The sequence below is a fragment of the Gopherus flavomarginatus genome, chromosome 2, assembly GCF_025201925.1.
Source record: "Gopherus flavomarginatus isolate rGopFla2 chromosome 2, rGopFla2.mat.asm, whole genome shotgun sequence".
Lineage (NCBI taxonomy): Eukaryota > Metazoa > Chordata > Testudines > Testudinidae > Gopherus > Gopherus flavomarginatus.
Window position 1 is genome coordinate 94,650,739 of NC_066618.1, and position 263,669 is coordinate 94,914,407.

Below are 263,669 nucleotides of genomic sequence, written 5' to 3' on the forward strand. Positions count from 1 at the left end.
TATGCTCAACACTAGGTAGGGATTGATGGCTGGGGAGGGCACCGGGTGCAGCCTGCAATGGGGAGAACGTGGCTTCTAGCACAAATAGCAGAGATCAGATAGGGGAAGAGGACAGGTCAGTTCCCTGGAGAGGGGTCCTCTGACTGCCCCCCCTCCATCACTGCAAAACAGCATACCCATACCCCACTGCCAGCTAGCAAGATGTAGGGCACGGTTCAGTGCACTGGGGGAGGTCCTAAATACTCCCCACTGCAAAATAGCAACTTGCCACTCTCACTACCATTGTCTGTCTGCAAGCCAGATGCTGAGGAAAGGAGGAGGAAACTTTGTGCCTCTGCTGCTCCTCTGACCCCAGCACCCTCCTCCCCCAAAAATCCCTCTCTTCCAGACCCTGCCCCCGACACACACTCTCCACACAGATTCTAGCAAGCAAGATAAATGGGCGGGGCTGTGAGACCTGGAGCTGCATTGAAGGGCCAGGGTTGAAAGGGGAGTGGAAAGATGCTGTTTTAGGGGGTGGGGGGAAACACTCTTACATGTCCCCCAATCTCCACTCCTGCCAGTGGACCACCTTGGACTGTATTGTGGCCCAATTTCATCTCTCAATATTATCCTAATCAGCTCAAACCTACCCTCAAATCCTTACACGCTCTTATAAAACCCCAAAGGCACAATAGCTTTCCTCCAAGAAAATCTTTTATGTACTAATAGTGCTCACCACCCCCCTGAGTATGGCTCCCTCCCTTCTTGCATGACAGGCTTTTTGAGCTGGGACAGTCTGAGTTCTAGACTGGTGCAGAAGGGATGATGGTAGCACCACAGGTTCTCTGGTGGCAGAGGGAGTAGAGGAGCAGGAACAGAGCTGGGACCTGGAGTAGATCCTAGAACAGACTCTGTGGCCAGCTGGACTGGGGAATGTCCTAGGTCCACATTGTGAGGATTTGGTTGGGGCCAGAGAATGTGCTAGAGAGGAAGCACCAGCGGAGCTAGAGCTGCAGCTGAGAAGTGGCAACTGCTGCCACCTTTGTTGTTACTATGGGGGAAAATTGCAGCATAAGTGGGAGAGATTTCTGGGTTACAACCAATAAAACTATTGTTATGGAGGATATTTATGTGCTACAGGGTGGTGGAAACCATGCCAGTTCCCTGGTCCCCCTTCCTCTAACCTCCCCACTATGTGTGATCCAAGGGATCCAAGCGGGGAGGGGAGGATTTAAATGTGTAACTATTGATTTATTCTAGCAACTGTTGCATTGATGGTAAGGAATCAAATCTCGGACTACAGGTTTAGGAAGCTTAAGTACATGTTCTTCTCTTCCTATAGCTGTCACGCTGTAGTACAGTTATTCCAATCCTAGTATTACAGTGCTGTTTCAGGAAGACTGCATTATAAATCCCAGGGGCTGTACCATGTGAAAGTCCCTTAGTGACAATGGCATACTTGTTGTCCATGTGTGGCACAATGTCGGGGAGATGGGAACATGGAGCAGTTTCGTCATCATCATCACATTTCTGCACCCTAGTTAAGAATCCTGATAATGTTTGTTACATTTTTTTCCCACTTCTGGCTAGTGATGCTTAAGAATTTTTCATAGGGGAGAAGATGAAGACAGTGAGTGACATTTCTGGCAGGGAAATCTTCCAGCTCTGTATCTTAGCTCTCTCCATTCATTTGATGTGCTGTTCAGGCAGCCACAGACAAAATATCTTCTCGCTGATAAACTGATCTTCTGCCAGAGGCCTGGAAAATTTTGCTTTCTCTTCTATTCAGGTGTCTCCAGCAAACTGACATCCTCCAACGGTTGTACCTGCCAGTAATAATGCTGAAACCAATATTGGTAAGAGGCCCAACAAATGGTAGCAAGCATATAAAACTACATTCAAGGATAGATTTAATAGGAATGACTTTCCAAAGATTATTAACCAGAAATGAAGGAGGAACTTCTTGTACTATAAATTTCTGCAGGACACAGTCAGACACATGCTGCATTGTACCTATAAAAGTTTGCTTTTACTACACACTTTTAAATCTATACCTGCCGTACTTAAAAAGCTCTGTTGTATGTGGTGGTCTTATGTCTAGCTGAGCGAAAACAAACAAAGTAGTATCTACTCCTTAATCTCAGTGCTGAAGCCAGGAGGAAGCTGTAATTTTTTTACTCTTTTGAGAGTGCGTGGCTCAGAGTACAGAGTGAGGTTTTTGTACAGGCTGTCTATGGCTTTCTAACACTGTGTCATCCCAATAAGCGCAATAATAGATAGCTCTGTCATCAGCAGTTATTCCATTTACTACTAGGGTAGAGATGGGCTGGTCAGGGTTATTTTCACAATCAAACTTGTTCTTATCAGAGCCTTTGTCAAATTCAACTTTTTCAGATGAGATGTGCAGAATCCGCTCTGGAGCTTCTCCAGGTCTGTGTCGATACCAGTGTATAGCAGCACTCCTGAAGTTCAGAATGCCAGAAGCCTCACAGTCTATATGTGCAGTTTTAGTTTCTACCCTGGTAATGGACAACTGAGCTTGTCTCAGATGTATTTTGCACATTCATCTAGGAAGAGAGCAAGAAAAGAAAACATGAAATTAACATGAATCTGGAGCATGGTGATTTGTTACTCAGTAATGTACAACTGTATAGAAAAGGGTTAAAAAGAAACTTACAAGACAAAACCAAAGCCAGAATAATGTTGTGGAGCAGCAACATTTTATAGGTTTTGCTTGGTCCTGCATCTATGAGAAATGTGACTGCTGTGCTGGGGTGGAAGGAGAGTTGCATTTGGGGACCGGAAGTGACACATTTAGTTAACATGTGATGAGGTTTTGTTGGCTGCATATGTTAATTTTAAGTCAGGTAGAGTTATGACTGAAACTCACCAGTCTTTACTTTCATCAGAGAGCATTATCTGGCAAGAAGAAAATTCTTCAGCTGTCTTTAGACCAGCATAGATTGTATCATAAAAGTTTTTTTTTTTCTTTCTTGTTTATAGCACAGTGTTTCCCAGAGGCCTCTGTGTGGATAGTGTCCCCATTGTGTGAAGTGCTATACATAGCAATATATGGAGTGACTGTCCCAAAGATCTTCCCTCTAAAAGGGTATGTTTACACTGTAGCTGGCGTGGTAGCGGGGCTCGAGTTTGCACACTAAAAATAGCAGTGTTTGGTCTGAGTCTCCACTGGAGTCATAACATCCATGATGCTATTTTAGCACGCTGACGCAAGTCCCAGTAGCACAAGTCCATCTACTCAGAGCTGGGAGTCTCTGCCAGCTACAGTGTGGACACTCTCTCACTGGGTTGGGAGAAAAGGAACAGTAACATATATACTAGACATACAATGTTTAAAGCCAGTTTCTCTGCTGGTATCAACTGGCACAACTCCATTGATTTTAATGGGATTTTAACCAAATGCACCAGCAGACAATTTGGTACTTAATGTTCAAATATCATTTCCCTCTTCCCTCCTCAAACAGAGTCTTTATTTGCAAGCAGATTTCTTGTAGGAGTTTCACCCGGAGTCGGTCTTGAGAGGGATTTGAAGGAGAAGAGGCTAGTGGTTTGGGGAGGGGGGTGAACGCACGCATGTGAGGCGGCCATTCCACAAGTAAGTTGATTGGAAAAAAGTACCAAGATGTTTGTGGTCAGGGGTGCAGTCTTTTTGCTTGTTTGTACAGTGCCCTGTGGACCAGATCTGGGACTGGGGTTCCTAGCTATGACTGTAACTAATACAAAGACAGGGCTGGCTCTAGCCATTTCGCTGCCCCAAGCACAGCGGCACTCTGCTGCTCACCGGTCCCGCGGCTCCTATGGACCTCCCACAAGCGTGCCTGCAGATGCTCCACCAGAGGCGTGGGACTAGCGGACCCTCCATCAGGACGCCTGCGGGAGGTCCACCAAAGCCGCCTGCCGCCCTCCAGGCAACCAGCAGAGAGCCCCTCGCGGCATGCCACCCCCAGCATGCGCTTGGCGCGCTGGGGCCTGGAGCCGGCCCTGTACAAAGATGAAGGAACTGGCAGAGTCATGTTGATGGCACAGTGAAGACTAATTTTCTTGGGGGTTATTTTCTTTACCTGTTAAATGTAGGAGGTGCTATCCTGAGTGTGCTGTTGCCGGTTAGGGTGACCAGATAGCAAGTGTGAAAAGTCAGGAGAGGTCGAGGGTAATAATCACCAATATAAGAGAAAGATCTGAATATCAGGACTGTCCCGATTTTATAGGGACATCTGGCCAATACAGCATTCAAACTCCTTTGAAGATATTAAGCACTTCCCAGGATCCTGCTCTTGCTGAATTTCCTAGATGTGAAGTAGTGGAATATCTCTTCCTCCTTCAGTGTGATACTTTCTCTCTGTTACATGAATTGAGTCTTGTAAAGTGGCTAATATATCTGTGTGCTGATGCCCTCCACCGAGATAGGATAGACCTGCTCTTGTATATTTGCAGTCAGTTTTGTCCTAGTTCTGAAAAAGGGCCATTTTTACATTAAGATGATGATGTCGAATTAATTTACGAGTAACCTTATTTGTTCTTAAACACTTCTTTGTTTCTTTGATCAGAGCTAATCCAATCCGTGATGTCTTTTGTATATTGTAGCTCCATTCATTTTCTTGTCTTTCTAGCTTTATTCAATAAGCTATGCTTCCACCTCCGCCCTTCTTTCAAGTATCTGCAATCACATGCTTTTCCCATGGGTACTAAGAATCTGACTCCATTTATCCTCATTGCTCTAGTAAACCACTTTAGACTATAAAATCATTGGGGCAGGGACTCTTATTCTGTGAAGTTCCCTGAACATTCATGCTAAGATTGAAATTATGCAACATAATATCAGTTCAAGCAGAGTGTCAGTTCAAGCAGAGTGTAACCTGCTGTCCCACCATGTGTTTTCTGCTGAACTGGCTTCAGAGATTAAATTAAAGGCTGCTCCTTCAGAACAGAACTCTGTGGTTTTTATCAGGTGAATAATAAGCTCTTTGTGCCTCAGGGGCTAATTAAACAGGAGAAAAGCAGCCTGAATAAACTTATTCCTGTTTCCGTCAAAGTAATATTCAAATAAGGTGTTAAGCAGCCAGGCTGGTTTGCAGTGCTGTTCGGTGACTTGTGGTCTGATTCAAAGCTCTTTGAAGTCAATGGAAAGGCACTTGTGGATCTCAGTGGACATTGGGTCAAGCCCTAACTGAAATCTCTAGACGCTAACATGAGGCTCTGTAGTTGAGGAGGATATTAAGAAGGATGAGCCCAAGTTACTGGGGAAATATTCTGTTGCACCTGTGCACTGGGTCCAATGCTTTCACTTGCTTCCTGTTTCAGTAGATGAATGATGTCTGCACTGGGAGATTGCAGTTTCAATCAGTTATGGGGGTGAGATCCTGGCCCCATTTCCTTCTCTAGAGCCAGGATTTTCACTCCAGGTGTTATGCACCTCTAGACTGATGACAAACCTCCACCAAGTCAGCCCAGTTTTTAAACTAAGGGCTACGGGAAAACTCACAGATGTGGAGGAGCATGTGGTTCAGAGACAGACATCGCTTAGGGGAGGATCTGTTAATCTGAGATTCTCTGTATCTTAGTAAGGAGGAGAGGATAGAAGATGATAAAGACAGGGAGGATCTGATGAGAAACAGCCAAATGAAAGAGTCCAATACAATTACATCACATAACGGAAGACAGCTAAGAAGTGACAATTTTTAGGACACAGTAATACCAGGGTACAAAATATATCAGAAGGACAGAATAGGTCATGCTGGTGGGGGAGTGGCAGGATATGTGAAAAAGTGTAGAGTCAAATGAAGTGAAGATAAAATAAAAATCTTAAATGAACCATAGACTCTGTACCGTAGAACCTCTATGGATAGTAATTCCATGCTTAAATAATAAGGATATGGCAGTAGGAATATTCTACTGACGTAGGGTGAGCAGATGTCCCTATTTTATAGGGACGGTCCCAATATTTGGGGCTTTTTCTTATATAGGCGCCTATTATCCCTCACTCACATCCTGATTTTTCACACTTGCTGTCTGGTCACCCTGTACTGACCACCTGACCAGGATGATGATAGTGATTGTGGAATGATCAGGGAGATTAGAGAGGCTATAAAAATAAAAAACTCTAATAATAATAATAATAATAATAATAATAATGGGGGATTTCAGCTATCCCCCTGTTGACTGAGTACATGTCACCTCAGAATGGAATGCAGAGATAAAGTTTCTTGACACCTTAAATGACTGCTTCTTGGAGCAGCTAGTCCTGGAACCCACAAGAGGAGAGGCAATTCTTGATTTAGTCCTAAGTGGAGCAGAGGCTGTTGTCCAAAAGGTGAATATACCTGGACTGCTTGGTAATAGAGATCATAACAAAATGAAATTTAACATCCCGGTGCAGGGGGAAACACCAAAGCAGTCCACCAAGGTACCATTTAATTTCAGAAAGGAGAACTACACAAAAACGAGGAAGTTTAGTTAAACAGAAATTAAAAGGTATAGTGCCAAAAGTGAAATCCCTGCAAGCTGCATGGAAAGTTTTTAAAAACACCATAATAGAAGCTCAATTTAAATGTATACCTCAAATTAAAAAAACCTAGTAAGAGGACCAAAAAAGTGCTACTCTGTGGCTAAACAACAAAGTAAAGGAAGCAGTTAAAGCAAAAAGTCATCCTTTTAAAAAATGGAATTTAAATCCTGTTGAGAGAAAAACAGAAAGGAGCATAAACCCTGGCAAGTGAAGTTTAAAAATATAATTAGGAAGGCCAAAAAAGAATTTGAAGACCAGCTAGCCAAAGACTCAAAGTAAAAGCAAAAATCTCTAAGTACATCAGAAAAAGGAAGTTTGCTAAACCACCAGTAGGGCCAGTGGATCATCAAGGTGCTGAAGTAGCACTCAAGGTAGATAAGGCCATTGCGGAGAAACTAAATGAATTCATTGTGTCAGTCTTCTTGGATGAGTATGTGAGAGAGATTCTCCAGCTTGAGCTATTCTTTTTAGATGACAAATCTGAGGAACTGTCCCAGATTGAGGAGTCATTAGAGGAGGTTTTGGAACAAATTGATAAACTAGACAAGTAATAGGTCACCAGGAACTGATGGTATTCACTGAAGGGTTCTGAAGGAACTCAGTAGTTCTGCAATTTTATATTTAACTGTGTGGTATGTAACCTATCATTTACATCTGCTTCTGTACCAGATAACTGGAGGATAGCTAACGTGATGCCAATTTTTTTTTTAAAAAGGCTTTAGAGGCAATCCTGGCAATTACAAGACAGTAAGTCTAACTTCAGTACCAGGAAAACTTGTTGAACCTATAGTAAAGAACAGAATTATCAGACAACTAGATTAACATGATTTGTTGCGGGAAGAGTTAATGCAGTTTTTGTAAAGGGAAATCATGCCTCACCAATCTTGTAAAGGGAAATCATGCCTCACTAGAATTCTTTGAAGAGGGGGGAGGGGAAACAAGCATGTGGACAAGAGTGATCCAGTGGATATCATGCATGTAGATTTTCAGAAAGACAAAAGCTCTTAAGCAAAGTAGACTGTCATGGGATAAGAAGGAAGGTTCTCTCCTGGATCGGTAATTGGTTAAAAGATAGAAAATAAAGGGTCAGAATAATTGGCCTGTTTTCAGAATGGTAAATAGTGGGGGGTCTCAGGTTCTGTACTGGAACCAGTACTGCATAACATATTCATAAATCTAGAAAGATAAAAAAGTGAGGTGGCAAAATTTACAGGCCTTGCAAAAGTATTCAAGATAGAGATTGAATTCAGTGTTGATAAATACAAGGTAATGCACACTGGAAAACACAATCCCAACTATACATGTAAAATTATGGCGCTAAATTATCTGTTACCACTAAAGAAAGAGATCTTGGAGTCATTGTGCATAGTTCTCTGAAAATGTCCATTCAATGTGCAGCGGCAATCAAAAAGGCTAGCAATTTTAGGAATTATTAGGAAAGGGATAGGTAATAAGACAGAAAATATCATCTTATCTCCATAGAAATCCATTGTATGCCCACATCTTGAATACTGTTTTCAGATACGATCACCACATCTCAAAAAAAAAATATTGGAATTGGAAAAGGTACATATGAGTCTATGAGAAAAAGGCAACAAAAATGATTAGGGGTATGGAATAGCTTCCATATGAGGAGCAATTAATAAGGCTGGGACTCTTCAGCTTGGAAAAGAGACAACTGAGGTGGAATATGATAGCGGTCTCTAGATCATGACTGGTGTGGAGAAAGTAAATAAGGAAATGTTATTTACGCCTTCTCATAAGATAAGAATTAGGGGTCACCAAATGAAATTAATATGCAGCAGGTTTAAAATAAAAGGAAGTATTTCTTCACACAACTCACCATCAACCTGTAGGAACTCAGCCAATTGTGGGTTCCACTGGCTGCCCTTCCTTTACCCCCTTTGGCCTGGAGCGGTGAACCATGGCCACTGGGAGCCATGATCTGCCAAATCTGTGGACACGGCAGGTAAACAAACCAGCCTGGCCTGCCAGGGGCTTTCCCTGAGCAAGCAGCAGCTCTAGTTTGAGAACCACTGTTATAACCCACACAGACCAAGTACTGACTGTTGGCTTCACTTAATATTCTGGGTGATATTTGTTTTCAAAGGCCAAGGGACAGTTATTATTAATGGTTTGGTTGCCTAGTTCCCCTTTGTGCCCTAGGTGACCACCTTTTCTGCTGGAATTGACCTGGTCTCTGTGATTTATTTGGAAAATACGCAGTAAATCAGCAGTATCATATCTAGCTGCAGAAGCCAATAAAGAGTTTCTGCAGCTGACTCTAGGCTGAGAGGAATTTAGAGAGGTGACAGAGGCCTCATACACTCAAGAGGCTGTGGTTCAGAATTCAGAGTGGGCTTTTTGTACTGTGTACAATTTTCTAACGCTGTGCAACCTACCTAATAGGCACAACGGTAAGTAGCAATGTCACTGGAGGTTATTTTGTTTATGGTCAGGGTACTGGTAGACTGGACAATCTTTTCAGTATTAAACTTTCCTTTATCTGAGTTTCTGACAAAGACAGATTGTGTTGAGATGAACAGAATCTGCTCTGAAGCTGTACTGTGTCTCTGTATATACCGGTGTATATAAGCCTTGTCAAAATCCCCGGATGCAGAAACACGGCAGTCAATTTGCATGGCGTTACTTTCTTCCCTGATGATGGACGGTTGAGGTTGGGTCAGACGCCCTAGTGAGGCTACATCTGTAGAGAAACAATGAAAAAATATTAACATAAAACTGACATAATGTGAAGGCTCTCCAGCTGCTGCTGTCAAGGGCCTACATGTGTGGGGAGCAGTGTGAGCAACACACAGGAGCAGACCGTAGCCAGAACAAAAGTCTTCAGCAGCAAAATTCTTGCTGCTCTTCTCAGACTCCAGCCAAGGAATATAATTGTTGATCTTGAATGGAGAGAGACATGTAGGTGGAGAGAGGAAATGACCCATTTAGGTAACCTCCAGCTAAGTGGTACTGGCCGTAGAAAAAGACTTATTGCATGGTAAGGTAGAGTTACTGCTGCTCAGTATGATAACTTTGACCTTGGGTGAGTTTCAACCCTAGCACTGGCATGAAACAGATTCCTTGGGTCCTTTAACGAACAATGAAGGATCAGTGTTGATGATTATTACTGTTGTATTACACCCTGATGTGCTACACAGGATCTGGGCCCCAGGATGAAAACGAAGAGACAATTTTATGCATCAGACTGATAACAATCTAAAAAAAGGATCAGGAGTTGCCGTGTTAGTCTGTATCCACAAAAACAACATGGAGTCCAGTGGCACTTTACAGACTAACAGATTTATTTGGGTTTAAGCTTTCGTGGGTAAAAAACCCCACTTCTTCTGATGCATGGAGTGAAAATTACAGATGCAGGCATAAATATACTGATACAGTGGATGTGGTCCATTCCCAATAATTGATGAGGAGGTGTCAATACCAAGAGAGGGAAAATTGTGCTGGTAGTGACCCAGCCACTATTCAAGCCCAAATTAATGGTGTTAAATTTGCAAAGGAAACTGCAGAGCTACAATTCACTTGCAAATTTAACACTACCCATAACAGAGCTAACACATCTGGATGCTAATGTCCTCTACTGAAATAGGATGCCTGTTCATGTGTGCTTAGCCCTGGTCTACACTACAAACTTATGTCAGTATTACTACATCACTCAGGTATAGAAAATCCACAACCCTGAGGGACAGTTATACAGACCTAACTCCCAATATAGACAACACTATGTTGATGTGTGGGTGTCATAAACAGATAGCTAAGGATTAATGTTCTTTTACCTGTAAAGGGGTAACAGTAACCTGAAACACCTGACCAGAGGACCAATCAGGAAACAAGACTTTTTCAAATCTGGGTGGAGGGAAGTTTTGGGGGTGAGTTCTTTGTCTTTTGTCTTGGGTCTGACCCTCTCGCCTCTGAGAGTGATTTTTCTATCTCCTGCCTTTCTAATCTTCTGTTTCCAAGTTGTAAGTACAAGGATAGTAAGACAATAGATTTATATTGTTTTCTTTTGTATTTACATGTGTGTAGTTGCTGGAATGTTTTAAATTGTATTCTTTTTGGATAAGGCTGTTTATTCATTTTTTTTTCCTTTAAGCAATTGACCCTGTATATTGTCACCTTAATACAGAGACTATTTTAATGTCTTTTTTCTTTTTTATATAAAGCTTTCTTTTTAAGACCTGTTGAAGTTTTTCTTTAGTGGGGACTCCAGGGAATTGAGTCTGCAGCTCACCAGGGAATTGGTGGGAGGAAGAAGTCAGGGGGAAAATCTCTTTGTGTTAGATTTACTAAGCCTGACTTTGCATATCCTCTGGGTGAGGGGGAAGAGAGATTAGATCTCTCGGTACTTGTGTTTCCAAGACTGGAAGCAGGGAATCTCCTAGGGTCGTCCAGGGAGGGGAGCCTGGGAGGAAGTAACAAGGAAACAAGGGGGGGTTATTTCCCTTTGTTGTAAGACTCAAGGCATGTGAGTCTGGGGGTCCCCCAGGGAAGGTTTTGGGGAGACCACAGTGAGCTAGGCACTGTATAATTCCTAGCTGGTGGCAGCGATACTAGGTCCAAGCTGGTAACTAAGCTTAAAGGTTTTCATGCTAACACCCATATTTTGACCGCTAAGGTTCAAATCTGGGAAAAAATGTTGTGACAGTGGGGGGCTTCTCCCATTGACATCGCTACCATCTCTCGGGCAGAAGCAGCTTTCTTGTCATCGTAGATAGTGTCTTCACCAAGCGCTACAGAGGTGCAGCTACATTGGTGTGGCTGTGCTATGGCAGCGCTGTAACTGTAGACAAGACCTTAGTTTCACCCCAACTCTTAATTTACAAGCAACTTCATTAATTTTTCATTATTAGTTTTTGTTGACTTGCACTGAGGACTAATCCAATGCAGAGAACTCCATCTACTTTCACTAAAGAAGAACTCTGTTTAGCTCTCCTTTACTGATCAAAAAGCCACCAAGAAGGTGGTGATCTAAATATTTCAAGAGCCCTTTTTTATAAACAGACAATTGATTTCTTTGTTAAACACAGAATAAAGCAGCATAATCCCACGCAAAGGAATTCATTTATCTGTATAAGGCCTATGCCACATAACTGAGCAAATCTGGAACCATCCGCTAGAGGGTCATGTGCATTAACACGCGTACAACCCTACATAGCCTCCAGTTCATTAAAGCATGTGACAATTGCTTTTAACGTTCTACATTATAGCACTATTAGTTTACATTTATACCGTTACACCTGATCCAGTCTATCATGCTTTTGCCATCTCCCCTCCTTCAAATTTCTGTCAAAATGCATTCGTCCCATGGGCCTTCAAAACCTAATTCCTCTTGGTGCTGTGTGTGTGTGTGTGTGTGTCTGTGTGTGTGTGTGTGAGGGGGAGGGAGAGGGGGGGAGGGGAGGGGGAGGGAAAGGGGGAGAGAGAGAGACTGACCGTATGGCAGAGAATAGAAAAGAAGAAACTAAATTTAAAAAAAAAAGCGTGAGTCTCAAGATGCGTCCAGATGCATGTCACCTCACTGCAGTCCTTGTTTTCCTTCCTTCGTTATCCATCCAAGCATTAATCCACTTTTCTCTAGTTCTTTAGAACTGAACATTGTGGCTTTATGAGCAGGCATCTCCTAGACTAACAAGCTCTTTGCAGGTCAAATACTAATTAAATTGTTCAAATCTTTTTGCCCTCTTTCTGCTCTGCTAATGTCAAAATGTGTTGTAACTTTGCTAGTCTAGTTGTATGTTCTCTGGAATATATAGCTGTCCTGGGCAACTGCATGGTCTTATTGTTTGGCAGACACAGCTGGAATCTTATTGGTTGCAAAACTTGTGTGAGCAACAGTCCTGTTGCTTTTATCTCTTGTTGCAGAACTAGCAAGGCGTTTCTGCATCTGGTTCCATCATGAGAAGCAGGATTAGGATGTAGCTGTGGTTTCATACATTTGAAAGACTGTAGTTGAGAATACAAACTAAGTTTTTGTACAGAATGTGAATGGTTTTCTGATCCCAAGTGGCACAGTAATAGGTAGCTGAATCACTCTTGGTTGTTTTCTTTACTGTCAGGGTACAGGTCGACTCAGAGAGCTGCTCAGAGAGCTCCCCAATTTCTAGGGAGAATTTACTCAGGAATTTTTCATCCTCTCTTAACTCGAAGTCCCATCAAGTTTCTAGATCTGATAGAATTGTTGTCAAGGAAAACAAATCAGTAATCTCTTAAATAAACACATTGTCCTTGCACTTAATTTGACTCTTCTGTCATCCAAATTCAGAGTTGCCTCTAGGATGATATTTGTTTTCATCTAAACCAATAAATTCCTATTCTTTCATAAGGGGTTTCGTATGCTGTTTGTGAATTCTGTTGCTATCTCCACCCCGCCTGTGAGTTTCTCTTTGGGTATCTGTTGGTGTCTATTGCCCCCACTCCACAAGAGTATGTAACTTTTAGTGGGTGACCTTCATCTCTGTGCAGAGAACCAGAATAAGGTCCTTACTCTGTTTTAATCCTATTTAAGCCCTATTTTGAGGGTTTAAGTGAGAAAGGCATGCTACCTAAGCCTCATTCTTGCGTCTTTGGAAAGGGCTATTCTATCTGAGAACTCCTTAAAATCTGTAACATTTTGATTGTACTTTACAGACTATCTACAGAAACATAGCAACAAATGTGGTGCAAATATACCACATTTCCAAAGCATAAAAGCAGAGTGATTAAGTGTATAGATGCAGGGATGGCTCCAGGCACCAGCACACCAAGCACGTGCTTGGGGTGGCAAGCCACTGGGGGTGCTCTGCTGGTCGCCGCCAGGGCGGCAGGCAGGTTGCCTTCGGCGGCTTGCCTGCGGAGGGTCCGCTGGTCCTGCAGCTTCAGCAGACCTCCCGCAGCCTGCCTGCCATGCTTGGGATGGCAAAATGCCTAGAGCCACCCCTATACAGATGGAGTGCTACCTGCATTGACCCTGTTTATTTGGGGCCGGAGGTTCATGGGGATGGGAGTATACCCCCCCCCCACTGCCCCATCAACACAAACTTCTTATAACTTGTCTTTGAACAGACCTAGCCGGGGGAAAGAAGTTCGGGCCAGATCCCTAAAGGAGTTTAGGAGCCTGTACTTGGTCACCTGGAGAAACTTGGTCTGAGTTCCAAGGATTTAGAAATCATAGTTTGTACACAGGCAGACATTTTCTAATCATGAGATGAGGAATGATCTCACAAAGAGGGCTGTACTGGACGTGGATGCATGTGGAGGTTTAAATGAGACTGAAAGCCTCCCTGTGGAATTCTTGATGGTGATGAAAATTGTCCGAGTCTTGCCTTGTTAATCGAAGGCGAAATTATCTCTGACCCTTATGGGTATATACAAGGGAGAGGAAGGTTTTAATTTGAGTAAGTTGATTCCTATTAATAGTCTCATTGACTAACTGAAATGTGTGTATTCAGGTGAGTAAAAATATCTAAGTACATAATTGTTTTCAAAATTGACCTCTCCATTAGTCTGAGAATCTCCATCTTCCTCTAGCTCAGTTACTAGAATTGAATTTTTTCTTATTTCAATGTAATGCATTTGCTGTGCACTTATTTTCATACATGTTTATATCCTGTTCAGTGGCCATTATAGAATTTTATCACGAGATTCTCTGATTTTATTTTTACCTTTTAGTTTATATAGAAACATGCAGTTGTAGGATGGAAACACCATAATGAATGCTGTAAATATACAATATGCCCGATCAAACAAAGCTGTTACCAACTTTCATAGGTGCATGTTGAGGCTGTAAGGGTCAAATCCAGCCCTCTCTTTGGCATCTGAAGAGAGCCCCTTTACAAAGTAGTAGCTCAGTTCCACTGCAAAAGGGTAAGTGACAATCTAGGGGTGTGTGCTTGCCTGATTAAAAACCTATTGAAGAGGCTGGGAGTTCTTCCACTGACTTCACTGGTCTCTGGACGAAACCTGACGAGGCCTATCTTACAAGGTGCTGAGCACCCTTCATCTCCCATTACAGGCAACAGGAACTCACAAGGCCAGGGCTTCAATGATTTAAATCCCACCAACAGTAAAAAGAAAATTCCATTCCTAATACTACAGTGGGGAAAGATGCTTCTGAGTAGGTCTTGGGGACTGTTTGTTTTTACACAAAAAAACTCATGACAGTAATGGTGAGGTATTTGGAATCCAAACCTGCTAGATGTTTAAAGAGCAATTTGTTGGTTTTCTGTCTTGATGGTGAAGCAGCTGAAAAGCGACACATCCTGTTTTGTTACAAAGGATGTTTGTGGTTGTGTGAGTGGAAAAAATGTGCTGCATGAACTTATTTGTGAAAATACAAGATGTCTTAAGAATAACAAAGGATTAATGGTTCAGTATTTCATTCAGTGATTAAATGTCATTGTCCCTGGCTTTGTACATATCAAATGGGTTTGTCTCCCTTCACCATTTGTTTCGTGCTACAGAAGGGAGCACAGTCTGAAAAAAAGATAAATAGACTTGAGATATCTAAGCAGATAATGTCCAGGTCCATGCTCCAAATCTTGCTACAACCTTTTGAAAATTCTGTTTTTCTAAGAAATGTATTGGGAGAACTTTGCATTGAGTATTGGGTCATTTATTTTTTAAATATATATTATTGTAATGATCAAGAGAGTAGAAAGCAAAGCCACCCAACTGAAGTATGAAATCTTAAGTCTTAGTTACTGTATTGTGTACATAAATCTACTAAAAATAAAAAACTGAACACTTTGCTCTTATGGAGCTTATCCTGTAAAGCACGAGGTAACCGTGGAAGTGCTAAGGTCTCCCAACTCTCATTAATTTCTGTAGATGATGAATTCACCCACTACCTTTAGAAATTGCTTAGGATCTTGCAGCATATATCACCTTTCATTTTGAAGATCTCGAAGTGCTTTAATCAGTCTTCCTTACTGACATGGAGGATGGAGTGAGCAATACATTTAAAATATTTGCATATGATCCAAAACTGGGTTGAATTGCCATGATCCATAAGGACAGTGAAAATATGCAAAACTTAGAAAAATCAAGGAAACTTCCTGACATCTCAGTCAGGCTTTGGAAACATCTCCCAAAGAACATGATGGAAGCCCCACTATTTTCTAGTATTGTTTGTCTAGTCTATTTTTAATGAACAATCCTGCACTGGCAAGAAGATGGACTGGATGCTAGACTCCAGTTCTAATCTTTATGATTTTTGAACCTTAACTGCATGTTAATGGATTGTTTGTTTGGAAATATATATGTAAGTACCACACTTCTGTAAATGTCCCAGGTTTGTGATCTGTTGTGGACCAAATGGTTTCCTTAACATACATGCCAAGAACTTGAATGGATATTAATCTATATTGGACATTCTGAACAGTGTCTGTAAGCGACATGCACATGAATGGCTCTCTAAACTATATGTGATGATTGAGTATCATTTACAATCCATTGATATTAACAGGAGCCCCATACATCGATCAATAGAATATCCAGTTTAATTTGCTTATTAAAAATTCTCCATCAAAGCTGTTTGATAGTAAAATGAGGTACCAGTGGACATAAATTTGAGCCAAAACCTGTCCAGTCTCAAGACAGGCTGGAATTCCTGGAACCTAGGATAAGGTATTCCATTTCCACTCTGCTGTAATGGACATGGCTAGAGGGAGGTACTGCATTACTGTGATCCCGAACTCCCACAAGGGCTCCTAAAGGCCATTCCTAGCAGGACACAACTAAATGTGCTAAGGTGTAATGGGAGCAAAACAAGCCACTAGCTGACTCCCAGCATTATGGAGGCACAGAGATGGCATCCAGCCACCTTTGTCACCAAGCTCAGTAACGCACCGAGTGCAGTGCAGATGAATATGAGGATTAGGCCCTTTTCCATGGGAAGGAAGCCCCCAAAAATTTCCTGTGCCCTTCTCACATTTAGAATGAAGAGCTTGTAAGCTATAAAATTTGCTGTCTTGACTCCTTGAGCATGGCACACGTGTGCACTCAGAGAAGCTGTGTTAGTTATTTTATGTATGGTCACTGAAACTGTATAGAAAACTCCTGTATTCTGTGTACACTACAGCTCCAGCCATGGATATGTGCTGAAAATTCCCAGTGGAGATGCAAACTGCTGTTTGTTCCTACCTAGAGACTGTCTTCCCCTCACCTTCCCTATTCACTTTACCCTCCCTCCCCTGGCCTGTCCCCAGTTACTTATTGTCCCCATTCTCCCTCGTTCTGTCAATCCCCAGTGTCTCTGGTCACTCACTGCTTTGTGAAGTCAAATGGGCAGTGACTGTTCAATCACTTGTTCTGCCTTTAGAGATGGAGCCAGCACTGATAGGCAGTCACTGGATGTCACCTTTGCGCCACCCAATAGGTAAACTCCCACTTCCCTGGCTGAGGCAAATCCCTGCACGACTTGGGCTGGCTGAACAGGAGTTCACACTGGCCGTGGTTTGTGGAATTGAGGCTATGCCTGTTCTGTAGGCTGGCGTGCCTGGGTGGGACGCAGGGCTCAGCCTGCTCTGCTGCAGCAGTAATATGAGAGTTGAGCCCCACACACAGACCTGTGGTGGTTTTTGTGCAGGGTTGCAGGAAACTTGTGGCACTGTAAAATCCCATGTGGCACAGTAATAGTGGCCGCTATCTGTCTTTTCCAGTTTGTTCACCAACAAGATGCAGGTGCTTTGTCTCACACAGGCTAAGAATTTGCCACTGGAGAAGCCTGCCTCTCGCTTTAACTCTGACCTAGAAAGAGTGAGGTACAGCAGCCTCTGTGGGGCCTCTCCAGTTTGGGCTCGGTACCAGTGGATGTAGGTAGAGTCCGATCCACCAAACACCTTGCAAGTGAATTTTGCAGGGCTGCTTTGTGACTGAGATCTGCTCCTGCTCCAGGTGAATGGCCCACAGAACACCTGCAAGGCAAAAAGAGAGAAAGCAGCCCTGAGGAGACAGCACCTAGACACATTTCCCTCTTCAGAGAGCAGTAACTTGTACATGGCCTTGCAACCTGTAAGTTCTTGAGGAAGGTACATGTGTTCAGTTATCCACTGCCTTGCAGCTTGTGTAGCCATTTTTGTCTCTGTAAATGTGAGAGGGAAAATGGATAATGCATCTATCTGCAGTGTGAGTGAACAATTAATTTCTGTTTACACCTGGGCAAAGATGGTGTGAAAAATTACACAAGGTACAGGGCAGTGAAGAATCTTTATCTGTGTGAAACCATCCAGGATTACGGATCCTGATTTCACCATTTCCATGCACCAGTTTTATTTCAGTACAGTCCTACTGGTTTCATTGGGATTGCCCCAGCATCAAGTTGTGTTACTGCACTGGAGATTCAGGCACATGTTGGGGTGTGTGTGTGTATTTGTTAACAATAAATAACACAGAATAAAACAATTAACTATAGCTAATGTGTCCAGTAAACTTACCAGGGAAGAAGCAAGCAAAGAGGGCTTCTAGACACCCCACCATGTCTCCTTTGCTTACTGCACCTTTTCAGGAAGGAAAGTTATTGAAGTTAATGGTGCTCAATTTTATTAAAAGAAAAATACTGTTACCCCATCCTGACTGAAGAAAGCAAGAAATAAGGATAGTGCTGCTGTTCTTACTGTACTAGCTGGTTTCCTGTTGGGTTGGGGATGGGGGAAGAGGGAGGGAGAGAGAGAGAGAGTGCATGTGCCTGTGCGAGAGAGAGAGAGAGAGAGCGCGCCCACTAACCATTTTAGGTTCTTAGGTCCAGATCCTAATTCAGTGATTAGGATGATTTCAATGGAAGTTAGGAGACAAAATACCTCTGAGAATTTTGGCCTTAGTGGATTCTCCTTCCATCGAAGGAGACATCCATGCAGTGAATTCTAGTGCACTCTTCCACCATTAATGCCCTGGGGTTAAAGCACTAAACTAGGACTCAGGAGGTTTGAACTCAATTCAGAGCAACGAAGAAAACTCAATGCATGACCATAGGCAAGTTACTAAGAGCCTGATCTTCAGAGGCGCACACTACCCACTGCTTCAGTTGACTTCCACTGGAGGGAAAATGTGCTCAGCTCTTCTTGGAAATCTATCCCATAGCTCTCATTTTACAGAGGGAGGACAAGAGATTATCATTTCTTTTTACGTCTTGTCTATTTAGACTGTAACCTCTCTGAGGCTCTCGCTGTGGTCTAGACTGAGCAGCTAGCGCAGTGGGACCCCTCTCTTTCAGTTGGGACCTGTAGGCCCTAAATCATGCAAGTGATAATTTTACTATTATAGTGGAAACCAAAGGCCCTCATTAGGGTCTCGCTGTCCTGAGCATTGTTCAGATGTGCAAAAAGGCCTGGCTCCTGCCCCAGACAATTTACCATCTAATAAGAGAGTTATATCCCTCTTCCTCCATCCTTCATATGGAATCAAATAAACATGATTACATCGTTTGTAAAACTCTTAGAGCAGGGAGTATTTTCATGTCATGATTGTACAGTTCCTAGCACAAAGAGGTCTCAATCAGTTTGGGTGCTCCCTCAATAGAAATAATATTCCTATATTTGCATTTTAAAAATGTAACTAGATAAAAAAATTCCCGTTGCAATTAAAAGAAACAACTGCAAGCACTTGGGTGTTCAACAGATACATATGCAAAGAAAGAAGCAAAGAAAGCTTCACAGAAACTGGGAGAGACAAAAAGCAGAACCCATTTTGATGTCCTCTTAATGCTGTCAGAGTCCACATTACTGTGTTCAGTGCTCAGATACCCTGGTGATGGACATTTTAGGAATGCCTTACTCAGACAGTTTCCTACTTACATATATATCGCTCAAACATGGCTACAATATAGAGAATAGAGTAAGATCAGTGAATTACCAATGTAACATAAAACGGATGTGCAGCCAACTTGCTCATTAGGGATTTGATAAGTAAGTGGCAAGGAAGCTTCCTGTGACTTCCTGTAAATGCCAATGTCCTTCTCTTGTTTGGTTTGAAGAGTTTGAAAGTTTTCAGGAATTGTACTGTTTCTCTTGCATTAATCCGTTGAGGGCTTCTCTGGGTGTGTATAATGTGCAGTAAAGTTAGTTATCTTATGTTTTGTTATCTACCCTCGGCCGCTGCTGCCATGGCCACAGAATTCCTGCATCTTGTGTATACTAGTGCAGAGGTTCTCAACCTTTTTTTCTTTTTTTCCTTAGCATCCCAAGGCCCCGAACATGCCATTTAAAAACTGCACACGGCCCTCTTGTGCCACAACAACTAGGTTTCTGCATATAAAAGCCAGAACCAGCATTAGGAGGTAACAAGCAGTGCAATTGCCTGGGGCTCCATGCCATAGGGCTCCCCAGGAAGCTAAGTTTCTCAGGCTTTGGCTTCAGTCCCAGGTGGAAGGGGTCAGCGCCCCGGGTCTCAGCCCCATGTGGTGGGACTTCAGCTTTGTGCCCTGGGTCCCAGTGAGTCTAACACTGGCTCTGTTTGACAGACCCTTTGAAACCTGCTCACGGTCCCCGCAGGGGTCCCCAGACCACTGGTTGAGAACAGCTGTACTAGTGGACTCACTGTTGCCAAGTGTGAAACTGGGGCAAAACTGGTTCTAAGGCCTTGTCTGTGTTAGTGTAATGCCATGTCCCTGGGTGGGTTGTTGGAAGCAGGGATTGAAAACATGAGCGCAAAGAGCCAGCAGTGTTAGCCAAGGTTGTAGCAGGCTATTCAGTCTCTTTCTGTTGCCCAACCATTGCTAGAGAGAGATAAGAGCATCACGCTGAGAGGGTTCAATCAGCACCTTTCTGTACCTTTCTCTACCATTGTTCACTTGGCTAACACCGGTTGCAGATTCAGGGATGGTGACAGCGGTAGGAGAGAGAACACAGTGGATGCAGGTGTTTTTACACTGCATGATTTAGACCTGGTTTGAGTAGGGTTAAACAGTGTGGTAGCACCCTTGTACACTCGTGCTCCAGTCAATGCCAAAAACTCTCAGTGGAGATGAACTAAGTGACTTGCTGATATGAGCAAACTAGAAATTCTCTTCCCCATTCACCTACCCCAAATCCTCTGCCGTCTTTTATCCTCTCCCCCCCCCTCGTTGTCCCTTATTCTCTCCTCCCCCACCATCATTCTCAATCACCTGTCTTGTGATGTGATTATTTAACAATTGCTTGTTCTGCTTTTAGAGATGGAGCCGGTATTCCGCCCTATAGAGTGGGCTGAGGGTGGGGCTCTGCTGCAATTGTAATGTGAGAGCTGAGCCCAGCCCCCCAGGGTGTGTGTGTGTGGGGGGGGGGGTTGTTGTTTGGTACAGGGCTGCAGGAGGTTCGTGGTACCGTGTATAATCCCATGTGGCACAGTAATAGTGGCCGCTGTCTGCCTTCTCCAGCTTATACACCATCAGTCTGCAGATGCTGTCCCTTTGAAAATAGGCAGTGAGTTTCTCATTGGAGAATCCAGCCTCCCAGCTTGGGTTAGAGTCTGGGGAAGAAAGATAGAGCAGCCTCTGGGGTGCCCCTCCAGCCGGGGCTCGGTACCAGTGGATATAAGTAGAGTTCGACCCACCAGACACTTTGCAAGTGAATTCAGCAGTGGTGCCCACATGTGGCTCCTTTGTGATGGAGATTGGCACCTGCTCCAGGTAAATGGCTCACAGCACAGCTGGAAGGCAAAAGGTGGATAAAGAGCAAGGCGAAACAGCGGCTAGAAATAATCCACCTAGATGGAGCAGTAATGTCTATCCCCGTGGGCTGAAGGGACACTTGGGTTGCTTCTCCGCTGCTTTTTACCATGTATGTTTATTTAGAAGTGTGCATAGTGAGGGTAAAGTGTGTAAATTTCAGCCATGGGTGTGAGTGAGAGGACAATTCTGATCTCAGGGTTTGTTCTCTCCCAGGCACAGATGTCAATGACTGCACAAGGGGCAGGGCAGTGGAGAATTGGGCCCATTGTTTGTGGATTATCTGCAAAGCTCCATATACACTCAGGGATGCTGAGACTCCAGTCTTACTCCATTGCATTCCTAGAGTTGCCCTGGAATAAAACTGTTGTAACTCTGGGGATCCAAGCCCACAGTGCTGCATAAATAACAAACAGAACTGAGTTCAACAAACTTACATGGCAAGAGGCAAGTGAAGAGAATTTCCAGAAACCCCAGTATTATTGCCTTCCAAAATGACCAGCTTTGTAGAATTTGCATTCATTGGAACTGCATCCCCTTTAATCACAGAAAACCTGTGTGTGTGTGTGTGTGTGTGTGTGTGTGCGTGTGTTTTTCTCACTCATTCTTCCCTTTCAGTGAGTTAAAAATGTTAGTTCTTGACAAACTAAGGAGAGTCTGGCTTATGTTAACTGTTACTGACTAACTGGTGCACACAACAAGCAAGTGTTTGCATGGGGTCTGGATATGGGTAATAATTCAAGCTCTGTACATTTAGGAAGACAGAGTCCAAATATCCAGAAGACCTTTACTGTGTGCACCGGAACCTGGATTGGATTGTTACATCCTACAATTCCTGCCCCTACTGCTTCATTTCAAAAGAAGTTTGATTTTTAAAATTCAGTGTTCCATGTAACTAAAGCAAAATTTTATATTTTGCAAGAACACAGACTAAGGGGTGTTCGTTTTGTATAATACACTGTCATCCAGTCACTTTAACTGTAATAAGCCACTAAACTGGTTGCCCATGTGACCAGCAGAGTGCATAGCGGAGATTGCACAATGAATTGTGCTGGTTATAATGTTGTTAGTGCCTGACAAACATAGTTGTACTTGTATTTAGTTTCTATAATCACATGGGTCTGTTGTTGTGGTGTCTTTTTATTCCATGCAACAATTTGGCTTTTCTTATTAAGTAACAACGTCTTGTCATCAGTGATTGATTGGATTATGCAGCAATACTTGCTTAGAGCAATCAAAGTTGATGCTGGTGTTTTTTTTAATACAAATAATTTTGTTCTTGAGCTTTTCATAGAATATCAGGGTTGGAAGGGACCTCAGGAGGTCATCTAGTCCAACCCCTGCTCAAAGCAGGACTAATCCCCAGACAGATTTTTGCCCCAAATCCCTAAGTAGCCCCTTGAGGCCTGAACTCACAGCTCTGGGTTTAGCTAGTCAATGCTCAAACCACTGGGCCATCCTTGATGAACTTAACCAGTAAAAAGCCAAACCCTTCTCGAAGTGCACGGTGTAAATAGTTGGGTTGTGTGCTATGGCAGTGTGAGGGCCAAGGAATCTGGTTTAAACACTGGGGAAGCAGGTGAACCAGGGAGGGGGAGTAGTGTTGCTTCTGTGACTCCCCTATCTCTGCTGGGAGGAGCAGCGTTGAGGACTGGGAAGCTAGCAGAACTAGAGCCAAGGCCTACTCCCTCACCAGCCACATTTGATTAAATAAAAGACACTGTAATTACACTGTCCTATACGTATTTGGGCCCTGACCCAGCAAGGTACTTAAGCACATGCCCATCTTTAAGCATGTGAACAGTCCCTTTTGACTTCAGTACTTGGAGATTAGCACTTCAGTCAAGCAACCAGTGTCTCTGAACTGGATACTGTGCAATCCTATTAGCACAGGCCTGTGTCCTAAACAGTTTACCCTCCCCTGCCTCAAAGCTGATCTCTGTGATGGGTGCACACTTTTACTGGATTCTTTGGGGGGAGGAGGGAAAGCAGATGGACATCTAATTTATTTCAAAAATTAATGTAAAGGTAAGGGCTGCAGACTAGACACAGCTACCTAGTACAGTGTATATTTGTGTTTTAGACTAGATGTTACTCCCCTGCCAGTTATACTTTCAAGGCCACACGGTGCCTAACCAATGCACAGTAGTGGGAGTTGCCCCATTAGATCTTTCAAGGGTTCATTTTATTCAGACTTAGAAATTACAGCTGTTGTGGAAGGTTACTAGCTTCAGCATGTGCTATTGCTCCAGCATAAACAAGGGTTTGTGCTCCAGTGCCGCACCGCCTGAAATGCAGTAACTCACCATACCCAGTCCTGTACATTAATCAGAAATACAAAGCAGGATGTAATTCTTAACCAACATAAATCCTGAAAAAAGTCATGGCAGTATGTACAGCTCCATAAGGAAGAATTTCCTGTTGTACTCTAGAGCAAGCTTGTATGTACACTGGACAAAATAATTTTAAATTTCATTCATCTGTTCATTTAGGGAGCTGCAGACATAAGAGTACCACAGAGAAAAATGACAGCATAATCAAGCTTGAGCATGAAGAAATTGAAGATGGCAAACATGGATTTTCAATAAGCAGAGACACACAAGATTCGTATTCACAACCAGAACTTCCTAAAGGGAAAAGCTAAAATCATTATTTATCTGTCAATCTATTTATCTGTTGTTGTACCCATCATTGCAGTATTTAAGCATCTCCAAAGTATTTTAAAGATGTAACACTAACTTCTACCCGCTCAAAGGGAAATGTTTGATTAGAATTGTTGTTTTTGTGGTGTAGTGAGTGGAAGTGAGAGAGGGTGTGGGTGCTTAATGTGGGAAAGGGAAGTCAAAAGTTTTGTATTCAGTTCTAAACACAGTAAGACCCCTGGTCATCCTTCACTCTTGCAGTAGTGAGCCCCATAATTTAGGTCCAGCCCCTGTGAAATGTCTCTTGTGCAAGCCGCCTCTTCTTGTTGGCAGATTAATGCTAGCTTTCTGGTGGAATGTGGCTTTCATTATACATCTTAGTTTCAGAAAGAGGCAATGTCTTAAGTAGGCAGAGCAAATCATATGGAGGGCTTTGAATGTCAGGCCAGAGAATTTAAACAACTCTTGGTGACACCCTGCTGTAACACCACCACCTCTACATAATAGTGCACCAAAGGGTGACATGAGGGGGCTCTACTAGCAGCCAGTAATACACTGGTCAGCTTAGTCACTGTGATATGCATGTACGGGTAATGATTAAGAAGTCACGTATCTATACTGGAAATTAAACCCTTGAAGTTAAAGGCTTCAGGAGGTGACAGGCCTTAGACAATCTGTTCCGGTAGGGGATGCTCCTCTCTTTGTCTGGTCAAGTGTGTATTGTGCATTATGTCTCCCACAATGCAAACCTATCTGCATGCAAAGGCAGATGCTAATTTAAAAGATTGCAAGGTCAACAAGAGAGAGAAGAACAAGTAGCAGGGGATTTCCTGATTATGAATAAAGATCAACGGATTGCTTGGGGGGGCACCCACATCCTGTCTACGTGTAAAGTCTGTACGGGCTTTAAAGGCAGGTCGAGGAAAGACCGAGCCTAGCCCAGTGGTTCCCAACCTGCAGCCCATGTAACATCCTCAGGGCCATACAGGTAGTATTGGATGTGGCCCACAACAGTAAATTGCTAGCCCCAGTGGAGTCTGCTTCCCACAGCCCCATATATCATCCGCAACATCCCAAGCTTCAGAGGCTTGGATTTCTAAAACGAAGAAGCCTCTTTCTCTTTCCAGAGCACCTAAGATGAGGCATTGATTACCCCATAAATCCTACTCTAAGGAGAACTCATGTCCATCAAGGGATTCAGCTGAGTCTCTATCTGAGCCTGGTACTGAGCCTCCAGTACCACACAAGAAGCAGTGTGCAGATAGGTCTTTGAACAGACATCCCAGAGAGTTGACAGGCTGCCTACATATGCCCTGGTACCATCACCTTCCTTACAGCAGGGCTCTGAGGCTAAAGAAGCTCCTCTACAAGTCTTGCTGGTACCATACTCACCATCTCGCAGTGCCAGGCCCTGGTACTGATTCTGTCTTCTGGATACCATTATTAGAGGAGATTTTGTCAACCCAGCAATATGCCTAGGCCACTGCCGCTAACTGGAATATTGGTCACGCTTATTGTCAAAAGCAGCAATAAGGGCCTTTGTAGCAACCTTAACATAACTAGGCAAGCCAAGAGGGGTGGGGGTTGAATACAAGAAATGAGCATGACTCTGCTGCTATCCTGTTGAACATTCTTTTAAAATTGCTGAAGCAAGCAGTTTTCAAAAACAGGAAGTCTAAATGTATTTATTTGTTGCTATGTAGAAATACAGCTGCACAACTAATGGCTTGAAATTGCCTACTTAATAGTTTTTTTATCTATATGTTGTTGTAATGCTTAGAAGCATGAAAAGCGGGGAAAGGTCTGGGTTGAGTGGACTCATCTTAAGATCCCAGGTAGCAGACAGAAAGCTGACCACTGGAAACCTACCATTGATCACTCAAAAACTATTCCAGACTTTGATTAATTATAGATTTGAGGTGCTCTAAACTGTTGTTCATCTGTATGTGTGCTTGAGACTGACTAAAGGAAAAGCTTTAAGTGAAAGTACTCATGTTTGATTTATTAGATAGACGTGCTGTGTCTGCATTGATTTATTTCCTGACACTGTCTTACAACAAGTAAGGTTACCAAGAGATTTGAGTTCAGAAAAACTCCAGGTAACATAACCCTCCAGATTTCTTTTCCCAGAAGACCTCTTTATACCAGAGGTACTGGAGTCTCCTGGGCTATGATCTTCTAGCAGGGCCCTTCACTGGCACTGCTCATCTATGTCTGAGGTTGCCCCATTCAGCCCAGTGGATGATTCTTAGTCAGACTCTCAGGTCTCAGCACAGGGCCCGCTTTTGGTGCCTTACCACCACATTCTGCAGAGCCGGTATTCTGAAGAAACTCTTTCGAAATATCACTCCACAGGCTCAGGGAATGGAGAATTCTTTTCCCATTCCACTCCCAATTCCCTGGTAGTGGATGTAAATAATGAAATTAATAGACAAGCCCATTCCAGACCTTCTCCTTTCGATAAGGAGTCCCACTGTTTAGACCTCCTGAGTAGGAAAAGCTACTCCTTCGTAGCTCTCCTTTTTTGCGTGACACATTTTGCCAACAAGACTTGACTTCAAAACACGTTCCAAGTTCACGCATTTTAGTGAACATCTGCTACACAGCCAGAGGGAACAATTTCAAAGGATCAAGTGATATCCAGAACCTCCCTCTGAGCTGTCGTACAGGCTGCAGAAACAGCCATGATTGTGTGGAAAGCATCTAGGCTACAGTCTTCCACTCTCCTCAGAGAGATGCAGGGTTCTGTTGAAGGTTTTCCCTTTGAAGGCCCCTAGCTCTGACACAAACTGCCCCCTCCACACATTGAAGGACTCAAGAGCTACCTTATGGTTGCTGGGAATTTACATTCTTGAAACAAAGAGACAGCTTAAGTCTCAAACATCACCATAATCTAGGCCGTTCCAGTACAACCACCAACAGCCTCTTCCCAGACCTTTGGAATTTCAGAGTAGGATATCTAGATGTCAGAAAAGGGGACTATCCCCTTCTATAGCACATCAGTTGCACCTCCCTTTTAAAGAAACAGGTTTCTTGAGGTCCTCAACTGAGAAGTCAAAACTATCTCTTGGGATCATGTGCTGAAGAATTCCATCCAACTCTCTTTTGGAAATGGGCTATCCCACTTCCTCCCTCAACACCAATTATATTTGTGGGATGGGTGGATAGCTAGATGAAATTGGTTCATTGCCCTTGATACCTAATCTCCCAGCTCTAGGGATGAAACTAGAGTGGCTGGAGGTGATTGATATGGAATACTCCATCCCCTTCCACATGATCTCCCCTCCCTCCCGCACCCCTGCCCTGTCCCTCTTCCAATCTCTCAATCACCCCCAAGAGTAGCAGACAGTTTCTCCCAGAGTTTGTTGGAAGAAGGTTCTACTCCAACTATTCCCTAGTTCTGATGAGGGGCAGAGGATGGAGACCAGGTTTCTTAGAGGTGTTCAATCATCAATCTATCCTTTCCCAGCACTTCACAATCATTGGTCTCCAGGATGCCTACTTTCAGATAGTTATCTACCAATCCCACAAACATTTCTTACACTTCAAATTAGACTCAGAACACCCAGTACTGAGTCTTTCCTTTCCAGTTTACAGCCGTTTTTAGGGTCTTCTCAGCATTGGTTGCCCTTTTTCATCAGCAGGGCACAGCATTATTCCCTGCCTGAACAATTGGCTTCCCAAGGGTCAATCACCTCTAGAAGTCCAGTCGGCAACCTCCAGGGCTGTAGGCCTGTTTCAGTCTCTGGACATTTATATCAGTTGAAAGAAATCTACATTGACCCCAGTAGAAAGAATAGACTTCATCAGAGTCACTTTAGACTCCCTAACTGCCAGTCTCTCCAAAGAGATGATATTCTCCACTCTGTTCAATCTAATCTCAACAATGCAACATGGCCTGCAAACAACTGCAAGAACCTGTCTAAAACTCGTCCACATGTCAACCTCCACATTCGTCATGCCTCACATGAGACTGCACCTCAGATGTGTACACCCCAAACAGACAGTATCTCCACCAGCATCACAGCACCTCAAAGTTCTGGACTCTCTCCAGTGGTGAAGGAGCCACTGAAGGTCTGTGTGAGAACGCATTGTCAGATCCCCCATCTTCAAAGATTCTCACAACAGATGCTCCTCTTCTGGGATTGGGGGTGGGGTAGGGGGGACTCACCTTTAAGGGAAAGTGGTCTGCACAAGAGGTCATGCTCCATATCAACATTCTGGAGTTGAGCAGTTTTTTATGCATGCCAACATTTCCTTCACATAAGAGGAGCACTCCATCTCTGTGTGTGTGTGTGTGTGTGTGTGTGTGTATTTATGTATGCATGTATGTATGTATTAACCAACAAGGTAGAGCAAGATCCCAGTCTTTATGTGCAGAGTTGCTAGGGCTATGGAACTGGCACATTTCCCATTAGATAGAAATCTCAGCTGTCTGTCTTCCAGGTCTCCAGAATACAATTGCAGACACTTCCTTCAGGGTCACAAATAAAAACTCAGTGGTTCTATCTTCCACAGAATTTGCCAGACTTGGAGCTCAGCAGACACAGACTTCTTTGCCACTCCGAATAACGTGAAATGCTGTCTTTTCTGCTCCAAGTGAGGATATGGCCACAACTTACTGGGAGATGTCCTCATAACACTGTGGGACCCATATCCTATTGTAGACTTACCTGCTTCTACCTTTACTCCTCAAGACCTTACTCAGTGTCCAGAAAGACTGCCATTCTCCTAGCACCATCTTGGTCAAGACAAGTGTGGTATTCGAACCTCCATCATCTCTCTATGGCAATTCCTCTCAGGAAGGAGCTCATGTTGCAAAACCCAGGGACCCTGATCTATCACAATTACTCCTTCTTGAACCTGTGGAGCATGGTTCCTAGATCGCTCTTGAACATGGAACTAACCTGTGCAGATATGGTCCAGTCAGTTCTCCTATTTAACAGGAAAAGAAGTACTTGCAAAACTTACCTTCATAAGTGGAAATGTTGCTTCCACTCCTGGTGTTCCCTTCACTCTTCCCAAGCCTTAGCTGTTCTGCTCTCCAAAATCCTGGACTACCCGTTGGATTTAAAGATGCAAGTTCTATCATTTGAGCTCAGAGTACATTTTGGCCATTATAACAGCCTTCCTCTCACCCATCAAAGGTTTCTCAGTCTTTGCTCACCCTACTACAGCTAGATTCCTCAAGGGTTTACAAAACTTGTTCCCCTCCTCCTCCCCACCATACAGAATCTGGCGCCTCAGTGGGACCTCAGTTTGGTCCTCTAGGCCCTGAGGAAACCTCCCTTTGAACTGATGGCTACCTGATCTCTCCTCCACCTCTCCCTCAAGCCTTCATTATTCATAGCCATCACTTGGCTATGGGACAAATGGGAGAACACAGTGCTCTTATGGCTGACCCACTCTATGCCTCCATTTATAAAAGACAAGGTAAGTGCACCCCAATCTCTCTTCCTTCTGAAGTTCTCTTTAGAATACCACATTAATGAAAAGTTTTGCCTGCCAGAGGTCTACCCAAAACCTCATGCCTCTCAGAGACCAGTCTACATACGCTAGATGTCAGAAGGGCCCTCACCTTATACCTTGACAAGTCTAAGACCTTCTAGGCCTCTTCTAGGTTATTTGCATCATTTGAAAAGAAAATGAAGGATCAACCCATTTCCACTCAGACTTCACAGGCGGGTTTTGAGTTGCCATTTTAACCTGCTATGAATCTAGTGGAATGCAGCCCCCTCAGAGAGAGAGAACACATTTTCCTTCGAGCTCAGTACACATCTACAGCTCTGCTGAAGGATGACCCCCATAACAGAAATTTGTAGGGCTGCAAGTTGGCCTTCCCTTCATACTTTTGCCAAGCATTATGCCATCTTACCTGCTTCCAGGGATGATACTGCTTTTGGTGTCCTCAGCACTCTTCTCCTCCTCCTCACTGAATGACTGCTTGGGAGTTTCCTATGATGGAGCACCCATAGGAATATATACTGAAGGAGGAGTAGAGTTTATTTATCTTACAGTAACTTGACTTCATTAAAGATGTTTTGTTGATATGGGTGCTCCTCCTGCTCTCCTTCCTCTCAGCTGTGGAGGGTCTGCTTTGCAGTTGAGAAGGAAGCAAGTGGTGATGGATTTGCACCTCCCTTGTCCTTACTTGGAGGCAAGAAGTGCTGCTCTGTGCAGGCACTGGCTTGCAGACACTGCTTTGCATTCTCCACTTAAGACCCTACAGGCACATTCCATCCCACAGCAGTGCATGCACAGGGACAAAACATCTAGAGGAACTCAAGTTACTCTAAGGTAAGTAACTTTTCTCCTTCAAACCTTTGGAAGACCCCCCTTCCCCCCACCAATAAAAAAAATATATTTCCCCCTCATTCTAATTTCTCCCTTCCCTCTACTGCAATCCGTCTCCATCTAAAGGACCTTTTAAATACTGCAGCTCACCTGTTACCACCTTCCACCTCTGCCTCTCCCTACCTTTTTCCCCGATAGGGAGAGGAAATGGTGATGGACTCCTGCTATTGGACAGATTCTACTCCTGGCCTTCTGAGTCCTTCCTGTGTGACTACAAGCAGTAATAATGCACAGATGGTTGGATGTCCCTTCATCTGCCTCTGGCAGGGCTAACCTGAAATTAGACTTGCCAGAGGCTGGCACGCTTCAGGCAGGCACCCAAAACCTTCCTCTGCATCTGTAACTCGGGCTGCCTGCAGCCCATGTACTTCAGTGATTTAGAAGAACTGGAAAAGGCTCTGCTCCAGCAGGAACAGTTCCCCCATGACATATCAGCCACACTTGGCAGTAACCTGCAAAACATAATCCATATCTAGTTACTAGAGTGTTGTCATTAGTGGGTCTTACTATTTCTGGTATCCTGTGGACTTATGAACTGCCATTTTTCTTTTAAAAAGGGAGGCGAAATTGCAAGATGAAGAAAATAGTCACATAGTATTTATGTGGGGCAAAAGTATCCATGATGGCTGTTCACCCTGGATCAGACCTTTCCCGTTTTAATATCTATGTGCTTTGTGTAAATTCTTGTGTAGGCTGCATACCGAATACCAATGGCATTGAAATAGCCATGGCATGGAACATAGTGTCACATGCACTTAGCACCCCCAAGGCATCAAGTGCACAAAGTGCAGTCAGCATTGGTAAAATTAAGATGATCAACTGATCACTATGTCCTCCTGCCTCTATCATCTCCTCTACTGTTCTGAAGCAATGGGGCCTGGAATCCTCAGTCTCCTTGCTGTCAGGAGATGAGGACAACCGTGGTTCCAGGAAAGAGGTGAGGATGCTCCCTTTAATGCAGAGGGTTTTTTGTTTTTACTGTTTTACAGAAAATTAATGATGTGTAGATATCAAACACCATTTAAAGCAACGTGGGGCATGAGGACATCAAATCTGTGACATAGACCAGCAACACTGGGTCTCATTTACTACCTCAAACTTGTGGAAGCAGAATTTGGGGTCTACTGCACCAGACCAAAACTGGTTCCCAAATGAGATCCTTTACTCTGGATCACTCAAAGCCAAGGACTTCTAGACCTGTGGGAGCTACAAGTTCTAGCAAGTCCATGAATGGATATGGAACCAGATGTCAAGAAAAGGACCTCGAGGAACATCCTATATGTTCTTAAAAATACACAGCCCCACAAACAATGCAGTTCATGAAAGATTTTTCTTTTCAAGATTTGGATTCAAAGTAAAGTAAATGGACAAAGGGTGCAGAATAGAAAATGTGAACTGCAGTTGCGCATTAACCAAATCCCAGGTAAGCGCCTTCATTCGTGGTCAGAAACTAATTGGAGGTTAGAGCTCTAAGACAAATTAATTCTGTTTGAAGAGCAGGTATGAGATGGTTTGTGCTAGAACTCACACATATGGGTATCTGTTGTGCTGAATATCTTTGGTGGGGAGGAGGAACTGTGTTAGGATTATATTAATCCAATTTAACCAAACTTCAAAAACATTCTCAAAACCAGCTTCTTTTGGATCAAAGGTTTATTGTGAATGACAGAACACTGAAAAACATAATAGTTTACAGATGATTTCTTGATACATGATACATTATATACCTTATTTTAAAAGGATCTGTGATGGTGTGCTGCATAAATACATATAGTGAAAATATATTGTTTCTGTCCTTCTTAGATATTTTTTGTTTTCATAATTCAGCCAATTTATACTTTAATTAGCATTATAACCACTCTATCCACACAATCTCAAACTATTGCAGCTAGAAATAGAGGAGACTGAGCCATGCCTTCCAATGTTTTAGCAGCAATTATATGATGGTTATAACTGTTCATCTCAGAATGAAAATTTCACATTACAAACACAGATACTGTATAACGTTTTTGGCAATGGAGCAGCTAGCTTTGTTTTGGAACAAAGCTATTTACTGTAATGCCAGACCTTGTAAGAGCAATGCATCTATTAATGATACTACAGAGTCAAAGAACTACAATGGAAGGTAACATGTTAATGCATATGTATCTGTATGCACTTATATACACACAAGCATATATGTGTATATATGTTCAAAAATAACATTGAAAAACTTTGCAGCAGTTCATTTTTTTAAACACAACTTAATTTGACCTCATTACTAAAGGATTACTAGTAAAATCTTCTGTAGTGCAGCAAGTCAATACAATACACTTAGTGCAGAGAAGTTAAGGTTCTTGTAGTGAGGAGGCTAATTTTAGATTTCATGGGAAAGGATCAAATACAGGATCACCATAGCTCTGACAAAGCACAAACAAACCCGTTGCCACATACGTGTGAACGAATAAGGACATTTCTCTTAATACATTTTTTCATATACTGCTTCAGACAGTGCTAACTTAACTGTTTGCATTCATGCTCACTTGATGTGTTTCACCAAGCTTTGTCTGGCACCAGTCTGTAAACCATTAGCAGTTTAACTACAAAAGTGGGTTCCTGTGTTTCAAAGAGATTTAAAAACCTACCAACTGAGCTTCTTATAACACTGTTATGCCTGAGCTGAGAACTACTCCAAGGGCTTTGTGAAGTTCTCTGGGAAAAGTCCCTTATAGGTTACTGCATCTCTGTACTGCAGCCAATCAGATTCTTTAATGCCTGTCAGCCAGCCAGCCTCCTGCAAGGTAAAAGGGAGAGTTTATAGGCAGACAGCATTTTATAGGTGCAAAATTGGAGGATGTGTTGAGGTCCTTTTAAAATTCATAGTGTTTAATATTAGTGTTGGGGGGAACCTTCTAACCCCAACAAGTTAGAGAAAATATGTGTTTTTCCTTTCCAAACACCCTAAATTCTCCTCTTTTTATGCAGGATAGTTCACTGTGGTTCCTATAGTGGAAGTTGGTGATGGCAACAGTTCCTGGGTCTGCCACTATTAAAGTACCTCTAAGATCCCAAAACCATGTAGCCATTACTTGAAACTTTTCCAAAGATTCAGGCTGAGGCAGACACCTGGCACTGAAAACTTCACACCAAATTATTACAGTTTGGCAATTAACTAACTGAAAGCAGGGTCTTTCAGGGACCAGTGTTGGGGAAACTTAACTTTCTGTAGTGCTAACCCACTCTCCTTATAATATTAATTCAGCATCTTTCAAAATATATCCTCTGCTCTCAGCTCCAGACCTTTTTGGTTAGGTCAATGCTGCAGCTGGGAGTGAGCCTCCCAGCCTGGGTAGACATCATACTTTAGGTGTGCTCCAGCTAGCATGTTAAATAGCACTGTGGATGTTGCAGCTCCAGTGGAGACTTGGCCTAGCCCTCTGAGCTGCAGCGTTCACACTGTGAGCTAACATGAAGCAGTTCAATTGACCACAAAGAGGTCCATGAAATACAATATATTGAACTGCTCCTATAACTTAGGGCAGCAGAGATTGCTAAGCAAATAGAGAGGAGATGTTGAGCATCCATGAATGAGACAAAAATAGATGGAGTTGGGTGGGGGGAAGGAGAGAGTGGGCCAAATTTTCAGTGTCCTCAACTACCCTATAACTTTGCAACTACACTGTTGTTGTTTCACGTTAGGCACTGCAATTCGATGTCTTCTGTGCAGGTCTCGTCGTTATAGTCTAACTTTAGGCATCCTTCTGCCAAGTGGAATCCACAGCCCCTAGTCAGGCACCCAGGCTTCCTATACAATGAAGGAGGAGAGCCTAACCCCTAGGTTGGCTGGTGAGTCTTGCCCACATGCTCAGGGTTTAGCTGATCGCCATATTTGGGGTCAGGAAGGAATTTTCCTCCGGGGCAGAGGCCCTGGAGGTTTTTTGCCTTCCTCTGCAGTGTGGGGCATGGGTCACTTGCTGGTGGATTCTCTGCAGCTTGAGATCTTCAAACCACAATTTGAAGACTTCAATAACTCGGACATAGGTTAGGGGTTTGTTATAGAAGTGGATGGGTAGGGTTCTGTGGCCTGCTTTGTGCAGGAGGTCAGACTAGATGATCACGTTGGTCCCTTCTGATCCTAAAGTCTATGATTCTATGAATGGGATTCACAAACACCAGCATGCTGACTTCCCTAAGCCAGCTAGTAGGAAATGCCAAGGAGGGGTGCGTGGCTAAGCCCTAGCCCTAGCAAGGGACTAAGGGCTAGTCCACACTAGAATCACTACAGCAGCGTAGCTCTGCATGCTTTCACAAAATAAAAAAAGGGAGAGAAGAGGTTGTGTCTTATATCCATAGCTCAGTGGTGTGCCTGATTTGCAGTAGAAACTTGAACACAGGTCTCCCACCTCCCAAGAGAGTGCCTTCACCCTGGGCTATTGGATATTCTGGGCTGGGGGTGTCTCTGTCTCTACTGTTCCACTTGTATAAATAAATATTCATTGGGTCAGAGAGTGACTCTAAAGGCCTCAATCACTGGCTTTAGGTGGGAGATGTGGCTTCAAGTGCCTGCTCCACCTCAGATAGGGACAGGTGAGATCTGAACAAGATTATTCCCATATTGTGTGGGACTACGCTAACCCCTGGGCTATGGGCTATAAGAGGACAATATCCTCCTTCTGTGTTTTGTATGGGGCCCAATCCAATAGACACGCACTTCGGCAGCCTCTGAGCAAGTCCACCAAATCAGGCCCTTCAGGTGAAATTGTGGCTGTGGGGATTAGGCAGTGGGTGTCAGGTGATTGTGCACACAACCAGAAATGTAGGCACGTAGGGGACTTCAACTGACAGAAACCTAAGTGCCTACAAGGTTAGCAGGCAGCTAAGTGGAGTTTTTTGGGCTCTAACATCTGGACTTTAAGATTTAGGGCTAGATCCACAAAGGGATTGAGGTGCCTTATCTGAATATGCAAGTGTCTGTATCTGGGCCATTTAATTTTAATCATTTTTGCCTACAAGTGACTGTACTTGCAAAACGGTGGGCACACTTAACTGAATCCAGAATAATGTAGGTCCCAAATTAGAGGCTGTTTTTAAGAATATGATCCAGACAGTCACAAAATAAGGAGACATGGTGAAAACTCCTGACATTGCACTGGGATTATTTTCGCAGGGTGTACATGTAAAGGTTGAATGCATTTGATAAAACTTCAACACCATACAAAATTACATCCAATTATTCAATGGCTTTCTGAAGCTTCTAGTCAGGGGTGAAATGGCTTTCTAATTTAATCAGAATTGAGTACCACTGAAGCAGGTAAGAATGACAACATTTTAGACTGGCAGTAAAAGAAACCAGGATAAATTTAACTGAGAAAATACCTTTCAAGCCTGTGGCACGATTGAGACAGAAGGGGCAGTAGTAAATGACAGTTTCCTGATCATAGGGGGAGGCAGATTCTGCTAGGAACAGGTGCTGACTAGAACTTATCTTAATCAATTCAACTCAAGTATATTAGAAAAAGTGGAGTCACCAGGATCAAACAAGCACGAAGTGTGCTTGTTTGATATGATCTGAAACTATGAATCAATACTACCAAATATACAAGAAATATGGCTTTAGATGGGCCACTTTCAAAGGAGGAAAAGTGAACAGCTGAGATGAAAAAAAAGAAACAACTCAATCTTTTTTGTCCGTCACTAGGGTACGTTGTGGTATTATATTTAGTTTAACGATGATGATAAACATGAAGGGTAAATGTGCACTGAATAATAAATGCTAACTGAATTCAGAAACATGAAAATATAAAGGTCTATTTTCTCCCTCAATACACACAATTTACTCCAATTAATGCTAATAGGATTTTTGTGCAAACAAGAAGAGAATAATATACCTTTATAGATTAACCCAGAAAAGACTAAGCTTATACTTAATACTCCAAGAAAAAAGAGTTAAGGAATATGGCCCAGACCCTCAGAAGTATTTCAGTGCCTAACTTCCATTGACTTCAATGAAGCTAAGGGCCTAAGTAGCTTTGAGCCTGATTCTGTCATCCTCACATTTAGTACATTACTCTGAATAATGCCATTGAAATAAATGGGATTGCACATGGAATAAGGTACTACTCAGCTTGAATCAGGATAGCAGAATCTAGCTTTATAAGAAGAATGTAGGGTCATGCTGAAAAACTATCCAGTACAGTATACTAGAAATGTAAGAGAGAGAAATTATCCTGTTCGTATATTAAAGCAAGAAATCAGTTGATAACATTAGCACTTCTTAAAAGGAGTATTACGAGGACGCAATGTTGCAAACGTGCTGTCAGGAATAGTGCTTAGCATTTTGAATAGTTCCATAGAAGACAATAGGATTATTTAACTTTGTAAGGAATATTCCTAGTACTAGTTACTTGCAGGATCAGGCCGCAAAATGACAGAAATATGTTCTTCATATCTTCCCCTACCAATGGGAAACTACCCAACAATAAGAAGCTTGGTAAAATAGTTGCAGTACCTTCCTTGAACCCTTTGAAAAGGTAAAATCATTTCTCCACTGCCTACGGAAGAAGGGGTGTGTGTGTGTGTGTGTGTGTGTGTGTGTGTGTGTGTGTGTGGATCCATGTTTCAAGCAAAGCTGAAGAATGCTTTTTGTTCAAATCAAATTGTGATCTGGAGCTATGATCTCATTCGGCCTTATCCTTTGGGAGTCTTTCTATTGACTTCAATGGGCATTAGATGAAGCCAAAGTTTAGAGTACAAAAATTGTATCTGCTATTTAAAAAACATTTTATTGTACTATTGCAAATGTTTGGCATTTAAATGAAATTAAAACATCTTTGCATGTTCCAACAAAATGAAAGCTCTGTTGCCAATCTTTTATCAACAACATGAACACTTTTTTTGGGGGGGGGGGCAATGGGGGGAGCTTGTCCTCCACAGCTTATACCACTGGAGAGTTTGGTTGAAGCTGCCAGGTCTTTTGCCTGGGTAGGAAACCACAGGATTAGTAGAAGTTGATATTTCCAGAACCAATATTGTAGGAGATTTAGACTTCCAGAGGGAAGAGTTAAAACTACAGAGTTACTATGCATAAATTGGTTGTAAGGTTACACAATTTGTGAGCGTTCTGCTCTATGGCCTAATTTGTATTGATCTGATCTGTTCAAATCTATATGTATAAATGCCAGACACTAGACTACCAATTTTGCTGCAATGTTAAAACAAGATTTATAGTCTAATGCACTATATGTATGCATCTACTATGTGTAAACAAGTGTGTGTGTGTGTGTGTGAGAGAGAGAGAGAGAGAAGTAAAACCATGATTTAAAGCAGCCCAATGAAATCTAGAAGAATGTTGGTCCATAATGAAGGTTAAATCATACCATCAATACATCTACTGCATTTCCAGGTTATAATCAACATTGCCTTTTACTCGTAGATGAAAATGAAGTAAAGACAGTTTTAGTCTTACTATGCTCTAACAGTGACTTTTTAAATGACTGCATTTCTTAACAACTCTAGACAGTTGGAAATATCTCCAGGAAAAGAAAAATAGCAAAAGAAATGGTTCCTTGGTTGTTTACCTGGTCATCTGTGGCCTCAGAAGGGATTACTAGTACAGTATCTCCTCGTTTTAAGTTAAGCTCATCAGTATTAGCTGCCTCAAAATCATGTAGCACTTCAACCTGAAGAAAAGAATATAAAACATGAGGATGTCATCTAGGGAAAGTACTAAGAAAAATTAAGTAGAAACAAATTATCTCTTTCGTAATTCACATTTAACAATGTGCACCTGTACTGTGCTTTCAAACCCTTAAACACACTGCCATGGCATTGCCTCTCTCTCAACTGATATCACTGCACATACATTCCATTTTTTTTGTTTGATATGTCTGTTAATTCCATGTTTTTCTATCTCTTCCATGAAGAAATTCACATATTAAATATGAATGTATTCACTCATTCTTTCAATGACAGGTGGATCCCCTCAGCTCAGAGGGCTCTGGAGGATTGGTGATGCTGCAACATCCCATAAGTACTGCTGCTTGGACAAATCCTGCTGTCCTTATTCATGGAATGGCACCACTGGAGGCTTTCCCGAGGAAGGGTGAAAGGATTTGGCCACCCTATCTTAGGCAAACTGAACAGGGACTTAGAGTGATGGTAATGCCCTAGTGATATCTGCCGTTCTGGGCTTTTGATCTTATTCCTGAAGCAATCCTCCTTGTAAATAATAGTGAGGAAAATGGTATAATTCCAGCGGTCAGTTAAAGGTGTGGGTAATGGGAATCCCGCTGTGTGGACTGGAAAGCACTCTTGTTTTCTGGTAAATTAGGGCTATGATAGTTCTCACTTCAACTAGTAATTATTGACAAGATAATCCATTTGCAGAGCTAAACTGTTTCTTTAATTAAATAATTCCATCTCCATAAGTAGATACCCTATTCTAGTTTCTTTGATGGCAACTAATCCCATGGCATCACTGCAGCAAAGCCAGGAATAGTAATGTGCAATCTCACTTAACTCACGAGAGTTTGGTGAAAAATAGAGGAACACTGTCAGTGTGTCTTACGTCATAGTCACATGACATGTCTCACTCTTACCGTTATTTTTGAAGTTTGCAAAGAACATTTGTGTATGAGAACAGAAAAAAACAATCCAGAATAACTTGGCATGACCATGGCTTGTTATGGGACAGACTGAACTATCCAAATTATAATACAGAGCACATGAACTTCATTCATCTTCGCTCAGCTTATCTACTAGTCAATCATTCTGAAATAAGAAACATCAGATACCTGGGAACCAAGAAACACAAAGGTTCTTGGCAGCCAACAAACACTTAGGGCAGAATTTCTCAGACCTGCCCACTGAAATATTATGCTTTTCAGCACGATCACTTTAAAAGCTACTCTAATAATATGTGGACTCCTGGTTGCATTGAAGTCAATTGCTAAAGTTTCATTGACTTCAGTGGGGCCATGATTGCACTGGTAGATTTTCAGGCCAGAAAGGAACACTTTGATAATCTAGTCTAACCTGCTGCATAATGCAGGCCATAGAAATTCTCCCAACATATTAAAATATTTTCATTGCTCTGATTAGATTAGTGCACTTGCACATTTGATTGAACGCCATAATTCTACATGGATCACGTTTGCACATAAAGAACAGTGCAAGTAAAAGTTTTATTTCCCCCTTTACATAAAAAAAACAATTCAAGGAAAAATAGCTTGACATTTTTGCTATTTAACCACATAGCTGTCAGGCTAAACAAACTGTGCCCCTGGATATACTTACTTACACTTGATGCTAGGTTTAAAGGAATGTTTAAAATAAGAGTGACTAAATACTCAAGTAGACCTTAAAGAGAAAGCCAGGTGGCATTCCATGGGCTGCATCATCTGCTGACACAGGCTGTTCTTCAGAGGATGTAGTTTGGATTTCTTCAATGGTTTTCTGCTCAGTTACAACCTGGGAAAGTTCACTGGCATCACTTTCAATGCCCTGAATGCCAACATGTTCCACAACATCTTTGGATTCATTCACTATGATTTCATGTTCCTCTCCCTCCCCTTCGTTGTTTGATGCTGGCTCTATTACTAGTGAAGGGATGCTGCTGACTTTCTCCTGGGAAAAAAAAGAAAAAGAAAAAAAGAGAGAAATGTTATGAACGTGATTAATTAGCCTCGTTAGCACTGACCCTCTACTTGGTAAGGCAACTCCTATCTTTTCATGTGCTGTATATTTATACCTGCCTACTCTATTTTTCACTCCATGCATCTGATGAAGTGGGTTATAGCCCACAAAAGCTTATGCCCAAATAAATTGGTTAGTCTCTAAGGTGCAACAAGGACTCCTCATTTTTATTTCTAAAAAGTATGAAACAACATTTTATTTATTTGCTTTTCTGTTTATAAGAGAAAATACGGATGTATTTTCTTCTCATGCACAGCGGATCTTCTCACTGATGAGAGCTATGCTAGTGCATCTAGGGGATAATATCCTCCCAGTTTGTGACTGGTGGTCTCTATTCCTCCCCATGTCAATTTCTGTCTTACTCCCCATGGATTATAACTGTCACCATAGCAGACAATAAAACACTCTGCACCTTATTCTGTTTTCGCTTAGGCCCCTGTCCAACTTCCAGTGAAATTAATGGGAGTACTTCCACTAACTTCAAAGTGCTTTGGATCGGGCCATAACACTGCCGTAAATCAGAAGTAAATCCACTTATGTCAGTGAAGTAACACTAGTGTAAACTTTGTGGGAGATCAAAATCAGGCACGCTATATTCACTTGCAATAGTTTAAACACCAATTAAAGTTCTCCCTGATTTACATCAGCATAAATGAGAGAAGAGACCACGAGAAGCTTATTACAATCATGTTAATATAAGAGCCCTATTCAGACAGGATTTTAGGCAGCTGTCTGGGGTGTGCAACCCTCTAACGGCTGCATTGGCCAGCTATTCACCTGACCAACATATCAATACAGCCTAGTGCTCAAGGGAAATAGCTCTCCCCCAATTCTGTAACATTGTCATTAATGTGTGTGTGTGTGGTCATTAATGTGTGTTGTGTAAATGAGTTTCCCAAATCTCAATCTGTATCTCTTCTCCCAACCCCCCATGGGGAAGCAGGTAGAACAGAGAATGACCAAGTCTATCAATTGTTTATTTTATATAGTCTGGGTTAAAAATATCCCCAAACCCTACATAAAGAGAGAATTTGTATTGATGGGTCACAACTGTTCTGATTATTATTAATTATTTGTACTGTGGTAGCACCTACAGGCCTCAACTTCATTGTGTAAGGCATTGCATAAGCACATAACAAAAAGCAATCCACAACCTCAAGAGCTTGAGACAACAGGAGGGTGATTGAAACAAACAGATGTGAAGAGCCTAAGGTAATCGTGACATGAAAGTCTTCAATCCCTAGAGTGCCAGAGTAACACCTGGGGTCTTTTCTTTGGTCTCCAGTTGCTGAAAAGCTGGAAGCCGGCCTGACCACACACTAGAACATCCTTGCAATTTATTTCTTCTAGAGTTGCATAGGATTCAAGGCCTAACTTTCACAGGTGCCCGGGGGGAGAGATTTTCAGAGGCATGAAGGGCAGTTTGGTACCCAACTCCCAATGGGAATAAGTGGGAGTTAGGCCTTTGCTACCCTGTGTGCCTCTGAAAATCTCCCCCATTGAGCACTCACCACTCCTATTGACTTCAACGGGAATTACGTGTGCTCAGCAGCTCTGAATACCAGTGCACTTGATCTTATTTATCTTCAGGGAAAAAAGAGCAGTTATATAAAAACACATCCGAAGGGTCACAGAGCTCTGTTTTAACAAGCCACTGCTCTTCAGATTTCTAGCTAATGGAATGAAACAGCTTCTGCTTATCTTAAAGATTAATTGAATTTGTTATAAACCCCAGAACACATCTGAGAAGTATCTATCAATTGTAAAGTCATCAGAAATGATTTATGGCACACTGGGCCAGATTCCCAGCTGGTATAAATTGGCATAGCTCCATTGAAGTCAGTGGTGCTACTCCATACCAGTGTCATTTAAAGCAGAATGGGGGCCAATATGGACAGATACGTCATCAGCTCTCCTGAAAAGGGGTGCTGTGGTAACTCAGGCCAGGAGACATGGACAGTCCAGTATCAGAGGGGTAGCCGTGTTAGTCTGGATCTGTAAAAGCAGCAGAGAATCCTGTGGCACCTTATAGACTAACAGACGTTTTGGAGCATGAGCTTTCGTGGGTGAATATTCACCCACGAAAGCTCATGCTCTGAAACGTCTGTTAGTCTATAAGGTGCCACAGGATTCTCTGCTGCTTTTATGGACAGTCCAGTATTTTTCTTTCGTGTAGTGCTTCAGAAAGCATCTCAACATCTTACCTGAGCCACCTCTGCTTCCTTCTCTTCTATTTTAGGTTTGTCACCTTCATCGGCTGTTTCAGCTGCAGCAGCACCTTCACTGGCTTCAGTTACAACAACATTTTCAACTGCACCTGCATCTTCAGTTACAGCCATCTACAGCCAACAGAAAATGGAAACCGTTCAGCCACATCCATCATTCCGGACAGCAGCTATTCACCAACTGCACCCAGGCCACTTTAAAGAGCTCCAGTCTTTGATCAATAGATAGATAGATATAAACGGGCATCAATTCGCTTATTTAGATCCACTAGACAATAATAATAATAATAATGAGATATACCTCATAGAACTGGAAGGGACCCTGAAAGGTCATTGAGTCCAGCCCCCTGCCTTCACTAGCAGGACCAAGTACTGATTTTTGCCCCAGATCCCTAAATGGCCCCCTCAAGGACTGAACTCACAACCCTGGGTTTAGCAGGCCAATGCTCAAACCACTGTGGGCTTTATTGTGATCCCACACTGGTTTTATACCAAGGTAATGCCACTGATTTCAATGGAGTGTTTCTGTATTTACATCAAAGTAAATACAAAGAGAATGTTAGATGCTATTCTGCACCTTATGATTAAAGGTGGGAAAAACCTGTTATGATGCTTCCTTAGTATATTTAGTGGCTTCAACAAAAGTTAATTCTTCAGGGACGGTTTCCTAAGGCATTAGCTAAAAGAAAAATGGATTAAAGGCATATGGCTGCATATTGGGACAGCTCCTTACTGGGCACAGATATAAAACACATTCTACAATTAAAAAAAAGTTTTAGAGTAGAGTTTGAGGGCTCATTTGCCTTAAAGCTGCATTGCTGGAGAATGTGCCTCTAGGAGAGGGCAGAATGGGTCTGCACTGCACTTTACACATGGGTTCGGCTGGAGAAGGCCATGTTCAACAGGGCTGCAGCTCTATAGGAACCCAGCAGCAGAGGCTCTCCATGGAACATAATGAATGGATGCCCTGGCCACATCCCCTCCCCAGCTAGTGTCATCTGCTAAGGGGGCTCGGCAAAAATGAAAATTCATACTCCACATCCAAGCAGCTTCATTATGATATTTCTGTTTATCATGCCATAGTGAAATTGGGGGTAAAAATGATTCCCTTTCCCCTCCACCACTGCATCTAACAAGTTGCATTTAGCAGAATAAGCTTTGGTGGCTAAGAGCCTGATAATCCTCCTTGCTTCAGATCAGATAGCTGCTTCATGGATAAGGCTGATCACATCCAATCTGAGTTGGCTGCCATCATTGCTGGACATTACACTGGTCCCTGCCATCGTTAACTCTTAATGAGGCTGGTAAACAAATCTTTCCACTTTTCTTTACAGAAGATAAGAAAAGCTAAAATATATTGTGTGAATGTATAGAGAGACTTTAATTTTAATTGCATTTGACACAGAATCAAGTATACACCGCTTTAATGCGCAGCCAGATCAAATTATACCAGCATACGTCATGGGACTTGTGACTAAAGACATCAGGTCAGGCCTTCATTGTACTACTGATTTCAGCAGTCTTGCTTCAATAAGAGATTTAAATAAACAATAGTTGTAAAAACCCAGAGAGAAGGTAATGTGGAGAGATGGGGGAGGCAGTGCATATTAGATTGATTTTATTCACTATGCTTCTAACAAAATTCTATAGAAATTGATCCTGCTATCTGATGTTATCAAAATCAACACTTCTTTTCTATTTATTGGATTTGTGCAGTCCATTTTCCATGAAGGAAGCAAGTTCTAATTTTACAAATATCAGTCCTAAAATACAGTACACTGAAACAGTCAGACTCTGACGGCCCTTTGTCATAAGTCACCGTATGTACAGCATGCATCAAAATGGAATGATAATTCATTCTTGTGACAGACTATAACAAGAAAAGAAAGAAAATCATAAATATGGGGGTTTGTTGATATTACCAGAGTAAGTGGCAAAAACGAAGCCATTTCTCTCTATCATATCTCAAAATTTTGGATTAGCCCCTTAGCTATTTAGGATGAAATCCTACCTCCAGTTAAGTCAATGGCAAAATTCCCATTTACTTCACTGAGACCACTAGCAGTGGTGCATAATAGAGGTATTTGTATATCTACATATGCTACCTGATTTCATATTGTAAACAAGCCCTTCTGTATACAAGAAAGGTGTAAGTAAGAGGAGAAACACTGCCCAAAGTATTTACTGCTGAGAGAAGTCTATGAGTTAATAGGATCTAGTCCATAATGTTTGACTTGAATAGTGCATGCCAGTTTTCACTAACTTAAGATTGGTCTCAATGGCTGGATTTAAAAAAGGACTGGATAATGTTTATGATCATTAATTATACTTGTAGCTAAGTAGCTAATATAATGCTATGTGGAACTAAAGCTCATGCTTTAGGGAATAAATCCATTGTCTGCAGAGGTCTGGATGGATTTCCCATGTACAGAACTGCACAATTGGCTAAACAAATAATGGTGAGAGTGTGTGGGTGTCTCACTCAAGCATCACAGGCAGGATACACGACTCGATGAATAGAGTTTGGCAGCTGTTATGCATTGAACAAATATTGCCAATTTAAATATGAGATTTGATGCATATGTGTGCAGGGCGAATGTACCATGCAAGAGAGGTTGAGTTTACATATACACTATATTAGAGAGCTTGATGAAGTTACATTTTGAAGACATTAGTCAGCTTGCACTTTGTGGACAGTAAGGGATTTCTTGAATACAAGCTGCTGGAGCAGACATATCAAGAGTGACAAGCCAAATGCTCTAAAAGAAAGATAGTGGTGTATTTGGTATTATTTCAACCCTCAGATTTAGAGAAGTGGGGCTTGATTGACCACTATATTACTCCATTGTCATGCCTATGTAACTATTGATTTCAATGCAGCTATGCTGGCATAAAATTGGAATAATACAGTGGTGAATTGGGCCTATAATTTTCTGTTTAAATGGGGAAAAAAACAGCATTACACTTCAGGGCTTGATTCTCCATTCATGTCGATGTAAAGCAGTAGCAACTCTAGTGAAGTCAATGAACCAAATTCTACCTTCAGTTACCCGGGAGTAAATTTGGAGTAACTTTACTGATTGTAGCAGATTTACTCCAAATTTATACCAGCATAACTGAGAGCAGATTTTGGCCCATTGGAGTTACAATCATCTAAAACCAGAATGAGCAGTGAATCAGTCTATGATATTTTTGCAAATACTTACATACCAGAGTTCAGAAACTTATAAAAAGAGAGGTAGTTAGCATCTTGCAGGATTGGACCCAAATTCAGGAGTTACCAGAGTTTACAGTTTCCTTATTTTTCAATCCTTTTTCCTATTTCTAGATGTATTTAATTTCCAGTCACTAGTGCTGAAATCCTCATGTTACTCTCACCATAATTTAAAATGCATTGTCAAGGTTGCACTTTAGTAAACAAGGATCCAGAATAAATAGTATATGTTCTCTCACACATATGAGAACATAATCTAAAACAAACAGTTGAGCAGAGGGTACCTGGTCTTAAAGAGAAATTTAATATTTCATTAAACTTTGTAGTTGTTTTTAACTATATCTAATGAAATGCCCAATTTGTGCTTTAGAAAATAAAGTTGTAAGATAATTATATTCTAACTTCTGTTGCAGTTTAGGGCTTAGCATTCTAGAAAAATGGAATGATGAATGAAAGCAATTTTTTTAAAAAAAGACTCTATTAGGAGTTCAGACAAATAAATCCACAGGAAGTGTTAAAGCCATGCAAACTCCATAGCAGCATATTTTCTGTTGATTCTGAATGTGAATAGAAACAACATATCACCTTCTACCACATAACCACATTCATACCTGTCCTAAAATATTTATGAAGTATACTACTGCAACAGATAGGTTCTAAAATAGGTCTCAGTTGAACTGACCAGTTCTATTGGCCTGCATATTCATAACACGGAAACAAAAAAACAACACACACAACTCTGTGACATTTTTCTTGAAATATTAAAGAACCTATACCCTCCTACGGCTGTTCATATTTACCTCACTCCTTTCCTCAGCAATCCCAGTTGCCTCCTTTTCACCTGCTGTAACAGCCTCCTGCTAAAAAGGAAATATGGTAAGCACATTAATTTAGAGTTTTTGGCAACAGAAAAGTATGCATTAATAAAATGTAATGGCAGCAGGGCATGTACTGGATGCAACAAAATGAATAGCTGAAGCTTATTCAGATATTGTCTGGCAAAACAAACCATTCTTATTACAATGCAGCATCAGAGCAACAAGTCAGCATGACCTTAGAACTAAGAAAATTAATCGTTTTCTCCCTCTTCATTGCCATTATCATGCTGAGAATTTGAAGAGCTCTATTATTAATTTTTTATGGTTATTCTCACAGTAATGTTAGCTTTGAAAATTTTTTGATAAGTACCTTCCCCAGAGTACTGCTGACCTTCTGGTTACAGGAATCTCAAACTTTTCCTACAGCTGGCTACAACTGTCGTCGTCCCCGCTCCCCGTAACCCAACAACATTTAATTAATATTTTCCTCTTGGGATTTCTCAACAATGAGAAATTTCTTAACAATCTTTTTTATGCTCGTTGGACAGTGATTCATTTAAGTGAACTGTGCAGAAAGCAATGCTGTTGCACAGAATGTATTGTTTTTCCCAATTAACCAAGGACTGGTCTGCCCTGCAAAGTTAGGTTGGCTTAAATACATTGCTTAGGGCTCTGAAAAATTTCATGCCCTGTGAAACATAATTAAGCCTCTCAGAAGAACCTCTTCCATTGCTGTAGTAACTGTCCACACCCCAGCAGCACATCTGTAGCCATCTTGCTGTAGTGTTTCCAGTGTAGACATACCCACAACCTACTTTAAGGTCTGATTCAATGGGGCTCAAACACATGCCTAAAGTTAAGAATGTGATCAAGTGCTTTGCTGAATAGGGGCCTCAGATCTTTTCACAAGGTACTCAGATGTGTTAGGTTTTAACTGAGTTAAAAAACTACTATGATGTAACTGGCTCCCCATACCTGGTATTTTCTTCAGTGTAGATGGGATTTAACACTAAGGCCCTCTAGACAGGAGGAGTAAAACTGTACTAACTGCAAGACCTGTTGGAAAACAGATGACAAGTACATTTCTTCCAGAACTTTTCTGGACAACCATTTCCTAGCTGTTTTCCAGTTCTATTGTAGCATGCACAGTTTTAACACCAAGATAGACACAGCTGTGGACAGGGATTAAAGATAGGCTATATAATCTACCTTCACAGAAAAATTTTAGCCTGCTTTCTGAATGTGGGGGTAACACAGTCTGCAACAATATTGTGTATGAACACAAAGCATGTTACAGTTGTATTTGGCTACAGCCATAGCCGAAAATAGTTTACACAAAACAATGTAGACAGAGTCTCAGTTAGCAATCTTCACAAGCCTGTAATTGTCACTCCAGAATTGCACAAACTTCATTGGAAATGGTTGTATTTTTTCCTACCAAAAGGATGCTGTGTTATTTCTGAACTCCATATCAATCATGTTTTTTAATCTAATCTTCTAGTATTGCCTGCAGTCATAAGCCCTAAACATGTCCAGATGCCAGGGCAAGTCAATTGCTATCAGCTGTGTTACTATGGTAACCTCTTACAGCTTTAGCTTGTTAAAATTACAGTGTTATATAACCCTTTTTTTTATTATTAATTCTCCTTTGAAGCTACCAAAGCTGACTTCTTGATTTTTTTTTATCTATTTACACTGCAATCTTGAGTGAGAATTTAGATGCATGAATATATGAACAAAGCTTGATTATAAAATTATAATTTCTTATAAGAAGTAAACACACACACATGCACCAAGTGCAATTTTCTGCTGAGTTGACTTACACAATTTTTTTATATTGATTATATAAAAACGGGCTCTCTCAAACTGGCACTTTTGCTGATTAGTACCCTGCCTTTTTGTATGCTTACTGGGAAACTTATAAATGTATGCCATAACATACATTTTTAGGTCAACTTACCTTCAGAGGTGCCAACCTTAAACACCACTGTGCACTCATCTAGAGATGTGAGCATGTCAGACTTGACCCATTTCTTTATTTTAAAAACATACTGCACTATTATATAGTCATACTCCCAAACGGCGCAGTTCACAATAATTATTGCATTAGTGTAGAATACTCTAGTATTTTTATAATGAAGTGTTCACAGAGCTTGCCTTATTTCACAACTCTTACTATTCAACTGAAAGTTTGTGGCCTAGTGGGAGGAAGGAAGTGTTTAAGAGAGAATGTGTTGGTGGGAACCCATTATGACAGGTTAGATCACAGCACCCCCCCTTGGGAGCTGCCACTTGATGTGCCAAGACTACTTCTACCCCTGCCTTCCCTGACAGCTTGGGGCCCCAGGAACCCTGTCTTGCTGAGCCAGACACTCCCGTCTGCTCCAACAAGGACCCAGGGTCTGAATTACTTGCCCCAAAGCTGCAGGTTTACCTGAAAGCAGCTAACAGAAGTGTTCTGGTCTTTAACACTCAGATGCCCAACTCCCAATGGGGTCTAAACCCAAATAAATCAGTTTTACACTGTATAAAACGTATGCAGGGTAAACTCATAAATTGTTCACCCTCTATAACACTTATAGATAAATATGCACAGTTGTTTGCTCTCCCAGGTATTAATACATATTCTGGGTCAATTCATGAGTAAAAAGTGATTTTATTAAATACAGAAAGTAGGATTTTAGTGGTTCCAAGTAGTAACAGACAGAACAAAGTCAGTCACCAAGCAAAATAAAACGCAACGCGCAAATCTATGTCTAATCAAACTGCATACAGATAATCTCACACTCAGAGATGCTTCAGTAAGTTTTTTCCTCAGACAGGAGACCTTCCAGGCCTGGGCACAATTCTTTCCTCTGGTACAGCTCTTGTTCCAGCTTAGGTGGTAGCTAGGGGATTCTTTATGATGGCGCCTCCTCCTTTGTTCTGTCCACCCATTTATATAATCTTTTGCATAAGGTGGGAATCCTTTGTCCCTCTCTGGGGTCCCAACCAGTGATTCCCCTACACCCCCCCTGAATTTCCCCAACAGCCCCCCCCCCAGTTTTGTGAGCTAGTTACATACCAATTTAGTGACTGTTTGTATAAGCTTTTAAAGTATGTATTAATGTTTCCGTTTAAATTCAGATTTCCAGTGTATGATAAAATATGTGTAACTGAAAAAGTATAATAGATTTGAAAAGTATGAACATAGACTAGCTTCCTTGCTTCCTTATGCAGCTGTTGTTTTTTATGATGGTGATGTTGGCCAACCTAATTTTGGTGATGTTGGCCAACCTAATAATTTCAAATGATGATTTGTAAGCAAAGTCTAAATGAGCTCTCCCTGACAGCTAGTGATGAGCTGGGGCTGCATGAAAAGGCTTCAGGGCCAGATCATATTTACATTCACACTTAATCTACCTAGGTATCCAGCAAACAGACCTGTGTTGTCCAAGTGATAGATTCTGCCTGGGGTTGGGTTACAAACCACTTGAATGTGGGGGGAATGAGGGATGAAATGTTGTTCTTGTTGTATGAGTAAAGGGCAGTAGAACTGTACTTAGCCTGTGATGATTTGAAGGCATCAAGAGAGAGGGTGGGGACCTGTCCCTCTCCACGTTTTAAAGACAGAGCTGATTAGGCTCCATAGATAGTCCTTTGTCCATTTCTCTGCAGCTGAAATCACTGACAATCAGGTCTAAGTGCTTAGTCCTGTTGTGGGGACAGTGTTCCTGTGGGTACAGTGTTTTTGTGTAAGAGACAGCCCAGACTGCACTAGCAGTGAGCGAGGTTCCTGCACTGAGAGCTGGTGGAACCTCAAGAGACCAACTCGCAGAGGTCACAGTGGCAGGTGGCAGCAGAAGGTGACTGCGCAGGGCCATTGGCAAGAGAGCGGTGGAGTGAACAGTGGCACAATGAACAGACGTGGCCAAAGCGAACAGTGAGCAGCTGGAGGAACAGGTAAGATGCCTTCTCACTCCCCACCTGGGAGGTGAACTCACGTGAAAGCACCTCTGAACTCTGAGTCTCCACTGACCAAGGACAACACCGGTGAGTGGAGTGGGGTGGAGGGAAAAGTGAGGGGCATGTTACATAAACATTTGTTTGTTGGACTATATTTTAGTCACTTTGCTCCAGAATGCTAGATTTGTGACTGGGAATGGAAACGTATTTAAATATGTTTCCTATAGGCCAAGATTTTTAAAATGCATTATTTGCCAAGGTTGTTATCTCACATTGTTGCTATCTTGAGAGGTCATTATGTTGGGGAGTTTCTGTACTAAACATTTTTATTATAATTAATTTTTTTACATAAGAATGGTCATACTGGGTCAGACCAATGGTGCATATAGCCCAGTACCCTGTCTTACAACAGTGGTCAAGGCCAGGTGCTTCAGAAGGAATGAACAGAATAGGTAATCATCAAGTGACCATCCCCTGTTGCCCATTCCCAGCTTCTGGCAAACAGGCTAGGGACACTCAGAGCATGGTGTTGCATCCCTCCCCATCCTGGCTAATAGCCACAGATGGACCTGTTCTCCAGGAATTTATCTAGTTCTTTTATAATCCTGTTATAGTTTTGGTCTTCACAGCATCCCCTGGCAAAGAGTTCCCTGGGTTGACTTTATATTGTGTGAAGAAGTACTTCTTTTTGTTTTTTTAAAACCTGCTGCCTATTAATTTCATTGGGTGACTGCTAGTTCTTGTGTTATGTGAAGGATTAAATAAAATTTCCTTATTCACTTTCTTTGCACCAGTCAAGATTTTGTAGACCTCTATTATATCCCCATTAGTCCTGACTAATGGGGATATGGTGCCTGATGCAGTCCTGCTCTGTATCAGTGGCACCAGGCCAGGCAGGACTGCATCTCTCATTTCTGAGATGGTTTGTTAGTCACACAGAGCCCAGGAAAAAATAATTACAAGTGTCTTTCCCACCAGAAGCAAGTTTCAGTAGCGCACAAAGTTCTGTCTGAAATGCGGACAGGCAGGTTAAAAGGGTTCCATTAGTCATCTCTTTTCTAAGCTGAAAATTCCCAGTCACTTTAATCTCTCCTCCTGTTTCATACCCCTGATCATTTTAGTTGCCCATCTCTGTACCTTTTCCAATTCCAATATATATATTTTTAGGATGGGTGACCAGATCTGCACACACTATTCAAGGTGTGCATGTACCATGGATTTATATAGAAGCAATATGATATTTTCTGTCTTATTATCTATCCCTTTCTTAGTGATTCCCAACATTGTTTGCTTTTGTGACTGCTGCTGCACATTGAGTGGACGTTTTCAGAGAACTATCCACAATGACTCCAAGATCTCTTTCATGAGTGTTAACAGCTAATTCAGACTCCTTCATTTTGTATGTATAGTTGAGATTGTTTTCCAATGTGCATTACTTTGCATTTATCAACACTGAATTTCATCTGCCATTTTGTTCCCCAGTCACCCAGTTTTATGAGATCTCTTTATAATTCTTCGCAGTCTGCCTAGGACTTAACTATCTTGAATAGTTTTGTATCATCTGCAAATTTTGCCACCTCACTGTTTACCCATTTTTCCAGATCATTTATGAGTATGTTGAACAGTAATGGTCCCAGTACCGACCCCTCAGGGATACCACTATTTATCTCTCCATTCTGACAACTGATAATTTATTCCTACCCTTTGTTTCCCATCTTTTAACCAGTTACTGATCCATGAGAGGACTTTCCTCTTACCCCATGATGGCTTACTTTTCAAAAGTCAATTTAAATTAAATACTTTTTTTTAAAATGTATATATTTTTAGAAATCTAGACCTGTCGTGTTTTGGTGTAACTTGCATTATTCTTATGTTAAATTTGCATAATCCTAACAACATTTACTTTAGTCATATCTCTTTTATATATCTCATTGGTCCTGACACCCCCCTTGTAAATTCGAACACCCCCCCCTAATTTCAATTCCTAGGGAAACCACTGGTCCTAACCCCCTTCTTCTCAATGGAAAGACACCAGGTTAAAGATGGTGACATAATCACAGGTCACTGCAAGACTTCATTACTCACTTGCCAGCACACACACATACAGGAAGACTTACAGGTAAAACAGAGCAGTCTGCAGTCAATTGTCCTGGTTAATGGGAGTCATCAAGATTCCAAACCACCATTAATTGCCCACACTTTGCATAATTACAATAGGCCCTCAGAGTTATATTTCACACTTCTAGTTTCAGATACAAGAGTGATACATTTATACAAATGGGATGATCACACTCAGTAGATTATAAGCTTTGTAATGATACCTTATAAGAGACCTTATGCATGAAACATATTCCAGTTACATTATATTCACTCATTAGCATATTTTTATAAAATCACATAGACTGTAATGCCACACCCATAAAAGCCCATTTGCTAGGCACAGCACCTTAGCAAGAAAACATTTAAAAATAATGGACCAGATCCTCAGAAGGTGTAAATCATCTTAGCACCACAGAGCTTTTCCAATTTACACCAGAAGAGGATCTGTCCTAACATTGCAGCTGTTTTCTTGTCCCACAATCATATCAGGCCCTGAAGTTCAAGAATGAGTTTGGTCACTTGTACATGGTCCTGTGAAGGGCTTGATCCAATGAACATCCTTTTACTTGCAATGTGATGTTCAAAAGCATGATGAGGTGTTAAAGCCTACTCCCAACACAACTTGTAGAATATATATCTTGGTCCCATCTCTATTGGTTTTCATTCCTGTGGAGTATCTTGTCCACAGTCTCATGATAGCAAATGTTATTTTCCAAGATGCTTTAATATTAATTTATGGATATTTTATCTTTTGACCATTTATTTCAGCTAATATTTTCCTTGATAGCATGTTAATATCCTTGATCGCTGTCATTCCTATCTGAGTTTCTGATCTTCTAAGTTTGGCTACCTCACTGCTATATATTCCAACATGTGATGGAATCCATTGAAAAAATCAATGTATTGCCTTGCTCTCTGATCCTCTGAACCTCCTTAGAAACTGTATTGTTGATAGCATTCCGATTTCTTGAAAAGGAACTGAGGATTGCTTCTTGCAAGTCAACAATCATGAGAACATCCACCTCTATTTCTGTTTTTTTTTTTTCATTTTTGAATGCACTGAGAATAGCTTTCATTTCAGCCATATAATTCAAATTGGTATCCCGACCTAATGCTCTCCCTTGTACTCTCTCCAATGAGGTTGCCAAATGTAGACACACAACCACCATTCTTGAAGTATTTGTCTGACGAACCACTGGTGTATGCATAAATCTGTTTGCCTTGTGACTGACACTGATGGATGGTCTTTTCTTCCATTTTCCTCAGTGAAACCAAGTCCAGGTGTTCCTTCGAGCAAGGTTTCAAAAGAAAGAGCTATTTACCAAAGTAAATAGGTTCACATGGAGGAATTAATAGGCATACAAGATCCTTCATGCCCTTTACCTTCCTATCATCATGAAATGCTGCTGTTTCTTTAGTAGCCTTTAAGCCTCTTTTGAAACAAGACAATCCTTTCAGCCTTGATTTGGTTTTTCAGTTCCTCAACAATGACATTCAGGTAGAGAATGAAGATTATTTCCATACCAAATTAACTGTTCTTTGCCATGATTCTCAAGAGGTTGAACATCAGACTCGCAGATTGCTGTTGGAGTTGATGTTACAGATGCAGTTATCAGGTGAACTGCAGACGACTGCACAATGTCAGTCTTGGCAAGACTACTGGGGGCAAATGTGTTACTAGAGAGATGAGGCATATTCAAGTATTGGGAGATTATTGTTTTCAGAGACCTAACACAAGAACCCCAATTGGTACTGGAGTTACATCATGGATGTTTCAGTCTCTTCTTTGCTTTGACTGCCATATTTGTGGTCCAAACCTTAGTTCTGTGGCCAAGGTCATTCCAAAATATACAAGGTTCTTCTCCAACAGCAATACCTTCTCCATCCAATAGTATGGTAAATGGACTTTTTTTGGCTGGACTCAGCTGGAATATGTTCCTCTGCCTGCCTAATTACAATTACCAAGTTGTCATTCAATTCATTCTCCATTACAGCTATTTCATACATGTATGCATCTGATTTCAAGCAGCCTGGCAGTTCAAAGGAGCTCAGCAAGAAAAGAAGAGGACTTAAAACTGAGGCGTGAGGAATTCCCACACTGACTGGTCTTGTCACAAAAAGTAACATTTAGTCTTACTGTTGTTTTCCTGTACCGTAGCAAATCTCTTATCCAGAGGCACGTTTAGCCACAAATTCCCATCTCTCTAAATCTCACTCAGAGCTTATCATGCCAGACTCTATCAAGTGCTGAACTGAGATTTTAAAAAGAGAGAGAGACTCTTATTGATGACTGTGGTGGCTTTAGTTGGAATCCATCAATAACAGGCTGACAGAAGGCCACCATCAGGTCCAAAAGTTGAGTGAAAGGCCTGCATGCCAATTGGGTACATTCTAGCTTCCCTTCTTTTAGAAGCCACCATAGGAACCTTGATTGTGCCATTCTTTATATTATCTTATAGAAGTGACTAGTGAAAGATACAAATTGCTAGCTTCCTGGAGAAGAGGGATCCCTGCCAGTCTTAAAAAGAGGAACAACAGTTGCTGACTTCCACTGTTTAGGTACTTTCAGTCGTTTATGCCATCCAACAACCTGGCTTTAGCCCTCTTCCCAAAGTGCTTTATCATATTCCATAGATAAGGTCCAGTCCTTGGGATTTGCTTGGTTCAAACTTCTATTGCATCTTGGAGCTCACATATAAGAGAGATCTTTTTGAAGCTAAGATACTCAGTTGGATATGTAGCCATTGAAGGGTTAAAATCCATGTGCATTTTATATAACAACCTGGTATATGGATTGTGCCAGCTCTTTTCCAGACCCAAAGTCCAGAGTTTGGTCAAGAGACCAGAGGCCTAGTAAATAGTGATTAGCTAAGAGAAAGCTGGGGTAAACAGATAATCTGGTTTTGCTAAAATAGGCCTTGTCAGCAAATTGCCAGGTATTGGAGCTAAGGACTAAATAATTGTGTCTTATTCAGAGTTGTAAATTGAACAAAGAATCCCTGTTCCTATTGTGTCAGTCTCTTCTGTGGGGAACGTTCTTCCCACAGATCCAACCTTGAGTTTATGAAAATTGGCACATGTCAGTATAAGATATGGCATCCTTCCACCTGTCTTCCCAGGGACCAATGCCTGCCTTAAGACATAAAGGAGACAATCTGTATTGCCATGTACTTTCACTGTTTCTTTGCTTTAACCCCTAGAAATGTACCTGTTGGACAATCAAAGGAGTTGCTCCATTCTTATGGACCCCAAATCAGAATTCAACATATATATATTTTATACTAATAACATTTCATCAAAGTATTAATTAAATGTTAACTTGCTAACTTAAGACCATGGGCGGAGACATTATGTAAGCTTTTAACCATTGGCTAATGTGCTATCTTGTCTTGCTGTAAAACCTAACCCATCACTTTCCCCCGCCCATGGAAAATCTATATATTCTATTGTAATCAATTAATTAACAGCGTCTCTGAGCCTAATAAGCAAGATAACACTCCGCCAGCGGTGTGTGTAATAAACTCCTATGCTTGGCCTCTACACAGTGTGGATTTATGTCCTTCAGCCATGGTTTTAGATTCTCTTGGGTCTTTCCTCTTGAATAATCCATCTTGTGTTTTGCACCAGCTCTGTCCTCATCTTTACATGCCAGTATGCTATTTATCTGTCACAGTCTCTCTCACATATATGTCCCAGAGCCCTCCATTTTAAAAGAACCTCATGCTCCAATTTGGCAGCTGCAATTAGTTGCAAGCACAAAATTTTGACCAGAGTTAATTGCAGGTGCAGTCCATGGCACTTCTATACCTAACTATCTCATTGCACTCCCAAATCATAAATTGTGTCCACAACTAGATGCAGCCACAATTTTGTAACCTCAGATTGAAGGCTGCTTTTAAAAATGAAGCCCAATGTATATTGAACTCATTTTGTGCTTGCCAGGATTGTAACAGGTGAGAGTCTCATGCATAGTTGAATAGAACTATGTAAAAAATATAGAATTTAGTTTAGACTGACTAATTTAAGGGAGGGGGCACCATGCATGCAAGCATTACCAGGGATTTTCACAATGAAAATGTTGGTGGCTTCAGAGTGCAGCCACCAACTCTTGCTGCTGGCCACACTGACACTTTTTCCTAAAATACTTATTAACCTGAGGAAAAACAAATAAATATGCATGTATACACACATCCAGATCATTGTAATGTATTTATGTAGGTTATTTTTGTGGACTCAGTAAAAAAAATAATGCTGTGAAAAGTGATATTTGTATGTTTGTTAATATCACTTTTCACAGTAAATCCTGGCAAGCTAAGACCTGGAGTGAGGTGTGGGGAGTGAGGCAGTGGGCGCCAAAGAGGATGGATGGAGGGGTGGGGGCTGAGGAAGCAGAGGCCAGGGGAATGGATGGGTGCCCCTGTCACCGCATGGTTGGAGGTGTGGTTGGCGCCTGAGGCTGGGGGGTCGGCACCCTGAGCCATCGCCCACTGGAGCCCAGGGTCAGCGCACACAGTTGTGTGGCCTGGGCCAGGGATCAGTGCCCATGGCTGGGGATCAGCACCCACTGCCACACAGCTGGGGATTGGCACCGGGAGCTGGCACCTGCTGCTGTGTGACTGGGGATCGGTGCTTGGGGTCCATGCCTGCTGCTGCACAGCCAAGTCTAGGAGTCAGTGTTCTGGGCCAGCACCAGCCAGAGCCTAGGGATGGTGCCTGCTGCTGCATTACCATGGCTGGGGATCAGCACCTTCTGGAACCCAGGGTCAACATCCAGGAGCAGTGCCCGGGGTCAGCGGCCAGGGCTGGGGGTTAGCTGCCTGTGTGGTTTGGGGTTGGCACTTGGGGTCTGCACCTGCTGCCGCACGGCCAAGGCCAGAGTTCAGCATCCAGAGCCACCACCTGCCAGAGCCCATGGCTAGTGCCGGCGATCTGCACCCAGGGCCAGCAGCGGCTGGAACTCAGGGTTGGTGCCTGGAGTCAGTGACTAGGGCTGAGAGCTGGAGCGCATGGCCTGGGACCAGTGGCCACCAGCGGAATTGGGGGTCGGTGTCACACAGCCAGAGCCAGGGACTGGACCCCCCAGTGCACAGCCAGGGGTTGGAGTCTGAAGCCACATGGCTGGACCCCTAATCTGCAGCCAGGCTCCCAAAGTCCCCACTGCCCAACCACCTCAGGGCTGAAGTCCGAGCCCCACTAAGCCCCCGATCCCCCTCACAGGTAGAGAACTCACCTTGCTCCTTCAGCATTGTGCCCCACCTGTCTCCAGAGATGTGCAGAGTGGCACATTGGGGGCAACAGGGAGGAAGGGTAGGGGCTGATGCTTTGCCATGCCCCTCCCACCCCCATCACTGCCCAGGATGCTGTTGTGGCCATAGGGAAACATCCTGGTGGCCACATTAGACCCAAGGCACAGGAAAGCTCTCTCAGAACTACTAAATGTAACTAATAAAACAGAGATCTCTGAATAGCTCCCGCTAAACATCAGTGCGTTCCATACAACATACAAATGGCTAGGAAATGAACATAATAAGGTTAACTAACTTTTACATTAAGACACCACATTGTTGTCTTTTTCATTTCAAATCCAATCTCTTTTTCCCCTACATGTAGCGGAGTGTCTTGAATATGAATTACTACTATATTTGGTGGCATATGCTGACGTTTTCAATTAATGCACCTCCTCCCCACATGTGCAGCAGAACATCTGCCCAAAGAGCATTCAAAACATACAGCCATGCTCAGTGTTGTGGATGGTGTTTGGCTGAAAATGTATTGCAGTTTGAATGTGAAAAATGGACACAGTGGAAGGAGCATTTTTAAACAGAAAAAGAAACAGCACAATGGCTAGTGTACCATGTGCTTTTTTACATGGTATTCTATTTCTATCTTTGACTAGGGCATAGAAATAGGTGGCAGAACTGTCTCCAAAGAACTGTATTAGCGACGAGACTGCCCTTCCTATACCAATGTAAGCTGATGATGCCTCTACATTCCCTGGTGCTACAGAACACTGTTCAAGGATAGCATTAGTGTACATATTGCACCTTAGAACGCCAACCACTTCCTTCCCCGCAAAAGTGAGAAAATAAACAACAGCTCAATTGTTGCCGACAACTAATAAAAACCTGCAGTTGGTCTATGGCACTTGAGCCCTGAAGGACAAAGGAAGGAGCATGAAGTAAGTTCCTGTACTGCACTGACATAATGAGACACTGGAATGAGGACACAGGGGAACACAAATGGAAGAATGGCTTGGTTTTTTCTCCTTTCACTCCCCGCATTAAGTATGTTTGTTGAAGAAAAAATAGAGGATGAAAGAAAAAATACTCATGTATCTGACTGCAGAAAATACCAGACTGATTTTTCAAGAACTATTCACATCTAAGGGCCATTTGTGTTAGTAGGACTTATGCCTGAATAAATAGTACTTCAGGATTTGGCCTTTGGAAAATATACTCTTATAATATTACTGAATGAGACCTATTGGTATGAATCTGAAGCTTACTAGAAGTATCAGAGGGGTAGCCGTGTTAGTCTGGATCTGTAAAAGCAGCAAAGAATCCTGTGGCACCTTATAGACTAACAGACATTTTGCAGCATGAGCTTTCGTGGGTGAATACCCACTTCGTCAGATGCATGTAGTGGAAATTTCCAGGGGCAGGTATAATATGCCGGCAAGCTAGAGATAATGAGGTAGTTCAATCAGGGAGGATGAGGCCCTGTTCTAGCAGTTGAGGTGTGAAAACCAAGGGAGGAGAAACTGGTTTTGTAATTGGCAAGCCATTCACAGTCTTTGTTTAATCCTGAGCTGATGGTGTCAAATTTGCAGATGAACTGAAGCTCAGTAGTTTCTCTTTGAAGTCTAGTCCTGAAGCTTTTTTTGCTGCAGGATGGCCACCTTAAGGTCTGCTATAGTGTGGCCAGGGAGGTTGAAGTGTTCTCCTACAGGTTTTTGTATATTGCCATTCCTAATATCTGATTTGTGTCCATTTATCCTTTTCCGTAGCGACTGTCCAGTTTGGCCGATGTACCTAGCAGAGGGGCATTGCTGGCATATGATGGCGTATATTACATTGGTGGACGTGCACGTGAATGAACCGGTGATGGTGTGGCTGATCTGGTTAGGTCCTGAGATGGTGTCACTGGTGTAGATATGTGGGCAGAGTTGGCATCGAGGTTTGTTGCATGGATTGGTTCCTGAGCTAGAGTTCCTATGGTGCGGTGTGCAGTTACTGGTGAGAATATGTTTCAGGTTGGCAGGTTGCCTGTGGGCGAGGACTGGCCTGCCACCCAAGGCCTGTAAAAGTGTGGGATCATTGTCCAGGATGGGTTGTAGATCCCTGATGATGCGTTGGAGAGGTTTTAGCTGGGGACTGTCTGTGATGGCCAGTGGAGTCCTGTTGGTTTCTTTCTTGGGTTTGTCTTGCAGTAGGAGGCTTCTGGGTACACGTCTGGCTCTGTTGATCTGTTTCCTTATTTCCTCGTGCGGGTATTGTAGTTTTGAGAATGCTTGGTGGAGATTTTGTAGGTGTTGGTCTCTGTCTGAGGGGTTAGAGCAGATGCGGTTGTACCTCAGTGCTTGGCTGTAGACAATGGATCGTGTGATGTGCCCGGGATGGAAGCTGGAGGCATGAAGGTAGGCATAGTGGTTGGTAGGTTTTCGGTATAGGGTGGTGGTAATGTGACCATCACTTATTTGCACCGTGGTGTCTAGGAAGTGGACCTCCCGTGTAGATTGGTCCAGGCTGAGATTGATGGTGGGGTGGAAGCTGTTGAAATCGTGGTGGAATTTTCCCAGAGTCTCCTTCTCATGGGTCCAGATGATGAAGATGTCATCAATGTAGCGTAGGTAGAGAAGGGGTGTGAGTGGACGAGAGCTGAGGAAGCGTTGTTCCAGGTCGGCCATAAAAATATTGGCATATTGTGGGGCCATGCGGGTGCCCATCGCAGTGCCACTGATCTGGAGATATATATTGTCATCAAATTTGAAATAGTTGTGTGTGAGGATAAAGGCACAGAGTTCAGCAGCCAGTTGTGCTGTGGCATTATCAAGGATACTGTTCCTGACAGCTTGTATTCCATCTGTGTGTGGGATGTTCGTGTAGAGAGCCTCTACCTCCATGGTGGCTAGGATGGTGTTTTCTGGAAGGTCACCAATGCATTGTAGTTTCCTCAGGAAATCAGTGGTGTCATGGAGATAGCTGGGAGTGCTGGTGGCATAGGGTCTGAGTAGAGAGTCCACATATCCAGACAGTCCTTCAGTGAGAGTGCCAATGCCCGAGGATTTCCGCAAATGCATTTGTTGTTTCTAAGTATTTACTAAACAATTTGGGCAATCAATTTTCAGGCAAAGGATGGTTTTTGAACAGTTCCCTTTGTCTATTTGCTATTCTTTATATGTGCGCAATTTATTATTTAAGCCATGTCAAACTGATTCTGTTCCCTCACTTGGGGACTGAAACATTTTAAAACATGAGAATAAGGATTAAAGAATCATAAGTAAACAACAACAGCTACTACTCACTATGAGTTCACCCTCCACAAGAAGCCCCTTTGACTTAAATGAGAATATTCAGATAGCAAATTTCCCAAGATATGCATTAAATTATAGAGGGACTTATCCATAAATCATATCTATTTAAGGTACCTGCATCGCCATTTTACAGATGGGAACTGAGGTAGAGAGAGACTAAAGGCCAGATTTTTTAAAGCTACTGAGGTACCTGAAGGTTCAAATATGTGCCTAGTGGGATTTACAGAAGTGCCATTGAAATAATTGACTTCAGGTGCTTCTGTAAATCCCACTAGTTGCATATATGCATCTTTAGACACCTAAATAAATACCACTGAGAATCTGTTTCAGAAGGTACATCTGTACTGCCAGTGGACTGCTGGCAGCAGCGAGGCTCCCAGCCTGGACTGAGAGAGACAGGCTAGTGGGGCTTGCACTACCATTCTAAAAACAGCAGTGTAGACAGTCATGGCTTGGGCTGGAGCTTCAGAGCCTGAGACACAACTTCTAAATGATGTCTACATGGCTACTTTTACAGTGCTAGTGCAAGCACTACTAGCCCAAATCTTCTGACACAGGTGGCTTGCTGATGTGAGTGGTGTCAATATCCTAAGCGACTTACCAAGGCCACACAGGAAGATTGTGGAGGAGCAGGGACTTGAATCCCAGTCTACCAAATCAGAGCTTAGTGTCCTGATAACTGGACTATCCCTTCCTTCCTTCAAATTAAATGAGACCCACATTATTGTTGGGGGGGGCCAGGCCCCGAATAATTGGCAATATGGCGTGGGGTTAAAAGTTTACATTCTCAGGCCTGCCATCGCCCTCGAATTACCCCTTAAATTAATCAATATGTTCCTTTAAAGCTAGCATGAGTATATGTAATCATTTATCATTTTCTTTTGTTCTTTTGTTTATGGTATAAAATGTAATCGAGCAAAGGGGGGCTCTGTAGTGTGGGTAAAGGATATAGTTTAATTAAAGGATCCAGTACTTAATGAATTGTAAATGATGAATTGTGGCACCTGTGAGCATCTTTGTAAACAAGTGGGGTATATAAGGTGGGGAAGAGGATAGTGATTCGTGCATGATCTGAGATTGTATATCTCCTTGCACCTTATTTGACTCAAATAAAGATACTTGCTTCTCCACTCCGGTGTGGTCATTGGGGATACGCACACCAGGCAAACGAACCCCAACTGTTGCCCCCCTGCAACAGCTTTGGCGACCGCGGCAGGACGTCAGAGGCTGAAAATTAGCCTTGCCCGAACCCTCTCCAGTGGCCAACAGACTGAGACAATCGCTGATGCCCAGCGCGCACCGGTGCTTTCACCGGGGGCCTCGGCAAAGTCTGGTACGGTCGACCCCGGGAGGCACAACGGTGCAATGCCCCAGAAGGTGGAGAAGCTTTGGCCCCGAGCGACGGTGAGGAACCAGTCTCAGGGATAAGGTAGGATACAAGTTAAAAGGTTTAATCTGTCACCTGCTAAGACCTGGGGACCCCCAGGGTCTCCCGGTAAGGAATGGGACAGGGACAGTCACAGGATAAGGTAGCGTGCACGCCTCTAGAATGCATTCTGGTTAATTGGAAAATCTTTGGAATGGATCCACTAACTAAGGGTAAACTAAAAAGATATTGTACAATAGACTGGCCTCAATATCAGCTGGAGGATCAGGAACGGTGGCCACCGGAGGGTTCGATTAATTATAATACGATCCTTCAACTTCTTTTATTTTGTCAGCGAACTGGTAAATGGAATGAGCATATGTATGGTCAGATATTTATGTCATTATGGAACAGAACAGATATTTTGAAGCAGTGTAATTTGATTCCAGTAGGCTTAGGGAAGAGTTGTGAAAATGTTCCAAACTCCACTGTAATAGCAGGAGTGGGGTCCCATTCGGCCACAGCACCCCCACCGTATGGTGACAAAGTCCCCTCACCCCCGCCAATTGAGCCCTCCACAGGTTTGTACCCTTTAATTACTGAAACGCGAATCGCTCGCAATGCTACGGGTACTCAGGATGCAACCACTATGCAGGTGTACTCTCATGTTCCTTTTAATCCTGTGGATCTAGCCGCTTTTAAAGCGCAGGCAGGGGAATTCTCTACCAACCCTTCCTGATATATTTCAGTTTTTGAAGGCTGTCTGGTTAGTCATAAACCCGACAGGGATGACTGCCAGGTACTTTTGCGAACACTCCTCTCGGAAGTGGAGCGGAACCAAGTTTTAGCTAAGGCACGGGCAGAAACAGAACGCAGGCATGAGCAAAATCCTGCTGCCTATAAGGAGGCAAAAGATCAGGTCCCTTTTACTGACCCCCAGTGGGACCCTAATAAGCCTGAAGGTATGAGTCCTTTAACTAATTATAAAGAACTGTTGCTGTTTGGCTTACGTCACTCGACAGTTCGCCATAACAACTGGGTGAAGCCTTATGAGATAGTACAGGAGCCAAAGGAGAGTCCGGTAGCCTTTCTGCAGCGCATTCGGGATGCAATCAGACAGCATACAACAGCCAACCCTGAGAGCACGGAGATTGAGGCAGTCATAAAGGGTATTTTTACCAGTCGGGCTGCCCCAGATATTAAAAGAAAATTACAAAAGAAGGAAGATCTTATGGGTATGACTATGGCTCAGATTCTGGAAACAGCTAACAAAGCTTACAGTCTTCGGGATGTAGAGAAGAAGAGGCAGGTAAAAATGATGGTCACGGCAGTTCAGGCTGGCCGAGGGTGGCCCCCTGTAGGTGGAAGGGGCCGTGGATACAGGGGTCGTGGCCGAGGGCGCCCTGGTTCCCAAGAAAGACGGCTGGGTCGAGAGCAGTGTGTACTCTGCCGACAGGAAGGACATTGGAAAAATGAGTGTCCAAACCGGGAGTGTATTCCCCAGATGACAGCAGGGGGGACCCTGACAGATTAGGGGGGGGTCAGGGGAAACGGATTATCCTATCCCCGGAGCCCCGAGTAAAAATGAGGGTAGGAAACACCGAAATTGACTTTTTGGTAGATTCAGGAGCAGCCCGAACTGCTATAAACCAGCCCCTCCCCTTACCCATAGAAAGCTCTCTGGTGGTAACCAGGGCGGTTGGAAAAGCAGCTTCGTGCTCGGTTTATGCCCCTGCTGAATGCGCTCTGGGGGAGAAGACTATTTCACACTGCCTTGTTTATCTCCCTAAATGCCCCACTCCGTTGCTAGGACGGGATCTCCTATGCCGGTTAGGGGCTACGTTGCACTTCTCTCAAGATGAAATTGTCCTCACTTTACCCCCCGAAAATGCCTGGGTTATGGTTTTGGAACCTGAATCTGAATCTACAATTACCTGCACCCCAGAATGGGAGGAGTGGGAAGGCCAGGTGTACCCTTTGGTCTGGGCTTCAGGGACCCCAGGAAAAGCTGCTCATTTAAGTCCCATAACGGTGCAGCTCTTGCCAGGAAAGGGGCCAATTCGGATTAAGCAGTACCCCATCAAGAAGGAGGCCAGGGAGGAACTACAGAAAATCATAGATAAATTCCTGCAGTGCGGGGTATTACGGGAGTGTCACTCAGCTTGGAATACCCCTATCTTACCAGTCCAGAAACCTGACGGCAGTTATCGATTGGTGCAGGACTTAAGAGCAGTCAACGAGCGGGTTAAGACTCTACACCCCCTTGTGCCCAACCCATACATGCTGCTAGCCTCTATGGGGGGACAGTATTCATGTTTCTCAGTTCTTGATTTAAAGGATGTCTTTTTCACGATTCCGGTGGACTCCCAGTCCCAGGAAATTTTCTCCTTCGAATGGGAAGACGCAAACAGGAATAAAAGGCAGCTGTGTTGGACGGTGCTGGCACAAGGATTTAAGAACTCCCTCACTCTCTTCGGCCAAGCTTTATCTTGAGACTTGGAAGAATGGGAAAATGAGAACAAAGTCCTTCTCCTGCAGTACGTTGATGATTTATTAATAGCAGCAGTGGGACTGGAAATATGTCTCCAAGCAACCGTAAGTCTTTTAAACTTTCTCAGGCTGCGGGGGTATCGTGTGTCAAGAAATAAAGCCCAAATTGCCCTCCCTGAAGTACATTACCTAGGCTTCCAGATCAGACAAGGGGAACACCAGCTCTCAAGGGGGAGGCTTGAAGCTATTTGTTGAGTCTCTACTCCCCGGAATCGCAAGCAGCTCAGAGCATTCCTGGGAATGGCAGGATTTTGCCGCATATGGATTCCAGATTTTGGACTGCTAGCTAAGCCACTGTATGAATGTGTTAAAGGGACCGATCAGGAACCATTTTTTTGGACAACAGAGGCAAATAATGCCTTTACCTTAATAAAAAGAAAATTGATGGAAACCCCAGCCCTGGGTCTGCCCGATCTTTCTAAGCCCTTTCAATTGTATGTACATGAACGAAAAGGGGTGGCCCTGGGACTCCTTACACAGTTATTGGGCTCTTGGAAACGTCCAGTGGCTTATTTCTCCAAACAATTGGATCAGGTTGCTAAAGGGTGGCTGGCATGCTTACGGGCAGTTGCAGCTACAGCTCTGTTGTTAGAGGAAGCAGAAAAACTGACTTGCGGGGGGGGGCTGTTTAAGTATACACTCCACATATGGTACAAGTCTTACTGGATACAAAGGGGGGTCTCTAGGTCACCCAAGCTCGAGTAGCCCGGTATCAGGCTAAGCTCTTAGAGAACCCCGAAGTTACCCTGCAGGCTTGCCCCTCCCTTAACCCGGCCACCTTGCTGCCAGAAACAGAGGGCCAAGAACATGACTGCTTGGAAGTTATAGATGCCCAGTATTCCAGTCGTCAGGATTTAAAAGATTAACCTCTCCCTAACGCAAACTATGAGTGGTACACGGATGGCAGTAGCACCGTTGTAAATGGATTTAGAAGGGCGGGCTATGCTGTTGTGTCTCTCCATGAAACTGTGGAGGCAAAAAGCCTGGCCCCTGGAACCTCAGCCCAACTAGCCGAAATAGTGGCTTTAACTCGTGCGCTTGAATTGTCAAAAAGGAAAAGAGTTAATATCTTCACGGACTCTAAATATGCTTTTGGTGTGCTGCATGCCCACACAGGTCTGTGGAAACAAAGGGGATTACTGACGGCTCAGGGATCTCCGGTCAAGCACAAATTCTTCGGCTTTTGGAAGCCATACAACTCCCCTTAGAGGTAGCAGTAATGCACTGCAGGGCTCACCAAAAGGAGGACCACAGTGTTAATCGAGGCAACGCCAAGGCGGATAGAGAAGCCAAGCGGGTTGCCACTTTAGAACTGGGACTAGCCGAGGGTGTCCATCTTCATGCCTTGATTCCATCACTCGGGGACCTCCCTACCTCGCAGTATATGAGGGAGGAGTTAGAATGGGCTGAATCTCTTGGGCTTCAGGAGGAAAAAGGATGGTTCCATTCCACGGAGGGAAAGGTCCTGTTACCAAGGTGTATGATGCGACCAGTATTACAAAAACTACACCAGACCTCTCATGCAGGCAGGGAAGCTTTGACCCAGCTCGCACAAAAGTATTTCATCACCTCAGGACTTCGGCCCCTAGTGTCCCAGATACCTGCGGAGTGCCTTACTTGCCAGAAAAATAATCCTCGACCAGTGAATCCAGTTATACCAGCTACCCTAGAACCCACTCCGGGCCCCGGGCTAGTGTGGCAAATTGATTTCACTGAACTTCCTCGAGCCCAGGGGTATAGATACCTCCTCGTCCTGGTGGATCATTTCAGTGGGTGGCCTGAAGCTTTTCCTTGCCGAAATAACACTTCTAAGACTGTGGCTCTTAAACTTGTTAAAGAGATTTTTCCTAGATTTGGCCGGCCTCGATGGATGGAGTCTGACCAGGGAACACACTTCACCTCAAAAATTGTCCAGAATGTCTCGGATATCCTCCAGCTCAACTGGAAACTTCACACCCCTTGGAGGCCACAGGCCAGTGGAGTGGTAGAACGCATTAATCAGACACTCAAAAGGCACCTAACCAAAATATGTCAGAAAGCGTCTTTAAAGTGGCCCGATGCCCTACCTTTGGTTTTACTCCGCATTCGAGTTCTTCCTAAGGGTAGAACTGGTTTAAGCCCCTTTGAGATTATGTTTGGAAGGGCATGGCCTATGAATGCTACCCCGATCCTACTAGGGGAATCGGAGGTTGGGTGTGGATATTTGTCTCAATATATGTGTTCTCTGTCTGCTGTTCTATGTTCTCTTCAGAGGTACGTGAGGGACTCTCAGCCACTCCTTTTGGATGCACCTGTCCATTCCCTACAGCCTGGTGACTTCGTCCTTGTCCGTACCTGGAAGGACGAACCCCTCCAGGGAAAGTGGAAAGGACCCTATCTCGTCTTACTGGTTTCCCACACGGCAGCGAAAGTAGAGGGACACAAGAGCTGGATTCACTACTCCCGACTAAAAGCTGTACCTCCGCCGCAAAATCCAGACACTAAGCAGTGGACGGTTCAGCCTACCGGAGCCAGAGAATCGGAAGATTTGGGACTCAAGTTATTGTTTAAACACCAATAACTCTAATTTGGCCATGTTTTTAGTACTTGTATGGGTGTTTACTGTTTCTGGACAGCTGGCCCCTTTATCCTTCCGCTCCCCAGAAAATAACTGGTGGGCCCTCTTAGCTGTCACAGCCTCTAATTCTTCCCACTTCTGTGTAGGGAGTGGTTACACTTTGGGGTCTGTATTTACTACTTGTTTTGTGGGGATGGCTATGCCTTTACAAGAAATTCACAAATATACTGAACTTGCTGGTTTCAATATTAAATTGATACCTGGGCATCTGGTTAAGTTTGGCTCTACTTCAAATCCTAAGCCCTATACGAACCAGCATCGTCTTCAGATTAGGCTAATGGCCGTGTCCTCAAATGTTACTTCCTGTTTTACTATTGTAGGGGCACGGAAGGTTGATACTAATTTAACCAACCATGAGATGAATTGTTCTGTTTCCCCAACCCAGACTACTTATTTTTTTGCACACTTATACCTTCCCCGTGGGTGGATTTTGCTCTGCAGACTAACTATGTCCCAGCTAACAGTTCGGGAGGCCCTTGTTCTCTCGGACGATTAACCATGGGGGTGTCCCTGGCCATGCTCTAGTTTTAAAGACACCTGGACCTACCCGAGCCCGGAGGGCTCGGCGTGGCCTGCCTCTGGACGAAACATGTGATTCTAAGGTAAATCTGGTGTCTAAATCTCAGGCTATAGCCCTTGCTACTTCATTGGTCGGAGTCCCAGGCCTGGCTTTAGATGCAGAGCTCCGGCTTGTTAAAGTGGCCTGTGCCCTCGCCAAGCCCATTAATCTAACTTCCATTTTAATCTCTGACTTGGCCTCGGAACTCACAGGAGTCCGAGAAGGGGTACTCCAAAATCGTGCTGCAATAGATTACCTCCTCTTAAGGCATAATCATGGCTGTGAGGAATTTAAGGGTCTCTGTTGCTTTAACCTTTCTGATCACAGCCAAAGCATTGAAAATAGACTAGCTAAGCTGCGTGACATTGTCACTCACATAACGCAACATAGTGACAATGATTGGTGGAGTTCTTGGGGTTTTGGTAATTGGTTTGGGTGGCTTAAAAGCATTTTTACCTCCCTGCTAGTAGTGATAGCGATTGGTTTGCTCTTCTGCTGTGGTCTGCAGATAGGAGTGCCTTGTTGTAAAAGTTGTCTGTCTGCCCTCGGTCAGCCAACAGAAATGTACTCCCTTAGGGCAGTCTCGCTACCAACATCGGGTGGCCTACCTTTTAACCTTATTCTAAGTAATGAATATGAGAAAACTCAACAGAAGGCCTTTGAGTATTCTCAAAGGGGGGATTGCTGGGGGGGGGCCAGGCCCCGAATAATTGGCAATATGGCGTGGGGTTAAAAGTTTACATTCTCAGGCCTGCCATTGCCCTTGAATTACCCCTTAGATGAATCAATATGTTCCTTTAAAGCTAGCATGAGTACATGTAATCATTTATCATTTTCTTTTGTTCTTTTGTTCATGGTATAAAATGTAATCGAGCAAAGGGGGGCTCTGTAGTGTGGGTAAAGGATATAGTTTAATTAAAGGATCCAGTACTTAATGAATTGTAAATGATGAATTGTGGCACCTGTGAACATCTTTGTAAACAAGTGGGGTATATAAGGTGGGGAAGAGGATAGTGATTTGTGCATGATCTGAGATTGTATATCTCCTTGCACCTTATTTGACTCAAATAAAGATACTTGCTTCTCCACTCCGGTGTGGTCATTGGGGATACGCACACCGGGCAAACAAACCCCAACTGTTGCCCCCCCTGCAACATTATGCTGGAAAATTTACCCTAGCCCCACAAGGTGTGCAATACATGTCTAAGGTACATTTTTTGGCACAGCGTGGTCTGACAGGAAATATACTACAGGCAAATTGCACCTATTGATGAAGCCACTATAATTGGAGTGTAATGTAAAGCCAGAAGAGAGATGTAATGGGAGAAAATTTACAAATATAACACAAATTTTTAAAAAATTCACACAGATAAACTGAATGCAGGACTGCTACTGAGGAATGTTTTCATCTATGGTAGCCTTATCAAATGTTGGCCTTTTACCTTTTATCTATTTTTTTCCATAATCTTAATCTTCAAAAACTCTTCTTAGATCACATATTAAAAGCTATTTTTCTAAAGTAACATTTGCTTCTCCCACTGGACCAGATTCCAACAGTAAATCTACTGCATGTTTTATTAACATCAGTGGTTCATTTCTTATTTCCCAGATGACTCCTTTTTTCAAATGAGCAAGAACTTAGTTTCATTTACAAAACAAAATAAAAAAGGAGAAAACCTTAACAAAACCATTTACCTGCTACTTAATATCTATCATCTGTCTTCTGAATTGCTACTAAGTTTCCATACTCTCAAATTATTTGTCTCCCTCTTTCACAATAACACTGTAATTTCAGCCTCAGCTGTACCATATTCTAGCAGAACATGAACTAAAAACTGCATGTGACATTAAGCAGCAAAAAGGATTATGTAAAAGGTTCATTTCAGCCCACTATGAACGAGTGGTGACTGCAGTTACAGCCTGTCAGTTAATTAGCGTTCAAGGTGTATAATAGATTTTATACTTTCACTTTGCCTCAACTGAGGATAAAAAAGGGGTTAGTGATCTCTTCTTTCAGGAAAATAATTTATGCAAATATTATTTCCTTCCATGAAATCCCTGTAAAAAGACAAAATCAAACCAATTTTAGAAACAGCCTCTTAAGGTTCATTATAATCTGCTCTTCAAAACGCAATTCAGTTCACTGAAATGAAGAAGAGATCAGGGCTAATGGTTAATTTTCCCCCCTCCTCATTTATTCTAAACTATCACATTTATTAAGAGGATAGGCATCTTAAACCAAGGTTTGACAAAATGCTGTGTCTCAGAGACAGGCTGTTTCACTGTTTGCCTTTCCATAACGTTGACACGTTATTACTGTGATTTATACCAATTCAAAAGAAAACACAGACAGGAGGAGCAGACACATACAAATTGCAGAGGCTTAATGTTTTTTATGAATAATTGTAAGCAGCTGATTCTGAGCTCACTCTGGTGAACATCTGGAGTAAATCCATGAAAACCAATAAAGAGTTAACCAATGTAAATAAAACTAGAATGAGGCCCTAAAGACAGTGCAAGGGAGCATGGGGAAGTAAGGACCCACATGCAGCTACATTATGGCTACCAAGATTGTGACTCCAATTCTCTCGTAAAGCACAGCCCTTGCACTACCATAGACAAGTGGCCAGGGTAGGCATGGGTCAGGGAGGATGAATACATGGCTTCTGCACGCTCCCCTCCACACTAAACAGGCCAGCCACTGGACCCAGCCAGGTGCAAGGGAAAAAAAGTACACTAAACTCTTTTCAGAGTTGCAATAAGTTACTTGTTCTCCCACATCACTGAGCTTAATGGGTCAACCTAGCTCTTAGTGAATACCAAGTATTAATCTGCAGTTGAGACTGTGTGAATCAAATAGAGCTGACATCAGGATTCTTGATCTTACACCACTGAGTGAAACTCAGGCCATAGGTACACGTGGTTGGTATGCAGTACCAGCCCTTCTCTCAGGACCAGAGCAATTTCTGCAAAACGTAAGCACTTTGTTTTCTGGCTGTGAAGAACGCCTTCTGCATGTGAACTAAGGCAGTGATAAAATACATTTACATGAGTCTGAAGAGAACCTGCATGAAACAGTAGTTCTAAAAAAAAAGGTGAACCACCGCATTTTGACTATTTCAATATAAACAAACCTCCAGTTATTTTCTAGGCAGTGGCCAGAGTACGGGTTGGTAGCATGATTTTGAGTAGAGTCCTACAGCACATATGATAAGGCCTGTTCACTGCAGTACATATGCCATAAATAACTTCTGCAGATGATACCGTTTGTCTAGGTGCAGACAAGTGCTGTTTTGATTTCATATAGTCAAACAGGAAAAAGCAGATGTCCACTTCCTCTATCCCTAGTGAAATGGTGGATGAAGGAAGGACAAATCCTGCTTTTACTAATAAATACCTAGCTTTACAAAGTAGGCAGCACCAGAAAATGAGGCACAGAAACTTGACCATGTCACCTATCAGGCCCTCTGATTCCCCATCCAGTGCCCCTATCTCTGGATCAAACTGCTTTCTGAGGGTCATAAAAGGTGAATGAAACACTCATCGACTTCAATGGCAGAAAGACGGACCCATAAAACAATTCTTTTCCTGTCTAATTCTGGGTCATGTGTCTGCAACTGTCCACAGGAAGATTCCAAACTCAGTTATGGGCCTCAGTGAACTGGATTTTTGGAGCAGTTATGTGGAATACCAAATAATTCTTTGGATTATTTTACTAACTCTAAAAAGGAGTGATTAAAGTGCCTTCAAATGAGGGTAATACCTCAGATGGCTTCCAGCCAAAGTCTTCTCTTCCCACACATAATGTCTTACAATCTATCTATAAGTGAGTAAAAAGCAATGGTGATATAATCTGATTTAATAACCTTTAATGTGAGTTGTGGGAAGTCAGGATTTGGCCCAGTGAATACCTGTTCAGATTCTAACAGTGATAGACCACTAGTTACTGACCTGGAGAAAGATAATGGTGCCTGTGGAAGCAGATACACTATTATGCTGGCAGTCAACAGAAATGGATGCATTTTTCTTTAGACCATGGATTCTCAGCACTGGGGTGAAACCCTCCTGGCCTTTCCATATTGTTAATAGCAGGGGTGCCCTGGATAGATGGAAGAGGCCCCAATGGGTGCCCCATTATGGAAAAAGGGAGATCCAATATGGAAAAGACTGAGAACCACTGGCTTAGAGTACCTCTTGAAATATAACAGTTTGGCTAGAGAGGAGAGGGAAACAGCTTAGGCAACCTTGCTGTGGTTTTCTTTGAGAGCCATCATCTTTTCCCACAATATCTGACTCCCATTTTTCTGAATGTTGACTTGTAAGATCTTCAACTGGATACCCTCAATTGGTTTTGGAGCTCAGTTCTCCGGCTGGCTTCTAACATTAGGAGATTTTTTATAAACCTGTGTTTTGGTTTCTATTAGGAAGCAGTTCAATGTTCAATCAAACAACATTCCAGATGTACATTAGCCCAGTACTTATCTCTCCACTTGATCCTCTTGAAAAGAGAAAAGCATTAATAGTGTCATCTATAAATGGTATCAATTCATTTCCCTGGTTATGTTTGTCTGACAGTTACAATATCTGAATCCACAGCAGTTCATTGAACTTCACTCTGAAACACCAGCCATAAGAGGAATGACATATTAGGGTAAAAAGGCACACATAGCTTTTGGAAAGCCTGTTCTGACATGGGAGGCCAGAACAGAAACCAGCCCTAAAACTAAAGAGGATAAAAATGGAAAGGATGGCTGTAATGAACGCAGTGATGAACAAAAAATGTCAGATGAAAGCTGCAGCATATGAGGTATTGGTCACTCACCACAGCTTCCTTTGCTGGCTCACTAGGTTCAGCAGGCAGAGCTTCCTGTTCAGGAACAACGGCAACAACAGGAGCAGTGGCAGCAACAGGAGCAGCAACAGGTGCAGCAGCAGGGGGAGAGAGGGGTTCTTCAGCCTGGGGTTCCAAAGATGGAGCTTCTTCTGCCTCAATCTTATTTAGTATTTTTTTTTAAATGAAAAAATCATTCAAGAACATTTGAAATTGGGGAACGGGAAAGAGTGCACAACTACAGTTCTGTATTTATTATAATTCTCTTTCCGTGGTAGCTGTCATAACAGGCTTGATCCTGCAGACTCATGCTTCAGAGAGGATAGCAGGACTGGGCCTCGTAACAGTAATTAACCCCTAGCATTTTCATCTTCAAAGCACTTTATGTGTATTTAACTGATCCTCACAACATCCCTCTGAGGTAGGGAACTGGTATCCTCCCAGTTTTAGAGGTAGAAAATGAGGCAAAGAAATTAGATGACCTGAACAAGAATATTCTGAAAGTCTGTAGCAGAGCCAGGACCTGAACTCAGAGCTCATAAACCCCAGTCCAGTTTCTAAACCACAAGGCTATTGTAACTATGAAATTTTAAAACAACCCCTTGTTCTTTTATATGCAGTTTTGACTGTTCTGAAAATAAATGGTCCATGTTCTGTCTATTTATGCTGGCTGTAGTCATACCAGACAGCCGTTTATAGGGAGCAAATATCATGGACCGAAACAATTTGCATTCCTGCTGTTTTCCAGGTCCAGTGTCTACCCTTTCTCCCATTAACATTTTATTTAAGTCTGGCAGAATTAAAACAACCAGACTGTGATTAACAAGCTCTCCCTCTACCAGTTAACTCCACACCAGTCACCTATGTGGAATCCATCTTCTGAGCTATGTTACCATGATTTGGATTCTGTCGAATTTTAGCATACATTTGTTGTTAGCATAAGGATGTGTCCAGGAATACCAGTCCTGGCACAACCTCAATTCTGCAGCAAAGTGCCCCCCCCTCAAAAAAAAGAAAAGGATTTTCCACCTTTCATAAGACAGGTTCCAAGTAATTAACGTAACAGTGGTTAGTTTGTTAGTAAAAATACTTAGGGCAGGATTTGTTCCATATAGAACAGGAGCTAAAGGTTGGGATCACTTACACAGAATAGCTAGCTCAACCAGACAAAATAACCTTAATGGATTAGTCCACCATGAACAAATTACTCTGTACGTTGCAAAGCTCAGAAGATATTCAGTTCAGTAAAGCATTTTCATTCACATTTAATAACACCACACACTTGGGTAGAAGGTCTCTTGTGATATAAAAGGTAGCCTCTATAAAAGTTTCTAAGAGATTAAAACATTTTCTTTTCCAATATTTTTCAAGTAAAATCAAGAGGTCTTTACTTATTTTTCACTCATTCCTTAAATAGGCCAATTCCCACTGCAGTCAATGGAAGTTTGCCTACGTAAGGATGTCAGGAGTTGGCACAGTATAAAAGCACATTCATTATATTATACCATGCCGTGCAGCACATTTCTATGTAGTGAATTAATATTATGGTATTTCACAAAGAAGAAATCAGAAATTGGAATGAAAAACACTAGACAGTTCTACCTAGGGAGTCCACTAATAAGCTTCCTGAGGTTTAATACTATAAGTAAGACTTAGACAATTGTTATAATGCAGATTATATTGATTTTCTTCAAGTTGCTTGCACACAACAGGATTTATCAAGTAATCCGCAGTCTATTTGCCATGTTTGAACTTCAGCTAAATTCTGCCCAGAGCACACTTATTGAATGATGGAAATACACTATTTGATTACGTTTCTGGATATATGCATACATACTGTACAAAAGCCACACCAAATAATATTCTCAAACTTTTCCTGTTTGGCAGTGGTATACATAGTGTATGTCTCTATTTCCTACTATGCTGACACTTCATATTTTTCACATCACCTTTAGCTAAATCAAGACTGCAGCAGAGTATTGGTGAGAATAAACTGTCTACCAGAGTATGGTCACTTGCACAAACATTTCTTAACCCCTGTATGATAATAAAAATGAATGTGTCAGATTAAATAGATGAAAAACCACTAATCAAAAGCAATATTTCCAGCTGGATAAATTATGACAAAGATAACGTATTATTGTAACAGAGAATAAAGTTGGTGCCATTTTGGGCCAGCATCTACTTGGTTAACATTGCACAGTGGTATTTATTAATACCCTTTCTTGACTGCAATGTCTGTATAAGTTATAAAAAGCGAATATAAATTATGTGCAAACTAACCAGTGCTGTTATATTATAAAACTAAAATTCTAAAAATTAAATTTGGAATATTTAAAAACATCCCTTTTTAAGATGCTAGGTGCAGGGCAATGTTTCTGGTTGTTGTGGGTTTATTTTGTTTTGGTTTGCTTTTGTAGAAAAATGTTTGAGTGGGGAAAAGTTCACAGCTACACAGAATCCTTAGCCCAACCTTGCAAGAAAAAGCCACAAGATTTAAAAGATGGGAGCACATCAGTGCAATAGATGCATTTGCAAAAACGCAACACAATATTTTATGGGACATTTAAAAAAAGAAATAGAAGCCACAACTTACCAAGTTATCTACCACATTCTGATTTGATTGTACTGTGAATAGAGAAGTGTCCTAAGGATATACAAGAAGGAAGCAAGAAAAAATATTTTAGAAGTCTACCAAAGGCTTGGTCAAGCAATGCTCTCATTGACTTCAGAGCTTTACCTAAGTAAGTGAGGGAGAATCAGATACCAAAACAGATCATTTTAATAACTTTACCTCAAATGTAGACAATTAAACATTCTGGTTTTTTAGAAATACTTTCTGGAAGAAGGAAAATTTATTAAACATCATCCTGATGAAGGCATAGAAGTGTAAAACTGAGTTCACGGTCTCACAATACACCTAACTTAAAACAGCTCTATTAGAGAGACAAGGTGGGTGAGGTAACATCTTTTATTGGACCAACTTCTGTTGGTGAGAGAGAGAAGCTTTTGAGCTTACACAGAGCTCCTCTTCAGGTCTGGGAAAGGCACTCCACGTGTCACAGCTAAATGCCAGGTGGAGCAGATTGTTTAGCATAAGTAGTTAGCACATATTGTAAAGGACCATTCAAGGTAGAGGGATGAGAATCTGGGGGCAGGTCTACACTACAGCGGGGATCAACACTCTGAGATCGATCCACCGGCAGTTGATTTAGCAGGTCTAGTAAAGACCCACCAAATCGACAGCAGATCGCTCTCCAGTCAACCTCTGTACTCTACCCCCAATGAGAAGAGTAAGGTAAGTCGACAGGAGAGTTTCTCCCATCGACCCCCCCGCAGTGTAGACCCTGCTGCAACTTGACCTAAGGTATGTCAACTCCAGCTAAGTTAGTCACATAACCGGAGTTGCATAGCGTAGGGTGACTTACTGTGATGGTGTAGACATAGCCTATGATATGTTTTTAAGGACAGAAGCACAGAATTAGCAGTCCGGGGCGGGAGGGGAGGAGACTACAACAAAGGTGGCTATAGCTCACCTTTATACTCTCCTGATTATGTGCTGTTCTGAGGCCTGGACTGGCTAAATTATGGCAGCCTGCCCCTATCTTTCTATGGGAGGCAGTACTGCTCAGAATCTCCACAATGTTGTCCTGTGGCCCTGCTTTCCCCCAGACATGCTCCCAGCACATCCCCTATATAAAACCTGGATTTATGATGGGGTTCTTGGAGGATAATCTGAAGCCATCTTCCTCAGTTCCTGCACTGAAGGAATTCTCCCTTGGCTGGATGGAGTTGTTAGGGCTACTTTACATGGCTCTGGCTCTTTTCTGCATTACAAAGTGGCTGGAGCAGGGATGAGAATTGCAATCACAGAGCCCAATTCTGCCTTCCCGCACACCCTAGTGACATGATCTATTCTTATTTACCAGAAGATTGTTTTGTAAAATGATTGGTTGTTGTCAGCCCATAGTTTATGTTAAATTTTATGTTGTTACATGATACAAAATAAATGAAGATATCTTTAAAAAATTGAAAGAAACTCATAAGAAAAAAAAGAATTTAAACAATGAGCCATTCATTAGCACTGTACCTTCAGACAGCTAAAATCTGCTTATCCAAATGAGATGGGGGATGTGAACATGTTAAATAGGTTTTTTTTCACATAAGTATGGAATTTTGGTACATGTATCAGATTTTAGTATTTCACCCAACAGATTTAGATAACGAACGTTTGACTAAATCTACAAATGTTAACTAAGCACTATCTGATCTTCTGACTTCCTCTGGGAGGTTACAATATAAAATAGACATTGGGCTGTTTTACAAGTTGAGTGCATTGGGTGCAATAACTTTTACTATGTTAAATTTGTTACATTTGTCTTTATTTGACAGATGATATCACCAACTAGACAGCTCAAGCTGTACAAATGTTCAAAAAAATTTAGTATGTTTTGTGAAATATTTTCAAAGAGTGGATTTTTTAATCTTATTCAAGAATTTTCATGCTTTTTTGATTAAAGTTTTAGAATTAGATTTTTTTTAAATTAAAAAAGAAAAATTTGTTTTGGTGGGGAAAACCTCCCATTTCCCCTCCCCTTTTCATACTTCCCCCATTTTTTTCAAATAGAAAAAAGTTTAAAAGGAAGACAAAGTAGGGTTTTTTCTATAACTATTTCACCAGCAGAGAAGAAACAAAAAGCTTTACATATTAAAAAAAAAATCATAAACTTACAAAAATGTTCAATCTGAATTTTTACTGACACTGAAATGGGTTAAGAAATACCTCAAGTTTGTTGAAACAGCATTCTTCAACAATTTTTTTTTAAATCATAACATTTTGACCAGCTCTGCTTGCCTCTTTTATAGATAAAGTGCCCTGGATTCAATAGCTTTTAAGTTTGCTTTATACTTCAACAAGAGAAGAGTCTGGCCAACATTAATTTGAAAGTCACACCCTAAAATTTCAGTGTAAATTTAAAATCCACATGTAATGAGGCAGATTTTTAAGTATTGGCCTCCATTTTTGTGTTTGTAATTATTTGTTCTATTCTGTTCTACCCTGCTTAAGTTCTTTTCAGTACCCATCACAGAGTTATCTTAGCAGGTGAAGATACATAGATGTCCCTATGCTGTTAACTGTCCCACCAAATAATTGCACCAATAATTTTTTCAGGTACAAAGGTGGAAGACAGCTTTTAAAAATCTGGTCCATTATATACAGTCAGGTCATTTACAAAATACTAAGGACAAATTCTGGTCCTACTGAATTCAATGAGAGCTTTGATTTATTTAAGTGGTACAAAGATTTGGTTTTGTAAGAAATTAAGGGTGAGATTTTCTTTCCCCTCCAGACCCATTGTATGGGTAAAAAGATTAGAGCAGCATAAAGGGGCATTGAAAGCCCCAATTCCGGCTGTGGGAGTTGGAAGCTAATGTGCCTTCTGAGGGCCACATCACAAGACTTAGTGTAAGGGGGGTGAGTGTGGGAAAGGCAGGAGCAGAGGCACAGCACTGCAGAGATTCCATGCAGCACGGTGGTGGCCCATAGGGTAGCCCAGGGATGCTGCTGTATCTTAGATAGGACCCAGGGCTGACTAAGTTATGCTGGTGGCCCTGGAGCAGCCCAAGATTGTGAGGGTGCAAAGATCACTTAAAGCAACTTTTCCCCATCATACTCCACTTTTGCTGCACCTCTGCCCAGCACCGAGTAAATACCACTAGTAAATTTCTGTGGTTAACAAATAATCTAGAACTAACTTCCTTACTGGAAATCAGATTTTTAAAAAATGAACACAAAGGTGTACACACAAGTATAAGAGTTGGTGGAAGAATATGAAACCCACACTTAACATTTTGGGGTCTGAGTAAATTCACTTCAAAAAAATTCAGCTAAAAATCTAAAACACAGCAGCTTATTGGGGGAAACCTTAGCCCCATAGAAGTGGTGGGAGTTTTGTCATTAACTTCCATGTTGCCAGGATTTCTCCTGAAATATTGGTGCTGTATCAGTGACATTTAGGGTGACCAGACAGCAAGTGTGAAAAATCAGGACAGGAATGGGGGTGATAGGCGCCTGTATAAGACAGAGCCCTGAATATTGGGACTGTCCCTATAAAATTGGGACATCTGATCACCCTAAGGACATTAGGTATGTCTGCACTGAAGTCATAGGATGCGATTGCAGCTTGTATAGACATACCTGTGCTAGCTTTACTCAAGCGGGACAAGCCCACCCAAAACCCTGGTTAATTACTCATGGGGTCAGCCTATCATAGAATCATAGAATATATGGGTTAGAAGGGACGTCAGGAAGTCATCTAGTCCAATCCTCTGCTCAAAACAGGACCAATCCCCAACTACATCATCCCACCAGGGCTCTGTCAAGCCTGACCTTAAAAACATCTAAGGAAGGAGATTCCACCACCTCCCTAGGTAACCCATTCCAGTGCTTCACTGCCCTCCTAATGAAAAAGTTTTTCCTAGTATCCAACCTAAACCTCCCCCACTGCAACTTGAGACCATTACTCCTTGTTCCGTCATCTGCTACCACTGAGAACAGTCTAAATCCATCCTCTTTGGAACCCCCTTTCAAGTAGTTGAAAGCAGCTATCAAATCCCCCCTCATTCTTCTCTTCTGCAGACTAAACAATCCCAGTTCGCTCAGCCTCTCCTCATAAGTCATGTGCTCCAGTACCTAATCATTTTTGTTGCCCTCCACTGGATTCTTTCCAATTTTTCCACATCCTTCTTGTAGTGTGGGGCCCTAAACTGGACACAGTACTCCAGATGAGACCTCACCAATGTCCAACAGAGGGGAATGATCATGTCCCTCGATCTGCTGGCAATGCCCCTTGCTTATACAGCCCAAAATGCCATTAGCCTTCTTGCCAACAAGGGCACACTGTTGACTCATATCCAACTTCTCGTCCACTGTAACCCCTAAGTCCTTTTCTGCAGAACTGCTGCCTAGCCATTCCATCCCTAGTCCCTATGCTGAAAACCAAGCTGGCTAGATTAAAGATAACTTGGGTATATCAACATGAATATGCCCATTATGTATGATGTTTGGGAATGGAAGGGGTAACTCATGGTCTGGTATTGTCCTCCGCTCCTTACGCTTCTGGCAGTTTGAGACCCGCAAAGCTTAAGGCCAGTCCTTGTCCACTCTTGACAACACAGAAAATCTCTCAAACACGTTTATTTCTTACCTGTGTGAATCCATTAAATGTGCTGCTGGATGCCTAATAGAAGTGGAAAGCAGAACAAATATAATTAGTTTATTAACTCAGAGAATAATTTTCTTAGTTGAAAGTTTAAAAAAATGCCAAAAATACACCAAAAATAATATAAAATAAAATAAAAAAAGATGAAGGGCAAGACAGTTAGTGAGAGAAGCTACTTGGTAATGTTTTAATAGGCTAAAAAAGACAGAATGATTGCTCTTAGGATTTTGGAAAGACTGTGGGTGTATTTTTTTAGAAAATATAAAATACAAAAATGGGCTTTGATGGTTTAGAGCTGAATCTCATTTTGGATAGTTGCATGAGAAATTTTCAACAAGATTAGCAAGGGGTTTAGAGGAGGCAGGGGGAACATGTAAATGGACTGTTTATAAAACACAGGGTTAAGTACAACCTAAGGAACTCTCTTTCTAGACTATGCTACACACTGGGGTAGGTACCTCTTCTTTATCAGCCTCAATTTCTTGGTACAATAATCCATATCTCCGGTTAGCAATTTCATCTTCAGATAAATCTGAGTTGTTGGTCTCATTGTCTTTGGGACTAGTTGAACTCTCGGTGCTAGCGTTTCTGGAATTTCCCACTTGAAACAGAACCAAGGGTCTAGCTATCTCCTTGCTTGGTCCAGAGTTGCTAATGCTTGCCTGCTCCCCAGAGGAGCCTTGTTTTAAAGATATCTCCTGATTTTTATTGCTTGCGGTTACACCCATATCTCCCCAGCTATTTTCTATACTTCCCAAGTCTTGGGTAGACCATTTATCACTAAAGCTTGGCCAGGTGTTTTCCATATTACTTTCCTCTGAGTCTTGTTGCTTAGAGGAAAAGGGCCAGTTATCAAATCCATTTGTTTGGCCATCTGACAGACTAGAAAACCCCCAGGGATCCTTATTTACTGTGGGATCCCAGTTTGCCAGCCAGGGATCTGTTTCCAAGGCTCCTCCAGGGACACTAATGTTACTACTATAGTCTTCGGTCACTGCAGGTGCTGCCCTAACTACCAGTGAAACTTCCACATTATCTAAACCAGAATCACTGCACTTTGCATTAGCTTTGTCAGCTGACTCAGGCTGCAGTGCCAATTCTTTTTCAAAGGGTATAAAGTCAGCTTGACCTTCATCAGCAGCACTACCATTTTGGAAGGTGCTGAAGCTATTGTCTTCGGTTTCTTTAACAGACTCTTCTGCACTGAATGATTCAGCATCATACAGAACTTTTCCAACATCTGCAGTGTCCTTTTCACAGTGGTCTGTAACATCTAGGACAACATGTCCTGTAACATTTATGCACTCCATGGCTGTCCTCCCTCCAATAACACTGTCAGCATGGTCTAAGTCATCCAAACACACTGTTTCATGGCCACAATTCCAGTTATCTAAGAGATTCTCAGGTTCAACATCAGCACATTCTACATGTTTACATGTGTTCTCTGCTATGTTAACCCCATCTTCCAACCCTGTACTCAAACTTCCAGGAACTATTTCATCTATCTCTTGAATGACGTTTACCCCTTTAAATTTTATATGCCCATGATTTTCCAGGCCAGTTTCCTCAAGGTAATTGTCAACAGTTGTCTCAGTTTGCTCATTATTATATTCTGACTCCCATACAGTTTCTATCTCAGTGTTTTCTAGGATTTCATGGTCTCGTTTTGCTAAGCCCCTAAGAGGTTCTACTTCACTGTGTTCTTTATTTTCATAATCTGTCTCTTCAAACTCCTGTGTATGTTTTATCTCCTTGAAGTTAACAGCTCTGGTCTCTACCTTTTCACATGGCTCCACACCTGCCCACACAGACTCTTCTTCCTCTTGCTTCTTCTCCTCTGCCTTTTCCACATCATATGGGGATTCATCCAATAAGCTATTAGTTCCAATGATAGGCATCTCACAACTGGATTCATTCGCTAAAGGCTGATCAGTCTTCAAATCTTTGCATGGGATATTTCTAGCATCTGAATGTGCCTTCAGTGAAGTCCTCTGATTTTCATCTATAGAAGATGAGCCTGGTGCCTGATCCTCCTGCTCACCTACAGCAGACCAAACACTAGCAGACAATGTACCAGGGGATTCTCTTGAGGTTTGCTCTGCCTCAGGGAAAGGCAAAGAACCACCTGCAGTGATCTCCTGGCTGACACTGGCTGTGCTAAGTTCTAGGCCCCAGTTGAGTGAACCTAGATCAGTTTGGGATCTGTTAATATCTTCTGTTGACCCATTGTTTGGGGTTTCCTCCATGACCAGGTTACACAAGGAAAGACTTTTTGAAGAATCAGGCTTTAGGCAAGCAGAAAAGCAAAGAAAAGAACAAGATGAAAAAGATAACGACGGACCTGATGAGACAACACAAAATTCATATTATACTATAGTAATTTTAATTTAAAGATAAAGAATGCAAAATAAGTAAATCAGTTTAAGGAAAAGTTATGTGGTTTGTAATATTTAGAGACAATAGCTAGCTATCTAAAGAATGGTATTGATAGATGAAAGAGAGAACTATATTACATCACACTGATTAAAAGATGAATCTAAAACAGTTAGAGGTTCAGGAGGTTTGCTTACCGGCTGCACCAGTTCACTGCTTGTCTGTATGGAAGAAAACCATATAAATAAATAAATGTAACACTAAACCCTGTGGTTTATCTAAACTGTTGTTTTGTTTTTTTTCAGTGCCATATGGATTACCAATGGTTATGGAGCTGGCAGGGGCTGCTCAGAGCTGGCTGATCACATGGGTGCTGGCTCTCTTCCATGTTTCCAGCTGCTAACTCACATTAGTAGCTAAATGTATATTAAATAGTTTTCTAACATTGTTGTCCCATGTAAGTAATTTCTGTGCTTGTCCCAAGGATCTCATTCCATCACCAACAGAAAGGGAGATTGCTCTGCGTGATCATGAATGGGATGGCAAGTGATCCAAAAGACAATAGGTCTGGTCTATGCAGTGTAATTGTAGCTGTGTTGGTCCCAGGATACTAGAGAGACAAAGTAATACTTTGTATTACAAAGACAAAGTAATACTAGAGAGACTGACAGTGGGTCTGATGTCATTTACACTAGGTCCCTTTACACAACTCCCTGGCAGGGCCCTTACTGTAAAATAGATCTGATTCTCTGTTACCATCCACCTTGCATAGACATTTGCATCAGTGCCAAATGGGTGTAAAATGCTGCCAAATTAAAATGCCAGCTATTTACAAACACTTTGGACTAGTACAAATGACTACACAAAGCGCAGGGCAAAGGTTAATCTGGCTCAGTTTGTCTGTTAAGAGGAAGTTCATAACATAATAAAACTTGTGAAACCCCTAATCTAAACTATTTAACAGTGAAGCCCTTGTCAAGCTTGTTACTTGTTTTAAACAGGAGTGGAGAGAACTAGAATTAGCTATAAAAAAGAAAAATATTGACAAGCTACAAAGGAAAAATGTGAGACAAGCAGACTTACAAAAAACATCTACTATTCATTCAGTGCTATAACTTCAAGAGGTTCTCATGGCATTTACACTGGCTTTGAAATTAAAAGTAAAAAATTAAATTCTAACTAATATGTGTAAACGAAACCTTAATTTTTCTTCTGGACTCTGATTAATCCTCCCTAAGAAGCAGAGATGAGCATTATAAAAGCATCACACTTGCTATCTATTCATGCAGTATGGCTGCAAAATTTTCCTACTTAATGGCTTGAGTCAACAGAAAAGATCCATAGATTTCTGCGCTACTTAAGTCTGCACAAGGTCACAGATTAGAGTTCTTTGGTTCCTCAGGCAGTCTAGACAGCCATCACTTTGACAAAAAATGAAAATGAGCCCTCTTCTTCCTGCACATCATTATACCTGATTCAGCAGCAGGAGATGGGAGAAAGAGCAATTGCATTTTTTTATAGCAGTGGCTGATTTTCTAAATACCAGCTGATGGTATGTCCACTGTTACTTTTAAATTTACTGTATTTAAAGATCAATTCTCTCTCCACCCCTGAATTTTGAAAAATAAAAAATTAGGTGGCTATTAAAAGGAAGTTCAAAGGAAAAAACCTCAGCCATCTGAAAACAGATAACCAGTAGCATCCAATAGCTATTAAATACATGAAAATAAAAGCAGAAAATTGCTGTAATCAGCCTGACTGAGAGAACCCTCAGTACAATTCCTCAATATAAATATCTCTTCTTCATTAACACTGCCCAGAAGCTGAGTGTCTCCTTCCCTTCATATAAAATTGCCTTCCACCTCTGTGACCAGATACCCTATTTCTGGCCCCAGAGCTCCCAAACCCAGTTTGGTTTCCCTGCTGGCCTGTAATGCACCCCAGGAGGCTTTGCATGGTGCGCCTGAAGCAGTGGACATGAGGCAAAACTTTCTGCGGTCTATTACTGCTGCTGCTGCTGCTGCTGCTGCAGAGCAAACAAATGGAATCCTCAGGAGTGCTGAGGATATTCATGAAAAACTAGCACAGCAGGGACGTAGGAAAAAGATGTAAGGCCAGATGCTCAGCTCATATAAATAAGTGCAGCTCCAGGGAAACCAACTATGCTTACTGACACTGGTTGAGGTTCCAGACCATTTACTTTTGTCTCTCTGTGCTTTACATGGGATGGGTGAGGAAGAATTGTACATATGAATCCCCTGCATATGATACATCTGTTCAGCAGGTAATGCAAGACTTAGAGAGAAGGTTCACTTTAAATCATTTAAATCCAGGAGTTAATTTCATCCCAAGAGGGAAACACCAGCATGATAAGAACAGCCAAACCTTCCTTATACATGTCAGAAACCCTCTATGTGCATCTTCAAAGGGACTCCCAAATAACATTCCCTAATGGCTTTATATGGTATTCGGGATGGGATGAGCAACAGCTCTTGGGAGTGGAGCAGTGGCTGCACCAATGTCATAAATGTACATTATTAAAATAGGATTTTGGCTGATTAATTCGGCTATGGGGCTGTGGTAGATCTGGCTGAAGATGCTATTTCCTTTTAAATTAACCCCCCAGAAAGATTGGTTATATATGAGCTAGATGATAAAGGTCATAAAACCTTGTTAATATACTGCAATTTGTTGTTTGCACTAATAAGCACATTAAATCACTTTAAATTACCTTGGTAAAAATGACTTTATCGGACCCTGAATCACCAGCATGGCAATTTTAAAGCCAAAAAATGTCACAAGTAGAAGAATCCTATTAACCTGGATGACTGTAGCTCTTTGTTTTTTGTTGGCCAAATAATAAAGACATTTTTTTCCGTCCGGTCCTAATGGTGTTAGGTGGGCTTCACGTACTTCAAAATATTTTGGCATTCTCTATAAATGCTTCATTTTGCCTTATGTGAAAATGAATACAAATCTTCTAGAGTGCTACAGAATCAGAGGCACAGAAACATCTCAATACTCAATGATAAATATTAAACTTACCGTCCATAAATCCCAGGGCAATGTCTGGAAAAAGGAGGAAAAAGATATTGTTGAAAATATTGTTTATACACTATATGTTAGAACTTCTCTGCATTGTGCTGTAACTATACCCGGTGCTTAAGCACAGCCTTAGGATATTTTTGAGGCTGAGGGAGGGCAAATGGAGGGTTGTGATAGTTCCTACTGCAACAAAACTGCACTTGTTCAGTGAGATCACACCACTATGCCTATGACTGGCATGCATGGAAAACTTCAGGTAGGGAGGATAGCTCCACCAATGGCTATAATCAGGGTAGGCAGGGATCCTGACTATAATCAGAGGCCATAATCAGAGGCCAGGGACACTCTTGAGTGTCCCTGGCCTCTGTTTGCCAGAAGCTGGGAGTTGACGACAGGGGATGGATCACTTGATGATTCCCTGTTCTGTTCATTCCCTCTGAGGCACCTGGCACTGGCCACTGTTGGAAGACAGGACACTGGGCTAGATGGGCCTTTGGTATGACCCAGTATGGCCATTCTTATGTTCACAAATGGAGGCCAGCTACTTGGATCATCAACATAGTCATCAATAGGTACACAATTTTTGCGAGGGACAGTTGCTCGTATAAGCCAGAGATCTGGCTTTCCAGTCTCTGGAGAGTCTTGTCACAATCCCTGTGCAAGTCAGGGACGTATTGTTTTATTTTACAGATGGGGAAGCAAAAGCAGAAACATTGTGAGTTGACCAATGCCACAGAGGGAAATAGTAACAGAACCAGGAATAGAATTTGGGAATCTCTTGCTTTCAATCCCTTTCTCAGCACACTGGATTTCTATACCTCTGAATCTATTAAAACATTCTTCCTTGTGAACAGAGATGATAAAAGTTAGCGGCTTATCAGAAGAAGGGCCAGCCCAGTTGCATGGCACAGAAGGGAGAAAGCTTGTAGTGACTTTAGCAACATTAGAGGCAGGATGGGTGTCTCTACCTCCCACAGCTATTAAATGATCAAGATTCCTTTCAAAAGATCAAGGGATATGTGGCCATGGTTCCCACAGACCTTAAAGAATAATCTTGTGTGGCTGTTGTAGCAACCCAGGAAAAACCTGTGGCTTTAGGTGAAATCAAGTGGCAAACTTTAAACCCTCACAATTGGTTTGCACTGGTTTACATTCTGAACGTTCTCACCGTAAGCAAAAGGGCCAGCGATGGATGGAGAGACAGATGGATGAAAGAAAGCTAAGTTTAATCCTGACATTAATATTCCCCCACATCCAAAGGGTTTTCATTGGTCTCAAAGTGTGGCTGGGACACTTTACAATAGATAAAACTTATGCTCCAAAGAGGGTACAAAATAAAAACACAACTATCAAAAAAAAATCAAAAACTGTTTTGAGAACTGCTACTAAATATTTGCCTAACTTTGAGGATGGAGCATATTGCATTTGCCTTCCTGTCTTGCTAAATGCCTTCACTCTAAATTTTATGAACGCCTGAAGCAAGTCTTCAGCTTATGTAATGAACTACTTCAATTTTTTATGACTACAAAACCCTTTTAATAAATCAAAACCAATTACTTCAGGACCCAGCTTTACTGTGGATGAACAACATCATCCAGTTCTCAATTAGTTTATTCCCAGATAAGTATTTCTTTTCTGGACATATCCCAATTGATAATTATCCACATGCATCTTAATAGTCTATTAGCTAACTGTCAATACTTTCCTGAAAAATTATGGGCCCAGTTCTGCAACCTTTGCTCAAGGAAATGATCAGACCTATTGATGCTAAAAGTCCCATTGACTTTAGTGGTACTATGTATGTGAATGAGAAATAATTGTAAAGTCAAAGTTGGAGGGGTGCATCCTATGCTGGTGTCTGATGTTAGTACTACAATTAAGGCGCTACCAGTATTTCCATTAGAAACTCTGTTTTGAGTTGTGGCTTTTTTGTTAGTGACAATAGTGGTGTTTGGGGAAATTTCTTTGCATCCTTTTATCTCTCCTCCCCCACAATGTAATAATCTTTCCCAATCCTTAAAACTCCATGTTGTGAAGGCAACACAACTCTGGCATGTCAGCAGAACTATTTCCCCCAATTCTACTATTTTAAAAATCACAAAAATTAAATTCCACAACAGTGGTCTTTCTTAGGCTGATGGAGATGTCTGTAGACACACTCCAATAGCATTAACTTGACTGTTCAGATGCAAAATACCAACTGCCAAAAGAATTTAAAGTAACATTAATTCTAAGGGATGTTATCTCATTCCCATCTGAGGAAAAGGTGGATTTAAGATGTTAAAGTCAGGCACTTGTGGGTGATATGGAGATTTGACAGCTGGGTTGTGTGGCAGGACTGCGTGCTCTGGAAGACAGGATACCAGCAGGGCTCAGAATGAAGATCAGAATGTTTCTCTGGCTGGGTTTATTAGCTGGGGATGATAGAGACTAGGTGCTTGTGGGGTGCATGTGTAATAATTACTGTGGAGAGAAGGGATAGAACACAAAGGGTGGCCTGGATTGTGAGGTGTTGGGAGGTGGGAAGTTACTGCTGGAAGAGTGGGGTAGGCAGACAGAGAATAGTCCAAGGCACTTGTGGAATGAGGGTTACAGAGATGGAAAGGCGGTAGGGGCAGAGAGGAGAGCAGACGGGGCACTTTTCAGGGTCTGTTTGCAGCTGAAGGAGTGTAGTGGGAGAATTAAATGGCAGATTGGGAAGGTGATTGCGAAGGCATTTGGGAGCCACTGCACAGAAAACTATGTTTATCTTCAGTATACTGCCTCAGTGCAGTTTACTGAGAGAGAAAAAACAAACCACAACAAGAACACTGAATAGTCTAGAAGACGAGGAGTTGGAGTAAAACTAACACAAATTCAGAAAATGCACTTAAGGCAGGAATTCCATCTTTAGTGTCCCCTCCTTCCTGCCACTATTACAGGGCCCTCCAAACACTGAGATCACGGATTTCATCCAGTTAAATCTAGTCAGAATAATAGATTGTAAGTGAATTGTTATCCTGAAAGATATCATTCAAGTGGGGACAGGCACAGAGCCATGTCTCACCCACACAAAAGATAATCCCTTTCTGCACGTTTATTGGGGGTTGGGGGGGGAGAGTGTTTAGTGAATGCCTCCTATGTACCTACTCGAGAATACACAGATAATGTACATAGTCTCTGTTTAATAGTTCTCTATATTTCATGTGGGCAAATATTTCCATCCACTGCAAAAAATAAAACCTACTGCAATTTGTACATTACGCTGTCAGCACTCGAATGCTCTTTTATGAAAGTTTCATGTTTTGTGTTTAATGCTCCCATTTCTCTAATCAAGATTATTAAATGAGGAGCTGAAAGGGCAGAGCTCGCAGAGTCAAAGCTGGAATTTTCTGTCAATACTGAATGCATAAATCTAAATCCAAGGATTCTATTTTTTACAGGGAGGGAAATTAAACAACAAGCAGGAGGTGACAAAGCTCCATGATAATTAAACATTGAAAACTGCAATGAGAAATCTGACTTGGAGTTTGAAGTGCTGATACTGTGATGTTTTTCTGTCCCCATATGTATCAATGGAAATCATCACAGATCTATTATATAAACAGGCGTGCTCACCAAATAAATTAATTCAGAGAGAGAAAGATCAGCTGAAAACCTGGATTGTCTCAACCACCTGCCTTGTCTTCTCGCTCCTAGAGCACTGTTGAGCTCCTGACCAGTTGATTTAGACTCTAACTACATTACAGTTCAAACCATGTCAGGCCAGAATCACACTGAAACGTGGTCCTTGCTAGCAGTATGTTAATATGGTTTCTCTGTCTGCTGTACAAGAGGCAAGTCCATGCTGGCCAGAAAAATTCTTATCACCTGACTAGCAGTAAGTATATTTAGAAAGGATTCTATTAACATTATTTAGGATCAGTACAGACAGAAGCTTAAAATTGCAGCTTCACTAGGTCAAGCCAGCAACTCCTGTATCACCCATAATTCTGCTGAGGGAAGCTACTTTCAGTCAAGATGGCAGTTCTAGATCATTATATAGTACAGAATAATTCTTCCCTATAATATCCCACATGAAAACATGTGAGACCATTTTATTTTCTTTTTCTTATAGTCATAACTAAAACACATTTATGAAAAAGAAAGCCAGTCAGGTCATATTCTGTACTTAGTACAAAGACTCCATCACAGCATAGTGGAAGTATGCTGCTCCTATAAAACTGAGCGTCTCCAGAGCCACATCAGTAATAGCTGGATTTATAAAAAAGAACCTGTCAGCAAAACAGGCTTGGGAAGATTACAACATTTCTTCTGAGTTATTCTATGGTTTGAGAAAAAGTATAATGTCAGAGTCAAAGCCATCAGTTACAGGTGGCTGCTCTCCTTAACTATAATCTCATGTTAGACTGACACTTCTCTCTCTCCGCTACCCTATCACCAAGTTGTACTGGTATTGCTGAAGTAGGAAGATGAATGGCTAATGAGAACTCAGGGAGATCAAGTTTTTCAGAAATTGTAAATCCATCATTCATTAATTTGTGAGGCAGATGTTTGTTACCAAATTCAGCACACACTATTCCTGTATAGCATACCTCTAGCAAAGAAATACCTGAGACATGGGTGAGTGGGTTAGGGTTATTCCTGTTGATACCACTTCTGGCTTGAAAGGGTCAAAGTCCAGATCTAGCAAACATTCCTCTTTCTTAGCTTCAGGAGCTTCATTCTGTTGGAGAAGAGAAACCACTGAGCTATCTCCCGTAGACAACTATAAGAGGTTGTCTCTACTACAAGCGCTACAGCAGCACACCTCGTGCTGCAACTGTGCCACTGCAGCACTATGGTGTAGATACCTATGACAGTAACGGAAGGGACTTTTCCATCACTGCAGTAAATCCACTGCCTCCAGAGGTGATACTATGCCAATGCAAAAATTCTTCCACCGACCTAGTTGTGTCTGCAGTGCGGTTCGGTCAACCTAACTACATCACACAGGACATGACATTTCTTACAGCCCTGAGCGATGTAGCCAGGTTCAAGGTGACCTAAGTTTAAGGTGTAAGCCAGGTCTAAATTAATGCTGTCTTCACCAGGTTAGAATCCTTGCGAAAGGTGGCACTGCATTTTTGTCAAGAAAATCGAAATATTACTTGAACTGAGTCTGGAATCTAATTTTGTTTTTCTTATTTCTGTTTACACTCTCTTGATCTTATATAAATGTAGGTAAAAATATTAACTCTCAAACATATACCACATTATTTCATACGTTTTATATTTGTACACAGCATACCAGACCTAGGCTCAGATTTCAGACCATTTGTACCTATAATTGCCATGACTGTGCTTGCAATCACAATAACTAAGTGAAATTTATGCATGAACATTTTGCACAACTGATTTTTGTTACAGGTATTTGAACCTACACCATTTATTTTATTTTACAGTATAATTAGACTAAGAAATCAACTTATCTTGTACAGTGCACTGTTGTGTAATTAATATTCACACAGGTCAAAACCAGAGAAGGACCTGATTCAGTTGGGGATGCTTTGCATGAATACATGCAAATATATATTTTGCTTTCACTACACACAGTCATGGAGAAATCTGCACAAAATCATAACAGATATAGCAGAGTGTCACCCTCCCCTCCCACCTCCCCCTACTTTCCCTAGTCAGAATCAAGAGAGAAAGATTTTTTTCCTCCATGATTTTGTTGAAAGCCCATAAATTAGCCCAGGATTGCTCAAAAGTGTATTTTGGGATATTTGAAAGTATTAGGCTTTAAAAACAGAACAAGGCTGAATTTTTAATGAAACCTGAAATCAGATGAGTGTCAAGTTTAGTTACAAACATTTCACAGGCCTTTTAGTTGTAGCCATCTTCAGCAAATCATATTTCTTCATTTTTTCAATATGCCATCACTGCCAATCCTTTTGAGACTGAACAATATGTATAACTCATTCAATGATACTATAAAAGATCAGCATTGCATGCCCTCTGCACTCAGAACCCCAACTGACATTAACAGTATTCCCCCTCTTGGAGAACTGGAGGATTTGCAAGATTAGACTCATGTTGTAGCAACCCATCATCTCTGAGACTGACCTGTGAAGGAGTCGTCACACTGATTTCTGGTACAAAGTTGTCCTCAAAGAAGCTGATGATATTCTCCTGCTGCAGCTCCTTTGTGGGTGTGAGTTTAGGCATCGGTGGGACAGGAGGCCCTTTCCTCAACTAGGCAAAGAGCAAAAATGTCACGAAGTAAAACCTTAAGGCAGGTATAATGGAATTAATTTTAAGTTCTAGGTAGGACTAAAATAAACAGTTCATCTTAAATATGTTGGGGTTAGATTCTGATCTCACTTGCTTTAGTGCAAATCTGAAGTAACTCCACTGACCTCAGCAACTCCACTGTTGTAATTCAGATCAGAAACTCACTGACTGTTCAAAATCATCTGGTTTGAAGGAAGAAAACATTTTAAAAAATAAATCTCTCGCGTCTACGGGGACTCCAGTTGAGAGGATTAATACAACAGCATTTCTTGGCTTAAGATTCAAACTATTAGGGTAATAGGCTGGAAAACACTTCACCTGCAACACAGTAGCATCATTTGCACTGCAGTGTTGCACAGAAACTTAACTTTCTCATTACTTGTTTGCTTAAACTTTCTTCAGTTTCTGTCACTTTTCTGACTCTTGTTCACCCATTATTTAAGGCTAGTAATGTTAAGTCGCTGGCAGGACTGGGAACTAATGTCTTTTTCCCTAAGACTAAGGGAATGTCTATGCTGCCCCGGAGTTTGGACCATGGAGGTGTGAATAGCAGTGTGTTCCAAAGCGCTGCGTTGTAACTCCCCTAGATGGACGACAAAAGGTGCCAATCATCTATATCAAAACATTTTTCTTGACTGTGGCTTCTTATCCAATAGAAAATATGTAAGATTTTCTTTATTTAAAACTACAAGTAAGCAATCCAGAATGAAATCAACTAAAGGCCAGTGATTTAGCCTGAAGTTACCTAGACCCTTTTGGTAGGCTAGTTACAATACTGTATATATTACTGTTCAGGAGGAAACTTGAGTGCCTATAGAAAAATCTTATTTTACCCTTGTGCTATTATACTCTAGTTTGACACAAGCTGCATAATCCAGGCTTCACCCTGACACAGGATTTGTTAAATTTTGCAGTTTCAAAAGTTATTTGCTGCGGTGACATGTTTCAATGTGAAATAATCTATTGGTAAATAAATATTTTGGAATGTTCTGTTTTCCAGGGAAACCATCCAGTATATTGTCTGGGATAGAGTACATTGCCACAAAACTACAATTTTTTTTAAAAAAGTAATCTTTTTACACTTATTAATTTTTTTAAAGTAATCTTTTTATCCTTATAATTAATTTTAGGGGGCTACAAATTTCAGATGCAGCCATCAAAGGCTTGTGCTCTTGAAACTCTCATATATGAAAGAATGAAAAATAGCAGGTCTTTTAGGACAAGTTTTTAATCTTTGTCTTGTGGGTCCTGATTCGAAGCTGAGTGAAGTCAATGGGAATCTTTCTACTGACTTTCTGGGCTTTGCCTCAGGCCCTTAGAGCAGAATCCCGTCAAAGACAGGCAAACAAAAACAAAGACAGAACTCATGGTCCTGAATTAGTAAAGCATGCAAGCAATCCTGCCTCTAATCAGCAACAGCACTTACTATGTGCTTAACTTTAAGGACACATTTATGGCCCATTGATGTTAATGAAACTACTCACCTATGTAAGTTAAACATAGGTGTATGAGTATTTGAAGGATTGGAGCTGATAGCATCACATGTATTTTAATCACATTTTCTCTCTTTTAAAATATATATAATATATTAATTTGTTCATAATTTTCTACAACCACTGCAAATTCCTACATAAACAACTATGGAGTGCATGGATGAGGTTTAAAGAGGAGAAAGTGTTATTTCAGGACAGAGGGGAAACTTTAGGTCAGAGAAAGTTTGTGGAGTGAAACTATATTAAGCATTTGAGAACAGAAGGATGGGGTAATATAGCAAACTATTTCCTTTCAGCATCCCATTAGCTCAGGGTTGAGCAAACCTTTTGGCTAGAGGGCCACATCCGCATATGAAAACTGTATGGCGGGCCATAAATACTCACAAAATTGAGGTTGAGGTGCAGGAAGGAGTCAGGGCTCTGGCTGGGCCTACAGGCTCTGGAGTGGGGCCAGAAATCATGAGTTCAGGGTGTGGGAGGGGGGTCCGGGCTCAGGTAAGGTGTTGGGGTGCGGGATCAGGGCTCCAGCTGGGGATGCAGGCTCTGGGGTGGTGCTGAGGATGAGGGGCTTGAGGTGCAGGAGGATGCTTCAGGCTGGGAACGAGGGGTCCGGAGGGCAGGAGGGGGATCAGGGCTTGGGCAGGGGGTTGAGGTGTGTGGGGGGGCTCAGGGGTGCAGGCTTGGGGCAGCGCTTACCTCCCAGAAGCAGCAGCATTTCTCCCCTCCAGGTCCTACATGGAGGCGCAGCCAGACGGCTCTGCATGCTGCTCCGTTTGCAGGCACCATCCCTGCAGCTCCCATTGGCCACTGTTTCCCGGCCAGTAGGAGCTGCACGGGCAGCGCTTGAGGCAGGGGCAGCACGCAGAACCCCCCGGCTGACCCTAAACATAGGAGCCGGAGAGGGATATGCCTCTGCTTCCAGGAGCTGTGTGGAGCAGCCACCAACCCCACTCCCCACCTGGAGCATGGGAGCGGGACAAGCCCCAGGCCCTACTCCCCAGCGGAAGCTCGAAGGCTGGATTAATTCAGCTGGTGCGCCGGTTGTGGCCTGCAGGCTGCAGTTTGCCCCCCCCCCCCCCCCCCGCATTACATCCTCAAGTTTAACTATCAACATGGCATTAACCAAATCAAACAGTGTTGACTTAATTGACACCAGGAATTTTTTTCAAAATGCCATTTTGCTGTGTGGCTGAAATGAGAAATTATGCAACATTTCTTAAAATCTGGTTATATTTGTCCTTTTTTCATCCTGATCGACTAGAGCATTTAACATACATGTGTGACTAAGTATTTGTGTAGTTCCATTAACTACCTACTTTCTTAAGTGTTTTACTAGATAGAGTCTTTAATGACGATGTACCCATGAATTCTGTGAAAATAACTGTGATAAACAGCATCAAGCAGAGAGGGAAGAAAAGATAACATTGAGGGTCTACAGTCAGGAACTAACAAGTCTAAGGACGTCTACTGTACTGTGGGTCTGAACAGCATTGTTTCCTGCACTGAGGAGAATCTGGTGATAGACAGCACTGCACTTTTCCAGATGTAACAAGCAAGCTGTGATGACACATTTCTTACAACATGACACAGAAAAAGTGACAAAATAAATCAAATCATATTTATTCTTTAGGAAAGGAAACTATAATCCCTCTGAATCATAAAGATAAAAATAGTCATGGTAAATCCATAGTTTGGACTAATACCTAATATGATATCCATGCCTATGAAAATGTAAAAAACAGGTATATACATCTTGGACAGACCCTTGGATGATGTAAAGCAATGTATCTCCAATGAAAACAATAGGGCAACACTGAATTACACCAGCTGAGGATTTGGTCCTTCAGTGCTGCAAGTAGACTCTGAGTTAGAGGCAAGCGGTGTGCAAACACAGTCTTCAGAGACAAATAATGTCATGAAAATACAATTATTTTTTAACTGTTCCCCATATAAAAAATAGGGATTGCCCCATATACTGCAGTACCACTATTTTACATGTCAAACTATTGTCATATTTTTACTGTAATTTTAAAAAATGTAATTCCATACTCTCTTTCTTTTTATAAGGGAATTAGCTGTGTTGTGCTTGTTTTAATTAAACTTTAAATGCCGCCTTACTATAGAAACTATATGCTTGATATATGTGTAAAGTATCATGTACAATTCTTACACTACTGAGGTTGCCATTAATGAGTCTGATTCTTATCTCACTTACACTGATGAGAATCATGCATGATTCCACTGAGATCAAACTTCTCACTCTAGTATAAAATCAGTATAACAGGACAATCAGGTCCAATAAGTATTTTACCAAAAATTACCACAATAGTACAGTATTTGAGCTACCACAATTATTCCTTATCCCAAGGAAAGGACAGATTATGGTATCTCAGCACTGTGTGGTGACAACGTTTGGTTAATGTTGACTTTTTAATGGCAATGCTGTGCGTAAATAGTCAATAATACAAGAAAATGTAATCTACAATTCTATTTTTGTATTAATACACATACATGTTTTTAAAAGTTTTTCATATGGTAATTTATGTGCTAGATAGATCTAATTCCCATGAAAACCCTGAATATGCATCCTTTTAAAGGTTCTATTCATAAGTATCTTAACACATACATAGTTCAATCAGCACCACTTTCTAGTCTCAATCCATTCTCCCATCACTTGTTATTAAGATCAATTTCAACAAGCACCTGCGACAGGGGAAAGAACAGCTGGGGCAACTCCTGGTGTCACAGCCCTTCCTGACAAAGCTGCGTCAGTGCAGCTCACCATCACTCTTCATTCTAATTTAGAATCACTCCTCCTGCACTCCAGCACTCACCATCCAAATGTAAATCTCACCCGATTTATCTGCTGTGGAATCTCCCACAATAGCTCATCTACATCTGTGTAAGAGGCCCGCTCTCCAGGTTAGCTTTGCTCCTACCTGTGAAGGTGATTTAGGCCGAGCTGGTGCAGGAGATGAAACAGGTGCCAGTGTATGACTGGGACTAGATGAAGGGCTAGGCAGGGGAGAGGCCTCCTCAGGGGGTGATGGTGTTTTCGCAATACGGAGTGGACCTGAGTCACTGGATGAACACAAAGTAACAAGTTCTGAATATATCATGAGGCTTCACTGACTTTATCTCATGAGTTACATTTCCGAACCCTTTGAGAAATGTAGGTTTCTGACTCTATAGCCTCAAATAATGATATTTTTTGACACAATAGTTGAAATGCATCCCTGACATCAGGGATGTATTTGGACCCTTATATAATTAAATAACTAAAACAGTGATTAAATTAAATCTATCAATGAACTATAGTGTCAAAGGAAATCCTTATTTTCTAGAGGTTGTTTTCTAGAACATCTACTGTTCTCATGCCAACATCTTCAAAAAATAGAGTCCTTACATTCCAGAAGATTCTGTATTTGAAATGATTTCTTATGTCAGTTTGAAAGTACAATAAAATGTGAATGACAATTATTGTCATTAACTCATTAACCAATTTACTTTACACAGCTCACAATCTAAAAGGCTCCAGTGATATACAATCCCAGTTCAAAGCTCAATAATAAACATTAGTAATCATACAGAACAACAGCTATAAGACGAAATTTAATCGAAAACCAAAGTATACTACTAATTATAGGGCCACATTTTCAGATGGTGTAAATCAGCATAGCTCAGTTGATTTTGTGAGTGCTACATCAATTTATACCAACTGGATCAGACTCAAAGTATGAGGGATATTTCACTGTCTAGAGATTTCTAAAGTCTAATATTGAAGAAAACAGATTTTTTCTTCTATAATTAATGAGCCTACAGTCTACAGGGTTCTATGAGCACAGTATTCAGTAAGAGGAGAACTGGCCGTATGTATCTTTAGGGAGAAGTGAAGTTTTACATGATTGAGGAGACCAGCCACAATCATGTTCTTAACACTAAAGCAAAGCAAATTTATTCTTTGGCAAGAATATATTTTAGCTCACACTCACCACCTCTGTCTGTGGAAATATTAAAATAAAAAAAAAACGAATATGCAGTTATTAAAAAGCTCCTTCCTACCTATTTTATTTCCCTTCAAGGTAGTGTATTCAATGATATGCCGCTTTAAAAAAATTTTGTTCTCCTTCTCCCACCCTCTGAAGAAAAGCTCTAACTTCATTGTGTCCTTTATTTACTCCTTAATAAAAAATAACTCTCTTATCCTGAAATTACTCTTTCCTGAGTTCCTGAACAAGCTTTTGGAATGGCAGTAAAAAAACGCCCTCAAAGAATCCATCCAGGTTTGACACAAGATCTAGTGCATGTTGGGACATAAGATATTTCAGAGTGTGCACTGTAGTTAATTTTATGCAGGTTTTCGGCAAAAAAGTTAGACTCAAGTAAAGCTGTTGTTTTTTCAGCTTAATGCTGAATCTTAGTATAACAATAAAAAGTTTCCAAAGTAGGGTTACAATAGTATTCACACAACAACATAATGTAGTGATACCTCCCCCCCTGTAAATATTGTGTGTCATACTGGAAGGTCAAAAATACAAGGTTACTTAAATAAATTAGAAAAAAGCCCATATTGCATTAATCACTCTTTCTTCTGGCAAGAGAAACTTGGCAAAGGAAGAGCAGGGGAAGCACGGGTCTATTTATAGGACCACAGCTGGCTAGAATACGGGTATACATTAATGCTAGTTTTAATGTATTTTTATGAAAAATTCCTAACGGAAAGTGTGGTTTCTGTAAAATCAAAGTTTCTGCAAGTGCATCATGGGAGGTGTAGTCCAACCAAGAAAGTCCATAGGGAAGAATGGGGACATTAAGGAACTCCCATGAGGCACTGTGGCAGCTCACACAGATGCAGATTAATGTTGAACAAACCCAAAATGAAATGTTTGGATAATTCTGAATAGACATTTTTCTAACCTTTGCATTTTGTGAAAGGTTCCAGTATTTCAATTTTTCCTTCTGATTTAGGGTGAAAACAAATGTTGAAATATTGGAATCTCCTTTGGGACAGAAATTCTGTTTTTTGATCAGCTCTAATTAATGCTAATGTAACACTGTTTTAGGGGCAAATTAGCACATTGGTCAAAATTTAGTTCCACAATTGCTTATGCAAGGGATGATGGTTATAAATGCAGGAATTATATATTCTGTCTCTCTAAAACGTCAATTTTTTTCTATAGATCAGTACTATTCGTTTTACACTTTGTGCCTTTTCATCCCATCATCATTATACAACTGAAAGCAGAAAACACATTTCTGTCTACGCCAGGCAGAGAGGCAGGAAATCATGCTGTGTGCAAAGTAAAAGTCAGGAGACAAAGGATCAGTATCACTAACCCCAAATGTTCCAAAATCATGAGCTAAGCTCCCATAAAGCATAGAAATAATTTTGTATTATATATATATATATATAAAAGTTGGGGCGGGGATTATTTTAATTTGCCTTTCAATTTTTGAATCTTTAGGGGCACTTGAGCTGTGTACTCAGGCTTTCCTCAGCAACCATGAGGGTTAAAAACAGACTTGGTTTTTAATTAAATCTGAGATTCTCACCTACTCAACATGGCTTCAGGAGCCATGGCTTTAAGAAAAACACCATGTATTACAAGACTTGTGGTACAATAATTAGACAAGATAACACTGTTGTATATTCCACGTATAAGAATGCAAGGGCCAAATCCTTGGCTGCTGCACATTGGTGTACATAGATGAAGATGTAGCAGTACCACATGCTATAGGTGGGTTGACTATTTTGGAAAGGTGAAAGCCCATTGTAATTTCATAAACAATTTATTACCTGGGTGCTCCTTGGATGGTAAAGGCCTTGTCAGCATGCTGATCTCCCAACTTGGTCATCACCTCATACAGTTTGTGGCATAGCTGAGAAGAAAAACATTTCTCTGTGAAATGTGATATTAGGTTAAATGTTACAGTATTAGATAAAAGTACAGATGGTAAGCTTGGTTTAGAAATTGCTGACTTCTCTAAAACAACATAGACCTCTTCAGATATACCATAGTGCCATGTTCATTTAGGGCCTGATTCAAAGCCTACTGAAGTTGTGATGAATTGGGGAGTCTATGTACAATTTATTCATTCTGTATGTGATTATGAATTCCATGCGTTACTCTAACCTGCATGTGTAGTGAGTGAGCCATGGCTGTCAAGGACACTCTTGCATATTCACACCCTATCTGGATGAAGCTATGGAACAAATAAAAGAAGTTGTTAACATGAATGGCTCCCATTCAAATGAGAACAGCGTAGGACATTGGGTTGTCTGAAGCCTAGGAAACCAAGTTTTCTTCAACTTCTCTGCAGTGTTCCTTGGTTTGAAGGAATGGAATTTTCCCAGAAGCATGACAAAGAACCAAGTTACTAGTACTAGCTTTTAACAAACACAGACTGAGTGTTTGGGGTATGTCTACACTACGGGATTATTCTGATTTTACAGAAACCGATTGTATAAAGTCGAGGGCACGTGGTCACAGTAAGCACATTAATTCGGCGGTGTGCGTCCATGTACCGAGGCTAGTGTCAACTTCCGGAGCGTTGCACTGTGGGTAGCTATCCCAAAGCTATCCCATAGTTCCCGCAGTCTCCCCTGACCATTGGAATTCTGGGTTGAGATCCCAATGCCTGATGGGACCAAAAATTTGTCGCGGGTGGTTATGGGTAAATGTCATCAGTCAATCCTCCCTCCGTGAAAGCAACGGCAGACAATCATTTTGCGCCCTTTTCCCTGGATTGCCCGGGCAGATGCCATAGCATGGCAACCATGGAGCCCATTCAGCCTTTTTTCACTGTCAACATGTGTCTACTGGATGCTGCTGACAAACATGGTACTGCAATGCTACACAGCAGCATCCCCTTGTCTTTGCAAGGTAGCAAAGACAGTTACCAGCCCTACTGTACCGTCTGCTGCTGTCATGGGTGCTCCTGGCCGGCCTTGGTGAGGTCGGTCGGGGGTGCCTGGACAAAAATGGGAATGACTCCCCAGGTCATTCTCTTCTTTAAGTTTTGTCTAATGGAGAGTCAACCCTGCCTAGAATGTCAGGCAATCCTACTAAAGAACCAGAGAGGCAAAGAGCCACTCCAGGTCAGAGCCCCAGACATCCCGCAGAAATGATGAGCTGCATGCCATTCTAGGGGATGCCCCTGCAACTACGCCACCAGTTGCTTCCCTCCTTCCCTACCCCTCCTGGGCTACATGGCAGTTATCTCCCCATTTGTGTGATGAAGTAATAAAGAATGCAGGAATAAGAAACAACACTGACTTTATTGCCTCTGCAAGCAGAGATCAAAGGGGGGAGGGGAGGGCAGTTGGCTTACAGCAAAGTAGAGTGAACCACCATTCTGCACTTGCTCAGCCTATAGCTGAAAATGGGAATCTGTGATAAGCACTAGGATAGAAGCACAGGCAGGACTGAATCTCTATTTGTGTGTGGGCCTTTGGTTGACACTGGTAAAATACAAAATGTCCCAGGATATGTATTTTGGGAGACAGTTCTAAACAGCAGCTTAATTTTTTTATTTGCAGCAAAATGTAGAGGTCTAAGTATCTGATTGTGAGCCCTGGTAGCAAGGGGTAGGCGCAACCGCGCGGTGCTGCTGACTGGGAGAGCAGCCTGAGGCAGAAGCCTCCAGCTGCCACGATATTCCAGGCATGACTGAATCTCCATTAGACAAAACTTAAAGAAGAAAATGAACTGGAGTCATTCCCATTTTTGCCCAGGCGACCCCGGTAGACCTCACCGAGACTAGTCAGGAGCACACACGGGACGACGATGATGGATACCAGTCTTACTGTACTGTCTGCCATCCGCAAGGCAAAGCAAGGGGATGCTGATGTGTAGCGCTGCAGCACCGCGTCTGCCAGCAGCATCCAGTAGACATACGGTGACTTTGAAAAAAGACGAGAAACTAGTTTTTTCCCTTTGTTTTCACGGGGAGGGGGGCGGGGAAAGGCTGAAGACATATACCCTGAACCACCCGCGACAATGTTTTTGACCCTTCAGGCTTTGGGAGCTCAGCTCAGAATTCAAATGGTTTTCGGAGAGTGTGGGAACTGTGGGATAGCTACAGTCGTCAGTTGCCCCACCCTCTGTGAGCATCCATTTGATTCTTTGGCTTTCTGGTATGCTTGTCTCAGCTCCTTAAGTTTCATGCAGCACTGTGTTGAGTCCCTGTTGTGGCCTCTGTCCACCATAGCCTTGGAGATTTTTTCAAATGTTTTGGCATTTCGTCTTTTGGAATAGAGTTCTGAGAGAACAGATTCATCTCCCCATATAGAGATCAGATTCAGTAACTCCCGTACGGTCCATGCTGGAGCTCTTTTTTTGATTCTGGGACTGAATGGTCACCTGTGCTGATCAGCGCTCCACACTGGGCAAACAGGAAATAAAATTCAAAAGTTTGCGGGACTTTTCCTGTCTACCTGGCCAGTGCATCCGAGTTCAGATTGCTGTTCAGAGCGGTCAAAATGGTGCAATGTCGGATAACTTCCGGAGGCCAATACCGTCGAATTGCAGCCACACTAACCCTAATTCGAAATGGCAATGTCGATTTCAGTGCTACTCCCCACGTTGGGGAGGAGTACAGAAATCAATTTTAAGAGCCGTTTATATCAAAGTAAAGGGCTTCGTTGTGTGGATGGGTGCAGGGTTAATTCAATTTAATGCTAATAAATTCAAGATAAACTCGTAGTGTAGACCAGGCCTGAGTGTGTCAGGGAGACAAAGGAAGCTTAGGGCAGGAGAGATGAACAAAGGGACAGGCTTTTGAGGGAGAGGGGATTTCTTTGGTTAAAGAATCAGCCAACGAAGAAGGGAGCTGTCTGCAATACGAGAGAGAAAGCAAGAGAGAGAGAGATTCCATGATTCAATAATTAATTGACATTTGTAAAGTGCTATAGGGTATTTCTTAGATGAAAAAGAGGCCAATTTTATAGCATATTTTGGTTTGTGTGGAGAGCTCCTGAAGAAAGTCTTATTAACAATAGAGTGCTGTTAATTACCAGACTCAATCCACAGGTTTGCCCTTAATCCACCCTGGCATACTAAAGATATGAAGCAGAACTCACCCTGTACCAGTATTGTAGAAGGGTGTGGGTTTTACCATTGCATACAACTAAAGTGCATACCTCTGGAATTCATATTCAAAGGAACAGGCTATTTTTTAATTTTTGGAATATGGTGGGATCTCCAACCTGTAAGAGGACAGTGGTTGGGGATTTCAAGTGTGAGGAACAGTCAAGGTTACTGTTGGACCCTTACCTGAAAACTTGGTTAGTTTCTAGCATTTCTTTAACTCTCTCTCTCTCACACACACCTGGTCTGCACACAGTTATTGTACCAGCTTAACTATATTTAAATTTAACTGATTTGGGGGTGTAGACAAGCTCTTAGTCACTGACTTGGTGAAGTATATAAGCGTACGATCATAAGTGTCTTACTGAAGTTACTCTGTTTGCTTGAGAACCATGGACATAATGATAAATTGCTAGCAGCGTAGGAATTCACAGAGGTAGATCTTGAAAGAGGAAGCCTCTACCATGGCCTCTTGCACTCGTGGAGCTGATGCAGTTTTAAAGTTAATGCTAGCACAAGGTGCTCAGCAACCTTGCCCCATTAATAATGTGTAAGAGGACAGTATGAAGGAAAAAAAAAAAGAGAGAGGGAGGACATTCTACAAAGAACTTTGCAACTGCAGTTGGATTTTAATCTGACAATGTCAGGGACATTACTTTGGCATAGTGCGAAGAAGTGTAGTGAAAATTCATGTTAATACTACACTGACCAGGGATCAAGGCAGTAAGGACAAATTCTCAGATACATCGCTGCAATATTTTCCATGCTCCCAAAGACAACATTTGTTTGTTGCATAATTCACACAGCACATTCAGTTTTACTTACCAAAGCAATTTCCTTGTGAAATTTGGCTTCAAGGCTGGATATATTTTTGAAAGTGTTCACGTAGAAGCCAACTCGTCTGAGAGAGGATGACAGAGAGAAAGGAAAAAAGACGGGTGAAGAGAGAGAGAAAATGAGCTGTTCATTTCTTTCAAACAACAAGCAACATTCTTTATTGTGTCCTGACCATTCTGAAGAAAGCAAACAATTGAACGGAATATTAAACAAAAAATTGTATCTTGATTCACTGATCATGTAACAATCCTGAAGCGGTACAGCCGGAGACCAGATTCTGCCACCCTTGTTCATGCTGAAGGTTACTTTCTTCCCCACATGGTCCCATTTATGTCAGTGGAAATACTTAGGGAGTAAATTAATACTCAGTGTGAATAAGGGTGGCAGAATCTGTCCCGTAGGCATCATCTCTGAAGTTAATATAATCAGTGCCCAAGATACAATGATAATTATGTACTGTACATAAGCTCCTACCATGTTAGCACAGAATCATTATTATTATATATTTATAGTAGAGTAGCCTCTACAGAGTTCCAATGGGAACAGGGCCCCACTGTGCTAGGCACTGCACAAATACATAGTAAGAGCCTTCATGCATGAGAGAGAAGAACAAAAGGGACAGGCTTTTGGAATTTAGGCTATGTCTACACTACGGGATTATTCCGATTATCCCATAGCTATCCCATAGTTCCCGCAGTCTTCCCTGTCCATCGGAATTCTGGGTTGAGATCACAATGCATGATGGGGCAAAAACAGTGTCGAGGGTGATTCTGGGTAAATGTCGTCAGTCAATCCTCCCTCCATGAAAGCAACAGCAGACAATCATTTTGCGCTCTTTTCCCTGGATTGCCCGGGCAGACGCCATAGCACGACAACCATGGAGCCCATTCAGCCTTTTTTCACTGTCACTGTATGTCTACTGGATGCTGCTGACAGATGCGGTACTGCAGCACTACACAGCAGTATCTTGCCTTTGCAAGTTGACAATGATGGTTACCAGTCATATTGTACCATCTGCTGCTGTCATAGGTGCTCCTGGCTAGCCTCTGTGAGGTCAGCCAGGGGCGCATGGACAAAAATGGGAATGACTCTTCTGGTCATCCTCTTCTTTAAGTTTTGTCTAAAGGTAGAGTCAGTCATGCCTAGAATATCAGGCAAGTCTACTAAAGAACCAGAGAGGCAAACGGACACTCTGGGTCAGAGTCCCAGACGTCCTGCAGAAATGAGCTGCATGTCATTCTAGGGGCTGCCCCTGCAACAACGCCACCCATTGCTTCCCTCCTCCCCCACTCTTCGTGGGTTACTGTGGCAGTTATCCCCCCATTTGTGTGATGAAGTAATAAAGAATGCATGAATAAGAAACAACACTGACTTTATTGCGTCTGCAATCAGAGATAAAACGGGGGGGGGGGGGAGGGAGGAGGCAGCTTCCAGGTGCTATGATATTCCAGGCAGGACTGAATCTCCATTAGACATTAAAGCAGGGGGGAGGGGAGCACAGCCTCCAGCTGCTATGATATTCCAGGCAGGACTGAATCTCCAGGAGACAAAGCTTAAAGAAAGGAATAACCGGGAGTCATTCCAATTTTTGCCCTTTCGCCCCCAGCCGACCTCACCGAGGCCAGCCAGCCAGGAGCACTCACGGGATGACGATGATGGATACCAGTCATATTGTACCGTCTGCCATCAGGAAGGGAAGGCTTATATAAAGGGCTTTGTTGTGTGGACAGGTGCAGGGTTAATGCGATTTAACGCTGCTAAATTCGATATAAACTTGTAGTGTAGACCAGGCCTTACTGTCTAAATAAACAAGACAAAGGGTGGGAGGGGAAAGGCGAGGCAATCAGAAGTGAAGTAACTTGCCTTAGGCCACACTGCAAGCCAGTGGCAGAGCCTAAAATAGAACCAAGATCTCTTGGATCTGAGTCCAGTGCCCTATCCCCTGGACCACGCTGCCTATTCAAATTATAGTAATTTCAGATCCAAGAGATGAGAAACATGTTCCCCAAATCTGGAATACCCATCTAGTTGCTGGTCTTACTGAAACAAGAATATATGTTGTTTAAAGCATTCAGGCTTTAAGCAAGCAAGAAAAAAATGGCAATGTCTATTTTTCACAAGTCTCATGCTGAGCTATTTCAGTCTCACTACAGTAATACAGTGAGACAGGCAAGATTAGCAAATAATCCTATGCTCCAAGAGATTAGTCCAGCAGTATCTATCTCACATAGGGATTCTGTGGTGGAGAACATTATAGTATCCGAGTGCTCACAAACATTAATGAATATATTTTCACAGCAACCCCATGAGATGAGGTGGCATTATTTCTATTTTACAGATGGGAAACTAAGGCACTGAGACATTAATGTGAAAAGTATACACTAAATACATTTCTACCACGATATAACGCTGTCCACGGTAGCCAAAAAATCTTACTACGTTATAGGTGAAACTGCGTTATATCAAACGTGCTTTGATCCACCGGCGTGCGCAGTTCTGTCCCCCTAGAGCACTGCTTTACAGCATTACATCTGAATTTGTGTTATATCGGGTTGCGTTATATCGGCGTAGAGGTGTATTGGGTGATCAATTTGAAAATCTAAGGGTCTTTTGAGGGCATTTAACATTGTATGGTTCTTTTTTGTTCGGAACATAGTCTCACAGACTTCAGTTGCAGTCAGCACTTCTGCAAATCTGATCTCCAGGGTGTCAAATTGGGCATTCAGAAAATGAGGTACACATACAGTTAGTGACCTCCTGTGAAAAGTTTGGTTCAAGTCACTTGCACAGAATTGCACAGGAACTCTGTGACAGAGACAAGGATAGAATCCATTTCTACAGACCACCATTCAACTGTCATAACCACAAGACTGTCCTTTATCTTCCTGCATTACACCTTCCAACTTCTGGAACAAATGAGCTTCATTCACTAAACAAACCTGATTCATTCTCCAACCACTATCCATCTCTTCACAGGCTGTATATGTACAAAGGTTGATGGCAAGCGATAAGTTAAAAGACAGATGCCTAAATAGAGCATGCAAAATATGCACACAATGTAAAAGAAAATAATTATGAATGCAAAATACACAACTGTACATGCATGTAGGTATTCGCATAAAGATGTTTGTAAGAGCAATTAATTTTTCTGTGTGTGTATGAACAGTTTTTGAAATTGTTTGAATTTTTTTTAATTTGGTCCTGAAAATGTGTCTTTGGCTTATATTAGTGCAGGGAAATCTGAATAACCCTAAGAGCATAAAAACTCCATTTCTCGCCTGTTTGGAAATTCCACATGCAATTTCTCCAAATTTTCACCAACAAAAAAATCGCCTGTGGGCTGAGAATAAGCCTGAGAAATTTTATCCCAATAGGGCATTTTTTCTGGAAAGTGGTAAGTATCTAAAAAAAGGGGGCTTTGAATGAATGTGCTTCCTGAACCATGACTGTAGGCTCAAATGTATATTGAAATCCTATCAACCATTTAGTCTAGTTAGAAGGTAACAGACACACCGTAATGAAAAGGACATGCATGCCAAAGTGTGTGGTGTGGACTTTTGGTTCTGTGTATAGTTGGTTGGGGTTTTTTGTTTGGTTTGATGTTTCTTTTGGTAGCCTGTAAAACAAATGTATTGAGGTGATAAGTGCCTGAAAGTATGAACAGCACAGAAAAATGTGAACTCATCTCACTTTAAACAGAAGTGTAGAGGACAATAGTAGACAGACATTCTGGCTGCCGCAAGCATCCTTTTTTCAAGTCTTATTTGTTAAATAATGTAACGCTCTAATGGGACGTTTCTCTATCATTCTTGTTCACCAGCCTATTAAATCTAAAATAGAATACCTGCATTTTACAACTATTTATCTCTTTCTGGTTCTTTTTAAATGGTAACTTGTAACACAGGGACTGCCATGCAATTTTAAAGAAAACAAGCTGCTAAAGATGCTCAGAAATTATGGTTCTGATACTGGTTCTGACACTGGGGAGTTGGACCTACTTCATTTACTGGGACAGCCATTCTGTGACACACATTAAAATTCAGTGGACGTTGGGAGACTAATTCTGTTAGGTTTTTCAAAAATTATGGCCTATATATGCAAGTTGTGCAATTACCTTGACCATAGAGATGGAAGCTCTTCTTGTAAATCAATATTAAAGTCTTCAAACACTTTCTGTGCTTTTTGAAACTCTTCTTCTGCCTATAACAAAGCAAGACATGTTGGCTTTTATTCTCCAAACACAGTGAAACTGCATGAATCTGTTTTTCTATTAACAAAAGAAGAGAGTGTAGTTCAAACTACTGTTGTTTATGATAGCTGTATAAAATTCACTTGTTTCATTTTGCAAAGGCTACTGCAAACATTTTTGTATTGTTTGGCTTGCATAGGTTTGAATCTCAGGCATTTCTGGTTCCAAAGAATACAACCAAAACCGAAAGAAAAAGTCACCTCTTCTTGTGTCAAAATGTGCAAAATCACAAGTTCCAGGAGGTTTCAGTGGAAACAATAAATTGGCCCAGCTTTCCTGTAGAGGTTCAGAGCTTCTCTAAACCTTTGGGTGAACCTTTGCTGAGTCTTGCATTTGTAGCGAAACTGAAAACCCAGCAATTTTCCAAAGAACTCACATTGTAACGTTATTTTCTCAGTTTTACTATTTATACTCTTTTTCTTATTTATTTACAGAGTGATAGACAATATTCTGAAGAATGTAATAATCCAGGGCAAGATCCTGCAACCCTCATTCACGTGAGCAGATGCTGTTAAATCAGTGGGACTACACATATGATCATGGGCTGTAGGATGAAGCCCTTCATGGTGGTCTCATCTCATAAAGGGTGCAACTGATCCCTGTACAAAGGGCAAGCACAAGGCCTATGCACCCTTAAATCCCACTGCAACTCAAAATAGGACTTAAATGGGACTCACTCCTGCAAGAAGTTGAGCACTCTGGCCCTGATCTAGCAAAGTGCATAACGTGTTTAAACATCAGCATGCGAGCAGTCCCATTTTCTGAAATGGAAGAGAACAGACTTTATGCTATCCACCGTGCAGAAATAAATGTCACCCGAACTCAGGACCTCTGCTGCCAGTAACATTATTATTTAAAGACATACCCTACCTTTGTAATTCTGCTTTCATCTCTTCTTTTTGAGCTCTGCAAGGCTTCCAAGTGATGTCTTGCACTGTCATAGTCCACCAGCTTTCTGCTTCGCTTTGCAATGCGAGTCTGCAAAAAAAATTCAGCACTGTTTTGCCACACATCCAAGCAACCTGAGAGGGAACTTTAATTTAATTAGCTTTAATTTGTCTGATTATTTACTCTCTCAATTGCAATCTAAACTTTATTTATCATAGTATTGCACAGTGAAAGCACATTTGGTGAAAGAGATAATTTAGGTAATTTATTATTTTAATAAGGAACCTATTTATTGAGAAATAAGGGTGTGACAAAAGATGTGTGCATGGAGAGTTTGCAGGACTGGAATCTCACATATCAATTTCATAATATATGAACAGCACTGTGAATGGACTCATTAAGCTATACTATAATGGCATCACAAACTAAGTTCCCTTTCATATTATATAGTGAATTTAATGATTAATATATATTAACTTTTTTCAGAGTTAGGAAAAATGCTGAAAATACACTTCTCAGTATGACTTCTTTGAATACATAACAAATACATTTAATTTTGACATCACATAATGGCAATGCTAATTAAGTCACTGTAGGTATCGTAGGACCTGTCATAATACTAAAAAAGGTGCCTTGGAAAATTGCTGACACTACAGTAATGCATATTGTATATAGACTCATAGACTTTAGGGTCAGAAGGAACCAATATGATCATCTAGTCTGACCTCCTGCACAAAGCAGGCCACAGAATCCTACCCATCCACTTCTATAACAAACCCCTAACCTATATCTGAGTTACTGAAGTCTTCCAATTGTGGTTTGAAGACCTCAAGCTGCAGAGAATCCACCAGCAAGTGACCCACGCCCCACGCTGCAGAGGAAGGCGAAAAACTCCAGGGCCTCTGCCAATCTGCCCTGGAGGATAATTCCTTCCCGACCCCAAATATGGCGATCAGTTAAACCCTGAGCATGTAGGCAAGACTCACCAGCCAGTACCCAGGAAAGAATTCTCTGCAGTAACTCAGATCCCATCCCATCTAACATCCCATCACAGACCACTGGGCATACTTACCTGCTGATAATCAAAGATCAATTGCCAAAATTAAGCTATCCCATCATACCATCCCTTCCATAAACTTATCAAGCTTAGTCTTAAAGCCAGATATGTCGTTTGCCCCCACTACTCCCCTTGGAAGGCTGTTCCAGAACTTCACTCCTCTAATGGTTAGAAACCTTTGTCTAATTTCAAGTCTAAACTTCCTAGTGTCCAGTTTATACCCATTTGTTCTTGTGTCTACATTGGTACAAAGCTTAAATAATTCCTCTCCCTCCCTAATATTAATCCCTCTGATATATTTATAAAGAGCAAGCATATCCCCCCTTAACCTTCTTTTGGTTAGGCTAAACAAGCCAAGCTCTTTGAGTCTCCTTTCATAAGACAGGTTTTCCATTCCTCGGATCATCCTAGTAGCCCGTCTCTGACCCTGTTCCAGTTTGAATTCATCCTTCTTAAACATGGGAGACCAGAACTGCATACAGTATTTCAGACGAGGTCTCACCAGTGCCTTATATAACGGTACTAACACCTCCTTATCTTTGCTGGAAACACCTTGCCTGATGCATCCTAAAACTACATTAGCTTTTTTAACACCCATATCATATTGGCAGCTCATAGTCATTTCCTTTTATAATACTGTGGACCAGATCCCAGGCTGCAGCTAAAGAGAACAGGTCACAGCTCAGGAACAGGAGTGGGACTTTATCTCACCTTGAGCACCCAGGACTCTAGGTTGTCCTGGTGCTAATGTAGTCCCTGGTGTCAATTATAGCAGGGGCTGAATATGCAACCCTTACTCACCGCTGAAGATCATCCCTTCATAAGGAAGTTCTGGCTGTGTCCCCCTTTTCCTGGCTACTTTTCCTATGTCAGCAGCCTGGGGAGTCTGAAGTCACTAAGCTGGCTCTATGCCCAAGATGCCTCAGTACTACTGAAATCTTCTAGTGGCTGGCTAAAATGACTTCAGAGCAGCTTTGCACCAATGGCAAGACATAAAGTTGACCCAGCATATCAGAGGATCTGCCCCTGTCTCTCAAATGAGACTGTAAGTAAACTTGCCAGTTATGGTGGTGATTTTTGCAATATGGCTGCCTGTTTTATAGAAAGTCATTGAGTCCACTATTTCCTTTCAAATAAGTGCTGAACAGCCCTTAGATGACAATTTTGAGAGTCACTATAAGCATAGGCCTGATTCAAACCAGCAACAGAGACGCAAAAGGACTAAATTAATCACAGGCACGAGTGGCTGCACCTCAGTCAGTCAATCATGGGTGAAAGCTAGAGATCCAGTTCCACAGTATCTGAAGCCATCCAATCTGGCTATGGCTCTTAAAAAAGATGGTGTTAACATAAGCTGGCTACACCTTTGATGGTATCCATAAAAGTAACACATCAGGATGTTTGATTACAAAGATTGCTCCAAATTCAGTTCAATTCCCAATTTCAATACATTTTGAATAGCATTTCATTGTGAAAACAAAGCTGAACCTAGCATTTCTTGAAATATCAGAACACATGCCTTTAACAAGTACCACCAAGAGCTGTAGCCAGTATTGACTGGCTTTAACTGAGTCCTGTTTTAGTGTGTACTTCAGCTGTCAATGCCACAAAATGGTAACCTTAAATTTCAGCCAATCACAGTAGAAACTAAACATTTCTGCCCTTCTGAACAAAGCTGAAATCTTTATTTATTTTTTGATGCTTTGGAATAAGTATCCAACGGATGGCATCTGCCTGGCAACTAAATGTGTCAGGACTGCTTTGAAAATTTACGGTATCATTCAGTTATAACATTCTCCTTCCTCATCGTCTGTTGGGTTAGTGGGCTGTTTTCCTTAAAGTCTCATCTCTTCTTTAGTCATGTGCTTATTATGCACTCCTCCACTTTACACTGTTGATCATCACAACCATGCTCCAAGGCTCCAGCCCAACACAGCACTTAAGCATTTGATTAACTTTAAGCATGTTAATAGTCCTATTGTCTTCAAGTGTTCAACTTTGTGATTCAGTGTTTTACATTATTGAAATTTCATGATTTGGGTGCATGCTACTTTGAAATCCTTACAGGGAAGACAGAATTAAAATGGGACTTGGGGAGTGTATGTTTTGATTTGTATAACAGCAGTCTCTACTGAGGTGTATTGCAAAGCTTTTGTGATTGATCAAGCCACAGAAACCATTTATTGCTTCAAATTCAACAAAGAAAACAAGTGACTCAAACATCCAGAGGTGCATCTAACCAAGAAAAGAATAATGACAGAACTCTTCTGATTCTAATAATTCTGCTGTAACACTTTGGGCTCAAGGCCTTGCTTCAGCACTGCTGAAGTCAGTGGTAGTTATGCCATTGACTTCAGTGGGAGCAGAAAATCCCTACATAAAAGTCTGAAATACAAAGGCTAATTTAAGAACATTAAATGGTGCTACTGCATAATACTTAATTTTGTTCACTCAAGAAAATAGCATAGACTATGAATGGAATTTGCTTACAGAATTAGATGTGTTACATTCCACAAGAGCTGGCTTCCTGTATATTCTTTATTTCATTTCTCTCATGATTATGACTCAATAGTAATTGGTAACCTTTTAATTCTTCTCTCTATAAAAATGTATTACTGTACTTTGATATCAGGAAACTGTCCCAGGTATGTGTCCAGGGTCAGCAATGATCCATCCACCAGCTTTTGATGAAAGTCTTCCCAGAGCACATCACATTTCTGTAAAGAAAGATATGAGATACAGAGAAACACAGCTGACAATCACTCAAAATTTAGGGGAAACACTTATGTAAATGGTAACACTTAATTCTCCTGGAATCTTATAAAGTTCTTCCTGCAAAAATCAGAATTTAGTTGTGAAATGGATAAAAAAACTTCAATGTGAGTTTTAATTTACAATAGAATAAATTTAACTCCAGTAATCAATTAAAAATGTTACAGTCTTCAAAGTAATAGCAGTCTTGGAAAGTCATGAATCCAAGCTTTGCAGGGTTACTACTGGTTTTGATTTTTCAGTAAAATGTATGGACAATGGAGAAATTGGGTTTATTTTATTTTACAGTATTTTATTTTAACAGTTGTTTTCTGGTTGAGTATTCTTCCAGACCAGGGGAAGTCATATATTCCCCATATTTGTTTCTCTCTGCCTATCATTAATAGAGCATTTTGAAGGCAAATGCCTGGCACAAATAGTTCTGCATCACAGAACTCAAAGGATCTGTAAGTCAGAAAATTTGGATTCAGGCTAGAAACCACTGCTACTCCAACGGACAAAAAGTCCCATTCTTCACATCAACGTCACATCACATCCATTCTTTGCATCAGCTGGGGGCTAGCTCACACCCATGTAAAGTCGTGGGAGAACTGCCAGAATATGCTCCTTGGAATTCTCCTGTCATTGAGCATGTTAATGCAGCTGGACTGATTAGGATTACTATGGAGAATGAGTGACATCTCATGCCAGATGCAAAGTTCTGCTGCTGCTGCTACAGATCAGTGCTTTTAAAATCTCCTGGAACTTGGTTTCTCAATCTTGGCATTTGAACACGTGTCAGGGGGGGTCACAATCACCCTGCTCTTCTCATGTTTCTAAATGGGAGGGGGATCCCACCTAGATCTCACCTAGATAAGAAGGAAGTTTTGTGGTAATCCTGGTATGGGAAGAGTGAGAACCACTACCCTACAGGATCCATGGGCAAGCAGCAGTCCTGAAGGCTATTTTCTAGTGACACTGTTTACTCATTCTGTGCCACAAGACAGATATATTGTAAATGCAGTATGACACAAGATGCCAGAATTTATTTTATCTATTTCCTACCTTAATTGCAGACTCATATGAATAATACTCCATTAATAATCCATTAATCACACTTAAAAATCCATATTTATTAACACAATATTTAATTACAGTTGTGTAAAAAGCAGCAAAGCATTAGATCATAGCAAGCAATAGCAATTATGGTACACTGGCATTTGAAAATAGTTTGCAGCAACACATTTTAGATAAATTAAAATCTTGGAGGTTTTCAAAAAGTTAATGGGACTGAAAAGCACTTGCTGAATAAATGATTAGTGCTTCAAATCACCTTCTCTCCTCACATAAAGATCAAGGTCATTTAGATGGAACAATTTAGGAATAATTGCCTGTGGACTTGACAAGGTAAGTGTATTCTCCTAAACTGTATTTTCAGCAATGCATAAATCCATAACATCACCTCGAAACTTCAGATTAAACTGGAAGAGACTCAGCTGTAGAAACTACAGTGTGTCATGTGTTACCCTGTTTGAGACCATACTCACACAGGTGGGGAGATAGAAGATTTATCCTGTATGTAACAGAGACCAAAACTTGGCTGTGTTATCAGGTAAACTACTGGGACTCCAGAGTAACTCCTCTTAAATCAGTGAGAATACTTTGGATCTACACCAGTGTGTGGTGGATCTGCTAAGCAGGGGACTACAACTCGCATCACCCTCTCTCAACTGCACTTCCCTACCTATTTACATTATTGGAGCTCAGGGGAAAACATATCAGAGGGGTAGCCATGTTAGTCTGGATCTGTAAAAGCAGCATCTGATGAAGTGGGTATTCACCCACAAAAGCTCGTGCTCCAATACGTCTGTTAGTCTATAAGGTGCCACAGGACTCTTTGCTGCTATTATAGGGGAAGATCATCAGGGTTGTTCATTTCTACCCACCAAGTAGGCCTCGTACCTCTAGCTCCTGCCCTTTACATCCTGCCAGCCAAATTTGCCATTTGGAATCCCATTTCTGACACCAGTGTAAATTACTAGGGTTTCTTAGGACTGGCCTACACCAAGTCCGTAAGGTTCCAGTGGCATGCCAGGTGCACCAAGATGCAGAGGCAAGCACTGCGGTCTTGTAGGTGTTAGCCCACGTGGGATTCAATAACCACTCAGACCCATGGCTAAGTGAACGGGTATTTTACAGGGCTGATGGGCAAGGAAATGGTTGCAAATACCCTAGTTGTAGAGGCTTAAACAGTCACAGTTCAAAGTGAGCAATAATGGTTCTTATTCAGGTCCCTGGGGCAGTCTAACTGAGAGACTGGGCTCTCCATTCCTAGTGTCTGAGGTGCCATCTCCAGTTCAGTTTCCATTCAAGCAAACAGGAGCTTGCAGACTAGTCTCAGTCAGTGTCCCTCACTGAGACCCTTCTTGTCATGGAGTCTCTGGGCGATGCTCTAGAACTGCTCCCCACAAAGCCAGTCAGGACTTTGGAGAGCCTCCCCTCCCTTGGAGCAGACTTTTTCAGGGCAAGAAGCTCACATGTCTTCACCTCCTGGGTCTCCCCTTGGAGCATTTAGCATTTTCTGCCCCTCCGTGTGCTTCCCACAGCGAGCCCGCCCCAGTGGGGTCCTGGGGAAGCCACAGGGTCCTGCACCCCCACTTTGCAGTCAGATGTGACTCTCAGCCAGCCAGTAAAACAGAGGTTTATTAGATCACAGGAACACAGTCTAAAACAGAGCTTGTAGGTACAGAGAACCAGACCCCTTGGCCGGGTCCATTCTGGGGGGCAGTGAGCCAGACCCCCACGTCTGCACTTCATTCCTCGTCCCCAGCCAGCTCCAGACTGAAAACTCCTCCAGCCAGTCCTCCTCTGCTCAGTTCCTTTCCCGGGCCAGGAGGTCACCTGACCTCTTTGTCTCCAACACCTTCATTTGGCACCTTTGCAGAGAAGAGGCCTAGGCCATCAGCAGCTAGGAGACAGTGCGCCAGGCATTTAGGTGCACTGGCCCTTTGCTCTGTAGCAATCACACACCCTTATTCTACCACCTAGATACTTAAGAACTGCATAGGAGACACTGAGGCACCAACACAGTATTCAGAGAAAACATTAAGAACATTCCCAGTTTGCCACACTTCTGCACTGGCTTCCTGCCCAGCTGCTGCTGTTCTCCTATGCATACCACACTAACCTGCACCTGGCTGCAATATTAGCAGCCACAACCTGTTCCACATGCATTTCTGTATACAGTTCTTGAGGAATCTGCTCTGAATTCAGCTTCTCTGCAGCTCCCTTCTTGCCATGTGGCTACTGCCTCCCAGCAGAGCCCAGACAGCTTTTAGTTCAGGATCTTTCCCTTACCTGGCCAGGGGAAATGGAAATGCAGTGGGATGGGGGACTGATGTGAGTTGTAGTCTCCTGCTTAGCAGATCCATCACACTGGTGAATCCAGAGTAACTCTTCTGGAATCAGTGGTAATACTTTGGATTTATAATAGTGTTTATGAGATAAGATTCTGTCCCCAAGTCCAAAATTAGCAATGATGTAAATGGTAATATAAGCTGTATGTCAGATGTAAGTTGTTCAGACAATAAATTTAAGTGGATATAAGCGGTGAATTAGTATAACTTACACTGATTTGGCATTGTATGTGTTTACAGAAATGTAACATATTCCATTGGCAGGGAGCAAGGTGGGAGAATAGCAGGAAAAGCAATTAACAGGAGAGTTTGTATTTGTTTTTCCTGCTACAACTCCAGGGGCGGCTCTAGGGATTTTGCCACCCCAAGCACGGCAGGCAGGCTGCCTCCGGTGGTTTGCCTGCAGAGGGTCCGCTGGTCCCATGGCTTCGGCAGGAGGTCCACCGAAGCTGCAGGACCAGCGGACCCTGCACAGGCATGTCTGCGGGAGGTCCACCAAGCCGTGGAAGGCAGCCTGCCTGCCGCACTTGCGGCGCCAGCAGAGCGCCCCCCACAGCTTGCCACCCCAAGCACGCGCTTGGCGTGCTGGGGCCTGGAGCCGCCCCTGTACAGCTCCCACACTTAATACCAGATCAGTACAAATTAATTTCAATTATAATTTACATCAGTTTTCTGACCAACTTACACCCTCTTTTCATCAGTAAATTTGCCCATAGACTTCCATGGGATTTAAACTTGCTTACACTTGCTTCCTAATTTGGCCTCTAATATTTATTACACCCTAACAAAAGAAATTCAGTAAAACCACCATCACCACAAAGCCTGGTCCAAAGGTAAAAGGGTCATATTCTACTCTCACATTGTTGTAAATCTGGAGTAACTCTTCAGATTTGCACCACTGTAAACAAGAACAGATTCTGGCTAGAGAAAAGTCAGTACGCAATCAGGTATTCTTTCTCTTATAATTAGTCCTACCATTATCTGAAATACTACAGGATGATCATGAACATTCAAAATCTTATAAACATGCATATAAGATGCCTCGCAGTAGCTGGTCAAATAACTGTTATTGAGCCTCAGTCTGCTCTCACTTCCAGTACACTGAGGTAAATCTGGAGTAATTCCAGATTAATGAAGTTAACAGAATTACCTGGGTTTTAAATGAGCGTTAGACAGACAAGAATAAAGCCATTATTTTTTGAACGTCAACCAAGTTTTAAAAATAAAAATAATTATTTTGCTGCATTAAGATGTAAATATGGTTCATGGAGTGTTTTCTGATTACTATGAGATGCTCTCTAGGAGCCCTACAATTACATTCTGCACAAATACATTAGAACAGTAAATGAGGAACTCAGTGACTTAAAGTTAGTATTTCCATTCTTTGGTTCAGACAAATCTATTCTCAACCATGTTTCTTCACATTCACACCTCTTACCTCTCCAACCATTTTCACATCTTCCCGGCCATACCATTCGGGCTCATATACTTCATGAAGAGACTCTGTAAGCTTCTTAGAGGCCTCTTGCATGCCTAGGATTTTGTAGAAAAACAATATATTATTCTACGCAACACAGGGAATAGTGGGTCAAATCTTTATTTATTTCCACCTTTCTCCCCTTCTCTATAAATAGGACCCTACACAATTCATGGTCCATTTTGATCAATTTCATGGCCAGAGGGTTTTTTAATTCATCTATTTCACATTTTCAGATGTTAACATCTAAAATTTCATGATGTTGTAACCGTGAGGGTCCCAACCCAAAAGGTAACCAGAGGTCAGACTGATCTCCCCCCACCTGAGAGTGGCCAGTCATGGAAAGGACAAGTCCTATCCCTCCTAGCCTGGCCAGGACTCACAGCTAGGAGCCCTCAGCTGGGGCTCTCCCAGAAGCAAGGGGGAGACAGGACCCACTTCCGCAAGCCTCCTCTGACTGCAGAACCTCTGGGGCTGCTGCTCAGCCCCAGAGCTTCCTGCAGTATGTGAAGGCACCTGAAGGTGATCTTCCGGCTGAGAGTGGCTGGGACTCGCAGCTAGGAGCCCTCAGCTGGGGTGTTCCCAGCAGCACAGGGGAGATCAGATTTCATGGGGAATGGCTTATTTCATGGTCTGTGACTTGTTTTTCATGGCCATGAAATTGGTAGGGCCCTATATATAATGCTTGTTGGTGTGGTAAGAATGTAGCTTTCAACAAAAAATAAACATTCATGTTCAGGGCATAAACCAGCCACTAACTACCTGGAATTAACAAGAAATGTCCTTTGTAGTCTATTATGAGTGTGACAGAGTAGGGTATCTTTGTATAAAATTATGAACTCCATTTTGTATTATGTGCTGAACATGTGTCTAAACTGTTCCAAGGCAGCGTATTGAATTACATTCAGATAGAAGCTTTGCCCATTCAGATAGTGGCTCTGCCCAGGAAAATCACTTGAAAACTTGCTGAAGGACTGTCACTGAGAAGCAAACAAAATGGTAATCTGTAGCTGTCAACTTTGAATGCTCTCAGCCCCTGGCTCACCCTCATGGAACAACATATTTCTATGCAGGTGGTGCTAGCATGAATGGGGGATGGGGCTGAAGCATGCCAGGGTAGCACATGGCAAGCAGGCAGAGACACTGTTCAAGAGAGCATGCTGCTCTGTGCAAGAGGCCAGCCACTGTAACACCTAAGCAGGATGTGCAGGAGAGACTCTACCCAGCCTGAAACACCGACTCGCATCAGGGGTGAGATCAGACTGGGGAAGGTGACATTCCAAGACCTTTTGTCATTTTAAAAATCTGTAAGTCTTGAGTGCTTTGAAGAGTAAAGTGACTTCGGTTAAGAAATTCCTTTGCTAAACCTGTGTTCCTTGCTTTCTTGCCACATTGTCCCATGCGGGGTTAAACAAGTAGCTCAGAGAGACCACAGCCTCAGCAGAGCTCTGTGGGAGCTTGTGTACATGACTGGTAGTTGGGAGCTTGGGCACAGGTTTCAGGGTTTAGGGTAGCTGCATTGCAGTCCCATGTCCCCAGGAAGGGATCAGACAAAGGGTCTGAGCCTGGAAATGTGTGTAACAAACCCAAAGCTAGAAACAGTGACTATAATTCTGTCCAGACCCAGTTGGCTTGAAAGCACATGGGACTCAGTGAAGGAGCCCACTCGCAACAGACTGGTGGTCATACAGAGGGGTACTGTGCCAGGTTGTAACAATGAGATTCTTATACCCTCCTTTGAACCATTGGCCACTACTGGTGAGAAGATAGTAGACTAGCTAGACCATTTTAATCACTCTGTAATATACAAAATGTCTGATTTCTTCTCACTTACACTGATGTAAGTAAGAAGCAACCTTCACTGAAGCGAGCAAAGGTAACATCAGTCTAAACCTGGGAGAGGAGAATCAAACCCAGATCAACTGGTCTGACTGAAGTAGATGGGAGTGTTGCTGTTGATTTTAATGGTGGATGAAATCCTGGCTCTATCTGCAGAAGTGAACTGACCCTTCTTGAGATGCCCTTAAGGGTCAGGCCAACATTATAATTACACACAAACTTTATTTAAACTTTTACATAAAACCTGCTGAAATGAGCTGAATTCCAATGACAACAAAACGGAATGCTTGAAAAAAATTCAGCTTTTTAATTACAAAAAAATTGCCAGCCAGAATCTTTGTTTGCTACAGAACATCTGCTCTGCCTTGGAAATAGCTCTAGTGTAAGCTTTAGAATTAACCCTTAATTGACTGGATATCAGAGTAGCAGTGAAATTTCGATATTCCCTGGAAAGAAATACAGACGTTACCCCCTAAATCTGGAATAGCCTGAAACTCCTGTTAGAATACTCCAAGGAAGGTATTTTGTGATCTGCTCAGTGACCCTCCCACTCATTGCCCACCGTTTAAAAAACACATGGGACACTAAAAGTAAAATGACAAAGTACTTTTCTGTTTACAAAAATGATTTTCTATGGGAGCTTTTGCATTCAATCTTGCACCATTAAATCCATGGGTGTCTTGCCGCTATATGAGCAGGCTGGGACCAAGGAATGCTGGAGCGCCTCAGGGCTCTGAATGCTAACAGAGGTTTGTGTGGAAGAGGGTAGGAGAGCAAGAAAGGGGAGAGAGCAGGGCCAAGCCTCATCCCACCCCCGTGGCAGGCTGGTGGAGCTGGCTGAATGCAGAGTGGCACGTTCGCTGCATCCAGAGCAATAGGAGACACTGTGTACAATGCTTCACAATGCTTCGACTGGGCTTGGTGCATCACTCCCAGTGCAGGACTGTTATTTAATGCCACAATCTAGCCCAGAGTGTTCAAATTGATGGTAAGGGCTTAAGGAGGATTTCCCTCCCTCTGCTGGAATTCACTCTTCTCTCTTGATATGGCTACCCGATCCTTGCTAGGAATGATGCATCACTGGACCTTAAAGGTATTACTGATTTTTTTAAAACGTGATTTAAAATCTACCAGACAAAATGAAGAGGATTTTCAAATATTTTAGTAGAGCCCTATATCAAATCCTCTTTCTACTGGCATAAATTAATTCAGCCAATAAAAAAAAGAAACAAAACAGCATTGTTGCTTTTAGGAATACTGTGTTCTGACCATTCACTCAATAAAAATGCATATGTCAGGGAGGGTCACACATCCTTACTCACACTTTGATCCGCTCTGAAACATCATTCTTCTGCCCTTGTGCCCTTGAGCACACTGCGTACTACGCCCACAAAATATGTTCCTGCAGTACACACACCAACAAAGCCCTGATCTTTATATTTAGCTGCAGTTCACATTCAACTGAGCCACAGATATGATACTGTACAAACAAAAATCAGTGCTGGGTATAAGATCATCTCTATTGACAAATACTTTCTTTTAAACATTATATTTTATATAAAAATAAAAAGCACATAAAACAATATATGTATAAATAGATGCACAAGAGGAAATAGAAAACAACAACAACAAATACCAATAACAAAATTCAACATTCATTATTTGTAAAACCTGAAAAAACAAAACAAAATGAAAACAAACCAACCAATCCTGAACATGTAGATATTATGCAGGGCATCAATTATTAAAATGACTAAATAGATAAATAAGTGAGAACATAACCTACGAGTATCGTGGATTAATACACACACAACTGCAAAACTGATCAGACATTCTAATATTTTTTCCAAGCAAGTCATTTTTTTCCACTAATGCAGTAGCAGAAAGGACAAATATTATTTAAATGTTGCAGATCCTAGTTATACTTCTGTTTAAAAAAAATGTAAAGGACTCTTTATCATGCTTGGCCTGTATCAAAAATACACCAGAAAAGTGCAAATATAATATTTTATCAATGTCCAATAATCTGTTCTTTCCCCATATTGCTGTAGACCCCATAGACCAAATTCAGATGTAGCCTAAGATAATGGGAATTATACCTAGTTGCACCACAGTACTAAATTTGGCCTTGTGACTGTGATTCTTGCCTCCTGACTTTAGTTTTTATGCTATATTCATTGCTATATTCTTCATGTGTGTGTGTATATATGTACAATGATCTACAGCCAGGCTTTCAGCATATGGCTTCCCATTTGTATATGTGCACACAACTGGCTTAGCATGAACTCACAATGTCTAGGGATTATTGATTTGTATTTACAATCAATATTTGTCATATACTGATAACTCTTATGTGTTATTCAATACTGAAATTAAGAGGATTAGTGACATTCCTAGGCTGTGAGCTGTCTCTCTCGCTCTCTCTCTTAACTGCTGTCACTGAGAAAGATAAATTACTTTTAAAAAGCTATTTAAGTTCTGAGGAATGGTAAAATAATTTGTACCAATGATGAGCGGTTGACAATTCATATTTAATATCAATTGTTTGAATTGGTATTGCTTGTTCTTGGTAATTGGATCACTTACTATTTAATCACTAGAAATGATTAAATAATTTAGTTACTTAGTAAAATAACCCAGCTATTGAGGGTTATATATCTTTCCTCTGAGAGCCTCGCATGGTTGAAATCTACTCCCTCTTTCCATGTAGAAGAGCCACCTTTCCTGGGTCTTGCAAGGGCTCTTAGGAAGATTAGGGATCCACACATGCAGAAGGACAAGCCTGAAGGCAGCAGGGCAGGCATGGGAGGGAACAAGTCTGCCCCTACCTACTCTAGAAGTAATTTGCTTTAAACACTATAAAGCATGAAGAAGCGGAGACCTTCCAAGATGTGATGCTCCCACGGATGGGTGTTTCCAGAGGCAGCAGGGTATCATAATGGCACAGCATCCATGAAACCAGGCTGCCAGGGAGCCCAAAGCCAGCAGACAGCCATGGACAGGGTTCAGAGGAAAACGGTTGCTATGTGTTGGGCCCTGAACTCCAGTTGCTCCCTTGTGATCTACACATTCTGGGGCTGACCTCCTTGTGTTCCAAATGGAGAGCCCTGCTCAATCTATGAGAAATTTCTGTACCTGTAGCTTGAGCTGAGCAATCTGTCCTGGCTCCTAGTGTTTTATTACTCGAGTGGGGAGGGGTCTTTTCCAAGTGAGGTTCTCAGAGGAATTAACAGGGTTCTTTAGTAAATCTTATCCAAAAGACAAATTCTAAGAAATGAAACGACTAACCTGAAGTAATTTATGCTGATGTATGATAGGAGCTCATCTGTCAGCCACAGAATGTGAGAGCTTTCCTACAGCTCTTCTGAAGACCAGCTGTGATTTCCATGTCATATCAAATGATCAAAGAAAGACAGGGCTTGACCCCATCACTTTGCATCCACAAATAACTGCAGGTAAACGTCTACATGCCTTTGCGTACCTTGCAAATAACTTAGGGGTGCAAAAGGGAGGTTGATTTAGGATTTATTTAAAATTCAGGACCGTTAAATGCAACATTGATTAGAGCCAACTACAACATCTCTCTGGCTTTTGAAGAGCTCAGAGATAAAAATCCCAGAGAGCCCTGAAGGCACGTGATACTAGAGAGGTTTGAGGGAAGGAAGGACCCCAGCCATCAGATGAAAACTATAATAATCAGGGAAATTTTATCCACTCCCTTAATCCTCTACTCTATGGTAGTACTAATATAGGTTGAATAGATGCAGCGAAATGTAGTCACAATGATACAGAACTGCAGATGAGGTGTAGCATTCTCTTACTAGCATCTCATAAAATCAAATATTCTACAGTTATTTAACACAATTACCTTATTCCTTCCAATGGTCACCAGAAAAGAGCAAGATCCATAGAGGGATAAGAAGGGCCTGGATAGGCTAAAGCCAAGAGATTTAGGAAGCACCACAGAGCTCAAGGAGGAGCATGAATGCTGTAGAAACTCTTTTCTTTTAGGAATGTGCATTATTAAAATTCAGAAATGATCTTTTTCTTTACATTAAAATGAATGAACAAAAAATGGTCAAAGAAGGGTCATTTAACTACATATTGTTTGAAGCATGCAGTGATCTGCTACGGCTTTTCCACATTTAACTTCTAGAATCCTATGATTCTAATGTCATTGAGTAAAATTAAGTTCATACCATGGCAGCTTTCTGCCATATAAGGGAGAAAATCCTTTTAATTAGAGCTTAAGTGTTTCAGTTTGTCCACCTCCTCAGACTCAGATGCTGTTCTGCTGTACTTATATCTTTGAAAATAGCTACCAGTGTAATCTGTTCTGATAAAGGTATCAGCCGTCTTATCAAAAATGTATCCATAATTAAAGAGCAGCAATTGATGCAGGCTATGTAATTCTGCTCAGAATTTCAAATTTCTGTTTCTGCCTACCACATCAACTAACAGTATTTCTGGACTGCAGAAACACGTCTAAATATGACTAATTATTAATTATTTATTGTTACTACTGTAGTACCTAGGAACCTCAGTTATGGACCAAAATCCCACTGTGCTAGGCACTGTGCAAACACAGAACAAAAAGACAGTCCCTTCTCCAAATATACTAAGTCACTGTATACATTCTCTCTGTTAATATGGTTAGAAAGTGCTGACTCATCTCCTTTGTATAAGTCCCTATACTAAAAGATAGCATAATTGTTTGTTGTTGTTATTATTTATTTGTTGAACTCCAACAATGTGTCAGCACAGTAAAATACATAAAATGAAGTTCTTCAAGGCAGGGCCTGTCTAAAAATTCAAGAACAGTTGTTGTACTATTCAGTAAGTGCAATTGTGAAAAAGTAGCAGAATTTCCATATATGCCTCAAATGTCAGCGTTACAAGATAATATTATCATTTTACAGTGAAGGCACTGACCAGCTCAAGAACTATACACTGATCTATTATTTGCTTTGCAGTGAACACCCTCAACTCGTACTTGTGTGGGCTGGAATGTTGCAGTTTCAACTAATGCAAATTTTGACATTAGGTTGAAGAATGTTCAGCAGTTTCCTCATCACTGATGTGACTGGACAATCTTCCAATGCTTTTTCTAGGAGCTCATCTAAATCTTTCAGCACAGCTACAAGCATAGGGCAACACAGAGCACTACAGCCCTTGGAGGAGTACCAGGGCACAGGTGTCTCTGAAGTACAATTCCTCTGGTACTCCCTGTTCTCTGCGGATGGAGGAGAATAGTGCATCGGGTGGGGGGAAGGAGGGGGAGATGAAGGGAGGGGATTACTCCTGACTGACTACACCTTGTGCTCAGTTGCTCACTTTTGGGTGAACAGTCCCTGTTCCCCACCCACACCCAGAACAGGCTCCACATAAGTGCTATATGGCCACACCAGGGGAAAAGGGATTATTCCCCTTTATTGCCTGTGTGGCCATGCAGAACCCAGGCACAATTTAGTACAGTGTAAATATGGGGTGTTGTTACCTTCATGAAATAATATGGTTTATTGTTTGCATAATCTTAGCATAGTACATTTACAGCAATTCCTCATTACATATTCAATATCAGTGCACCTTGTGTAACATTTTTAACAAGAGCTGCTATATGTCTGCCTTGGCAAAATAGATCATTTTGTGCTAAATATGATTCCCAACAAGGACGCCATTTGATGCTAGTTGTGATTATGTTACTTTTCTTGAGATGATCACTGGGAAGGTAATGATCCACCCAAACTCATTTCATGCATCATATTAGTAATAAACTGAGTTCAAGAGATTTTCAAATTTAGACAACAAGCAACGTTATGAGAAACATTCGAACAGACCAGCATTACTGATAAAGCGAATCAAGAACTTTCACATAAAGTTAAAGTAAATTCGGTACAAAGGGTAGTCTTCGTTAAATAATGAAGTAAATAAAGGCTGTTAAGGGGCAAAACATTAAAAAATAAATAGAGATGAAGAGGAGGATTGTTGTCACCAGCACAGACATCAAAGCACCGTGAAAATAATCAGCCTACATCGATGAAAAATGATCTGGCTAACAAGCAGCCACATCATAATTCTTTCACTAAATATATGGCTGGTAATGCTAGGGGTCTGAGTAATTATGACACAATACTAGCACCAGGCAGTGTCAAAAAAAAAAAAAAAAGGAATTCATATTCCTTCCAACTGTAAAATAGTTTGTTCTGATCTAGATACCAAGGAACATCACATGCCTGTTATATGACTTTTTTGAACAATGCCTTGCACAATTAGACAAACAATAAATGGTAAACAACAACTTGAGCCATTCTTTTTACTCCCGTATTGTGATCCTCATCAACAAGAATTTCCTAGAATATCCATGTCCTCTGAAACTTTGTTATGACTTGCAGCAACTGCAACAAGAAATCCTTTGAGCACTGTTGCTAGCTGGTCCATGTTAAAGCATCTTGGGGATGGGGCCATATAAAGAATCAGGAAAACATTATCATCTCTCTAACAGCCTCCTCCTTTTGCTATCCCCAGAGAATCAGACCCCAAATACCTTCAAAGGTTTTATAGAAGAGGCAATTACAAAAGAGAAACCTATCTGCAGGGAGTAACTGTGTTCAATGGGTTGGATTTACATGTCCACTAGGATTTAAACAACTCGGCTTTATCCCCGATGTTTGGCTGATGTGCAGTGAACTTCTGTGGAGAGCATAGAAAACAACTCAGGTCCAGGTTTGATCCCAAAAGAAGAAATTATTTTTTCTTTGGTAGATGAAAGGTAATATATTATGGACCCAACAGTCAGAAAGGTGTGATAAACCTCAATGCAAAGACTTAGAGCCTGAGTCAGACTGACCAGGAATGAGAGGAAATGATCCACTGCTTGAGCAGAAATGTCTTCAGGCATTATGGTTGAAGAGATCAAGTGCAGCATTCACGACTGGTAGCATGAACACCAGTGGCCTCTATTGGGGCATAATATTTTCTGGACACTATCAGTTGTGAAGTGAACAACAGAATGCAAGCTCTGGTTTTTGCTTGTTCTGCGTGCTCAAATGGGACATGAAATATATCACTTATCTGCATAAGGAATAGCATGCAAAAAGTGTGTGCAAGGCTTCACGCATGTAAAGAGGGGCCACACATTTTGAAACTCAGAGCTTAGATCACAGTGCCAATGCAAGATACCAAATCAGAAATGAGGCACCATGATGAGAAAAATCATCTCTCCCACTTGACCTTTTCTGTTGGGCAAGCCACACAACTATACTCTGATTCCCCATTCTGTATTTAAAATTATTTCAAAACAGCCAATTTGTTTTGGCATCTTTTTACAAAAACTGTTAAAAAATAAATATAAATATTAAGCCTCATAAAAAGTTACCTTTGATGGCAGCTAAATATCCGCGTAGCTCTCTCTGGAGCCTGGAACCTTCCGCCTGAAAAAAAGAAAGACATGAAAATAGAGGTTGTATATCTAGAATGTAGCTGAGCAAAATCCACATACCTCCAGAATGGGCATTTTCCACCAGTGTCTCATGTGCTTTAAAATACATCCATATAACAGTTATTTAAAATAACTGAAAGTGCCTCTAAAGCTAAATTAGCAATAAAAACCAATTTCAGAAAATATCCATCAGATCATGCCAAATTATGACTTATTCTAAACATTACATACACCCTCTTTGTGCATGTGTGTATATGTACACACACAGATACACACACGCAGATGTTGGCTCATATAAATCTTATGCACCACTTAAACTATCATTTGAGGTTTTAGTTGGGGGAATAGTCCTTGTGCTGGCCCTCCACACAGAGAAGAATTCCAATTAGCAAGAGGGTCATGTATTTCAAAGCCAAGGTCTGGTCGACATGTATGATATCCTATCTTTTCCCTAACAATGATGAACATGTAATTAATTAAAATCCAGAATCTACCTGCTATTGAAGTCAATGGAACTAAGCCAATTTATATAGTTGAAGATCTGGCCCCAATTGTAAATCTCATAATAGTTTGGCAAAGGGATTTCAAAAATAATTTAGAAGTTTTTTTTACTGGCTATTGTAAAAAATAAAGTCATTTTACCCTTTAAATTATTTCTAAAGGTCTTTTCAATCCTTATTGCACTATTGGCAATTTTTCAGAAAATTGCTGCCATAATGGCACTAAATAACCACTGAAATGTTACTGGAAACTTAATATTGTTCCAAAAGGATAAAGCACTCTAAAGAAAAATACTTTGGCAATAAAATCCTACAGTCTGCTCTGAAATCTTAACTGTTTCCTTTGCAAGTACATCAAGGGAATCTTTCTTTATCTATTAATATCCTTTGAGAATCCCAAAGATCATATGTAAGAATACTGATTGGTGTACTTTAGCTGTGATTGTAACACAGTTCATGCTTCACACTTCAGAGGAGTATTTACAAAAAAGAAAATCTGTCATATTTTAGTGTCCCTAAGCATACTTCAGATCCAAAAAGCTGTTCTTTAGGATACTTTTCATATTCTGCAGAATGAGGGACACCTTTGATGTATATTACTGCCCAATATCCTTTAAACAGCTCTTTTGAAGCTATCTTTTAAGAATATTAGCTTGCTGTCATATTTTCTCATGTATGTCCGAGCTCTGCCTAACTGAAGCATCAGTTGTGTGTTCTGAGCTTTAATCATGTTTTTATTATGAAAGTTAGGAGCCACTTTTGGGAGCTATCTGAACGTTCTGGGGAGCGGGGGGTGGATCTCAGCTGGTGTACACTAAAATCAGTGGAGCAATGACGCTTTACACCCATTGAGGATCTGCCCTTAGGTGCCTAAAGTGCTCAGGTAAGGTGCGCATAAATGGCTGGGATAAGTATCTCTTGTGATTTTGTCAGATTAGATAAATACACAATTTAAATGGTTTAATACAAATTATCCTCACTGAAAAAGGTACTTTTGAAATGAATGTACTGTTGGAGTGTGAGCTATGTAAATTAAAGTTGTTTGTTTTCTGCAGAATTGGGCATTATGAGTGGCTGCAAAAGCACAATTTTCTATGCTGCCTGTAGACTGAAACTGCTGGGGAAGTTGTCATCCCAGTATCAAGGAGGAGTAGGAGCTATGGGCCACTCTACTTACCTGACCCAGGGAGAGGAGAGGAGTTTCTCCTCTGCTTTTAGCAGAGAAAGAGGAGCTGTGCGCTCCCTCTGATTTCACCGCACCACCAACCTGTCTGGTGAGAGGAGAATTCAGTTCCCATTCATAATTTCTTTACTGAGACAGTTAACATGGGTTCTAGTCCAATTGTAACACTGGGATTTTAGATGTAGACACACTTCTACTATGAACCAGATTAAATCCCCCATCTCGTATCGCAAACAGACGGTTAGATTGTAAAGACTTTCAGTCGTTCATTAACTTGATGGATTTTACTCAGTGAGAAACAACTGGAAGGTTCCATAGCCTGTTACCAATCCTCTGAGCTATCCAGGTCCCATTTTAAGTACAATGTCTATGTACTGTTCAGAGGTAAACGACAGAATTGTATATGATATACTACCACAGTAGTAGAATAACAAGTATGCAACAAAAGATGCGGTAGTGACACAAGTTATTCAGGAAATAGTTTCCAATTCCACATACTATTTTAGGATAACATCACAAAAACTATGTAATATTTTATGGCCAGTCAGTAAATGTCATGAGTTGCCAGTGACCACTAGACATACAGACATATGAAAAAAGGTCATATTTGATCATATCGACTGTTAGCATTATCCTTCTGTATGAACAGTCAGAACTTAAAAGGTGCAGCTCTCTCAATCTATGCTATTTTAGGGCTCAAGTCACTGACGTATCTAAGCAACAAAGAACTCCACCAGCAAATATTCTATGAGACACAGCCAGTTCCAACTTTCATTAACATCAGTAGCAAAAGTCCCACAGACTTCAATGACAGGAGAATTAGGCCTTACTAGACAAAAAGGAAAATTTGCTTCAGAAATCCTCTGCCCTGTCAATTTTACAGTGTAGCTGTTGGTGAAGATATTTGATCAGCTAACAAACTGTTTTTTCACATAGTGAAATCAATGCACTCCTCTCTTGTCCCCACTATCATGCACCCTCTGTACTGTGAGCAATAAGAACAAGAGAGAAATGCTTTGGCATCTTGTTTTTCAATTTTAACCACATCTCATATTTTTCCCCTCTGTTCTTTGAATGTTCCCATAGTCTTGTCTTTCAATTTTAAAGGGTTTTCTTTTCTATTCTTCCAGGTTACGCTTATGGTGCTAGAAGCCCTGGAATACTTCAACAACACCTCACATCAGACATGAAACTGAAATTTAAACCATGCATTTAAGGATGAACTCGAGTGAAAGAAAAATACAACTATAGCAAAAGAAAAAAAACCCACTAAATTTACCGCTGTAATGAATGTGCTATGATGGATATATGCAAAGGATTCCCCTTCCTTTCTGAGCCATCACACTAAAGCATTCGCTAGCTCTGAAATCATTGTTGCATGAATTTGCATTAAGACAATCAGTCTATCAACTTTGTTAATTGAGATGTAGCTTCCAGAAGGAAAATAACTGGCATGTACCAGTCTGCTGCTGTATTCATCTGTAAAGAGTGCACCCAAAAGAGACTTTAAAAACAAATCATGTCTTATTTATTTGCAGACACTGATATCTATTTTACCATCATTGTATACAATAAAAACATGACAGCAAACAGAATATTAGTTTTATAATACATAAAAACAGACGAAGAAAAAAAACTCAAAAAGGATAGCAGAATCCTCACAATCCAGTAATTTGATGTCAATCAGAATATTACCATTAGGCCACACATTGTCAAAGTTAATATATATGTTCAGAATAATCTCATAGGCGATCTCATTAGATTGCACATACTAGTGATATGGGATGCTCAACATCCAAAATAATACCATTTGACCTATCTCTTACTAAAAAAACAACACAAAACTCTACTGTGATGTCCAAAACAGTAACTTACAATGGTGTTTTGAACAATTATTGTATACAAATCCTTGGTCTTGGGGTCACACATCACTCTCTTCTTCTCTTTTATTCACCAACCCTGGTGTCCTATTTTATAATCAGCAATATCCTGTGGTCAACAAAGGCACGATCACCTTGGGGTAGGGGTCAAGCACAGACAACACGTTGAGGGAGGCCAGGAAAATCCTTGACTATTATGGAGCCCCTAACCCTCCATAGCCATGGGGCTCCATGGTCCCTTAAACCAGTAATGAGCCCTTTAAATGAAAAATATAAATATGGTACAGTAGGTAGGCATATTTTGAATCACAAATTAAAACACTAAGGGGCAAATTCAGTCACATGAGTGACAAAATTGGTGTAAGACTCTGGAAACTTTTCTAGATGTGGAGGAAGAAAATTAGAAATGGAGCTGCAACTGGAAGGTTCTGCCATCAGACACATTAGAAATGTCTCCCCCCCCCATTTAGTATGTGAATGTCACTGCTTCGTGAATTTAGGAAAATTCCTTAGTATCAGCTTACGGAACTGTTACAAAGCATCATTGTTTCACACTTTCTTTGAACAAGAAAGATAGGGACATGATTTTCTTAATCATTTCATTTACAAGACGCAGCTACAATGCAATTTATGCAGCAAGGCTGAAAGTATCACGTATTTGATATCTGAAAGAAATAAACCATCTGAACTTAATGAGAGTCAAGAGCATTGTCTACCACCTGATTGCCACAGGTGCAGATTCCTTGTTAAACTGTGAGGCAGAATTACAAAAGGGTTAATCAATTATCTAAGCCTAACAGAACATTGTCATTTTATAACTAAATATGTCTGGTACAACAGTTCAAATTAAGGCATTTCCTTTGTCAGTCAGCTGACATGCTTTATTGAAATATGCAGTTATTAGTCTTAGCAAAAAAAACTAGGCTGTCATCAAGGGCTTCAATTTGCATACATTTTAGATGAAGACTGACATTCTTTAGAGACATCAAAGTATGAATTTAAAGAATTGTTAACAGCAGGGAAAGCTTGAAAAATATAAAGGACTAAATCCTACCCATTGGTATGCATGGTAACTCAATGGGAGGTATATGTGCATATCAAATGGCAAAAATGTACACCAACCCTGTTTTTAACATCATTTTCTATCTCTATCTATCTAGGCTTGTGTATGGTTCCCATCACTGTGGTATCTGACTGCCTCCCCAAATCAGGAAGTGCACTCAATGATATATTCTTCTGTCTCTTTTCCACCAGCCAGCAGAGACTGGATTCTTTTATTTTTCTTTGGTGATGTTACTGTGAGAAGTCTAGGTTGAAAGAGGTAGGGTTTGAATGATAGAATCAGAGAGTTTAAGGCCAGAAGGGACCACCAGATGATCCAGTATGACCTCCCGTGTATCACAGACCATCGACACCACCCAGCATCTGCACACTGAACCCATCAACTGAAATTAGAGCATTGGGAGATGAAGCTATTGTGTGCCACAAGCACACCAATGCCCAAGCACCACAATGGCAGACAAATGATTAAGTGAGAGATATTCAGATGATCCTGGCAAGCAACCTGTGCCCCAGGCTGGAGACCAAGTAGAAAACCTGGCAAAGTCACTGTCAATCTGACATAGGGCAATATTCCCTCCTGGTCCCACATATGGCAATCAGTTGAGCATGTGATCAAGAACTAGCCAGATGAACAACTGAACGAGAGAATTCTCAGTACCACCTCACGCTCTCCAGTGTCCCATCTTCAGTTAGGCCATTTCTGATGCTTCAGAAGAAGAAAAAAAAAAACAACAAACCACAACAGAACTCACAACAACAACCAACCACCCACAACAGAATATTCGGGGGGGGGAGTATAAGATTTTAGAAACATAAGATATAAACTGGAAGAGACCTTCCAGGGCTGCTGAGCTCAGCCCTCCTTCTCCACAGGCAACCCCATCATACAATCATAAATTTGTCAAGCTCTCTCTTAAAACTAATTGTTTGCCCCCACAACTCCTACTAGGAGGCTGTTCCAGAACCTCACTCTTCTGATTATTGGAAACCTTCCTTTATTTATGGTCAGTTTGTATCCATTTGCTCTTGTGCCAACATCATTTTTTAGCTTAAATAGCTCTTCTTCCTCCTTGGTATTTACCCCCCGATGTATACACAGAGATCAGTCACAGCCCCGCTCAGCCTTGATTTTACTTGGCTAAATAAAGTGAACTCTTTCAGCCTCCTCTCATAAAATAGGCTCTCTATTCCCCTGATAATCCTAGTAGATTTTCTTTGTACCTGTTCCACTTTGACTTCATCTTTCTTAAACATGGGTGAACAGAATTGTACACAGTATTCACTTAATATGATCAGCAAATTTCATGAGCGCACTCCTACTTCATTTGCCAATGTCATTAATAAAAATATTAATCATTTGCCAATGTCATTAATAAAAATATTTAATAAATCCCAAGACCGATCCTGGAGGAACTCCACTAGTAACCTCCCTCCAGTACGTACACATCACAACCTTTCAGCACAATCCACATTGCTGATATACAAGACTGCCTTGCTACCTATACTTCTCTCTCTCTCACTTGAGCAGTACATAGCCGTCAATACCTGTATTCCAGTCATGACTGTTATTCCACCATGTTTCTGTAATCCCTGTCTTAATGAGGAGAGAAGACACCCCCAGTAAAAGATGATCTTACTGTAGTGCTCACTTCCTCTAAGCATTACCTTCTCACCCCCAACATCACCTCAGACTTTCCAGTCTTGATTTTTGTAAAACAAACCTACACACAAAATCTAATATTAAAGACATGTGCCATTCACATTGCTTGCACTTCCCTTATCCATTATATCCCACTAATTAATTATCTCATAAGATTCTTATTTCTTTATTATATATGAATGGGAAATGTATGGTGCTTTACAGTGTAAGTCTGTGATTAGTGTAATGAAAGAAGTGGCAAATTCAGGCATCGAGAGGATGAGATGAGCTGATACAGAGAGAGCCTTTGTTAAAACACAAATATCTGGGCTAATTAACCAAAGTTTAAAAAAAAAGCACCTCTTCTTGACAATTTAGAAAAGGCACAAATGCACTAGTACCTCTTAGATTATGAAACAGGTTTTCCTTGATTTGTCCTGATAGAAGTCAACCACAGAAGTCAATTTTTTCACATCTTATGTTTATTGCCTGCCATATACTGTTCCATTCAGGATATTCTACTCATGGTATTTTTTGGTCTCTAACGTTTATATCTTTTTCCTGTTTTCTAATGGAGATAACTAGAGGTCTGAGCCTGCATTATTTATATACCTCAATCTTACACTGGAGTCAAAGAAAATGTTGGGTATGTCAGGAATGCAGGATCAGACTCTAAAGTGTGTGCCTGAATATAATCTATATCTACATGCAGTGCTATATAGATCTACACTTTCTATAACTATACTTTGCCTCTGTATCTATACTTATATCCTACCTATATGTGTACCTATATGCATTTATGATCTATATCTAAATGCTGTGTGTTAGTGGGCTTCTTAACAAATGTACTTTTTATGCTCATTTACTTTAATATTTTTTAAAAAAATTAAAGAGTAATTGGGCCATGTTGGGGGGCAGTGTTAAAACATTCCATATCCACCAGGATAGATCTGCTGAACTGCATCCCCTCCATTTGTCAAAGCCCAGATATTGATTAAGTCTCGTGTCTCAGTGGGCAGATACTTGAAGTGTTCCTTAAGTAAGACACAACAGTATGTTTGATAAACACTGAATGATAATTTGACTTAAAAAAAAATCACAGCAAGGTTTTCTCTTAGAGAAAGCAACTAACAGTCATTAAAAAAAGGCTGAGATATAACAGATATAAATCACACATCCAAGAAGTGTCAAGATGCAATCTAAATTAACCTTTATTTGATTAAGCTTTCTATTTTAGATTTTGTAGGAGTGAACATCTAAAAAGCCCCACCCAAACCCAACCAACTACAGTCTCATGTGAATTGTGGAATTCATTAGAGAGTAGACAAGTATCTCCTGAAAAAATAAACCTATGAAAGTACAGATTCTCCACTTTCCTGAGATCACACCTAGTTGGAAACTAGTGAGACTGATATGGGATTTAATTGTACACTTGGTCACCTAGTAGTCCTGGTGAAATGCACAAACAGGGTGCGTGTTTTTGAGCTTTCATAGCCTATCAGTGTGCCCATAGTGATCATGCATACATTTTAGGACAAAATGATTCCCAGTGGCGAGCAGGAATGCATTCCTCCTCCTTCCCTGATGACTTGCAGTGTTTATTCCCATCCTCACTGGACTCAGTGGTCAGCATGCATCTCAGCTGTGCCATAGGCTTGCTCCAGGGCAGATGTCTGTTAGCTGAACAGGGGACTTTCACTGATCACCAGTTTTGAGAAGAGGGAAAAATATTCCCCACTGGAGATTAAATATTCTTTGGAGAGTCTAGCTTTCTGCAGAGTATCCACTGGGAATCACTTTTGGCATCACTCTGTTTTAGGAAAGAAGGCTATATTAACAGACAGAGATATGGGAACCCACATGTAAATCACACATTTTTCTCACAAAATACTAAGTGTCACAAGTTCTCTGCAGTTTTATGCTGAGATTTTCAAAACTGTAAGGGAATAATACAAGTTAATGGGAATTAGACTTCTAAATCACTCTGGCAGCTTTGAAAAATCTTGTTTTTTGACTGGCCCCTTTTTCCCTCCCAAGCCCAACCACAGGAGTGAGTGTGAAATGGGCTCTACCCTCATCATGATGCAGTACAGATTTAAGATCTATAGGTGGAGTGCCCAGGCATTCCAACAAAACAAAGGTTGCTGTAGAATTTCAGTTCAGATTAATTCCAGGTGACTAGAGTACATATTGGTGCCCTCCTTCGCCTTCATACCTTTTAGTCTCTGACTGATACTGAGAAAAGGGCCACAAGGACCCTTAGTTAGCTACCAGGTGATAGTTTGTTACTCTTCATTCTCTTAATAAAAATTGTGGGTTAAGAACCAGATTCACAGCTGGTGTAAATCAGTGTAGCTACATTGCTTTTTCATCAGACAAGGATCGGGCCCTCATACTTTCACCAAATGATTTGTTTGAGTGCATTTTCTTATCACATGGTGGCAGCAGCAACAACAAATGGTAGCATAAAGCACGTGAATGGAAACTTGGAGCTAGATCCTCTGCTGATGTAAACCACCGTAGCTCCAGTGTAGTCAATGGCACAACACCGAGTTACACTAACTGAGGATCTAACATTCCCCCCACACACATCGGCCCCCAACCCAAAGAATAGACCAACTAGGGACTTTTTGGGGATCCCATAATATATACACCAGCCAAGAACAGCAACTGCCCCAACCTGTCCCTCACGTGTATAATGTGAATTTTCTAAATCAACTAAAGGAGCAAGCTTTGCTCAGTGAAGAAAAGCCTCTTTATTTTCTCATAATTTTATAAACCAACAACCGGAACACTAGACATTCTACTTAATTTTCATCCTGGCAACATTTTATTTTCTAACAGTGAGTGGTGGATAGGCTATGTTTTATTTACAGCCTAATGGAAATACCTGTAACTTCTGCAATGGAAAACAAAACACAAATGGTCTCACATACTGATGGAGCAACTGAGCAATTAAAGATAAAGATGCACAGGAGACATTAAACAGAATATTGATCTGTTATGAATTATAATGCTGGCATTATTCTGATTAGAATACACTTAGCGACAAGGGAATCGCGGTTTAACTTTGCATAATATTAGTCAGCAAGTAATAAATTCTTTCCATGAGACTGGGATCAGAAAATAAAGAGAAAATAAAAATTAAGTGCAAGATGCACTTGCTTGAACAATAGAGCAGAGAAAAAATTTAGGCCCAAAGCCTTCATCATGTTTATTAGTACAAACTCCCACTAGAATCAGTGATATTTTTGCCTGAGAGAGGAACATGCAAGATTTGACACTTGTTATTTTTACTTTAGGCTTGATTAAAAGGCTAGGCATGTTCACAATTAGCTTGTGCAGAAAGGAAGAAATAAAGCTTCAGGAATTGCTATCTTTTAGTATACAGAAAATTCTGTGTTCTATACGAACCTATTCACAGTACATGAGTTCTGTTTAATAGTGACAACTTCCTTGTGAGATGGGCAGTTTTCTTGTTTGCATATCAAAATAAAGATAAGATATAAATATGTTTTATGTATTGTTTAAAATCCAAATCTCGTTGCTCTGTGCGAAGAGATCCTGGGTCAGTTCTGGTATCCAGCTTCTTCTGATTCATAGGACTTGGAAACTATGTAAAGACAGCCTGCTCTGTGCCTGCAAAAAATGAACTGACTCATGTTAGCCTGTAGTGATTCATCTGGCCAATTCAACAGCTGGTTTGATAGGCCACAAAGAGGCTTCTATTCTGTAGTCCTCAGTCAAGAGGTGAATGGTGGTGGGTAAATCTGAAGGAATTCAGGATTCTCAGGGATCCTAAATCAGATGAAATTTGGGGGGGCACAGGGGAGCTCAGTTCAAAGTGCCTCCAGACACACCATACAGTTGACTTTTTTGTTCAACAACAGCTTTGTTTCATCAAGGTGCATAGCAGATTACTAAAATTAAGCATGTGGTGATACTCACATGGTTAAGTATCTTGCTGAATCTGAACCTGAAGAAGAGCTCTGTGTAGCTCAAAAGCTTGTCTCTCTCTCCAACAGAAGCTGCTCCAATAAAAAGATATTATCTCACCCACCTTGTCTCTCTAATGTCCTGGATCTGACACCACTACAACAATGCTGCAAACAAGAAATGGCCTTGGCTAAAGACTGGATGACCCATATGTAGATTTTGATGAACGTATATATTGATGGCAATGAGGCTGCCTAGCAGATCTCAGTACAGGGGAGACAACTTCCTTTCCTGAGTCTGTCAGTGCTCCAAAGGACTGACTTTGATGCTTAATGAAAAGAAGATTATTTCTTCCATCCATTTTGAGAATGAATGCTGCGACAGTTGTGAGAACTGCTTCTCTGCGTTAAAACTAGTATACTGGAAGTCTTCTCTGAGGAGACCCAACTTCAAAAACTCATCTGATTGGAAATAGTAGCTATTGGCACACCTATTTTAATGGATAGAAAGTATAGTGACACCTCCAGCAGGGGTCTGGGTAGTGCTGTATGGAGCAGAATGATGTCCCACGGCAGTTTTCTGTGAGCTTGTGAAAAAGGGTTGTTGCCCCAAGGAAACATTTAATGTTGGGATTCCTTTTCTTGAGCATGCTGATAACAGAAACTTGGCCTTTTTGCTTGGATATTCTTATACACCCACATTAAAGTCCTTCTGATGGAACTCAAGGCTATGTTTCATTTGTTTACTACGGTAGCTAGATAATGGACTTTGTGCCAACCAACAGAGTAAGTTATAATTTTTTTTTACTTCCTTTTATAATTTTTTTTAATTCCTTTTTGGGTCTAGGAGAGTGAAATCACTTCATCCAAGTATTCATTTTGAACCTGTCTGGTCCAAGATCAAGAACAGTTTTTTGCAACCATAGATCTCTTCCATGAGACAGAGATTTCAAAAAGTCCAGTGCTAGGTTCTTCAGCCAGAAAGGAAAACAGTACATCCCTACTTTTATACTGTCCTGGAGAGCAGTGATGAAGGTGGAGAGGCACAGAGCAAAGACACTGCCCAGTCCTATGAAAGGTCATTCACTACGCAGATCTTGACAGGGCACTTTACAGCTGTTACCAAGTTGCAAGAAGATGAATCATCAGTTGATTAAACTGACTTACAATGAGAGAGGATACTTCTGGCTGCAGGTTCCACTCTGCTTAATCCAATCCTTAGTCATGTAAGGATTGGTGTTCATGTCCTCCTTTATGGGCAGTACATACAAAGATAGGAAACTTTGCTCTGCCAAGGATAGAAGTTGATTTTCTCTCTAGGATAGGGCTGATCATGTTCTTCCTCGCTTATTTACAAAAATGTCATGACCAAAACAAGTCTGTTATGCATGGAAGCAGCAGTGCCCTGAGACCTCGGTGCATAGGCTGTGGAGCAGTGGGGAGACACCACAGCCTGACCACTTTGAATGGGAGTGGGGGATCTGGTCCAAAATTGTCAGGTCATAATGCCACTCACTCAAAGTTTGAGGGGATGAGTGGGTGGACTCATGTGCCTGGGGTCCAGGCTGCTGGTGGGGGGGCGGGGGAAGAAGGGTTCCTGAGAGAGGTAGAAGGTCAGGCAGGATATCTGTGCCACCTCTTCAACTTTAAATAGTACTCTGTAGCTCCAACCTCAGGAATCACTATGTTCTAGCTGGTGGATGCTGTGCTCTGTCTCTGGTACCCATTTCCTGGATTGAAATGGGATCTAAATGAACCTTCCTCCATTATCCCCAGTTGGCCTCTGACCTAAAGAGCCCTCTGCCTGGTTTGCCAATCAGTTAATCTCTTAAAAATATCTGATTCTCCGCATTCACCAGTTGAGGGAGGGGAGAATTTACAATGGGACTGTGATCTCTGCCAATGGATGTGGAAGGAATAACAAATAATACTGGACAGGCCTTCTATGCACTCTAGTTCACTGAAGCATGTCTGTGTCTGAGATCAGAATTCCCAATAGGCTCCAATAGTAACTGGATTTTTGTTTCTGTTTATGGTTTTTGTGGCCATTTTCAGTTAATATTCGTCTGAAACAAGACTTTGTACCAGATAGTATTCTTCCTCAGCCCAGCCCTTTGATTGACTTCTCTGGTACCATGTGTCTGTGTTTATTATGAATCCAACATATTCCAGAAACCATATGATTCCGTGGTTAGTTTCAACTCTCTCTGTACAGAGTTCTGATAAGAAAAATTATCCAGAAAGAGAGAAAAGTGATTTTTCTTCTTCTTTAAGCCATTATTAACACTAACACAATCCTGGAAGAAATGTTAGCATTGCCAGCATGTGCAGGAGCTTAGGGTGTCATAACTGATCTTTTTTTTTTTTCCAGCAGGTGAGGTGGTCTGTTGCCACCTGAGAATCTTCATGCCCACAAAGGGGACTGAGGTGATGTCTTCCTGGAACTGGCTATCTGTGAAGGGCCAGTGTATTGAGAAGGCCATTCTTTCAGTTAACATCTTCCCTAGCTGGAAACACTGGGTCTTCGACCATCAGAGGAGATAGCCACATTTACTTTTAGTAGTTACACTAGCTTGAATTTGGGCTGATGTTCACTGAGGAACATTCTAGCCTTATAAAATGTGGGCTAAGGGTTAGACGTAAATAAATGGTGGGCCAAGAAGAGATCCCTTGCTTGAGATTCCTGGTGCCTGCTTATGGAAACAAAGTGGGCACTGGAGAATGGTGCTGTGTCCAGCGCTGGCCATCTGCGGTTTATGGGGAAAATGGATGGGTAGGGCCATCAGAGGCATGGCCGCTAATGTAGGCTATAGGAACCCAGGCACAATCTTCCATCTGGCTTCATGCCTCTAACATAGATAGAGGCAGGGGAGGAAGGAAAGTTGCTTGCCCCTGGAGCAAGTTCTTTCCTGTTAGGGAAGAGGGGTGAGATGATCCTGCCTGGATAAGTAGAGATATGGACTGCATTCTGCCCACAGAACTCATCAAGCTCCCCCAGTGAGACACGTGATAAGGGAGGGAGAAAGTGAAACAGACCTTTCTTTTATCCTCTGGCATTTCTCAATTTGGCTCTCTCGCTGAAGCCTGCATGGGCACCAGTGGCTGCAAATACCTCAGAGGGGAAGCAAAGCTGAAGGGACAATTTCCCCAGAACTCAAATGCAGCCCTAGGGCACAGCTGGGAATCAGATGGATGCATTATTGGGCCAAGTTGCTAGTCATAGATTTTAAGTGAAGTTTGGAATTTCCCTTAAAATGTTCTCTGACAAGGAGGTTTGGTTGAGCTGCTTTGAAAGCTGAGAAATGCTACATTCATCAGAATGGGTGTTAATTCAGATGCACAATGATAATATTTTATATCTGAACTTTGTCAACTATTTCACTGTTGATCAAAGCAAGGACAAACCAAGAGGAGGCATATTATGAAGACCTATGCAAATGGACAGGTTTTTGTTTTTCCATAATCAAGCACCAGGAACCAAGCAGAGCCTATTGGTACATCTGAACCCCACTGAGGGGGAATGAAGCCCAAGGAGCCCAATCGAGCTCAGAGAGCATGCATGATCAAATTTTGAACATCTGCACTATCTACTCAAAATGATGTCAATTTGGAACATCATGTGGGCAGGGCTTATTGTGTGGGTGGAGATTAGAAGAGGAATGCTAATCCTTTCCCTCTCAGTTCAATCCCTTGCCCTATGTTATGGTTATGTCCTGATTTAGTGCTATCTAGAGTCTGCTGTGCCCATGACTGCTCATTATTTACTGACTGTCCACCAAAGACTGAGAAGATAAATAAAATTAGCATCATCAGCCTTGTTTCCCCAGAGCAAGACTTCCCAGCAGGAAAATACCACTACAGCAAATTCTTCAAAAACAAATTATTTTGAGACAAAATTTTGCTGAAATAGGAGATTCCCCCCATCCTTTCATCTTCCTTCTTAATTCTCCTTCTATTACTAGAGTTATTTGGCTAAAAATTACATCTTACAGGAACTTTGTTTCTTAACAGGGCCTCATTCCTCTCACCTTTGCTCCAACTAAAGAGAAAACATATACCTCTCTTTTTGACATCACAATTAATTGCCATGCAACTAAAATGATTATGGCTCCCCACTCAACAATAAGCAGCTACAGAAGAGGAAGTAGAAAAATGTCCCATGTTAATGTAAATGTCCCTGTTAAAAATACAAGATCCTTGCATGGCCCAGCAGCTCCCAGCACTGCTCTCTGCTTTGGGCCCAGTGGCTCATGGTACTTCCATCTCCCTCCGGGTCTCAGGAAGGTGAGCGAAGAACCACCCTCCCAGAACAGTGACTGCTACTGCCTCCCTTCCCTTGAATGGAGGGATGGAGAAGTGATGATCCACCTGGCCAAGCAATTCCTGAAGCCTCCATTGCTCCAGGGTCTCAGGGAGAGAGGAGTGCAAATCCTTTACCTCAGTGGCTCTCTGCACCACCCTCCACTAATTGCAAGGACACTGAGCAGGAGCCCAGCTGGGGCTGGCCAGCCTGGAGTAAGTGAGGTCAGGGAGGAATGAGCAGTGTCTGTATGGGGGTATTAGACAGCAAGTGGGACTGGGGTAGGGGGTAATAGGAGCCTACATAAGAAAAAGACCCAAAAATCGGGACTGTCCCTATAAAATCGGGACATCTGGTCAACCTAGGGGGTATGTCTACACTACGGGATTATTCTGATTTTCCAGAAACTGGTTTTTTAAAAACACATTGTATAAAGTCAAGTGCACGCGGCCACGCTAAGCACATTAATTCAGCGGTGTGCGTCCATGTACCCAGGCTAGTGTCGATTTCTGGAGCGTTGTACTGTGGGTAGCTATCCCATAGCTATCCTCCGCCCCTTGGAATTCTGGGTTGAAATCCCAGTGCCTGATGGGGCAAAAAACATTGTCGTGGGTGGTTCTGGGTACAGCCTCACCCCTCCCTCCCTGAAAGCTGCAGACAACCATTTCGTGCCTATTTTCCTGGGTGAACTGAGCAAACGCCATAGCACAGCAAGCATGGACCCTGCTGAGCTCAAGACAGCAATCATGGACGTTGTAAACACCTCGCGCATTCTTGTGCAGTCTATGCTGAACCAGGATCTGCAAAACCAGGCGAGGAAGAGGCGGCTACGGCAGCGCGGCGACGAGAGTGATGAGGACATGGACACAGAATTCTCTCAAACTGCGGGCCCCTGCGCTTTGGAGATCCTGCTGGTAATGAGGCAGGTTCTAGCCATTGAATGTCAATTTTGGCCCCGGGAAACAAGCACAGACTGGTGGGACCGCATAGTGTTGCAGGTGTGGGAAGATTCCCAGTGGCTGCGAAACTTTCGCATGCGTAAGGGCACTTTCATGGAACTTTGTGACTTGCTTTCCCCTGCCCTGAAACGCCAGAATACCAAGATGAGAGCAGCCCTCACAGTTGAGAAGCGAGTGGCAATAGCCTTCTGGAAGCTTGCAACACCAGACAGCTACCGGTCAGTCGGGAATCAATTTGGAATGGGCAAATCTACTGTGAGGGCTGCTGTGATGCAAGTAGCCAAAGCAATCACTAAGCTGCTGCTATGAAAGGTAGTGCCTCTGGGAAATGTGCAGGTCATAGTGGATGGCTTTGCTGCAATGGGATTCCCTAACTGTGATGGGACAATAGATGGAACCCATATCCCTATCTTGGCACCGGAGCACCAGGGCACCCACTACATAAACCGCAAGGGGTACTTTTCCATGGTGCTGCAAGCACTGGTGGATCACAAGGGACGTTTCACCAACATCCATGTGGGATGGCCAGGAAGGGTTCATGACACTCGCATCTTCAGAAACACTACTCTGTTTAAACGGCTGCAGCAAGGGAATTACTTCCCAGACCAGAAAATAACAGTTGGGGATGTTGAAATGCCTGTAGTTATCCTGGGTGACCCAGTCTACCCCTTGATGCCATGGCTCATGAAGCCATACACAGGCAGCCTGGACAGTAATCAGGAGTTGTTCAACTACAGGCTGAACAAGTGCATAATGGTGGTAGAATGTACATTTGGTCGTTTAAAGGCGCGCTAGTGCACATTACTGACTCGCTCAGACCTCAGCCAAACCAATGTCCCCTTTGTTATTGCTGCTTGCTGTGTGTTCCACAATCTCTGTGAGAGTAAGGGGGAGACTTTTACGGCAGGGTGGGAGGCTGGGGCAAATCACCTGGCCGCTGATTACGCGCAGCCAGACACCAGGGCGATTGGAAGAGCACACCAGGAAGTGGTGCGCATCAGAGAAGCTTTGAAAACCAGTTTCATCACGGGCCAGGGTACGGTGTGACTTCTGTGTTTGTTTCCCCTTGTTGAACCTCCCCCCTTGATTGACTCATTCCCTGTAAGCAACCCACCCTCCTCCTTCGATTACAGCTTGCTTAAGGAAATAAAGTCACTATCATTTATAAAGCATGTATTCTTTATTAAAAAGTCATTATAAAAAGAGGGAGAGAAATGACAAGGTAGCCCGGGTGGGGTTTGGGAGGAGGATAGAAGGGAAGGAAAAGGCCACTAAAAAAATTTCAAAATAATGACAGCCTTTTGGTTGGGCTGTCCACTGGGGTGGAGTGGGCAGGTGCACGGAGCCTCCCCCCATGCGTTCTTACACGTCTGGGTGAGGAGGATATGGAACATGGTGAGAGGTGAGGGTGGTTAAACAGGGGCTGCAGCGGCACTCTGTGATCCTGCTGCTGTTCCTGAAGCTCCACCAGACGCCGGAGCATGTCAGTTTGATCACGCAGCGGGCCCAGAGTTGCACCCCGCCACCTCTCATCCTCCTGCCGCCACCTCTCATCTCGAGTATCTCTCCTGTCCTCACGTTGGTCCCTCCCGTCCTCATGTTCACTGGCATCTCTCCTGTAATTTGATACCACGTCCTTCCACTCATTCAGATGAGCTCTTTCATTGAGGGTCACTTCCATGATTTCCGAGAACATTTTGTCTCGCGTCTTTTTTTTCCAACACCTTATCTGAGATAGCCTTCGGGATGGAGTAGGGAGGCTTGAAAAATTTGCAGCTGCATGAGGGAGGGGAAAAAAGGAGAGAAGTATTTTAAAAGATACATTTTACAGAACAATGGTTATACTCTTTCACAGTGAACAACATTATTCACCTTACATAGCACATGTGATCTCACTACAAGGTCGCATTTTGCATCTTAATATTGAGTGCCTGCGGCTCTGGTGTTAGAGATCTCACAGACGCAGGTCCGGGCAGCAGAATTAGGCTTGCATGCAGCCATGGTAAGCCACTGTCTTTTGGCTTCTGCACCCTTCTTATATCCAGCGCCCTCCTTTACCAAATAGCAAGCAAAGCCCATTGAGTGCTGCTTCTTTCCTGTTAACATGCAGCAGCAGATACGCCCCCCCCCCATCCAATTCTCTGGGATGATTGCTTTACCCCTCTCCCCACTGCGTGGCTAGTATCATGGAAAATCACTGCTAAACACCCACCTCCCCCGCCCTCCACCGTGTGGCTGGTAGCAGGGAAGATCCCTGCTAGCCAAGCGTGAAAAAGCTCAGCGCCAATCACACCCCACCCCCCTGCTTGGCTACCTGCAGGGAAGGATTTCTTTTAAGCCACAGGCAAACAGCCCAGTAGGAATGGCCATCTCTGTCCCCTTAATTAAATTCCTTAATTTCAACCAGGTTACCATGAATGATATCACTCTCCTGAGGATAACACAGCGAGATAAAGAACGGATGTTGCTTGAATGCCAGCAAACACCGGGACCTTATGCAGCTAGGCTTTATCATGCAATGATACCAGATTACTTGCTACATGCATGGCGTGGTCAAGTGTCCTACCATGGAGGACGGAATAAGGCTGCCCTGCCCAGAAACCTTCTGTAAAGGGTTTGGGAGTACCTCCAGGAGAGCTTCATGGAGATGTCTCTGGAGGATTTCCACTCCATCTCCAGACATGTTAACAGACTTTTCTAATAACTGTACTGGCCGCGAATGCATCCCAAGTCCTCAGGGCAAATTAATCATTAAAAAACGCTTGCTTTTAAACCATGTTTTATATTTACAAAAGATACACTCACCAGAGGTCCCTTCCATGGCTTCATTGTCTGGGATAGTGGCTTGGGTGGGCTGGGAGGGTAATTCCGTCAGGGTGAGAAAAAGCTCCTGGCTATTGGGGAGAATGAAGTGCTGTGTGCTCTCTGCAAACTCATCCTCTTCTTCCTCCTCCTTATCTTCCCCGTCCGCAGAATCCTCAGGCATGGCTGAGATTACCACCCCCACCTCGGAATCCACGGACAGGGGTGGGGTAGTGGTGGCGGACCCCCCCGAGAATTGCATGCAGCTCAGCGTAGAAGCTGCATGTTTTCGGCCCTGCCCCGGACCTTCCGTTTGCTTCTTTGGTTTTCTGGTAGGCTTGTCTGAGCTCCTTAACTTTAACCCGGCATGGTACTGAGTCCCTGGTGTGGCCTCTCTCCATCATGACCTTGAAAAAACATTTGAAAAAATTTCCATTTCGTCTTTTGGAACGGAGTTCTGTCAGCACGGAATCCTCTCCCTATATAACGATCAGATCCAGTACCTCCTGTGCAGTCCATGCTGGAGCACTTTTTCAATTCTCAGACTGCATAGTTACTTGTGCTGATGAGCTCTGCATGGTCACCTGTGCTGGTGAGCTCTCCACGCTGGGCAAACACGAAATGAAATTCAAAAGTTGGTGGGGTTTTTCCTGTCTACCTGGCCAGTGCATCCGAGTTCAGATTGCTGTCCAGAGTGGACACAATGGTGCACTGTGGGATAGGCCAATCCCAGAGGCCAATACTGTCGAATTGCAGCCACACTAACTCTAATTCAAAATGGCAATACCAATTTCAGCGCTACTCCCCTCGTCGGGGAGGAGTACAGAAATCGGTTTTAAGAGCCCTTTATATCGAAATAAAGGGCTTCGTTGTGTGGATGGGTGCAGGGTTAATTCAGTTTAACGCTGCTAAATTCGGTATAAACGAGTAGTGTAGACCAGGCCTGGGAGATACACCAGTGAGTGGCATGGGGAGGGACTGATTCAGGGTAGGAATCACAAACATGGACAGTCTCATGCTCCCAAAGCCAATTTTCAGTGCCATACTAAAATGTGAAGGACCAACCCTGATGCTCCCCCAGTCCTAGTTACATCTCCCACGAGTGAGTTTCTGGGTTGTAAGAGGGGGTATGAACAACCAGAGGTGATGGAGATACAAGTCAGTCCCTCACGGCTTCTCATTTAATGTGGCCATTTCACCATGTTAGCTCATTTCTAATGGGGTTGTTTTTATAGAAAACATCTTGATACAGATGAACTTTTAAAAAAATAAATTTGTTATTTTCACTTACATATGAAACATTTTAGAAGAATAAAACAGATCTTTTGTATCTCGAGTACATTCAACAACAGATCGAGAAATATAACTTCTTGGGCCTTAACTATTTGAGTGTCTTTATATGTGAGCTAAACCGCATGCAAAGGAAAGGACAGAAAGACTATGGTTAAACCTCTGGAGACCTGGATTCACACTTATCTTACTTAACAAATGAAACAATCTTGGTAGAATTTATCTAATTCTTAATGGGCATTAATTCACACTAGAAAGCTGCCATGGAATTCAGTATAATTAGTCACCTCTGATCAGTACAGCAAGGAGTAATAGAGGTTAGAATTTAGAGTACATTGTAAGCGGCGTAGATAATAAGGTCTTTGGGACAGACAGCATGTCATCATATGTGTACCGACAGCACCTAGCACAATGAAGCCCCAATCTTGATTGGCTGCCTGGGCACTGTCGTGACATTAATATTTACAATAATAATAATTAGTATTATTAATACATCAAGAGGGCAGTTCAGGAAGAATACACACTATAGTCTATAACGTTCATGTTCAACTTCAGACTTTGACAACTACTAAGTCTAATACAGCCAAGAAAACAAGCAAAGAAATCACACAAATATGTCTCCCCTTTCTAAAATACAGCTACAGGTTTGCATTTGCAGTATTAATTTGGGTCAGATTCTGTTCTCAGTTACACTGTTGTACATCCACAGTCACTCCAGTGAGTTACATTGTGTTCAAGAGAGTGCCTTCAGCTTCAGAATGGTGTTGCATGAAATCAGAACCTGGTCCTTTATTACAAATGTTGGGCCCAAGCCTGCAATCCCTTTGCAAGCAAAACTTGAACTGAGTTTTGTTTACAGGAAGACTGCTGGATGCAATCCTTTAGCTGTAAACAGGGCCAGCGCTTGCATTGAGGCGGCTTAGGCAATCGCCTAGGGCGCCAGCATTATTAGGGAGCGGCAATTTGCCGGAGGGGGAGGCAGGTGGCTCCGGTGGACCTGCCGCAGTCATGTCTGCAGAGGGTCCATTGGTCCGTGGCTCCGGTGGAGCTGCCGCAGGCATGCCTGCGGACTGTCCGCTTGTCCCGCACGGCTGCGGCAGCTCCACTGGAGCCGCGGACCAATGGACCTTCCGCAGAAATGGCTGCGGCAGCTCCACCGAAGCCGCGGGAGCGGCTCGCGGGGCGGCGAAATGGCTGTGCGCCTAGGGTGTGAGAAACCCTGGCGCCGGTCCTGGCTGTAAATCTTCATACAATGTGTCTGACCAGTTGCCCGAAAGCATGTTCATCACAATCAATGAATTCAAATACACCCCAATTTTTTCATGATATACAAACCAAACAAGTAACTGACCTCTTGTCGTTTGAAGTTTTGAACATATTCTTCAAACTGTTCATCTTTTGTTTCATCAGCTTTCCCCAGCTTTTGAAGTACCTAAATTGGAAAGAAGGGGGAAAAAAGAATAATTGCATTATGTCTAGTAAGGAGAATATTTAAGAGTCACAGTAGAACAACGTCGTGACTTTAACTGCCTCTGTTCTCACCAGAGCTGCTGTTATGTTTTAATGGCATTTTACTTTTTAGCTGTGGTATGCACTATAATATACAACTTGTCTCCAGAGTACATATATGATACTACTACCTTTGCAAAAAATAAAGGAAGATTATAGAGACAAAACTCTACAACGCTGGGGGGGGAGGAGAATGTGTGGAGTGCTTGCTCTCTTTTTATGAAGCAATACATATTTCTGACACTGAAATAACCCAAAGGTTCAAAGAAAGAAAGATTTTCTGGAACCATCAGCTTCAGTCAAAGTGTGATGGAGCAAAAATAAAAATTCATAGACCTCTTCTACATCTTATGACTCACTCTGTGTTAAACTATTAACATGATCCTGATTTGTATGGCTCTTAACAAGAAATACAGAGTGAAAAACTGAAAATCACAAATAATAATTATTTTAAACTTGTACTAGAATTGGTATTTAGTCCTCCCATTCATTCAAGAGTACTCATTATGAGTGTTATATATAATTGATTTGTAGCAAGGCTAGTCATGTGGTAATATTTTGGAAAACCATGCAATCCTACTATACTTTTCATCTGTTTGACTACCTATATGCACTCTATTATTAAAATCTCTCTCCTCAGCACTTATTTTAATATTCCAAACAAAAGTTTAATTCTTTCCCCCCAAATGTGGAATTTCTCCACAATGTATTTATTCATATACACACACGGAGTGAAATCCTGGCACCACTGAAACCAATGGTAAAACTGTATTGACTTCAGTGAAGCCAAGATTTTACCCGCGGTATGTAGCTGTTGGCCCTGCCACTAAAAATCTTCAAGAGTTTCCTATATCAGAGGACAAGAACAAATGGCAGGGACGGGCAGAAATATAAACAATTAATTAGCAACATCTCCTAGTCTGCAGAAAACAAGTACTTTATGCACCTGGTCCACTCATTATCTTCTCTCTAATTTCTACTAATTATGCCTTGGACTGGTTAGAGGCCACAAAAACTGGGCAAGTAAAGGAGAACAGAAGTGCAGCATGGTTGGTAATGATAAAGGTGAATGCAATGTATGACAGATATGACAATACCCTGCAATATCCTGACAAACCTTAAACTTCATTCAATAAGTATTTTAGGAGTTCACTGTATTAAAAATGCAAATGTTCATGTACTATCGAGTGATTGTATGTATTTCCATGGGGGCGGGGGATCTCAGCCCCCTAGGAACTAAGTGGAGGTTGGTCAGGTAAATGATTTAGGTGGGTGGTTAGGCAAATTCACTCAGAGAACCTCCAGAGAGAGCTACGATCACCTGAAGAGAAGCTCATCTATACTGGTTCAAACTGGATTTTCTGGGACCAATAGACAAATAAAGGATTTTTGGTTAAAAAGCAGAAGTTAAAAGTGACTCGGGGCCTTCCTTCTGATCCAGCAAAGAGACAGGAACCTCTAGTTCAATGGAGGGTATATCGCCCAATCCTTAGGGAAGGACTTTCAAATACTGAGACCCCATAAGGCTGATGGTGCTTGTTCTGAGCTGAGCTTGTGTGAACTTGTGACCACAAGAGAACCCATAGATAGGGTCTGAAGGACTGTTCACTGGCCAGAGACCTTATTGGAGTTGGGATGATCTATGGAAAGCTTATTAGCATGCGTGTAGGTTCTTCCATTGTGTTAGTAGGTTTTCTCTGAATGCTTTCATTTTAAGAATAAATGTGCTTGCTTACATAGAGCTGTGTGATAACCTAACTGTGGCAACCATGCTGTGTACCATCTCTGAGAAGAGAAGTGAAGCAGGCCTGCTTAGGCAGTCTGTCTTTTGCTGAGGCTCACACAGTATAGTCAGGGAACTGTGCAGCCTGCAAATACCCTTAGGATTGAAGGTCCAGGTCTCCACCCAAAAGAGGTGACAGCTGATGAGCCAGGGGCCTAGAGTAGATGCATTCGTTGGACCACAGAGGTGGACTACAGGTGCAGCTACCCTGAACAGTGACACAATGATTATGATATCACTAATCCACTGAAAGTAGTTTCTGACATCTCCACTATAGGCAGATGCTGAAGAGATGGCAGTAGGGGAAAATAATTTAAAAAGCTAGTAGTTTACTGGTCTTAAGCACATTTTAGATTTTTGTTCATCTCAATGGTCTTTTTTAGCCTGTTGTGACTGGTCGCTGGGAGCATCAACTTTCCTCACCAAACACTCACCAACTTCTTGTGCATCACATCTTTATGCACGTTGACAGAAGAAAACTGAATCTTTGAAAGATGGAGCAAATGAAGCCACTTGAATCAGATCTAGAAGGGAACCTGATAAAAGCAGCCACATGTCAGCTACCAAAGGCAATTATATAGCCCACATTACTGTAGTATCTGAGTGCCTCAGTCTTTTAATGTATATATCCTCACCACACACCTGTGAGGAGGGGAATGGGAGAAGTATAATTATTTTAAATTTTACAGAAGGGGAGCTGAGGGATAGAAAAGCTTAATGACTTGCCCAAAGTCACACAAAATCTGCAGCAGAACAAAGATGCAAAACTGGATCTCCTGAGTCCCACGCTAGAGCCCTCACCACTGGACCATCTATCCAATCTCTCTTTCTTCAGGATAACCATATTTTCCTGAAAACAAATGGTATTGCAGACAAATAGGAGAGGGAGCATGGGAGACCCAGAGGCACCAGAGAGGTACATTTTAGTGGGACCAGGTATGGGATTGCAAAGTTAGGGGGAAAATTCAAAATTTTTAAGAATATCTTGATCTATGAAAGAATGTCACATGGGACAGTCACATTTTCTATACAGCTCGGACTACTGACCAGAGTAATATATCCAAGTCATACGGACATGAAGTTAGCAGGTAGAATATTTAGAGACTCAGTTACTTGGAATATTAGTAATAACCAAGTGAAAGCAAGGTTATTGCAGGGAATTGACTTGCCTATATAAAGAAAAGTGGGTATTTGCTTTAGACTGTATTTACCAAATGAAAGGTTAATAAACAATGAAAAAAATAAAGTGCATCCAATTAAAAATGTGTAGCAAGGACATACCATTAAAAAATGGGGGGGAAGGTTCATTTGCAATAAATACAGGAAGCAATCATGAGTGCACTGTCATCCAAGGCATAAGAGCAACCATTTTCTAAGTGTGTTGCTCAGCTCTGAGCATAAATTTCAATGAAATATAAAACCAAAATAGTTTCATTAACATACAGCATTGATGGTGAAAATGATGATATTCCAGAAACAGGAGTCATTACATTGAGTCTCTTTGTACATTTACAAAACAAAGCAAGAGTCTAAAACAGATTGGTATGTGAATCGGTAATAAATGAGCAAAAAGTGAATTTAAAAAAAAAGATACTAGAGTTTGCAATGTAATGTTAGGAAAAGTATACAAAATAATCAGAAAGTACCCAATTTTCTAAGGGGCACAAAAGGTGCAAAAGCAAAACCACACAGGCATGTCATATAAGGACAGATACCACTTCATAGAGTTTGGAACAGTGGAAAAGGAAGTCCCGGGTCTGCTCAGGTTAACAGCAATTTGCACATGCAGATGACCAAATAGGCATATAACTTGTAAAAACAAGGATGCAAAAGAAATTATTAAAATATTTGATGAGATGTTTAATTGACTAGGTTCAGGATATAGCTCCTTAATAGGACTGTCAAGTGATTAAAAAAAAGTAATTGTTATTAACTACACTGTTAAACAATAGAATACCATTTTTTTTAAAAATGTTTTCAAATATATTTATTTCAATTACAATACAAAGTGAATAGTTAGCACTTTATATTTATTTTTATATAAAATATTTGCACTCTAAAAAACAAAAGAAATAGTATTTTTCAATTCATCTAATACAAGTACTATAGTGCAATCTCTTTATCATGAAAGTTGAACTTACAAATGTAGAATTATGTACAAAAAATAACTGCATTCAAAATAAAACAATGTAAAACTGCAGAGCCTACAAGTCAACTCAATCGGACTTCTTCTTCAACCAATCACTCAGACAAACAAGTTTGTTTACATTTGCAGGAGATAATGCTGCCCACTTCCTGTTTACAATGTTACCTGAAAGTGAGAACAGACGTTCATATGGCACTATTGTAGCCGGTGTCACAAGATATTTACATGCCAGATGTGCTAAAGATTCATATGTCCCTTCATGTTTCAACCACCATTTCAGAAGATATACATCCATGCTGATAACAGGTTCTGCTCAGTAATGATCTAAAGTAGTGCGGACCAACTAACAGTGTCATGTTAATTTTCATCATCAGAGTCAGATGCCACCAGCAGAAGGTTGATTTTCTTTTTTTGGTGGTTCGGCTTCTGTAGTTTCTGCATCAGCGTGTTGCTCTTTTAAGTCTTCTAAAAGCATGTCACACACCTCGTCCCTCTCAGATTTTGGAAGGCACTTCAGATTCTTAAACCTTGGATCAAGGGCTGTAGAAATCTTACATTGGTACCTTCTTTGCATTTTTCAAATTTGCATTGAAAGTGTTCTTAAAATGAACAACATGTGTTGGGTCATCATCCGAGGCTGCTATAACATGAAATATATGGCAGAATGTTGGTAAAACAGAGCAGGGCATATATAATTGTCCCCCAGAGAGTTGAGTCACATTTAATTAATGCATTATTTTTTCAATGAGCATTATCGGCATGAAAGCATGTCCTCTGGAACAGTGGCTGAAGCATGAAGGTGCATACAAATGTTTAGCAAATCTGGCACGTAAATACCTTGCAATGCTGGCTACAAAAGGGCCATGCAAATGCCTGTTTTCACTTTCTGGTGACATTGTAAAGAAGAAGAGGGCAGTATTACCGCCTGTAAATATAAACAAACTTGTTTCTCTTAGCAATTGGCTGAACAAGAAGTAGGACTGAGTGGACTTGTAGGCTCTAAAGTTTTACATGTTTTCTTTTGAGTGCAGTTACATAACAAAAAAAACCCTACACTTGTAAGTTGCACTTTCACAATAAAGAGATTTTACTACAGTACCTGTAGGAGGTGAATTGAAAAATACTATTTCTTTTGTTTATCATTTTTACAGCGCAAATACATGTCATCAAAACGAATAATATAAACTGAGCACTATGCACTGTATTCTGTATTGTAATTGAAATCAATATTTTTGAAATTGTAGAAACATGAACAAATATTTAATACATTTCAGTTGGTATTCTATTGTTTAACAGTGCGATTAAAACAGCGTCTAATCATGACTAAATTTTTTAGTCATGATTAATTTTTTGCGTTAATCACGTGATTTAACTGCAAGTAATCGATAGCCCTACTCATTAATATAGATATCAGCATGCCACATAAAGTCCCATTAGTACTGAGAATAAAGTAAAAGCAGAATTTGATCAGATAGTAAAACTAGAGGTTAATGAGTGAACAAACACCAGTTTCTTGGATTAGCAGTATGGTCACCATGATAAAACTAAACAATTCAAGAATCTGTATAGACCCAGACAATTTGAATAAGGGCATCAAATGAGAATCCTTGCAAACAAACAAACAAACAAAGAGTTATAAAGAGGACACATCTAGTCTTCAAAATGAAAGATTATTTTCATTTTTGGATGCAAGCCAAGGGTTTTCTCAGGTTTAATTCAATACAGTAATGTAAAATTCTGCATCTCCAACCGCCCTTTTCGTAGATATATGATTGAGCAACTGTCCTTCTAGATTCCCTGAGCAACTGAGATCTATGAAAGCAATGTGTGTTCCAGACCTCTGAGGACCCAGATTGGACAGAAGTAACTGTTAATGACCTGCTGATTTGGGACACCACGAGAAGCCTGCAGAACGTATGTGGAATACAAAAGCAAGGGACCTCAAAACGCACAGAAACAAACGATAGATCAAACTGAATGAGATTAGTTCTGAAGAACACTTGATGACAGGATAGAATGACATTAGCGTAAATGGCAAGATAAAATTTTTTGAGAAGTAAAGAAAGTTGTCACAGAAGCACCAAAATTTAGAGCCCAAGATCTCAGTTGATGCAAACTCACTTTGGCAGGGGGCTGCCCCAATACAAAACATATTTCCAATAGCATACACTTTCAAGCACTGACTAAAATACAAAAGAATAAAAGAAATTCTGGCAATAGTTTTGAGCTGTGAGCAGTTTCATGAATATATTTATGGACAGAAATCGGTTAAGGTCAAAACAGACCATATGCAAGCCATTTTACAGAAACTGAAGTGAATGTATCACAAATACTGCAGAAAAAAATCATGAAACCATAAAAGTACTTGTTTGATGTGAAAAACAGGCTTGGAAAGGAGCTTCTTATAATGGACATGTTTTCAAGAATGCCTATTCCTTAGAAAAACAAGAAGCTGTAGGAGGAGGAGTCTGAAGTAAATATGACTGTAGTTCAGTTGTACCCATTGCCAAACTAATATGTGACAGCTCAGAAGGGAAACACAAAACACAGAATGACTCAACTTCACAACATCCTAAGAGTAACTCTAAACCAGTGGTCACTAACCAGTCGATCACGATCGACTGGTTGATCCTGGAGCCCCTTAAAGTCAATTGTGATCCCTAAAAGACTGGCAGCACAGTGGGACTAAGGCAGGCTTGCTGGCTGTCCTGGCCCTGCGCTGTTCCTGGAAGCTGCCAACACACCCCTGAGGCCTCAGGGGGGCGAGGGCTCTCTGCACACTGTTCGTGCCTGCAAGCACTGCCCCCACAGCTCCCATTGGCTAGGAATTGGGGACTGTGGCCAATGGAAGCTGCGGGGGCAGTGCCTGCAGAGAAGGGCAGCACGCAGAGCCATGTGCCCCCCGCCCTCCGGAAGCGGCATGGGGCCGGGGCAGGCAGGGAGCCTGACTTTGCTCTGCTGCACCACCAACCGGGAGCCACCCAAGGTAAATGCTGCCCAGTGGGAGCCAGCACCCCTCCTGCACCCAAACCCTCGGCCCTGAGCCCCCCCCGGAGCCAGTACCCTGTACCCCCTCTTGTACCCCAACACTCTGCCCCAACCCGGAGCACCCTCCTGCACCCAAACTCCCTCCAGAGCTTGCACCCCTCCCCTCCTCCCCCAGGCTCATCCTGGAGCCCCCCGCACACACTCCGAAACCATTGGCCCCAGCCCAGTGCCTGCACCCCCCTCCCGCACCCAATCCCCACCCCAGCCTGATGAAAGTGAGTGAAGGTGAGGGAAGGTAAGCAATGGAGGAAGTGGGGATGGAGTAGGGAGACCAGACAGCAAATCAGGAAAAATCAGGACGTGGGTGGAGGGTAATAGGAGCCTATATAAGAAAAAGACTCAAAAATCAGGACTGTCCCTATAAAATCAGAACATCTGATCACCCTAGGATGGAGTGAGTGGGGCGGGGCAGATCCTGGGTTGCACTTTAATTCAAAAAGTGACTTTGTACATAAAAAGGTTGGAGATGACTGCTCTAAACAGATGACCAACAGAACATCTTGAAACATAGTTATTTGGGACTATGGAGATGAAATGGTTTCATATGATTGGATTCTGCACAAAGGATCTAGTATCATAAAACCACAAAGAATCAAGTTAGAAAATGCTATCCATAATCCACAGTGCCAATGTGGTATTGATAAGCATCAGACTAAAGTCAAACATGGCCTGCTATAGCCAGGCATGAATGCTGTCTTTGAAGATATTCTATCCAAGCATGAAATCTGCAAAAGAACCCGATCCAAAGCCCACCATCTCTCATTTACATCAATAGTCATTGAATGAAGCCCTAAACAGAGAAAATAGAATGCAAAAGAGCCACTGAAATGACAGGAAAATCCTGATTTATGACAATTGACATTGGGGCAACTACAACAGAACTATACATCAGTAAACTAGAACAAAAGAAATATTACAACAAAATTGTCACACAGTTATCTCTACTGAAAAGGGGAGTAGGACAAGGCAGTTTGTGAAGTGCTTTGGTGAACCATGTTATGGTATCTAGATGTAAGATATATCTATATATAGAGTGCAACAAGATTTATTTCAACTGTTGCTTTTCTGTTTGGCAAATTTCAGAAAAATGTCATGTTTTGACATGATCATTCCAAGAACAATTTTGTGCCGGTCTGTTAGGTATCCTGGCCCTGATTCTTTTTCAGTAATGATGCCTCTACGTGAAAAGAAAGGAAGGTGTGAGTTTCCTGATTGTTTTGCCTTCATTTAAAAACAATTACATTGCCATTATTCTATAGACTTAATAAAAAACAATCCCTTAGACATCGGCTTAAATTCTTCCTGCTATTGTTTATTGCAGACCTTATGTAGTATAAAACACAAAAATAAGTATACTTCAAATTTCTATAACAACTTCCACTGAAATATCTCAAAGCGTTTTTAAAGAATTATTGAACTAAGCCTCACAGTACTCCAGTGTGGGAGTATTATTTGTTACAGATAGGGAAACAGACACAGAAAGATCAACAAGGCCAATATTTTCCAAATTAGGTACCCAAAAGAAATCAAGTCATTTATTTAAATGCCTACTTTGAGGCACCATCATTTAAAATTTTTGGCCTATTGGCTATATCACATAAGAGAGTATTAGCCTGCTATTACTTCCAGCTAATCAACTTCCAGCTAATCAATTTAGCCTTTTAGCTTAAATGGTAGTCATGTCCTTTGGAGCGTGATTAAATCCCAGTTCCTGGCCAAACCAGGAGGTCATTACATCATGTTTTATAAAAAGTTAATAACTTAATTAACTGGCTCTTAGTATCCAAAACATATCTAAATGAGTAAAAATGTTCATTATTTAATTAGGATAAAATAGACACATATGGAAATAGCATTTTATCTTCATTTCAACTATAAATGAGACGTCTTTGGTCCAAATATGGCCTTGGTTTCACCAGGCACAGCTTCCATTGCCTGCAATAAGAATTGTGTCTGATTATCCCAGGGCTGAATTTCATCCTTCGTTTTCTTCATTCCTATCACCTCCAAGAGCACAAGGTTATTCTTGGACCATATTAGTATGTTGCCATTGCTTTCTGGCACTGCCATCAGCTGACGACTGCAGAATGTTTGTACAGACCTCCATTTTCATTAATGCGTGGCTGTGAAAAAATTCATTTGTCATTTATTCAAAGCTAACATCTGTCAAACCATTTCAAACACAACACATACACTTCAGTGTTTATCAAAGGAGGGCTGTGAAAGGCTTGGAAGAATATCCAAGCAAACCTCTTCACTGACAAATAACTGCTTTTTGTCCCCTTGATATTTTATCAAGTGACTTCCTATAATAGAGCTACTTCAAGCATGCTGGAGGACTGCATTTAGCAACCCTACTAACAGAGTAGCTGAATCAGCAATGATTATGCACTGGACTGTTTTTCAAATATCAAGAAGAATCACTGACATGTAAAGCACAGAACCAATCTGGAAAGCCTGCTCCATATCACTAATGAACAAGCTATACCCTCCAGTCCAGACTGTGTAGGACACTTTTCTGATTCCCCTTCCCCCCCGGCCCCGAAATTATATGTTCTGAAGATGACACAGAGGAGAAAAGATGATAAATTTACACCTGCTCAGTCACATAAAACACAGAAATGGAAAACTGAAGAAAAGCAGCTAACCTCACATGCCCTCCTCCTAGACATCATACATGCAGAGCAAAAAATTGCTCTAAGGCAATGGTTCTCAACTAGGGGTACGTGTACTTCTGGGGTTTTGCAGAGGTCTTCCAAGGGACACATCAACTCATCTAGATATTTGCCTAGTTTTACAATGGGCTACATAAAAAGCATTAGCGAAGTCAATACAAATTAAAATTTCATAAGACAACAGCTTGTTTATACTGCTCTATATACTATGCATTGAAATGTAAGTACAATATTTATATTCCAATTGATTTATTTTATAATTATATGATAAAAATGAGAAAGTAAACAATTTTTCAGTAATAGTGTGCAGTGACACTTCTGTATTTTTATGTCTGATTTTGTAAGCAAATAGTTTTTAAGCGAGGTGAAACTTGGGGGTGCATAAGACAAATCAGACTCCTGAAAGGAGTACAGTGGTCTAGAAAGGTTGAGAGCCACTGCTCTAAGGAACACTCCCTATAACCTATCTTAACTGACCTGTTTACACTGAGCCCAAGGCTTCCAGTACAATTTTACTTGACTTTTAGCTAAAGATTCCTTCTACCACAGCACCAAGTTTGTTGAATTAATGCTGTAGAGAAAACCTGACTTCTTTTGATAAATAGCAGCAAATCCCTTTGCTACTGAATGTCGCAGTTCATGCTTGGCTCCTCTGAGCTTTAAGACACCAAACACTGCAGTGGCCATCAAGGAAGGAGTTATGCCCCTGAATAATTCACAGCAGAGGTATCTGCATTTCAGTGGTGTTGTATGGACATAATTTGCAGAGTACTATGGGAAGCTCCAGGATAAAAGGCTCTGTACAAATATAAACCTATTGGCTGATCCATTCTCCTGAGTAAGGAAGCCTGAAGACTTACTTTACTGATGGCTGAATTTCTACTGTTCATCTTATGTCACTCTTTGTTAGTGTTTTGTGTATCATAAAGGGCCATGGGAACAGTTAGTTAACAAACAAGAACAGTACTTCTATACTATCCATACAAGCATAAAATACTGTGAGGTTAATCAAAATGAGAACTGAAAATGTGAGCTTTGTACACAGCCCAAATGACAAAATGTGCAAATTATGCCATGGAAAAATTAATGACTATGATAATCTTTTTATAGGAATTACAGAACACAGTTATAGATCATTCTGCAGATGACATAAGGATGCGCTAGGGAGCAACACTGAACAAGTGTCAGCATAACAAACAAAAAGTAAGGCACAAGCTTTCTGGACTAGTGATTGATTGGTATATGAAATAATCAACGTTATTCTTTGTATGAGAGTGGAGCAGCAGTATGGATTCAGAATACTTTGGAAGACGGACTTGAGCCTGATTAATATTTAATGGTAATGACAATCGATACCTGTTGGTATTTTCAAAGGTTTATTTGAGAGGTGGTTACGGATTTTTTTTTTTTTTTAGGTTAAAGATGCATTTAAGGAAAGCAGTCGCTTGTTTAAACACAACAGTGTATTGTTGGGCTGGGATGGATAGACCCCAAAACATATATGGCAAACAGGGAGTTAACACCTGGTCCTGTGTAAATAGACACCCTCATAAAATCTAACTGGATTATCCAGGACGGCAGCCACCTGCTAATGTGATTGTAAGAGATCCAGCAGGAGAGCTCAGCTGGTCAGCAGGAATTCAAGGAGAATCGGGAAGGAGATGAGCCTCTGACCTGGTTTCCAGGTCAGAGGGCAGGGATACAAAAAGTAGGTAGTAGCAATGTCTCCCCAGCAACTTTTTCTATTCACTGTCTTTCTGGTGGCTGTCCCTCAATGTCTTTTTACAGCATTTAAAATAGTATTCGTTGCTCACCTGCTAATGTTTCATCAAATACTTATCACCTGTGTGCTGAAAGTATGCAGAAGGGTGCTGTCTACAACAAAAGAAGTCATAGAAGTGCTTCAGGGTCCTGAAATCTGCCGGGTTCAGTATGCACACATTAGGAAGAGAGAGCTGAATAGAAAAGAGAGGAGGAGGAGAAGCCATAGAGGCATCTTAAAGAACTGGAGGAGCTGCCTACTCTGCTTCCTTTTGCTACCGCTGTTTCTGCACCTGTAGGTGCTGCCACTTCACACAAAGACTGATCCGATCCTTTTTGACTGAACAAGAGCATGCTGTGATATCCCAAACCTAACTGCACAACCACATAGCAACAGCATAACCAACTGCATTTCTATGCCTCTCATTACATCCCAAACAAATCACAAGTCCACTTCTGGGAATTAATGAAAATCCAAATAAACGATCTCACTCCTGTCTGATACTTGCTCATTTGGCTGAAAAGCAACTTGGATGTTTCCTATTAGTGTGACTACTGAAAGACTATGTAGATCAGCAGTATATGTAGTCTTGCCACACTGATGTTTAAATCCATCCATCACAGCATATAGTTCTTTTATCCAAAAATTCAATATCTGCCCACTTGATAGTCAGTACTGACCAAAGCCAAGAACAAAAAACTAATAACCTAACCCAGCTACTCTGAATGGTCTTAGTAGCACATTTCCAATTCTTTGGACAGAGCACTCTATGGAAGAGCCACTACTGGCAAAATCTCTGTCAAAGACCACAGGAATATTGGCAGGAGGATGGAGTATATGATCTTTATAGAACTTGTCCAGCTCTGAGTTGCATGGGTCTATGACTAATAACTTCATAACAGAAATGAAATCTAGTACAAAGTTTCTTTTTTTAAATAAATATATATACACATACGCACAGCAGAGAACTATGAGGAAAAAATTAACAGACTGATAAATTGTGTCTCCTCCACAGTAAGGACCATGAAGTTTATCCCACTTAGTTAACTTAACTTAGTACAATTAACTCAGTACAATTTATCTTCCTGTGGTTCTGAATAGCAGTACCTGACTGGCAAGATGTTCTCTCGAAATGAATCAAGTTTCTCTTGTGCCAAGAACAGATCATCACTTATATAGCCTTAATTTAATAATGGCTGGCACAGTTTTTTCTCTCTTAATTAGACATTCAACTTCTATTTGGAAAAAAAAAGAGAGAGAGAGAACTCAGTCATTTCCAAATTTTATTTCTGAACTTAAAACTTCAATGTACCAAGCATAAGAGATTTCTTTATCTCAGTTGGGAGACAAATAAAACTGTTTCATTTGGTCTCTTTTTTTAAATCACAAGTCAAAACTAAAGAATATTTTAATTATGATGGACCTTGAATTTAAAACTCCACTGTTGATCATATCAGTCTCTGCTGAATCACAATATCTATTTTGCACCTTCATGTTACTTTCTGCAGGTCCGCTGATATGGTTTTAGTGGACCAAGCAACCTGTAAGTAAACCAATCTTTAGATCTGAAGTCATGGTGCTTTTTAACATATTTCTGGCCTAAATCCACAATGTGGCATCTGGTTCTTACACAGCCAAACCCTTCCCCTTGGTTTTAGGCAAGTCCACCAACCTGATCTAATTTATGTCCAAGGTTCCATGTAAGGGCTGGAGATTGTTAGGATGGTATTCATATGTTATTTAGTTGCTAGAGAAGGTGAGCTATGGTAACCTGGTGGTAGAAATGGTCAGAAAATTTCAGGAAGGTCAACATTTCTATGAAAATTGGCAAAAAAAAATATTTTTATGAGCTGTAACTGATGGTGACTTTCCCATTTCCCAAGATAGTTCTCTATAAGGCTGTCTGCAAGCATTTGAGGGTCTGCTCAGATTTTTATATTATCAGATCAAAGGTTCATACTCTTGGACCCAACCAGATGTCCCGCATTAGCTGCTGTGTATCTACAGAATTGGCCACTAATTTTCATGGTGTAACAGTTTGGCTTGAAATGTAATCTATCAGTACAACCTGGTCTGGTGGTGAAGGCTAAGGCTGAGGCTATTAGGAAAGACACAGTATTGGATCCAGAATATACAGTAAGAATGTACTAATTCTGTTTCACCAAAACGTTGCCCTGTGCCCAGTGGCGATGGAAACTCTCAGCCAAGGACAGAGTTGTGTTTTGGAGATTTAGGGCAATCATTCCTGGCACCTTCCACATGTATAGCTGAGGTACATAATGGACGTAGTAATTTTGTGAAAATGAAGGCAAGAGTCTACAGCATGGTTTGGCAGATAGCTCTAGACTCAACAGTTAGCTGCATGCCATGCCAGCACAATCTGCCACCACATACAGATTTGTTCCAGCCAGGACATGTTGATTTCAGAGAGGTAACAGATGACAATTGTGTTTACTAGTTTGGGATACACATTCCAAATGCACTGAAATGTGATGCTTTCCCTACTTTACATCTCAGACTCTTAATGCATCAGTTTCTCACTCACTGTGACTTATCAGGTAATGAGCTTCCTTTCACCTCTGAGAAGTTACCAAACCTTTTTTCAGAGTAACACTATCTGACGTACCATCTTTCCATGGTATCACTCACCACTGAATGAGATGGCAAATTAGTGCAGCCTTTCAAATAGCCTGGGGTAAATATCCCAATCAGAGTGAAAAATTAGATGGAGCACATCCATCGATTTAAAAATATAATTGATTTAAATCCATTGATTTAAAAATATAAGAAATCTTTGAAATCACAGGCCCAGATCCACAAAGGCATTTAGGCATCTAACTCCCATTGATTTCAATGGCAGCTAAACTCCTAAAAGTCTTTGGGGATCTGGACCTGTGAGATTTCTCAGAGCATTCTCAAAAAATATATACTGATCCATATGAATGTTTGTTTATTTATAATGAGATTGTGTGGTGGAATATTTTCATAGCTATCCACAAGCATCTTGAGGCATAGTGCCTATGAAGTGGTAATTACAGAAGCAAACTTGTATTATATAAAAAAATATTTCTGGGAAAGGATTTAGTCTTCTCAAAGAGACATCAGACTTCACTTTCACTCCTTTAATAAATTCCAAACACTGAACAATTTTAAAGGTCAAATGACACGTCAAGGAAACAATGAAGGCAATTGAAAACAGCTCCATTAAAATATATTTATTACAGTTCTACTTTGCACATTACTTGTTACTAAGAATATCTTTGTCAAAAGAGTTTATGTGCTCTTGCTGCTACTCTTCACCTGAGATCATAACCTTCTGGGTATTGGAGAAATTATTAAAATGTTACAAGAAGGATTGTGACTTCAGGCAGGGAATAAATAGCAAGAGTGGATTAATTGTTAAGAAAGATTCTGTTTTCATACCTATGGCAACAACATAAAACAAAAAATTAAAAGAGTAAAAACTATAGTTTTAGTAATAGACAATGTTTTCATAGAATATTTGTACTTGATGAACAAGACAGTGACGAGAGTGATAGAGAGAGGGTAGGAATCTTGTCAGGATGACATGCCTTGTGTTGTCTTGTTGAAGGCAGAGGGGGTGGAGGGCAGGGGTTGGACAGTGATAGGCAGAATGTCTTGAACATTGGCACCAAATGGGCACAAAACAGAATTTTATTGTTTTTATTGCAAGAGAGTCTATTTTTCTACCACAGCAGGCAATCTTGGGCATATACATTATGATTGACACTGTCTTTAATTAGGTGATGACCTCATTTTTTTTCCCCACAGGATCTTCGCTTCATTCAGTGCACTGTATGGACCTGCTCTTGGGATGAATCAAGGTTTGTATGTGTCATAAACAGATAGCTAAGGGTTAATGTCTCTTTCACCTGAAGCACCTGACCAGAGGACCAATCAGGAAACCGGATTTTTTCAACTTTGGGTGGAGGGAATTGAGTGTCTAAGGTCTTTTGTTTTCTGCCTGCCTGCTTTCTCTGAGCTTTGGAGAAGTAGTTCTACTTTCTAGTCTTCTGTTTCCAAGTGTAAGGACAAAGAGATCAGATAGTAAGTTATATGGTTTCTTTTCTTTGGTATTTGCATGAATATAAGTGCTGGAGTGCTTTGATTTGTATTCTTTTTGAATAAGGCTGTTTATTCAATATTCTTTTAAGCAATTGACCCTGTGTTGTATCATCTTAATACAGAGAGAACATTTGTACTTATTTTTCTTTCTTTTTATATAAAGCTTTCTTTTAAGACCTGTTGGAGTTTTTCTTTACTTCAGGGAAATTGAGTCTGTACTCACCAGGGAATTGGTGGGAGGAAGAAATCAAGGGGAGATTTGTGTGTTGGATTGCTAGCCTGACTTTGCATTCCCTCTGGGGGAATAGGAAAGTACTTTTTGTTTCCAGGATTGGGAACAGAGAGGGAGATTCACTCTGTTTGGATTCACAGAACTTGTGTCTGTGTATCTCTCCAGGAGCACCTGGAGGGGGGAAGGGAAAAAGGATTATTTCCCTTTGTTGTGAGACTCAAGGGATTTGGGTCTTGGGGTCCCCAGGAAAGGTTTTTCAGGGGGACCAGAGTGCCCCAAAACACTCTAATTTTTTGGGTGGTGGCAGCAGGTACCAGGTCCAAGCTGGTAACTAAGCTTGGAGGTTTTCATGCTAACCCCCATATTTTGGACGCTAAGGTCCAAATCTGGGACTAAGGTTATTACATGAGTGGCAGCTGGTGGGAGATAGACAAAACCCAGAAGCCAGTAGAAATATTATATTTTTCTTTTCTCTGCTAAGGGCTTTTTAGCAGAGAGAAGCAGTTGGTTTTAAAAGGGAACCAGAGAGAATTTTTTTTTCTGCTCTCTCTCGCAGTTTGTGGCTTGCATGTTAAGGGTCTTTTGTCATGCAATAGCCCTCCCATTAGGAGGCAAGTACTGGCACTTATATGCATGCAAATAAAGTGGTTTTTCTGGTTTCCCTTCATTGAACATTAGCTAGAGAGAGAAAAGGAAAATTAACTAAAGGCACTGTTGCTAGGCAGACTTCAGAAGGCAACAGAGAACCTGCAGTTCAGAAGATAAACACCGGAGGGCACCCCAACACAAGAAAACAGGAACCATGACTTCTAAGGCAAAAATTGGCGCCGAAGAACAAATCAAAGAAGCTGAACACAGGCGACAACTGGAAATAAAACAAAAAGAGATGGAGATGAAAGAAAGAGAAGAACAGATCAAAGAGGCAGCACACAAAAGAAAACTAGAAGAAGAAGAGATGGCCTACCGAAGGAAACAAGCAGAAGATGAGTTGGCCCACAGAAGGAAGCAAGAAGAAGAGGAGGCGGCCCACCACCGAGAAATGGAAAAACAACAAAAAGAGAATGAAGAGAAGGAAAAACAGAGAAAACATGAACTGGAGTTGGCAAAAGCTGGGCTGCCTGTGCCAGCCAACCCTAACAACCCGGCACCAAATATTGCTCCACAGCACAGAAAATTTCCCACCTACAAGGCAGGTGATGACACCGAGGCCTTCTTGGAAAATTTTGAAAGAGCCTGTCTTGGGTACAGCATTCCCGAAGACCAGTACATGGTAGAACTGAGGTCACAGCTCAGTGGACCTTTAGCAGAGGTGGCAGCTGAAATGCCTAAGCACCAAATGAATGACTATAAACTTTTCCTAACCAAGGCCAGATACAGGATGGGGATAACCCCAGATCATGCCCGTCGGCGCTTCAGAACCCAAAAGTGGAAACCAGAGGTGTCATTTCCCAAACACGCCTACTACATTGCAAAAAACTATGAGGCCTGGCTAACAGGAAACAACATTCAAACCTTGGAAGAACTGAACCTCCTCATACAAATGGAGCAGTTCTTGGATGGTGTTCCTGAAGACATCACACGGTACATACAAGATGGAAACCCCAAGAATATCGCTGAGGCGGGGGAGATTGGAGCCAAATGGATGGAACTGGCAGAAAGCAAGAAAGCTACTGTCAAGGGGAACGATTACCCCAGGGGGCACACAGACCATAAACCCTACAACCGAGGACAGCCAAAGACCCCACATACCACCCAAGTAAAGCCACAGATACCCTACCCTTCAACCTCACCAGTCTCCAGTAACTCACCTCGGCCCAGTGACCCATCAGATGGAAGATGCTTTAAGTGTAATAAACTGGGACATATCAAGGCCAAGTGTCCCAAGAACACCATGCGAGTGCAATTCATTACACCACCATCACACCAAAGATCCCCAGGCCCGGATGCCTCTCAAATACCCTTGGAGCGAAGGGAAAATTTGAGAGTGGGCGGAAAGAAGGTTACTGCGTGGAGAGACACGGGGGCACAAGTGTCAGCTATCCACCAATCCTTCGTTGACCCCAAATTCATCAACCCAAAGGCCAAAGTTACAATTTACCCCTTCATGTCACAAGCTGTAGACTTGCCTACAGCTCAACTGCCTGTCCAGTACAAAGGCTGGTCAGGAATGTGGACTTTTGCAGTCTATGACAATTATCCTATCCCCATGCTACTGGGGGAAGACTTGGCCAACCAGGTGAGGCGGGCCAAGAGAGTGGGAATGGTTACACGTAGCCAAACCAGGCAAGCTTCCAGACCCATTCCTGTTCCTGAGCCGTCCACAGAGGCCCCGTCTGTGTTACCAGAGACCCAGACAGAGGTAGTGGACCCGGATTCCATGCCAACCACTGAAACAGCCACAGCACCTCCAGTCCCAGGCCCGGAACTGGAACAGCAACCAGCACCAGCAAGTGCAACCACATCTTCAAACTCAACGCCAGAGGGCGCCAGCGAGCCAGAACTGGCAGAAGCAAAAGACAGCCATACCCAAAAGGCTCAGCCAGAGCCTGAAATGCCCTCAGGTGCACCAGCGGAGAGCGGTTCACCAGCAACGGAAACAACCCCATCACCTACAGCGCTTCCAGAGGGACCAAGCCCAAGTCCACAGTCTGAGGAAGAACTGGTGACCCCAGCCTCAAGGGAACAGTTCCAGACTGAGCAGGAAGCAGATAACAGCCTTCAGAAAGCTTGGGCGGCGGCACGGAACACCCCACCGCCTCTCAGCTCTTCTAATCGATCCCGGTTTGTTATAGACCAAGGACTTTTATACAAGGAAATTCTTTCTGGTGGACACCGGGAAGAATGGCAGCCGCAAAAACAGTTGGTGGTTCCAACTAAGTACCGGGGGAAGCTCTTAAGCTTAGCCCATGATCATCCCAGTGGCCATGCTGGGGTGAACAGAACCAAGGACCGGTTGGGGAAGTCCTTCCACTGGGAGGGGATGGGCAAGGACGTTGCCAAGTATGTCCGGTCTTGTGAGGTATGCCAAAGAGTGGGTAAGCCTCAAGACCAGGTCAAGGCCCCTCTCCAGCCACTCCCCATAATTGAGGTCCCATTTCAGCGAGTAGCTGTGGATATTCTGGGCCCTTTCCCAAAAAAGACGCCCAGAGGAAAGCAGTACGTACTGACTTTAGTGGACTTTGCTACCCGATGGCCAGAAGCAGTCGCTCTAGGCAACACCAGGGCTAACACTGTGTGCCTGGCCCTAACAGACATCTTTGCCAGGGTAGGTTGGCCCTGCGACATCCTTACAGATTCAGGGTCTAATTTCCTGGCAGGGACCATGGAAAAACTGTGGGAAACTCATGGGGTGAATCACTTGGTTGCCACCCCATACCACCATCAAACCAATGGCCTGGTGGAAAGGTTCAATGGAACTTTGGGGGCCATGATACGAAAATTCATCAACGAATTCTCCAATAATTGGGACCTAGTGTTGCAGCAGTTGCTGTTTGCCTACAGGGCTGTACCACATCCCAGTTTAGGGTTTTCACCATTTGAACTTGTGTATGGTCACGAGGTTAAGGGGCCATTACAGTTGGTGAAGCAGCAATGGGAGGGGTTTACGCCTTCTCCAGGAACTAACATGCTGGACTTTGTAAGCAACCTACAAAGCACCCTCCGACACTCTTTAGCCCTTGCTAAAGAGAACCTACAGGATGCTCAAGAAGAGCAAAAGGCCTGGTATGACAGACATGCCAGAGAACGTTCCTTCAAGGTAGGAGACCAGGTTATGGTCTTGAAGGCGCAACAGGCCCATAAGTTGGAAGCATCATGGGAAGGGCCATTCACGGTCCAAGAGCGCCTGGGAGCTGTAAACTACCTCATAGCATTTCCCAATTCCTCACTAAAGCCTAAAGTGTACCATGTTAATTCTCTCAAGCCTTTCTATTCCAGAGACTTACAGGTTTGTCAGTTTACAGTCCAGGGAGATGATGCTGAGTGGCCTGACGGTGTCTACTACGACGGGAAAAAAGACGGTGGCGTGGAAGAGGTGAACCTCTCAACCACCCTGGAACGTCTGCAACGGCAACAAATCAAGCAGCTGTGCACTAGCTTCGCCCCATTGTTCTCAGCCACACCAGGACGGACTGAACGGGCACACCACTCCATTGATACAGGTAATGCTCACCCAATCAGAACCCCACCCTACCGAGTGTCTCCTCATGCCCAAGCTGCTATAGAACGGGAGATCCAAAACATGCTACAGATGGGTATAATCCGCTCATCTACCAGTGCATGGGCATCTCCAGTGGTTCTGGTACCCAAACCCGATGGGGAAATACGCTTTTGCGTGGACTACCGTAAGCTAAATGCTGTAACTCGTCCGGACAACTATCCAATGCCACGTACCGATGAGCTATTGGAGAAGTTGGGACGTGCCCAGTTCATCTCTACAATAGACTTAACCAAGGGGTACTGGCAAGTACCACTAGATGAACCTGCCAAGGAGAGGTCAGCATTCGTCACCCATGCGGGGGTGTATGAATTCAATGTCCTTCCTTTCGGCCTTCGAAATGCACCCGCCACCTTCCAGAGGCTGGTAGATGGTCTACTAGCTGGACTGGGAGAATTTGCAGTTGCCTACCTCGATCATGTGGCCATTTTTTCAGACTCCTGGCCCGAACACCTACTACACCTGGAAAAGGTCTTTGAGCGCATCAGGCAGGCAGGACTAACTGTTAAGGCCAAAAAGTGTCAAATAGGCCAAAACAGAGTGACTTACCTGGGGCACCAGGTGGGTCGAGGAACCATAAACCCCCTACAGGCCATGGTGGATGCTATCCAAAAGTGGCCTGTCCCAAGGTCAAAGAAACAGGTCCAATCCTTCTTAGGCTTGGCCGGATACTACAGGCGATTTGTACCACACTACAGCCAAATCGCTGCCCCACTGACCGACCTGACCAAAAAGACCCAGCCAAATGCAGTTAAGTGGACTGATGAGTGTCAAAAGGCCTTTACCCAACTTAAGGCAACGCTCATGTCTGACCCTGTGCTCAGGGCCCCGGATTTTGACAAGCCATTCCTAGTAACCACAGATGCATCTGAGCGTGGTATAGGAGCAGTGCTCATGCAGGAAGCAACAGATCACAACTTCCATCCTGTCGTGTTTCTCAGCAAGAAACTGTCTGAGAGGGAAAGTCACTGGTCAGTCAGTGAAAAGGAATGCTATGCCATTGTGTACGCCCTGGAAAAGCTACGCCCATATGTTTGGGGACGGCGGTTCCAACTACAAACTGACCATGCTGCACTAAAGTGGCTTCATACTGCCAAGGGGAACAACAAGAAACTTCTTCGTTGGAGTTTAGCTCTCCAAGATTTTGATTTTGAAATTCAACACATCACAGGAGCTTCTAATAAAGTTGCTGATGCACTCTCCCGTGAGAGTTTCCCAGAATTCAGTAGTTAAAAAGTGTTCTTAAAATGTAGAAGTCTGTTAGTTATATACTTAGGAGTATATGTAAAGGTGTATGTGTTGTATTAATCTGTTTATTTTCAAGTTCTAGAAGGAAATCGCCGCCAGTGAGCTTCCCCACTGTCTGCAATTTGGGGGGCGTGTCATAAACAGATAGCTAAGGGTTAATGTCTCTTTCACCTGAAGCACCTGACCAGAGGACCAATCAGGAAACCGGATTTTTTCAACTTTGGGTGGAGGGAATTGAGTGTCTAAGGTCTTTTGTTTTCTGCCTGCCTGCTTTCTCTGAGCTTTGGAGAAGTAGTTCTACTTTCTAGTCTTCTGTTTCCAAGTGTAAGGACAAAGAGATCAGATAGTAAGTTATATGGTTTCTTTTCTTTGGTATTTGCATGAATATAAGTGCTGGAGTGCTTTGATTTGTATTCTTTTTGAATAAGGCTGTTTATTCAATATTCTTTTAAGCAATTGACCCTGTGTTGTATCATCTTAATACAGAGAGAACATTTGTACTTATTTTTCTTTCTTTTTATATAAAGCTTTCTTTTAAGACCTGTTGGAGTTTTTCTTTACTTCAGGGAAATTGAGTCTGTACTCACCAGGGAATTGGTGGGAGGAAGAAATCAAGGGGAGATTTGTGTGTTGGATTGCTAGCCTGACTTTGCATTCCCTCTGGGGGAATAGGAAAGTACTTTTTGTTTCCAGGATTGGGAACAGAGAGGGACATTCACTCTGTTTGGATTCACAGAACTTGTGTCTGTGTATCTCTCCAGGAGCACCTGGAGGGGGGAAGGGAAAAAGGATTATTTCCCTTTGTTGTGAGACTCAAGGGATTTGGGTCTTGGGGTCCCCAGGAAAGGTTTTTCAGGGGGACCAGAGTGCCCCAAAACACTCTAATTTTTTGGGTGGTGGCAGCAGGTACCAGGTCCAAGCTGGTAACTAAGCTTGGAGGTTTTCATGCTAACCCCCATATTTTGGACGCTAAGGTCCAAATCTGGGACTAAGGTTATTATGGTAAAAGACTGTTGTCTGAAGGACCCTTGACTCATTTGCTGCAGAAATAGGAATGTGAATGAGGAAGAGGACTGCAGGAAGAAAAAGGAGGAATTTATGGTTAAACTCATTGAATGATGCCCTGGAGAACCGAATTCTTTCTCTGCCTATGTCACAGAATTGGGCAAGTCGCTTAAACTAAACTTTTCACTGGTTGTCACTAACTGTGTGTCCCTCATTTTCAGAGTGCTGAACTAGAGACCCTGAGGTCTGATTTGCAGAAAGGTTAAGCACTCACAGCTGCAACAGAAGTCAATGCAAGCTGAGCTCTGAGCATACAAGTGCTATGAAATGCCACATTCTCTGCAAAATGTGGTCCTAGAGGTCTCAAATTGGGCACCCAAAATTAGTGGATACAGTTCTTAATCTCTGTGCCTCATCTCCCCATCTGAAAAGGGGAATAATCGCACTCTCTCATCTCACAAGGGGGTTATGAAAATAAACTAATATTTACGATGCACTCGGATACAACAGTGACAAGCACCATAGAAAAGTCTGCGAGGAAATAAATATCTTCACAGCAAGGTTTGCATTGCGTGCAGTAAATAAGACCTGGAGACACACACTGAACAAGGAGGCAACAAAACATTGATTATTAAGTGAGCACTGTCTATTCTGTGCAGTGAATGAGGCAGGGGGTCTCTGGGGAAAAATTGTACGTATGTAATTCAAGACTGTATCCTAATGCATATACACAAGGGGGCTGAATTAAGCAGGTACCTTTAATTCTGGCATTTCCTAACTTTGGAGTGCTTGATTTTGCAACCCCAATAATGTTCTTTGAATGTGGAAATGGGTGTGGGGCGTAATTTAAAAAAATTTCTCTCTCACACACACACAGACGTTAATCCTTATCAGCTCAGCCTCCTATTTCCCTACCTATTATTTGTAGCTCTCAATTGCATGATTTCTGCACGATGGTTATTGTGGACAATTTCCACCATTTGCACCAATTTGTCTATCTCAATGTAGGCACCATATTTCAGTAGCCTTATTTAGTCAAGACTTTGGACTCTGGCTTTTCTTGGCCAGCTACATCCTCATGAAGTTGGCCCTCTTCTGTAACTTATGCTCTGGAGATGCAGCCTCAGAATCTATCCCTTCTCTGGCTGCTTCCCTGCAGCCACCATTGACATTGTGTTCCTGACTGATGAATGTGGACGTGGACAAGTTTAGGTTTGGATCAGTGGAATGCAAAAAATTCAGGCAGGTTCAGCTTTTCAACCAAGCTGATTATGCATCTAACAAAAAGGCTTTCTGTCCTATCCAGCGTGTTTTTCTGAACAAAAACCTACTAACAAGCCCTCTGGTGAGGACACATTTTCTATAGAGAGGCATTATGAGGAGGGCTGTGTCTATCCGTACTGGAAAAATCTCTGCCATTCCATGCTTTTCTCCTTAGCTCAAACATGGCTTGTTGACGCTCTCACGGGGAAGAGGTCACCCTCCTCTACAGTGACCTTTCAACAGGCCAAGTCCTGAGGTTTCTACTTGGGTTTAACTATCCTTACTCACGCAAATTCCACCTGAGCTAGAGAGAGCTCACCTGAGTGAGAACAGAGTTAATAGGGAGCAGGGAGCTCCGGATTTCGCCCAATGTTCATGTTCAATAAACAGGGGGTTAGAGAGAGCTGGTGTATTACTGTATGTTTCTCTAAACAAAAACTCACCATTGTAATGATAGTTTGGTCTCTGATAGTTACATGGCAAGGATTTATAAACCCATTAAAACATCCTAAATTGTTTTTAAAAAAATAATGTACGAAAAATGCACAAAACGGATTCATTGTAATGCTGTCAAACAAAAATTCCAGCCATGGGCCAGAGAGTAACTGATGCATGACTCCATGGTTCTTAAAGCACTTAGGTTGGCCACCCCAGATGCCACTCCTTAGAAACAGCACCAAATGTGAAATACAGTAAGAAAGAAGTCTTTCATTAGCCATCCTAAACGTAGAGGTGCCTCTAACTGCTCAGCATACAATCTGTTCACGGTGATGCTGCAGCAAGGCTTGCTGTCAAAGTGCTTTGGCTGTTCTTCAATGAACAGAAGTCTGTAACAGACAGGTAATATCAAACAGCAGAACAAGACATCCTTCAATAAGAAGCAGCCACAGACAAGCTGTCACTGAAAATCAGTGGGAGTATGGTACATAGCTGGAGTCTATTTGTTAAATTAGACTGAAGGAGACATTAAATTAAAAGGGTTCTCCTCCTCCCCCACCATTTACTGAAACTGCAAGGTATCATGTTAAAGTCCCCCCTCCTTTACTTGGACACAGTGCTTTATTTATCCATAGCTAAGAACAATCTGAAACAATCCATGTATTTTGCATTCAGTAGTTAATGGCAGAATTCGGAGATAAATGCCACTTTTTGCTGTCTAAAGTTTTGTGTACACATTTTTGCCTTATAATGCTGCCCTCCTGGATTTTCAGTGGTTTTACAAATCAGTCATAATTAAAAAAAAAAAATCTGTGGGACTTAATTCAGTGGTGAGAAAAACAGTGTCATACAGTGAAAATGAAGTTAGGTGTGAAGTGGGGTTAGGCATGTATAAGCTGAAAAGCAATGCAACCTGCATCAAAAGAAATATTTGTCATTTCTGCACACCTCTAATCAGAAGGTATTAGTTCATCCGTGACTCAATGCTTTTAATGCCTAATCCAGCAACCCTTCAGTATATCTAGGTACTAATATAGCCCCATCACCATACCGGATCAACATATCCCATGTATTTTTGCTCACAAAATTCCCCTGAGGTTAGGAAATATCTCCATTGTACAGATGGGAAAATGAAGTACAGGACAGAGTCAATGATTCCCCTCTCCAGTAAATCCCACACTAAATAATCTGGGAAATGAGCCCAGATCTCCTGTGTCACAGTTCAGTGCCTTAACCACAAGATCATCCTTACTCATTAAAGGACCAGCACTGTGCATCCTAAAAAGCAGAGGCTCACTCCCAACAAATAGTTCTCACTTGCACACACAATCCTGCTCAAGGCAATATGAGTGAGGACTACGTGAGTACAGGTTTTCAGACCCAATCTCAGAATGCCCCAACATCTCTCCTTGACTTGACAAGCACCCAGCATCTCTCAGAAGGCATTCAACACCTCAATGGAGTGGGAGCAAATCACCAGAGCTACATACACGAGTAAGGATTGCAAGACTGAGCCGTCTATGCATCTTTGTGAGGCCTGATCCTCTTTCTGCTGGAGCTGTGCCAGTTAGTCAAGTGAGAGAAAGTTCAGAGACACAACTAAGGCTCAGTACTGCTCACTTCACTCATATGAGTAGGTCCACTGAGTGGGTCTACTACAAGGAGGATTTAGTTTTATATAATTGCAGAAATTGTTATTAATAATGCTAATTCTTTAATTTCTGCTGACACGTAGCAAAAAGTTTAAGACCAATTTGATTAAAGTTATGAGTGCAAAAATAAATATAAGATTATAGGTAGTGAATACTGTTTTTGTTTTTATGCAACTTAGCTTATTTATTATTATTAATATTACTTTAAACTAATAGCTGAAACTTTCAACTGTGCAAAATGGCTCCTGCAGTAGGTAGCTTCATTGCAAAGACATTTTTTAAAAAATATTTTGATTATGAGCTTAAATACAGTATGCTTTTCACATAAGAAAACATAATGGCTTTGAAGGGTAACCAGAACTGTACCTGTTTTAAAATACTGATAAATACATTTTTAACCTCTAAGAACCACTAACAGATTAAAAATGCAGTGCAAATTCCAGCATTTTGTTAATTTATTCCTACATTTCCTTCCTGTAGGCACTGAAGCACTCAGAGGGAAGTACTGTAGGAAACATACCAGGCACTTATGTATATATAGGTTTTTATTTATATCTATAAAGAAATCATTAGAGTCTGTCCTGTGATCACACCATACTCTGTGATATTACAAAGGCTTGTTTAATTGAGAGACTAGTTTATATACCTGTAGAACATGCTCCATCATGGTTCATATGACTGGGATGTATAATTCAAGAAACTTTCATATATTTCCTTCATGACACATAAGGTCCTAATTCAGTCAGGTACATGACTAACTTTAAACACAAGACCCACTGAAGTCAGTGGGATTATGCATGTGGTTAAGTACCGGCTAAACTGGGAATTAAACCCTCCACAGAAGGATCAATACATCTGCTAACAGAGGCCATGTCTACATCTAAAGTTTTGCAGCGCTGGTTGTTACAGCTGTATTAGTACAGCTGTATAGGGCCAGCGCTGCAGAGTGGCCACACTTACAGCAACCAGCGCTGCAAGTGGTGTTAGATGTGGCCACACTGCAGCGCTGTTGGGCGGCTTCAAGGGGGGTTCCGGGAACGCGAGAGCAAACCGGGAAAGGAGACCCGCTTCGCCGCGGTTTGCTCTCTCGTTCCCGGAGCCACCCAGCAAACCGCAGGGAAGGAGACCTGCTTGCTCTGGGCTCCGGGAACGAGAGAGCAAACCGGGAAAGGAGACCCGCTTCGCCGCGGTTTGCTCTCGCGTTCCCGGAGCCACCCAGCAAACCGCAGGGAAGGAGACCTGCTTGCTCTGGGCTCCGGGAACGAGAGAGCAAACCGGGAAAGGAGACCCGCTTCGCCGCGGTTTGCTCTCTCGTTCCCGGAGCCACCCAGCAAACCGCAGGGAAGGAGATCTGCTTGCTCTGGGCTCCGGGAACGAGAGAGCAAACCGGGAAAGGAGACCCGCTTCGCCGCGGTTTGCTCTCGCGTTCCCGGAGCCACCCAGCAAACCGCAGGGAAGGAGACCTGCTTGCTCTGGGCTCCGGGAACGAGAGAGCAAACCGGGAAAGGAGACCAGCTTGATTACCAGAGGCTTCCTCCTTCCACGGAGGTCAAGAAAAGCGCTGGTAAGTGTCTACATTGGATTACCAGCGCTGGATCACCAGCGCTGGATCCTCTACACCCGAGACAAAACGGGAGTACGGCCAGCGCTGCAAACAGGGAGTTGCAGCGCTGGTGGTGCCCTGCAGATGTGTACACCTTCAAAGTTGCAGCGCTGTAACTCCCTCACCAGCGCTGCAACTTTCTGATGTAGACAAGCCCAGAGTGTTTCAGGTAAATAGTGCCAGACTTTAAAAGACTGTAGATTAATACCCTGATTAGCCTGATTATATTGTTGCAAGATCAAGTGGTTTGGTACAAAAGAGAACAAGATCTAGAATTCAGTATCAAAATGAAAACATGGTCAAAATAACATCTGCATAGGAAAGAAGGAATTTTTATTCTAAAAACATGGACTAAAACCAGATTTGGGTTGTATAATACAGAGCGCAAGATTTAACAATGTGAGGAGCTACAGTGTTTTGGTAAAGATCCACATTTGTCATTCACTGTATGTGTCTTGTTTTCCCTTACAAATTAATGCAATAAGCTCTGAAATGTTCATTCCAAAATGTGTTCTGAATGACCTTGCCTGACAGTGATCTTCAGGTTTAGGAGTGTGACTTCTGTAAGTAAAGACAGCTTTTTCCCTGGGCTCCCTCATTAGCTGGATATTGTGGGGTGTGATTTAAAAGGTATTTAGAACAACAGACAGTTTTTAAATATCAGGATGAAGGTGGATATATAGACAATCTTGGTTTTTATTTAAAACAGTAATGATTTTAAGGGTTTGGAGGCCCCTCACAGCCCCACTTCAGCCCCTTTTGACCCTGGAAACCTAATCTCCTGGTGAGAGATATTATCAGCAACAAGAGCAGCAGAGTCTGTCTGCAGACAGAAAAGCGAGCATGGTGTGAGACAGAAAGCTTTAAGACAAGCAGCCCCCAGGGGAAAATTACTCTTTCCCTCAAAGAATCTGGCAGATAGGGGATAAGATGACAATGCTGGAGGGTTACCCATTGGGAGAGACAGGAGGGGAGAGATGGGACAGGTCCCTCTATCAGCACCCTTCCCCATAGCCAGCTATTCCTACCTCCAGGCTACCTGATTCTTGCAAGGTGGGGGGAAGGGTTGATATGGATCTCCCCATTATCCCTGCAGTGACTCCTCTCTGAAGCAGCAGATGCTTATGGAATCTAAAGGAGTTTCAGCTTCTCCCCTTTCCTCACTTTATCCCCTTGCTGCTGATATTGGCATCAACCCTACGTTAACTTAAATGCAATCAGGATCACACCTATAGACAGCAACTCTTGGAAAGGGCTTCCAAGAAAATAGATGGCTAGCCTCAAAGCCCTACCATTAAAATTTTATGAATTATTGTAAAGTAAAGACCAACAGGATTCCAGCTTTTTTCGGTATTTATCCAACTCACCCCAAAGTGAAGGTCTGGAAAGATCTCATCACAGCAATCCTTTTCAATATATGGTAGTTGTAGGAAGGTAAGGCTCAAAGGAATTTTGAGAAGTCATCAAGTTCAGCCTCCTGCACTGAGGCAGGACCAAGAACATTTAGATCATCCCTGACAGGTGTTTGTCCAACCTGTTCTTAACAACCTCCAGTGATGGGGATTTCACAACCTCCCTCAGAGGCCTATTCCAGAAGTTAACTATCCTTGTAGTTACCTAATATCCAACCTAAATCTCCCTTGTAGCAGATTAAGCAAATTACGTCTTGCTCCAATTTCAGCTGACATGGAGAACAATTGATCACCATTCTCTTTATAACAGTCCTTAACATAAACGAGCAATGAGGTGTCACTTTTTTTTTGCAACTAGGTTACCCAATTAAAAATGCAGTCTATTAAACTTTACATATAGGCTTTGCCATCTTTGTTATGTCTACACTATGAGGTAGGGCTGTGATTCCTCTACTTGTGTACATATACTTGCACTATTCTTATCCAACTAGTGCAAGTAAAAAGAGCAGTGTAGCCATGGTATCATGGGCATCAACAGCAGCAACATGGGTTCGCTCTGCCAAGTTTGTATTCACCAGTTGCAGACAGGTTTGTACTTGGCACAGTTAAATTGGGCCACCGCCACTCAAGCTACCATGGCTATGCTGCTACTTATATTATACTCACATTAGATCAATTAGAGCTAGCGCAAGTATGTGTATACAAGCTAGGAATCACACCCCTACCTCATAGTGTAGACATAGCCAAATGGAATGTGAGGTTGTTGATACAACTAAAGTAATTATAATTCCACTGAAGAGGTTGGCAGGAGCAGGGGGAGAAAAAAAGAAAACACAAGTTTATTTCTGTTAATATTGCTGAAAGAAATAATCCTGGCATTTGTTACATAAAACTCTAAAGATCCTAGTCCCTTCCATGCCATCAGTTAATGAGGGATTGATTCCTGCAATGTCCTTTCCTAATACTACTTGGGGAAGGAGGTCTGGTTTTCCTCCACCTACATAGGCTATATAATTTGCGGCGAGCATTCCTGCCATATGTGCAATTTCACTACATTCAGACTATGCCTCTAGTTATAGAGAAAAACTTTTACAAATCTGGCAGAGCAGTAACCCTTTAACGGGAAAAAAGTGTCAATTAGCAGGACTGCTTAAGAGGTGAACAAACAGGCTGATGACAAAAAATAACAGAGCTCGCCCTCCTTTATAAGCTCTTCACTCTATAGCAGGGGTAATCAATTATTTTTTGTCAAGGTACAAATTTCTTTGTCAAGGTCCAGACTCCAGAAAAAAATAATACAAAAACAATAAGAATACTGATAATAAGCAAATAACAAGATGTCGCGGTCCTTTCAAAAGCATTTGGTAACCCGGATTTGGCCCACAGTCCACCTATTGACTACCCCTGCTCCATAGTAAAGCTAGGGCAACAGTACTCTGACTCCCAGCTTCATTTGAAGTTCATTATATATAAACTCTCTCTTTACAACAATTAACATCATGGGTCTCCAGTCTGGAGGAGGAGCTGGCCAATATATTATCATCAGTAAAAACTACAGGTACTTCAAATACATAAATCATAAACAGTCAAATGGATCATTAAACTGATGTTCAGCTCAAAACAGATTAACATTAACTAATTAACTGTTCTCATAATTTAACGCTAACAAATCTCTTCATCATAATATTCAACCCCTAAATGTGTGGAACATGCTTTAGCTGCCACAGACCTGAATGTTGTAGACTGTTTAACATAGGGCTGACTCAAGTATGGGCCAAATGTGACCCATGGGATTACAGGGACCACAGTGCAATGATGCATCCAAGTGACCTAGACTTTGTCGGTTCCATTAAAGATTATGCTGTCTGCAGTCTACACTATTTTATGCAGATTAGTAATATAACAGGATCCTGAAGGTTGTAACTGATGTGGCCGTCCACTGGACAAGGTCTGGATGCCACTGGTTTATAACCTTAGCCATCCTCTCAATATCCTGAACTCAACAGTTTACATGGCATCTCTGCCACAGGTATAATCTAATGTAGTCTACGTTAACTTGCATGCAGTATAGGAAATAGCTGATGTGTTGCTTTGAAAGTACTCTAAGGAACCACTGATGGCCAGGGATTATAAAACTATAATTTTACCATTCACTTGCCTATCAAAGACTCTCCAGAGGTATTTATTTGCTCACCTCTAAATTATGATAGGAGCTGACATATAATTTACACACAATAGTGTCTTGGATGATCTCTTTTAAACCTGTCTGGCCCTTATCATTTATATACCAACTATTCTAAAGTGAGGAGAAATAACCCTTCAGAACATATATCAAATGCATTGCAATTCACCTTGAGTTAACTTGTCGCAACCAAAATTAACAGTCATTGGAAATAATCTCCTTGTCCCGTTCTACACCGGGATGGTTAGAACACCTTTAGACATATGTCTCTGACAACGTTGCCACTGTCTTCTGCCCATAAGTATAACCTGCCCAGAACTCTTTCTTTGTATAGGAATATATAAGCTCTGGTTCCAATATCAAACCAAGTTTTATACCACATGCGGGGGTGAGGGAGAATCTCCCCAAGGTGTCTCCCTAAACAGTTTCACTTCTGCTCTTGAGGAACTTAGGCAAGTTCCTGTTTTTTAAAATTCATGATTATTTTTCCTCTCCTACTAACAATCAAATGCAAACACTGTCAAATACAAATCAAAACACGTCAAAAGCTACTGCATTTGCTAGGCCCCACATCAAGTTAAGCAGAAACTGTGAAAAACTCTTGAACACACAGCAGGACTTTTACATTGGCACTGCCAGCCCTTGTTCATTTTCCACCAGTCTCATGTCAGTCTGACTCATACTCCATGTGACTGACATTCAGTTCAAGCAGCTTTGAAGAAGGATGAGGAAAATAAAAGGAGGTAAACTACTATATTAGAGCAGCGTCACTCAACTTGCCAGTCAGAACAGGCAATCACAGAAGGGTTGCAAGGTATTGCAAATTTTATTACCATCTAAAGCAAAGAAAATTTAGCTCTTCCATTCCCGCTATACCCTTATCCTTCAAGATCAAGCCCTCCACCCCCTTTCTCTCTCTCATACAGAATTATATCGGCTTATCAATGTTATCACTGATCACTGTATAGTAAACGTAAGACTAAAAATATTTGACTTCAAAGAAAGACGTGGCAACCTGAAAAAGTTGACACACACTTCATTAGGGCACACTCTGTCCATCCTTCTGAGACAGACTTGCAGCCACACTATTTTATGCTGTGAACTTATCAGACTGCATAACCTAAGCACGGTCAGGCCTGGTCAGTACTTGGATTGGTGACCTCAGTGGAAATCCTCAATGCCGCAGGAAATGGAACTGGTCATTTAGTAGATGACACTCTTGTTCAGAGTAAAACTGAACCCTATACCTCAGCAGATTGTTAGAAAACTAACTCCATCAGTTAACTCATGCGATTAATTCAAAAAAACGAACCATGATTTAAAAGTTTAATAACTAATCATGATTAATCACAGTTTTAATCACACTGTTAAACAATAGAATACCAATTGAAATTTATTAAATATTTTGGATGTTTTTCTACATGTTCATATATATTGTATTCTGAATATATATTCATATATATTTTCATATATATTGTATTCTGTGTTGTATTCAAAGTGTATATTATTTTTATTATAAATATTTGCATTGTAAAAATGATAAACAAAAAGAAATAGTATTTTTCAATTCATCTCATACAAATACTGTTGTGCAATCTCTTTGTTGTAAAAATGCAACTTACAAACGTAGAGGGTTTTTTTTATTACATAACTGCACTCAAAAACAAAACAATGTAAAATTTCAGAGCCTACAAGGCCACTCAGTCCTACTTCTTCAGCCAATTGCTAAGACAAACAAGTGTGTTTACATTTACAGGAGATAATGCTGTCCTCTTCTTATTTACAATGTTACCAGAAAGTAAAAACAGGCATCTGCATGGCACTTTTGTAACCAGCATTGCAAGGTATTTTCATGCCAGATATGCTAAACAGCCATAAGCCCCTTCATGCTTCAGCCACCATTCCAGGAGACATGCCTCCATGCTGATGACACTCATTAAAAAAATAATGCTTTAATTAAATTTGTGACTGAGCTGCTTGGAGGAGAATTGTATGTCCTCTGCTCTGTTTTACCTTTATTCCTCCATATATTTCCATGTTATAGCAGTCTCGGATGATGACCCTGCACCTGTTGTTCATTTTAATAACACTTCACTGCAGATTTGAAAAATACAAAGAAGGGGCCAATGTGAGATTTCTACAGCACTCAATCCAAGGTTTAAGAATCTGAAGTGTCTTCCAAAATCTGAGAGGGACGAGGTGTGGAACATGCTTTCAGAAGACTTTAAAGAGCCACACGTTGATGCAGAAACCACAGAACCTGAATCAACAAAATAGAAAATCAACCTTCTGCTGGTGGCATCTGACTCTGATGATGAAAATGAACATCACACTATTAGTCGGTCCTCACTACTTTAGATCATTATTGAGCAGAACCTGTTATCAGCACGGACATGTCCTCTGAAATAGTGGCTAAAACATGAAATATGAATCTTTAGCGCATCTGGCATGTAAATATCTTGTGACATCGGCTACAATAGTGCCATGCGAATGCCTGTTCTCACTTTTAGGTGACCTTGTAAACAGGAAGTGGGCAGCATTAGCTCCTGCAAATGTAAATAAATTTGTTTGTCTGAGTGGATGAACAAGAAGTTGGACTGAGTTGACTTGTAGGCTCTAAAATTTTACATTGTTTTATTTTTGAATGCAGGTTTTTTTGTACGTACTTCGACATTTGTCAGGTTTCATTTTCATAATAAAGTGATTGCACTACAGTACTTGTATTAGGTGAATTAAAATACTATTTCTTCTGGTTTTTTTACAGTGCAAATACTTGTGATAAAAAATAAATATAAAGTGAGCACTTTGTATTCTGTGTTGTAATTGAAATCAATAAATTTGAAAATGTAGAGAACATCCAAAAATATTTATATACACTGTATTCTTGTTTAACAGCATGATTAATTTTTTAAGCGCTTGACAGCCCTAATTAAAATATCAGTGATTTAAAATAATAAAAAGAATCAGTGAAACAGAACATCAGGAAAAGAGGACCACAGAGATATCTGGGGTAGGCTATTCTTCCATAATGGAAATCACTTAAATGGAGTCTAGAACCCCATTTATATTTGTGCAAGTACCTAAAATTACTGTGTGTAAATCACATTAATCAAGAAGCAGCTTGAAGAAAATAAAAAAAGATAAAAGCATTCAGTGTCCAGATCAGAGCAATATACTGAAGATCTCTGAGACACTGTGCCCTAATCAGCATTAAGAAATGTCAGCTGCATGGGAATCACAGTGGGAATACTCAATATGCCAGCTTTACTACAAGAACAGTTACATTCTAAAGTGTCTTGCAAACTATATGTGCTCCACAAAACAAAACAAAAAAAAAATCTAAATATGGATTTAGAAGTCTAGCCAACCATCTCCCCCACAATTTTAACTTTATTTGCCATTGTCCCCTTTCTGGGTGTAATTTACCCCTGCACAGACACACCTTTCAGATCTTTAATTTGGAATTTGTTGCAGCAAAACTTGCCACTGCCAGAAAAAAATGAATAAGAGTTTGAGCTTTGAGACAGAATAGCTTGCACAAGCATCAATCAAAATCCAACTGTGCCATTCTGAATCATAATTTAAAAATGAAAACTTCTTCAAACCATTACTATTCAAGAAGCTACTTACCTCCCCATCATATAATTCAGCTCCTCAAAGCTGCACAAATTCAACTACAACTTTCAAATACTTGAAAAGCCCTGGCAACATCTGGGGTTGGAAAATTAACTGCATTCAAACTTCAAGGATGTCATACTTACTTACTGCTTTGGACTCTGCAAAGTAAAAGGAATTATATTTTTGTATCCTAGATGACCCTTATTGCAGTTAAGTTTTCTCCTTACCATGCCACTTGAACATCTAGCTTTGTCATTAGTGCAACATCACTTATGAGTTATTTCTCTGTCTTAAGGATCCTAGATTTCCATAGCTCACCTAATTTGCCTAATAAAACTGACCACACCACCAAATAGCAACTGAGAAGCAGAGTGACTGTAGTAGCATCACAAGCTGCATTAGCAGCTGATGAGTTGTGCTAATTCCAGCTGTAGCGTATACTCCCTGATGGGCCAGCCAAGTTGAGTTAAAAACACCACCACAGTTGAGTGAAGGGGTTGTGTGTGTGTGTGGGACTCAAGATATGGGGTAATACTTGAGTTAAAATTCAGGTTAAGATTGCAATGAAGATAAGCCCTTACTCCTTTTGGAATCAGATCTCCTCTCTTTGCTTATTATGAAGTACTACAGAGCGGCACATACACTGGCGAATCTAAATACAGTCAACCCAGCAAACAGCACATAAGGACACGGTGCTTCAAAAACATATGGCAGAACAGAATTTTCATTAAGCAATAAAGCATAACAGAAAGGGTGACTGGCTCCTAATCCGTCCCAGAAGTACCACATTGCTAAGTCTTTATTGTGAGATCAAGGAAGGCTGTGTTCCATATATTGCAAGATGATGTGACAGTGGCATCTCAGAATGTTAACAGAAATTTGAGGTGAGAACTGCATCATTCACAGTGATTAAATTATTTTGGGACAGACCAATCTGACCAGCCAACCATTTTAATACGTTTTAGTAATCTATGAGAGAATCCATGCAAGATTCTGTAACACTAATCATAGTTCCCCTGTCAACCAAAGACATGAACATTATTTTATTAAAGCATAATTCTAGGGTAAAAATGGCACATTTTTACTCAACAGATCTGCTCTCTGTGCCTTTCAAAGTCATAGCTGCTTATTTTTCTCAATAAAATACATTTTCACTACATTACATTCCTTTAAGCACTGCAGTGCTTATACATCTACGGGAAGGAGTACACTGGATTCTATTCTGTTCTGCGATTGTTCACACACTTTAAGCAAGTTCCAATTGCAGGTTCTTTATTGTTGTTAATTGTAAACAGAAATAACCCATTCTGATTTTCAGATTAAGTATGGCATGCTGTCAATTAGAAAAACTATTGTTTTTTTGTAAACTGAGTAGATTAAATCTGAAAATCATACAGACACAGCAAGCATGGAACTCAACTATGGCATTTTCACAGAGTGGGGTTTTTTTCAGAATACAGCCATACTTGGAAAACATTAGAAATTTCTAAAACTTACTGCATGATCTACATCAGTGTGCAAGATTTTTATGCAATAACAGATATATGGCCCCAGTGAGAAATATACAGTTCTTCTGAAGCATATGCTGCTGTCTTCACGCAATTATTTATGGAGACTTTAATATTTTCCCTAACTCTCTCTCCACAAAATAAGAGGATAATGCTGGATGACAACAACACTGATCTGGAATTCGGTTGGAGTTTTTCATATCATACAAAATGAAAAGAGAATGATATAGAATCAAATCTTTTAAATCTAGAAAAAATCTAAACCTATCATTCTTGACAATGTAGGATTGCTCCCTCCAGTATGTTGTCTGTTGTTCAGCCAGTCTAGTTTTAAATGCTTCAAGTGATGAGGTTCCTACCCCTTCCCTTGAAAGGTTATTCCACAGTCTTAGAGGAAGGAGAAACACATATTACTGCACCAGTGAGTAAACCATCATTTTGAAAATGTAGTTGAACAAAATGAATGCCTCAAAGCATCTTGAAGGAAGAAGCAGAGGAGAAAAGGTACCTTGAAAACAGAGGCTGTATTATTAAATAGGAAGCAAACACCACATCTGTGAGGAAGAGATTATTTAAGAAAATAAAAACAAAATGTCTTAATGCCAAACAGTAGACCAACTGTCTCAAACACTGGAAGTGCTTTCTTATCTTGATTACATTGCAGTCATGTCAAACAAATGCTTCATAAATATTCCAGTAAAAGTTCATAATGCAGAATGGAATTTTTATTCTGTATCTAAGAGGTGCTTTCAATATTTTAACCAGGGTTTCCCACAACATTTTTTCCTTCTTTACTTGTGATAAACCTTATATAAAAGGGAGTGTGCTCTTGCAAAAGGAATGGTGAGGGACTGAGGAATCTATTCAATTGTTTTCCCATTTTACTGTAACCACTGAGAAAGGCAACATCACGTAGCAAACAAATATACTGTGTCTGTCTGTTTGGTGTCTGGTACTAGGACCCTTCACAGAGATGCAGCGCTATTTTGCTGATTTACCGTAGTAACTGTACCAGGTGGGTTTCATTAGTTAGTCAGGAATATAAAAGGATTGAGAGTTTTTCAAAGACTGAAAGAACTATAGACAGAGGATTCCTTCAAGGAAGAAAACTTAGGAACAGCTAAATACAAACCATGGTTTATCTTCTTAATGTAAGTTAATTTAAAAAAGGCATACCCAGGAAAAGGATAAGTTTGGAAAATAACCCATATGTGAAAAGCAGCCTGGAACACTACTTATAGAGTTCTCTTGCTGGAAATGTGTATACTTTGTTCCTGGAAAAGGTACTGGCTATACTGACGGTGGAGCACAGTGTTCAGTTTATAGAATATATTACTACAACTGACCATAAAATTGAGCCCAATTAACAATATATAGATTATAGAAAAAGACTAATTTGTACAGATGCAAGACTAGATTGTTGCTGAAAAGCAGAGTCCAAAAGCAGATCTCCAATTATTTTTGATGTTTTAGGTAGTGTCAAGTGTCTATAGTTCTCACTTGCCTTCAGCATTTTTGGGCTTTTGCATCGGAGGAAGGTGACAGAGATGAGAGCTAAAAAAGTATCTTAGTGACATACCAGATCAACAGCTACAGAGACAAATCCCATGTCTATCTAGTTCAAAGAAAGGTCTTATTATGAAAACAGGACCATATTTTTAACTCAACTTTACTGAGACCTCTGCTTTGAACCTTCCAAGCTTCACTCATCACGGGACTGGACTGGAGGGAGATCAAAGATAGGTTGGGGCTATGGCACAACTGAGAGTAGCCTCAGACCTATTATATCTTGTGCCCAACTACATATGACCTCAAGAGACTCCTTCAGCAGTTGGAAATTGCAGGGATGTAGACCACATCCCTCTTCCTCCTAGGAACAATCTTGTACTCTGGGGGCCAAGACAGGAAGATTATGTGCCACTGTGCCATAACTATCTCTTTAGGAGATAGGGTAAGCTAGTATTGTGCCCTGTTACCCCATCATACCAGAGAATGGTCCAGACTCTTTGCGACGCTACGGATCCCCTTCACAACTAACTGTGCTTGCAGAACAGGTATTTACGTGTCTCAGTGACATTAATTGTGCCCAGAGATTGAGGTCACAGAATGGAAGGCTAGCTTTTAAAAATCAATGCATAATACCAACAAAAGTAAAAGAATGGAACAAACTGGGAAACTGTGTTATTAAAGTACTGGTAATAGAAAGTCAAAAACGATAGTTAAAGATAACTAGAGTTTTAGCTGAGACTTTTAGTAACTTTGGCCCTAATTCAGGAAAAGTATCTCTATTCAAGAAGGGTGCTTAAGCACGTGTTTAAAAGTTACGTGCTTTGTTGAATCAGAGCCTTTGTGATTAATAATCATGCAGACTTTATTCATATGAGTTATTCCACAGACTTCAAATGAGTTTGTACTCAATTTGCACATGGGTAAATGATTACACAAGCTTCCAGGCAGGGTAGAATCAGGCCTTAGGTGTAGTTTTTAAGATCATATATGTCATTGGGATACTTGTCTCATTCACATACATTACAAGCAACCATGCACACACATAACAGGCAACCTTTCAGAAGTGGTGTGCCAAGTTCATTCTAATTTAAGGTTTCGCGTGCCAGTAATACATTTTAACATTTTTAGAAGGTCTCTCTCTATAAATCTGTATTATATAAATAAACTATTGTTGTATTTAAAGTAAATAAGGTTTTTAAAATATTTAAGAAGCTTATTTAAAATAAAATTAAAATGCAGATCTTATCAGTTTAGTATGATCCTTCCCTTGCTTTTCCTTGCTGAGTTTTCCAATGCGGGCTACAGCAGGGGATGACTGAAGAGCGCTGGGTAGAGGCCAGGAGCAGAGCCCTGGGCTGGCTGCCGGTATCCCAAGCTGGCAGTGGGCTGAGCGGAGCCGGCGGCCGGAACCCCAGACCAGCAGTGGGATGAGTCGCTCAGCCAACCGCTGGCTCTGCTCAGTCTGTTGCTGGTGTGGGGTTCCAGCAAGGGTGAAAGTAACTTAAATTTCTTACAGGTACTGTCATATTGCAACCCCCTTCGGGGGGAGGAACTCAGGGGCTGGGGATGTGTGGGTGTTGCGGGGAGCACTCAGGGCAGGGGATGGTGATGTGGATGATGCAGGAGTCAGGGCTGGGAGCATAGGAGGTTCAGGAGTCAGGGTTGGGTGGCATGAGGGCTCAGGGCAGGGGGTTGGGATGTGTGTGTGTAGGGGGGAAATCCTAGGGGAGTGGGAGCTTGGGGCTAGCCTGGGACAGTCCCGTTTGCAGCCAAGTTACCTGGATGGTGGATGGGTCCCTGCCCCCATGCTGTTGCTGTTCCTGTTCCTGCCAAGGGACCTGTGGGCCAGCTGTGTGGGTCACTGCATCTGCAGGCAAATGGGGGGCAGTGGCAGAAAACCCCCTGGGCCTGCCACTCCCTTCCCCTTCCCCCTCCAGGAGCCGCAGCTGTGCACGCCGCAGGGACGGCATGTGCCTGCAGCGCCCTGGTATCCAGCCACAGTGGCGAGAGAGGGGCAGCGGGACAGGCTGGGACGCGGACATCTCCACTGTGCCTCCCGCCGGCCCCTTTAACTTGCCTGACTGACTGCTGCTTAGCCTGGTGCATGGGACTTCCAGCGCCAGCCTGCAGGAGAGTTCCGGCAGCCAGCAGGACTGCAGCTGGGAGCGCGTCACAAGCCATGCCTCCAGTCACAGCGGACCGCCCCAGCATTGGCCAGCTCCGAGCGTGCACGCTCCGCCTTACTTTCACTTCTAGGTTCTGGCTGCCAGCCCCATGCCAGCTGGGGTCCCGGCGGCCAGGACTCCATCTGGCAAGGGGCCGGCAGCCGAAACCCCAGAGCAGCTGCAGGCTGAGTGGGGCCAGTGGCTAGGACCCCAGAGAAACAACGGGCTGAGCGGCTCAGCCCACTGCCGGTCTGGAGTTCCGTCCGCCGGCTCCTGCCAGCCGGGTTTCCAGCCGCTGGCCCCGCTCAGGCCGCTGCCGGCTCGGGGTTCCGTCCATCCAGGCCAGCAGCAGGCTGAGCGGGACTGGCAGCCGGGACCCTACGCTGGCAGTGGCTGAGCAGGGCCAGGGCCCCGCTCAGCCTGCTGTCAGTCTGTGGTTCCGGCCACCGACTCCTGCCACCCGGGGTCTCAGCTGCCGGATCCGTTCAGCCCACTACTGGCCTGGGGTTCCCTTCACCCAGTCTGGCAGCGGGCTGAGTGGGGCCGGCAGCCGGGACCTCGGCGTGCCATTAAAAATTGGTACGCGTGCTGTAGGTTGCCAACCCCTGCTACAGACCATGAAAGCAACCTGGTATCTGAGCACATAATGACATGGACATTTTCAGCTCATGTAGAGATATTTCATTGGAAGAATGAAAACCACATAGCACAGGGATCGGCAAACATTTTGGCCCAAGGGCCATATATGGGTATGGAAATAGTATGACGGGTCATGAATGCTCACAAAATTGAAGGTTGGGGTGCGGGAGGGTGAGGGCTTCGGCTGGGGTTGAGGGGTTGGATGTGCAGCAAGGTGCTCCGAGCTGGGGCCAAGGAGTTCTGAGGATGGGAGGGGGTTGGGGTGCAAGCTCCAGGCAGTGCTTACCTCAAGCAGCTCCTGAAAGCAGCAGCATGTCCTCCCTCTGGCTCCTACATGGAGGCATTGCTAGGCAGTTCACGGCTAATGGGAGCTGCAGGGGCAGCGCTTGTGACGGGGACAGCCAGAGAGGGAATATGCCACTGCTTCCAGGAGCCACGCAGAGCTACAGCATGCACTGAGCAGGGCAAGCCCCAGAAGCAACTCCCTGGCAAGAGCTCAAGGGCCAGATTAAAACATCTGATGGCCTGAACACGGCCCGTGGGCTGTAGTTTGCCTACCCCTAATATAGCACATCTCATACTGATTATTATGCAGTATATGGGGATGATGGTTAATATTGGTTGGAATAGCAATTAGTGAAAGAATTCAGCTAAAGACCTTAGTTTACATTAAAAAATTAAAAATTGTTGCAGAAATATCTAACCAGCTGATAGAGTTGTTAGCATGACTGAAATCTTTGGGCTTTTCTACACAGAAACTTAGTGAATGGCAAGCCAAAGTGTAAACACATTTGGATGCTCCCGACAGCAGATAGGTATCTCACCTTGGTGCTCTGATTTGTTTTGAAACCTGCAGGGTTCTAAATTAATAACAAAAAATACTATATTGGGCTTATCAACATGAAGACTTAGTGCACAACAAGCCAGGGCGCAAATCTACAGCATGCTAACCTGCTGCACGCTAACCTGCTGTGTGGACCCTGCTACGACTCACTAAAACATATGTAGAGCACTTTGACATACTGCAATGGTTTAAATAAAGATGTGACTTTAAACTGATTTAGCTAACCCAGTGTCAACATCCCTGTGGACACACTTATTCCACTTTAAATCAGGCTTATTTCTGTTTAAATTAAAGTTGATTATTTGTTTAAGCTAAACCAAAATAAGACTGTCCACACACGGTGGACACAAGTTTACATAAATGGGTTTAAAAACCAATTAAAATCAAACTGGTACAATTATCTCATGTAAACAGGGCTTTAAAACATCAAGCAACACAGCACTCAAGGAACATAGAACGAAGTTTGGACATTAACAATCTGTAGCTGGAGGAAACATTTTGAGGACTTAATTGAAAAATACATTTGAGTAATAAATAAGTGAAGAAATCACATATCTGATCAAGCATATTATGCTGGTGGAAAAAGCAATGAATTATTCACTCAGGTCTAATTAAAATACATATTTGCATTCTCCAGTTCTCATTTATACCTACTCTAAGGCCCATTTGCACTCTCAGGGAGGCTAATGTTGGCCTTAGTATAAACGAAAATCAGGTCCACAGAGAGGTAAAGGAAAGTAATTTCAGATTTCTATGGCTTCTCATGAGAATGATTCACAACAGTCTCATATTCTTTGTACATTACTTCCCTAAAGTTTGGTTCAGTTAAGCTTCCTTTTCAGAAGGACAAGATATTGTTTTAATGTCTCTCTCCCCATCTTTCTCTCTCTCTCAACAGGGTCAAATGATCAATAAACTACAAGTTGGTAATATAGAGAAACATCTGAAAGAAAATGGCTTCAAGAGAGCAGGCCACTGATGCAAAATATGCCTATTCCAACCTTAGTAACAGCCAACAGCAAGAGTAACAATGAATTGATGATCTAGACTTTTCATATGGAATAAGTCTCACGTGAGAAATCACAATACTGTATAACATTTTACATCATACTTTTACCCCTACCCCCCCCCCACATACCCATAAGGGGGTGGGGGAGTTATGGATTAAATACAACTCTGCATTGAAGCTCTTATTGTGGCATTAGGAAAGGCCTGAATTATCAAGGCTATTCATTCAACAGGCTTTTCAGACAACTCTCCACAGCCTAGGGTTGCCATCTGTTCAGGTTTTCCCAGCATTATCCCTTTTTTGAGGTAGCCATCCTGGGAAATCTGTAAAGGTGCTCAGTATACCTTCCCAGCGGTCCAGTTTTATGAGCTCAGGATGATCCCACATGTTCCAGGTTTTTTGTACCTCAGAGGAGCAATCCTAGCCACTCACACTTACAGCATTTCATTAATGAGTTATGAAGTACTAGTTGCCAATGAATCCAAGCTAATAATTGCTAGCAAAAATTCAGATCACATTCAGTAACAGTAGAAAAGAAAACTGTTAAAATTTCTCTCTCTCTCACTCACACACACACACACCCCCAAGATGAAAGCGGTAGAGATTCACTGAAACTTTGAAGTCTTAGCATGGAAGGCGAAGAGGTGGAGGTGGGGGTGGGGGGGAAAGAGGAAGGAAATACCGTCTTAGGCAAAACCAGTGAATGAACTCTCAGATCACATTTTTTCTCTCAGGGATTTATGTAATGGATGTGTGAATCAGAGCTGTGAAAATCTAAACCTTTCCTCAATCTCAGGGGTTTATATTAAACAGAATACATCACTAGTCACATCATTTAGCTCTAATTCAGCCACATATTGCAAGTGCCCAAAAAGAAAAAAAGTGTTTGGTTTTGGAGTCTCTCCTCCTCTCTCACATTGTCTCTCCCTCACAGGCACAAAGGCACACATTCCTCCTCTCTCTCTCAGCGCTCAGTAGGGTGACCAGATGTCCCCATTTTATAGGGACAGTCCCAATATTCTGGGCTTTGTCTTATATAGTTGCCAGCCATATTCTGAGTTTTCACACTTGCTCTCTGGTCACCATAGTACTCAGTATGTTCTGAAATGGAACACAAAACAAAAGGTTTCTCCTTTTGGACTGAACCTCACAATGAAAAAATTCATAAGACGACTAAGAAGGGAAAGTGAAGATGCAAGCCCAAACTTGCAATGAAAATGAACACCAAAGAAGTATGTTGTGTTTGAATTTAAACTTTCAGGGCATGCACGTGGCATTGATTCACTGAGGTGTCACAAATCTCTTGTTTCACAAAGCACTGCCCACCATCCATCCTACAGAAACTTAACTTGGGAAACAGCAGACAGAAAAATGGGTCAAGAAATCATACTGACTATGATTATGAAAATACTACTTCAAAGCAGAAATATACCATTGATCATTTGACTGTTATAGGCTTTTTTCTTGAGCTCTCAAGGAAATCAATAAACATTAAGGGCCAGATTCTGGTTCCTTCTGCTCAAATATGGAAGGCTGGGGTGGGGGAAGAGTTTGGAAGGAAACTCTCCTTCTTATTCATCCACACAAATGACAACTACACTCCCCATGTTTGTGTTCCCTGGCTGCAAACACAAGGCAGTCATAGCAGCACAAGGGGCACTGGATAATCCAAAGGAGGCCTATGGGTCTGCCCCTTTCTAAAATCAGCTGGTGGTTCTCAGGACTGGCACTGAGAGGTGAGCGGGAGGGAAGGCTTGCTGTAATTCTAACACACACACTCCATCTACGCCCCCTCAAGGCATGATGCCTCTCTCTCTCTCTCTCTCTCTCTCCCTCCTCTGCAGGTGGAATGCCTCCAGCTATTGATGTAATGATTGGTCACAATCCCTTTCATGCAGTAGTGGCTTTGCAAGCTGCAACATAGCCCTAATTAAGCCTCTCATCATCCTACAAAATATCGAAGTATTGTCATGACACTCATTTTATGGATGGGTAAGCTGAGGAGCAGAGAGTTTAAATGACTTGCCCAGAGTCACACAGCACATCAGTGGCAGTAGCAGAAACAGAACTCAAGGGTCAGTCTTCTGTCTTTTTCAGTGCAATCTACAGCCTGATTTCAAAGGGTATTTCTGTGCTACAGAGAGTATGCCGACATAGCTATACCTCCCTCAGCACAGAAACATTCTTCCACTGACCTAGCTACATCTATGCTGCGGGTTAGGATTGTCACATTCCTGATCGATATCGACCTAAATTTTAAATGTAGACCGTGCCTAAGTAGATTTCTAAGTGCAATCTATCATACCCGAATAAAAGATTTAAATGGTGGCATTCCTCCACTAAATACAGTTGTTTATTAATGATCCTTTGATCCCCATTTTCTTTTCTCCTTAAAATGATCTATTCTAGCTGTACGTATTCTGTTCAAATGAGAACATTTTGGGAAAAAATTGAAGATGAAAAACAAATTAATAAAGAACTAGACATTTTAAGGTTAAATGATACTTAGTTAAAAGTACCACAAACATGTTTCTTAGACTTTTTTCCAACAAACTACCAAAAAGTAAACCCATTAAGCACTCTTAGCTCTGTACAATCACAAACCTACAATTGCAATTTCCTGGCAAGGATTCTTCCTTTAAAAATAAATATGCTGCTACTGAGAAAACAAATCATTCTTTTAGGGATAACTTTTTTCAGAGGCGCTCTTTTAGTTTGAAATTGTATTCACTGGCTTTGCTTTGATGTTTAAAAAAACAAGGAAAAAACAGCTACGAACTACCTATCAACCACAAAAGCATATGAATACATTTCACTCCACAGTAACTAATACAATAAAAATTAAGTATGATGATGACATGCAGAATATGCACTACCTACATTCTTTTGGATAACTCTTTGTAATCTAACCTGTAGCACTCAAAATATTCGAAGACCTGTTAATTTTAGCCATTTACTTCAATAGTTCTGGATTAGCTTGGCACTTCTATAGACATATATGATTAATTACTGCATTTTCATTCAGGATGGAAACATACTTGGCCAAACTCTGCCCTCATTTAAAGTGAGGTCAGGGAGATTGCAAAGACATCAGAGGGCACCCAGTCAGTGGCAGACTGGAGAGGAAGAGACATGGTTGGGGGGAGGACATGACTCGGTAAGGGGCACTGGTGTATTTATTCCTGGTGAGTACTCTTAGTTTTTGAGCTGGTAAGCGTTGGTTAAATTTTTCAATGTCTGGGGCCAAACCTGAGAGATGCTGAGCATTTCCTGTAAAAGTCATTTTGCACTTTCATGTGGTACTTATCAACTTGCATAATCAGGCCCTTCCAACTGGGCAACTCCATTGAGCTTGGCAAGGTTACCTGGGTGCAAGTGAGGGAAGAATTTGGTCCACTGTAACTATGTATTTTGTAATCAGTTAAACAGTTTTATTCTGCTTCCAGGAGTAGATGGGGTGGCTCAGTGATTTTACTACCAAAGGGGTATTTGCCCAATAAATGTCAAACTCTCTCTGCTGGAGATGGCTACAGGCCATACATCTGGGTACATCCTGATCTTGATGTCCACTCATAGGTTGTTTGGTTTAATGGGCGTCACACATGCATCAAAACAAGAGTGATATCCCTTGGATTCTGACTTCATGAACAGGGTTAAGAGAAAAACCTTCAGCACTAAACCAGCACACTCATGGCAGAATCAGTGGCATGCTATTTTTGCTATGCAAGTAGTAGTTTACACTGGACTAAATAGTTAAGGGCTCCATTGTGCTTTTAAGGTAGAGCCCTACATTGGGTACAGCGTGATGATGCACCATCCTCGGACTGTCTGTTGCAGTTCCAAGGGATTGTAAGTGGGGGTGGAGGGTGGTCCCTTTAAAAGGGTGAACAGACCACTTCCTTTTCTGCCCTGCCATCTCCACTAGTCAGTAAGAAGTGGTGCCTGATCACAACCTTGGCCCTTCTCTATCACAATCTGGACACTATAAATAAACCAGCTACAGCAGTGCCACACTGGGCCTTGTGAAAGGATATGAGAGAGTGGGGCACTGCATTGCACTGTCTTTGTGCTTCTCCAATCCCCAGTATAGAATGGTTTGGACCCCCAGCACAAGTCTGAGGCCAACTCAAGGTTAGGGTGGTTTCCCTATGCCAGTAGAATCCCCATCTGTCCAATTTGGGTGTCTTTATGGTACCTGTGCATTGCCAGAGAAGCACACAGTGACTGTATCTGAGGTCTTTCTATGGTTCTCTGTACCCTCCTCTCCATCTTTTCATAACAATGCAAACCCAGACCCAGAAATAGCCTTAACCGATCTTTTTTTTCTGATAGAGAAAATTATGGGGAGAAAAATACTTTTACAATTCATATTTAAATACTAGGTTTTGTTTACCAATTATGGTTAAAAAAAATTCTGATTGGAGAATATTATGGTCATTACAGAGGGTAAATTATCTCTCTGGATGTGAGTACACACAGCTTCCATTAGCATTAAGGGGAGCTACACAGGTGCACCCAGGGAAGAATAGATTCTATCAGATATGCAAAAGTCACACAGTGTTCAAAAAAAAAAAAAGTATTTCATGATGTTTCCCTGCAGGGATCAATTATTCTAATGGTGTATCTCTTACCTAAAATGGGCACAAACATAATCTTGTTTAAAAACAAGTCCACAGTCATGACAACATTCAATTTCAAGAATATGAGGAATAAATATTTATAGATTTTTTTTTTACATTTTGCAGTATTCATGCTCAGACCTTCATTAGCAGACCATAATGTCAATGCAGGAAGAAAAAGTTCAACAGAGCTTCCAGAAAACACAGTAACATCCCATTTAATTTCACTAACACTTTAAAAGCTGTGTACTAAAAAGACAACTCTCATAACACAGTCTTACTGGTGATATTTTTGGACCAATTCTTATCTCACCCCAGTTTTACACTAGTGTGACTTCAATGAAGAATTACTTCTGTTACCTGTGAGCACACACACCTGGCAGTTTCCCATCTGTACAATAAGATTTTTGCTAGCTCTGTACTATAGAATCATACAGTCCTTCACCATAATAGAGCAAAGACATGGGAAGGCTAGGGGACATCATCCAACCTATAATCTTTGTCTCCAGAATAGTATTTTCCTTGTTGCAATTATTATTTGTATTACTGCAATGGTTGGAGGCCCCAGCTGAAATAGGCTCTGTCCATATACACAGTAAGAGATGTGAAGGCCTGTGGACAAGGAGTCAGGAGACCTGTGTTGTATTCCCAGCTTTGCCACTTACCTGGGCAAACCACGTTACCTCCTTCAATTTTCCCTTTCACCTTAGTTTCATTTCCAATTACATCAGCACATCAATAGCCTGAAATTGTTTGTTTTGTGATGTGATAGAACCTTGCTAGTCCATATTCGGCTAATCTTTACACCTGGACAAAAATATCGGTCCATCTTTCTTTACCTCTCAGGGAAGATTTAACAGAAATAACAGAGGCAATAGTGATTTGCTATAGCCCTACGGTCTCTCTCCTTTTTTTATGCAATTCATTACAAAACATTAACTTGTATATTATGAAGTTTTATAATAAATAATTAAAATTGGCCTATATTGATCAGAATCAGTTAAAGTACATTTGGTAATATTTATTAGCTTTGCTGTGTTATGTGTTGATGTTCTCACTACTTTGCAAAATGCATAATTTGCAGTGGGTTTACCTGTCTTTACTGCATAATAGTCGTGTTCTACTGAAATGCACATGCAATCTGCTGTTAATATTGCATGTTTACTTTTTAGCAGCAGAGTGGGTCCAAATTCATAGCTAAGCTATTTGAGAGAAAATAAACTAGTAGGCTACAAAATGTCTTTTCTCCACAGTGCTCACCTCCAGCTCTCCCACAGGAGAGCAGCCAATAGTGAGACTTCAATTTAAATAGGAACAAACATCAAAGTCAGGAAAAATACTTAGATAATTAAAATTTCTTCTCAGACATGAAGAGTATCATTATATATAATAGAACTAAGGACCAACAACAGCCTGGAGTACAAATTCTGTATTTGATGAAGGTTGCAAGTCCAACCTGTAGTGTCTATGGGAGGCATGAGATTGTTCTGCTCATAAAGCCTTTGCCCGTTCAAATGGCTGCCTTCAGGAGGTGAAAGCCTTTGATAATATCTGCCTTGAAAAACAGTTTTTGATCCATTTTCCTAGTGATGATTTTGATATTTTCATCTCTCTTGATCTGGGGTGAAGAGTCACATGACAGACCATATATTTTCTCAAATTGTTTGTTGTTCTTATGATATATAGCTGAATTCTGCCCTCACACCCATTCAAAATCACTGAAATCACTAGATGAATCAAAGTAAGTGAATCTAAGCCTAAGTTAGTGTAACATACCGTTCCCTCCCTCCCATGTGTTACATTGACTTAGACACTCACACATTTACCAATCTTGGCCCACTCTCACTGTGTAAAATGGGGTATAAATTGATGCAACTCACAAATAAATGGGGTCCTAAGACAGGCGGGCAGCTAGCAGGAGGCTCTAAGAAAGTGTATCTTACAATAATCCTCACCAACATGTTATTCCAGCACCTCAGATTGTAAATTACACCAAAATAGATTAGAACTCAGCTATACCTCAGTAAGTGTAAGTGGATCTAAGAAGGTCTAATGTATACTAGCTTATACATAACCTTTGCATGTGGATCACGAATGCAAAAGTGAGGTAAATTTTGTGGTTTTGCGACTCTGCTAACATTGAGATTGTGCCCTGATATTTCTTTTTTGTGCTTCAGAAGAGGACAAAACAGGGAGCTCCTTATCTTCCACTATAGCAGAATATTGCATTCACCTGTAAAAGCCTTCAACACTGCTTTATCATTATCAAATATGCAAACCTTGGCCTCAGGTCATTCTTGGTGCTACTGACACCATTGTGAGTTGAGATCGGCCTATGATCTATCAAATGTCATAAAGGTAGCTTCAAAATTCCTCTTGCTAATATAACAGGTAAGAAAACGAATGTAAAAGGATAAACAATATTGGAAGAGTAACTGTATTGGTTCAGAGGACAGTTTAATGAGAGACTGAAGAGGTACATTCAGATGCCATAAAAGGCAGTCCTGATTCTGATGGCTATAATAAACGTGACTCCCCTATAAAACAAGTCACAGATGGGTGAGTCCAAATGGGAACTTCTCTGTCCACTTGAAGCACACAATTAAGGGGTAGATTGTGACCTACAGCTGCAGCCTGCATTGAAGAGAATGCAGAGGGGTGCTCTGCAGAAGCTGCCACCGCTCCTTCTGGGATTCATGCTGTAGCTGCTTCACCACCACCTGCTTTTCATAGGTGTAATCATGAGAGACGGGGGTACAAAATCAGGAAGATGAGTCTCCCTTGTTTTTTACTGTTTGGCTTATGCCCTTCTCAATGCAGAGCAGGACCCATGCATTCCCATTCTTGCCTCCTTCCCCATCCCCACTCAACTATTTTTGTATGGCTGCAACACTGCTCTCTTCTATACTGGATTTCAGAGATGTGAGGTGACATGGCTTACAGAAATCAGTGATGGTTTTACCTCTTGTGATATAAGATATTTACCTCCTGGTATCCCCCCTCTTTCCTTTTGCACATAAGAGAACACTGTAAATATTTTCCAGCATTACTAATCCATGTGGTTGTAACATCTGAGAAACAGAGAAACACTGAACTACATTAACCGTTTATTCATCCCCAGAAAACCAATGCTCATTTTATTTTCCCTTTGATTCTAAGTTCCTTGAGCTGAAACGTGACATACATGAGCTCAGTAGTCTTTAAAACTGGAAAAAACTATGATAGCAATTTGCTTGCACAGTAACTGAAGGGAAGATTCTTCTGGTACATTGACTCATTTCATTTCAGCCTAATGACCATGCAACCTGATTTGGAAGAACTATACCAAATTCTGAAGTCCTCTGTGGGGAACTAATAAGACAAAAGGAAGCTCTGAAGGAGGCACGCTTTTGCCCTTGATACTACATCTATGCTGAATACCATTGTGCCTGATGTACCAAGTGATATCTTGCTTCAGTATCTGACTCACTCTAACACATCTCAGAACTCCATAAATTCTTATGTCTGAAAGGCTCTATTTGTCACTCACTCTCTTCTTAGCCCATTTAACCTCCTGCTGTTTACTTAGGTGTTCCCACATCCCCTTGTCCGTACTGTCATATCCTCTAAAAGGAGCTGCGAAGGATCACAGTCCAATGCATAGTCCAACCTGCGGCTGGCCTGGGGATCATTTGCTCTTGAGGTTCCAAACTGTGGCTCTTGTGGGCAACTGGGATAAGAAAAAAATTGTTAAATTAAAAATGCACCCAAAGCAGTGCCTTGGATAGTTCAGCTGAAAAAGTTTGGGAAAGTTACAAAAAGTGGTAAAAGACAAGAAAGAGAGAGAGAAAAAGCAAGTAAATTGTGGACCTTTCTCACTCGGTTGCATTAAATGACAAAAAGGAAAAAGGGGGTGGGGGGAGAGATTGAAAAGCCAAAGAATGAAGTTTTGAAATGTCTGGTATTAACCAAAAAACTTGAAAAACTGGAAACTTTTCGGTTTTGAAAAAAAGCCATGTTTTCACTAAAAAAACAGATTTGAACAAAACATTTTGAACAGTTCCCAAGTCAGCTGGGCTCAGAGGCGTAGCGAGCGCCCTCCGTACCCTCCGACCAGAGGGGGCCCCGCAAGGAAGGGGGCCCCTAAAAGTGGCAAAAAAAGGTAAGGTATAACTAGGTAAGTGACATTTATTGACGCTAGTTGCACAATCCATGTCGGTTTTACTGACAAAACTGTGAAGTCATTATGATACATCATAATGCTATTGGCTATATCAGTTGTCTGTCGGTTAGTTTCGAATTTTAGTTGGACCCATTCAAAGAATGTGTATTTGCGTTCATAATGGTGGTCAGCGGATAAATGTTATTAATTTAGTTGTTTAGTTTTTTATCGTTTCCAACGCAGAAGCGTGCTTTGTGATGTCTAAGAGAATGTATAAGAGTGAAGCTAGTAAACGAAAGGCAGCAAAAGATGCTGAGAAGGAACCTGAGAAAATTCCAAAGTTGTCAATGTATTTTGCGCTGCAATCCAATGTACAGGTACAGGCACATGAAACAGACAGCGCTAGCAGCGACGAATCGTATCCAGAAGTGCTTCAAGTGAGGTTGAAGGTGAAGCCAGTTGTTCTACCAAACAAACTGTGACAGATATTCCAGCTGCTGCCGGGAAAGAAGTATCTGAATCTGAACCACTGACTGATGATCCAGGAGATTGACCGTCTATAATATCGGACAGGCAAGTGTGTGACATTGTTGCACGTGGCCCACCGCAGCAGAATGAAAGTTACAAATTTTCCATTTAACGAGGAAAGACGGAGGTTCACAAGTACTCATTTCTATTGAACCATGGCAAATGGCAAGAAAATAAGACGTTCATGGTTAATGTACTCAGTTCAGAAAGATGCCATTTTTTGTTTTTGTTGTAAATTATTTGGCACTGGCGACATACCGCTACGTCGTGGAACATCTGCTTGGAAAGCACTGTCAAAAAGACTTCAGCAGCATGAAACAGGCAAAGGTCATCAAGACTGTATGGTGAAATGGTTTGACCTTCGGTCAGGCATAGTAAACCGTACATCTATTGACCAACTCGAATTGCAGGCTTTTCTGAAAGAAAGAGATTTCTGGAGAAATGTTGTCAAATGCATGGTTGATGTCATTATTTTCTTGTCCGAAAGAAACTTGGCATTTCAAGGAAGTAATGAAAAGCTCGGCGATCCTTCGAATGGCAACTTTTTGGGACTGTTTGAATTGCTTGCGAAGTATGATACTGTCCTCAGTGAACTTTTACAGAGGATTAAGAAGGCAGAGACATATGTTTAGTACCTCAGTGCACAGATCCAAAACGAACTGATTCAACTTGTTGCCAGTAACATTCAAGAGGCCAACATAGCGCAGCTTAAAAAGGCAAAATATTATTCAGTTATTTTGGACTGTACTCCTGACGTGTCACATGAAGAACAGATGTCTGTGGTGTTATGCTTTGTTGAATGCAACGGTGAAGATGGTGTCAATATTCGTGAAGCATTTGTTGGTTTTCTTAATGTTCATGATACAACTGGCGAGCGCTTATTGGAAGTGTTTCTTGAAAAGGCAAACAACTTAGGAATAGACATTGCTGACATGAGAGGCCAAGCTTATGATAACGGCGCAAATATGAGAGGAAAGAATAAAGGAGTTCAAGCCCGCATGCTAGAAATAAATGACCGTGCCTTGTATGTACCATCTGGAGCTCACATCTGGAATCTTGTGATCTCAGACGCGGCAAAGTCACTGAAATATGCCGTTGACTTTTTCGGTCTGATTAACAGAATATATGTTATCTTTTCTTCTTCACCTTCACGTTGGGATATACTTCAAGAACATATGCCAATATCTGTTAAAGGGTTATCGGACACTCGTTGGAAGTCGAGAATCGATGCTGTGAAGCCATTGCGTTATCACCTTGAAGAATTGTGCAATGCTTTGTCATCTTTGCGAGAATATGCGCTCGAAAAGAAAGATGGCAATACAAGCAACAGAAGCTGGTGCGCTTTTAGACCATGTTACTACGTGGCCTTTTGTTCTGACTGTGTACATGTGGTACAATATACTATTTCACGTCAATAAAACCAGCAAATTAATTCAGTCACCAGATGTGTCAACTGACGTACTGCAGGCAGAAGTCGGTGCTACAATGAAGTTTTTGGAAGACTATCGAAATACAGGATATAACTCTGTGGTCACAAATGCACGTGAAATAGCAGAGCATATGGGTATTGAGCAGGTGTTTCCAGAAACCAGGGTGCGACGTAAGAAGAGAATATTTGATTACGAATGTGCTGATGATTCGAGTTGTCTTTCTGCCAAAGAAAAATTCAAATCGCAGTTCTTTCTTGTTCTCACTGATCAGGCCATATCTTCTGTTTCGTCACGATTTGACCAACTCGTGGAGCGGTGTAAGTTGTTTGGATTTCTGTACAACGCTAACAGCCTGAAGCAGTGTCACAGAGAAAATGAACTGGAGAATCACAGCAAAAATTTTGAAAGAAAAATGGGAGACATTTATGCCAACGAACTCATAATGGAATTGAATCGTTTTATGTCATCGAGAAAGAGAGAGGACTTGTCACAGCAAACAATTTTTTAACGTACATATACAAGAACAGCCTTCAGGAGATATATCCGAATCTTTGCATTTGCATCAGAATTCTTCTGACCACACCAGTTACTGTCGCTGGTGCTGAAAGGAGCTTCAGCAGAATGAAACTGATCAAGAATATCCTGTGCTCAACCATGACAGATGACAGGCTTTCTGCGCTTGCAGTTATCTCAATCGAAAACAAGATTGCCAGATCTCTGGACTATGACGCATTGATTAACCAATTTGCGGAGAACAAGGCTCGAAAGAAGCGCTTTGCGTAAATACAGAATACATGTACACTGTAGGCCTATGTATACATAATATGAACCCTGTATATTGTATAAAATAAATACCGCATTCTAGTTTCTGCATTGTAAGGGGCCCCGGACATATGTTCGGAAGGGGCCACGTTCTTTGTTGCTACAGCCCTGGCTGGGCTACAAAAGTAGAAGTGAGGGCAGATGTAGGGGTAGGATTTTATATTTGTATTAAAGGCCACAGATTATTTTGCCAGCCACCCTTTTTGAATAGCAAAAAGGAATAACCCTCTGGGGCACTGGTAGAAACTGCCAGAATGTGCACTGATGTTAAGGCCGGGACAGACCAGAACAGTCCTTATGACTGATTATGGTCATCCTTTGTTTTAGAATAAATTGTATTATAAAAGATAGGGTCTTGTTTCCTATATGCATTATCAACTTTCCTCTAGTCATTTCTTTGTTTTAAGATTTAGTAAGTAAAAGACAGGGTCATATATTGTCTCTATGTTAATTAAATTAAAGGAATGCTGAAGGCCCGAGCCACAATGCGAACTGTTTTAATTATGAAATTTAGTAAGGTTTAATTTCTAATGCCTTTTTTGCAGAACATAAAACACTGATGTTTGTACACCTTTGAAGGTCTCTGTAAAAGACTGTATAAATGAGAAGTGCATGCATCAAAAAGGGGGTAAAGGCCATTGTCAGAGCTAGATGGCGAAAAAAAAGAAGTAAACAAATTTAGCAGACTTATCAACGCTAAAGAACCATCAATGCACATCCATGATTGAGGAGAGGCAAATTGATGACCCTGAGGTGGAGGCTGGCACTGCTACAAACAAAACAATTAATTAAATCAAAAGGACGGAATGGCCCTCTTGGAGGTGCTTTGGAATGTTAACATCAAAAGATAACACCAATTAAGAAGTAACCGGTCACAAAGTGACACAGCAAAATCCCTAAACTTCAAGAAAAAAAAAAAAAAGAACTGTAAGAACACGATGCTTTGCCGTGGAACTTTGGGTCCGTCTTGCCACAATTCCAAAAGCATCGGATCACGATCAACAGAGCGCGGCTCCCCTCTGCAACCAATCTGGCTGGCCACTAGATCAATCCAGACTCTGAACTGGTAACTATAAACATCGACTGGCAGGACTCTGTGTGTGTGTGTGTGTGTGTGTGTGTGTGTGTGTGTGTGTGTGTGTGTGTGTGTGTGTGTGTGTGTGTGTGTGTGTGTGTGTGTGTGTGTGTGTGTGTGTGTGTAATTAAAAAGCATATGCTAACTGCTGTATTCTCAATAAATGCGGCGTGTTACCTTCTCCCCTATAAAAGATCTCGTGTGCTTTGTTTGAGCATAACACAGAATCTTTCCCTTGTAAGCCATAAACATTGAAGAATGGGTTTCTTTCAATGAAAAAAACATTGATAAAATGAAAAAAGCCATTTTCTTTAGACTTCTCACTGAAAAACCACAAAACCAGAAAATTTCAGCCAAAAACCAAAACCTTCCCAGTTTGTGGTTTTTGTTCTCCACATAAAGCAGACACTTTTCATAAAAACTTTAATTGCATCATAAAAACAATTTTCTGTAAAAAAGCAATTTCAACAGAAATTTTCCCCACTACCCATAACAATTAGGCTTTGTCTATACTATAGATCATACAAAGAGACAACTGTATCACTGCAGCTGCACCACTGTACGGTCTCCTGTGTAGATGCTTTATGCCAGTGGGAGAGAACTCTCTAGCCAGCATAATTAAACCACCCTCAATGAGCGGCAGTAGCTATGTTAGCAGGAGAGCGTCTCTCACCAATTTAGCGCTGTCCACACCGGCACTTTTTTTGGTGAAACTTATGTCAGTCGGAGGGGGTGGGGGGGATTTCTCACACACACCCCCATTTGACAAAAGTTTTGCCAACAAAAGTGCTAGTGTAGAGAAAGCCTTATATTCATGTACTTCCAGACTTAACCCTGAGGAACTTTGGCTGTCCTGTCAATGCAGAGGAGTAACTTTACTTAGGTCAATGTCTATGGCCTGGTCTACACTACGCGTTTAAACCGATTTTAGCAGTGTTAAACCAATTTAACGCTGTACTCACCCACACAGTGAGGCCCTTTATATCGATATAAAGGGCTCTTTAAATCGGTTTCTGTACTCCTCCCCAAAGAGAAGAGTAGCGCTAAAATCGGTATTACCATATCAGATTAGGGTTAGTGTGGCCGCAAATCGACAGTATTGGCCTCCGGGCGGTATCCCACAGTGCACCACTGTGACCGCTCTGGAAAGCAATCTGAACTCCGATGCACGGGCCAGGTAGACAGGAAAAGACCCGCGAACTTTTGAATTTCATTTCCTGTTTGCCCAGCGTGGAGCTCTGATCAGCACGGGTGGCGATGCAGTCCCCAATCCAAAAAGAGCTTCAGCATGGAGGACTGTATGGGAGATACTGGATCTGATGGCTGGGGAGACAAATCTGTTCTATCAGAGCTCTGTTACGGAAGACGAAATGCCAAAGCATTTGAAAAAAATCTCCAGGCTATGATACAGAGTCCACAGCACAGTGCTGTGTGACAAGCGTAACGGAAAGCCAAAGAATCCAATGGACACTCATAGAGGGAGGAAGGGAGTACTGAGCACTCCAGCTATCCCACAGTCCACAGAAGTCTCCGAAAAGCATTTACATTCTTGGCTGACCTCCCAATTCCTGTAGGGTCAAACACACTGTCCGGGGTGGTTCAGGGTGTAGCTCGTCAATTTATCCCCGCCCCCGCCCCGTGAAAGAAAAGGGAAAAAAAATCGTTTCTTGACTTTTTTCCATGTCTACTGAATGCTGCTGGTAGACGCGATGCTGCGGCAGTAAAGAGCAGTATCTGCTCCTCTTCCCTCTCTGGTGGCAGATGGTACAATATGCTTGCTATCTGCTGAGTGCTCCTGGCTGGCCTCAGGTGAGGCCGGCCGGGGGCACGTGGGTAAAAATAGGAATGACTCCCGGTCATTCCCAGTAGATGGTACAGAACAGCTGGTAACCATCTTCATCATAGCTACGAGGGGTTGAGCTCCATCAGCCCCCTCCCTTTCGTGTGTAAAGAAAAGATTCTGTAGTGCCTGGACTATCATAGCAGTAGGATGCTGGGCTCCTCTCCCGCACACCGCTTAATGTCCTGCCTGGACTAATAGCAGTTGGAGGCTGCCTCCCCGTCATTTTATCTCACTAACAAGTCAGTGTTTCTTATTCCTGCATTCTTTATTACTTCATCACACAAATGGAGAGGACATTGCCACGGTAGCCCAGGAAGGTTGGGGGAGGAGGGAAGCAACAGCTGGGGTTGTTGCAGGGGCACCCCCCATGAATGGCATGCAGTTCATCATTTCCGCGGGATCTGACACGGAGCAGCTGTGCTCTCTGGTTCTCTGATACACTGGTTCTCTAGTACACTTGCCCCATATTCTAGGCAGGACTGACTATTTTTAGATACCATAAAGAAGGGATTGACTCAGGGAGTCATTTCCATTTTTGTCTTTGCGCGCCCGGTTGACCTCAGCCAGGGGCACCCATGACAGCAGCAGACGGTACAGAACGACAGATAACAGTCATCTCAAATGCTGCAGCAGATGGTACAGAACGACTGATAACCATCTCTGCTGTCATGCAAAAGCAAATGAATGCTGCTGTGTAGCGCTGCAGTAACACCTCTGTCAGTGGCATCCAGTACACATACGGTGACAGTAAAAAAAAGCTGAACGGGCTCCATGATTGCCGTGCTATGGCGTCTGCCAGGGCAATCCAGGGAAAAGGGGCGTGAAATGATTGTCTGCCGTTGCTTTCCCAGAGGAAGGAAGGAATGACGACATTTACCCAGAACCACCCGCAACAATGATTTTTGCCCCATCAGGCACTGGGATCTCAACTCAGAATTCCAAGGGGTGGGGGAGACTGCGGGAACTATGGGATAACTACGGAATAGCTACCCACAGTGCAACACTCCAGAAATTGACGCTAGCCTCAGACCATGGACGCACACCGCCGAATTAATGTGCTTAGTGTGGCCACATGCACTCGACTTTATACAATCTGTTTTACAAAACCGGTTTATGTAAAATCGGAATAATCCCGTAGTGTAGACATACCCTAATTCTATTTGGGAACCTGGCCATTCCCCTTGTATTCACTTTACAGAGCCTGAAATAGGCTTTAACATTTCCTGACCAGTGAGCACTATGCAAGTACTTATCCCCAGTTCTATAGTTTAAGAATGCAATAGGTTCATGACGTTGCATGGTCCCTCTTTGTATTCTCCATAATGTGGTGGGTGCAATGGAATGCTTACCTATATAACACTGAGTTTTAATGACAGCAGGAGCACTCTTGTGTGCAAATTTAATTAAAAATAATAATTCCAAAATCTCCCATATTCCCAACGGGAACCCAATAGTACACTACAGAAATAAACCTCAGAGCTAGAATATTACCGAAATTTAAAAGACAAAAGCTTTTTTAAAAAATGGGAACTGAAGAAAGTTTCCTTCAGCCCCTTCACAGCAGAGGTGAAATTTTTGGCATTGGCAGAAGTTAGCATCTGGGCTGCCTATGGTTGACAGCTTTGCACTACCTCTCCTTCCGCAAAGAGAGAGACAACGTCCCTATACTGAAAGATACACGGATATGCACAACAGAAGAACAACTCCTTTCTTTGTCCATAACAAGACTCTCCACTGCAGAACCTCACAGTATTTCGAGAAGGTAATATTTTTATTCCACAACAGAAAAAACAGAGCAGGAACATTCTATTCTTATTCCAGCTGTCCTACCACACAGAATACCTCAGTGGTTTTCAACCTGTTGTCTGCGGACCCCTGGAGGTCTGCAGTCTAGGTCTAAGGTTTCCATAGGGGCCCACACCTACATTTTAAACCATTGCAATTACAAGGCATTTTTTAAAATAAAAAATATTAATTTTTAAAGGAAGAGAGAACAAGAGGCATATGAATGTTAATTTAAATTCTGAGTGAGAGACCTTGAGTGAGACAGGTGAGAAAACTGGCTCTTTAAGACAGCTTTCCACTTCCATGGTCCTATGGCCACCTAAGGGCTACTCTCTATTACTTCAGCTGGAGCAATTTCCCGGAATGGCATTCTGCCACAGGAGGATTAGCCAGACTGTGCACTCCAATCCTGCTCGTGGCGAAACTCCCCCAACATCAGGGACACTGGTGTAAAATGAGTTGAGATCCTCAGTTTGAAGCTTGAACCAAATTAAGTCCCTTTTTCACCACAAGCAAGAACCCAGTCCTGAGTTGTTAATAACAACCACTGCATCTTACAGCTTTCAAAGCTACTATAATGTCGACAATAAATCATGAAAGTGCTAAATTCTGGTCAGCATGAGGCAGGTGCAGGAGGAGAGACTAGGGAGATTTCTTCTCCTTGTAAAAACCTCATAAAGCTTGATCAGAACTTCATTACAAACTCTGGCACTCACTTCAGGATCTCCAACTATAATGAATTAATCCAACCCAGGTGGATGTGCAGACAATAGTTGTATTGGGTTACAAGGCATGCCTGCACTGTAGCATCCCCTAACGGCCATGCATACTGCAGCAGTTGCTCCCTGCTTCAATTTCTAGGAGAGGTTTCCATACTATAAACCAGTCATTACAATAGGCAGTAGCTGGCACAATTTCTGGCAGTCTTAGTGGACAAGATAAAGACTGAATAAACCCGGCCCTTGCACAACTCTCAATATGGGGACCACAAGGACTCTTGGAAAACAGAAGGGCACTCTGAGGACCTTCAAGATGTCAAGAAATGAACAAACAATCTCAATTCTCCCCACTCTACCAAAACAAAAAAAACTAAGAGACAAAAGCCCCAAACTAGAAATACATCAGAGAAGGAAAATGAACAAACATGTGAACTGCTCCAGAGCATTCAGCTCCTGTAGACAATCCCTCCAAACAGAAAGGACTGTGGGAAAATGAAAGTCTGCATTGCTCAAAATCATATCTGAATTCCTGCTCTGGGATGATGTTAAGAGGACAAACAGAATCTCAAACACAAGTTGTATTATTCACAGGGGCTTTGTCAAATAAAACTGGATTACTCTGAATAACAACAGCTCCCAGCAATTTATGGTATGTGTCAGTCATTACTGTACCCCACAGAACATTGTGAGGATTAGTTAGTAGTACAGCATATCTGCCAATGTAAGCATCTACATAACGGCTGCTTAGTTTTTATTATTATATATCCTGGTTACTGATGTTCAATTTATTTGAATTGGTGGAAGGAAGCGCTCCAAACACGATGCTGGAGACCAACTTATTGGTGCCAAATACATTGAAGAAATTCCTAACAAAAGTTAATCTGCGTGAAAATACCCCTCCTTGTGTTACTGACAGTCAGTGGGATCTTGGCTGATGTGCTGTGTTACTGCTGGTTTGTGACCACATTCTGACACTTCCATGATAAGAAATACCTCACTCCAGGAGTACTCCCACCAAACCAATGGAACTACTCATGAAGTGAGATGGTATTCAATAATGGCAAAGGTAAGGTTATCTGAAGCTGACCTTAGTAAGCTAAAACTCTGTGTGGGCTTCATTAACTTACACATTCAGTTAATAAAATAAAATAAAATAAAAAGCAGCAAATTCTGTTTTCAGTTACATTCATGTAATCTCACTGATTCCAGTGGACTTTTGCAGGTGAATCAAAGACAGAATTTGGCCTACAGTATGTATAATTTATTCATTGGCTCAAATTCTCAAGTTTTCCTACAGCACTACTTCCACTTCCTTTTGAGCACACACCCCTTGTATCTGATACCCTTTTAGGGAAGCACATCAAATTTTATTCAGCAGAATGCCCACATTGCATAGCTTTAGTAAGGGAACCCCAGACCAGCCTCTGAATTCCACTTTTTCAGCTCACTAACCTATCCCATGAGATCAGTGTCCAAGCCCTGGATGTCAAGTGTTATCAAGCTATCCAACAATTGTTTCCCTTTTCTAGTCTTTGGGCCAGATCTTCAATGGTATAATGTGGCATCATTCCACTGAAATCAGTTCCATTGAAATATGCAGATTTACACCAGCTAAAACTGACTTTTTTTTTTTTTAAACACAGACATATACACACAGATTAAGGAAAGCTGCAGATTCTTAGGATTTGGCTCAAATGCTGTACATCTCTGACTATACAGCAAATAGAATGTAACAAGTAAATACCATGGAAGTGCTTCTCAAATGACATGAAAAGGGAGCAATCAAACTACTTGTGTAGCATCAGGCAAGCACTATACAACTGATTAGTATAAACAGGCAAAGAAAAATTAGCAAGATTAAAAACAGTGACAGACGGCCCCAGACTGATCTATTAAGCCCTCTGCACTTGTGAGTGGGCATTTGTTGGGGTGGGGGAAGCAAGCAATAGGCTGATGTGAGTGAGTCTGCTTGCAGTCCTTGGGAAATTTTAGCACAAAGTCAATGCTGGGCATTTTCCTGCAATGGGATGAGATGGATTTGCACAGTCACTTAAGTCTGCTGGCACAGGTACAATTAGCTGCATACTTCACGGTATCAGCAAAATATAAAACTGCTGATGAACAGAATGTGCATTTTGTCTTATTGTCATTGCCTGTATAAATCAATACTAAAAGGGGAGGTCAATTAGGAACTATTTAACCCTGAGTCAGATCCACAGCTTCTGTCACATCATAATTCACACAAGTTAGTAGAGCTCCACTAATTTACAACAGTTGAGGATCTGGACCCTTACTTTTAACACTGACTAAAAATAAAATGCTTCTGACCTTAGTGCATGCATGAATACACATTTGTAGGTATGTACTAGAGACAACTCTAACAATTAAAGGTTAAACGCAGCCCTGTGCAGAGAGCTAGCACAACGCCTATGCACTATTTAGATCTTTAATGGTCCATTGGTCTTGTGCGAGCTCTCTGCACTGGGCTAAATTTAACCCAAGGAAGCCTGATCCCACTGCCACTGAAGACAACAGGAGCAGAATCAGGCCTTTAAAAGGTAATCCATACTATAAATCAGGGGTAGGCAACCTATGGCATGTGTGCCGAAGGCGGCACGAGAGTTGATTTTCAGTGGCTCTCACCCTGTCCAGGTCCTTGCCACCAGTCTGGAGGGCTCTGCGTTTTAATTTAATTTCAAATGAAGTTTCTTAAACATTTTAAAAACCTTATTTACTTTACATACAACAATAGGTTAGTTATATATTATACACCAGCGTTTCTCAAACTGGGGCTGCCATTTGTGTAGGGAAAGCCCCTGGCGGGCCAGGCTGGTTTGTTTACCTGCCGCATCCACAGATCCGGCCGATCACGGCTCCCACTGGCTGCAGTTCACCACTCCAGGCCAATGGGAGCTGCTGGAAGCAGCACGGACTGCGGGACATACTGGCAAACCACAGCCAGTGGGAGCCGCGACTGGCCAGACCTGCAGACGGGGCAGGTAAACCCCCCACCAGGGGCTTTCCCTACACAAACGGTGGCCCCAATTTGAGAAACACTATTATAGACTTCTAGAAAGAAATCTTCTAAAAATGTTAAAATGTATTATTGGCATGCGAAATCTTAAATTAGAGTGAATAAATGAAGACTCAGCACACCACTAATGAAAGGTTGCCAACCCCTGCTATAAATACTACTAGACAACATCAAGTGCACTTCTATCTACCTTAAATTCAGTTTGCAATAAGCAAAAGCTTAGGTATTGTGATGGAGGTAACTATTATTTCCCTCTTTTCTTCAAACAACACTCCCATTAATTCAATGGAAGAATTATTCATCTGCAAGATCAGGTTATTTTTAAAAAAATGCAAAGCACAAAGGAAAAAAAAAATCCACTGGCTGAAAAGTAGTCTGGATCATATGCTGCCACTCTTACATTGAATAGCACCTTAATCTACATATAGATGCTTTTATTTCAATGGGACTACTCAAGAGTAAGATACCTCTCAATGCGAGTAAGGGTGGCAGAATCCAGCCATTAATGTTTAAAACTATAGAAAATGATCATTTATAGGAGAAGATATTTTCCTGTCTTAACCAATACAAACAGATCACTGCCTTTGCTGATGAGTGAGTATGAAAAACAAGAATGCTACCAGTCCTGCACTAAAGGATCAAAGCCCAGATGGGAGCACATGCATTTTATCATGTCTCTGGTAAAATTAACTACTGCAGGATTTTACAGAACGAACAGCAGTACACACCCACATATTCCAGATTAGAAGCCAACACATTATTGAAAATATCTCATGTTTACATAGTATGAGAGCGGAGTAAGTGGGCATGCATGACATTTGCAGTACATACAGATTCCGCTGACAGAGCTATTAGATATTAATTGTTGATATTTTTTTAAATGTGATTTTTTTCCAGGTACAGCAATAAAAACAATTTTACACCAGACATGTCAGCGTTGACCTATGTTCTAGAACATTAGAACTATAGGCCCCTTTTTTCTCATCCAATGGCCTATGCAGAGATTAACAAGAGACCAATGCACTAGTAGTCTTCTTTAGTCTTAGATAGCTTTGTAACTACTTCAGTGAATTCTCAGCCAGAGTATTTATATCTGCTAGGCCTCATTTGCCACAGCATTATTCCAGTTTTATACTAATTTAACTCCACTTATATCAGACCCATCATCAACGCCTTCTAAATTTTACACGTTTTAAGCGTCTTGTTTAATCATCATAGCATCAGATATTAAACAGCCACCTGTTCATATCCGACGTGTTATAACGTACATATTGTTATTCTCCATATCTAATACATAGAAATAGGGTGGAAATGTTTACAAGGAATTGAAGTATACGTGCTGTTCATAGACTTGCTAACCCAGTATTTATCCCTTTCATCCCAATTTCTAAACAATATATATAAAAAAAATTAAGGACATTCTATGATTTCATAAAAGCACACCCCCTGTTAGTAAAGGAATTGCACTTTGCCAGGGAGTCAGGAAGATCCGTGAAAAGTTTGGCCATGCTCCATCAGAGTTTGATTCCTCCTCATGGCATGAGTGGGAAAGCTGAAGAATTTGGCTAGTGAGTTTATATCTTATCAGTCCCTTGGCTGTCCACAAGCGCCCCCTCTTTGAGGGCCCAGTCCAGCTATGACTGCAGTCAGCTGGAGTTTTTCCATTTGCTTCAGTGGGTGTTGGATCAGGCTATATGTATATAAGCATACATCAGAAGGTGAGACATGAATTCCTCTTCCCTCCCTCCTTTTTATTGTTTTTTATATGATTTAGGACATTTTTGTTGTTTGCCTCTTCATCCTGAAACTTGTTGATTTAAAATTGCTGGTTCCGTAAGCTCCTGGCTGGTGTACAAAGAACTACCAGTTTGAGTATCAGAGAACAACATGGCCCCACAGCTTTCTTGGTTATTATTACATCACCAGAGCAGTTATGAGCTCTAGTCATGGACGAAGATCCGATTGTGCTGGGCACTGTACAAACACAGACGATAGATCCTGGCCCCCAAGAGCTTCAAATCTAAGCATACAACAAGGAGCCACAGATAGATACAGACAGACGGGGCAGTACAAGTAAACCATGACGCCATGTCGGTCAGCATGACAAGCAGTGGTCTCAGTGCCCCAGTGGCTATCACGGGTTTTGGAGGCATCATGGCAAATAAGAATTTTGAAGAGGTATTTGAAAGATGATAATGATGCAGTGCATATTTATGGAGAACTCCTCCCAAGTGTGAGGGGCACCCTCCCCTTACTATGAAATAGGTATCATATGGTCTCAAATGCGAGCATTGGATATGTGCCCTGACTGAGGTATGAGATAGTGTTTTATATGGGCCTGAGCTGTGAGTTTTTTCTGGTGTTCCCCTCTCCATCCCCCAAACATTACTTTTGGACACCATTCTGGCAGGTGTCCACTGCAAGATTGTAGCCGGTTAGCCTCATATCTTACCCCATACTCATGTGCAGAGTGAACAGCCTACAGATCACTGCGGTGGTGTGAGTATGAGCACAGTCTGCAATGCCTAGCCAGGCAAAACTAGCACTGAAAAAACAAATTTAAGAAAAATGATCAGAATGGTGTTGAGCACCCAGAACCGTAAATGAGATCAGCAATACCTGTGGGGCCTTAGTACTTATGAAATCTGGGCCCTAGGTAAACAAGTTATGTAGAACATAAACGAAATATACTTGTCACAAACTTTGCAATATTGTGACAGACTGTTTCAAGGTAGCATAAAGCCAGCCATGTGATACTTCCATAACTAAACTGTGTTGTAGATATGGACATAGGCACCATAGGGGTGGTGTATTACAAGGCAGGAAGGAGCCCTGTGATTTGAAATTGTGACTCTTTGCTGAAAATGCAGTTTCATTTCATTTCCATTTTAAAAAAAACAACACCTTTCATGAAAACCAAGTGCACACATCACAATCCATCAGGGGTGGTTTGGATGAGGCTTAGTGACAATGCCTTGCCTGAAGCAGAGCTCAGAATGCTCTATTTCAGGCAGAGCAACAGAGAAATAAGGAATCCTTTGTATTTGTGACCAACTTTCTGCTTACAGAATGATTTTGCAGTGGATCTAATAAATGTCAGTCTTCAAGACACATTAACATGCAGTCAAAGCTGCTTCAGGTATTTCCACTAATCAGTGTTGTGTGAAACAGAACACTTATATAATGGAGGCGAAAATTATTTCCTTTTTCAAGTGGTGGAGAGAAGTGGTTACAGTGGCTGAACACTATGGCCTCCATCCTGCAAACAATTCCTTCTGGGTTTCGTGCTTACTACCAGGAGCAATCCCAGTGAAATCACTGAGACGACTTCCATTAGTAACTTCCAGACCTCTGAATCAGTGTTTTCAGGACAGGCCCTATGACACGTATTAGCAAAGAGGCGCTACTCTGGTCACTGTGTGTCATCCAGGAATTTAAACAGTGTGAGAGAGGATTAGTTGCCCCAAAAAATGCATGTTTGTGATCTTGTGGTATCCCAATTTTAAGGGGGTTATAACAAACCTGATAGAATAGTATCCCCTTTAAAATACACATTTAAATGTTGCCCAGTTAATATTCATTCTATATTTTTCACATGCAGTTAAATTATATTTTTTCAAAGTAATCACTGTAACAACAATGAAGCCCTCACAGCACCCTCCAACCATGAACCTTTCTACTCCAGTATCACTCAAGACAAACCTAACCAAACAGCCTAGTTCTGTAATATGAGACAGAATGTTTTTCACTTGCAGTGTCACTGCCCATGCTGACCATGGCCATGGCATGACCAAGTAAAAGTTTCCACATTGTGCTCTTCCACAGTGCTTCAAACTTGGAATCACTATTAGGGTTAAGAGACCGATTCAGTTTCCTGCCCGTGAAACACCTGTGGAGTTTGCCAACAAGGGATCCATTTTTGGTGGAGGTTCCTGAGTTGGGCCTACCTGTTTACTAGGTACGAAAGAATCAGACTAGTAACACATTTTACATAGGCCACCAAACAATAACCCACAGGCAATTCTCCTGGGTCCTGCAGTCACACTTAAAAATGACTCTTGACTTATGAAGATGTCATCAAAACCAACACCTGAGTGTGTGGAACTAACAACTGCTTAATGTCTTTCCTTAATTTTTATTCAATTTGGCAATCATTCTCAGCCAACTTATGAATCACCATTTGGATTTTATTCTAATAAGAAACTTCGCAACAAAAGATATAGAAACTATATTTCAGTGGTTCCCAAAGTGAGGTCTCCAGACCCCGTGAGTTATGCAGGGCTCTGTCCCTTGAATCAGGGCCAGAATGCGCCAAAATGGCATTCTGGCACTTTTGCCACATGGATGATGCCATTTTGTTCTCGAGCAGGAGCATTTCAGTAGTACTCGAAAGGAAAGAGATCTCGGATAACTAGGCAGATGCCATAGGAGTCCTTGGTGGAAAAAAGTTTGGGAACCACTGCTACATTTGAAACAAACAATGCTGGAAATCTTATGTAAAACATATCAGATCAGCAAAAGTTTCAGCCTGTTTACTGTCTTTGGAACACACTATTCTAAGCCCGGAATTAAGATCTCACAGCAACTTTTAATGGACATAAAATCAAAGGCTGAAAACAAATTCAAATGCTGTGGAACAGAGACTGCCATCTACACAATGTTCAGTCTGGGGAAATGTTGCCATTGAGCCAAATTCTAAAGTGCTGATCAAGAAAACTCCACTTAAATCAGCTGGACTTTTTCCTCAGTTTAGGACCAGACTTTAACCTCAGTTCACTGCTGAAAGCTTTGACTTACCTTTTGAACTCATTTCACTAACTTCCCCACTTCCTAGCTAACTTGCTCTCTTTTCATTAGCTTCCCCTTCCCTTTCAGAATTCCACCTGAGGTATATGTGCATGGTAGATTTTCACATCATATTTGGCTTCCCATCCCTTTCCCAATTAGTGGACCTCTGATCACCCAAATATGAAACTGTGGTAGCAAAATATCATGGGTCAAGAGAACCAGGAGCAACCAGACTTGCCAACTCTCACAAATTTAGGGCTTAATCCTGTATCCATTGCAGTTAATGGTAAAGCTGCCATTGACTTCAATGAGACAGAAGCAGGCACTTATTGCAAGTCTTATGATATTTATTGTATTTCTTAAAGCCCCGGCTGCTGAAATCAAGAAATTGCATAAGAATCTCAGCTTTCATGGGGAAAGATGTTTTTGACTCCCATGGTTACAGAGAAAAATTTGAAAATGTGAAGTAAGTGCACCTTAACAGACTGCAGAAAAAAAACCCCAACATTTAAAAAATCTCATTATTTTGGGTGCCTGACATGACTTTTGAAGACTTAGGGTTGGCCATTCTCCATCCAGCACAGAGCCGTTAGCGCAAGATAAATAAATAGCACCAAATAAGCCAGTTCTAGCTGTAAATGGATTCTGCATTTGAGCTAAGAAGTACTTTTGCTGCTAATCCTACAAAAGAGGAGTAAGAGAGAAGGAGAGACTCAAAAAAAGACCAAAGGATAGGAGAAAAGACAGACAGAGAAGACAGGGTAGGAGACACATCTGGAAGATGAAGAGACAAACACAAAAAGGAAATTTTAACAGACTAATCCTAAAAAAATGGGCATGTTTAATCACGAGAAAAGAAGCCTGAGTGGAGATCTAACTGCAGTCTTCAAATATGGTAAGCGCTGTTAAAAAGAGGAACTAAGAACATAAGACCAATGGTCCATCTAGCCCAGTATCCTTTCTTCCAACAGCGGCCAATACCACATGCTTCAGATGGAATAAACAGAACAGGAACCCAGCCCCTGTCATCCACTCCCAGCTTCTGGCAATCAGAGGATAGGAACACTCAGAGCACAATGTTGCATCCTGACCACCCTGGCTAATAGAGGATGGTTCCATCCATGGTTATGAACTTTTCTGGATCTTTTTTGAACCATATAAGTTTTGGCCTTCAGAACGAGTTTTACAGGTTGACTGTGAATTGTGTGAAGAAGTACTTCCTTTTGTTTGTTTAAAACCTGCTGTCTATTAATTTCATTGGCTAATAGTTTTTGTGTTATGTGAAGGAGTAAATAACATTTCTATATTCACTTTCTCCACACCAGTCAAGATTTTTTATAGACCTCGGTCACATATCCCCTCTTAGTCATCTCTTTTCCAAGCTGAAAAATCCCAGTCTTCTTAATCTCTCCTCATACAGAAGCTGTTCCATACTCTTAATCATTTTTGTTACCCTTCTTTGTATCTTTTCCATTTCTAATATATCTTCTTTGAAATGGGGCAACCAGATCTAAATCTGGTATTCAAGATGTGGTTGTACCATGGATTTTAGAGAGGCAATATGATATTTTATACATACATACATATATATATATATGATATGAGGAGGACGGTGATCAGCTGTTCTCCACGTCTGCTGGAGGTAGGACAAGAAGTAATTGGCTTAATCAGCTATAAGGGAGATTAGATATTAGGAAAATCTTTCTAATTACAAGGATAGTTAAGCAGTGGAATAGGCTTCTAAGGGAGGTTGTTGAAACCGTTCAATGGAGGTTTTTCAGAAAAGGTTAGACAAAGATCTGTCAGGAATGATCTTGCCCTGCCCTGAATTAGATGACCTATTGAGGTTCCTTCTAGCCTTATATTTCTATGATTTTATTCTTCTAACCTCTGCCCACTCATTTTCACTGAGAATTATTTGGGGGAAAGTTTAGAGATGAACTATCAGAAATTATATTTTGGCAGCCTGTAGACTACGAGGTGATAAATAATTTGTTTGGTTTCTGCTAACTAATCCAAAATGAATTTTAGGATATAGTGAGGGAACTATAGTATCTTTGTTTTCATCATGGGAATTCCCTTTGCATGATTAGAGAGAAGGTGGGTGAGGCCTCTCACCAACAGCAGATGGTCTAGTAAAAGACATTACCTCACTCACCTTGTGTCTGTAATATCCGGGGACCAACATGGCTAGAACTCCATTGTATACGACTATGCATGGTTACACTTTCAGGTATTTACACACCAACTTTTCTTGAAATCCAAGTAGTGACACTATTTTTCATCTTAGAGTTACAGATGCTGTTTCTGACTTCCTTCCAGATAACTTAATATGTGGACATAAGACTCAACACTTCCCATTCTATTCTGATGATTTTCTATCTGCCTTTTCCTCAGATAATGGATCTGTTCCTCTAGTATCATCCTTTTCTGACAACAGAATCTAGTACCCATGAACTCACTCTGGTTGCAGCAACCTTCTCTGTAGAATCAAGCATGCCATATCTGGAGTTCTAATTCCTTCAGTTATTAAGCCTTGTTTTCAAATGCCACTGGCTCTGCTGCTCTCTGAGTCTCTCAGTTACGCTAAAAGCAACTTTTAGCATAATTACCCGACCTTCCCTGTTTCTTCTTTTAGATGAGCCACAACTTTGGAAACAATAGTACCTAACCATCTCTGAAGTAACTAGCTTTAAGGTTAGTCCTTTATTCATCTTCTCTTCGGATCTGATGATTGAACAACCCATTGAGGTTTTCCTATTCTTTGCACTGACTTTGATCCTCACTCCTCAGTTTCCTCTCTGTTATCAGTATCGGTCTGATGCATATCTAAACATGATGTACATGGTATAAGCAATTCAATTCTTACCTCGATAAACAGGACCATCTACTTTCCCTTGTGTTTTTAAAAATAAGACAAAGTTAATGTTTGTAATTATCCACCACTTCTACTGCAACAAAACAACGCCATGCTAACAATAAACTTGATTTCAGTGGAACTACCCAAGTGCTTAGAGTTAGGCTCAATCTACACGCAGATGCCGCATCAGCTTACACAAGGATGTAATTATTTTATTATTAAACCTGGTTTACAGGAACAAGTTAAACAACCGTAAACCAGGATTAAAACTATGAAACGCTGTCCTCACACAAAGTTGCACATGTTTAACCAAACATCCCACTTTTAATTACACAGGTGTGTGTAGACAAGCCCTTAGGTACATAGAATCACAGAAGTATAGGACTAGAAAGGACCTCAATAGGTCATCTAGTCCAGCCCCCTGCACTCAAGACAGGACTAAGTAATAACTAGAGCATTCCTGATATGTGTTTGTCTGACCTGGTTCTTAATCTCCAAAGACAGATTCCACAACCTCCACAGGCAATTTGTTCCAATGCTTAACTACCCTGACAGTTAGGAAGTTTTTCCAAATGTCCAACCTAAACCTCCCTTGCTGCAATTTAAGCTCATTGCTTCTTGTCCTATCTTCAAGGATTAAGGAGAACAATTTTTAACTCTATACCTTGAAACAACGGTTTACGTACTTGAAAACTATTATGTCCTCCGTCAGTCTTCTCAGACTAAACAAACAGTTTTTTCAATCTTTCCTCATAAGTCATGTTCTCTGGACTTTCTCCAATTTGTCCACATCTTTCCTGAAATGTAGGGCCCAGAACTAGTCACAATACTCCAGCTGAACGCTTATAAGCACACAGTAGAGCAGAAGAATTACTTCTTGTGTCTTGCTTATAACACTGCTGCTACTACATCCCAGAATTATGTTCTGGGATGTAGTAGTGGGGGTTTTTTTGTTTGTTTGTTTGTGGGGGGTAGGTAGGAAACAGTGTTACACTGTTGACTCATATTTAGCTTGTGATCCACTATAACCTCCAAATCCCTTTCTAAAGTACTCCTTCCTAGGGCGTCCTTTCCTTTTGTATGTGTGCAACTGATTGTTCCTTCCTAAGTGGAGCACTTTGCATTTGTCCTTATTGAATTTTATCCTGTTTACTTCAAACCATTTCTCCAGTTTGTCCAGATCATTCTGAATTCTAATCCTATCCTCCAAAGCACTTGCAACCCCTCCTGGGTTGGTATCGTCCACAAACTTTATAAGTGTACTCCCTACGCCATTATCTAAATCATTTATGAAGATATTGAACAGAACTGGACTTAGAACTGATCCCTGCAGGACCCCACTCAACAGGCCCTTCCAGCTTAACTATGAACCATATGCTTAAGTACCTTACCGAATCAAAATCTATCATACTCATTTTACAGATGAGATAACAGATCCATTTCCTCCAAGACTTAAACATGATTATTCTCTGAAAAATATCCTGTACAATGGAAACTTACTCATCAGTTCTGCTTCCCATGTGTATTCAGAATCATATCTGGTTACTTCATAGACAAAATCAGTTTTAATTACTTTGAGGGTACTTTCACTCATGTTAGCTCTGCAGAGCTAGCATATATATGGGACAGTGAAATGGACTGTACTATATGCAGGACTGTGCATTATCAACAGAAATAACTCTGGTTAACGGCACTGTGGACAAATTTCAGCCTTCTGTTACAGCTGGGTCATCCCTTTGTCTTCTGTGGAGTTGTACAGATATAGGTGAAGGCAGATTTTGGCTTCCAGAATAGTGGTACTTATTATTGAGGACAATGAGTTGGACAAAAAGAAAATAGGGCTCACTCTTCTTCAGAGAACTCAGTTTTTATTCCCTCAAAATCCTAATTTGTTAAAGATATTTATTTACTGAGGCAGAATTTTACAAATCAATACCTGGTAGTAGCAAAGTTGACAGTTTCATAAAACAAAGAGAGAAAGAGAGAACTGGAAATATGTGAACTGAAAAATACCAGCTTCTTTTTGACCTATAAACGATAAATATAGCTGGTTTTATTAACAGTATCACTTTTGCACAAGCCTCCCTCTCCGTGTACATATAAAGTGTTAATTCCTGATTGCACGATTGAGTCACTGGACGTAGTGAAGCACAGGTTAAAAGCTGCTGAAGCTACAAGAAAGGAAGTTTGACTATAGCTCCACGGGGGCGGGGGTGTATGTGTGTGAATGTGATTCAGAACGGAAGATTAAAGGGAATGGATAGCAATGAGGATGCCAAAGAGTTGGGGAGAACAGGGCAGAGGGTCACATCAGGTGAGTAAGTTACAAAACAGAAGCAACCAGAGAAGAGGTAGTGGAAAGGAGTGGGAAAAAAACAAAAAAAAGGATACTGAAAAGTGGTGGAGAGAGCAATGGACAGGGCACTGGACTGTGACTCTGGAGACCTAGGTCTAATTTAGCCCTGCCACTGCCCTGCCATGTGACCTAGGGAAAGTCCCTTTATCTCTCTGTGCCCCTGCTTCACCTGCCCTCTTTTGTCTGCCTTGTCTATTTTGATTGCAAACAAATAATAAGAATTATGCCCAAAGAGCTCACAAAGCACTTAGCATAATGGGCCCTGATCTTGGATATAAATAAATAATACAAATAATAAAGTTAATTAATGAAGAGTCAGAATCTCAGGACACTGTGACAAGCAAGAACAACAGAACATTTTGGTGTGTGAGTTTTCTCACAGTGCCATAGGTACTTTAGTAATGTATTACATGCATCTTTAGAGTATGCCTATGTTTTCTATATACAATCCCATTGGCTGAGAGGCTTATGTGACATAAGACAATACAGCATTATTGCCTTCCTAGTGGGTCAGTGGTTTCCGATTCTAGAAACTATTGACCGTCTACCTGTTCTCTGAGACAGAATCAAATTATGTTGTGTTCAAAACCAGGAAAGGCTCACTATGGTACAACACAGCATGGTTAGGGAAAAGAGACCCTGCCTTTGAGATGTTGGATTCTCCAAATCACTAAAGTTTACTTTTTGGCAGCACAAGTTGAACTACTTAACCCAGCTGGATATTCCCCATAGAGAATTTCCCTACATAGGGAGAACTCTTTGGCAGTGTAAAGCTGACAGAGGCAGTATTACGCCTCCTACACCAGCTGCTCCTCCAATCCCTGGTATAAGTGGGAGAAAATGTGTGGGAGATACAGGTCAGGGTAATGCAAGGGTGGAATAGGGTATGGTGGAAATGAGCCCCACTGTGTCTGATCCCCCAATAGCATAAGCAGCACAAGTTAGAGCAGCAGGGGGCCTACTCTAACTGCTTTGTGGGGCTGAGCATCAGGGAGCCAGGTTATCTCCCTGTGGCCACCACTGCAGAGGAGAGCTGGGGTCTTAAAATGTATTCTGCACAATGATGCATTGGAGGTACATTACCCTGTTGCTTCTAATGCTTGTTAATCAAAGTGAGACGTGGAGGGTTGGGGTGGGATTATGCCAAATGGCCTGAAAAAAAGATGTAATGAAACATACAGCACTAGCAGATACAGACAGCGAAATTCTGAGCACACATGAAGGGCTCTGTTGGCGCTTTTACACTCAGACCAGTGGTAGAGGAGATGGCCCAGCTGCACTGCAGCAGTAGCTAGAGGCACACTGCCTACAGGTTGCGAAGCAGACAGAATGCCTCCATAGCCACAGAGGAAAGAGGCTCAGAAGCATCTTTTACACTTCCTTTTTTCCCAAATGCAGCTCATCTGCCCCTCCAGCACTAGCTTCTAATCACTAGCCAGTCCCTCTGGGATAATGGGGACTCTCTTGCTGTGCAAGCCCACCTCACTTGCGCTCACGAAGCCGGAGCACAAGTATTTTCTTTGCCCCCGGCATGCACACCCACCCAATCACACCTTCACCCCATGTGTCGCTCTGTCACCCATCCCAACTGAAATGTCACAGAGAAGCAAGTGATCAGCAAGGTTCCATTTACAGTTCATGTTCCTGGCTGCTGGGGGCAACTAAGACTACTGAGAAGAGAGACTTATTCATCCTCCCTGCTTCCACTAATGGTTCCTTCACCTTCACAGTATCTGTCAGTCCAGTGCAGTAAGGCAGGCAGTGGGGAGAAATGACCAGATCCCACTCTCAGGAGAAGAACGTTAGTGATTGGGGTTAGACAATATGTGAGGACAGGAGAGATGGAGTCTGATGGTGGAGGAGCCATATTTACTGGAGAGGGGAAAAGAGAGGATCTGGGTTGGACAAATTGGTGGGAGACAGACAGAAACAGAGGGGTGTCATTGAAAAGCATGGGGAGCAGGGAAGACTGAGCGGGAGAGGATCAGTTGAAATTTTGTGGAGAAGAAAGAGCAAGATGAAGGCAAAGAGGCAGACAAAGAATTAAAAAGCACATAATAATAGTACCCAACAACTTGTTCTCATTAAAAATCCAAATCACACCTTTAGGTATTAGCCTGGCCAAATCTGTGGTAGAGAAGAGATTCCCTGTACCCCAAAGGGAGGGTCTAAGGCAGAACAAGAAGGCAGCAGAAGCATAAAACAAATATTGAGGAAGAGAAAACGTAAGTAGATGTTGAAGGCAGAATAGCTAGAGAGATTTTGTGAGGCAAAACAAGGAATGGGTATAGTAGAGATCTGTGTATTTTAAGCAATAAAACTATATGCAAACCTTGAACAGAGAAGCAAAGACATATCTCTGTCTGGCAACATCATAATCTACTCTGGCTGCACTCTGGCACATTATGTTGTCACCAGACCCACTGATAAAATTCATTTCCTTGTAAACCAAAAATATATGGTATTATTGACATTATACACACATACACAAACAAACACCACATATGTTTTATGGCCCTGATTCAGCAAAGCGCTTAAACAATTACTTAACTTTAAGTGTGTGCTTAAATTCACTACTGTATTGGACCTAAGTGATGGTGATATCCATTGATACACAGAATCATGAGATGAATTATATTTTTCATGCAACTCGGACCAAAACCTCTGAATAACTTCAAAACAGTGGCCTTCTCTATTTAAAAATACAAAACAAAACATTGGGCCAAATTGCAGGATGGGCAATATTCACTACTAGACTAGTGACTGGTTTAAACCCCAATATCTGGGGGACTGATCGGGGACAGATATACAAGAACTTTATGCTGTTTGAAAGAGGAAAGTTTTAACAATAGAATACAGACTTGTTTTTAGCATGTGATGCCTCAGATAGTAGATCCTAAAATGAGGACATTATTATATGTGGGAGTTTTCTACATTCTATCTGTGATACATTTTTTTCTCCCTTGAAGCTCTGTAGAGTTGAATACATGGTACAAAGGCAGTCGAGATATAGGCAGAGAGTTATGAAAAAGAGCATCAGTAAAATAATTTTTAAAAACTCCCTACAGCACTTACGTAAAACGCATAGCGAATGCAGAGAGTGTGAGTTAGAGGTTTTATTAGCATTCAGCTGGGATGAATTTGCCACGCACATGTAATATGGCTAGAGTAACCACACAGCAAATATGAAAAATCGGGACATGGGGTGGGGGGTAATAGGAGCCTATATAAGAAAACGACCCAAAAATCGGGACTGTCCCTATAAAATTGGGACATCTGGTCACCCTAAATATGGCTGTCACAAACTCATGCTAGTAAAATCTTTACACTGCACTATGCCAACATATATTTTCTCCATATACCTGTATATGTTCATGCACAAATATTTTTTCTGCCCAAATTCAAGGTTTATATTTATATTTCCATAGCTGCAAGAGATTTAAAGCTGGAAAAAATTATGTGGCACATTTATACCCACAGGGTTCAATTAATAAGGCTCAATGTGGATATCCTGCAATAACGACTCTTGCAAATTCCCTGTTAACTTCAGTGACAGTTTTCTCTGATTAAAGACTGGGATCTAAATCCTTTAACAACTGAAATGTGATGAGCTTCAGGAGTTTTCAGTGTCATGATGACTAATTTTTTTTAAAAAAATGAGGAACACGATTACATTTCCGAACTCCAAGCAATTGCTAATGAGAAAGCTGACATGAGCCCTTAAAGCAGTCTATGCTGTGGTCACTGTGGATTACTGACACAAGTGATTTGGATGGTAGCTAGAACCACCTCGTTCACAGGAAGGCTCAAGCTGCCAAGTGAACCTGGTGAGGAGGATCACTTTAGCTCAAGAGGAGCTTGGGAGGATATTAAAGGAAATACAATCCTCTTACAGTATTGAAAGTGGAGGCGCATGTGTGGAGGTGGGGAAAAGAGATAGCCAAACCTTTATTTCTGTGAACAGATCAAGGCGACAGATGTATTCCTTCTACTGTGCTGCATTCTACTGTGCAACTATTTGGCCTAAAATACTCCCGATATTTTGCCTCTCTTTAATTACAAGACCCATGGACCAGACCCTCACTGTAGTTCGATTGCCTTTGAGGGAGCCATAGTAGAGAACATGCACTGAGATCTGGCCCAGTTGTGTTCTCTGAATGCCAAAGCAAGATTATTATCCAATAATTTTGCAAGTAGATGAAACCTTGGAATATTCAGTGTAAGGGGGGAGGGAAACACTGGAGTAAAACAAAATAAATCCACTTTAGTCGCACAATATTTATTATGAGAAAACTAAGGTTGATTGATCTGCACAATGGTATAAGAGTATTTCAGTCAAGATGAATAATAAATGGGCCAGTTATATTATATAATATCTGACCTCAGAAGCTTTCCTGTCCTTAAGGCAAGAATACCGCCTTGTTACTTGGTAGTTATCCAAAGTATTTGTTATACAGGCATTTAAAATTAAAATGATAATGGTTCCCTGGATTATTTTACATTCCATAATGAATCGAGATGCATTTCCCTGTCCCTTCTGTCATTATACATGAGTCAAAGAAAGCCTAATTGAAGAAGTCTATGATAAAACAAAGGCAATTCACAGTATGTGTGTTGTAATTACTGACTTTGTTTCACTGGAAACACTGTAGTGCACACATCGATTAGAGTTTACACTTCCCTCCTGACCTTTAAGGAAGGGCACACAATATTGCCTCAGTCAGGCCACATAGACATTAATGGGGGCTGTCTTGTCTTGTGGATTTTTAGCCATTGTCTAGGGATCTTGTTTGCTTAAGACTAAAGAAACAGGTTCTTTCCTCTCTTGCCCTAAGAGGGTCAAAACAGACATCAATTTTTCCTCTCCTCTCCCTGCTTCTTAATTCCATCTCAGTAAAATGTACAAATGCATCCGACCCCCTAGCTATGAAACCAGAGGCAGCTGCAGCCCCGTCTCCTGCCCGCCACAGCCCATAGCTAAAGGTGAGCGTTAGCAGCACAAAGGGGGGTGGGGGATTGACCTTTGCATGGGCAGCAGAGGGGGTGGACAACTAGGGTGACCAGACAGCAACGGGGAAAAATTGAGGCACTTTTTTTTAGGGGGGGAGGAGGGGGAATAGTTGTGTATTCAAGACAAAGCCCCAATATGGGGCTGGTCACTCCGTGGCTGAAGGAACCACCCAGCCACGATTGAACTGTCAGGGCGCAGCGTGGGGCTGCTGCAGCGGCCCCAGCTGTGTATGCAGCTGCCTGGGCTGGCTTCTCCGGTGCCATTGCTTCTGCAGCCCTGCCAGCCTGCTGCCCCCACCCCCCAGCGATGCATTTCCCAGCCCCCAGCCTGGGAAGCTCAGTCGCAAGCCCCTCGCTGCTGCTGCTTCCCCGCTGCATCCATCCCGGGAGGCGTCCTCCGCGCGCTGCCTCCTCCTCCGCCCCAGTGTAAACTGCAACCCTCCAATTGCACCTGCTCTCCCCCCCGCCCCGAGGCTAACAAGCCCCCTAGCTCCCCGCTGACCTTCTCCTGCGCCCTGTTCAGCCGTTTCTGGACGTTTTTGGCGAAGATGCCCGTTTTCATGTCGGCCATGGCTGCTGGTCCAGGGAGCCTGGCGAGGCGGCGAGTCAGGCAGAGCCCAGCGGCGGAGGCAGAGCTCGAGCGAGTGAGCAGGAGATGGGGAGGGGCTGGAGGGACAAGGTGGAGGAGGGGATCTTAAAGATACAGAGAGAGGGAGGGAGAAACTGGTCCCACGGCCCCCTCAGGGCTCAAGGGCAGCCGGAACTGAGCTCCAAGCACTTTCCCTGCCTTTAAAAATCTTCCTTCCTGATGCTGTCGAAGGAGAAGAAAATGGTACAAAATATCGAAAGGCAGAATCAGCAGGCAAGGCCAGCATTGGGAATCTGCAGGTTCATTTAGTGGGGAGGCTATTTACTCCAAATGATATGCATTCTTCCTTAAAGGGATGCTATTGATTTATACAACAAGGGGCAGCGAAAAAGAGGTGAGGTGGGGGAAGTAGTATATATAGCAGCACTCCTGCTGTGGTGGCTGACAACGCCATATACTAGAATAATATCATCACCTTCCACTGAATGAGAGCAAAGCACTTTAAAGAGATTGTTTAACTCATCTCCTCAACACCCTTCTGGGCAGCTGAATATTATCCCTTTTGCAGATGGAGAAACCAAGATAGAAAGATCAAGGATTCTCTTTTGAAAGGTGTCACTCATTTTGGGTGTGTCCACTTTTTGGCCACCCAAAAGCGAGACACCACAGGATCCAATTTTCAGAAGTGCTGAGTGTTGGTCATTGATATCAAATGGTGCTGTGGGTGCTCAGCCTTATAGCACAACATTTTCAAGCTTGGATTCCCATAGTGAGGCATCTAAATCTATATTTAGCCACCCAATGGCATCTAGCGGCCTCATTTTCAGAAGTGCTGGGCACTCAGTACGCTGATTGGGTGTATTCAGTAACATGAGCTTCCATTGCCTGTGCTCTGCATATCTGAATATCAGGGAACATCTCTAAGATAACTAACACGGGGCAACCAGGTTTGAAAATATTGCCTCTATCTAGTGTAACAAATATTTTTAAAAAATTAAGTTCTCAGAATTAAAGGCCACTTGTTGAAAATTGGGGCCTAAGTGTCTTGCCTAAGGTCAAAATCAAATATGTGGCAGAGCTAAGAATAGAACCTGAGTGTCTTCTGCCCTACCCACAAAAATATTTATCCTGCCCTGAACCAGTTATCTAAACAATCCTTAAAACAACACTACTCAACACCATGACCTGAACATCAAAACTTGGCTTTTAAGTCAGAGAAGCCCCAGTCCAGGAAAGCACTTAAACACTGCCTCCGACCCTCTCTGCTAAGACTTGCTTAAATCCGTCAGTACTGAATTAAGCACATGCTTGCCTGACCTGAAACCAGAGCACAGCAACACAGTGGCATAGGGCAAGCATTACTGTGCTCCAGGCTCTGCATCTGTGTCCCTTTTTCTGCATCAGGGCCGGCGCTTCCATTTAGGCAACCGCGGATTTGGAAGGGCGGCAGGCGGCTCCAGTGGACCTGCCACACGCATCCCTGGTGCCACTCCTGCTCTGCATGAAGATGCTGTTCTACATTTGTAATGCTTTTCATTGATTTTTGAAATGTTTACACAAATACAAGCCAGAAGGTTGCCATCACCATAAAACAAATACAGAAATGCAGAGGTAAATGCCATAATCAAACATCTTTAACTACAGTCTCCTAGCCACTGAAGTAGTAAGATCATCCATGTCCCAGTAACTGCATACTTTCTCAATATCCATCAGGTGTCAAACTTCCATGACAAAGCTCCCATTAACTTCAGTGGGAGTAAGATTAGGCATTTTGGATGTACAGATAACAGCCCATTTATTATTTACTATCTTTTAGGGGCTAAGGCTTTCTAGACTAGAGGGCTTGTCTACATCACAAAGTTGCAGCGCTGGTGAGGGGGTTACAGCGCTGCAACTTAGGAGGTGTACACATCTGCAGGGCATCACCAGCGCTGCAACTCCCTGTTTGCAGCTCTGGCCGTACTCCCGTTTTGTCTGGGGTGTAGAGGATCCAGCGCTGGTGATCCAGCGCTGGTAATCAAGTGTAGACACTTACCAGCGCTTTTCTTGACCTCCGTGGAATAAGCAGGTATCCCAGCATACCTGAGGAAGCCTCTCTGGTAATCAAGCAGGTCTCCTTCCCCGGTTTGCTCTCGCGTTCCCCGAACCCCCGTGCAAGCAGGTCTCCTTCCCTCCGGTCCTCCTTCCCTTGGGGTTCGGGGAACGCGAGAGCAAACCGCGGGGAAGCAGGTCTCCTTCCCTGCGGTTTGCTCTCGCGTTCCCCGAACCCCCGTGCAAGCAGGTCTCCTTCCCCGGTTTGCTCTCGCGTTCCCCGAACCCCCGTGCAAGCAGGTCTCCTTCCCTGCGGTTTGCTCTCGCGTTCCCCGAACCCCCCTTGAAGCCGCCCAACAGCGCTGCAGTGTGGCCACATCTAACACCGCTTGCAGCGCTGGTTGCTGTAAGTGTGGCCACTCTGCAGCGCTGGCCCTATACAGCTGTACTAATACAGCTGTAACAACCAGCGCTGCAAAATTGTAGATGTAGACATACCCAGAGATAAACATAGTCCATGCCCTGAAAAGCAAATCCACAGAATACACCAGCAGAAACCAAAAAGAGTATATTTTATGCAGTACATCACAGTCTACCAATGTTAGCCAGATGCAGAGATCAGAACAAAATCCCAATGTACTCAGTTCTCCCAAACAACTCTGAAGTAATTTTTAACATCTTCTATAAAATTTGTTTTTGTCTGGTTTTGAGTTTGTAAAAGGATTGTACAGCTCTATTAACTAATGGAGCTTGTTTTAACTTGAACTGTGTGTGTGTATTTTGCTTATTTAGTCATAACAGCAAGGTACAGCATAGGGGCACCTTGGAGAGTAAGTGCATTCAGATGCTAAGAACAAATAAACAGTTTTAGTTCCACATCTAACACTGGATCAGGCTGTTCGTGCAATACAAAGGATGTGGGTATGTCAAGTGCCACTCTGCAGCTGCTGGTATGCTTCTTTTGTGACCAGTTCTCTGCCGTGAGAGGAAAGGCGTTTGACCTCAGGGCCCCACAGTATAGATCCTAAAACAACTCTCTGTGCTGGTTTGCAAGGAGCATGATGGTATGCAATGGGAGGAATACCTGCGCAGATTTCTTTCCTTCTCAAATAGCAGAACTGCATTGGTTTTCCTGCATCTAGGCACTTCTGTGGCCTTGGAGAGCAGGCGGAACGTGCCCTCCTCAGTACACAGTTTATTAAACTGCTATGTGAGAGCAATGCCTTCAATATACAACTGCCATTGTGGTTCTTTTTTAAGGGGACCTTGTCAGGGTAAAATAATTAAAAAAAAAAAGCAATCTTCCTTCTTTAAGTTATTAACTCCTTTGGCTGAAAGAGAAAGAATTTGAAAAAATTAATAGACTGGTTTTTCTTTGTGGGTTGTTTGTTTGTTTACTATTTACACTGTTTACTCTTTGGCATTTATCTCAGTTTGGACAATGAAAATGCCATTCAATTTTATTTGTGTTTCCAGTCAGTTTTATATTTTAGCTCTCAGACACTAAACACAAAATAACAAATGTTTAGGTTGCAAAAGTGGCACAGGATGTTTATTTGCTTTTTTATGTTTCCTTGGGAATTTTAATAAAAATGCATCCATTAAAATAAAATAAGTCTTGCTAGATGACAATCACAGATTCCTCAAAAGGGAGGTCAAAGACACTTACATATACTACTTCTTTCTTAATTCAATAAAAGTAGGGCCAGATTCTCAGCTGGTGTAAAATCAGCTGGTGTAATGAGAAAATCTAGTCCATAATGATCAGTTTTCTAGTATCACATGAGAGATGGAAAATACTGCAGCACTCTAACTTTACATTTTGCAGCAGACCCCATTTAAATGTATATTGTTCTGCACAGAATGTCACTTTTCATTTCTGTAATGCCTTTCATCCAAGATCTCAGACCATATTACAGACACTGATGTACCAAGCTTCACAACACTTCAGTAAGAGGTGGGCAAAAGACATGTATTCGTCATGTTATTCAACACCAGGCTTGCACTTAACTGATTACAGCAGTGCAAGATGAGAGTTTGAGACCGGACATAAAGAATACCGTATCTAAACGAAACTGCAGGATTACCTAGGTATTGAAGCTGCATTGAAATTGGGGGGGTTGAGAGGCAGAATATATTTATGAGAGGTAGATTCCTGTTGTGACCATTAGAGGAGCAGTTATGAAAAGCAACACAGGATGTTTAATGACCACAAGTGTAGATTACTTCAATTTTAAACTTTGTCTGACAAACAGCATCTCCACTGCTCCCTAGCATTATACTAGCAGACTGGTTCAGCGGTGACTCAAAGGGAAGAGGGCTACTTGCAGAATCATAAATACTACTTCCTGCAGCACCTGGACGCTTCTTGCGGTTACGCCATGAATGTATGACTCATCTTGTCAGGATCACAGCACAAGGAGGTAAGGCTATAGACAGTAACCTTGAACTATCCCAACAGTAAGTGTAACGAAAGAAACTGAAATATTAAGGAATAGATGGGCTAATTACTTGAGAATCAGTCTATGAAATTTCTGATTACTTAAGGATTTAGGCAATTACTTTTTATTAAAACAATTATAATTTCAGCCAAATTTTTATACTTTTCTGCACTCATATGTCATTTTACTACACTCCTTACAACTTCAGATTCATATTTCTCTGTTTTAGTATGCAGGTATACACTGAACAGGTATATAAATTCTGGAACAGAATACTGATTATATAAGTAGAAGGAATTTTATTAGAACTGACTAGGAATTTTTCAATTTTTTTTTTGCAAATTAAAAAATGCCAGTTCATCAACATTGAAAGCAAAATGGGGGAACTTTAGACAAATTCCTTGACTCAAAAAGTGTTGGGAATAAAAGTTCTGAAATTGTTCAGACATTTTTTGTTTTGACATTTTTTAAACTAAAAATTCCAGTTTACTGGTTCAAAACAACTTTTTGTTTCAAAATTTAAGCTAATTAGACCCCCCAAAGCTTTTAAAAGAAAAGGCTGAAACTGAAACTAAACATTTTGAACTTAGCAAAATGAAATGTTTCGCCCTGAATTGTGGGGGAAATATCAGTTTTGCATCAGAAATATTTTTAAGATTTACACTTTACATCCTGATTCAAGATGGGGGAAAACATTGAACTCTTGACAATAGTTGTGGTATAGGAAAATCATTTCCCACACAGCTGTATATTTTGTCTTATAAAGTGCTGCGTGTACCATTTTAATTAAACTTTATTAAATAATCATTTGAAATTATCTTCCTGCAGTGAGATACATAAAGCTATGAATTTGAGCAGGATTTTTACATCACTCAACATTGGCCTAACTCAGTTCCCACTGAAGTCATTTTACAATTAGCTTCAATGAGAGCAGAGGTAAGCCATCTCTGAGTGCTTCTAGAAATTCATCTATAATGTTCCTATCGGAGAAGAACTACTACTAAAAGGGCTTGCAGCTCTTATTTACATGAGGAGTTCCATTGGTTTCTATTTCTATGGGATTCTTCATGGGTGAAATTTACCCCCGCACACAGGTACATAGAATGTGTCTCTGCCTTCTGCACAGAGATATATCTCACCCCTTCTGAAGAGTATGGGCTACAGGATTTGGCTTCAAATAAAATAAAACCGTCACTCTAGCTGTAGAAGAAAGAATACATGGATGAAAACACTGTAGCATTAATTCGAACCCCTCCAAATACAATCTTGAGCCGGCTTTTGTAGGTGACAAATCTGAAGAAGTCACAGATTGAAGTGTCACTAGAGGAGGTTTTGGAATTAATTGATAAACTCAACATTAACAAGTCACCAGGACCAGATGGCATTCACCCAAGCGTTCTGAAAGAACTCAAATGTGAAGTTGCGGAACTATTAACTAAGGTTTGTACCCTGTCCTTTAAATCGGCTTCGGTACCCAATGACTGGAAGTTAGCTAATGTAATGCCAATATTTAAAAAGGCTCTAGAGGTGATCCCGGCAATTACAGACCGGTAAGTCTAACGTCAGTACCGGGCAAATTAGTCAAAACAATAGTTAAGAATAAAATTGTCAGACACATAGAAAAACAAACTGTTGAGCAATAGTCAACATGGTTTCTGTAAAGGAAAATCGTGTCTTACTAATCTATTAGAGTTCTTTGAAGAGGTCAACAAACATGTGGACAAGGGGGATCCAGTCCACATAGTGTACTTAGATTTCCAGAAAGACTTTGACAAGGTCCCTCACCAAAGGCTCTTATGTAAATTAAGCTGTCATGGGATAAAAGGGAAGATCCTTTCATGGATTGAGAACTGGTTAAAAGACAGGGAACAAAAAAGATATTCTAGCACTAGAAAAGGTTCAGAAAAGGGCAACTAAAATGATTAGGGGTTTGAAGAGGGTCCCATACGAGGAAAGATTAAAGAGGCTAGACCTCTTCAGCTTGGAAAAGAGGAGACTAAGGGGGGATATGATAGAGGTATATGAAATCATGAGTGATGTAGAGAAAGTGGAAAGGAAAAGTTATTTACTTATTCCCATAATACAAGAACTAGGGGTCACCAAATGAAATTAATGGGCAGCAGGTTTAAAACAAATAAAAGGAAGTTCTTCTTCACACAGCGCACAGTCAACTTGTGGAACTCCTTACCTGAGGAGGTTGTGAAGGCTGGGACTATAACAATGTTTAAAAGAGAACTGGATAAATTCATGGTGGCTAAGTCCATAAATGGCTATTAGTCAGGAAGGTAAAGAATGGTGTCCCTAGCCTTTGTTCATCAGAGGATAGAGATGGATGGCAGGAGAGAGATCACTTGATCATTGCCTGTTAGCTTCACTCCCTCTGGGGCACCTGGCATTGGCCACTGTCGGTAGACAGATACTGGGCTAGATGGACCTTTGGTCTGACCCGATACGGCCGTTCTTATGTCCTTATAATCAGGCACGAGACACAAGACTGAGACCTGTGCCATAATATGAAGTCCAACAAAGGACAATTAATATGTCATGAGATGTTTTATTACTATGCTAATATCGGTAGGTTTACTTCTTAAAATGCATTCTTGAAATGTCATTAAAAATATATTTTAATAAAAATAACGAGGGGGTTAGACAGCTCCCTTGGGCAATAAGAGTGCTTTAGATATAATCATTCAGACAGTACCAGTATCTTAGGACTTGTCTACTCTGGAAAGTTTTGTTGATGAAACTAATGTCAACATGAAAAATATCAACAAAATCAAAGTTGCCAAAGCAAGTCTACATTTGCTCCCTCTGTCAGCAGATAGTGTCCACATTCGGAGCACCATTGTCAACAGCTTTTGGAATTCACAGAGCAGCTGCATAAAGTAGACCATCGCTTTTGGGCTAAGGAAAAAAGCACTGATTGGTGGGATTGCATTGTCATGCAGGTATGGGATGACGACCCGTGGGTACAGAACTTTAGAATGGCAAAAGCAACCTTCATGGAACTATGTGGTGAGCTGGCCCCCGACCTGCAGCGCAAGGACACCAGAATGAGAGCTTTTGGTAGAGAAGCCCTTTTGGTAGAGAAGCATGTTGCAATCGCTGTGTGGAAGCTGGCAAATCCACTGTTGGGGCTGTATTACTCCAAGTGTGGAGGATAATAAATTGCAACCTGCTGCGGAGGACCATAACTCTGGGAAATGTGCATAAAATAGAGGATGGCTTTGCAGAGATGGATTTCCCTAACTGTGGTGGGCAATTGATGGCGCACACATTCCAATTTTAGCGCCAGACCACCTTGTCTCAGAATACATCAATAGGAAGGGATGGTGTTGCAGGCGCTTCTTGATTACTGAGGTAGTTTCACAGACATCAATTGCAGGCTGGTCTGGAAAGGTGCATGATGCATGCATCTTCAGGAACAGTGGCCTGTACAGAAAGCTGCAGGCGGGGACTTTCTTTCCAGACCACAAGATCACAGTGGGGGATGTGGAAATGCCCATAGTAATCCTGGGAGACCCAGCTTACCCCTTACAGCCCTGGCTCATGAAACCTTTGTCATAAACAGATAGCTAAGGGTTAATGTTCTTTTACCTGTAAAAGGGTAACCTAAAACACCTGACCAGAGGACCAATCAGGAAACAAGACTTTTTTCAAATCAAAAAAAAAAAAAAAAACAACCCACCATGTCATAACATATTTCCCAGATTTGGACCTTAGCGTCCAAAATATGGGTGTTAGCATGAAAACCTCCAAGCTTAGTTACCAGCTTGGACCTGGTAAAGCTGCCACCACCCAAAAAATTAAAGTGTTTTGGGGCACTCTGGTCCCCCAAAAAACCTTCCCTGGGGACCCCAAAGACCCAAATTCCTTGAGTCTTACAACAAAGGGGAATAAACCATTTCCCCCCCTCCTTCTCCCTTCCAGGTGTTCCCTCCCTGGGTTCCTGGAGAGATACACAGAAGCAAGCTCCGTGAATCTAAACACAGGGACTCCACTCTCCCCGTTTCCAGTCCTGGAAACACAAGTACTTCCCTCTTCACCCAGAGGGTATGCAAAGTCAGGCTTAGTAAATCTAATACAAAGATTTTCCCCCTGACATCTTCCTCCCACCAATTCCCTGGTGAGCTGCAGACTCAATTCCCTGGAGTCCCCACTAAAGAAAAAACTCGAACAAGTCTTAAAAAGAAGGCTTTATATAAAAAAGAAAGAAAAGGACATAAAAATGGTCTCTCTGTATTAAGGTGACAAATACAGGGTCAATTGCTTAAAAGAAAAATGAATAAACAGCCTTATCCAAAAAGAATACAATTTAACACATTCCAGCAACTACACACATGTAAATACAAAAGAAAACAATATAAACCTATGGTCTTCCTATCTTTGTACTTACAACTTGGAAACAGAAGATTAGAAAGCTGGAGATAGAAAAATCACTTTCATAGCCGAGAGGGTCAGACACAAGACAAAGAACAAAGAACTCACACACAAACTTCCCTCCACCCAGATTTGAAAAAGTCTTGTTTCCTGATTGGTCCTCTGGTCAGGTGTTTTAGGTTACTGGTGTTACCCCTTTACAGGTAAAAGAACATTAACCCTTAGCTATCTGTTTATGACAACCTTACACAGGGCACCTGGACAGCAGCAAGGAGGATTTTAACAATAGGCTGAGCAGGTGCCGCAAGGTAGTTGAATGTGCCTTTGGCCATTTCAAAGCTCGCTGAAGGTGTCTCAATGGCAGGCTAGACCTTACCGAGGATAATACTCCCGTGGTCATAGATGCGTGCTGCACTTTGCATAACCTGTGTGAATCTAAGGGTGAAATGTTTGCTCAGGTGTCACACACTGCGGCAGAGCACTTGGCTGCACAGTTTGAACAGCCAGATGCTAGGGCTATCAGAGGAGTCCAGAGGGCTGCTCTTAATGTCAGAGAGGCTTTTAGGAACCATTTTGACAATGCGGGGCACTAACACAGGTCTGCTTTGGAGTTGCTTCTCTGGTGCATCCATGTACAAGCTCCATGCAACAAAATGCTTGAGAAGCTTGTTCCCAAGATTGAATTGATTGATATACACTTTTGTAAGACATGCAATAAAACGCTGCACCATTAAATACCTTAGCCTTTATTTATTGTTAAAAAGGGTAAAACCTCACAACTGTGTGTAGCTCCAACTATCATTGTGCAAGCTGTGAGAGGGGGTGGAGTGATGAGGAAACTCAGGAGTGCTGTGAAGTGAAAAGGAATGTGTGGGCATATAGAGCGGTGGGGTTGGCAAAGAATTGTACATGTGCTGCAATGGAGGTTAACCAGAGATCTGCTCAGTTTGCAGCTGTATCAAAGACTTGAGCTTCTCTGTTTGATCCTCCATAGCTTTTATCATCCGCTCTGTCGCTTGCCCTGCAAATACTGCATTGGCTTCCCAGCACTCTTTGCGTTCTCTGGTCTGTCTCTCATCACGCAGCAACACCTCCCAGAACATGGCTTCTTTGCTGCATCTCAGAGTCTTCCTTGTCTGCCTAAGCAGTCAGCAGGGGTGTGTGGTGTGTTCCTCAAGGTCTCTGCTGCTGTGGACGTTGCACAGAAGAGGGATTGTTACATTCCAGCAAACGATTGAAACATTTCAGTAACAATCACTTTCTCACTGACTCTAGGCAGGCACACAGCTCTGCGAGTAATCCCAATCATGGTGAGGAAGGCGGTTGTGCATATGGACCAAATGGTCATGGCTTGCAGGACAGCAGGGCAGCTTTGCAGGGAACTCATTCTAAAATTATCACATACTTTTTCACAGGTGGCCAACCTGCTTGCTGACATCTCACTGCTGCGGGTGAGCAGGGAAAACAGGGCACAACTACTGCATGCTTGTGGCTCTCACCCCAGTCTATATGCAGCTCAGTTATGTGTTGCTTTGGTTCCAGCTCCAGTGATTGCTAAATGGCATGGTACAGTTTCCTACAATGGGAGAACTAACAAGGCTGCAGTCCCTTGGAATCTGCGGCAAAGTATTAAGTACCTCTTGGAAACTTTCCAGAGCCTCTCTCTGGAGGATTCCCAGCAGGTCTCGATGTCCATCAACACCCTGTTTGGCCATGCAGATTAGCTACACAGGGCAGTGTCCAGCTCACATAAAGCACTACCTGCATCCCACTTTTTCATTCCCTACTCAAGCCATGGCAACTTACCTGGAATCTCATCTGCTTCCTGTTCCCTGTAGAGCACTTCTGTAGTGGAGAAAAGTTCCTGGTTGCCTGCCTGCCCCATTGAGTGACCCCGCTGGGAGCTCCACATCCTCTTCTAGCTCCACTTCTTCATTCAGAATTTCAACCTCCGGGTTACCCCCTCTTTCTGCTGCCTCCAAAGTATCCACGGGGCTATTGGCGATGGAGGTGGGGTGACCGCAGAGGATAGCATTCAGCTTTTTATAGAAGTGGCAGGTCTAAGGTGCACCACCGGAGAATTGTTTGCTCCCATGCCTGTGATACACCTACGTCAGCTCCTTTCGCTTCACTCTGCTCTGCTGCATGTCCTGATAATAGCTCATAAGCCCTGAGAAATTTGCCCGTGTGTGTCCCAATTCCTATGGGTCAATCACAGCTGTGACTGAACAGACTCCTCTCCCCATATATTGATCAGATCCAACAGCTCAGTGGTGGTCCAAGCAGGAGCACGTTTGGTGTGATAGCCAGCCATGTTTACCTGGGAAGCTACCTGGGAAGCTCACATGGGAAGCCAGCAAGCAGGAAATGAGATTTAAAATGCCCATGGCTTGCAAGAGGGAGGGGCAGGTTGGCTGCAGGGTAGCAGAGTTCAAACCACTGACCAAAGCGGCAGCATGGGAATTGTGGGACACTTTTGGAAGCCAATTTAAAAAAAAAAAGGCACACTGTCTACCCTGGCTGTTTGTCAACAATAAAGGGAGAGGAAAAGTAAAAAGACTGTCACAGGGGTGGAAGTTTTTTGTCGCCAAAGCTAGACCTTTTTCTCGACAAAAGTCCCATTGCAGTGTGTACGCTATCGCTGTTTTGTCGCCAAAAACTGCCTTTTGGCGACATAACTTGCCAGTGTAAACAAGCCCTTACTCTAGAGAGGCTGCATAATACACATCAAAGGATTCATAATGAATTCTGGATCAGGTGTTGACAATTTGATTGATCATTCAGAACTCATATTTTGGCTATGTGCTGAAATGTCTGACTTTAAAGGAAAAATATAGGAAATATTCTAAAAATAGTCAGAATGTTGTATGACATTCCTGACACCTTGGGTTTGTAACAGGACCAATTTTTTTTTAAAGTTAGGCCCAAATTGCTTGACAACAGGCTCAGATTGCATCCTGCTAGTGCAGAAACTCTCAGGCCAGAACTAGTGAGACCCAATCTTTGAATAAGGGCAGAGGACCTTGTGAAAGAATGTTTTACTGTGTTGTGGATCTACTGAGATAGAATAAACTAACTTCTTTTTTCAGAAGATTCCCTCCTTCTTAATAAACAGTCTCCTGCTGTTTTTGAGTGGGGGATCGGGAACTACATCTGCTTCACAGGGCAATAATTCCATTGGTACTTAGTCTCTGAAGCCAGATGCACATTAATTAGGAGGTGCAAATTACTAATTCATCCATCTGTACGCAACTGGTGAACGAAACTGCAGAAACTGAAGATAACTCATACTGAAAAATGAACACTAACCACTTCATCATTGTAATTATGTGCTAACATGCCCATCAGGGACATTTCTTGCTAACCCCTAGTAGACAGTGGTCGGTTTATATCCAGAACTGTTAGGCTTATATTCCTTGTAAATGTTATCCTATTTAATATAACTCAAGATATTCCGTTTATATATTATACGTATGTTTAATCCTTTTTACAATCTTACCAAGCCCTTTGCTTCAGTAATATATTGCAGCAGAGAGTTCCCCAGGTTAGTTATGCATTCTGTAAAAAGCCTGTGACGCTAATTAATTGCATTGAATGCCTGTTTGCTCTTGTATTTGGTAACAAAGATACAAGATAAGGTTTTCTTTTCTTACACATTCTATTATTATTAATACACATTTATACAGTGTAAACCCACCTTTGTAAAACCACATGCTTGCCACTGTGGGCCCCTTAATGGGGAGGGCCTTAGGAAAGGAGAATCTCAGCTTTAACTAAGCAAAAGTAAGCTTATAGTCCCTTTCCTTCTGAAGATAGCCTTGACAGTATAACAGATGCAAACCACTGTAGACTGATTGCTAGAGTTGAAAGCTTGATATTGATTTTCCTAAAGATCCGCAAGTTATTTATAGTCTTTTCATAGCCACCCTGAGTTGGGTTTATGGGTTTGGAAAAACCATGGGTCAAGATGTTCATTGACCTCAGCCTCATTGACTTCAATGGAGCTATGATAGTTTACACCAGCTGAGGATCTGCCCCTAGCTACAGGTATCATTGGGAGACCACAAATTGGTTCACAGATGTAGGGAAAGCAGTACTGCCCAGACTACCACTGATGGTTCTAGGACCACTACTAAACCCCTCTGTTGAGAACTGAGTGTGACTTCGGACCACAGGAATGATAGTTTAATAATGAGAAGCAACATAGTCTAGTGGATTTAGCAAGGGAACAATCCCAGCTCTGACACTGGTTCCCTCTGGGGCTTTGGTCAAGCCACTATGGGCAACACTTGCATGTCCATAGGGGCTCTCTACAGAGTCAAGTGTTGCAGCAATTATGCTTGGTTTATATTTTCAAGCTTTTTTTCTACATAGAGGCTATTTTTTTTAATACAGCTTGTTCTCAATTGCTTCAACTTGTTCATAAATCTCTTCTGTGTCTTACAAAAAATCTTTAAATAGGGAATCATGAACTTCCAAAGCAGTCTACATGCATCAATTTTGCTTTGCACTTCTGGAATATTTGTACTCAGGTGAATTTATTTTTATACATACACTTGCACTTATACAATACCTTCCATCGGAGGATCTCAATACACTTATATCAACATCAGTACATTGGACAGTTACTATGAAAATCTCATCTTGCACTCAGTCAAATCTTTTCTTTACAACTGCATCCACTGTCATAATTAAATCCCAAAGCCTCATGCATAATTCTGGCATGGAGCAGGCCCCAAGGCCGACCAATGAAGCTCTATTTGCTGATGGTCTAACTGAATCAATAGAATGCTGTTTAGTGTGGCTAGTTTCTCCTTTGACTTATTTTAAAGTTATTGTCCCAGTTTATTGGATGTTTGCTGAAAAACTTATCTCTTCAGCACTTAAAAGTGCTATAAACAAATAGTCTTTGACTTAGTGTATGTGCAAAGTGCCTCAAGTGGAATGTGACCAGGATTCATCACCGAATTTGGTCCACTAGTTGGATCATTAGCTTCCCCAGCTTGGGTTAGGTATAGATGGAGTCCCCATGAACGCTGATCCATGCCTCCCAAACAAACAGTAAGAACTAGAGACAAGCTAGTACACATCCTTCTCCTAGCAAGGCTCTCTGGCATGCCTTCTAACAATTTCTGATCTGGATCACCCCAGTTCAGTTGTATACAGTGTACAACAGAAGTTCGCAAACTGTGGTCCGCAGACCACCAGTGGTCCATGAGCTCCATTCAGGTGGTCTGCGGATAGTTCCCGCTAAGGTGCGCGCCTGGGTAGTCGCACATGAGAGAATGAAGGGCCACCCACCTAATCAGTGGAGCTGTGCAGGCATGGCTCCACTACTTAGGTGCCTGGATCCTGGAGAAGATGCACATGTAAGGTGAGGTGCTGGTCTGGGACACACAGGAGGTAGGTGGGAAGGGAAAGTGGGGTGAGAAAAGGGGGTGAGGGGAATTTGAGACATGCAGGGCTGTGGCTGCCGGAGAAAGAGGCCACTTTCCCCAGGTCTAGGGCTGCGGCTGCCAGGGAGAGATGGCCCTCCCTCCCAGCATCAGCTCTGTGGCTGCTGTGGTGGGGGAGAGACACTCCTCTTTCCCAGTCCCAGCTCGGGGGCTGCCATGGGGGGAGGGAGGAGAGGAGAGGGAGAGATGCCCCTCCTTCCCAGCCCTTGTTTGGGGGCTGCTGCGGCTGGGGAGAGGGGGCACATCCATCACATTAGAAAGGTAAGACTATGGATATTAAAATATGAGTTGTGTGCTTTTATTTGTAGAACAAAAAAAGTTAATTATAAAGTTTTTTTTTAATATAGCACCTTTATCCAAAGCACTTTACAATAGTAAGCTAACGGTACAAACAACATTTGGAAAGATCATTAAGTGGTCCGCTGAAACCCTCAGCAATTTTCAAGTGGTCCGTGAAAAACAAAGTTTGAGAACCACTGGTTGAATAGCATATTAAATAGCTTTACTGAAAGCATATTTTTCTCTACTGCTATAACCATTAGCATCTAAAATACCTCTTAATCTATCAGAAAAGCAGTTCCAATAAGTATCACTATAGGAACCAAATTCTACAACTATATCTGGCTTCCTTGTAGTTATGTGAGACAGTGACTTTTCTCTCTCTCTCTCTCTCTCTCTCTGCAAAAATCTGTTCAGCTAATAATGTTTTACAAGTCTAATTTTAGAACCCTATCTCCACATCTTTCTTCAACAGTATTCATGGTAAAAGTCATAACTGTACATCATCTAAATTCAGTTTTGACAGTTCTCCCCTTTTCAAATCTTGTATTGAGGAGCTGTTCACACACTGTTACTGTTCTCTCCACGATACCACAGAAGTCATGCACAGCAGAAGACAAAAAATCCAGTTACACAAGAATTACATTTTCTAACCATATGTCTATTCCAAACAGCCCTTTTAAAAGGAAAACTATAGTAAATTCATAATTAAACCTTGAACAATTACATGATTACACACACACACACACACACAAATTCAAAGACATTTTAAAATGCCTGCTCAATACTTTTTATAATGAATACTAATGCTTTGTACCTTTATAATCTCCCCAAAGATACAGTACTTCACAAATACCAGCGAATTAAGCTCCACAGCATCCTTGTGAAATAGGAAAGTACTGTTAATCCCATTGTACTAGGGGAAATGGAAGCACTGGGTCACACAGGAGATCTAGGACATTGAGAAAGAGAGCTCAGATTTCTGGATTCTTGATGATGTGCTTTAGGCATGATTTCCATTGGATGGGACTCTATACCATAAAAGCTTTAATGTGTGGTAAAAGCAGGAGACTAAAAACTGTTTTCAAGTACACTTCACTGTGCACTGAAATATTTTATCTGAGTATAGCATTGTTCTAAAATGGTATCTACTGTACATTTTCTTTTACCTTTTCTATTTTCTTCTAAACTTGTTCAAGTTTTTTTAAACTGAGGACCCACTCCCACTCCCTTTAAAGTCAATGGAAAAATTCCTATTGACTTTATTGGTGTAAAATGGGGCTTTAAGAGGGTTAATAGCATAAATGCAGAGTTAATAGTTCAAGGAAGTGGAACAGTCACTAGGCTGTAAGGATAAACTGGGTGTTAACTGGTTGGCAAATACAACTTACCAGGGAGCTCAGAAGGGATGATAGGGTATTAGTGAGTAGTTTCATGATAGAACAGGGATACATGTAGGAAAACAAATGTTTCAATACACACTGAAACTTACCTGGCAACAATTTTGGCTCTTGCTGTTTTTATCCATTAAAGTGTGGAGTGAGTTTCCTTTAGTCCTTCTCTGAGTAAATTTCTGCCCATTTTTATAAGTAATATTTTAAAATGATAGTTGTGTGTCAAACAAGATGAAATAATTCTGGAATTAAAACACACACACACACACACACATACACACACACACAAGTTTTCCTTTATAGTATAAATTCTGAAGTATCAGTGTTTTGTTGTTGTTGTGTTTTTTATGGACAATGATCCCCAGTGCTCGGAGATCTATGGAGATTTATATAAGTGCTTTACAAAGGTGGTTAAATATCACTTTTCTATTTTTCAGATTCATACATGGTATGTCTACACAGCCTGTGGCAGCAAGCCTTCCAGTTCAGATCAACAGAGTTAGGCTAGTGAGGCTCGTGCTATAGTGCTAAAAATAGCTGGTTAGACATTGTTTTGAAGTTGAGGCTCAGTCTTGAGCTCAGGCTCTGGGGCCTAGGGAAGGGGGTGGGCTTCAGAGCCTGAAGTCCAGCTGGAATTACAATGAATACACAGGTTTCAGAGTGGTAGCCATGTTAGTCTGTATCAGCAAAAACAATGAGGAGTCCTTGTGGCACCTTAGAGATTAACACATTTATTTGGGCATAAGCTTTTGTGGGCTAAAACCCACTTCATTAGATGCATGGAGTGGAAAATATAGTAGGAAAATATATATATACAGAGTACATGTACACCCCCATCTTTTCATGTACTCTGTATATATATCTTCCTACTATATTTTCCGCTCCATGCATCTCATGAAGTGGGTTTTAGCCCATGAAACCTTATGCTCAAATAAATGTGTTAGTCTCTAAGGTGCCACAAATGCCTACACAGCTATTTTTAGTGCAGTAGCATGATCCTGAGCCTGACCGCCCAGGCTGGGAGGCTCACTGCTGTGAGCTCCATAGAAGAACCTACAAGGAACTTGCATATATTATGAAACTGAACCATTTGTGACAGCTGTGTCAGCAATGGGCGCAGGTGAACTGATACTAAATGTGGTTCAACTGCAAATGTAGATAAGGACATACCATGGTCTTTTTTCAGCAACTGAGATTAAACCCTGTGATTCAATGGACAAAGATATCAGGGGTGAAATCCTGGCTTTACTGAAGTCAATGACAAAGCTCCCATTAACTTCAAAGAGTCCAGGATTTCACCCTAGGTCTGCTGACTCTTAAACTTTGTCTATACTGCTATCTTACCCACTGGGTAGCTGCACCAAGTGAAACTGGGGTATGATGCATAGGTGCAAACTATGTCTATACAAGGGGTATACACTGATGCAGCTATATCTGAGGCTAAAATTCTAGTGTAAATGTAGCTTTATTCCCATTTCCCGACCATTCTTGCACCATTACATTTAAATCATCTCCATCGTCTGAGAAGATAGGCAACAAGGAGGAAGTATTAACAACTCAACAGTGGCAGCAGCTGAATTAACAATGAAGTGCCAAAATCATTTAAAACATCTTAATTACACTGAGCCAAATTATTACAACTGTAGGGCCAGATCCTGACCTATTAAAGAAAATTGCAGGAAAAAAACATTGACTTTGGTGGAAGCAGGATCAAGGCCCTACTACCCAAAATTAAATATACCAGTAATACATGCAAGCATCTTACAACAACATGCAAGCATCACGGTAATCAATAACACTACAAATTATTGTAATATAACAAAAAAGTAAATTAATAACGATTTGATATATCCAGTTAAAACAATTACACCACAAAGCTCAACAGTCAGCATTTATTATTTGTATTGTCATAGCTCCTAAGAGTTCCAGTCATTGACATGGTCCCCATTGTGCTAGGTACTGTACAAACGGGCCAGGGACTGGTTTTTTGGCCTGACGAGCTTACAATCTAAGTATAAGACAAGAGACAACAAATGGATATAGACAGACAGGGAAGTACAGGGAAATAATGAAGCAATAATGATAATGAGCCAGCCTGTTGTAACGTAAATGTGAATAAATATTTTTCAGTTACACTACATAACTCATTGAAATACTGCTGAATACATGAAAGAGTGTATATAATACTCAAATATTTATGTATTTTATATATGTCATGAAATGTTATCATAGTTTTACTCATATTGATTTAGAGATGGGAACTGCTAATAACAAGGGCTCCATTATGAAAACTGTTCAGAGATGTCATAGGGCTTTTGTATTAGGCTATTCCAAGGCCAGTCAATGAGATGCATTTGTTGACAAGATACAGCGCACAGCTCTTTTGGAATATTTATTTCTTTTTTAAACTATTTTCATAAAGGGGTTCTGAAATTCTAAGCATAGAGATGAACAGTATTCAACAGGAAATAGGAGAAATGGAGTCTAACCTCATATTGACACCTACTTCATGGTGCAGATAAAGGTTATGAAAAGTAGCTACTGACCATCATGTTCATAAGTGAGATAGTGTATGTATCTTTCAGGAACAGTATGACTAACTCAATCATGTTAAAAAAATACAAGAGGAAAAATAGCAAAAGGTGCTCGGGCAAAATCCTTCAGTCTTGTATCGGGATTCAACAGGAGTTAAGGACTGTAGAATTAAGCCCAAAAGGGTCCAAGAGTCTGCACAAATCTATTGTCCGGGTCCTTCAGTCAGACCATGGCAGCCATTTTGGAGCCCTGTTCACATCATATTTCACTTCTACTATGCCATCTAAAGGAAAACGCCAACTGGTAATGGCTAGGTAGAAGGCCTGCTGGAATTGCTGATATTTAATCTTGTGTGTATTTTATTTTAAATTACAGTAATACCGAGCAATCAAGTTGTGCACATAGCTTATTTATGGAACCACTTGTTCTTTTCTGTTACTCTTATCATCCCCTCTAGTGTTTAACACACTCACTCATCAGGTCTGGAGGACCTGATCCAGCAATGAGCTCCATGTTGGTGGATCTTCTGAACCTATATGGAGTGCTTTACAGGACTTTGGGGCCTATTCCAAAGCTCACTGAAGTGAATGGAAAGGCTCCCATTGACTTCAATGGGCTTTGGCTTGGGACTTCAGACTGTCAGTTCTTTGGGTCAGAGAATGTGCCTTCCTATGTATTTGTACAAAGGGGCCCTAATTCTGATTGGGGCTTTTGGTCACCAGATCAGTAGAAACAGCAAGACAAAATATTTCTTGGTATATGATTGTTTTCATTGCATTAATAAACAGTTTTAATCAGAAAGCTGCAATGAAAACCAGATTAAAAGGAATAGCTGCTATAGAAGTTCGAAGTATTAATTGTTATTAGATAGATAGAGTCTATAATATGAGGCAGGAGAAGTCATCCAGCTTATGACCAGGAACTATACCAACCGTGCTGCTAAATGGACTTTCCCCCTTTACTTTCTTAATACATTTTAAGATCAGTTGCATCTGTAAATTTAGTACATCTGTTTGCTTTTTCATCATAGGGGTTTTTTATTTTATGTTGGAGACCAAAATACAATTTTGTTTCTTGTCCATTATAAAAGGAAAGCTTGAACTGTAACTGCAGGTGACATGATATAAGTACAAGAGGAGCATATAAATAGTGTAGTGAATCAAAAGTCATTGTAAATCTTTGCCATAGTTTCTAAAATAACCGTCAAAGGTAATGAACTGGGGTGTTTACAACAGGAATCAAACCAGATAAATGTTGTTTGGTGCCTAAAAGATAAGACTGAAATGGTGGGGGGGTGGAGAATTTGGGATTAAAATCAAATGATGCAGCAATATGCAGTTAAACTAGAATAGTTCAGACAGATGGCCAGAATTATGTGACGTAAGTCAACTGCAGTGAGAGCAGTCATGGTGTTGATGTCAGAAACTGGATTAATATTGTTCATAATTATAATTTCAAATATTTTTTTTTTTTTTGTAATTTAAAGACGACACACAAAGAATGGCGCAGAACAGACAGGAGTGGGGGAGCTTTGTTCATGACCTAAGTGACATCTGGTGGTGCAGGAAAGATTGAGATTCAGAATTTGCTTTGCACTATGTTTTGTCTGTTGAGAGCACAGCAACAATGGCATGAAGATTACATTGGCCATTGATCAAAGATGAGGTGAAAAATTTATGTCTCTATATTCATAATAGATAAGTATCTCTCTTTGATGTTTAGTAAAATCCTAACATTTTCATGTAATATCAAAATAAATCAGACTATAGAATTTATGACTATGTAGAACATTTGTCATTGGAGCAAGATATTAGGAATGGTCATTTATTAGTCCTAAGAGATTCTATGCATAATGCCAAATGGAGCAAGACAAGACAGCACTGGACAAGATTTGACATAACTCCAAACTAGACAATAGCCACAGAAATTTTCCCAAAGGATGTAAATAGAGTTCATTACATTTTTTTGTCCTTGTTTCTTTCCTATTTATCTTAGCTATCTTGAGTTATGCAAGACTCAGAGAGACTTTGTAATGGACAGTTTAATTTGCCTATAGGGTTTGATCCAAAGCCCATGGAAGTCAATGGAAACACACATTCTGACCTCTATGAGTTATGGTTGAAGCTCACTATTGACTCAAGTTTTAAACAGAATGTAGATGTGAATACACAATGCATGTAGCTAATCATAGCTAGTAGTGTGTACCACAGTTCTGGGCAACTGCACCTGTATTTCTCCTCAGTAGTCCAGTAAGGGCACATACTCTCAGCTTCCAGCTCCCAGCTGTTGCCTCTCTTGGGTGCAGACCCAAATCTCTCTCGCTTCTGACTGGAGTATTTCCAGGCAGGACAATTCTCTTGCCTTCACTGTGTTATTCACAGCACAAACAGTCCTTCTATATAGACCTGCTTGCTTTCTCTTCATTGACTGATAACAGAGGGAGTACTACTGCTATAAGTTATCCCACTGTTCTTTCGAAGCAAATCTATTTTATTCTTAAGGTAAACCATTACAGAGAAAACAATGAAAGAACTTACAGTTCATACATGCGGTTTCTTTGTGATCACAAATTCATCATAGCTTCAGCTCTCAACAAGCACCCAGTTGTTGTATGAGGCCTCAGTAGGCCAAGTGCTTCCTATCCTCTGCTAAGGATTGGGGCCTTCCATGGCCCAAGGGTCCTGTCCTTTTTATGGGTCAGAAAGCAGTCCCTGATCCAGCCTAAACTCAAGGCTTTTTGTTCAAAAATCTTTCCTTTGTTGGTCTCTGAAGAATCCAGTTTGAACTAGTACATGCCTGTCTCCTCAAGGGGGTGGCTTCAAAGGTTTGATAAAGGAAGAAGTATATTAACATCTCCTGTCCCTACTAGAGGAGGTACATACAAAGACACAATAACACATAAATAATTACATTTTTCATACATTGTACCCCAGAGATATTAACCCTAATTTAATAAACTTTATTGAGTTACATTAAATCTTACCTTAATTCCATAAAGTTCATTCAGGATATGACAGGATTTGTCGATTGATAACTATTAGTATGAATGTATTTATATATACATACATATATACACATATATATATACATATATACACATATATATATATATATACACATATATATATATATACACATATATATATATATATACACACACATACACAGTACAGTGGATGTCAACATATTTCCAAACTTTTGTATCTCACAAATGATTATTTCAAAACTGATGCACTTGAATCAGAGATTGAAAATGGTCAGTTACCACTTAATCCAGTGAGAAAACAGATCTGCCATCAACTCACTCTACACAGCCATGGTTGTACAGTTCCATCATTTATATTTGTTTAGTCTTTGGAGGAATTTTACACAACCAGGGATTATCAGAACATTAGAAAACACTATTCCAACTGTTAGCTCAAAGATCAGAACCCAAATAAAAGGTGGAGAAAACACTTCCCAGGGGAATAAAATCTATACATTCAAGAAACTATATTAGTGACACTTCCTATCAAGGGTATGTTGATAGTTTATAATAAGTTTCAATAAATAATTAATAGATACAAGCAGAGCTGTGTAGAGGATGGAAGTTCCATTTAGCAAAGGAGTTTGAGTTTAAAAATATGTCTTTGTTCTGAATGGGAACGAAAAGCAAAAATGTATAATGATGGGGAAAAAAATTCAATTCAAGCTGATCAAAATGTTTTATTTATAGGTTTATTGCTTCATTTTGCACATTATAATATTTAATACAAAATAAAACTCAAAAACAAAGACTGGCTTCAAAACAAAAGAAATTACATTTCATTTTTGACATTGTTGGAACTCTCCCTTCCTCTCCCCATTTCATTCCAATGATAAATTCTGGCAAAATTGGTCCAATTTCATGAAGCATTTTTCCTTCACCAGAACTAGATATTCTGACTGAATGCTGTTCTAAACCAGTGGTTCTAAAATTTTTTTTTTCATGGACCACTTGAAAATTGCTGAGGGACCATTTAATGATCTTTCCAATGTTATTATTGTTAGCTAACTATTGTGAAGCGCTTTGGATAAAAGCGCTATATAAAAAAAACCTTAATAATTAACTTTTTTTGTTCTACAAATAAAAGCACACGACTCACATTTTAATATCTGTAGTCTTACCTTTCTAATGTGATGGATGTGCCCTCTCTCAATCGCTGTGGCAGCCCCTGAGCTGGGTTGAGAAGCGGGAGGGTCTCTCCCTCACCACAGCAGCCACAGAGCTGATGCTGGGAAGGAGGGCTGTCTCTCCCCAGCAGCCATAGTTCTGGAACTGGAGAAAGTCACCTCTTTCTCTGGCCACCGTAGCACTGCACCTCCCAAATTTCTCCCACCCCCTCTTCTCACCCCACTGCCCCCTCCCACCTACCCCCTATTCCTCCCAAGGCCACCACCTCACATGTACATCTTCTCCAGGGTCCAGGCACCTAATTAGCTGAGCCATGCCTGCGCAGCTCCACTAATTGTGTGCGCCGCCACCCAGGAGCGCACCTTAGAGGGAACTATCTATGGACCACCTGAATGGAGCTCACAGACTACTGGTGGTGAGACCCTCTGTTTTAAACTATTATAGCCACATTAGGAAATGGTGGTATGGATGGTTTCCAGCCACCTGTTGACCTATTGGACTCTATAGCAACTGAATAACCATTTATTAAAATATCTATTGATTGTTTATTAATTCTGTATAAACTAATGATGAGTGTGTCCTTTATAGAAAGCGTGACCTTATATTGCATTATAGATGTTTTAAAAACAATAAGACTCCTGTTGTAGGAGACATTGAAAAGTGTTACTTTTCAGCAAGTTCTCAGAGTTGCTCATGGTACAAAATAATGTATTGGAATGCAAAGCTCCTGGAAATCCCTGCAGTGAAACACTGCATGTTATTTTCAGCAGCTGCCTCAGTCTGTAGTTATTATTAGGATAGGAAAGAGTTTGTTTCAGTTAGAATTCCTGCTGCCAACTAACTAATAAAACAAACAAAGAGAGAATTACTTCTGTCAGCAACATTCAAGCTCAACCACACTCCTAGCAAAATGGCATTTACAACAAAATAAGAACATAACTAAAATCTCATTGAAGAGTTTTGGTGACACTGTATCCCATTATTAGAATCTTGCAGCAGTTCTCTGTTGCCAGAAACCCCAAATTGAGTTTCCTTGTATTGCATCACTGAGTAACAACAACTGAAGCCTGCACTACAGGCAGATATGTACTGATGGAATTATGTCAGGAGTGTGGGAGTTTTACTGAAATAGTTATATGAATACAACCCTTAATATGTATGCAATTTAACCAATTAAATGATATAAAGGTGCCTAATACCTATGTAGTTTATTCCCTTTCCCATATGAGAATAAGCTATTTTTAAAAGTGCCTTTATTTTACTATAACTGCATCCATACTAGAAGACTGTTATAGTGATACAAATTTTATGTGTAGACAAGGCCTAAAGCTTTTTGTGTTTAATTGCAGGCCTTGTTACAATATCTCATGCCACTCTGGTACCAACACAAACTCTGCAAAATCAATCAGCCATCTTAGAAACAAGCTGAGCTCTTTTCTATTTGCACATCTCCCCAGTGGAAAAAGACCTGGTCACCAAGTTTTCCCACTCAGTGACACCCAGGCTACTTCATTGTCTTGAAATTGTTCCCTCGGTGACACCTGTGCAACACCACTCCCACACCACAGTGTTTGGAATTGAGTCAACAATTCTGTTGCTGATGCACACAATTTTAGCTCACTCTCTTAGCAGCATTTGCTCTGCAGGTTTATCTATCTACATTTTTATGCTGTATCCATCAGTGTGGTAAAAGCAGACAAAAAACCTTATTTTTGTCTATAAAATAAGCAGATCTGAGCAAAAGCACATGGGGCAGATCTATTGAATAAGAAAGTATCATTTTTCCAGTCACTTTTCAGAGCTGAACAGTAATGTCCAGCTCTGCCTTGCCTAGCTGCTGTCCTCTCACAGCCATGTGCGGTGTTGCAGCAAGTCTGACTCAGTTTCCCGCCAACAATCATTCAGTTCTGTGCCTGGTTTTCTGCCTTCTGAGAACGGTGACCCCAGCAAAGATTTGACAGTCCCATGACCTCTTTCTTCTGAAGTCTTTACTGTCCCCTCTCCTGTAGGAAAAACCAGGCCCACCCCTCCTCTGCGTTCCAGCCCAAGGACCACTGTATGAACCAGTTCCTCCCAATCCCTTGCTTCTCCTGTAGGCTTTTCCCAGACTCACATTCTGATTCTCCCACTTGAAGTCCAACTTCCTGGGCAGCGTCTTACCATTGCTGAAGGAGTCACCTCTCTGTGGTCTCTCTGGCAGCCCTGCCTGTCCTCTGTTCTGCAGCTTTTTTCATTCCCTCAGCTGTTACAAGTCCAGCCAGTATGTCCCCTGGCCCGCACCGCTTCCAGCAGCTCCCATTGGCCAGGAGCAGCTAATCGCGGCCGCTGGGAGCCATGATCGGCTGAACTTGTGGATGGGGCAGGTAAACAAACCGTCCCGGCCCTCCAGGGGTTTTCCCTACACAAGCGGCATCCCAAGTTTGGGAAACACTGCACTATAACTTTTATGTTGGTAAAATAAAATGCAGTAAATACCACTCTGACTTTCAGGTCCAACCTAGATTAGTTTTGCAGTTGTCTTTTGTACATTCAGCATGCTTAACAAATGTTGTCAATGTATTATAAACACAAGCTCTCTTCTCAGCCCACTGGTTGGAATACTCCTTTCCATAATAGTAGTACCTATATGCGCTAAATTAAGATCAGTACTCTTTTGTGCTAGACCTAGTAAAAGAGAGTTCTTGGTCCTAGGAGTTAATAATCAATGCAGACCAGACAGAAAAAGGAAGTATTTTTTATCCATTTAATAGATGGTAAACCGAGTCACAGATTGGCCCAAGGTCACACAGGAAGTGTGGCAGATCTGCATTTACTGCAAAACCATTCCTGTCCTGCTACTCTAGGAATGGTAAGGTGTCAGAAAGTGGAAGATTACATATAATCGAGTAGGTAAATCAACTAGGAAAGGTACTGAGGATAATAGCTAGTTATCTGCAAAATCAGTAAATAAAGAAATGTCTTTAATGGGGGAGGAGGGAAGCGATAGAAATTACGAAAATGTATCTAAGAAAGGAACTAGTTACTTTAAGTTATTTCCTTTACCTAAACTCATTTTGTAACACCTCTAGATTTGCCTTTTTAAATCCAGAGTATTAGTATAACTTTGTAACACTGAAATTAAGCACATGGGACCATTTGAAAACAAATATCTACCCATTTAAAGGGCATTACAGCACCTGGGGTTATAAACTCTATTGATGTAAAGAGTATCTAAAATCCCTTGTATCTCTGTTTTTTTTTTTTTTTTTTTAAACCAACATGATTTGGAAGTAGATCTTAGTTTAACAACAACGGGTTTACTATTTCCTAGAATGATAGAAGAAATTCTTAAAATGTTTGCAGTGAATGCTATAAATGACCTCGCTGCAGAGCTATTAAAGTAACTTTGTGCACTGAATGAATATAGGCAGTTAGAGACAATCACAGTGACTCAAAAGGAAAACTAAAATCCAGTAGATTTTATACTAGTATTCCAACTATCAAGGGCCTCATCTGGAGTGAAATCCTGGCCCCACTGAAGTCAGTGGCAAAACTCTCAGTGATTTCACTGAAGCCAGGATTTCAGCACAAACTTCTGTAGCACCCATACTGCAAACACTCTTACCTTTAAACATGTGAGTGGTCGCACTGAAGTCAGTGTTTGGTGGATTATAGCCTAGAGCTGTGTCTATGCCCAGGAAATCTGGGAAAAGATTTCCACCTGCTGTATTCAAAGCTCTCACGGCTTCCAGTGGCTTTATGGCTTCATTGATGTGGTGTGTAAAGTGTTGAAACTTTGGATGCAGCAGGGCTAGTACACTCATGCAGCTGCAGAGGTGCTAACATCAGGGGCGATTTTCTGTGAAATTTCCTAGTGTAGACAAGACCTTTAACTCCTCTGTAATCACTGGTGGCTTCTTACACTACATAACAGTTGGCAAGCCCAGAGGGCAGCTCACATGCCAGGCAAGCCATTCATCATGCATTTCGCCAGGTCACCATAACTTCATTTGTTTTTAAACATGAAAATGAATCGTAGGGTGGAGTCTTCACATCAGTGAGTGAAGCAAGTTCTGTGCTTTTATGAAGGTCTACAAGAGCTGCATAAGAGCTTGTTTAAATCTGAAAGTGACTCATGTTTGAGACAGCATCTGATTGCTGGCACAAAGCAAATGTACAACAGCCTGGTCGACACACACTTTACTAGCACACCCTTGTGGGCTGGGGCATTTCTACTGAGTTAGTTATACCAGTGCATTCCCAATTGTGGGTGCAGTTAAACCAGTATAAAGGAGCCTTACACAGTATTACCAACTCAAAAACCATACATCAACCTCCCTATCACGAGATTGACCCCCCGTCACAATTTTTTTTAAAAAAAGATTATGTTGTGGGCTTTTTGCTCTGTCTTTTGGTTTTTGAATTCCTCTGCCCATCCCCACTGTGCATAACAATTAGTGCCGCCCATTCTCCCAAAAGTTTTGGGTCAGGTAATTTTGGCCCCTACTCCAGGAGTTCTCAACCCCATCTGCCCTCCCCCTGTTCAGCAACTAATTCTGTCCCCAACCTCCAAATCACTCCTGTCCCCGTTCCTCATCATTCCAGCCACTGCCCCCCAATCAGTTCAGCCCCCCTCAACTCCATTGGTTCAGTGCCCCCAAGTTGCTCCAGCCCCCCTCAGTTCAGCCCCCAGCCTCACCTCTGCTCCTCCTGGGCTCTTCACCCTGCTCCCAGGCCTGAGGGGAAAGAGAGCTGCAGCAGGTTCCTCTCTCCACCTTCCAGAGTTTTTTGTCTCATGGCGAGAAAGGCTCCAGCCCCAGGCAGAGGCTGTCACTTGCAGAAAAAAATTGCAAGAGCATGTTTCAAACAGTAAAACTTTTCTGCACGGACAAAGCCTATAATTTCTTTCTTACCACCTTCTTTTTCTTAAGCTGCAATATCTTCTCCCTTCATTCCACTTTACTCTCTCTTCCCACTCCCAAATATATACATGGGAACAAGTTTTTCAGGCATCCAGCTTCAAACTTCATCCCTCATCCTGTTCGTCACTGTTGTAAAAGGGGCCAATGGCCACTTGTTATTAGCCTGATCTACACTTGGGGGATGGGGGAGGGTCAATCTAAGTTACACAACTTCAGCTACGTGAACAACATAGCTGAAGTCGACGTACTTAGATCTACTCACTGTGGTGTCACAGTGGGGCCTTAAAGGGATATCATGAGGCAAATGTCTCCAGTCATCTTGTCAGAGCTGTGGCCCAGAGTGTGATGTGGCACTATGGGGCTTTCCCTAGAGATTCCAAAGGCTGTGAGCAAAGGGCTGGTTGCAGGCTGTGTGAGATGGAATGAGTAAACCAGGAGATGTAGTTCTGAGAGACCCTGAAAGGAAGCAGAGGCAGGAAGCAGACATTTCCTTAGGCTGGAGGGGCTCACTGAGCAAGGAAACTGCCTGAGCACTGTATATCCTTACCCTGGCTCAGGGAACCAGAGGTGTGTGTGTATATTTCTGGCTGTAACCAAGACATAACAAAAGTGAATGGACTAAGCTCTCATGTAGCAATATCTGTGAGTAACACATTCTGCCATTGCCAGTTGGCTTGGAGACTCCCTCCTATCCTGGTGAATGACAAGCAGGCCTCAATCGCACATGCCTTTTGATTGGACTACAGCAATGCAATATACTTGGGCATGACATTTTCAGTGTTTAGGAAACTGCAGTGTCTCTTCCCCCCACTACACAGGCTACCATAAGCACATCACACCAGTTCTCCACTCTACACTGGCTTCCCATGGAATTTTTAAGAGTTCAAGGTCTCAGTCCTTAACTTCAAAGCACTCCATGGCCTGCGACCAGGGTATTAATTAACACTCCAGTGTGAAGTCCCTAGTTGACAACTTCATTACTCTTGAACTGGAGATCTCAACAATAAGAATAAAGCTCATCTGCACAGGAGCCCAAACTTTCTCTGCAGGATGGGCCAAGACTGTGGCATGAATTTCACCAGGAACCAAGCACTATCACACACCTCATCACTTCCTGCTCCAAGTGCAAGGTGCATTTCTTTGACCTCGCCTTCTCTAATAAACTTATAGCAGGGTGTGTGTTTATGTATATGTAGATATAATTTTTTTTTAAATCCCCACAAGATAAACTACTGCATACACTTCTCCCTTGGGGACAGGATAAGAGAAAACACACAACAGATGTTAGTCATATTGTTTAATGCCGTTCTGGAAGGTGTTCAATACTAACGTGGTGTAAAAACCTATATAGAATAGAATGACACCACACACACATTTCCTAGCTCACGGTCACTCATCCAAAGAAAGATCACTACGCCAGGCCCCCAATTTTGTGTCTCTGTTCAGTTTAAGTGGCAACCTTTTTCTGCCCTGGTCTCCTTTGTGAAGTCAACTCACGGATTAGTTCCCTGTTTGCCAGAAATCAGCCGTTATACACCAGGAAGTTGTTGCTAATATTTTCCACCATCGTGTAGCAATGGCAGCAACAATTAGTGTGTAAGGATGGAGCACTTGAGGCTGCTGGCATTCCAAACTCCATTTCATGCAGCCTTGGACTGAACAGGATTACATGATGTAGGATTTAAAGTGCAGCCAGTCACCTGGCCCCTTTTTATGGTGTTCCTACCACTTATGTAGCTGAACAGGTGGTAACAATGGTGGGAAATGTGAGCAAAAATGTATTGTTTTAGACACAGCTAAAATGTGTTAGCTCTGCAAACCTAGACCAAATTCCAACTCAGGGACATTATATAACATATTTATACATTTCTTACCTAAAACATCTAGTTTTAATGCGGAAAAAAAACTTTCATATGATCTTGTTAAAAAAAATCCAAGGTTGGTTTGTGTTGCTGGTATAGACTAAATGCTTTTCCTCATAGCATTAACAGGCTTAAAATTTCACTTAAAATACCACAACTGATCAAAAAATCTAGAAACTAAGAACTATTGGCGGTATGCTTATTTGCTTTCAGTGGACAAAATGTTTCTTCCATCTACAGAGCTGGGATGATTGTAATTGTGCTGCACTGGAAATTTGGCCTCCCCACAAAACATGGGGACGCTGGAGATTAGCAGAATCTTTGATTTACAGAGACCAATCTGATAAATGAGTGAAACTTGGATCATCAATTCATTGTGTTGTTAAAATGCAGAGACTGTCTGCTAATATATGAATACTTTGGAAAAAAGCATACACAATACTGTAATGGCTTTGGCTAAAGTGTGGCAAAATAGCCTGAATTCACATGAGCAGGCTCAACAAAATATCTGTGTAGACATTTTTACAGCCACCTTCTCCCCAACACAGGATCCCACAAACCACAATATTGGAACTGAACAAAATGTCGATGACATCACTATTATTATTATATTACAGAGAACAGAATCCCATTGTATCGGGCATTGTACAAATACACTGTCTGTGCCCTGAAGAGCTTAATAGTTTAATAGCCAATAAAGACAAATGGCTAATGCTTTTGAATAGTCTGAGTGGACTTCAACAGGTGCTAAAGTGGTTGAGTTGAACCGTAATCTCCACACAGGCTTTACCTCAATAATCTTAGAATTTGTTAGTTAACACATGTTCACTAACAGGTTCTAACAACATGCCTTTTGCACTAATTTAGAGCCCTTGGTTTCCAGATTGCTCTGCCCACAGGACGCGCCTCTCTGCTACTAAATCTCACCTTAAACATCAGACTAGAAACCTGCATGGGAAAGCAAGTCTGCTGGGATTGCACCCAGAAAGAGGCAGAGGGGGGAATCATCATGGAGGCAGAGTGGAACAAAGAAGAGAGATGGACTGCCCACAGTGGTTAGGGAGGCAGAGAGAATCAGCTACAATGGTTGGAGGACTAAAATGAGGATTTGAAACCAAGCACACACAGGGTTAATGTTACTTAGAGATGTACACTAAAAGCTAGCAACTATATTTGAACATTTTATGTTAATTTGTCTCACAAACATGCAAATAAAATTCCATTCCCTTCTGACCTAGTCCTTTTCCATTTGGCAAACCCGTTACTTTGGCAGAAGTAACACTGAGTGGAAAAAATAGAGAGGTTCATTTATTTCTCTGATTTAGTTGGAGGTTGGTCCTGCTTTGAGCAGGGGGTTGGACTAGATGACCTCCTGAGGTCCCTTCCAACCCTGATATGCTATGATTCTCTGTCTGTGCATTGCTATTGGACACCAGTGCTAAATATGTATGAGTATGGGTCCCATCTGTGTGCTAGCAAACTCCTGAGCATTGTTTCGCCTTTGTATGTAGCAGGAGTTCACCACTACAAAACACTAGGGAGTGTTCTGGTAGGCAGGGCACATCTTATCATTGCAGTATTTCTGTGAACACGGCAGAAATTTATTCTTGGCAAGAGAAGTGCATTAAAAATAAAAGGAGAATCTGGCAGGTTATATTAATTCAAATACAAGTCAGAATTGGGGCTGAGACAAGTTTGCGGCATCCCTTTTAAATATGTTATTAATGAACAAACACTAGCCCAAAAGCAGCCTTTCCCACTGTCAGCTGCTAGGAAGAAGGAGAATTGCAGTTTTCAGTAGAGCAGTCTCTGGAACCTGGTGTGGTGGTGCTTCCCCGTTGCGAGGAGAATGCTCTGTGGTTAATAGATAATGGTCATCAGATGACACTCAAGAATACCTAGTTACTGAGTTTTGTGCAATCAATAAAACTTCCCACTGTGCACTGCAAAGGGCTTCCGCTGTGTGGCTCCTGACATCAACTCTTAATACCCATCATTCAAATCAACCTTTGCTGAAGTTAAAACTATCTGTCTGCCTCTAGGCAGATAGGAAAGAAAGGGAGCTTCATTCTTTTTCTCTTCTTGCCTCCCACAACTTGCTCTCCTTCCTCTGTGCCTGCTATCGAATATGGCAATGCTGCCTCTTGTTCCCACCCAACCTGATGGCCCTTTCCCACCTTAGAAGACTTGTCCACATTTGAAAACGTGTGTCATGTTTAAACGCCATTGGAACCTTCGAGTCAATTGAGCTGATGTGTACCCTGACTGCGAAGCTTGCTCAACAAGGACAGATAATACAGTAGAACATCAGAGTTACGAACACCTCGGGAATGGAGGTTGTTCGCAACTCTGAATAAAACGTTATGGTTGTTCTTTTAAAAGTTTTCAACTGAACATTGACTTAATACAGCTTTGCAGAAGAAAAATACTGCTTAATTTAAATGAAAAGCACAAAAAGTTTCCTTACCTTGCCAAATCTTTTTAGTAGTTTATGTTTAACACAATACTGTACTGTATGCACTTTTTTTGGTCTCTGCTGCTGCCTGATTGAATACTTCTGGTTCCACATGAGGTGTGTGGTTGACCGGTCGGTTCACAATTCTGGTGTTTGCAACTCTGAGATTCTGCTGTATTTTTCTCACATCAGCTAATGGAATAAATCCTCCTTGGACCATAGGTTAACCAAGAATAGGAGCCTGCCAGCCATTCCAACATGCCTCTACTGTTAGCGACTATTCCAAGCTACTATGGAATTACCCAAAGTCTGGCACATTACAGGCTCTTGCTGCTCCATCACTGAACTGATCAGAAACAATCAGCAGTGGAGGCTGCTGAATGTAGTGGGAGATAGCAGTGCAGAAAGTATTTTCTTAACCTATGTGACTATGTTCCTCGTCAATTGCTCAGACAAAAACTGACCAGATTCTGGTCCATTTAATTGGTGTCCAGAATGCTACAGGAAGCAGCACTGAAATAGACTAGAATCTGGTCATTTTAAACTCTACTGCTGTCTGAACTTTTGAGGAATGTTTCCCATGTCTTCCTGGTGGAGTGAGTGGATTTTTCAAGTCATGTATACAGACAGATGGTAGGGGAGGGAAGGATTTGTTTTTGTAGCTAAGGCACTTAGATTGTAACCTCTATGGGGCAGGGACCATCTGTTCGTTGTTTGTACAGCACCTAGCACCAAGGGCCATGACTGGGGCTCCTAGGCGCTACAATACAAACAAGCAAGCAATAATAATGAGACTGGGAATCAGGATATCTGGATTCAGTTCCTGGCTTTGCCACTGATTTGCTCTGTGATGTTGGGCAAACCATTTAATCTCTCCATGCCTCAGTTCTCCATCTGTAAAACTGGAATATTTTTCCCCTCAGCCTGTGTTTAGGAGTTGCTGTAGTACAAATAACAAAAATCTATAGTAAACCCCCATTTTTCCACACTCCTTTAAACCATGTTTTCCTGTTATCCAAATTGAGGTGGTATTGTCATCACCTATCCAATAACTCCCTGAATTTTAGGAATCCCATTTTTTTGTATGTGTTGATGTCTTAAACTTTTCAGATTCTTCTTCAGTATAATTTAATTTTGCCTTATAACAATAGGAAACAAGCATTGACTTAAACAGCAAAAAACAAAAACAAAACAACCCCCCCCCCCCGAGCATCTAAGGATTTATCTTGTGCCAAAAAAGAAAGAAAAAAAATCTTTCATGCCAATAGTCCATGGGAGTTACAAAAAGCAAGAGATGCAAGAATAAGAAAAGTTGGGACAAAATCTCTAATTTTAATGGCTTGCTCCACAAATATATTACCCTCTTTATAAATTTAAATTCTACTGGGAGTGGAGTAATTGATTTAGAGTCTGCATTCAGGAAATATCTGCCTCAATAAAGTATATTTCAGCTAGATACAGGCTGTGAGGATATGTGCATTATTTATAACTGTTCAGTGAAAAGCCATACTGAACAGGGCCTTGGAAGGATCCAAGCCAAAGCTGTGGAGTAAAACAGGAAGAGGGACAAGGGCAGGGATAACCCTGTGTTCCTTATTCCATTCAAGTTCCATGTTCAGTGTGAGGAACTGTCACACTGAAAACAGTGAGTTAGGTACCTAAATGCCTTTGAGGATCTGGGCCTCTCTACCATTGTCACATGACACAGGGACATAGCTCCCTACCTTCAAACCTGCCAATAGGTGACATAATCCACTGAAGCATCTGACAAATGTCTGAAATATGGAACACCTGTGCTGTGTTGAATGTTGCATCATAGTGGACAGAATAAAATGGATTTTTAACATAAAACTTCTTTTTTAAAAAAGTCTCACTCTGTCAATCAAATATTCCAGCTTTTTAAACAGAAAGCTGGAAAAAACAAATTCCATTCTGTGCACCCATAAGGGCCCTCTCAACATACGTCACCAGCAGAACTCAAACCATGGACCTTCAGTTTTCCAGCACAGACCTCCACCCCTTCTGCTAAAGGAATAACTGTTGTTCTTTAGCTGGACCAGCCGTAAAGGATGATGCTCCACACTTCACCAATGGGTAACCGCAATTTAATATACAGTGTTAAAATATTGGGGGGAGGGAGGAAGGAAAATCAGGATTGCCAGGTTCTATTCCTTGCCTTGGGAAGGGAATGTCACGGACAATAAAATGTCCAGTGTTTCTGTTTGTTTAAAAAGTTTAAAATTATATGGTGCATGTCCCTATTAATGAAGGGCACTTCAGAAAACGGCCCCCTATATGGCTTGTGAGTTATTCTGTGAAGCATGGGTTGTTTTGCTGAAATCTCATTACTTTGGGGTTCTCCCTATTGGAATGTTAGCTGTACTGGAGCAACTACCCCCAGCTGGGATCATTCATCTTGGAAGGTGGAAGTGCTAAAGTGTTAAATCAACAGCATAAAATGGTACTTTACAGAAACTAGCTACGGAACAAGCTCCAGAAGAGAGAAGACTAACGTAAATACGATACTCTCCAAAGCACATTGAAAGACGTGCTTAATTGCCAAAGCCTTTCTCATATAAAGAGAAAACAGAAAGAGCAGCAGGAGACAAAATAAAACAAAAACAGAAAGCAGCGATTCCAAGAATCAGGGAAAGGTGAAGAGGAGAATCCACTATGAAGTCCTCTACAGACACTGCTGAACAGGTCATTATAACTGGGTTGAGCACTTGGATACTTTAGAAAGGGAAATCAAAGAAAAATTAATATTAAAGAAAGATGAAATTGGGATAAAGACAGGCTTCACTTGGATACTATTTTCTAATTTTTCTGGATGTGATAGTACTGGACATGCAAGCTGGAATGCGATAAAGGGCCACGAGATACTGCACTCACAAGCAAATTCCTGGGGGTATGGCTACATTTGGAATTTCAAAGCGCTGCCCCAGCAGCGCTGCGGGAGCGCTGCCACGGCAGCGCTTTGAAGTGTGAGTGCAGTCAGAGCGGCAGCGCTGGGAGAGAGCTCTCCCAGCGCTGCATGTAAACCACATCCCTTACGGGTGTAGCGTGCAGCGCTGGGAGCCGCGCTCCCAGCGCTGCTGCCCTGATTACACTGACGCTTTACAGCGCTGTATCTTGCAGCGCTCAGGAGGGTGTTTTTTCACACCCCAGTTGCAGCGCTGTAAAGTGTGAGTGTAGCCAAGGCCTCAGACTATGAAATCCAGAGAATGACACACAATGTATGAGCACAGGATCTGGATATAAATACAACCCAGAGCAGTGGGAGAATGTCTGGCTAAACGTACTTAAAGTTTTCCAGAACGCTTATATTAAAACAATTCATTTCAATACAATGCAGAGAGTGCACACAATGCCACAACATATGAATGTGCTTCTGGCTTGTATAATGAAAAAAAAAAGATGCTGTATTGTCGTTGCATATATATTTCTATTGTAAAAGAAATCAGAGAATTTTAAGAACTGGTAGAGCTGTCTGGAAGACAACAATTACGTTTCTCAACAGCTCTCAGGATTTCAAAGTTTGGTTTTGTTCCAGTCCTTCAAACACTTTTGCAAAATATAGTGTGTGTCAAAATAGTGGCTCGTACTCACTGATCAGATGTGACCAGAGAGCTTAGTACATAAAGCACCTTCTCAGCAAAAGCTCTGTTGAAACCGGTAAGTCTCTGCTGGCTTTGACAAAATGCTGTATTTTAACAAAATTTCATGTAATCCAACATGTTTTGATTAGCGCTAAGATTCTGCGGACAAATTTGGGTTTTAATATTATTATATAAAATATCTTCATAATCAAGGCTCTCACCATAGTAACCTGATTCTGATTTCATTTACACTAGTGTAAGTCATTAAAATTGGGCCATATCCTGCTTTCCTTGACTGTTTGGGGTGGCTTTCAGGACCATGATGGGACAGGGATTTTGGCTAAAGGCCAAGCAGTTTTGCCTCAAGATGATCTGATAGAATTTCTCTTGGCCTACACCTTTAGGGTAGGCTGCAAGGCCTATATATTTCCACTGACACTATCCTTTACTTTTTTCCAATCTCACTCCCCCATTTTGCTTCATCCCAGCTGTCAGTCTGGGAATCAATCCCTTTCATAGGTGGGGCAATTAACTTTTGGGGACAGAGGAAGGGAATGTTTCAGTTTCCATCAGAGCCTGACAAGACAAAGAAAATGGGAATTTGAGCTGCACGACAGAGTGATTTCTGTTTTATACTTTTGTGGTCACTGGTGAGAATGTGGGAAGCTTGGAAACAAGTGCCCAAATAAATGGATGAAATTAAATAAAAATATACATACACATTAGCCCTATTCCTTTCAGGCATTACACAAATCACACAACTGAACAAATTAGGTGCTGAAATGGTGAATTTAGCAATATCTGCAAGTAAGCAACATATTGTGAAAAACTGGAAATCCAAATGAAACCTTTCATCTAACTAAATAAATTAAATTTCATCTGTATTGCGGTAGCACCTAGGAGGCCTAGTCATGGACCAGAACCCCATTTTGCGAGGCACTGTACTTACACACAAAACAAAAAGATAGTCCCAAAGAGCTTAGTGGAATATCCTGCAGTGCAAGGTGGAAAATAATCAACCTTGTTCAGTGGAAACTCAGTAGGCCACACCATATAATCTTCACAAAATATCAACATCAGCCAAAGTTTAACAGGCAATATTGCAGTGAGGTATCATATTACTAAAATATATTTATTATTACAAAACCTACCTTGCTTAGCTGTTGTCTGCCTTCATTTGTTTGACAAATTTGTAAATTAGGGTAATTTGCAATGAACATCCATGATAACATTTATTTCAAATATGACCAGGGTGTAGGTCAAAATGGCCCTGAAGGGATTGTCATTTTTGTACTTCAGAAGTATGAATCTGCTCTGAAAAGTGACTAAAAACTGAACATTAAATATGCACAAAGGCAGTAAATAAGCAGAGTCATTGCTGCTGACTTCAGTGATATAAAGTAATTGCCTTTTACTTCTGTTAGCCCTGTAGCCAAAATAGCTGGGTGGGCTGCATTCTGCAGCTCCTTGTGTATGAACAGAATGCTAACTAAGTTCTAAACAGTTCCACCTGTGTACTACACTGAGGACAACAGGACTGTAGATACCACTGAAGGTGTAATAAGATGAAGAGCATTGGGCACTGCACAGTGTCAAGCCTTTATCTTTAGCGATGACATGGGGAAGGAAAGACCCCAGCTTGACCTGTACAGTACAGGACTGGCAAGTACCAAAACCTCTTTATTTATGAAAAGAGCACATCTGATATGGAGTCAGTGAACTAACAATAGAAATGAAACCCAGGCTGTCATTTTTACAGTGACTTTGAAGTCTTAGGGTGAAAACTTGAAGTAAATAGCAAAACTCCCATTTACTTCACTGGGACCAAGATTTCATCCCAGAGTCCAATCACGGACTTCACTGAGAACTGCCTGCATGCAACTGACAGGATGAACAAGCCTTTAAACCACTGATATCCCAAATGCGTGGTTTTCAAAATAAAACAGGAAGACTGAGAAAATTAACTGAAGCCTGATCATTACTGAAATACGTTTCCCTGGACAGCCCACTTGAGTAAAACAGGCTGAGCCATCCCTATCCACCCACAATGTAGTACTGCAAAATTAGGTGCATTACAAGGTCTGACACCTTCCTCTGAAAGACCCGGCCTTGGTCAAAAGCTGAATGATAAAGGACTAGATTGGAATTGTTGCAGTGGATCATTCCGATGTACCTTTATAAGTTAGCTTACCTTGGCCTGAAGTGGGAACTGCAGAGACATTGATAAATTGACAGCTCATCAAATTTCACTGGAACATCAATAAATATTTTCTAGTCTCTGCTGAAATGTTATGTAACTTTTTACAGCTACTTCTCAGCCCAAACCTGATCTTTAAAAGAAAAGCACCTAGGTTGCTGAGTATTTTAGACCTTTTCAACCTTTTTTTTCATTTGCAGACCCCTGAAAAATTTAGAATAGAGCTACAGAACCCTTTGGAAAACTTAGACATAGTCTGCAGGCCCCGAGGGTTCTGCGGACCACAGGCTGAAAACCAGTTTTAGACATTAACATGTTTTAGACATCTTATGATTTAAAAAGTTTTTCAGAAAAAAAAAAAGATGAAAAACCAGCACTGTGCATGTGAGGGGACACCCCTCACTTATTAGGGAAGAAGGTAATGAGCTCTTCTGGGTTCAGCCAGCACTAACTAGATACACCTGCAAGGCTTGTTCTGTCTGGAGGGAGGAAGCTTAAAAAGTGAAAGCCTGCCACAGGAAGGGACAGTAACTGGGGAAGACTGCTGTGCCTCAGAGACAAGTGATTGCAGGGAGAGATATCAAGGAAGAGGGAGACAGTTGCTGCCCCAGCCGCCTAAGTCTGCCTTTATCAGATACAGACCAAATGTTAGCCCCCTCCTCCAAAAAAAGGGGGGGGGGGAAGAGAAGTGCTGTTTAAGGAAGGACTAACCCTGATTAGGACAATAAAAAGCCTATAGACAATCTGGGACCAAGAGGGGTGACAGAGATACTGGCCAAGAGGCTAAGCACCTTCCTTCCACTTTCTTTACTTTGTTTGTCCCTGCCCTTAGAGAAGGGGAAAGGAACTTCTTTTTGGACAGATCTTATACACCCACAACAGGGGAAGGACTCTTGTGTCAGAGAAAGGAAGCAACTCAAATTGTGGTCTGGTCGGGACTCAATGGGCATCACCCACTACAGGGCATTTCTTAATGATTCAAAATTAGCACATTTATAGTTCTGCAACATGAAAAGGGTGGTCTCTGAATGAAATGAAAGTGAAAGAAGCTTTGGTCTTAGAGAACATTGTGACTGGTGATCTATGCATGGATTTAAAATTGCTTGCAAAATGTACAGTATGTGCAAGTCTATAACACAAGCATGGTCTCAAGTGGCAGCAGGCTAGCAATTCACATCACTGAACACTACTAAGCCTTATGGTAAGACCAAGTTGCAGTAAATAAACAACTTCCTTTTTTTTAAATTACGATAAAATTCTGATCTAAATGACACCATGCTGCA

General features: G+C 41.7%; 1 protein-coding gene across 2 annotated transcripts; it reads right to left on the reverse strand.

Moving 5' to 3' along the window:
* Nucleotides 1-31,609: 31,609 nt before the first annotated feature.
* Nucleotides 31,610-224,861, reverse strand: AMPH (amphiphysin). 2 transcript variants are annotated; one of them, XM_050937702.1, is made up of 22 exons: nt 224,617-224,861; nt 146,904-146,984; nt 125,940-125,994; nt 116,687-116,781; nt 111,703-111,798; nt 108,007-108,114; nt 107,002-107,087; nt 102,876-102,951; nt 98,759-98,841; nt 95,901-96,042; nt 91,301-91,429; nt 89,805-89,918; nt 85,214-85,237; nt 82,366-82,389; nt 79,781-79,813; nt 75,169-75,219; nt 72,564-72,734; nt 46,054-46,110; nt 42,019-42,153; nt 39,479-39,745; nt 37,699-37,800; nt 31,610-32,915 (listed from the first exon to the last, which is right to left on the reverse strand). In XM_050937702.1, the coding sequence occupies exons 1-22, from the start codon at nt 224,683-224,685 to the stop codon at nt 32,808-32,810; spliced, it is 2,106 nt and encodes a 701-aa protein (XP_050793659.1). In that variant the 5' UTR covers nt 224,686-224,861; the 3' UTR covers nt 31,610-32,807. The 2 variants fall into 2 exon arrangements, with proteins under 2 accessions (XP_050793659.1, XP_050793658.1); XM_050937701.1 differs by having other exon boundaries at nt 31,611-32,915; nt 46,054-46,113; nt 224,617-224,860.
* Nucleotides 224,862-263,669: the final 38,808 nt, after the last annotated feature.

What these genes read in the sequence shown, in the direction of transcription:
- AMPH (XM_050937701.1), bottom strand. Translation starts at nt 224,685, where the DNA reads ATGGCCGACATGAAAACGGGCATCTTCGCCAAAAACGTCCAGAAACGG. An exon ending in AAAACTTCAAACGACAAGAG is followed by an intron (nt 125,995 to 146,903) that starts GTCAGTTACTTG and finishes TCTTTTTTTCAG; the next exon opens with GCGGAAGGTTCCAGGCTCCA. An exon ending in GACAGTTTCCTGATATCAAA is followed by an intron (nt 108,115 to 111,702) that starts GTACAGTAATAC and finishes TTTTTTTTGCAG; the next exon opens with ACTCGCATTGCAAAGCGAAG.